The sequence below is a fragment of the Mustela erminea genome, chromosome 8, assembly GCF_009829155.1.
Source record: "Mustela erminea isolate mMusErm1 chromosome 8, mMusErm1.Pri, whole genome shotgun sequence".
NCBI lineage: Eukaryota > Metazoa > Chordata > Mammalia > Carnivora > Mustelidae > Mustela > Mustela erminea.
Window position 1 is genome coordinate 30,808,136 of NC_045621.1, and position 288,358 is coordinate 31,096,493.

The 288,358-nt window shown below is 40.7% G+C and overlaps 1 protein-coding gene across 3 annotated transcripts; it reads right to left on the bottom strand.

Annotated features, from left to right (window-relative positions):
• Positions 1-19,988: 19,988 nt before the first annotated feature.
• Positions 19,989-162,274, bottom strand: EPHA4 (EPH receptor A4). 3 transcript variants are annotated; one of them, XM_032354942.1, is made up of 18 exons: positions 162,090-162,273; positions 158,942-159,009; positions 154,037-154,700; positions 96,087-96,242; positions 79,577-79,915; positions 54,378-54,502; positions 53,014-53,173; positions 51,572-51,683; positions 43,005-43,063; positions 41,084-41,197; positions 40,637-40,822; positions 36,588-36,649; positions 35,926-36,135; positions 33,843-33,992; positions 30,189-30,382; positions 26,744-26,899; positions 25,464-26,405; positions 19,989-21,460 (listed from the first exon to the last, which is right to left on the bottom strand). In XM_032354942.1, exons 1-17 carry the CDS (start codon positions 162,178-162,180, stop codon positions 26,291-26,293), a joined length of 2,961 nt encoding a protein of 986 aa, XP_032210833.1. In that variant the 5' UTR covers positions 162,181-162,273; the 3' UTR covers positions 19,989-21,460; positions 25,464-26,290. The 3 variants fall into 3 exon arrangements, with proteins under 3 accessions (XP_032210833.1, XP_032210834.1, XP_032210835.1); XM_032354943.1 differs by lacking the exon at positions 19,989-21,460 and having other exon boundaries at positions 26,302-26,405; positions 26,715-26,899; XM_032354944.1 differs by lacking the exons at positions 19,989-21,460; positions 25,464-26,405; positions 26,744-26,899; ... (8 more) ...; positions 53,014-53,173; positions 54,378-54,502 and adding an exon at positions 76,751-76,841 and having other exon boundaries at positions 162,090-162,274.
• Positions 162,275-288,358: the final 126,084 nt, after the last annotated feature.

Below are 288,358 nucleotides of genomic sequence, written 5' to 3' on the forward strand. Positions count from 1 at the left end.
GAGTCACATTTGAAACCCTGGCAGAACAAATTCAGTCTTCAAAGTCATTAACTCCTCCTTCTATTTCAACAATCAGTTCAGGACTTTGTTTTTAATCTCCCAAGAAACATCTCCAAACATTCCGTACACATTCGCCAAGCATTCTTCTTATAAGATAATACACCATGTGAAATTATATCATACTATATTATGATGTATACTATATTTATTTGACCTTTGCCCTACTAGACTATGTGCTCTCTGAGGGCAGAATGTCTTTCTATCTTAACCATCTTTGGGTGTATCTATGAGTGCTGGCTCTTGCTCTAATCTGCTCGCATAGGCACCTACCTGGGCAAAGCACTCCCTCCTGTTGCAAAGCATTTCTGTGAATTACTAAAAAGGTCAGTCTGTCTGGCAGGCACCATGGCCCTACTAATGTCTGTGGACATACCTGGCCCTCCCTTGCTCTGTCCACCACAGTCATCCCCTGCCAAGCTCTGCTAGAATCCTCCAAGCAGCAAATTGAGCAGTTGACTGTGAACAAATAGGAACCTTGTTTTCTCTGTCTGCATTTTGCCATGTTCTAAAATTCCCCGAAACAGAAGTGGAGTAGGAATGGTGGGAAAATGGCAGGGGTCCTCCTTAGGAAAAGGCAATACAGGATGAACTGCCTGTAGAGGATTAAAAACAAAACCATCTAAAAGTCAAACTGCTTTTTACTCTTGTTGTATACGTCTGTCCTAACAATGGTAAACTACTCCTCCCTTTGGTTTATCTAAGTTCCAAACAAGTACTGCAGTTTTGGTGAGTTTAGTAATAGTGATAGCAAAGCAACAATGGTAATAACACAGACTTCAAATTAGCAAGGTTACCACTTATCTTTTAATAAACATGGTATTCCACATGAAAGTTAACTCAGAGAACTCCCGATTGTACAGTCACCCTCCAGATACACAAACTCAGCTACCTAATTTCATTTGAAGAGTAGAGAATCATTTAAAATCAATCCAGCTCACTTTGGGTGCCATTTGTGTCTTCAATTTCCTAACTACTACATATTTCTGTGTTTAAACGGTAGGTTCAAATTAATGGCAGCCTGGGGGTTGGGAAGATGAAGAGACAGGACTAGAGTTGCTTCAGCTCTGCCATTCTATCTGATCACTTGGACTTTTTGTGTTTGAAATGTAAAAATGATGAAATATAGTGCAAATAGCAAGCTTTGCTTGGTAGGTGCAGAATTCAGTTCATATATTAAATAATTTATTGAATTTTAATACTATCAAGATAAAGTTTCTTTTTCAACTGTTTGTCAATTAAATAACGAGTTGAGAAAATATTGTGTTATTATTACATGATTATTACAGAAGACAATTTTGTGGAATTGGGGAGAATTAATAAGTGATCTGCTCCAGGTGTCAAATATGTTAGGAATGCCATAAAAAGTTGTGCTGACCAGGCCATGATATCTTACAAAGAATAATCTTTCAGATATTATTGAAAGTCAGAAATCCACATTACAGGGATGCCTGGGTGGCTCACTCAATTGACCTTCTGTCTTTGGCTCAGGTCATGATCCCAGGGTACTGGGATCGAGTCCCACATCAGGCTCCTTGCTCAGTGGAGAGACTGCTTCTCCCTCTGCCTCTGCCTGATGCTCTCCCTGCTTGTGCTCTCTCCCTCTCTCTCTCTCTCTCTCTGAGACAAATAAATAAATAAATAAAATATTTTAAAAAAAGAAATCCACATTTGAGAATATACATATATATGTCTGTGTGTATATATATGTGTACATAGAGAGTGAGAGAAATCCACTTACTGAGCATACATATTACTGACATGTATCATATAAGATACATGATATTACTAAAATCCAGATCAAATGCAACAAAGTCTAATCTGGAGACAGAGGTTGAAACCCTTGTTTCCAGGTGAAATTCGTCCTGCTTCGGATCTTCCTCTATTTCCCAGGTTTCTGGGGCTTTTTTGCAGAGTCCTGAGGAGCCCGCCCCACCGGTTCTCCCAGCAGTCAGATATGTGGGCACATGGCCATCCACGCAGGTAAGGCTCAGACTGGAACCCCTCCACCTTTGTAACCAGAGATTAAGTATAGAGCCCAGAGTGAGCAGGTGTACCGAAAATGTTAAATGGATAAATGAAAGAATGAAGTGTGTGAAATTAAACCACGTCAACATGATCTCATTTAATTAGAGCTTTTTCCCTCTTGGCTAGACAGGGAAAGGGAAAGGAGGCCAGGTGGGTGTCAGGGAGGTAGTCAAAGGGTCAAAGCTAATGCTAGACACTGGGGGAGTTGAGCTCACTTCTCAGCCTGGCCAGGCGAGAGCCTGAGAGGGCTCATGTTTCAAGAGCTGCTCTACTGAGTGCTGGAGTTGAGCAACCAACAGGAAGTCCTTTTATTGTTGCTTTTCTGTTTCCATAGCACTTTAGGTTTCATGCTTTACAACCATTAATTATTTATTCCGCAAGGCACTCCAGAGAGATTATAGACTAGGAAACACGCAGAGCAAGATCGAGTGCCTTGCCAGGCCTACGGAGCACTTCAGTGAGAGTGAGGAAGACTGCCTTGTGGTTTCTATGCCTGTGTTCATGTCCCCATGGCCCTTCCACCAGCCTTTTCTGCCAGAGGTGAAAAAGCATGGTCTGGCTTCCCGAAGCGGATCAAAAAGTTGAATCCACTCCCTTTTGTTTCATCATAATTGAATACTTTCAGGAAAATGACTTTAGCTTTTGCAACTAATTTAAAAAGGAACTAATTAATAGGAAAAACAAAAAGTTACGTATAAACTATTGAGCCTTGACTTGATTTCTCCATTCCTTATCAAGTAATGACCAGGGGTGAAACAAGATTTTATTGATCCCACTATTTCGAACCCTAAGGATATTTGGTATTTTGATCTATCAGCCGGGCAGGCAGTTAGTACTCAGCAAAGAATAATTTCAGCAAGACTTCTGAAGTTCTGTGGAGGCCTCCAAATGTTGGTGTCCTATTGTTTGGACTGTGACACCATGGGCTGCCTCCAGAGTGTCTCCCATAACCCTGCACCACCCTCAGGGGAGATTCAGGAAGTCCCACGGAGCTCCACATGCCCCTGGTAAGATGGCATCTCCTGCAACCACACCACCACCCACCTCAACCCTATAAACTAAGAAACAAATCTAAGAAAGACTAGAAGAATTTATTAATCACTTTCATCAAAAACACCATGACAGCTAATCTGATCGTGCTTTAAATCTCTGCTTACCTCAGCCACTTCCAGAAGTTTAGGGCTTCCCATCATCACGTGGGTTTTTATGCTTCTGTAGCCTCATAACCTCCTAATCCAATGCAGCCTCCTATCATTTCTCTGCTTTCCACACTTACATCTGGAATTTAGAGTCTCTTACGAGCTAAATCCCATTAATGACATTTCCTCTGAGGAGGTGGGTTCTTTCTCTTTCTTTCTCTAAGTGGAATCTAGCCGTTGTCTGACAGCACTACTTCCCCAAGAGCCCTCACCAACAATGACAATGTTTTTCCATGGATCCCCAGTACCCTAGGGCATGGACATACAGTGTTATCAACCCTGCTCCTCTTGGCTGTTTCCACATAATTTTTCATCCCTTCTTCCTCAAACACACAGGCTCCTTTGAGCCACATCAATCAGGCAGCACCATCAACTACCCCTCCTTGTTTTATTCATCTAACAGTATTCAATTAGACCTCCAAATTTATTGAAAATATTAGCACCCAGCTCACTGCCTTTCTTGCCAAAATTAATCCTGTCCTCGTCATCACTCTTGGCAGATTCAACATCTAACAAAATAATCCATCCATCACTCTAGCCTCTTATTGCTAACAGTCTTTCCTTCAGTTCACCTTAGCCTTCAAGTCTTATGATCTTAACAACCTAGATCTCAAAATCACCATATCCATAACTATAATACCTCCACTATCTTGATTGTAACTCGCTAACCATCAGCTCTATCTTTCTAATTCACATATTCTAACAACCCCCCCTCCATTCTAACAATTCTTTGATCTTCATTGGGACTTCTTTTTTTTTTTTTTTAAGATTATTTATTTATTTATTTCACAGACAGAGATCACAAGTAGGCAGAGAGGCAGGCAGAGAGAGAAAGGGAAGCAGACTCCTTGCCGAGCAGAGAGCCCGATGTGGGGCTTGATCCCAGGACCCTGGGATCATGACCTGAGCTGAAGGCAGAGGCTTTAACCCACTGAGCCACTCAGGCACCCCTTCACTGGGGCTTCTAATCTATTGACTTTAACACACCTCTCAGTTCTCTTAACAGGTTTATATTCTTTTTTACTCAACTTAGATTTTGTGGATCACAAAGTTTCTATGGATCACAGAGAGAAGCTGGGTATTTCTGACTCAAAGTCTCTCATGAAGCTGTAGTCAAGATGCCAGCCCAGACTATGGTCCTCTGATGGCTTAACTAGGGCTGTAGGGTCTGCTTCCAAGTTGGCTCAATCACCAGAGTGTTCAGTTCCTCACCATGTAGATCTCTCCATGGCACTATTTGAATCTTCATCACAGGGCAACTGACTTTACCCAAAGCAAAGAATCCAAGAATGAGAGGAAGAAGGAAGCCATACCTTTTATGACCTAGTCTTAGAAGCCACACAACCACTACTTCCACCATATTCTGTTAGAAGGCAAGTCACTAAGTCTAGTGTACACTGAAGAGGAGGAAAATTAACCTCTACTTTTTGAAGGAACAAGTATCAGAAGAGTTTGTATACATATTTTAGAACAACCATACCATTTTTTAGATGAGGAAATTGATGTGCATGGTGGACAAATAACTTGCCTGTGATCACACAGTCTCAAACATGACAAGATTCTATTTCTCACTTACATAAAGTCTTGAGCAGTGGGTTCTTCTCCAAGTGGTAGCTCCAAGATCTAGAACCCTTCCATTCTCCAGCTCCACTATCTTAAAAGCATGGCTTCCAACACTAACATTTTTGTTTTCGTCAAGCCCTGGAAGGCTAAAGAATATGAAGAATCACACATGAGAGGTTTTTGCTGGGCAGTCCTTAGAGTAACATGACATCATTTGTGCTCCTATTCCGTTAGCGAGAATTCAGTCACATGACCACAACTATCAGCAAGGGACTTGTGAACTCTAATCTACAGAAGAAGAGGAATGGAGTTAGTAAGAAGTTAGAAGCCTCGGCCACACACAAATCCCATGTTCATATTTTTATGCACTATGATGTGACAATGTGCTTATGGATGTTGTAGCAGGGTAGTAGGTGATGGAGCAGGTAGGATCATAACCGTTATCACAAATAGAAAATGTGTGTCTTTTTAAGATAAAATGGCAAAACTTCATTGTATACCTTTTAATTGTTTGGGGTTTTTTTGTGTGTGAGGGGGGGGAGTTGTTTGTTTGTTTTTGCTTATTTGTTTGTTTGTTTTTTGATAGAGAGAGGGATGCAGAGAGGGGCAGAGTGAAAGTGTGAAAGAATCTTAATTAGGTTTCATGCCCAGTGCAGAGCCTGACACAGAGCTTGATATCACAATCCTGAGATCATGACCTGAGTGAAATCAAGAGTTGGACACTTAACTGACTGACCCCCCAAATGTCTCAATTGTTTCCATTTTTTAAAATTGTTCAAATTTGTTTGTTGACTGAAAACCAACAGTGGATCCACATATCAATTCCATTAGGTGTCTAAAAATAAGCTTTCTCTGTCTTATATATAAACATGTAGTTTCAGGCCAGATATATTCTTTTCATCTTCACAGTATGGATATGACTTATTTGGGGCTCTATTTTAGAATTCTCTGGAAAATGCATTCAATCTCCCACTTCATCTGTGGAACACAATGTTCAAGGGCAATGAATACAAATTAATCTGTACCAATTATTCTGCCTGTTCAGGAGTTAAGCACCCCTGAAATTCTCCCACAGGTTTTTTTTTTTTAATTCCCCAGGGGTAGTAGCATCTCATGTGTGCTCAGCAACCAGGACACTCCTGCTCTGCCGCTCCAGTATCTTACTAAGGCACCTGGCCCCTGACTGTAGACAGGGAGGCCCCAAGAGAAATACTGCTTCACCATACTCATCAGTTCTCCACTGATATCCACTCTAAATGGTGGTAGTACCAAAGCTGCAGAGGGTCTCTGTTTGGATCCTGACACTCTTAAGTATTTCATAAGCACATGTCCTTTACTTTCTGGCCTTATGACTTATGGTAGATAATAATACTGTTCAGGAAATATGTCCTCAATTCCCCCTCCCTCATGATAGGAGAATATGCCCCCATCCATTGATGTTTGCCTTAGCCATGTGACTTGTTTTGACCTCATGGTGGATGGAATGTACTTCCCTTGATCTTGATCTTGATCTTGAGCTCAGCTGTTTAACTTGTTTTTTGCCAAAAGGATCTTGATCTTGAGCTCAGCTGTTTAACTTGTTTTTTGCCAACAATAAACTTGTTTTTTTTCTGTGTATATGACATACACAGAAGCTTGAAATGTGAATGGCATTTTAGGGTGGCGTGTATACAGATTTTACGTGACAAGAGCCAACTTATATCTTCTTCTGTGACCTCAAAGTTAGTCCCTCAGTCTAAGTCAGGAGGGTCAATACCAACCCATCCATTTCAATGTTTTTCCACCCATTATGTCCCCTTCAGACATTCCAGGACCAAACTAACTAATCAAAATGAAAGAAGGACCTAAACACAGTCTGGGACTCAACTCGGATATCTTGGTAGATTTGACTAATACTTACCTGTTCATGTTCTTCATGAATATGCTTGTAGGATTGCTTTAAAATTATATTTGGAAATAAAACTTCAGAACAACTTTTCACTACCACCTTAAAAAAACAAGCTTAACATTTCCTACAGAGAGAAGTTTACTAGAGTTTTTTCAGTTTAATTAGGCTCTCATGCATCATAGGTCTTTCATATACGTGACCTCACCCTGCAGGGTTAGTGGTATCTTTGCTGGCAAATATTTTACAAAGAGGACATTTGTTTCAGAAATACACATTTAATTTAGATGAATTTTAACGGCCACAGTGCTTGATTCTGATGAAAATGTTTACGGGCAGCATTTCTGCTCTGGAAACATTTGTTTCTATTATTTTGACAGAAACAAAATTTGGTTGGTTGTTGTTTGGGATGTGAAATGGTTTTGTAAGCATTTCAGTTTGATGCCCAGGCAGGCAGTCACAATAATTCTTCTCCAAATAAATGGTAACCACTGTTTTTGTATTCATTACTTCAATAAGAAAAGTTTAACTAGTGAAAGGATTTGCAAAACACTGCATCACAAAAAGCCTAAAGTGAATCCCAACAAAAGTTAGCACATTGTAAATATTTTGCAAAGGTCTGAGCAATCTTTTCTTTTCAATAAATAGTTGTCTGCACAGTAAAGGAATGAAAAGTTGAAAGAAGAAAGTGTGTTGTCTCAGAGTCGCAAACAGCAAATATTACTGAATTCAGCAGAACTTTATTGTGTGCCTCATGAGTTATACATAAGGTGGAAGAGTGGAGTAAATTTCATGCCAACATATTAAGTGACATAGAAGTGACTTCTGTAATTAAATCATTTTTTAATCATCAAAATTGAAAATAAGAGAAAACAACTTCTGAAGAAGTCCAGGGTCAATCAGCTAAATAAACTAAAGTCATTCAGTCAACTAGCATTGATTGGATTTTAGCAAGATGAAATTGACTTTGCTCCAACTCCACCCACTTCACAAACTAATTAAAAAAGCACATCAGCAACATCTTCAATCAGCTAAGCAAGATAAGTGGGCTTCAAAGCAATCAACTCCAAAATTCTGTCAGGAATAGCAATAGATCCTCAAAGAACCTTTGAGAGAGATCTGAAAGTTACTCATGTCAATCAGAAGAACAAAAACTCGGAGCCATGTGCTTCTGATCTTGGGGGGGGGCGTACCTTTTTGGACAAGGTGGTTGACATATAAAAAAAAAAAGAAAATCACACACTGGCAGGACATGTTTGTGTCCAAGATCTCCCTCAACTGCAGACCTCCTGAATTTCCATCAGGCAAGAGTAATAACAATGCTTGGATCAGAAGGGCTTGCAGGGTCATTGGGTAAATCATTTAAAATGTCTAGAAATGTACAAGCTTCTATAGTCCTTAAATGGAATAGAGGATTATTAGATTACCTTTTGCAAGGAACACTGGCGTGATCAGTGAAAGACCTTGCATTGTGAGTGTCCCCTTCTTTCTACCGTCCAAAGCACCACAGAACATTTCATTCATTTCAGAATAAAAGAAAGAATAAAAGAAGCACTTTGAGTTCACTTAATGGCACAAGCAATGTTTTTTCCTTCTGTTTCCGTTCTCAAAGTACCAGAAATCTAATTTCTTAATAAAAGATATCTAATGATTCAAAGCTCTGTTCTGTTGACAACCGTAGGTAAAAGAGTCAGGAAAAATCTGAAATAGAAATTTCTTTCCTTTAACTCTTGGATCAAAAAGAAGAAGGGAAGAAGGAAGGAGGGAGTAAAAAGAAAGAAAAGACATAAGAGAATGACATAGGAGACCATACACGTCTAGTATGGTGTTAAGTTTATAGATCAACTTATTGATCCTTTGTAGTAATCCTTTCTTTCCTCTCTGTCTTCTTCTCTCTTTCTATCCTTAGTGTCTTTTTTTTTTTTTTTTAAGATTTTATTTATTTATTTGACAGACAGAGATCACAAGCAGGCAGAGAGAGAGGGGGAAGCAGGCTCCCAACAGAGCAGAGAGCCCAATGCGGGGCTCGATTCCAGGACCCCGGGATCATGACCTGAGTTGAAGGCAGAGGCTTTAACCCACTGACCCACCCTGGTGCCCCTTTTTGTTTGTTTTTTAAGGCCCAGATCTCTATTCAGAATTTTTATTGCTTTAAAGGAGTGAAAATACTTCTAAACCTTTCAAAAAATAAAGTTCTATGAAATACATGGCTTCAGTGTTTGTGGGGCTGCACAGGGGCTAATTAAGAGAGCTAGGATAATGGGGACCACTCAGGGGACTTCAGAACACAAACTTTGCACCAAGTAGCATGAAAATATTTATATATCATGATGGTTGCTACGGCAGGACCAGACAGACCTGCTAAATACCAGTGCTGCCTTTCTTTTCTTTGACTGCATATAAACATTCTTGCATTCAGAAGCTTGTACCTAGGAACCAAGAAATTTAAAGCATACATTGAATTTTAGAGCTGAAAGATAGCAGAGATTAGGAAGATTGAGTCCTGATTTTATTTATTTATTTATTTATTTATTTTTAAAGATTTTATTTATTTATCTGACAGAGAGAGATTACAAGTAGGCAGAGAGGCAGGCAGAGAGAGAGGGCAAAGCAGGAACCCTGCTGCGCAGAGAGCCCGCCTTGGAGCTCGATCCCAGGACCCTGAGATCATGACCTGAGCTGAAGGCAGAGGCTTAACCCACTGAGCCACCCAGGCGCCCCCTGAGTCCTGGTTTTTAGAACAGAAGTCATGAGTGACATATTCCCACTTACAAAGCTCTTTGTAGCAGAGTTCAGACTAGATCTAGTACCTTCTAAACTGTATGGTATTATTTTCCAATGACATCAAGCAAAGAGCACCTTTTACACTAAGTAGATTTCCTATCACATTGGTGTATAGCTGGGGTAAAATCGATTTCAGGTCATTGACGGGAGAATTAAAAGTCTTACATAAGATGTGAAATGTTGCTGCTTCTCATGAAAGCACAAATTTCCCCTATATCCCACTCTTCCATCAAGATATTTGGACAGATAACAATAATAATGGGCAATTTATACCAAAAGGACTGCTGAAATGAAGGGAAAGCAATACTTCCCAAGTCTGCTTTATGGAAATGCTCCAGGAAGTTAACCAGTGAACCACATTCCTCTCCAGCTCTACTTCATCCTTCAAGAAGCCTGATGGCATTGTAGGAAGAGCATTGTCTTCAGAGGCAGATGGATCCGATCTCCTTCCAGCCAAGTTCTGGCAAATAGCCTTCTCAAAGGTTTCTGAATGTTTCCCAGCATTCCTGCCTCCCTATATACTGGAACAAATCTGTCAGGCTCTTCTTGGTTCTTCTCCCGTGCTGCTGACAATCCTGACAGCATGCCTTTTCTGGGTAGCTATTTTTCATTACAAGCCCTTACTCCCTTCTCCCTGGTCTTACCATGAGCTTACTGCTTAATCCAATTCCCCATATCACAGCTGGGAACAGATTAGAGAAAACATGGTTTACCCCAGTTTAATTGAAGTTTAGGGTTATAGGGAATAACTCAAAACTGCTAACATCCCACATACCCAGGTTCCTTGTTAAATGCCTTTATTAGGTCAACACCCTGCCTATCTCTAGCCTTCTTCTTTGTGCAGGGACTAATAATTCTCACCACTGGAAATACTCTGAACACTCCCATGGCTCAACTTTACTTCACCATCTGAGACCATACAGAAGAAAATATCCTCTCTAATAGTCCAAGGGCAAGATTCTGTTCAGCCCTAGAGCTTTCTCCTTTCAGGATGATTGACAATGATTAAGCTTCCATCCAAGGCAAAATTGCCACCTGTTGTATGTGACCTGGTGTCATGGCTCAGACATGACATTCACAAGAGTCAGTGGGATATTTCCCAAAGTCTGGCATATTCAATCTTAACAGCACATATGGGACAAGAGTTACTCAGTCCAAGTTGTTAAAACCAACCCAGTTGTGTTTTTTGTTTTTTTTTTTTTTGTCTACACTAAGTATGTCTTCCAAATCTAAATATGAAAAGACAACAATTTTTACATCATCCTTGTCATGGTCTGGTCTCACATTCTAATTTCCTATGAGCAAGTTTTAATGGTGTGCTCATGCACACCCAGGATCTAATCTAAAAGGGGAAATCTAATCTAAAAGGGGAAAGAATGGGAGGGATCCAAAGACAAATCATAACCAACCCTAAAAACAATGAACTACTTAGAAATGTGTAATTGATAGGGTTTCAGCTTGAAAAAAGAAAAATGTTTTGCTTCCAGTCCCCATGAGGATATATAGTAGTATTTGTAGCTGTTGTTAATCATAATTGGATCTGTAAGGTGCAAAACCAGTTTGAAATACCCAAACAAAGTAAATGGAAGTCAGATTTTAAATTTTAGGTGATAACTCTTAGGAAAAAATAAAGCAAAATATGGCCTTCATGGACACGAAGGTAAAGAGTTACCATTTCTTAACTGTCTATTACCATACACCTGGCCATTTACCTACGATTTACTTTCACACAGCAACCTTAAATGTGAGACACCATTCCCATTTACATATGAGGAAAGCATGCAATTTGCCTAAGAAGACCCAGGCGGTGAATACTAGGACTATAACTCATATCCTATCTATTTGATAAAAAACCCAATCTTTCTAATATCCCTTAATGCACTCAGCACTTGCCTGACACGTGGGCAGACAATACATAGAAATAATGATGATCATACCAAAGATAAGAAAAATGAAGAAGGGAGAAGTCAAGGAGTATTGATGGCTTTACAATGATTCACATATTTAGTAAAGGATATATACTAAGGGTAATGACTGAGTATTTCTTCTTTCCTTGAATTTCAGTGCAGTAAAAACAAATTACAAGCATTTACTTACTCATCCATTCAAGTAGTTCAGCCGGCATTGGTTGGGAACCTATAATATGGCAGTCATGTCTATATCTGTAAAGATGTAGACAAGAAAAATGAAAGATTCCTAAGATTTCTAAGATGCTGTTGATCTTAGAGTCTGGTAGGGGAACTGGAAAGAAAATTGATAAAGTAGTCTGCGTTGCTAAAAGCACTCCAGACAAGGTAGGCACAGGATGATATGAGAACAGATTTAGTGACTCAGACTAAGAGGATAAAGAACTCCATGAGGCACTGACTCAGGGCCCTAAAAAACAAGTAGGCATTAACCAGGTGCACACGGTATATAAGAAGAGGAAACAGCTTAGATGAGACATGGAAAGGGTTGGTATATTTGGAAAATTGTAAGTAGGTCTCTTTGAAACTTGGGTAAGTGACTCCTGTAACTCTAAGTTTTGATCTCTTCATGTGTGTTAGAAATAAAGTAACTTCTTTGTAGAAGTGGATGGTTCCTTTGTGCTAAGCAGATTCACACTTAGCACAGTTCTTGGTCCTTGGCAAAGGCTTCATTAATGGTAGCTTTTGTTACGGAGAACTTTGCAGACCATGGTGGATATGATTTTGGTTAATAGTCATCTGGGTCAAACTGACTTAAACAATAAAAGAGCTTTCTGGGCTTCTGACATGAAAAGTGCCAAAGTAAACCAGCTTCTGACATGAAAAGTGCCAAAGTAAACCAGACTTTAGGCGTGATTCAGTCAGAGGCACAGCTAGTGCAAAGCTAGGAAATGTTTACTATGCAGCTCTGGGGGGACGAGGAAGATGAGGGAAGAGAGGAGAAAAAGAAGCAGCAGACCTGACTTTCAGTGTTTGCACATGTTTGTGATATAGATATTCCTAACTGTGGCCAATTGTCAGCTCTCAACATGATGTTAACCTGCTCACAAGCATCATATGTACGCCCTTGTGTCCGGCTCTGTTTCTTCAAGATTCTCTTCATCTATGTGTGTGTCACCTTCACCCTGAGGCTAACTTTTCTCATGATCCCAAAATGGCTGCCAGAGGGAATGGCTCTTTTTGTTCATGTAGGGGGTGGGGCAGAGTTCAAGAAAGATTGTTTCCCACTCTATGGAGAAGAAGTCTGAAGTTTCACTCTGATTGGACCTTCTTTGAAGCAGTCGTTGGTTCAGAGGTTTACTCTGGTTTGGACCCCCTAGTATAACTCCAGACCGGGATGGGTCAGTCCCACCTAAGCGACACAAAGAGAGAAATGGATCCTCTACTGAAATCTGTGAGGTGCTTTTAGGAGGAGCACCAAGGGGGAGTGAATGCTGTGTGAGCAACCAGCAAAAGCCCAAGACAGAACCCAGGGAGCTTATACATTATTGAGAGGATGATGCAGAGATCCTGGGGAGACAAATCATTGGAGAAAATTAGTCTTTTAATATCAGATGCCAATCCTTATTTAACCAGCTAGCTCTGCTTTTACTATGATGGCAGATTATATCAGGGAAAAATGCGTATTATGTTAGCTCAAGTTTTAACTTCATATATTTTATAAACAGTTGGGACCTTACTTATAAAGAGGCAATTTACAAAGATCTTCTCGTTTTACAAATGAGAATTTGTTCTGATTCTCTAAGTTCCTGACCATTTTGAGGAGGGAAAAAGAAAATGAACTCAATTTAAACCTTAACTGAATGGTAAATGTGGTGGTGATGCTATTATGTCATCCATAAGATAATGCATAAGCAAGAAGAACCTACAGGGCAATTAGCCCCCAGAGAGATTCTAATATTTCAGTAAGTCACAGAAATAAATTCTGAGCAATTTAAAGACTAAGAACTCTATTAATTGTAATGTTCTCTTGCCCATATAAAAAATTGTTGTGTATGTGTGTCTTTTTGCCTTTTCCTTTCAAGTCTTTCTTGAACTTCCTTGCAACTTTTCAGCCCTGTGCATTTGCCTCTGGCTGATTTTAAATTATGCTAATTGGAAGAGGGAAAAATGCTGGTAATGGAATAAAATGGAATGCCATTTCTTATAGCATCTGGTGCAATCTGAGCCATTTAAAAGTGCATCTTATGGAATAGAGCTCTGAATAAGCAATGCCAGTCTGATTACAAACAACATGGGTCTCATTAGAATCCGTCAATCTGATTGCTAGGTAGTGATACACTGCAGATTACTAGGCCATAATTGCCTCTTACATATTATGTGTATAATATATAGTTTCTCTGGTGTATGTTTAAGCCACGTTCTCTCATGGCTATCTTTTCCAGCTCTACACAAAGCAATGTCTATGTTCTACTAAGTTGATTTTAACTGGGTCCTTAGGTTCTAATTCTATTTTCTTCTAAGTATTCATCAAGTTTTCTACAACAGTGCTGTAAACAAAGAATTATGTTCAGGGCAATTGCCAGAAACAAGATATGTCGGGGGTCTATTACCCATTCAGCTGGGAACAGTCAAAGGCTCAAGGCACTTCCTCCAAAGGAAAGGGTAAGATGACAGAGGCTGAAGCCCACAGTATAGCTACAAGTCTTAATTAGGTTGTTGATTTAAGTGTGCCGTGCATTTTTGCATTGTCAAATTCTATTGGATTCTTTACAAGGACTAGAAGAATTCAGACATCTTAGCCCTGATCATAACTTTGGCTCACACGGCTCAGTTCATGAATTAAAACCTGCTCTGAAATCAGGACTTGATTTTCATACTTCTGAATAGCATAATCTCTCCTATCCATGCTTCCCACCTCACATGCTTCATTCCTAAAGAGTACTGCAGCCACTAGGCCATGCTGGAGGAAAGGCAAATCTCCATGCAGCCGCAAAGCTGATTAAGTACTTGGAATATGCCCAGGGTTTTGAAGGTAGAATGCCTTGTGGGTGGCAGATCAGGATACTTAAACATTGTACAACAGTTGTGTGCCTATCTCCTTCAGTTTCCTCATATGAAACCCCAAAGGTAGACTGAGAGCTTTCGTTCCATGGAGATGTGAACAGGATTTCATTTTCAAATGCCTTTGGAAAATGGTAGGCTACATTGGCAAAACTGGTTTCTTTACTGTAGGACTTCCAAAAGCTTTTAATATACGAGTGTCCTGGATGAATCTCCAGAAGGGGGTCACAGAATGCATGGTTTTCTCATCTTATTTGGCTATAGAACCCTTCTTGCCTCAACCTACTATCTGCTGAATAATACTTATAAACATCAGATCAATCTAATGTTTTATCAAAATACGTATTTTCTCTTGTGTTGCATTTGCACAATTACCACTCATTCACATGGCCTACCTGGCTCCTCTAGACATCCGTGTTTGCAGCTCCTGCTTTCTGGTTTGGACCCACTTTGTATGGGTGGGTCATTCCCACCCAAATGAACGGATTACCCTGAGTTCTTGCAAGACCCTGACAAAGTAGGGGATTCTTACTTTCACTTGAAAGGTGAGTAAACTTTGTTTCAGGGAGGTTAAGTGATTTGTCCAAGGTCACATAGATCGTGAGTAGCCAAGGCAGGGTTCACTTTATCTTTTTTTTTTCTTTCTTCTTCTTTAAAGATTTTATTTATTTATTTGACAGAGAGAGAGAACACAAGTAGGCAGAGAGGCAGGCAGAGGGAGAGGGGGAAGCAGGCTCCCTGCTGAGCAGAGAGCCCGATTGGGGCTTGATCCCAAGACCCTGGGAACATAACCTGAGCCGAAGGCAAAGGCCCCAACCCACTGAGCCACCCAGATACCCCCAGGGTTCACTTTAAATCTGTGTACTTTTTTATTACGTGAACCTCAGACTCCACTTCAATGAATTTTTCTTTTGTCCTTGGACCCATCCTTTGTTTCTATTTGGTTAATGACTAGCCTCTCTGTCACAGGCTGTCATCAAAGTGAAGAATGGCACTCAAGAAGTTCCATCCGTGACTTTTATGCTTAGAATACCAATGTGATGATTAAAGAAAATCACTACTTCCTCCCCCACTCTACATCAGATGGTAGTATTTTAGTGAAAATAGATTACACTCTGCTTTTAAGTGAAGAGTTGACTTTGGAAATTAATTCTTGCAAAATGCAGTGGATAAGGTAACACCGTATTTAAGTTACAGTTTCTCTCACTAGAGCTTACAAAAAACAATCAGCATGACTCACTGATCAAAAAAGAGCCACCTGGCAGCAGAAGAGTCAGGCAGTGTTTAAGAAAGAATGTCCTGGCATATATACCTTCTACCGATGGCGTGTAGCTTCGATATCAAACTGGAACATACCCACCTGGCAAAATGTTTCATCAGATTGAGTTTATCATACACACGGTATGGCAGGGTGCTGCAGAAGTTATAAGCAAATTGTCGGAGTCCAACAATTTGTGTTTAAGTTCCAACCCTTTTCAGCAAGGTGGCCTTAAACCAATTGTCTAAGCAATCTGTACTTTCATGTTTTCATCCATAAAATGAGCATACGAGGACTTATGTCACAGGCACAGACTGTTGCATTTAAATAAACAGAGCTTAATACATGTCTGGCATGTAGTTAAGTGTTCAAAAATGCTAAAAGGAACGAAAAACCCTGTAAGCTTGAGCTTTGGTTCCAGTTCTTAAGATGCTTCAGACAGAACAAGACCTTAATTAAGGTCTTGCCCATCTGATAGATATCCAGGGGCTAAAGTGGTTTGGTTTTGCACGTTCTAGTTGTATCTTTACTCAAAGGAAAAACACTACTTTAAATCTCTTGCCCGGGATTATGGTTTATTCTATGCTCCCCACTCCCCATCCGGCCCTCATCCTGGGAATACTGAGTCACTAAGGCCATTTAAACCTGAATAGGCAGCACTTTTGAATATAAACAGAAGCTTGTGGCTACAGAAGGCACAGAGGTCTGTGATTCAGGAAGGAAAATGTTATCTCTGAAGCATCTGGGTAGACAAGGATGAGGATGCAAATATTATAGCAAGTCTGAACACTGCTCATGCTTCTCTGCATCTTTGGGAAACTAGCTTTCAACATAATTGTAGGAGCAGATCAAACGAAACTTAGAGATGCATTTGACTTCCACAGGAAGCTTTCCCTGACCTCCCCTTGGTGTGTGGTGCTTCTTTGTACTTGTGGTAGATACTGGCTAGCTGCTCAACAGATTTGTCTTTCCGTGCTTACAGGACTTTATTTCCCACCTCCAAACAGTAGCTTAGGCCCATATGATAAGTTCTGGCCAATAAAATAGGGGAGGGAGAATAAAGCCTTCAGCTTTAGAATCATTCATTCTCTTAGGTGGTGGCTGTAGATGTCACCTGTAGAAGATGAGAGCCTCATAGGAGGGAAGGAGCTTGGAACCAGTTCACTGCTTGCAAAGTTGCCAGAAAGATCCTCCGGATCTTCATCAGGTTATGATGTTTGCTAGAAACAACACTTAAGTGTGTTAAACACTGAAAATATGGGGCCTTGTATTACAGAAGTTAGAAGTCATTGCCCTAAATAATAGAAGAACCTCATTATTGCACTACCCTGAAATCAATCTCAAAATTATTAAGATTACATGTGGCAATTTTGATATCCACTCTGCCAACTCATTCTAGAAAATGTAGGGGAAACTGCTTTACTGCTCAATGTGATGGTTCATTTCAAATGACCCTGACTGGTCATGGAGGGCCCAGATTATAAGAATCTCTGGGTGTGTCTGTGAAGGTGTTTCTGGATGAAAGCAGCATTTAAATGAGTAAACTCAGTAGAATGCCCTCCCCAGTGTGGGTGGGTGTCATCCATTATATTGAGGGCCTGAATAGAATGATGGGGGAGAAAGGTGGAATTCCCCTCTTCTGCTTCCTGCTCAGAAGGAACTGAGATAGAACATGTCATCTTCTACTGCCCACGGACAAGGACTTACGCCGTTGGCTCTGCGGGTGCTTGGGCCACTGGACTTGAACTGAGCGACACCACTGACTTCCCTGGGTCCCAGGCTTGCAGATCATGGGACTTTTCAGCTTTCATAAGTGCATGAGACGATTCCTTATAAAAAGTCTGTATCTGTATTTCTATAGCTCCATCTTCCATAAATACAGCTTTAATACAGTTGACTTTCTATCTTGCTGAACAAGTGGGATAGAAAATGCCAAGCCTAGTCTGCCACAAATCATAAAAACTATTATCAACTACTCTACCTATTAGTATAGCTGATTCTAGAGAGGTATTTAACTAGGAAATAAACACAAAATAACCAGACATAACCCAGATTCTTTTTATTTCAAGGTCTATGTTTTAAAATATCTCTGGGAACACTAAACAGCATGCTCTCATTCTCTGAAGCCAGCTGCTCTTAAGGGCTTTAGTTAAGACACTGTAATAAGTCTTGAGACTGATTTTCAATTAACAAGGGCTTAGTCAATTGACAGTTTGTTTAATGAAATGGTATAATGATGGGAGCATTCATCCTTAAAACTATGGCTCTTATCATTTTTGTATCCCACATTCATTTATGATTTGATGAAATTTAGGAACTTTCTCTCCATCAAAACACACATATACATATCATTTACACCACGTTTTAGGGATACTCTTTGGACTCCTTGGAGCTCCAATGCACTCTCAAGGATCCAACAATCCAGAATTAAAAGTCTGTGGCAAGGATGGGTAGCTAGTCACTACCAAAGGTGTTAAGAGAAGGTATAGTACTGTGGATGTTGGAGAAGACAGGTAATATTGCTAAAAATGCTTAGAATACTGTAGTCCTCTTATCCATAGGAGATATATTCTAGGACCCCCAGTGGACACCCAAAACCACAGATAATACCAAATTCCATATATACTATGGCTTTTTTCCCTAATGTATCTACCGATAATAAAGTTTAATTTATAAATTAGGCACAGTAAGATGTTAACTGTTAATAGTAAAATACAATGATATAATAATATGCTATAATAAAAGTTGTATGAATATGGTGTCTCACTGTCTGCTGGAGATTCTCTCTCTCCCTTTCCCTCTGCCCCTCCCCCACTGCTAACACATGCTCTCTCTCAAATAAATAAATAAATAAATCTTTAAAAAATACCTGTCGTATTATAATTGCCATTGTACAAACAAGGAAATGGGCACAAGGAAGTTAAGAAACTTGCCCTAAATTGCATTATCAGTAGTACGTGGGGGAGCCTAAATTCCAACCAAAGATCACTGCCTTAATTACACTCAGATACATACAGAGTCTCATAAAACCAAAGTCTGATTTGCTAATGTGCTGTTCTCAAGGCCAAGGGCTATTTAAAAGTCAATGTTTTTTAATCCTCTAACTAAGCACACTCAATTAAAACTCAAGATTTTATGTTCTAACCAAATGACAATCAAGAATTAATTGATTTAGAAACAGCAGGCATATGGAAAAATTATGGAAAAGAGACAACTGGATTCCAGGTCTGTATACGGCAACTACTTTATTATTTTCAAATGCAAACTCTTTGCATTTAGTTTGCTATTTTACAATTTTACAAACTAGGTATAAAAGACCATAAATAAATGACATAAGTTATGTGTACCTAAAGTTCATGAAGGGAAGAAAAATACCTTGACAAAATAAAACAAAATAGAAAAATCTATGTCTAACTCAAGAGATCGCTCAAATTTCAGAACATGTAGGAGCCAAGCAATGTTCTGTTAATTTCCTTTTCGGTATGAACTAAATTATAATATGCCTTATACATTCTAATTTTAACCACAGTCCTTGCATATTCCAACATACCTGGAGTGATACAAAAAATAAATGCACTCTTCAGTGTGTATCAATGGTTGATGTTGTTTGGAGAATGTTAAATAAGTGAAAATATTGCTTCTAGAACTTTCCTTTACTGGTCAGATTTTGAGTGTCTTCAGACAAATATTGAGGCTATAAGCGTGTATGGATTAATACACATATCCTTCACAGATTGAATACAAGAGTTCTCAAAACACACATACCAGCAATTTAGTGAGCACAACCTGTCTTGAAAATAACTTTTTCAACACACCAGAACATTTCATCCATGACTGTTAAAAATAATTTGGGGCCAGTGGACACATGGTGAAGCTATGTGATTTGGTGCAGGGGAACAGCTTAATGCTGCCTAACGGAAGATCTGAGCAAGACTGAGCATCTGAACTCACTAGGCCAGCACTCCCTTATGGGGCTAGATACAGTCCCTGAAGTTGGCCTCCTGCCCTGATCTCTGGGGAAAGATGACCAGCTCAGAGATTCAACCTCATTTCTTTATACATATTTTTCAGGCATCAATGCATAGGCACATCCCTTTAAAAATATATTAAAGTCCCCAAAAAGGGGTGAATTAACTTTTGTCACTCTGGCATAGCTATGAGAACACAATGCCACACACCCTGTCAGAATGTAATAAATACTTACTGATGATTTTCTCTACTTACTCAACATGGGGTTCAGAATCTTTTTTTTTCCCATTTTTTTTCCCTGATTTGATGGTATAGCTTATGAAAATGGCCACAGTTTCTGCAAGCATAGCTTAGAATAGGCAAGGCAGCCACTCAGATTATGAAAAACGGCAGTATGTTGGCTGAAGTTTGGCATACATGTCTTATCGGAACTGAATCTTCACACACCGACCTCAGATCCTAGAAGGCTAAGGACCGTCGGAGTTAGCTGCATATTGGTAACTGTAGAACTCTTCCTGTATACGGGGAACCGAAAATCACTTGAGGACATTTAATCCCAACGATGCTAACCTCAAGAGTCACTGGCATGTATTTTTCTGTGACATTGAGAGACCAAGTATTAATCCAGAACACATCATCTCAAAGCTGACACACGCGTCTACGTTCACCTCCGGAAGTATATGAATTGCATATATTTTGTTCGCATTCAACAAGTCCATTTATGCAGGGAAACAAAGGCTACCTCTATTCCATTTGGGGTTACCAGGCAAATTCCACCCCCTTCTCTCTCCCTCAAGAAACCGGCAATTCCGATGAGAAGCTCAATTGGAATTCGTGATTCTGATGATGGGCTGTCACCTGAATGGATGGACACTCTCAAGTTACCCCATCGCCAAGGTGAAAATGCCTCCACCCTAAGCTGCAGGCTTACTTACTAAGCTTCGTGTGGCAGCTACAGAATACACTTCTAAATACAGGACACTGAACATTTCCGGGCTATCTTTCTAAGAGGACCCGTGCGGGTCCACCAACTCATGTGGCTCTTCATCTCTGAACTGGCGAGAAACCAAAACTCACCGGGTGTCGCCTTCCACAACATTCACAGGCAGTGCTAAGCATGAGGTCCTACACTCACACGCACATACACCCGCGGACACGCACTCTCACACCTATGTACACACATCAAAAGAGATAAGTCAGCTCGTAGTTAGTCTAGGAAAAAAATATATTTATATCACGGCAATGGCACACCCTGGGTAAAATGTTACTTCAGCAATGCATATCATAGGCAGCTCATGGGAACTGGCTTTGCTTTGTGTGGAGGCACCGAACCTGGTGTCCATGGTACGACCTGTAGCCTTGCGTCGCTCGCTGCCGCGCCAAGGCAGCGGTGACGTACAGGAGCGAGATATGGAAATACATATAAATAAAACCACGAGGAGTTTAGGAACAAGGGCTCTGCAGAGCTGGTGCTGCGAGACAGTACATTCCTCAGTGCAACGGGAGGACCCGTGCTGAACCTTGCCCGGCTGCGGTTTCTTTCACTGGGAAAGGAGATTCCAACGTCATCCATGCATTCTTCTCGGGTATGGGTGTTGTTTCATCAGTGTCTTTGCTCCAGGACTGGCATGAGCAGAAGCAGAAGAAACGTGTTTCGAAGGGACTGAGGAGGGTGTGTTCTGTTTTCTTCTGTGGGCTTTGTAATCAACAGGAAGGGCTGTGAGGCCAAGATAGCAGAATCTACTCCCTGTAGAGAAAAGAACAGGAGTTGAGACAAAACAGCAGCCAAGATTGTCAGCCAGTTGTCAGCCAATATTGCAAGAAAGAAAGAGAAGCACGTAAAGTCGGTAAGGCTCAGTAAGAAGTAATTCAGGAGGGAGCGCGTGGAGATCTAGCTTCTCTCCTCGGAAAAATGACAACTGGAGTAGCAACAAGAAAAAATGGCTGTTAATAGCTTAATTGTAACAACTTGAGGAAGGTACCGTCTTACCCCTATCGAATGGACAAGGCTGTCAAACATAGGAAAGCTCAGCTACCTGCTCAGGGTCACGTCCTACATAGTGAAGGAGTCAAGCTGGGATTGGAACCCACACAGTCTGAGCCTATAGCCAAGTCTTAGCTACTGTGTGAACAGCCACTCTGTGGAAATGAAAATTCTGACTTGGAAGAATCATGCAAGAGGAGAAGAGAAGAGTTGTGCAAGTTGGTAAAGGGATGTGAAAGGCGAATTGTACTACCGGAAAAGCCTGAGCTACGAGCACCCAGCCTTTCCAGAAAGGGAAATTGGGTATCTTGGGAACAAATCTGGAAATACCACAATCTGCCAATATTCAACACTATGATTGAAAAAATGCAAACCAAGAGATAAAAAAGCACTGAATGCTTTTCTTAAAAAGTAACTTCTAATGAAGGAGAGCATCTAGCAAAGGATTTACACGCGCTGCATGTTAACAGGCACAGAAAGGGAGCGTCAGAGAGATGTCTGGTGTGGCAGCAGGAAAGGTTTAGGGGGCTCGAGCCCACCAAGAACCAACCAGTCTCAACCATCCCATCAGTCTAGAACAGAACAAGATCAGCATGACACAACGGAGTCTCTGTGGCTTCTGTCCTCTCACTAATCAAAATGAACAATAATAAGGAATTTTCTCTTCTTTCGTTTGTGACAACTAACCACCAAGATTTCTTCAGACACCGTATCTCCCACCACAATGGCCGTGTTTAGCAGTGGATGACTTCAGGTGGAGAACAAAGGATTAAGACCAGAATCTATCTCCACAGACAATTTTGCTTGTTTTATTAAACCAATTCTTTATTTGCTTGTTTTGTACATATGTGTGTTTATGTATGTGAGCTACAGATCAAATTTAGTTCCTTTGAGGTAAATAACCATTATTTAGTCCTGTAGGAAATACTTTAGAGAGAAATAAAGTTTTCTTATAAAATATTCAGACAGAGAAGACTTCTTAAGCAATTTAAAATTCTAAATGTAGGTAAGGTTTTTAACTACCAAGCCCTTCTGGAAGCCATTTGTCAACATCATTCATTTTGCCAATTATGAGGAAAACCAAAGAAAAGTACCCAGATCTACTTTTCCAGCTGTATCTTCTCTGGGGATAATCAAATGTGCAGGGTCTGCACTAGGCAGGCATGTATTTACATGCAGGATAAGGAGACATGAGTAGGACCTTTACAACGGATGGAGTACAACCAACACCGTATGGATATGCCCACTTTTTGAACGTGATTTTATTTTGTTACTAGAAATTCCATTCTTAGAGGAGAAAAAGGAGTCCCCAAACCACGTCTGTCCCCTGTGAGTTCACCAACACACTTCTTCAATAGTTCCCAATGGGATGTAGGCTATTTGGGGACCAGTGTATATGTTGGAAGGGTTGGATGTTTGAAGTGAGAAGTGTGGGAATATGAAGGATTGTATCTAGTTAATTCCAGAATACTTTGCAGTGGAGAAAAAGAAACCTTTGCTCCTTTGAATTCTGGCAACTCCTTATTTGTGGGAACTGCTTGAACAAAGACCAAGGCATGTAGTCTATGTGGTATCATGAGGAACGATCTATTAGGAAGACATCAAAGTGTCTTTACCATCCAGTTCTTTTCATTACAATGGGGGTCTCGCTTGTCCATTTCTCCCTTTTCCATTAGAAAATAACAATGTCATGAATTTCAAGGCTAAATGATAAAGGAATACTAGGTAGGTCTGCCACCTCTTGTAGAGATACATGTTTAAATCGAAGCCTCATAAATCCACACAAGGCAAAGCAGCTTCATCTGCATGGCTCCCACTACTGAACTCCATTTCACCCCACTCTGGCATGTCACAATACAACACTTGGGGTTGCGAGTGAAAGATGGATGAGTAAGACTTGGAAAACACTGGAGGAAGAGTATACCTTCCTTCTGTGAAGTTTAGTCCATTCTACCTAAGAGCATTTCATATACACTTGTAACAACGCCATGTGTTAGGAAAGGTGTTATTATTAAAGTATCATTATCTCTAATTTGCAGGTGGAGGGACTGAGTTATAAAGAAACATGGAGTGAATTTCCCAGTGTCAACATCTCATTTGGCTTTAGAATCCATAGCTGTCTAGATGCCAGAGCCTGGCTCCATGCCCTGGGAAACAATGGAACATTCCTATTGTCCTCCCCTTTCTTTTTGAAAATGTGTAACTTCACGGAAGCAGTAGAGTTTCACTTCAACTGTTACTGGATATTATTTTAGGCACTTAGAAAGCCCTTTTTGGCCTTTCCATTGGCCTGGATTCTAACTCATACAATGTGTTCAAATTAATATCCAGGAGGCAACCTTTGAATGTAGTAAGATTTCAAGCCTCGCCCGATTATTCTGCACGTACCCAAAATGTGTGCTGAGAAATAACACCAGGACCTCAGCACAGTGTCCAGCATTAACTTGTTAGGATATCTTAAAACTGACACACTCTCTCTTTTGAAATGTTCGGCTTCGAGTATGTTCAGTGTGTAGAAAAATACCTCATCCTATGTTGTTGCCTTGAAGAAAGCAAGGCTTCTAATTATTCAATGTATGCAAGGAAACAGTCTTTTGACTTCCAAGATAATGTCATCATGCTACCTTATTCGAACTGGTCCGTGGAGACTGAAAATAAAATACATCACAGCTTTCCTGAAGGAAAAAATTACATAGATAGTTTTTTTGTTTGTTTTTTTGTTTTTACAGCAAACAAAAACCCCACCAATATATCTGTCACCTTTGAACATGAATATCCAGAACTCTTAGGGTTCGGCAAAAGTGGTGATAAAACAAAAATGGTTGGAGTAGTTTAAAAAAAAAAAAAAAAACAAAAAACAAAACGAATTTCATATTCCTTCTGAACAGAAAAGCTTTTACAACCAATGCTGCAAAAAGGTTTTTACTAAACTGTCATGATTTGACAGCATCAAATTGAACATGCCTTGCTCTATAAGAAATAGCTTTCAGCATAACCAAGGGGGGAAGGTCATTAAAATCAGCCAAGCTCGTGTTTAAAAGTGGTGAAAATGGAAGAGTTTAAGAAGTTAAAATTTGTCCAGTCAAAAAAGTTAGGCGTTTTTTTCCTAGGAATAAACAAAGCCATTTAGTTCACGTTTCAAGAAGAAAATTCTGGGATTAACCAGAAGCATCTAAGGCTAATGGTCTTGACGGACCAGCAGCATGTGTTCCAGGAGGTCTCATTCTGATAACAAAGACATCAAGGTGAATTCTAAGTCTCACTACTGACTTCTAGGTAAATCTTCCCTGGCTGACCCTGTTTGGTGCAGGGGTTACTGAAGCAGGACAGAGAGTGAGAATAATGGACAGATCTTCCAGTACTTCTCAAGCAGCCAAGTCTCCAAAGAGTGAGGCATGATCCAAGGTTACAGGTGAATACCTGGTACCCAAAAGATACCACGTATTTGTGGCATGAATAAATGGCACCAAAGGGCAAGAGAAACCTTGTGTGAGAGAAAGCAAAGCAAGCAAGGCTCTAGGTGCCATGTTTCCAAACTTGACATCATACAGTTCCTAACTCACGTCTTCCCAGAACAGCAGGGAAGCCGTATCGGTTTCCACACTGGTCTCTTCTCCCATTGTCAAGAGAGGACTGAAATCTTGAAAGAACCCCAAACTAAATGACAGACATGAAAGAATATTTATTGCTCAGCGTTTCAAATTAGATCAAGTTAAGAAAAAAGTTTTCATTGGAGAAAGAGTGCTGAGGTTTTGTTTTGCCTTACCTTGTAGGTTTGGGCTTGCTTCTTTAAAGGAGGGAAGTGTGAAAGTTCCCTATTCAAGATTGTCACGGTCCGCTATCCATAAGGTAGTTACAGTAAGTTTGTAGAGTCCCAAAATACGACTTTATATGGCACAGCCTCAGGCCCAAAGAAACAAACCTTGTCTGTCCAGTGATGGGGAGGTGCTTGGGTTTTATTATTATTTATTATTATTATTATTTGAAATCCACTTTCTTTTTCTTTCCAGCCCCTTATGTCATCATAAGCCAACGGGGGGCCCAAGCACTGAAGGAGCAACACTCATGAGCCACATGGTTTTCACCTAGGTTGTTTCCTATGGTATGAACCAAGCCTTAAAAGCTACAACTGTGTCCTTCCAGAATGTTCCTGGGCATGGTATCCATTCCAGTGAAAGCAGGATGACGGTCATTTATGCCACAAACAAAATACTGCAGTTGTAATTCCCGTTGGAGAGAGAATCAAGGACGTCTCGGAGAAGCTGAGTGTCTAGCAGCAACTGCGGCATCAAACTCGGAGGTGGTGTTTCTATTTATATACGTACATGTATTTTACAAACTGGTGATGGACGGAGTACTTCTGAGAAACAATTTGTTCCAGGTCTAATTTCAAACGACGGCTGTCATTTCTGCGAAGCCCCACAGTTTCGGTGATCTGTACACCAAGCAACACTGCGGGTATTGATTTTTTTTGTTTTTTTTTTCCCTTAATTTCCGAGGGCGAAGACGAAGTAAAAAAAGTGCAGTTCTTCAATTAAAGTGCATGGATGAGGTAAACTAATTTCAAGAATTTCGAGTTTATTCAGTACTGGCTCAGACAGGAACCATTCTGCCATGGATCTGCTGCATTTGGGTTCTCATCGCCTGGACACTGCTCAAAATCTTATTCTGGTGTGTGACGGCTGTGATGCCAATTCTTGCCAGGTCCCTGGAGGTGGGGGAGAAAAAAAAAAGAGGGCCAGAAAAGTTACACGAGTGGAGAATCTTGTTTCTGGGCTTCATGCAGACACACATTTGAAATCAGCCACAATTCATACAGCGCAACAAGGCAGGTGTATTCAAATGTTTAATTAAGCAACTGAACGCAACAATGTAGGTGCTTTTAGAGGCTCTGTAAAATTATACTCAATCAAAATGAAAGGCATTCCAGTTTTTTTTTTTTTTTTTTTTTTTAATGAGGAGGATGATAATGCAGCTCAAAGCAAAAAAAGAAAAATACTATTAAATCTAGATTTACCCTTTGGTGTTACATCGCTGAGTACTTACTCCTGGTTCATGTGCACTACAGCCTCTAGTGTGGTATAACCAGCAGCCGTGAAGTTATCCTTATACCGGTCCATTTTAATGGCCTGGAGCCAATCGCCCACTGACACCACGGCAGAGAATTCAGGGGAGCTTGGATCCAACAAGGCAGTGTTAGGTCTGGTAAGGGAACGAGGGAGCGGAGACAGACAAGGATGCTCAGTGAGACGGCAAGATTCAGAAGTCAGACTGCCTAAGATAGGTGCTGAAACGCCAAGGACAGGCTTTTTAGAGGGTCTACCTATCGTTCAATGGCATCAGGAGGTTTTTCGTTTGTGTTTTTGGGGTTTCTTTGGCCCTAATTTCACGAAGTTGCTAAAAGTGTGTATCCATCACCTTATCTGTTCTTAATTGCACTTCCTGCATTTGTTTTATGTGGCCTTCTTTGTACATTAAGGATTATACAGGTCTTTCAATATTCTTGCCTGGGATAAAGACTGCGGGAGACCTTGTGGCTGAAACTGGATCAGTCTTTGCCGGAGAGTGCAGTCCCTGCCGGCACAGAGCATTACATACTTCAGGACAGCATCTATGGAAACCCTAGCGAAGTATGAGTAAGGACAACTTGAGAGCTTGCAACTTGCCAGACTTGACAAAGCGGACAAAACAGCAAGAGTTCAAGTCCAGCATGCTCCCAGCCAGGTTTGCAGGCAGGCTCAGTGCATTCAAACAAACTTGGGACAGCAGGGAGTTAATGCCCTCTTTAATCAGCCCATGCCTGACCAGCACGTGTGCCAAGACGGGAAGGAAGAATGGCCACTTTGATCACTGCTTGGATTGTGGAATGTGCTTCTCGTATTCCCTCTTAGATAATCATTTCAATGAATTCTAAGCACTTTTTATTAATTTATTTATTAGTTTATGCATTTCTCAGGCCAGGTGTTTTATGTTAGGCCATTGTCAAGAGTGACAACAGCTGAAGGCAGGAATTTTGCCATTGTCATGATATTGATACCTGACAAAACATCTATTTATGGAAGCATTTATTAAGAGAATTATAGTCATCTTCAACATCAAACTACTTGATAATCACTGGATAGACCTTCACAAGGTATTTTATACTGACAGTGACACAGGTACTTGTTTAAATTTTCTTCAACTCCCATTTCCCTAGAAATTACAGAATGTGGTTGATCTTAACATTTTGACCGAATTTTCATCTTGAGACTGTGTTGCTTGAATAGAAACACTAAATCAGAATATCATCGTTACTGAATTTTAACAAAAAAAAATTATTTTCCTATGGAAAGAAAATTAAGTCAATATAATGCCTTGATTTTCTACACAGCAGAATTAATCCTTTGTCTGTTTTATAATTTTTACCTGTTACTTTAATTTGCATTACTTCTTTCTTACATAACGGTTTTACCAAAGACATGTTTTATCAGTTTTGTGTCTTTGTGAGCTTTTATGTACATTATTCTAATAAATTTTCTGAGTAAAATTTCTATACATTTTTATGGCACAAATAATCAGGATTTAATTCTTCCCCCCAATAACAAACGACAGCACAGAGGATTTTAACATTACTGTTAATGCTTACAAGTAATACTTATCTTTAGACAAAGACCAATAGTTTGCATTTCTAACTTTACACCAAGAGCATTAATAGGGCCACATGAAGGCTCTAGGTACCTGACAAGGTCAAAATGACCTAAGGATGAAAAATATACTCATTCAATATCAATTAACTCTAGGCGTCACTCTCAAGCTTGTTCTGGAAGTCTCTGTGCTCTTTGTGGAACACCATGACATTTGCCCAATTTTGTGCTGAATCACAAGCAATGTTATACTACATCTCATTATTAGCAAGCAGTAATAAGCATCCAAGGTACTGAAGTACTGTCAGTGAGAAAAATTTAGAATTGAGAAGAGTATGTCCAATGACTCAATTTGTTCTCAATTTGTTCTGCATAAATGGTACAAAGCACACATTATGCAATATTGGTAATTGAAGAGTTTCTGCCAGCAGGAGAAGCAAACACCAAGTACCAATGAACCCGCCTTAAGACACTCAGACAATATGCATGGGATCTGGAGCCGGAGATCCAAAAGCTGAAGGAAGTTCACCTTGGAATAGAAAAGGCCACCTACACCTCTTGGAGAGTTGAAGAACAAGAAATAGCCCAGAAATGCCAGGAGATTTTTTTTTTTTTTTAAGTCACTTGACTATCAAGTGGCAGAAATAAGATGTGAATTCAGCCCCGTGTTACTTCAGAAGAGCTTGATCATGAAAACTGTTGGGATTGTGGCCAGTGCTAAGGGATCTGAAAGCTTAAAAGGATAGAGGGTCCTCTTCTGTCTGTTCCAGATTCTTTTCTTCATGCATTGTAATAATCAGTATATACCACAACCATTTGGCTAAGTCTCCAGAAGACTGGAGGAGAGACTCATAGCACTGACCAAGACTGGTCTATCTTCCAAGACAGGAAGATCTTGGATATCATGGGGAAAACGTTCTCCTATTTTTAACTCAGGGTCATGAAGAACCTTGGGGAAGTACAGATTTGGAGGGGAGTCAATGCCTCACTTCTTGTAGGCCTGAAGCAGCTGCCCAGTTGTCTTATGCTTATCTACTTATTTAATAGCAATGGTGATCTATACCCTTCTGGATGGGTCAGGTAGCTAGGGATCCTGAAGCTTTCACTAGTGAGGCCCAGTCCCCAGGTAGAAAAGTTCCTGTTGAATTATGGACTTGCAGTATCCTTACGTCCTCTCTGGACTGGTAATGCTTCTTCCTTTTGCACTTTCCAATGAAATAACTACCTCCTTCACAGGGGGTTCAAGTCTATTCATTTTTTAAAACCCCTCTCAAACATTCATCCACATGCTTTGTAACCTGATCAGTTTCTATTTTGGTCCTGTTTCCTTCTACTCATAAAAGACTCAAAAAAGAAACTTTCAGAGCTGAAACCAAATGAATTTCTTGCTTTAAAGCCTTTAAGCACCTAGAACACTTTACAAGTCAACTTAAAAATACAGTGCAGGAAAAGCTGTCCTTGGCTCATTTTTTACTAACCCAGTGTTCCTTTCCCTTTCCTGAACATAGCATCTCGTGACCTGCATGTCTTTCCCAAGTCCATTATCATGTGTCTCCCTAAATGCTCAGGTCTAGCATCATCAAAGAAGCACCTTTATTATTTCTTTGCTCCTGGTTCGTTTTTGTTGATATTATTATTTTTTTAATTTGTTTTTCTTATGACTATTGGAGGCCTGACAGGTGTTAGGCTCTTCAACATGGTAAACAAAATTATCATATATACTTCATTAACTGAGGAAGCAGCCACCCTAGTCGCAGAGAGCTGTGCAGTGGCCTCTGACAAACAGGCAGGAATCCCAGGCAGCCGGCACTCGCCTGCCGCCTCTCATGTACCCTTTCATACATCACTATTAAGCAAGCATGGCCGACCTGGAGCTCTCGGTCCCCGTCCTCTTCAAGCTGTTGGGGTTGCGGATGAGTTTGTCCAACATGTTGACAATCTGCCCGAATTTCGGCCTGTCACTCCGCTCCTTCTGCCAGCAGTCTAGCATCAGCTGATGGAGTGCAATGGGGCAGTCCATGGGAGGGGGTAGCCGGTAGCCTTCCTCAATGGCTTTAATTACCTACCGAAGACGAAAGAATGATATATAAGCTGCCAGGGAAGCTGTTGTTAGAGATCCACCCTCCTGACCAGCAAGTTCCCCGCTCATCCAGCTGCCAGCAAGCTTGAGCATGAGAATGGCCCAATGTCTTCACAGAAGCCACTGCTGGAACTGAGTATTGCTGGCAACAGGGCAGGGAAGCCAGCTGTTACTACACGGTGTTCTCAGAGGGCAGGGAACTGTCAGTCTGAAATTCTAAAGGGAAGATGCATCAATGTTGCCAAGTGGTTAGAACATAATCAGATCAACAACCTGGTGGAGGCCTGGCCCTGGAAAAATCACATGGCAATGACACTCCCCCTTCTGCTATCCAGCAGCAGCTAAACCCTCTCAGCAAAAGGGACTCTAACCTAGTGTTAAAGACCTTCCTTAAGAAGCATTAATGGTTGCATCCAAGATGGAAGCCCCTTTTATCATTTTAAGCTTCTGTCCACTTGCTCAGACAGCTCATGGGACAAATACAGAAGCCCACCTTCCAGACCTCCCAATCCAGAAGACACTACCTCTCTCTAAAATAGCACTCTCCTCAAACGCTCTAGATGCCCAACTATTTTTACTTTTGGAAGACCACACTATGCCAATACGCCAATTTGGTATCTTATTCTTGATCTCGGCCGGCTGTCAAATGACACTGATAAAAAGTGCTAGTAAGGAGATCTAAAAAAAAAGTGTTAGCAAAGAAAATTAAAACAAACACACGTATTTCTTTGAGGACATTCCCATTTTGAAGAGAAGAAGCTCTAATGGTAGATGGTAATTGTCTTACTGCTCAGTTCTCCCTGCTTAATAAAACATAAGCAAACCCTTCAACAGTCTTTCTTCTCATTCTACTTTCTCTAATCTGTCTTTACAGGTATTACGGTACTTTTCTTATTGGCATCCTGCTAAGCCCCTCTTCTTTTAGGGTGTGAATCCCAGGAATGTAAAATCACGTAACTCACGCCCAATGTAAGGGGGGGAATTATTTCATAACTTCTTGGCTACTTATCAGCAGTATTTATGGGCATCCTATGAAATTCTGGACATACTTTTGTTTGTTTGGAGATTTTTAAAGTTTTATTTGTTTTAAATCAGATTTTTTTTTTTTACCACTTTGGTAGAAAAAAAAAATCATTTTTTTTTTCTGATTTTCTGAAATGTAACTTGCAGCGAAATACGAGAGCTGTAGCCATCTCAATGACCACATTGGTGTTCACCCTCCCGTAGGGTTTATTTACTGTCCAAAAATTGGTCTTTCAACAGAAAACAGTTAATTCAGTTGGGTCCAGTTTCTATGTATCAGTACGACTATTGTCTTCTTAGCTAGCACACAGTTCAACAATCATCCTGTGATTTATTAAGCCCTCTGATCCTTTTTTCTCCCATGTATCTTTGCCAACATCCTGTTGTATTAGTACTATTTACCACTCCTTCTAGTGTAGACTTCTATATGCTATCTTACGAAACATTATTCTATTTATTTCTAGCAATTACACTAAGTCAGTTTGATCTTCGGACTTTCTTTTATCTTTCCAGGTGCATGGTGTTGACTCTGGACTTGATGAAAACATTTCACATTGAATTGATGAGAATGAGAGCAATATTGGGCTAATGCCAGGGTAACACAATTTGTATTAAAACCCTCAGACTGCTTAATACTCTTTCATTAGCTCCTTCTCCACTGCCAGCTTGGAAGATGGCTTGTGGGTTAACAAAGCATATTTTCTCAGTTTGCTGCTGAATGTTTTGTTGGGGGGGGGGCACTGACGAGCAAAACAAACAAAAAAACTTGGTAAGTTTGCCATATTTTCAATAGCTATTTTGATTCTATTCACCATATGCCAAATGAATTCTGATGAAAGTAATTCCCCAGTTACATTTCCTATTGATCGCTGTTCTACACAGAACCCAACAGAGACAAATACGCGTGAATGACTAATCAATATTATTTGTGGGAGAGACTTGGCTTCAGATGTTCTTCATGGATAAAGCCAGACAATTGAAAGTTTAAGACAATAAAAACTGTTTTCATATAATACAGAAACTGTCAAAACTACAGGCCTGAAAATATTTAGGGCAGGAAAATGGACAGCATCGTTTAGATCCCCTACTCCTACAAGCATTTGGTCAGGACTCTCAACTGAAATGAAGTTTAAGTATCAAATCATTAAATGAGTAAACATATGCACTACTTGCTCCTGTAGGTAGTTTCTGTCCCTCTGAAAGTCTCTAATCTGAAACCAAATGTTGCTATAAGGTAGGACCTGGAAGGGGTCTGTGACACAATCACACTAAACAATAGATTACACACCACTCACCTCTCTAGTTTTGTCCCCCTCTTCCCCCACTCCAGCCTGCGATTACCTATCAGTTATGCTAGCTACTGGCTTTCTTCCTATCTGCTATGAACCTTTCTTTGTAACTTACAGATAACACAATGTCAACACTATCATTCCTCTTAATCTGGTTAGAGAATTTTTTGCCCCACTAGACACGGAGTGCATTAGCTTCTCCATTGCTCTGAAAAGTCTTTTATCGATAAGGTAACCAGCATCTTACTTCCTGAGTGCACCTGGTTCTTCATTTAATTGTCAAGCCTTTGCAACTTCCTGTTGGTCCAGGATGAGGCAGATGGGCAGAGGGCATTCCATATGAGAAGCATTTTGTAAAAGATGAGTTTTCTCCCAAATTGTAATTTTTATCATTGGTGAACTGAATACCATGCCTTTGTAAACATCCTCTGCGAATATTTCACTTCACATATATAAATAACTAACAAGTGTTCTGGGAAGACCCCCTGGTTTAAGATTTTTGTTTTTGTATTTTTTCCCCCTTTCACACTGGAGATGTTTGTAATTAAATTCTATTACTCTGGAATCTTATTAGTGTCATTATTGAATGGTTTTCTGAAATTGCAGGCATTGTGGATACTCCCTTACGAAGTCGTCCAGATGGTACATTTAAAGGGATGTGCATAATTTACAAAGGGTCATTTAGTGAAGCTTTATTTTAGAGTCCTCAAGGGGCAAGCTCTAATTACAACTATGCCAGTTTTAAAATATTCACTAGTTTTCTTCCAATAAACCTTTGGTGTCAATTTTTTCACATGTGAAATTTGTGTTTTTCGTATATCCTTGTATTTTCTTAAGATTCAAGGTTGAATTTTGTTTCAGTATGGATTTGAGCATTAATCAAGTATCACTCATCCATCCACCTATGTAACTATCTACTGAATCTGTCTTCCATACTATCCCATTTAACCTACATAATTCTGGGCCTTGAAATCCATGACCGTAAGGTTTAACTAGATTACTACATCCGTTTTTGTTGAGAATCTTGCATTCCGTGTATCATTTTAAGCTCAGCCCTCACTCCATCACATGCTGATGCGATCCTTCCAGAATCTCAATGTGAAGACATATTTTAGAACATAAAGACTCACGTCTTGATTAGACATATCCCAATAGGGTCTCTCTCCATACGACATCACTTCCCACATAACGATTCCATAGCTCCATACATCACTCGCTGATGTGAATTTACGATAGGCAATTGCTTCTGGCGCGGTCCACCGGATAGGAATCTTGCCACCCTGTGAACATTCAAGCCGTAAGTTATTCCCTAAGTACATCACTGATGTGCCATTTCAGTCACTGAATGTTGTTACTGTTTGGAAGCAGGTCAACAGCATTCCTGAGATAGCTTTCCAAACAACAGTAAGAGACTTGTTTATTTTAACTAGTCTTCGAGGTTGAGACACTTCTCCTCATAGATTTTCTCTAGTCACAAGGAAGTGAATAAGGAATCTGTTTAATTATTTTTTAAAAGTCTACCTATTACCTGAGCTCTGCTTTCAGGCAATATTGTAGAAGAAAAGAATTTCAGGTTTTACACAATGCTTATGTCATCATGGTGTATCAATGGATGTGTCACGGAGACTCTAGTTGACTTCTTGTTGGATTTTCTCACTTAGCAGCACAAAGGCAGTATTTAGTATCACTTCTGAAATCATGAACTGTGGAAGTTAAATATGACCACACTGTGATCCTACTTTTATATAGCATGAGAAACATGTTTAACATGCTTAGAAGATAATACATTACATAGGCTCTCAGCAAAAGCCAAATACCAGATGTCAGAGCTGTTACTGTCTTCAGTGGGGTGAGGACACCCGCAAAAATGGTTAAAGCAATTGAGTATTACTCAGGAAAAGTTTAAAATGCTGTTTTCTTGTTTTGTTTTGCCTCAAATGTCTACTGTTTGATTACACTTATGTGAAAGGTATTTTTAATTGAGTTTCAAATTTCTTAAGTTTCCACCTAAGGAAATTAATGCAACCTGAATTCAGACCCTTAAGCTGTTCAAGAGAACATCATTTCAAAGTCTGCTTTACTAAGGCTACTAAACAAGGCAATAAATTGTACTAGAAATTATACTGATTCTTACTGGCACTTACCCTGAAAATTCTTCTGGCGCTTACTCTGAAAACCTAGTGTGTTACATTTCTATTTGTTCTATGCAGAGGATGCTTGTGCTGCCTTCTACCTTCCTTAACTATTTGGCTAAGGTTTTATCTATGTAAATGCTCATTCTAGAAGCCTTCTTTCACTTTCCTCTCTCCAAATACTGGAAAAAGAAAGACCTTTGGCATTCACAAAGATGCATTCTTTCCTAACTCAATGGACTCAGAATTCAAAAGTGGATATATGTGTAGTGTAGACTCAAAACTACAGCCAAAGAAAATGAAAACTACAAGGAAAAAAAAATAACCAACCAACCAACCACTCACAACCACTCACACAAACAAACAAACACACACAAAAACACAATGCTTAGGATTGCTAATGCCAAATGAGCACGGAAGGAAGAAAATGGCTAACTGTCTGCTTCTCATTGATTTCAGCAGTGCCAGCCCTAATGGCCAATAACTTTTATGATTCTGTTTATTTCCTTACTATCTTATATTCAGCTTGTCCAGCTAAGATAGCATAGCCATTAAACGGATCCTGATAACTCTTAAACTGTGTCCCCTAATCCAGCTTATCTACCAGTAGCAAAATGAAGACCAATAGACACTAAAAATTCTCTCATAGTATAAATGTTTTATAAATCTTGTAGATCTACATTCCCAGATTCAGTAGCCAACCAACTAGAAACATTGCTCCGTCTCGTTTAAAATAAGAAAATGTTTTTAATAATAGATAAGAACCAAAGAGAAAATATAAAACAGGAAGGAAGGAAGGAAAGAAGGTAGGAAAGAAGGGAGGCAAGGAGGGAGGAAGGGAAGAAAAATTAAGTGTAAAAACTGCAGTAAGTAAAGCTCTAGTGTGCAGTCAAGTAGTCACACATCTTGAGGCGGTTTCAAAATCCCTCAGAAACATGGCTTAAAAATGAATGCGTGGGCATGAAGAGGCTCTGAATGATGAGGAAACTTACAAAATCACAAAGGGCTTAAACATCAAAGTGAGAAAAGAGGCACAGTTTCATCAGAGTCAAAACCCAGAGGTCGTGTAAATCCTCCTTACCCTGGTGGTGTAAGCGGCTTCCGGATCGTCCTCAAGCACTCGCGACATGCCAAAATCGGACACTTTGCAGACCAAGTTGCTGTTTACCAGAATATTCCGCGCAGCTAGATCTCTGTGCACGTAGCTCATGTCAGATAAGTACTTCATCCCAGACCCGATGCCACGAAGCATGCCCACCAGCTGAATGACAGTAAATCTGCCATCGTTCTTCTGTGCAGGAAAGGAATGAGAAACCGTCTCATTAGCATGAGGTCTAATTAATTTTCACCAGGCATTTATTACTTGAACCTTTTTTGATATCTGCATCAAGTATGCAATGAAATTCAACATTATTTCCGGACCTTTCTGAACAAAGTCACTTATTCTTTACTAGAGTGCATCCTAGGAGCTGGGTTTGCTTCCTGTAGTAGATGGAAATTATCCAACTGTAATGAATCTACCGCTCAAACAGCCCCACCACGCAAGAATGAATCTAATACTACCTTCATTGAACATGGATTATTTAATAGCCTTTAAAAATCACATCATTCTCTATGTCTCCTCTTCCTCCCTTGCCCCATTAAAAAAGTCCATGAATACAACCAAACAGAATGGACACAAGGAGTCTGTTCGAGTCTTCTAAATACCAACATTCTTGGGTTTAATATAAAGTAGTCACGTACCCTGAGGAATGCATCCAAAGAGCCATTCTCCATGTACTCTGTTATGATCATTACTGGTTTACCTAGAGTTTTCAGAAAGAAAAACACAAACCCTTGATGAGCACTGCAGTTAATGAGATAAAAATGGGCTGTGCACAATTTTACTGCCAAGACACCTGTCTTGAGCGATCTAATTTAATTAAAACAAGCCAAGCTTATGCCTCAGCTGTGGGGAGCTAGGAATGAAATATTAAAAGGACGGGTAGGTTTAAATTCCATCTGGAAGGTTAACCCTTTGGGTGGCTTGTTGACAAGGTCTTTAACTAAAGTGGCCTCTGGTATCCAGGGAGCACATGAACGGATAATTGCTCTCTCAAGCAAAAGGGGAAGAAGATAAATGGGCAGGTCTGTGTAAAGGCGAAAAAAATCTTTAGGATAATTAATTTATTTTGTCCCCAGAAGAGCCACTTGTGTGATGCTAAAGCAATCAATGGATAGAGAAACTTCTCTACTGATTTAGAGAAACCCAAGTTTCTGGAAGCAGTAACCACACTGAATACCTTATCACTCAAACACATCTCAAAGCTTGAGCATGCACAATATTAACTGTCCCCTCCCCTCTCTGCCCACCTGCCTTGCTAGGGTCAGGAGCTGTATCCTTTCTTTTCCTTTTTATAATTAAAAAAAACAAACAAACAAACAACCGGAAAAAAAACCCCTTAATTCTATTTGCTCCCTTAAACCGACAACCTCAGCAACAACAAACAATAAAAATCAGAGAAAAAGGTTCAGTAAATTAATTCACCGGAGACAGCAGGTTAATTCAGTATTAGAACATTCTTGCCCCCCCCCCAACCTGTTCCCCCCATTCCCACAAAGAGAACAAAATTATTTTAAGGTTTGGGAGAAGTGGGGGGAAATAATTCTCTCATTTCACTTTGGTTTTCTTTCTGAGGAACCTAGGAAATAACCATTCTTTAGTTTCTTAATTGCTATGGGCTCAAGGTCTGAAATTCCTTTTTCCTACATGGTACTTGTGGGAGGGGTGGGGAGGGGAGCGTAAATCCTCCGTATTTTACTAAAGGATAGATAAAAGCAAAGAGAACATAAAAGATTTCCTGGGAGGAAAATAAAATGCTAGTTTGATAAATCAAAAATATTCACTTTCATTGCTATACTTGTGGAATGTTCGGACTCAGACATTCAGTCAGGGAAAATGGACTAGGATATGTCACTGCCACAAAGTTCCTGTAATTACTCTAAACCAATACCTTTCCCACCCAGAAAAGACTCTGTTCTGATGTGGGGACAGGGGGAAATGTCTTCATCTCAGAGGGAAAAATTAGGAAGAGCAGTTTTCAAAGCCGTCCAAGTTACCCTTTTTTCCCCCACTATGTGTTTGGTGTCCTAAGAAAGCGTTCCAAGGTAAAACTTTGGAAACAATACCATGGAGACTTTCTTTACAGTGATGAACAAAAAGCTGGCAGAAAAACTGGAAAGTGTGGTGTAGATCAAAGGCCAAAGAAAAACCATTTCCCGTCTCTCCCCTTGGCTGGAAGGAGTGGTCTCTACATCTTTTCTGTCCTCCTCTCAATAAAATGCAATACATAGGAAGCTCTTAGTTTCCGACTCCTTTACCCTCTACATCTGTGGCCACAGACAGATCAAATGCATCTAAAGGACTTTTAATGAACCCGCTTCAATCAAAAGATACTTCGTCAATTAATGAGAAAGGTTGACTCTCTTGCATTAACACCTACTCCAATTTCACCAGATCTCTCTGGAGGTGTGGATAAGAGAGTAGAAGATCCAAAAGATTGGGGGGGGGGCAGGGGAGGGGAGAGAATTTATAGTCTCCTGGACAATTTAAAAAGTTACTCAAGTAACTGCTGGTAATGAATTCACACGCTTCCACACCACCTCTGCACCCTCACACCTCCCTCCTCTGACGGTTGGCACCATCTTTACAATTTTTCTGCATTCCTTGTTCTGTTTATTGAAAGTATCCATTTGTCAGAATCTTTATGAGTTCTCCAAGAGAAATAGAGATGAAGGTCTCCATAAGCAGAGGGGCTTATAAAATGGGTCTCAGCTGGGCTCACGGATGGACAGGGCTCCTCCCCTACAACAGGCAGGGGTGCAGTGAGGGCAGGCCAGCGTCGGGGGAGGGGGGACAATGCCTCTGGTGGCAATTTTAAATCATTTTAATTCAGTGACAACTGCATTATGCAAATGCATCCAGTCGTTTATAACAGTTACAACTGTAATAGCTACGGGTTTTAGAGGCGCGGTGGGACTTTAATACAAAGATCCCCTGTTTCTTCTCTCTTCTGCAGAGGTGCTATGAAAATCACTGTCTGCAGCAGGAAAAACACCCCAAGCTGAACAGAGCCTCCTTTTGAGAAAATGGACCTGCAGAAGTATTTAAACAGAATGTTATCTTTCAATTAAAGTAGTGAAGGGCTCTGGGCAGCCCTGAAGGCCACGGGCAACAGAAAAATATCCTGTCTGTAAAACTAATCTTAAAAAGCAAATTGAGCTATTCTATGCTAATTATAGCCTTCGCCTGAGGTAGAAAATTATATACCCTTAGCACCAAGGTTCCGTTTCTGAAGGACTCTGAAGATGGGGAAAGATGTTCTTCTTAGGACGCAGTAATACCAGTTTAACACCTAGGGAAGATTTCTGTTGTTGTTTAAATTTGCCAAGCATTATGCTAAATACGGGAACTACTTCATCCAAAAAAAAACCTGCTGAGGCAAGTTCTATTTTTAATTTTATGGTACAGATGAGGAAACTTGACGGTTTGAGCAACCAGTCCAGACCACATGCCCTCTGAGCAGTAGAGCTGCCTGGCACGTCTCTGGTCACCTCTCTGGCCAAGGGGCCAAGGGGTCTCTAAGTCTGGTCCTAGGAACCACAGCTTTGGTTTATCTCCCCGCTCTGCAGAAATGCGAACTCACCGCCCCATCCCCACTGCTCAGTCAAACCTGAGGATGCGGTCCAGGAAGGCTAAATTTTAACACGTCTTCCAGAATTCTGATGTCGGTTCAAGATCTCTGAATAAACATACACTACTTCTCGCTTTTTCATAACCTCCTTATTTTCTCTTCCTAAAGGTCCTGAACTCTTGTGTCTCACTTCCCTGCTCTGCCCCAGACGGCATGTCCAACGCTGACTTGTTAACCTCCCCTTCCCTCTCCACTGCACACCAACCCCCCAACCCTTCGCCCACTCTGCACATGCTGACGGAGGATGCTTTTCGTAGGCACCTTGAATCAAGTTGGAGGAACCCGGGCCTTCCTGGAGACATAGCCCTGGGGCTTACAAGATCCTTGACTTGTACTCAGGTAGTAGGTACCGAGGCTCCTGGAACAGAGCCATGTTCAACAACGGCTTCGGCTGGACTGTCTGTCCGTGTGGTGCTTTATAAATTGGTCTTAGCCAGCCTTACAGATGTATTCAGGGTTTGCTTCACAAAATGCATCTGTTGAGCTGTGTCGTATTTTAACTGAAGCGTGGTTCACAGGCTTGGGGAATGCTAATGGGCTAAAAAAGGGAAGGTTCATCCAGGTGTTACTGTAAAATAGGTGCCGAACAGCAACAGCCATAAATCAGGCAGAGCAGACAAGCAAATCCCCCAATATAATAAAGATTTCCAGGATTCACTCCCTGCATCTGGAGCCGAAGCTTCAAGCACAAGGTGTGGCAAGGTTTTGTTGTGGTTTATATGAAAAGTACTTAAATTTTATTTTGCTTACCATCTGCTTGCGCCTACCCTGTGACAATCAGTTTGGTCTAGCGAAGGTTTGAAAGATGGCGAGGCATACCGAAAATCTGCAATATTAATTTCCCTAAAATCTCACACAAGCTGCCTTGGAAATAGGGAATCAGCCTAAACCGTAGACCCATTGAGAGCTGACTATAAGATTAATGACTTGTCCTGCACTGATTTCCTCCTATTAGCAATCAGTGGGTCTGCTCCATCTGTCATTTCCCTGGAAAGAAAATGTGTGTTTAATTTGCCAGTAACTTCTAACTTGGCTTTGTAAAGGGAGCGACCCACGTACATTTGGTGACAACGCCTTCCAAATGAATTATGTTCGGGTGGTCAAACTGTCCCATGATGCTGGCCTCACTCAGGAAGTCTCTCCTCTGTTTGTCTGTATAACCGGCTTTCAGGGTCTTGATGGCTACACAGATCTCTCTCTTGCCAGGCACTTTGAGACGCCCACTGCATACTTCACCAAATTCACCTTTGGGAAAGAAAAAACGAATCAACCATGGACCAGAAACACATTCAAGATGAAAGAGGAATAGCAGACGTTTGTTGAGTACTTTTTACATGCTGGGCACTATGTTCATGTTTTATATAGATGAAGGAAATTTCTTGTATACCGATATTTACATAAATACATGTATATACACTATGTTCATATAAATTTGTATAATCCACATATGTATGTTTAATATCTACAATGAAAATAGGCTAATCCGAGAGATACTCAGATACTTACCAACTCCTATGACTTTTTCAATCTTAATGCAGGATGCGTCGATTTCTTTGGCAAATTCTCGAACTGCTTGGTTGGGATCTTCATATGTAAAGGGATCCACGTAAGTTCTAACACCTAAGCAATAAACATGTGATAGGATAGCTGAACACTTCTCAAAAACCATGAATAAACTGAAGTTGTCCACGTCTAAAAATACTCAGTATAGAAAAGTGTTCTTAGCATGACAAAAATACTTAGCATAGACATACGAAAATATTTAGATCCTTGCTCTGGTTTTCATTAGTGGGTAAACAAAGAATTGTTAGCTACTTAAGAGGCTACAGCTCTACTGACTTCCTGGAATGTCTTCGCACTTCAAGGATGAAATCTGAAAAACCACTCATCCCATGGAGGAAAAGAAAGTCTCTACAAGAAAACTGGGAATGTGTTGGCTGAATACTAGGTGTCCAGGTCAGTTGCTCATGTCCTACCCATCATCTCCAGCCATCTTTTCTTGGGAAGGTAACTGGAGCTTTCTTTTTCAACGGGCCATGTCTACGTGGTGCCCCCTTTTGCCCAGTATCTGGACCAATTAAGCATGTGACCAATAATTAACAAATGAAGATTAAAGCTGGGTTAAAATAGACAAGAGGGACAACACCAGCTGCTGATGGAGAATACAAACTCTGGATTGGACCTGCACTTTTAAAAGTGCTATTAGTAAAGACACCACAGTTCATTTGGAAGCTTCAGCTGGAGAAAATGTTGTTGCCTCATTGTATGGATGGTTTGAATACCAGGAAGCGTTAATTCAGCCAAACCCCACAGTCAACTTGCAGCCTAAATTCCGAACGTGAGCACTGAGCCCAGAGATGTCTGGGGCAAGAAGCATTAGTAGTAACTGGGAACTCTCCTTTCCCTGCTAGAGCTCCTAGAATGGCTTTGGGGAACAGAGAGGGTGTAGGGTGCTGGTTGACTTAATAATCCCCTTGATTTTCCAGAACTGTCAGTTCTCATCGCAAAAAAAAAAAAAGTCATTTAAAAAAATATATGTATCACTTGCAAATTAAAAAAAATATGGTTTTGGAAAGAAAACAGGGTGAATAAATAACAGAAGGTTCCGATATCCCATATCCTTCAGCACTTTATATGCTGTAGCCAAGAAACTCTTTCTCAAGATGATCCTTCCTACCCGCGGTCAGTCTCTCTCTTCTCCCTTCTCGTGATGTCCAACAGAGTAGCTATTACCCATAAATTGCTAGTATATGTAAATTAGTTAAAATTAAATAAACTTAAAATTCACTTTCTCATTCACACTTGCTACTTTTCAAATACTCAATAGTGCATGTGGCTCTTGGCTAATGTACTAATGTAAATGCAAACAGAGACCACCACCATCTCAGAAGGTTCTTAAGGTTCTAATGGATGGCGCTCCGGGAGAGGTATCAACCGCTGTCCATTTAAGAGTCTTCTCTCTTGCTCAAGTCATTCCAGGGCCAGTTCTTCAAATTTACTCTTCAATCCCCAAATAACCAGAGTACATGGAAGAAATATTAGTAGTCCTAAATGCCACAGCAAATACTCTTGGGATTGGGACAATTACTGTTCATTCCTAGAAGTTTTCTTTCCCTCCAAATGTGAGAAAACTGTGACCTGTTAAGCCTCGTCACCCAGCTACAAAAATGAGCCAGCAAGACCAATACTTTTCTCAGGGTGGAAAATAAAATAAGGGAAGGAGTTTCCCCAACCTTCATCTTTAATCTCACTTGAAACAATCCCAAATCATTTATTTCAGTTGGATACCCTGAAGACCACTATTCAGATAATTCCGTGGAAGGACTGTAATATTAATAGTCATATGAATTTAATTTAGGCATTTCTACACTGAAAATATGAGACATGCTCTAAAAATAAAATTATTTTTTTAATCCAGTTTTTGTACCTTGATTCAAATGTTTCTCTTCATCTGCTTCTTGTTTAGCTTTACTGTATTTACTCCGTCTAAGTAAAAATAAAAAATAAAATTATTTTCAAAAGTTGTATGCCGTAAGTTCTTTGCTACCACCTTGTAAGTCAGGCAAATACATTGTGGACATTTCCCAGATAAGTAAACTGAGGTTTATGGAAAGTAAAATAATAAGGTGAGTAACTGTCACTTTGGTACCGAATGATAGTTTCAAGCAATCAGAACCCAGAGTCTCTGCTCTTAACCATGACACTAAACTAAGGTGATAAAACAAATATTTTATAATATAATTTCAAATCTCAAGAATAAATTTATCTTACTGAAGACAGATTATAAATTTCTTGGCTAATTTTTCGATACATATTCTGAATTAAAGTAAGTTTCCATGGGTGAAGTCTGCAGAAATCAAATGGCGAGAGTATTCATTGTCACAGTCAGTGCTGTAGCTACAACCAGAATAACCACTACCACCAGTCTCATTATCATATCATAGGATATTCTTAAAACAATAGTTTTGTGGTTATTGGTTTCAGCTGTTGCTTACAAATGCATCAATTATTAATGAGAATTTAAAAGGTAAATATTTGCTTTTTACTGGATTACATTCTATAAGAGTTTGCAGAGAACTTGCAAGTGTAAAGATGAGAAGTTTCCCTTTGTAGCTGAATTCGCTTTCCAAAGAAATGGTGTATGATCTCACCATTGGCATTTTGTTCTAAATGTCCTGAAGAAATGAGATTTTGGGGGTGGGGAGGGTGGGGAGAGAGATGGCTGGGTCAGCTAAGCACTGGATTCTTGATTTTGGCTCAGGTCATGATCTCAGGGTTGTGAGATCAAGCCTGTTTTCAGGTTCCACACTCACTGAGGAGTCTGCTTAAGGCTCTCTTTCTGCCTCTCCCTCCTTCCCTCTGCCATCCCCACCCTGGCTTGCACTCACCCTCTCTAGGGGGAAAAAAAAATGGGATCTGGGTGTAATAAAAGTCTTGAGAATCAGAAATCCTGAATATATGTAAATCTCAAGTCAATAATTTTGACACACTGCATATGTATGCATGTATGTATATCTATGTGTATGTGTGTAGGTCACAAAAATCAAAAAATCAACTCAGTTGGTACTATAGCTTTTCAAAGTTTGGCAAAATGAGACCAATTAAGTGAATACCATGTGTACATTTATGTTTCTGCCCAAAATGTAAAGTTGACATTGGAATTCTTCTCGTGTTTTCTAGAAGCTTCACAGACGAGCTAAGCCAAGATTCTTGCAGGTAAGGAAGCTGACCCAAGATCCCCTCCAGGTCACAGAGCATTTCAACAGTGGGGCTCTGTCAAATTCTGGAAACCTGACCTCTGTCTGAAGAAGCAGAGAAGGGGGGATGATCGTATAGGAGAGAGAAGAGCAGAGCAGTGGATGGGCTGCTTGGGGCGACCGGAGAGGAGCCCCAGCATGATCCGCACATCCCTCCAGATTGTCTGCAGAGGTCCCTCCATGGGTATCACTGCCCTGCAAGTAGTAACACCTCACGCTTTCACACTGCATTCAGCTTTCCAAGGTGCTCTGGACACATGACCATGCCCTCCCCTGACTATTTATGAAGCAGGAACCAGCTCTGTGAAGAGAGATTCAGTCACTCAGGTTACCGCCAAGTGTGTGGAATGCAGTCCCAAATAATAGTTTGCCTTTTTACTTTGCTTTTAACTTTAAAAAGGGCCATCATTTTTAAATGATTTAAAGGGCCACAGTATTTAATTGTATCTTCCCAGCAAGCCCAGGAAGTAGGCAGGCAGGCAGGCACACACTCAGTTCCACTGTACAGGTGAGGCAGGGCGTGCGGGGCGGGCCGGGGGGCGGGGTGTGTGGTTCCCCCACAACCCTCTTAGCAAGGAGAGGAGTGCACCACCTGCCCTGATCTGCTCACAATCTCACATGCCTCTCATAGTACAGATGAACCTACATCAAGATCTCTGATGAGAGTTATTATAAGCAATGCTACATTATTCGTCAGTAAATCCACTGAAACTGGATGCCAGTGCTTTCAGAATCCATCGGTTCATCAAAGAAATGAAACACTTTGAAATGTCCTGAAACCAAACATTTGCATGAAAGATGTAGTCCCCTCCATCGTTCCCCACCCCTTCCACATTTTAAAGGAAATAGAAGAGTGTAAGGTCAGGAACTATGAAAACAAGATTTTATGTCAGGGAAACGCGTGGCTCGGTCCCAGGGGTGTGATAGGGTCCTGCCAGCCTGAGCGATTGTATCTTATCAGAGCTCCTAAAAGCATTATCTAAAATTACAAGTATATCTCTTGAACCACTTTAGATCTCCAATACTGATCTGAACGTCTTTCCTTTAGAGAAGCAAAATAATGCATTGAGCAGGAGAGCTTTGGTGCCAACTTTAAAATACCACCAAGTTTGTCAAAAACCCTGTAATATACCAACAGAAACAACAGCCTCCAGCTGCCCAGGAGGACAGTTACCTGTTTCCCATCAAGCACATCCATTAAATATGTGTGAAGCCAGAGGAAATGCAAAATGGCAGGGATCATGAATTCTAAGACCCACATGCCCATCCCCTCCTCAGACTTCTAAACACAAAAAAAGGAATTAAACATGAAGCGAAGGTGTATTTCTAAAGAAACTTCTTGACTTGCAGTGTTCCTTGGGGGAGAGGCCCCTCGGGAGTACAGAAAATGCTAGAAAAGAAACACAAGGAATCACCCTGTTCAAACCCTAATGGTAGCCTATTAGCTTTTTCAGAAGATACTGGAAGCTGAAATGCTTATGTCTGCCTCTACCTTTGTCACCTGATGACCCTTTCTCCTTGGCTCAGGGGAGGACAATGCGCCAGTTATTTTTCCAAGAAAGAAAGCCCATTGAAGCCGGTCAGTCAGGCTGGAGGGCGCCACAGGGCCAACAGAGGTGCTAACTTTAAATTGACCTCCATGGGTGCATCACCTGAATGGCAGAAGGAAACCTTTGTTGAAGATTTTCTAATTACAGGGACTCAGACAAGCTGATTAAGACCGGGTGGGGAGGGGAGTGGTTTGTTAGTGAATGCTCCAGAAGGAAGCAAGGGACCTTTCATCCGCAGGAGTGAAAGGGAAGAGCTTCATCCCGCAGGTGAAGCTGAGAGTTTGGAAGCTGAGCCCTCCCCAGCCCGGGTCAAAGGGGGACAGAATCAGGGTATTAGCAGGCATTGTGGAGGAACAGCGTGAGCCCCGAGCCTGCCCTCCCAACCAATGTGTCCTTCTGCCACCATGACTATTCAAAAACACAAACAAAACACCGGAGGGGGAGCGTGGCAGGGGCCCAGAACAAACCCCGCTTTGATTAAAATACTAACTTCCCTTGATCAAGTGGATGGATTTGATTGATGTGGTTCACTGTTCCAAAACTAATTAGTAAAAGGTAAGTAATTTATTCAGCTAAAGTGCAGATTAAAGAAGATAAAGCAATGTAATAACTAGCATGGCTCCAGGAGGACCCTTTCCAGCGTTTAATGGCATCACCCACGAAGATTCATAGAAGCCATCCTTCTCTTCCCCTTCCTTAAGCTGTCATTGTTCTTGCACCGAATGATGTCTGAATGTTCTTCCCGAGCCACATTCTGAAATGGGTGAAATTGAACTGTACAACTGCACGCAAGTTGTTTAGAAATGTTCCCGCAGTTCCATCTGCCCCCTAATTGTATGAATTTACATGACTTCATCAGAGCCAATTTAGGCGAACATTTGAGTGTATTCATTCTTATGTGATCATAATATTCCAATTAGGACACCAGGGAAGATGGATACAGACTGAATGGTAACTGTTTTCGCATTACGTGAACAGTTAGCTCCAAAGTGGAAAAGCTGAGCCTTCAGATGAAGACAAAACCAACTCACGAAATCTGACTTTCTAGTGTGCATTACATGGGCACAGTAATTCACAGACTACAAATGCTACCAACGGCACCGAGGAGACTCCTGAAATTTTGGTCCACTAGTGTGGTCAGTATGGGCTTCCAATGTAGCCAGTATTGGAAGTCAGGAAAGATGGGCTCCTGTCCGAAGCAGGCAACTAACCAGTTGTGTAACCTTGGTTTAGTTCACTGTTTGATCTGCTCTCTAGGTTCCCAGTACAGAAGGAGCCAGTGTTAGAATGAGGTAGTTTCCTGAATCAGGGTCTTTTGTGTACTTCTTCACGAATTTTACCACAACCTCATTTTTTTTTTCTTTAAATCAATTTCACTTCTTTGAGTAAAGTGAGTACAATATACGCTACCATAAAAACAGACATAACCAAAACCCAGTAGCAATGCTCTATGCCTAGTTATCAGGCAATACTTGCCTCTCATCACCAAACTGGGCTTTAGAAATGAGTGACTCATCTTATATTCTAGTCCTTTCAAAAGTTTCTCTCACACAATAAAATAGTATTTGGGGAAGACACACTGGCCTCAAGCAACTGGGGATTAATCACATTTGGGACAACCTGACGAAATCACTTAATCACGTATAAAGATGCAGGGGACCAGGGAAATGTGACACATTCAATCATTAGTCCCGGGGGTTATGACCTTATCATTGCATTTTATGATGTCATTGTTAGGAGTCGTTTCAAAAATCACTTTAGAAAGCAATAAAGTGGTTGCATGGTGGAGACCACCAATAGGTACCTACAGGAGTATGGGGAATGGTGCCTTATGCTACTCAAGAGAATGTACAGACCTGGTTGGGATGAACTTTCTAGGGACAGCATCCCATAAGTAAAGGGGCGCGATGCCTGAATAACCCAATAGCAAGAACAGCGGTGCGCTCGGAAAGCTGACCCAATACTTGAATTCCACATGAAGGATGAAGAGCGCGCTGACTGTAGATGCTTGTAAAAAAAAGTAAGTGAATTTTCTGGGGCGCCTGGCTGGCTCAGTCAGTTAAGCATCTGCCTTAGCTCAGGTCATGACCTCAGGGTCCTGGGATGGAGCCCCACATGGAGCTCCCTGCTCAGAGGGGAGTCTGCCTCTCCCTCTGTCCCTCCCCCTGCTCTTGTTCTCTCTTAAAAAAAAAAAAAAAAATCTTATAAAAAGAGTAAGTGAATTTGCTTAGCATAATGGGGGTGGTAAAAACATAGCACAGGTCTTAAGTCAACTTACTTTGTGTATCATTTTAAATATATAAATAAGATCTATAAATGTGGGAGTTGGAATCATTTACTGAGATCTCTAAATGTTTACAACACATCCATGTTGGTCAAATGAAGAAGCCATCTTCTCACTGAATAAAAGGGAGATACCCTGGCTTGCCTAAAGCTCAAGCTTCTCAGTATAAAGAAAATATAATGAAATAAATGAGGCAATTGCTATCCAAAAAAAAAAAAAAAAAACTAGCAAGATACCAGCTGTGAGCCTGAGGCCGTTTCCTCTTTCCTAAATGACAAATTAGCACCAGACAGATTTTTCTTTGAGGTAATCAGGAGGGTTGAAGATTTTCTCACTGTGTGGGTCCCTGTCCTTTACTTCTGAAAAAAATCTCACACACCGTGACCTGGTGGGACTCGGTTGGAGGGGAATCACCTCCTAAGGGATCCCCTCGTCTCGAGCATTGACTCTGCCATCAACCTTCGGTGGCTCTGAAGGGCGAGAAGCAGCCGGATCATTTTCCGGGCCAGGGTGTTCCACTTGTTACCTTCCCAGGGGGCTGGCAAGATTGCTTGGAGGTGTCATTTACCACCTTTCATTTGTACCCGCACTGAACGCAGGGACCAGACTTTCGTCCGCACTACAGGTCTCCTCTCTCTTCACCTGTTCTTGTCGCACTGAAACATCGGCAGTCCAGTGTGACAGAGCACACCGCCTGCGTATGGAGAAGAATCAGCTGAGTGTGCATCAGCCGTGGCAAAGCCCGTCAGCTACCTGGCTCCAGGAGGCCTTTCCCGTGACAGCTTTATGGCCGACACTAAAGAAGAATCAATAGGAGGGCAAGGGGTTGACATTTCATTTTCTAAAAAGTGATCCATTGAGGACCAATCACCAAGCAGTGTTTATCAGCCTTGGGAAGTGACATTTTTTTCTTAAGGGGGGGAAGAAGGGACAAGAATCATCGCTGGGTAACTCGACAGGCTCAATTCTCTAAGGCGGGGACTCATAATTGGAAATCCGATGTATCTTCCTATCAATCCTAACTTAAAGAATAAAGTGATCAATAAAAGCAGAAACAAAATTAAGTCATCAAGTGTGCGATGCTATTTCCTATAGCTACAAGCTTTTAATAAGCTCGTCTTCCTGCATTACATATTCTTGTGCTTTTGCTTTCATTTCGTCAAAGTGGGGCATCCAAAAGAAACTTATAATGAGGTGACTTAGTCTTAATTATTCTGGTTTCACTGGTATATTTAAGGTGGCTTGGGGGAAAAATAAAAGGTAACTCTAAAGAAAAGCTGGACAAGTAGACAAAGCTTCCCTTCAACATCAAAGAGGAGGTTGAGATACCACATGAGACCCACTTTCTGCAAAGGAGTATTCTCTCCAATGGTTCTAAGCATCACGTGGTCCTGGATTTTAGCCAAAGATTATTTCGACGTGGAGGTAATTAAGAAGTTTTTTTTCTTCTTCTTCTAGTTTTAGACTTTTAAACGTCTTTGTGATTAAATTTTATTGATTAAATTTTCAGGCGCAGAAATATATGATAATGAAAACAAAAAGCCCGTGTAATTTCCACTAAATCTCCCATCCCACTCTTGCCCCCCACTATCCGATGGACATAAATTATTGTGTCCCGCTCCCCTGTGTTTGTGTGCCCAACATGTGTACATGCCCAAAACCAAAAGGCAATGGACAAGAAAGAGGTCCATCCTGACTGGCTTCCAAAATCAAATGCCAGAAAAGGAAAGAAAACTTGAAATTAAAATTCTGTTTAGGCCAAATCAGAGTTTCCAAAGACTGAGCTTTAACAATATATAGGGTGCAGTGGGCATGTCTATGTAGACTCTGTGTACAGTCTAGCAACAGGGAGAAGTGTTCACTGTGGATTTCACTTCTTCAGGAAGGAACTCAGGGCTCTAATCAAACACACAGTGACAGCCTTTGCCCCCCCAAAAACAAACACAATGACAAATGTAGGTGGTGCCTGCACACAATGACCTCTTGGTGCATACCATGTTTAGAGCGACCGAGATTGATTTCTGTAATTCCAGCGCATTTTGGAGCATGGGAGTGGGGAAGCATGATATTAATAGATACATGTGACAACTGAGACCATCCCGGCAAATTAGGATACACAGTCATGACCCTAATTATAATGTACCGCAAAGTGAGCAGAGAGTGTGATGGCTTGCTCAGGCCAGTGGCGAGAGCCAGAGGCATTGTTGTGACATCAATGAGATCACCAACAGGAGGGGCAGAGAGAGAGAGGACACAGCAGACACTGGGCAGGGAGCTGATCATGGCGACTGGGTATCCAGCAGTAGCTCTCCCACAGAGGGAAAGTAATAATTCTAGACAAATACTTTGTCTTCCTCAGTATCATGTTCCTTTTCTGTTATGGGAAAAGGTATATACTGAAGAGGATTATTTTGATGTCCCCAGGTTCTGCCCTTCTTTTGCCAAAAGCCCCACTTTGTGAAATAGTTGATAGCATAGGGGACTGAAGGCTGGAGAAGCCTAGATGTGGGCACAAACTAGAGATGAGAGGCTGTCCCCCCTTGCCCCCTTCCTCTGGAGCCTCTGAGTAGTGTTAATAAGCAGATGGGAGCAGAAACAGTAAGGAAAAGTGGTTCAGAAAAACAGACTGCCAAGCCATTTTTATTTTTTTTTCTTTTCTAGATTGGTTTTCAAGTATCGCATTAGATTGTAGACTTACACAGAATTAAGCAATCTGCTGTTTTAAATTCCTTTCCAAGAACAATGCCATGCCCACAGTGTGCTTAATGGAAACTCTCTAGAAATGGTGATGGCCTCTCCCAAAAGAAGACTGAGTGTAGCACTCCATCATTTGCTTTGGTTGCAATTATTATCAACCCAACTCAAGTTGAAGCACCTACTGTGTGTTGGATTAGCTACTTTACCTATCAAAATTCTCCCATCAGTAACTCTTAGAGACAGATCTCTGAGATCCTCTATCCGTACTTTATAAAAGGGACACAAAAGGACTCAAAGAGTTTAAGTAATATAGCAAATGGCAAAGCTTAAATTTTGGACCCAAGTTTTATATGGCCTCTTTTTTTGCCTCCGGCAGTAAGTCTAAGCTTAAGAGAGGTATAAATGTAACACCTTACAGCTTAGAGAATCTGGAAATCGCTCATTGGCTTGCTTCTCGGCTGGGTTTCCAGGAAATAGCTGGGTCTTTCCAGGACTCTCAGCTGTGAGGGCCGTCACCAGGGCAGGCGCAGCCAGCAGCTCCCATAGTGGTGTGCGGAGATCAAAGCCAAGAGGAAGGAGCTGGCTATACACATGCCCTGTTTATGATGCTAATCAAAAGCCTCAGCTTTGCGGGAGGAGACAAAAAGCTCCCTCATAAAAAGTGGGATGGGGGTGGGGGTGGGCAGTGGGTGGCTTAAGTGCTTACCTCCTGCTGATGACAAAAGCCGCAATGAGAATGACCACCAGCACCACACTGCCTGAGACGGAGACCAGAAGGACGGTGGAGTTGGCCCCATCTCCAATGATCCGGGAAGGCACTGGCAAAGACAGTTACACAAGGATCACCTCTGGGAAGGTCCTATGAGCTAGAACTTCTGACTGGGTCACGAGTATCAAGGTCGGAAGCCACCGGGAAGGCTCACAGCCTCTTTTGCCCTTTGATTAAGTATTTATGTGACAGCATTTCTAAGACAACCTTAATGAGATGAAGACTTTTCTTTTATATATTTGTAGGAAGAACTTCAACCAGAAGACTCAAAAAACCCTCTGGTAAACCTTACTACTCATTGCTTTTTCTTCTTTTCTGGTTTCAGCCCTCTTATTTAATGAAAGACACTTGGAAATTTCAAAAAGGACAAGCAATTTTGAATCCCTGCTCATCCCCCTCTCCAAATCTATCAAAAAACCTGCTCATTATTGATCAGATCAGATGCCACTTCCTCCTTGAAGCCTTCCAGGAATATCGCTCACAATTGTCAAACCCCATCAGATTCAATCCTAGTTTCTCTTCTTTTTTACTCTTACTTTATTTAATGATTGATGAAGAAAATTACTTTCTTGAACTGATGTTGAAGATTCTTCTCTATGATCTCCTTATCCAGTAAGCTCAATCTCGATGTGTTAATTATACAGCCAGCTTACTCAATGGGCCTCTCCTTTGTTCATATTTTCAAGCCAATCACTGAGTCCAACTCACAATGCTGAGAGTTGATGTTTGTTCAAAGGGTTTAAAAAAAAAAAAACTGATCTGACTTGATTTAAACAGATTCTTAGAAATAAATAAAATAAAATAAATCCAGTCCCTTCTTTACTCTTCCTAGGAGAAAACTTCCTAACTTCTTTAAGATCGCTATGCAACTCTCAATTTGTCCACTTAGCACTTCCATTGTTCTATGATCAGTAGAAGATTCAAAATAAGAAAAAGAAGAAAACACTTTCTAATCACATGAAAAGACAGAACAGTTAATATGAAAAAAATGCTCTTTTAAGAGCATGAGCTGGGGAGCCTGGGTGGCTCAGTCGTTAAGCATCTGCCTTCGGCTCAGGTCATGGATAGCTGGATCCAGCTCCACGTTGGGCTCTCTGCTCAGCCTCCCTGCTAAGCAGGGAACCCTGCTTCTCGCTCTCTCCCACTCCCCTGCTTGTGTTCCCTCTCTCCCTGTGTCTCTCTGTCAAATAAATAAATAAAATCTTTAATTAATTAGGTAATTAAAGAGCGTGAGCTTTTCTAAGTTACAGACATCGTCATCTCAAACCGTGTTCATTGACAACAGAATGTTCACCTAACCAGAAATCAGGTACAGTTCCTTGGATCTCACTGTAATATGATTTCACCTGGACTGTAAAAAGGGCCTCAGAAGTTGGTACCTGTGTTGGTTGTGACCTCCAGGGGCTCACTGAAGTCACCGTAACCAGCTGCTGTCCTGGCGCGGACATGGAACACATAGGAAGTCAGAGGATTCAGGCCTTTGATGTCTGTGTTCCTGGCAGCCGTCCGGACGATGCGGTAGCTCCGCTCATTCTGATCCTGCATCGTGGGGCAATAACATTAGAGAAGGTGGGAAAATAAATCCCCCACTTACTCTAGGCACATAATTAAAGGAACCAAGCCAGTGTACTTAGAAGTTGAAAGTAAGGGGCATCTGGGTGGCTCAGTCAGTTAAGTGTCTGACTTCAGCCCAGGTCGTGGTCCTGGGGTCCTGGGATCGAGCCCCACATCAAGCTCCGTGCTCAGTTGGGAGTCTGTTTCTTCTTCTGTCCCTCACCCCACTCCTGCTCGCCCCCTCTCTCTCAAATAAATAAATAAAATTTTAAAAAGTTGAAAGTAAACAGAGATGAATAAACTCTAAACCTCCTGTCCACTTCAATGTTGGAGGTACCATTGTAAGATCTCGGACTCTGAAGGACATGTGGGGTTTGGGTGTGATCACTGTTGACACTGACCATATGCAGATCTTGACTTATGATCTTTTTTAAAAAGGAAATCAGATGATGGTTGGTGGCTTTTCTCAGTCCACAGACAGCAATTTAACAGAAATAACCATAAGAAGGTCTCTCATCTTTTTCTATTTTCTGTCTAGAAAATGTCAAAAATGTTGTAATCTGGTTTCAGTGAAAAAATAAATCCTGTCCCCTTTCTGCTTTTAATAAGGAAGCCAATAAGTGATTATCTTTAAAAAGAAAGAGAAGTCAATTGTTCATTTTCCAGACAATCTTGAATGCAAATAGCTCTCTTCAGAATTCTGTCCTTTAAGGGAGACAAGTTATTTGTAAAAATAATGTCTTTCTATAACTTTAAGAGGCTGAAAATGTAATTTTCCTTCCCTGATTTTCTATTAAAAGTCATCAAAACCCACACCTTGATTCTGAATAGCAGTGATCTACTTAAACAGATCATTATTTCGACTTTTATGAGTCACTCTCACTGATAGAAGGCTTATATATAAGAACCGTTTAGTTATCTTGATTTCCATTACTAGAAAGAAAAAATGGTTATATTAGAACACAATGTATTTTTCCTATTTTTCATGATAAGCGACTTAATACATAAAATTCATAATTGGATTCGATTGGGGAACAAAATGCATTTGGTTTTGAGATTCACTAGCGTTTTGGATTTTTAACTGGCTAAATCTAAAGAGAAAAAGGAAGGAAAGAGGGAAGGAGAGAAGGAGTGGGGGACTGATGGTCAGGAGAAGAGAGGGAAGGAAGCTTGCTCATTCAAGTAATACCTTCTCATAATACTTGACTTCATACTCCAAGATCACCCCATTGGGCCTATCTGGTTCCAGCCAAGCCAGAGCAACACTGTATCTTGTAACTTCTTTCGCCTGGACCAAAGCAATGGAGGAAGGTGCTATTGGGAAAAACAAAAACAAAAGGGGAAGCAATCAATAATTTCATTTTACTTAAGAAAGGTGTGAAGGACTATCTCATCTTCCCCAGATTCCTGTGTCAGTCTTCCCCAGGACAAAAGCATACCATTTTTATGGTTCCTTCCAATATGCTGGTGTATGGTTGATCTTAGAAAGATATTCTCTGAGGTAAAAGCCTACAGCATCACCTCCACAGAACCTGCAGCCATTCTTCACGAAATCTATAGAGAACGCTACCTCCTTCTCTATTTTTTGCAAGTCGTGACATCCACTGGAAGACCTCCTTTTAAGTTCCGTAAAACTGCATCTCCTCCTACATCCCAAGTTTCCAAGTGGTCATCTTACTGATCGTTAATTTTATACAAGCAGGAGAATCTGCCACTCTTCCCACGGGACGGTAGGAAATGCAAACAATTTCTATTCTTTCCAATATAAATACAAGTACTGTTTAATTGCGGCTAAGTTTCCAGTTTGACGCAGTGATGCAAATAATGAAGAGCACAAATAGAACAATGATGATCTTTCTGGACATGCGTGACTTTTTTTTTTTTTTTTTTAATGCGTGACGTTTTGAAGCTATGTTTATAGAAGCTGAAATATTGCTTTTGCCGGCTGAGTAGCAAACTTTCTTCTTCCCACTACGAAAGACGCAAAAGCAGCCCTCTATTGGCTGCGTTCGCAGGGGTTCTTGAGATTTATAAAACCAGGCTGCCCTCGTCTTCACTGTGATAGTCACATCTCCCGCTGTCGTCAAGCTCTGCTGGGACTGACAGTGACACAAATGTGCCATCTCTGGGGAGAAGGGGAGCATTCATGAAACCCGTCAACTTACCTAACAAAGCTGGTCTGTAGAACCAGAGATTAGGGGCCTCCCTCAACTGAATGTACAATCCTGTTTGCTACCAAATTGTGGAAATATGTGAAACCATCACAAAATGGCCACTGAGGAACAACAACATAGCGTCGGGTCATTCTCCTGCTCTTTCCCAACATACACACACAAGCGAACGTGCACACGGACCCTTTGCCCTATTTCCCTCTCCCACTCTTTTCCCCCCAAAGCTATTCCAGACTGAACCTCAGGCATAAACACCAATGAAAGGCATAGTGGATACACATGTCCTTCATCAAAGGCAACCCCAAGGTTAGTAACGCCAAACTGGGTGAACAGAGCTGCACACAGCAGACATATGGAAGCCACTGAACATCTGAAGAAAATGAAAAACGGAAATGTGCTCATTAGCTGCATTTAGGCTTCCCTCCCCCCAACACACACACACACACACACACACACACACACACACACACAAGCGCACATACACATTTTCTCTCTCTCTTTCCTTACTGGTTGACATGCAACCATTGTCCAGCAAACTGCAAGGAGGGACTCTCTCTTAAATACAAAGACGGTAAGAAGGCTAAGAAGGCTGCCCGGCTGTGAAAAGCTGTTTCACTCCAGGTAATAATATATTGTCTAACAGAGCACTTCAGGATACACTCCATAAAAAGGGGCTCTTTAAACTGACGTTCAGGATTGGGACGTGAAATAGAAAAGCCAGGGTTTTCGAAAGAAAGCGGCAGAGGAAGGGGGGGATCATCGAGTTACACAGTGACTTTCTCTCGGAAATGGTCTGGGTCAGATCCTGATAATGAACAGATTCTTTGGGAAAGAACTGTCTGGCTGCCCTTGGGGTGCCCTTGACTAAGCTTGGTTCTCTCTGACTGGGTTATCACTAAACAGCTGCACGTGGGCAATGAACCTGATTTCCATTTTAGAAGCCAGAGCAGCGGTGTTCCTGTGACCATTCAAGGGGGATATGAACTCAACCGAACTCCTCGCAATACCACGGGCAGGGCATCCCCCATATAATTGTGTAGACTATTTCTAATGCAGTCATACTTGGAAAAATCCATATGCATAAACGTGTAAATCAACCAACCGTGTGTGCTGACTCTGCCTAACGAGATGAGATGAAAGAGGAAAGTAGAACAGTTCCAGTTCCCGAAAGGTATTACGCTGTGTGGCTGTCATGCCTGAATTCTTACTGGACAGAGGTCTTTCAGAAAAGCATTTTTATCAGGCCACAGTGAAAAAAGCAATCCATGACCAAGTGAGATGAAAAAATACACCGACTACAACATGCAACTGCTCTGTAGTCAAACATGGTGGCCTTTCCTCCCCCTGAAGAGAGCGCCTTACCGTCTCTGGTACAAAGAACACCAGCTTGGGAAGGAAAAACACTGGGCTTTACAGGGCTGCCACTCTGGAGGGAAGAGGCAGTCTGGCTGTGTGCTTCACATTATAAGCCACCCAGGGGTTTTTCCCTTGACCTTCCCACCCTGCTTCTAACAAAGCCTCCATCTCCACATCTGGAAGCTGTCACCCTGCCAGGTGTGCCCGGCCGTGGCTTGCTTCCCCAGATGAGCCACTTGGCAATGGCATTTCTCGATCATTCTCCTACCCCAATGGTTCCCAAGCTTGTCTTCTCATGCCATTCATGTAATTGCTGCCACATCCTTCTACAACTTGTGCTATGATTTCATTAATGGTGTTCTTGAACCCACATGCTACACTGACTCGAATTACAGTTAAGAAGAAACTTCCCATTACTGATATAAATAAAACCCTGTTAACAGCAGGTAACCCTAAAAATGAGTATGTGAGTAAACAATACCATCAGTGGTTGCTGGACATTCTTGCCTCTCCCTGCATTACCCAAAATAGGATAATCCAGGCATCAACTTGAGATTCTAGCCTTGGAATAATGGGAAGAACTGAGGGAGAATTGAAAGAAACTTAATTTTCACACAGGGCAATTCAGTATTACAGGACTTCCATATGGGTCTTCACTAAAATGATCTCTGGGGCCACCACTGTTAGGTTTCTACATTTTAGTAAACACTGCCAAGCCTTTCTCAATTTAGAAATGGTTTGGATCCTGGGTCCCAACACCCTAGGGCTCTGCTCTTTGCTAACAAAATTATAAGATAATAGACTGATAGAATAACAGATTGAACATTCTTGCCCTTAAAATAGGTTCAAAAGGAGCTATGAAATATCAATGCCTTACTTCAAAAGAGGGTTTCCCACCACAGTGGAAATTTTAGTCAACATAAAAAGACCAAGCAGAAAAAAAGGTGCTGCTTGTCTCTCACTTCTCTAACTTACATTCCGAAACCTGTGGAGATGTAATTTTTCCTCAGGACTGACTCATCCACAAGCACATTCTTAATGAGCACCCGTGGAATAAGGCAGAGATGGAAAAGCGCAGACAAAGCTGAATCACACACAGTCGTTGGTATCAAAGGAAGCCCCATCTGATCCTTCAGCCTCTTCTGAATTAACAACAACAAAATAGATGAGGAAATTTTTATAATAGTCTTACAGAGAAGACCCCCATTTTCTAGAACTCAAGAGGAGGCAGTTCCTGCTAAGTCTCTTCTTACCCACATTTTCTCGTGGTGATGGGAAGAAGAATGGGGTGGCTGCTTCCTTATTATACTGTGTTTTTAGACATGCAATACCCTTACAAGAGTCAGAGGGGACGCCAGGAGGAAGATGAAGGCTGATGTAAGGAGCCTCACTACAAGAAAGAGACACAGATTGGAAACATTCCTACCCACCCACAGACTTCCTTCATAAAGGAGGTGTTTGCTTTGAGGAAAGTTTTGTGCCCCTGGACATAAGCAGGCATTCTTTGATGGCCAGAATTTTAGCATAACACTCAACAAGGAGGGCTGGTCATGCTCGCCTGACAGTAGGATGGTTGAGAAGATGACTGAAGGGTGTAAAGATCACAAGGACAGGAGCCATCAGAGGGTGGTTTTAAAGAAAGGTCTGTGACGTAATTTAATCAAGTCCGTAGTTTTCAAATGTTAGAAGCAATATTTCCGATGATTGACAGATGTCCATTTTCCTGTCCCGAGATGTTGTTCTCTGAGACCACATCCTATGACTCTCAAGGGTATTTGAGGAATTTGAGTCCAAACCACATTCTTGACTTCCTTTTCTTTTTGCTTATAAATCACATTGACGTTCCAGTTCAATCATTCAACAAATGCCTTTTAAGTCTCTGCTCCAGGAACTTAAAATCCAAAGTAGAGCTAAAGAGGCATTTATATTTAAACAGTTAAACAGTATTTGGCTAAGTAAAGATAGTGGCTGAGATAAGAAACCAGAATAGGGAAGAGGACATTGTAAATTCCAGAAAGAACCATGGAAGGATTTGGAGTAAGGCTATGAAGGTAGGTCAAGATTTACAGTGGCTAACAGGAGGCAGAAAGGTGAAAGATGGCTGAACGGAGGTGCACCTGCTCCGAGTATGACTGGGATTTTCTTGAAATGATTTCTTGAAATTACTTAGTACTCTAATTCTGTGATCATCGAGGGCTCACCTAGGACATGTGAAATGAGATAAAGATAAAAATATCTTTGACTCATATTCTTAAAGGTATTCTTCACTAATTTGGTGGAAGGTTGATGACTATTAGAAGGATTCTGGGTGTAATTCTGGGTTTGAAATTTACCAGTTGCCATCTTGGCCAAGTCACTCAAATTTTCTTGCCTCTGCTCTCCCATTTGTAAAACACCTTCCTTCCAGATACCAGCGTGTGAGCCATTAGAACGTATTCTCCATAAAGGTAGGGCTTTCCCTTGTCCATATCGATATCCAAACTATTCAATCATGTCTGGCACATAGTGAGTGCCCAATAAACTTGCCAAACCAGTAACTAAATGTTAAAATAGTCTTGAGAAAATCTCTGTAGACAGGGAGATGTTTTCTAAATATGAAGTACCAGAAGTCAGTCATCCTTAAAACAACGTTTCATCTGCACCTGTTTCAGATGACCTTCTATGGGTCTGGTTTTGCTATTTAGGTTAACTAAAATAATTGACAATTAGGAGGAAAGCAAATGACAATTCTAATTATAAATGGAGTCTCTGTTTTCTAAGAGATATGAGAGGCTTCTGAGCGCCCCCCCCCCAAACATACAGGTTGTAAAATGTCATTCAAATGTGAATTAACATTAAAAGCAGTCTTCGCTGCACCTGTCACAGACAGCATTTTGAGGGGCTGCTCTTTCGGTCTACAGAGATGTTGACAATCTCCTCAGCATTTCACCTCCATCTTGCGAGGGCATGTTAAATAGTTCTCCTCACCACAAAGGTATATCATAGCATTGAAATCCCCCCTCCCCTCGCCAAGTCATAATCCTATATCCAGAAAGGGCCCTAAGCATCTCTCTTGTTTAAACCTATAGTTATCTCCAAAGATGTGCTAGTGGGAACAAGTCAGTGACTGGCCGAAGAAGCCATGAGGTATTGCATGTATCCCTGAAATTCCACCAGAGGGACATCACTGATGAAGTGTCTGGGTAACAGAGTGCAGAGCCCTCTGCGGTCAGGGTCGGGACAGCAAGATGAAGCACGTGGAAGGGAGATCTTCCCACACACACACTGGAAACAGTAAAATGTTTCCACTTTCTAAAGATGGAGCCACCACCACAGAGGACAAAAGAAAAAAACGCACCAAAGCTTGAAGGGTTGAATGATCTAAGCTTTCTACTAGAAAGCCAAAATAAATTATCCCCCCCTTCAAATAATTCTGTATTCAAAATTCCACAGATCTCTGAGAAACTGAAAAGTGCTTTCTAAATAGAATCCCCATTTGCAATGTACCTGTGGTTACGTTTGGTGGGAGACCTGGCCACATGCATGCAGAAGGCACGTGTGGGTTTTATCAAAGTGTGTGTTCCCCATAAACAGGAACAGCACAGATGAGGGGCTCGATCGTGCCTCTCTAACAGTGGTACATTTCACAACGAAGAATTACAGGAGATGCTTTGATGTCAAACAGAGGAGGCTCCTTTTAAGAAAATGGTAAATTTAACTGTCTTTGGTTCAAAGCTCAGCAGTTCCCCTTGCTCCCCACCGATGCAAGTGCTACAATTTTCTTTTATTCGCTTCCTCAATGACTCGCCATTAAACACCTACAAGTCGTTTTACTGCAGCAGTTTGGCACTCGTGACACCGAAATAGGATGGAGAGGAGGAAGGAAAAAAAAAAAAAAAAGACACTGGGCCAAGAAAGGCAGGAAGGAGTCTTTGCGAATCACTGCAGGCTATCGAACTGTTTGCTTGGGTCCAGCATCAGGAGCCATGAATTAAAAACAGTTTGGGAGACCCTGAGTGGGGAAAGGAGCAGCTCAAACAGATCGACTGCATTTCACTACTGGCTCAAATTAGGAGGGCGGAGGGAGGAAGGCAGGAAATAAGCAGATTCGATGAAAGCTCTCCAGCCTGCAGGCAAGTTAGAGTGGAAACAGCCCTTTAGGAAAGTCAAGAAACCCAAAGCCAGAGATGTCAGTGGTCCAACAATGCCCAGTGCTAGGAGGAAGAGCACACTTCTTAACCACAGCAGGGTGCCCCTTTCCCAGATCTGAATGTAAGAGCCAATGTTTACTCGAGGGGTCTTTCACTGATAGGAAAAATAAACCCACAGTTTATACATATCTCTGCTTCATGCAAACGGCATATTTAAATTTAATTACTTGGGGCTTAAGGTGGTTTTTGTTCCCTCTTTCTTTCTCATTTCAACACCGCAGCTCTGATTTGCTCTTTATCAAAGGTTTGTGCATTTTAAAATGCTGTCAGGCATCAAAATTAAATGCTTCAGAGCACTAATGATATCCTTGTGATTAAGGGTTTTGCCGTCACAGAAATGCTAAGAACGCTGGTGCTAATATTAATTGCTTTCTTCTTCCACATCCCACCAAAGGAAGGAAGGATGTCTCCTCTGAGCTTTGCACTATCTATGGCACTAAACACCAGTGAGTAATTTTTTTCTTTTACTATGATCATTGCAGTATTTTATAGTACTCAACAGTGTGAAGTGTTTTCATAGACATATGATTTCATTTCCACTACATTGAACCAGCTGGCTTAACCCTCTGCTATTTTTTAGATAAAAATCATTAAAAAAGACTCAAGTCCCATCCACCCTCCCTTACGCTGGTGCTACATCACCAATGTAACAACTCTGCTCTGCACCCTTCAGCATCTAGCTGCCGCATCATTAATAAGCACCTAAGCACATTTTATCAGAGTCAAGAAATAAAATTGTAAAATTGTGTTAAAAAAAAAAGTACAGAAAAAGTTGATTACTCCAAAACTGATACAGAATTATTTTCCTATTCAACAAAAAACAGAGCACCAAACTCTCAATTAAATTCTTTAGAAGACTGAATTCAAGGAAGTTCATTTATATTTAAATATGGATATATTAAGCGTACACTTAAAATATATGAGGGATCTGTTCCTCACCGCCCCCCACCCTGAAAGTGATTTCCTTCCAAGGTCAGGACAGAGTCGATTTTAAACAAATACTATAAAATAAAGCAGGGCACAGTAACACTTACCAAAAGGCTGCAAAGACCCATGCTTCCGGAGATTTTCAGAATCTGGATTTGGGACACTAATGGTGCCTTAACTAAGTGAACCGAGAGCATGCCCTTACAAAGCATGAAGCTCAGACTCTTATTTTACTTATTTTTCCAGAGAAATGGGTGGCAGATCATTGTAGAGAAATCTTTGAGAGAGAGCTGTTAACCCAATTTTGAACAACAGAAGGTGACACTATCCTTGGTCTTCGTGAGATGTCTTGGCACACAAGTGGAAGGTATTAAGATTGGCCTCTGTGGCTAAGTGTCCCAAGATGTGAGCACCCCTCCCCCAAATAACTCTTTCTGGGAAGAGGCCGCTCAGACAAGGACTTTTCAGGCTGGAGGGTTCGTGTGACTGAATTCTGGACAATAGGATGTAGATTTAAGTGATTATTCCTTTTTCAGACCTATTATGTAAACAGTGTTCTTGGGCCTCTCCATCTTCTCTACCCTACCCTCTATTGGGGCTGAATGTTGTTCAGGTCCAGACCCAAATACCCCCTCATCTACTAATGACTAACAGACATTTGGGGTTACAGCAGGTACTCATTCAGGTAACATGGAGCCATTCACAAAAAAGAGGCCTTTTGCACAGAACATTTGCAGATGGTAACTAACTAAATACTCCGGTGGTTCCAGAAGACTGAGCTGTGGTCTCAAGCTGCCTGAGTGGTTTCGGGTTCCCTCCCGGACCCTCAGGCCACAGCTCGGGCACTGTAAGCAGATAGCTACTCACTTGTGCAAGAGACTGGGGAGCACTGCCCCGAGGTCAGCAATTCCAGGAGCAGATGTGCAGCTTTGCAGGGACACAACCGGCTGCAGGTCTTCTCCCAGTGAATGAGTTCAGCAGAATCACAAATTACTGGGCTCAAAGATTCCACGGAGCCTGTCTTAACGTTCCATGGGAAAAGACAATGGGGTTCTCAAAATGGCTTTTCTGGGGCACCTGGGTGGCTCGGTGGGTTAAGCCTCTGCCTTCGGCTCAGGTCATGATCTCGGGGTCCTGGGATAGAGCCCCGCATTGGGCTCTCCGCTCAACGGGGAGCCTGTTTTCCACCCCCCTCTCTGCCTGCCTCTCTGCCTACTTGTGATTTCCAGCTGTCAAATAAATAAATAAAGTCCTTTAAAAAATGGCTTTTCTTTTCAGAAAAACGTTGGTCTCCACTGCCTAGAGTTAACAGGTGACACAGTTAAAGGCTTGGACCATGTCGATCAGAGGAAAACCGAGAAGAGGGGGCAGGTGAGCGTATCTGGCCGCCTCCACAAGGCACTGGCACCCGCTTACCACCATTTCGACCAAGCAGCTCTCTGAGGTTACTTGTAATTATCACCTTTAAATTCATATTTGCAAACTTAGGCAACACACAGAAGGTACAGTAATTGTACCGGAGCTATAAAATGAGACTGTAAACCCAAGTCTGCCCGACTCGGAAGTACACGAGCCTCCTACTGTACCCTATACCTATAAACACACACTCACTAAATTAGCATTTGTTAACTGCCATGTACCAAGCACCGTTTAAAAGGTCTTTCAAGAATTAATTCATACAATCTTCAGAAAAACCCTATGAGGCAGGTACTATTATTGTTCTCATTTTATAGTAAGGAGATCAAGGTACAGAGAGTTTGAGTGACTTGCCCCAAGTTACAGTATGTAAGTGGTGAATTCACAAGTCAGGTCCTAGAGCCCACATTTTCAACCACTGAGCCACAGGAGGCTTCCAGTATCTCCCCTCCTGGCACTTGTATGAAATGAGAGATTTGAACATTAAATGGCTTGCTCTCCCAAAGCATCACCAGCCTTAGTAACAGCATACCCTACATCTGCTATATGTTACCTAGGTATACGACTGTCCCCATTCATTCTTGGTCACCAAAAATCCGGAAGTAACTTGGACATGACCTCCGTTCACAGACAAAGCTTAAAAGCTTTTGGAGATGAATCACCTCACCAGAGAACTACTTAAAGACCTAAGAAGAGAACTCTCTGAAATACAACAATTCAATTGCAAAAGAAAATAACAGTAATTGAAGTTAGGGGAGGGGGAGGGGGTAAAAGGCAAGCTTCTGTAAAGTTGACAATGTTCTAGTCTTTGCTCTGGTTTATGGTTACACAGGTGTTTGCTTTGGGATAATTCACTGACTGTACATTCGTGGCTTATCCACTTTTCTGTACATGTGTATAGTTTATAATCAAAAGGCTAAAACTAAGATATAAAGGATGGAATAAGAAAGTTAGTATTAGAAAGACCCATCCAGTATCTTTTGTTAACCCTCTGGGTAAAGGTCTAAAGGTGTCATGAAAGATCTGAGTTTTTGCAAATTAGGACGTTTCTAACTATTTAACTGTTCTGTTTCGTATTTGAGCCACACAGCAATTCCTACTCTCTGTAGTAAAGAAAATGAATTACTTAAATGTTTGTTTTACTTTAAAAACTATCTTAAATTAACATTACTACATGTATAGCCAAACCAGTTGTAGGATTACAGGGGGTAACAGGGGCGCCTGGGTGGCTCTGTTATTAAGACTGTCTTCAGCTCCAGTCATGATGCCAGAGTCCCGGGATCGAGCCCCACATCGAGCTCCCTGCTCAGTGGGAAGCCTGCCTCTCCCTTTCCCACTCCCACTCCCCCTGCTTGTGTTCTCTCTCTCTGTCAAATAAATAAATAAAATCTTTAAAGAAAAAAAAAAAAAAAGGTGAGTAACAGTTCGACTTGGAAGGAAGGTCCATGTCCCCTAGAAGTAACTGAAGATGACTTCGGGCACTGAGTGTCTCCAAGGTAGTTCAAGTGTGTCTTCTGTTTCATTGAGAGCTGCTTGTTTTATTTTCTATTTGCTTACTAAGAAACTTGTTGGCAGGTTCCAACAAGGGTAGCCCAATATTTGCCAACAGAAACATGGCAGGATTCAGTGTGTATTTCCTGTTAAGTAAGAATGCCAGTCTGAGACTAACAGGAAAACAAGTCTTTTGACTGGAAGGCAATTTATAAGAATTTGCCTGAGAAAGACAACCGTTTCAAATGGGCAAAGTTAGCAAGAATGAATGAGATAACTTTTTTTTTCTCTGAATGCCTCTAGGAAGATGAATCTTTTCACTGTACCTCAGTAGATCAAGAAGTATCTAGGATAAACTCTTGGCTGAAATTATTTTGTATGTGTTTTGATTAGAAAGGACGATGACAAGCCTTGGGCAAAGGGAGCTCCTCCGTGCCCAACAATGCCTGCCAAAATTATTCTGGAATACGGAGGATGGTATAAAGGAAAGGTTCTCTTCTGCCGAGCAGAAATACAGCATAGAGAGTGGCTGTGAATCAAGGCTTCTATTCCTCTAGCTGTCAACTGCACTGGAGAGCTTCAGGCATTCCAAATCTGGAAAATAAAAGCTGTGCTGTGGGCTTCAGGTTCTCTTTGTTACTCAGACAGCTGCTAATCGTCCCGCTGTGTTTGGAACCAAGGAGACAATGCTGTAACATTTAGCTTTTTGACATCCGAAGCATCTAGATCAGTCCCCTATTAAAGATGTATTAATCACAAAGACTCTAAAAGCCAGGAAGATAGATGCACCTAGTAAATCTCTGCTGTTGCCTTTTACTTCCCACACTCACGTTTCTACATTTACAGGCGGAAGTGCTTAAAAGCCTGCTCCAGAAACTGACCAATAAAGAGCCCTGTTCATTACTTTATATCAAATGCCTGATGATTTCCTACGCCTGGAAAAGCCTTTCAGAAGGAGGTAAGACATTGATCACTCTGCTAAAAGAGCCTGTCTGTTTCAATAAATAGATCCACTGTGACTGTTGTCATCTTGACTTTTCAAGTGTGATAACTAATTCAGGAGTGTGGCTTTGTTGCTACAGGGACATCCAAATCATCTGTGTAGTTTTTAAAAAAGAAGAAGAAGAAGAAGAAGAAGAAGGAGGAGAAAAAAGAAGAAGAAGAAAAAAAAAGGCCATGAGCTAAACCAACAAAACTCCAGGCAGCAAAATATCAATACTACCAGCACCAGCAGTACTAATCAGCAGCACGACTACTAATACTAGTGCTACTAAGAGTACTCATTTTACTTGGCCTCCCAGTCAGGTCAGATTATGCCCCAGGTCATGACCTGCCTGAGAGTGAAACGGGAGCTTATTCTGGGTTTGGACGCCTGGAAAAATGGAGTAAGTGTGATGGATCAAGCTTTGGAATTCTGCGCACCAAAATTTATGTTAATAAAAAGGTTTCAGAGTTACTCTCTCACATGGGTCTTCATTTCACAAGAGCATTCCAGAGAGACATCCAACTCTCTCCATCAAGGAGTAGACCGTCCATAACATCTGTTCTGAAGGGGTGACCTAGTTATCAACCACTAAACAAAGAAAAAAAATTAAAAAATAAAAACAGTTAGCCTGACTGATGTTACCACAGAGGCCCAGAATCCAATTTTCTTTTTTCTTCCTTACCTATAATCTTCATCAGAGATACCTAATCACCGTGACACAAGAGGAAGAGAAAAGTCTCACAAGGAAGCTCCTGTTAACTACGGAAAAGTGGCATTCACCATTCCGAGTTATTGGAAATCTTCTGAGATTAGATTGCTATTTTTTATTTCCCAGGCTAACAGAACCCGTAAGAGTCAAGTGCAGCATCTGCATGATGCGAGGCTGGTGCCAGCTCAAGGCTCTGGGTTCCTTGGCTTTCGATGGAGTCTGCATACATCATGACGAACTCCTTCCCCATCACTGTCTCAGAGACAGTCCACCGTCTTCCAAATTGAAAGAGTAGGAAGTCAATTAGTGTCACTTATGATGTGAACACCTGTCGACTAAGACCTGGACTGAGACCAATTTCATTACCATAGTCACTCAATGTCTGCCAGATGGTCAGGCCTTAGACCACTTATGATACAGTCCAGATTCAAGGAGGTGACCTAAAGACAGAAAGGTCCAGAGTCCCATTAGTCATCTCCTGAGCCATCCAATTCCCCATCACTTTTCCAATTGCAACAGGATACCTATTTTTCCTAGTGGTCATTTAAAAAGACCACAAGAGCTGCTTGAAAAAAGAAAAAAGAAAAAAAAAAAGTCATGGTGACGAGAAATTGAGGATATTCGCTCTTAAATGATAACCACTTTCACCAGCCATTGTTATTTTTAAATCTGAAACTACTTTTTAATAACTCAACTTTCTCTTATTGCATTTTAAAACACATGGACAGAATAAAAAAAAAACCCACAGAAATGAAAAATATCAGACAAAGAATAAAGTGAAGCATGAAATTATAGGCTACAGATTATCACTGACAGGATAAGACAGACAGGCAGAGGGTACATTTCAATACAATTTTAGTTGCAAATCTATGTGTTCTTTGCTACTTGGAATTTTTCCAAGTCCAAATGTTGCTTGGCTTCAAGAACAATGGCTAAATGCTGAGAAATGGTGGCCATAGATGGTAGAGTAGAGTGTTGCAGGTGGAGGGGGGATGGGGAGAAAGAAAAAATCAGGATGACGAGCACTACTGTGACTCTCCCTCATGTCCCCAATTGGCTTCTCTACATGGAAGTCTGGGGACGTTCTGAACCCAGGGAAGTCAAATACTCAAGGGGCAGTATCCATGAACCTGAGAACAAATGCAGAGGAGCCGATTTTTCAGTAATACCTAAGGAAGCCTTCATTTTACTTGGAGCTCAATCTTTCCCTCCCGGTTTCTTGCTTGCTATGAAGACAAGCACAGAGTGACTGATACATGGAGAGAAGTGATGGAGACCTTTGGGTTAAATTACAGCCAACACATTTTGCAAATGCTTCATATACAAATGGTCACCACATGCTATGCTCTCAAAGATGTGGCCAAGAAATGATATTCTTGAAGCCCTCATGTTTGAAACTCTATCTTTTTGGCAATTGTCATAAAAGCTAGGATCGAGGTTAGAGAAAGGAGCATAATTTATGACAAGGAATTTTAAGCTTGGGAATTTGCAACAATAGAATTATTATTTTTTAAAAAAACATTGGGGTATCTGCCAGAAACAAAATGTATAGTCCAGATAGTTTAAACTCCTACAGGCATTATAAGTCCAAAGCTGAAACAACCAAGCTATTAAATTTTAAAATGTTATTAAGGCCAATAAGATGTCTCCAGCTGGATCTGTGTTTGTCCAAGATAACTTTTGTAGGCATAAAGAATAACAAAGGATGAATTAGGAAATCTATCACTGTTTTAGGACTTGAACTTTCTTTTCTTTTCTTTCTTTTTTAACTAGGAGGTTCACAGCATCTCACTGGGGCCTCTCTTTAACACAACTTGCTGAAGTGTGAAAATCAGTATCACGGGCTCCACTCAGGAGTCAATCTGTAAATACTGGCAAGGACCTCATTAGAACAACACATCGCCTAGAGAGAGTCCCACAGTGTGGTCTCCGAGATAGACCCTGGAGCGGGTCTCCTGCACACTCCAGGCAGTTATGGGAGTATTTCGTGTGTGTTCTGAAACAAGAAGGGAAGAGGAGCTGGAAAGAAAGAGAAAAAGCCGTCACCCAAAGCACACATGCAACGAAGGTTATACTCCTGAAGAATTAACAGGGACATTTAAAGGGCTTCTCTTCGGTCATTCTTACCCAGACAATACCCTTTGACATTACACAAAGATTCCTTCAATGTATCACCAGCCTCTTAGAGCCACACCTGAATTAGATGACTACTTGGCACTGGTTTGCTATAATGAGGACAGCGAACACAATTTATCCTTTTTAAGTTCTATGACCTGTGCTCTGGTTACAAGACACTAATTTCCACAGGCTGATATTCTGCCATATTTGTACTCCCTGCTTTCAACAGAAAACAAAGCAACAAGAATCCCCATTATATACTGTAATAATAATCATGCCCCTATATTAAAATGGGTTGAAATGAGATGATGCTAGCTTCAAGAGTTCCCAAACTTCCCAAAGGATCCTCCTAGAAAGATTCCTAAAATCAGGATTCAGTGGATTTCAGTGCAAACAAGGGCTACACCAACAACTCTTAAGATCACCCAAAATTTTCAGATTAAAAAAAAAAATTTGATTATCTTGGAAAGTGGAAAGAACATTTATTAAGCTTAGTTGCATATCTGAAACCCCTCACCCATCTGTATGTGTGCCCCTGCTTTGATAGGGGAAGATGGAGAAATCTATACGCTCTTGCCCATCTTTAGACTTTCTCTATGCTCAAAATACACACTTAGTATGCTTAAAATAAAAAAAAAATTAGAGTTGATTCAAGAAGCAGATTTACAGCTTGCAGTATGTTATATAGACAACGACGACTCTCCGGGGAGCCATTGTGAGCTTGACCCTCTCGGTGTTTGTGCTAATGGATGGATCTTACCAAGCTCCTTATATACACTGAACCTGTTGGTGGCAGGTCCCTATTTAATACCCACTGAGAAGCTGAAGCTATGTATTTGTCTTGTTTGTATGCATACATCACCATCAAAAGGTTCCAAGATACAGATTTTTTTTTTAAATCATCTACCCTAGAGCCTTCATTAAAGAAGTCTTTTTGACAGTGAGGCCAAACCGCCTGAGAAATAAATTCACAGAGCTTCTCAATGGAAGATGCCAGGCAAAAGGAGTGGCCTACTCTTCCCTTCTTCCCGCTTCCTCTCCTTGTAAGAGTGATCGCAAAATAGAACAAATATTTCAAATCACTGTCATTTTACCCATGAGATTTTTTTTTTGAGATTTTATTTATTTATTTGACAGACAGAGATCACAACTAGGCAGAGAGGCAGACAGAGAGAGAGAGAGAGGAGGAAGCAGGCTCCCTGAAGAGCAGAGAGCCCGATGTGGGGCTCGATCCCAGGACCCTGGGATCATGACTTGAGCCTAAGGGAGAGGATTTAGCCCACCGAGCCACCCAGGCGCCACCCCCTTAAGATATTTTAGATAGATTTCTTTGAAAAGTGGCCCTTGTGCTTTGTCATAAAATAAATAAAACAAAAAGTAGAGGGTATTATGCTAAGCGAAGTAAGTCAATCAGAGAAAGACAATTATCCTATGGTCTCTCTGACAGGAATTTGGGAGGCAGGGCAGGGGGGCCATTGGGGGGATAGGGAAGGAGAAAATGAAACAAGATGGGATCGGGAGGGAGACAAACCATAAGAGACTTAATTTCAGGAAAAAAAACCTGAAGGTTGCTGGGGGGGTGGGGGGAGGGATAGGGTGGCTGGGTTATGGACACTGGGGAGCGTATGTGCTATACTGTGTGCTGTGACTTGTGTAAGACTGATAATTCATAGACCTGTACCCCTGAAGCAAATAATACATTATATGTTAATAAAAAAATAAAAACAAATAAATAAATAAGATAAAATAAATTAAATTAAAAATAAAATAAAATAAAATAAAAAAGATGGTTCAGGAGAGCCACAAAGAGTCCCCTTTAGAATGAGCTGACCAATTAATCAGAATAGAGGAAGAAGGAATTTAATGTAAGATGTATTTCTTCAGCACTGTGCCTGAACTGACAGCCATTTTGCTGACTGTTCAGTCAAATTCCCACCACACTCTGGGTACCCACTTTCCCATGTGAGACCAAATCATTAGTGACATTTTCCAATGAAGCCATGGGGTTCACTAGGCAGGCGACCACACTGATGTCTGGAACCACCTTTCTTTTCTGTTATTGTAGCTCTGGGGAAACGTATGGAATCTTTTTCATTTTTCTGGCACAGGCAACGGAGGGAAAAGCGTGCCTGTTGGTGGGGGAGGTGGTCAAAAGTTGGGACTCTGGGGGAAGACAGTAAAAGAGCTATTTTTAATGTGGATGGATAAAAGCTTAGGCTTGCTTATCTAGACAGATTTAAATGCAAAACCTAAAAAAAAAAAAAAAAAAAATGTCCTCACAAGCCTTTACCTGAAGACAACATACGGAATGCTCTCTCACTATATACCCACATGAAAACAGCACGCAGATGTGGGCGTGCAGAGAAGGCTCTGTTCAGTGGGCATGACATGGACACGCATTTTAATGAGTCCCCATAGATTTAAGATCTCTCAATGCAGAATTAGTCCTGCAGCACGGCTCTTGGTTTTCCTGGTGTTTAAAGGAAAAAAAAAAATCTTTAAAGACATTAGTAGGGGGTTAATGGGAGGTTTGATAAAGTTTCTTCGGATCTTCTTATTAAGGCTCAGTGCAAGCTCTCTCCAGAGTCTCTTCGAGCCCCTCTGAGAAGGTAGTCATTAATTTAGCCAGTTGGAGTGATAACTAGTCAAGGTAGAAACCCATCTAAAACCTTTGCTAGTCTTGCACTGTTCATTTCTCATCTCCGCCAGGCACTTATTTTTCAAATCGCTTGATAGCTTCTCCAGCGGGTGCAAAGTCAGTGTTAGTGTTCAAAGTAACGAGCATAGCACTAAGAAATGAAAAATGAATCAGAAATACACTGTCAAGGGTTTGGGGTAAAAGCTGGAGAATGAATTTTCCTTCCCACCAAAAAGAAAGTGTGTGTGAATATGGACATTGATGTAAAAGTGAAGGGATGGGAGTAGAGACACAGTGTCTTCAGTCTTGGGTGTAAATAAAACTTCTACTTCCTTAGACAGAAAAACAGTTGGCTATTAAACAGCATGGGTTTGAACTGGGCAGGTTCACTTACATTTTTTTTTTCCCCCAATACAACACTGTACTATAAATGTATCCTCTATTCCTTATGAATCCCTTAATAGCATTTACTCTTCTGTAGCTTACTTTACTGTAAGACTACAGTTTATAATATACATAACGCACAAAATATGTGTTGATCGATTGTTATCAGTAAGGCTTCTGGTAAGAGTAGGCTATTAGTAATTAAGTTTTGGGGAATCAAAAGCTGTATGTGGATTTTTGACAGTATAGGGTAGGTGCGCTTAACCCCTGCATTGTTCCAGGGTCAACACTATTATCATCTTTTTAAAATTGCAAAGCAATTTTTATCTACATACAATAATTACTGGTTCGTTCTCTACACACACACCATTTGTCTATGCTACTCAGTCAGCCTTGAAGCAGGATAATTTAGTAGGTCCTTCTATTTTTTTCCTCCTCCCTAGAACTTGTGGCACCCACCCTGAATACAAATTCATGGGCCCCGGTGCCATACACAAGCGGCTGTGTACCATTGTACATCTCCCAGTTTATTTTATTCTTAATTATGATCATAATTAGTGAGTACGCTTAATAATTATAGAGGTGGCAACGATACTCAATAGACATAAAATTATTTTATGTATAATGTTAGAATCAAGAGACTATTCCTTTTTTAAAAAAAAATTGTACTCCCTGTTTTTAAATGTACATTTCCTAGGCATTATGAACTAAACCGGGAACCCATAGCTGGATCCGGGCTATTAATGAGAAAATCGCCGCCTGGCTTCTCTGAAGCCCATTGTGTGCTTGTTTGGGCCTATAATTACTTAGGCACAGAAAGGACTCTCCAACCAGCTTCCACTGAGAGGTACTAATGATCACATACCAACCACTGGGGATGGGCGAACTACTTCCCAGCAAAATCTCTTGACGCAATCGCCCTACGATTTGTTGAAAGAATTTTAAAATATGTCTTTAGAAAGATTTCTGATTTAATATTCAGCAAGTTTCATCATACGTTTTTCCTTTGACTTTCTTAGGAGTAAGAAAACTATGACATGATTTACTTGAAATCAAAGGCAAACGAGAAATCATCTCGGCGAGGGGACGATGTCAAAGAGCAGTGCCTACGATTGTTTAAGAAGAAAACTGCTGCCAGCACCAGCCAGCCTGCAACACTGCTCAGAATGCACGTTTTCAAGAGCCCTGAACGCTGCCGTATCAGAACACTTAAGCACGTTCCCCGTTCTATGGAAACCTGAGTGTCTACTGGGAAAAGACCCGTGGTGCAAGACAGCGCAGGCAGGCTTGAAATTCAACCTGATTCCCTGAAAACGTGTTTACATAGTCAAAAATCTCTAAAAACAGAAGGTGTCTTGCCAAATATTAAAACTGTTTTGAAGGGTGTCTGGGTGGCTCAGTCAGTTAAGCGTCTGCCTTTGTCGGGGTCAGGATCTCAGTGCCCGGATCCAGCCCTACCTCAGGCTCCCTGCTCAGTGGGGAATCTGCTTCTGACTCTCCCTTGGTTGCATCCCGCTGCTTGTGTTCTCTCTAGATCAAATAAATATAAAAAATCTTTGCATAAAATAAAATCATTCTGAAGGTAAGATTGACCTAAATGTTAGAATCCATCACAACCTTGGCCAGGGTGGTTTGTGACAAATGACCCTAGCCGCTCAACATCCCCTCAGACTCCTTCCTGAATCGTGCTCTTTCTCAGTGCAGTACTTCAGAGCAGGGGTCGGCAAACCTTTTTCCACAAGGAGTGAGATGGTGAGTATGTTCGCTGTGGAGGACATGCACTCTGCTGCTGTGCTGTGAAAGCCGTCTCAGATGATAACCTGGATGAAGACGTGGAGCTTCGTTCCTAGAAACCTTCCCTAGGGACACTGAAAACTGAATTGTCTAGCATTTCCCAGTGGTGCAGAATATTATTCTTTTGAAAGAGAGAAACCATTTTTAGTGGGTTGTACCCACCTGTCAGAGGATCAAGATTTGGCCCCTGGTAGTATAGTTTGCCAACCTCTGCATCAGGGCACTAAAAGAAGTCAGATATTTCATACTGACAGTCAGATAGCTGATACTTTTGAAAGCATCAACAGAGCTTCCCCACCCCTCACTCCACTTGCCTTCTTTTTCAAGCTTACAGAAAAGCCTCCATTCTGGTCACATCTTATTTGGGTTAGTATTTTACTTACCATTCCCCAAAATCACCAGGACTGTGCTTTCTGCCTGTTAATTTGATCACGACCCACATCTGAGGCCACTGTGCTGGTGCTGCCTGTTACACTTAGCTATGGTTAGGACCACTCCAGGGTGACCTTGCTCTTCAAGGCCTCTCACCCCAGGTCACTGGACCTCCAGACTTCTCTCCCTTCCTCCTGTTCCTTTCTATCCGTAGGTATCATTCCACAAGAGCCCCATACTCGACAACTGCATTCCCTACAATCTGATCAGAGACAGAAGAATTATACACATCGAAGCTGCAGAAATTTGCCAAGGCCCTTTCCAAAGCTCTCTTCTTCATTTGATATTTATCATTTTGTCGGATTTTTTTTTTTTTTCAAATCACACAGAAGTTGTCTAAGCTTCAGACCCCACAAAATTTGGTGCCACCATGCCTTGTGCACATTACCTAACTCAATTGCTCTAAGATGTTTCCCTTTCTCCCACCATCTCCCTGAAGCTTTCCTCTTACCATGTAGAAGACAGGTAGCAATTATACCCAGTGGGGATGAGAATTCCCACTGTTCTCCATTATCCTACTCAAATAACATAATATGTCTAATTAAAAGATGACAGAGAAAGAGAGAATGGGAACCTACCAGTTGAGTAGTAAAAGACAGTCTGCCTCTTACACTTAGTTATTTTCTTTTCTCTACTCATTATTTTGGCTTTATTAAATTTATTGCTACCTGATAAAGAGTCCACTGTTTTTACTATAAATAAATGTGTTAATCGACACAGGGGTATTGAGTATCTACCAGGGACTGCGCGGCGGCATGCCATCGAGGTGTCCTGTCACTTCACCATCAATGTACTATTTTCTTTCAGTCTTAATTGTCCAGCCTAGAGAACAAGGCCAGTCTAACTAACAAGCAGCACCAGTTCACTCGGTGGTAAAGCAACTGGGATTCTTCACAAGAGGTCCCAAGGGGCCTTTTCCAACTGCCTATCTTCTAAGACAGGGTTGGGGGCATTCTGTTCCCAGCATGGAGAAGCAGAACCAAGCAAAGGCAGGATCTTGATGGAACACTTAGAAGGTCGGCATTTCTATGAAGTCATGAAATCTGTTTATCAAACGTATCACTAGAGCAGACTTGCTCAATCTTGGCACTGTGGCCGCATCAAACCAGATGACTCTGCTGTAGGGCTGTCCTGTGCATGACAGGATGGTTAGCCATATCCCCGGCTCTCACCCACTAGATATCCTGGCCCTCGTAGCTGAGATAACCAAAAATATCTCCCGACACTGACAGATGTCCAGGGATGCATGCTGAACAACTCACTATCCCCGTGATGCAGCTAGCTTACTGTTTCGCCTTTCAAAGAAAAGACTTTGGTAGGTTTGGGTTTGGAGGTAGAGAGGAAGCAGGATTCAGGTGCATTCTGCTAACTCTGTGGGAGTATTTGGAATTTTTTTCCCCATCCTTGAAATTGCTGTTGGAGCCCATTTCTGAACAGCCATGAAGAAGCCCTACTGCTTCATGCTCATAGCTCATGGCTATATTCTTGGAATTACAGACTTTTAGAATTAGAAAAGATCTTAGAGATCAGCTAGGTTCAAACAATTATGTAATCCACCAAGTATCTGAACTCCTCCAAACTCAGTGTGTTACAGATGTTTGTGACTAGGACACTGCAGCTATGCCAAAGAGAGATCGCCAGATGCCATTTCATTGTCAAGTATCTAGAATAGGATCTCCTGCAAAAAAAAAATCTGAAGTGTGATCATTTGGGTGCCTGGCTGGCTCAGTTGGTAGAGCCTGGAACTCCTGATCTAGGAGCAGTGAGTTTGAGCCCCATGTTAGGTGTGGAGTTTACATACACGTGTATGTACGTACATACACACATATGTACATGTGTAATTGTCCCAGGTGCAGTTCAGGGTTAGGAGGGAATACGACCCATGGCAGTTCATCATGATTTAAAATAAACCAAACACCCTCAAGTATGACTCGGCCCCAGAGCTGGAAGACAGGGGTGGGGACTCAGGGAGGGAAACGTGCAAACTGGCTTTGTGATAGTAAGATCTACTGCTGGCTGCCATCTCAGCATTTTTAGCAAAACTATTCACAGTTGTGTTGGTTGGCCAGGAACACCTTGTTTCATTTATACAGCATTTCTCTGTCCCAGTGACATGTCCTGTATTCATTTGCCTGAGATGGTCCACTTAAGGAAAAGTAAACCAAAGAAAAGCCATTGAGAAAACAAATCACCCAGCAGTCTGCTTGCTCATTTTTCACAAACACCAGAACCATCTCCTCCTAAATGGAAAACACAGCGGTCGCTGGGGAATGATAGATAGAGGAGGGCGAACATGTTTTCTCATAGAACTTCCCTTTGCACCTCCTAGAAGTTAATGCTGGAAAGTGACACGGTAGGGACGAATTGCCTTTTCCTCATCTCTTCTTTTCCAAAGGTGACTTCTGTGGAGCTTCCTACCTTCACCCCCGCCTTCCCGCTGCTCGTTGCTCCTTCCAACTCTTGGCATGGGGTGGGGGGGTGCCCAGGGGTGGCGATGGGAGCAGTCCTACACGCCCTCTGCTCTCCACACCTACAGACTTGTCCCGGCTGAACAACTTCCATAGCACAGTCTTTCTCCTTGTGGGGAGCCTGTAGTCAGCCAGCTGAGCTAGTCTCTGGGTGACCCCCGGCAAATGTCATTAGAACCAGCCCTTCTGGCCACAGAAATAAAGCTTACATCCTTCAATCAGAGGGTCAGCAATAAAGCTGACATCCTGAGTTCCCTTTGTCTTGGCTCCAGTGTCAACTGGGTTTGAACTCGGGAGGGGGAGGAAAAGCATGTTATTTACCTCTTAAGACCTCAACAATATGATTTGGATTAGAATGGTTTAAATGACCATGTGAGAACACCGGCCCATTCACACCACATTCCACAACTAAATGATCAAAGCCTCGTCAAAAGTCCATTTCCGTGCCCAGCTACTCCAAGTCTGGTTTCACCAACGGGGAGCACGCCAGGCTGAGCACAGGGATGCTACTAATTATCCAATCACTGTAAAAGAAAGCAACTTTGTCCTTTCGGGAACAGGGAGGAGGAGGGTGCTCCCGGGTTTCAGGTACTGGCCCAGACATTAGCTTGGGTGAGTCAGGTCACCTTCACAAACCTGTTCAGCCATGAGAGTCTCAGAGGTGGTGGTGATAAAACCAGGTACCCCAGGAGGGTCTGTGTCTGTTTGTTAAATAAGTTACAAGAAAGAACCCCGTGAAAACTGGACAAAACCAGACAGCCGTGAAACTGTGGCTTTCAGGTAGCAATGCTAACAATCATTTGTTCTACGTATTCCTTCCACAATGAGCCATCATTGTCTATAAAGTCCCTAAGGAATTTAGTTTAATGAAATGATAGGAACAAGTTCAATTAGAATATAATTGTGTGTATGTAAATATGCTTAGGGGAGCTTTGATAGAGTTTATGGTTGCTACATTCACCCAGCATTTTGGCCCACGTTATTAATTTGCCGTACCATGAAGAATCGGGTTTGTTCATCAAAGATAAACTATTCCACTGATATTGAATTAGGGACCTCCAAATCATAGCAGGATAATGAGGCAGTGCGTCGCACATGTACAACTCTCAGAGAAGCGAAAGCTTTCTGGCGGACCACATAGGAGGTCTCCTTATTGAAAGATTTATTTTTAATTTTGAACAGCTTCCCAGCATTACCCTTCATGAAAATTAAAATACGGAGCTGGAATTTTGTCCTGTTCAAGAAACCTCCTGGCAGGGCTACTCGCCACAGCAGAGACAATCTCACTGTGTCAGAGGAATTCCCCGTCCACCTTTCTGTTAGAGCTCAAAGAATTACACCTACATTTCTAATAAAACGTGGGACTTTCTTCCTGCCTCTCTTGTAACGTTTTTTGCACATTTTCTTCCTTTGGAGGATTTTTTTTTTAGCCTTCCTTCTTTGCGCTTCTTGGGCCTTCTGGCCTGGTAGGAGCTAGCGTAGTCCAATAGCTTGAATTCTTACGTGTATTATATAGAGAGTCATAGCCATACTCCTCCCCGCAAATCTGGGGGAGCCAAGCCTGTCCTCAGCACGTCTCCCAGAGGCTGTTCTCTGCCAAAGAGAATGACTTCACCTTGTATAGCCTCAAAAGGTACCTTCCTACTTTTAAATCCGTTAAGAACACGAAGTAGTGATGTGTTTGAGGGTAAGTACATAGGCTGAACATAAGAATACTGACTGACTCATAAACCAGATTCTTCAGCAGGTGGACAGAGCTTGGCTTCGTCTAACTCAGAGACACTAGTAGCACCAATATGTCTTCCCAACATCTATGGGCAATATTTCCAAAAAAGAAATAATAAAAAGCTGGCAAAGACAAGAGTACTCGTGATGCTATCACAACCTCCTAAAATCATACTAGTTTTTGTAAAAAAAAATAAAACCGATTACCATGAACACCACTCACCACCTGTAAGTGCAGAAATGAAAGACAAAAGCATAACCAGATGATCTGTTCACGCCGTGTATTTTAAAAGACTGGTTGCGTTTGTGTAGCTGAAACTGCCCTCCGGTCACATCTGCCATTCTAGCTCCAGCTTAAAATCTTGCCCGGGTCATAACTTTGTATTTATTCTAGAGAGTTCAGGGCACAGCAGAAAAATAATGACTTTAGGTTGGGGACGCTGGAATCCTTTTCACTGTAGGATCAATTAATATAGATACATTTAACTATCGAGTGCACTTATTGAAACATTCATGTAAGAGGGAAGTGCAGTGAGAGGGGACAGGGCTGCGGGCAATTTATAATCCTTTTCCAGCGAAGTTTGTTGCTCTTAAGAGCCTCATGAAAGAGTAAACCACAGTTCTTTTCTCCTACTCCCCTTTAACTCGGCAGAAATAACTAACAAGGAGCCAGCAGAGATCCAGGGTGGAAACTGAGTGCGAGAAAGCGTGGAAACGTTTTCAGGGGAGGACCGGGCATGAGGGGGTCGGGAGCTGGAGCCTAGAAATGCACACTGTGATCTGCGCGTTTAAATATCCAATATCCAAGACTTTGTGACAGTTCTACAACTCAGCGGAAACTCTTTGTGAACAGAGGATGTTTTCACATCTACAGAGTTATAAGTGGAAAGCAACCCCGGATACCGGGAAAACGAACTCTCTTCCCCCACATGTCAATTATGGATTCAACTATGGAAGTGGCTGCAAAACCAGTAGGCGTTTTCAGGAAACCGTCGTCAAACCGCACAGAATGCCCATTAAACTATTTACTGTTCGTAGATTTACATGATGATTCTAGCAGAGGTCCAGATATATTTTTTAATTTCTAAAAGACCAAACAAGATCCAAACAATAGCCACGGATGCTTTGGCTGGAAAGGCAGCAGATGCCGACCTAGCACTCTGCCTTGGTAAAAATCAATTTTATGATCCAAAATAATCTGTTAAATGCTCTGATGTCCAACCATGGACCTGTGATCAACATGGCTGATATGAATCCCTTGCAAGAGAAGTCCAACATGGAGTGACCCGGCTCACCAGACTACCATCCCCTTCCCATCAGACACTGTCTTCTAATCTCACTGAATCACCACCACTTAGTATAGGTCATGCTATGCAGCTGGTGTCCAAAAAAATACTTGCGAGTGAATGCACGTTCTTCCAAGTATCTTTTGTATGACAGAGCAGCTCATGGGTTTATAATTAGATCCGTGTGATTCTACTTCAATTGTAGAACTTTAATATCATTCATGGATACCAACATAAGCATCTCCCCCCGCCCCCGGAAAAAATTTGTATCATATAACAAAGGAGATCTTGTTCCTACCTGCTTGGTTGGTTGTTACGGTGACAGACACTGACTGGTCTGGGCTGGGATTATACTTGGACACTCCATTCACCGCCCAGATTTCAAATGTGTAATTGGTGTGAGCCAGGAGGTCAGTGATGGAAACTTTGGTGGTTTTCAGGCCATTCTGCTGTGGGGTATAGTGGACCCCACTGCCACAGGGTCGGCACTTGCTGAAATCACCAGCTCCACATTTCTTGCACACCACATTGTAGGAGATATCCTGGCGGCCACCTGTGTTCTGAGGACTGCTCCATTCCAAGTTCACCGACGTCTCGTTGACATTCGAGATCAAGTTGAGGGGAGCAGATGGTGGGCCTAGAAAAAAAAAAGAAATAAAGAAATAAAGACACACACAGATTATTACACCAAGAACTAAAACTATCCTCTTGGAATCACTCAGAGTTTACATTATTCTCTGGAGGTAAGGTGGGCCCATGTGGCAAAGAAAGCAGAAAGCAAATTACCCCGCAAAAACAGATCTTTTCAAAGAACCACATGAAAGAAGGCTGCCTGTATGTCATTCTCAATCCTGTGCGAACAACAGTAGCACTGATTGCCGCTCGGAGATGTCGTGCATCTCGACATCAAATGGGCTTCGAGTGCAGGCTTCTCTTTGAAGTGGCAGGAAAATACCAGAACTTATCTAGTTTTATCTCATCATCTGAAAACAGGCATATGAATGTGATTCTAGGATCCAGGGCCATGGTGGGACTCTGGGAAAGGAACAGTTAATGTACCACTTTTGAAGATCTATCATGGTTCCTAAGTGCAGCATGTCCTCAAGGTGGAATAAAATTAACTGAATTGTCTGGAGAGGCAGGCTCTTTGGTTCAACACAGCAGTCGAGAGTTCACCTTTTTCGAGGTAATTCGTGGGAACTGGTGTGACCTGGCTGCAGAGATGTCAAAGGTACAGCTGTTGAGAGATCCCAACTTGAGGCAGAGATTACGTAAAGGCTCCCGGGCCTCATCATGCCCCTCAGCGGCCCAAAGTCTCACCAGGGCCCTTTTAAGCATACTCATTCCCACCAGCATCAAAGAGTTTATGAAAGGGGAATGATGCTGGTGGCTGTTTTGAAACAGAACAACTGACTGCAAACAACACAGTGGTTGGTTTTAAAGACAGTAATAAATATATAAATAAAAGGACCAGAGAGCCATGCTGAACCTTCTTGTTTCTTGCTGTTTCCACATGCCAAGAAGTTGTCACACACGCTGCTTTCAAGGAGAAGAATTCGGGTAGGAGAAGGGAGGGCATGTTCCTGGTCTGAGTCACTTCCAAAGGCTGCAGAGATACCTGCCACACTCTAATGAAAAATACCTACTCAGTGGAACACATGGAAAGTCCTTTCTTTTCCTTCCTCTTTCCCATTCTGGTCTTGCAGAAAAAGAACCAGAGTGAGTTTTAATGAAAATCTGAAGTTTCTCGCTCACTGTATTTATTCTATTTCTAATTTACCTGCAATGACAGCTTTGAGGGAGATGTTTCGTGTTCATCAGGAAAAGGAAGTTAAATGGAGGCCTGTACGAACTGGGAAGGAGCTTTAGCTAGTCAACCATAATAGCATGTGTTATCCCAAAGTAGCCATTGAGAAGGAATTGAAAGAGGTAACCTATTCATCAGGAGCCATACACAATATTTATTACTTAGCTCATGCTGATGAATGGCTAAAGGATTTTGGTGGTAACACTGAATAAGGGTAACCCACCCTCCATTTCTTTTCTTAGCATTTACTTGAAGACTCACAAAGCAGGCAGAACTCCCTATCTCCCCCTGAGACTAATTACCAACAACCACTCTCAGTTTTGAGATCTGTTCCCCGTCCAGTGTTGTTAAGAGTGTGTTTAAAAGATTACCCCCATAGAAGTCTGCAAGAAGAAAATGCAAATGTATTTCTTCTTTAGGTTTCAAATTTATACGTATGGTCCCTAGCACACTGACTGGACTATAATAAAGATACATAAATGGTTTATGAATAAATGAAGTTATTTAAAATCACAGTGTCCTACAGACAGATAGATGTTAAGCATCATTTGGTCACATAACTTCATTTTCAAGATGCGGGAACTGAGATCCAGTAAGTGGATATACTAATACTGAAATCTCATGCAACTCAGTGTCAAAATCAGACTAAAATCCAAAAGTACTCCCACTCTAAGGTTATTTCCACTCCCTTATGGGTGTTCCCCATCAAAGGTATAATACCAAAATCGGTAGTTTCAGCTAAAGTTTGAGATGTAAAGGTAGGGAAAGGGAAGGTGTATTTCAATCCAGCTCAAATTCTAGATAGGTTTGCCACCACGGTGAAATCCATTAGCGGTCTGCCACTAAAGCTGACCACAGCGTGGTTTATAAAATGGGTCAGCCACAGGTTCTTATTTTGCTGTGACTTCCAGAGTTAAATACGAGTGACTCTTAAATCCATTAACCTCCTTGCCAAGGTTCCTGGTCCACTTTCACATGGGAAAATGTGACACAATGAATCAAGCAATGCAGAAGCAAAAAGTCAGTTAATTAGTATGTAGGACGGGGCATGGCAGTGTCTAAACAGAGAAGAAATGGAGCAGAAAAGGAAATGGTCACAGGACTCAGACATAGAACACTGCCCTGTGGAGGCGAGGTGTTGGCAGAGGGGGTGGGGAAAGGGGAGGGATGACGCAGGATTTCAAAACGGAAGGCTGGACCAGAACAAGTGGTAGCCTGGAACAGCCTCCTTCCTTTGGGCAGTGAGTCTTATTAAAGACACCCCTGAAGTAGATGCTAAAGGAAGGAGCGAGGACAGGACAAGGCAAGTTCAAATTCAGTGATGCCTCCGTGAGTGGTTTGGTGAATTGCACTGCATGTGTTTTATGTGTTGCTGCCATAGGGAGGGATGTTATATGGGCTTCAAAACTGGACAAGAGCACAGTTTTGTTTGGTGGGTTTTTTGGCGGGGTGGGGGAGAGGCAGAGGGAAAAATGCCCACCCAGGACGATATAATGGTGTTCTGCCAAGGCGTGGGAAAGGGCTCATGATTTATAAATTAAAATCTTAATGGTGGTTGTGTTTTGTTTCTGGGATCGTGGTTTTCTTTTCTTTTTTTTTTTTAAACTTGTGTCAATTAAAAGATCATGAACATATTTCCTTTATAAGGAGGGACCATCTTTTCTTCAGAAAAGACTGTATTCTGAAGACAAGGAAAGGACATACTTTAATACAACCAAAAGTCTAGCCAGACCCAGCAGTCATACTTAATATTAATAGCTGTGCCTTAAAACTGTTATTTGTAGAAATGGCTATCAGGAAAAGAAAACAGTGTTCTGCATAATATGGGCTCTCTCAGTAAATACAAGGAATCCAGGAGGGAAAAATTTAAATCTCTGATTATCTTGTCTTCTGTTTACGTAAGTAGTGTATCTGGATATTTGGGAACAAGTTAAGTTTCTGAAAAGTGATTGTGCCTTTTTCATCAGAAATCTGTTCAACTGCAAGAAAGTCTCCAATTACAAATATGAGATCTAAAACAAAATGGGATAATCATACCACTTGTTTAAATTTTCTAGTCGCCATGTTGAGATCATATCTACTGAGCGGATAGCATCAGGGAACTTACAGGTCGTGTGCATGGCAGGATTCTGTCCTTCCCAAAACTTCTCACTACTAGCCCCTATGTAGGATCAGCTGCAATCCCGCTTATACAACTGTTCCACATTTCATTTATTTCTATGTCTTACTCTGTCTGGAAAATGCGATGGGCTCCTGCTAAGCAGACATACACTACACATCTGTATGTATCACCGTTAGATGTGCTCTTCAAGACCACTGATGTCTTCATCATTTCCCAGTGTCTCCCCTGATTCCCTGTTCAGAGCAAGTTCAACACATGTTTGAGGAGCCGACGAATGAATGAACGTCTAGACAGAAAACTCACAAAGTCCTCTAGAGTGTCTGAGGCCCACTACCTACGGTACTGGGTATTAATTATGATGAATTAATAAAAATATACATATAAAAATAATGAATACATACAGCCAACCCTGAGCTAAAGTTGGAATAGTCAGCTCTTCCCATGGAGACTCATTAGCATTAAGCCCAGTAAAGGAGTATCGCGGTGTACCTAGATTAATTCGACGTCCTGTTTTTAAAAATACTTTGGGAGGATTCAGTCGGGCTATGTATCATATCCTGTGCTTACTCCTATTAGGAGGGACTTGTGGACGCTTTCATGTATTCAGCAGGCACTTACTATTTGTCACCTGCTTTCAAAGATGGAGGAAAGAAGAACTCTGATTCATTTTGATGCTTTCCTGGATAAACGGAGGAGGGGAGGGCAGGAAATCTGAGGGAAGGAAAGCCTGAAGGAAGCCAAACATGGCTGAGCACAGGAGGCACAGAGCAGACTCTCTGCTGGCCCTCAGCACTTTTATAGCTCCGTTACCAGCCAGTGTGGCTGGGAGTATAAAATGTGGGCTCCGTGGGGCAACTGGCTGGCTCAGTTGGTAGAGTGTAAGACTCCTGATCCCAGGGTTGCAAGTTCAAGCTCCACACTGTGGCGATTCCTTAAAGGTAAAATCTTAAAGGGGCTCCTGGGTGGCTCATTCAGTTAAGCATCTTCCTTCAGCTCAGGTCATGAGTCATCAAGCCCCGCATGGGCTTCCCGCTCAGTGGGGAGTCTGCTTCTCCCTCTCTCTTTCTACCCCTTCCCCCATATGTTCGCTCTCTGTTTTCTCTCAAATACATAAAATCTTTTAAAAATTTAAAAAAATAAAATGAAAAACAATGTGGGCTCCATCAATCAAATTTTGCTAATTTAGGATTGGTTATTCTTTCTTTCCCCATCTTGGTTCCAGATGATGGTTTATTCAGGTTTGAAGCTGTGGAAAAACTTCATATCTGAAAAAAATTTTTCATTTTCAAAGGCAGGCTAATATTTTCCTTATTAGCCTTTAAAGAACCACAGTTTTCCTTCACATTTTATTTTTATCATCGAAATTAAGACATTTTTAAAGACAAATCAATCAAATTCTAAAGACTATGTAAGGAAAAATAAATGTCCTTCCTTTACTTTTTTTTTTTTTAACTTCTTTGGAATTCACGTATTAAAATCCCTTTCTGCTGCCAAGAATGGGGCTAGAACGTTAAAGTCTTCTAAATTTCTCATGTTTAGAATGCCCGTCACATTTTAAATATAATTTAGTGGCCTAGATAATAATGGCTCTGCTCTCAAGTCAAATGCAATATTCCTTAACCTACGAATCCTTTACAGCAGGATTCAACAAAATTTCCTCTGTGAAGAACCTGATGGAGAGTCAGTATTTCAGGCTTTATGGGCTATACTTTCTCTGCGGCCCCTATTCCTCTCTTCGCTGTACCCCGAAAGCAGCCAGAGACAACACGGAAACAAACGAATGTGCCTGTGTCCCCAAGAAAATTATATTTGCAAAAAAACCGAGGGCAGTTGAATTCGGTGTTCGGGCTAGAGTTTGCCAACCCTAGCGGCTGACAAGTTTTGGGGAGCAACGTACCCTCCCCTCAAAAAGATGCTCAGAGGAAGCGTCATAATTTAGCACGTTAATTCTAGAGACTTCCAGCACACTCTGAACCTATGTAGGCAGCTCAGTCCAAGAACCCCTGATTTACACCCTCATACAGCTCTTAGCTTCTGAGGGGGAAGTTACATCTACCTTCACTGACTCAGGAAGAAATAAAATATGTGAAATATTATGGCCTATTTCTTGAGTTTCTCAGTGCTCTGAAAGAAATGGGGCGCTGTATTCCTGCCACTGTGGATAAATTGAATGAACATCCATTTGCTTCGCTGGTGTGAAATACTTCCTCTCTAGCACAGCAGGCACCGGTGAAAGGTGCTACAATGGGTAATTATTATTTTCTGGTGGGATGTCAAGATGCATTCAGTTGACAGGAGTCTGACAGGATGAAGTCCCAAAGAAGCTGTAGCCAAATTACAGCAAAAGCAAAGGGCTATCATATCATATAATAAAATATCATATCATGTGATATCATAAAAGGAAGCTTGATCTTCCTTAACCCACCATGTGCTCTCTTCTGGGAAAAGACAACCTTCCAGAAAGAAAGCACATACTATCTGGAGAAGCTGAGTGAATGTGACATTTAAGAAGGGCGATATTCGAAGTATAAAAGAAAATTCCAGTAATTCTACATATCTTAGTTCTTCCCTCCTGTGTATCAGACTGAAGTGTAATTCCTGAGTAGTCAGAGAACACATTTACTGGCTTATGTGAGGTTTTAAAGCAGCCCCATGCAGGAGAACCAATGTTAACACAGCCACATGAAATCTCTAGGACTCTTACTTTAATAAGGTCACTGGAAAGGGACCAGCCAACACCAAACGTAAGTCCTAAAATGCCTCTGATGTGAAAGAGGACTTTCCATGGAAAGTCAAGGTTAAACTACGTGCTCCCTAGGCACCCCGCCTCCAAACCACAAGTCTGATTAAACTAGTTTTTTCATTCTTATAGAAAGCAACTGGAACTTCAGTAAAACACGGGGGGCGGGGGGAGGTAGATGCTGTGATCACTGCAGCTAGAAGTGGGTTCTGCTGCAGGGTTTGAATCCAAATGGACACGTGGTCTAATACGCCACAGCAGCCTGAAACTGCTGTTTCTTATAACAACTGTGAAAGTACTAACAGACTCTAGAGCCAAGGGGAAAAAGAAATGAAGCTGAAAGTACCCATTATTGGGGTACTTGGGTGGCTCAGTCAGGTTAAGCCTCCGACTCATAATTTTGGCTCCGGTCATGATCTCAGGGATGTGCGATCAAGACCCGTGTGGGGCTCCACAGTTGGCCAAGAATCTGCTTGGGATTCTTCTCTCTGTCCCTCTGTCCTCCCCCCCCCACTCACCTAAGCTCTGAATAAATAGATAGATAAATAAATAAATAAATAAATAAATAAATAAAATTGTTTTGAAAATACCCATTTTTAGCACAACTCTAGACATACGACTCATAGTTTAGACCTGGTAGCCCTGGCAGGAATTCTCTGCCCTGACTTGTTCAATAGCTGCCTCCTTACTCCTTGGCGGGGGTCTCAGCTCAGATCCTCCCTTCTCCCTCCCGACCACTCCCTGCAAAGTGAAATGCTCCCCTTTCCCCCATCGTGTGCTAACCCCAACATTCTTTTTTCTTTCTTGTGAGAATTTTAAATCCTCTTATTTATTATTTATATTCCCATTAGAAAACAGAAATATTTTTTTCTGGTTCGTGAGAGTATCTCGAGCCCTCAGGAAGATGCCAAACATACAGCAGACCCTCATTAGGTACCTGCTGGACAAATAAGCGAATTAATGACGACTCCGGAACCCAGTCCGGCTCATTCCACAGAAGCATCACCACCATAGCACTTGTGTATGTTGCAAAAGCACATGCCCCCGCAAAAAGAAAAAAAAAAAAAAAAAGGACAATCACAGGATAGAAGGTGAACAAATTCAAATGTGCAACCAAAGCCATGGTGCAGTTGAGGGGAGAACAAAATCAGCCGGGCTCCTAGAAAGAGCAGCTTCCAGAGCTATCGCAGACACTTAATACGGAACGGATTTTTAATCACCATTTTAAAATTCAATGTCTGGGTCATGAAATTAATTCTGGATGTGGAAAGTAACATTCCCCAAGAGCATGGGCAGAAACCTGACTCTTAAATGATCAATTTCTTCACATGCTACTACTGTCACCCTCCCGAAACGCCAAGGCAACCAGTACAAGACAGATCTTCTGAGGAAGAGGTGCCGTGGGTCTCAAGTTTCACTTCACAAGGCTTCATTAATCATGCACAACTTTGGGATTGTCAATAATACTTCAGTGCCTCCGCTGGAAAACCCTCCAACCCTCCAGATAAGCCTATGTTAATCTCTCTCCAGCTGAAAGACTGGCTATAGGGCAGAGTCAACAGTTGGGGTTGTAGGTTTTGATGGAAATGAAGCCCATGTCTCCCGCCTCCCCCGGCCCTGGACAGTTGTATATGTTGCCACCATTAATTGCTTTCCCTCTCCTGGCTGCTGTGGGTTAGTTTACATAAAGACTGCTGTTCGGGGACTCCCCTCCTGAGATCGATGGATGGTGCGTTAACCTTTGCTCATGGCAGTTTCTGTGTTTTAATGATGAAGAGAGTCAAAGCGTAACTGCCCATTATTAAAATAAAAAACAATACCATTTGGATGCATCAATCACTTATTGCTCCCTGAAAAAGTCTTGGCTTCCAATCAAGGTAACTTCTTGCTGCCATTTTGGCACTACCTATTTTTCTGGTGCATCTATTTTAACATCCTCCTTCTCCAGGAAACCTTTGTCCTTCCCGGGTTAATTGAGGTTTTGCTTTATTTATTTTAAGATGACTAGCTGATGGCTGAAGTCCTTTTAAAAGTAAACTCCCAGCTAGCCATGAGGAAGCTAGAATGTGGAAGACTGAGAAAAGTGATTTTTTTTTTTCCAAAATGAGCTTTAGAATTAGCTCGCCGGCAAATTAATTGACATTTCTTGCAAAGTGGTTTTTCGTACTTTATCTTGTTTAATTCCTCATAATAAAATCTGACAAAAATTATTTATTAGCCTCAGCCATCTGATGACCAAAACGAAGATAAGAAAACGTTAAGCAGAGCCGCCCAAATTAACATCACCCAAATGTGCAAAGCTATTATGACCAGAATGCCTGATTCTGAGGCTATAATGGCCCCTGTCAGAATGACATAAGCAATCTGGAGGAAAAAAAGGAAAGCACAAGTACGAATTTTTTGTGGAACATTCCTCACTTTCTCACTTCACCCCCGAGTCACCCTTTCTCCCAGCTTCCTTCTTCCTTCATGCTGAAGTTTGCTGGCATTACTTCCTGGATGGTGGGCTTGCCTTAGATGAGTTACCCCCTCTCTGGTAACTTCTCTCTCTCTCTCAAATTCTACTAAAGAGAGAAATTAGGAAGTTTCTGCTAAAGGCTCTTTCCCTGGGGTGAGGGGGGGAGAGAAGGTCACGGGAGGGTGGGAGTGGGCAATCGTATCTATGCAATAAGACTCTTCCCTCAGTTCTTCTTCTGCTGAGCCGCAGACAGAACAAAAGCAAAATCTGATAGTAAGGAAGGTAACCAGTGCTCACCCCAGGGGACCTGAGCAAAATGTGTAACTGACCCTATTTCATAGAAGCGTGCTGTGCACAACCGCTGTATGACTTCCATGAACAGTATCAAAAAAGCTATCCAGAAATGACAGGGCTCAGTTGATAACAAGCCACTCTTAACTGTTCATAGTGGTGGAAAAATCACAACGACCTGACTAAATGGCATTGGCAAATTACTCAAGCCTCTCACGAAAACATCCATCACCTTCCTCAAACCTATGGATTGCCAGTTGAATCCACATGATACCATTAATCCCTATAAAATGTCCACACTGGACTGTTTATCTGTATAAAATGAGAAGTAGAGGTTGGAGGGTAAAGAAAAGCCTAGAATAGCGTTGTTCTGAAACAAATAATTTGGGGCATCTGGGTGGATCAGTCAGTTAACTGGCCAACTCTTGATTGTGGCTCAGATCACAATCTCAGGGTCCCAAGATCGAGCCCCATGTCAGCCAGCTCAGCAGGGAGTCTGCTTGAGATTCTTTCTCTCCCTCTCCCTCTGCTTCTTCCCTCACTTGTGTGTGCTCTCTCTCAAATAAATCAATCTTCAAAAAAATAAATAAATAAAACAAATTCAACGAGATGGTACCTAATCCTTATTAAATATCCTAAAGATTTTTTTAAGTTTACAAACAACCAAATGGCAAGTGATCAGCCTGGGATCCATTCAGTCCTTTCTAGTAAGCATTACTTGGTGACCCTTCCCCCGTATTCCTGTCTTTGGATGAGAGTCATGCACTTGGATTCTCTGGGGGTGCTTTTTTCCTATTAGTCAAAATACTGAAAGGCAATCAGCAAAGAAGAGACAAGAATGTGGGTTACTCACTCGCTGATGTCAGCCTGCGAACTACTGAGATCTAACCAAAGCAGCACCTAAAAATGAAACCTGTTGAGGACTGTATCTGAATCATCAAAATCTTAGATTGTTCTTATCTGTCTGATATGGTCGAGGGGCAGGCATATTAATCTACTTATCAATGGATCACCAGGGAGGCAGCAAGACTGTACATTCTGAACTAAAAACCCTGTCACACAATCTGGCAATGGGGGAGTTGGTGTCTCAGTCTGAGTTTTTATCCCAAGACAAATGAAATGCAGTATGAAACGGTATTCTCACAGCACAAATTTGATAAATGATGTGAAATAACAAATTTCCCTGTAAATCTAGGATCCAAAAAATTTTCATAAAAATGTGTTCACAAAAATGACTGACTACATGGATGATAAAATGTGATATGGCAAGAAATCAATCAAAGGATCTCCTGAAACACTCGGATTAAGGAAACTTCAGGCATCTTTGGCCTTTGTCCTCACTCTCGTACCAACCAGTCTTTCACTAGACCTAACTACGCTCTCATTGATCAGTTTCACAGAGTGTCCAACCTCACATCAGTATACTATTAGTTACTTGAAGGTCTAGAGAAAAAAGTACTATGCTTTTGGGTGGGGGAAAAAAATGTAGTTTACTTAAAACCAAAGGCTGCCTTTTATGCTATGGTTTATACATCAAAGACTCATGGTAGACATCCCTCCCCAAATCCTTTAGCCAGACTGTTAAGCATGTAAATCTTTGGGGCAGAGAACTGAATCAAACATCAGTGGTACCTTCAAGGGCTTGTTTGAAAATGGATGTGAGATTTCCAAAATTAAAGCACTTAAAAAAAAAAAAAAAAAAAAAAAAAGTCTCTCTTCTCCTGACCTTGGAAACAAGTAAGGACGATGTTATTTTAATTTGCATTCAAATTTTAACAACACAGTCACACAGCACCTCTGGGATCCACACTGGGTTTCCACTGAAGATTGCTCATCATTTCATTATGGTTCATTATGGTGATAACTGTCAGAAAGCATTAGAAGTGAGGGCTTTGAGTAACAGAACTGAAATGGTAATTTTAAAACAATACACTTTCTGGAGGAAATACAGTGGCGCACTAAATTCAATTACAAAAGGCAAATGTAAAGACAAAGTAAGTGATGTTTGCTGTTTGGAGCCAAGCTATTTCAATTTCTTGATAACCCAAACCTGCAGAAAGCTTTTTCAAATCAGGACCTTTCGTCATAGATCTTGGTAAATTTGCCCTCATTAGCTCAAAGCTTCTCCAGTCTGAATTGTCTTAAAAGCTGCAAATTTGGAATATTTTAGGCCGTGTCTTAGTATCAATCAATCACTCTTTGTTTGTTTGGCACAGCTGACTGAATTATTCAAGGCCGTTTACTCGGAGACAGATTTGTGAAGGTCCTTCAAGTTGGCAATCTGAAATAATAATCTCTTATTTACAGAGCGCTCCAATCAGGAGGTTCTAATAAGTTTCATCAAACAAGTTAAATCAAGAGTACCCAAAAGCACAAGGACAGATTTCCAACTGAAAAATACAGAAAACCATCCTGGTGCTCAGAAGAAAAGGTGGCAAAATAACAAATTTGTTATTTCTCTCTAGAGAAACAAAGCCAATTTACTTCTTCTATAAGGCTTTTTTTTTTTTTTTTTTTAATTTTCTAGTGCATTCTGAACCACAATAAGGGGTTAGAAATTTCCCTTAACTGTAGTATCGGTTCCATCTCCCGGTGGGGGGAATGAAGACCTTTCTCACTATAATCACGGAACAAGCAACTCAATAACTAAGGTAATCAAATCTTCTTGCACAGGCATGTGGCTGAATTCTCCCAACACTGCTGATTGTCTGACCACATTCCTGACTACCCAGAAAGGTAAGCAGAGGGGAAGGTGTTGCGGGGGGGGGGGGGGGGGGGGGGGGGGCTGGGTCTCGGTTGAGCAAAAGGATGTTGATTTCATTACTAAAAATCACATTCAAATTCTTTCTAAGAAATGATTCATGACATCAAAATTCCTTCGTCAGCTTAAATGGCATCCCTGTGTATAGAGAAGTCTTGGCGTCTGCCTCTCGGGCAGTGTCACAGAACCACCGGCACCTTTCTTGAGGGATACAGGTGTCTCGGGCAGTAACTTGGTGGGGACTTGAGAAAAAAATACAAATAAACAAAGCTCCGTGGTGAGGGGTTTTGATTATGTAACTCTGAACCAGGCTGGGTTTTCTTCTGGGAGACAAAGGAAGTATTGCATTTCCATCAAAGGAGAATATTCACACTCCTTGCAATATTGTCCTAGAGTTGCCACTGAACTGAACCATAGCCATGGACAAAGGGCCTCCAGTCTCCTGCCATCCATTGGGAAGGATCTAAAGCCTTACGTAACCTGAAGACCGTCTACAGACCAGCAGCATCAGCAGCATCTGGGAACATGGCTGAAACGCCGAGCCCCAGACCTGACTTCTGCTAACCCCCAGGTGACTCCCATGAGATTTCTACACCCCTTGGTACTTATGAAGCACTTTTCTGACTCTCCATTCTAACAAGTGTGTATCGTTTTCTTGAAAATATTCATGATGCTCGTCTGGAAGCCATACCTCATCCGCAAGCAGCCACTTATATGAACCTTAACCAGACACTTTAAGAGAAGCCTTCCTAAAAATCAAGTTTATTTACCCTTCAAAGCTTCAAAGTTCTCAAGCAGTGTAGATGGTCTGAAGAACTTCTTAGGGGTTTCCTTCCAAATTAGCCAATGCTGCTTGTATTCACCTGGTCTAATCGTTCTCCAAGTGAACAAAAACCTGATTTTACAAACCAGTGGAGCAGAGTCTCTCTTTGGCTAGAAGAATGAGTCTCAGAGAGTGTGTTTTATTTCTTCATTAGTGTGCCGTCACAGTGAGCGATCACTAAATGCGGGGCTGCATAAGAATGCTGGGGTTAAAGATAGCATAATGAACAAAGAAGGTGCCTGATTATCATGGCTGTCAGCACAAGGGAATTGGGTTTGTCACCTGGCTTAACCAACTGGCAAGAACTGATTAAAGGCTGGAATCAGTTTGAAAGGATCCCTGATGTTTATGTTCCTTTCCATCCCCACATCTTGTCAAAAGAATCCGATAAAGCTAGGGGTAAGGCAAAGGGGGAAGGGCTTCACTCTGTTGGGTTATCTGAACAAGAGGTTTTTTGAGAAACTCCCACTGGCTTCTCTACCGAAATGCCTACTAAACCCTGTCCCACAGAACTTTCTGCAATGGCAGCAATACTCTATAGCAGAAGGGCGTCCAGTATGGTCACCACTAGCTACACGTGGGCTTTCAAGCCCTTGGAATATGGCAAGTGTGAGAAAGTGAGTTCTAAACTTGACGTTAGTAATTTTAAATTTAAAGAGCCACATGTGTCTAGTGGTCATAGTCGTGGACAGTGCAGGAAGGGAGAAATCTAGAGTTAGCCATAAACTAGAATATTCTGCTGCCTAACTTACTGGTATACCTATTAGTGAAATACAGTCTCGCCCTTAATGATCCCAGTCTCAAAGGAGGTCTTAAGTAGTTAATGCCTATTAAATAATAATAATAATAATAAAAAAACTTAAAAATAAACTCTGTACAGATGTGGTCTCGATTTTGTCTTTACAGTACAATTTATGGGGGCAACTTTTTAAAAATACTGATGCCGGAGTCTATCCCCAGAAATTCTGGATTGCTGTGCAGCCCCTGGGTAATTAGACTGCACAGCCAAGTGAGAAAAGCAGCGTCGAGAAGTGGTCAGATGCACCGGCCAAGTGCTCTGGAGCTAGTCTGGGGAAGCAGTGATCAGCTGGAGGTACAAGACGGGGACAAACATTTGCTAGATTCCAACCATGCGCCAGACCTTTACAAATACTTTCTTATTCAACTCTTAAAACAACCCATTTGAGAATCCCATTCGACAGATGAGTACGCTGCGGTGTGGGGCAGCCGGATCACCTCGAACTGTGTGGTGTTAACAGCACTGCACTTCGTCTTAACTCAATAAACGTCAGAATAACGCGAAGCGCTTGAGTCAGGGACCTGTAGGCAGAGTCCAAGAGGATGGAGCAGGAGAGAAAAGGATCCCACACTGCTTTGGTATTTTCGTGGAGCTTTTATCAATGACACAAAGAGCCCTCGGTCTTCCTCTTTAGACGTTGCTGAAAGCAATCTGTGAAAACTGCCCAAGTTACTTTAGTTCTTAAACCTTTTGGTGCCCCCAATTGCTGAAATCCGTATTTTCCTGTTCTCATTTGTATCCTCACGATAAAGCCAACAATTTATTCCCACATAAATGTAAGAATGCCCAGGGCTCAGCGACCACACTTAGACACACATGGCACAGCATTCCAGTAATTCAGGCGGGTGCATCTGTGGTCCCCGCAAACTTCCACACAGTAAAGCTGCAACAGTTAAGTGACTGGCCCATGGTCCTGGAAGGTTGCAGGACAGATCAGAACCATGAGACTAAAAATACCTGGGAACAAGACCCGGGCCATCTCGCCATCAAAGATGAGTTTTATAAAGATCATAACACAGTCAAGCTTCAACCTGGGGAAGGCTCTATCTGTATGAACAGTAGGTGGTGGACTACATGTTCCAAGTTAAAGGTCATCACACTCTCCATCACACTGTCTGCCCCCAATACTGCCCTTTGAGTCTGCTACTGTGTCCTAAAATCCCACACCTGGTCAACTGTTGGCAGCCGGTGTGGACACAGGAGAGTTGACCATCACCATCATCACACATCGTGAACACAGGATGGGGATACTCAGAAAAGAAAAACTCTGGGACTTGAGCTGGTCAAACATCCATGGCTATCCAAAGAAAGTACTTAGTTTAGGGAAGCCACAGAAAAAGGAAATGAGAAAAATCCATGCCCAGGATTCTGGGCTGACCCTAGCCAATTCCTTCCCTCTGGAGGAAGTTTGTGTTCGATCCGGGGGAGTGGGCAAGAGAGCCTGCCAGTGATCAGAACTACAGGAGTCGTGCACCTCTATCACCAAGCTGGCGTGGAGCCTAGGGTGTGTTCCCTACTATCTCTGAGCTGGCAGTTACCTCGTCTATAAAATGAAGATAATGTCTATTTTACAGATTTGTTTTAATATGAGCCCTGTGATAAGGTTTCCTGAAAGCACCTGCTATGTTACCTGGACATGATTATAAAATGGTTCTTATTGCTGCTGCTGTTGTCATCTCTGGCTAGAAAAGAAACTCTGGGGACACCTGGGGGGCTAAGTTGGTTAAGCATCTGCCTTGGGCTCAGTTCATGATTTCAGGCTCCTGGGGGGAGCCTGCTTCTCCCTCTCCTCCCCACTTAAGCGCTCCCCTCTTGCTATCTCTGTCTTGCTCTCTCAAATAAATTAATAAAATCTTTATAAAAAAAAAAAAGGAACTCTGGAGGGTATGTCAACCTCACTCAGCAGAACTGGGATGGGTCTGAAATCTCTTCCCACTCCCTTTAAAGGTGATACTTGACTGAATTAAGACAATGGCCTCAGAGCCGGTCCACGTACCCCCAAACCAGAAACACTTCTATTTGGAGGGATGTTGGCTCCAGGCTAGCCAAGATGGAATTTATAATAGGGAACAAAACAGTAACAGTCATAAGCACAGTCAAAGCTAAAATATATTGAGTAACATCACTTCACGCATTTTTTAACTATGTAACCAACATGAGGTGGTGGAGGTACTGTTATTAATCCCGTTCTATAGATGGGGAAACGGGAGGCTGGAATACAAAGCCCAAACCTATGGGAATCCTGTGTGCCTGGCCCTCGGCTTCATCCCTCCATACACTGACTGACCCAACAGAACACCATGGGTGGAACACCTGGATCCACGACTCCCTGTTCTTGTCAAGGTCACAGCCACCGCAGGGTCTGTGAAGCCCACAGTGCACATGAAAGAAATGGCAACACTAGGAGCACTGTCCACAGGAAGTATGAGAATGGATTTCCCTGCTCTTCTGCATACCGAGGTGCCCTCCCCATCCATTCATTAGTCCAGCACTTACTGAGTGCCTACCATTAAACAGGCATTTATTAGGATCCAGGCCTAAATGTTATGAACACAAAACTATGGGGAAAGAAGGAAGAAAGGTAAGGACAACACAAGCCATGACGTCAGTGCCCAGAACTGAAACCACAGCCCACACGTCATCCCATCCTCGGAATCCTGCCCTGTACCTGTTTCCCCCGCAGCTGTCAGGCTTCCAGAGACTGCTGGAGGAAACGATAAAGCCTTTTGGAAATTTCAGTCTCAGCTCTAATTACACTGTCAGATTACAACCCTTGAATGTCTCTCCTCCACAAAGCAGTCTGTGGGCAGCTGTGAGTTTCAAAGGCAACCAGAACGGTGAGAAAGACCCTTGTTCTCATAAGCATCTCCCCTGCTTTGATTAAGAAAAGATTCATAGTTGATTTAATCTGCCCCTTACATGGTTATCATGGGAGAAGGCTTGGCAGTGCCCTGCTAGGTGGTAAGGCAAGCTGTTGGCATCAAAGAAACAGGATGGAAGAACTTACGTGTGCAGGGCATAGAGGCTGCATCACTGTCGGCTCTGAAAAAGCCTCGGTCGCAGGTGCACGACGTGGCTCCTTCCCAGACTGAGTAGCTGTGGGGTGGGCACTTGGCACAGGTAGCATCCGTGGAGAGGGCCTTGTAATATCCGATTTTGCAGGCTACGGAAAGATGGAGAAAAAACCAAAACAATAAAACCACTGCTAACAGAGGAATGCAAAATGTCATCTCCTTGATTCAGAAGAAGGGAGACATTTCTGTTGACTGCCAGAGATCACCTGGCTTCAGAGGCAGGTAAAGCAACCAAAAGCATTAGTTAATTAATTATAGTCACTCTTTAAATCGTTATGTTCCTGGTCAGGTGGCAAGAGCCCTATGAAGGAAATGCTCTTAAAGCCAGCGGCATGAATAAATTACAGTTAAGTTTACGGAGTCCTTCCTAGGTGCAGGTACGGTGCTTATATGCTCAATACTGTCTCATCCCTACAGCACCTTTTGCAAAGGCACTGTAATTAGCTCTACCTTAGAAATGAGGAAGACCAGCTTTGAACAGGACATTCCTGATACCAGACCATGTATCAGGTAAATGTCAGGGACCAGCTTTGAGCTAAGCCTTCTGCCCCTAAAGCCTAAACTCTTGGCTATATGCTATGGAATCTGAGAGCCTGGTCTTGAACCAACAGTTGGAAGTGTATCCAAGCTCTAACAAAATATTATTGCCGATTATTTCCTTATTTCAGGTACAGAGGGAACCAAACCAAAAGACCAACAAAGGCAAACAAGCATTTTAAAAAAAAAAAAAAAAAAGGAGTTGGTGAGACATGGTCATAATTTCAAGGTAGAGTAATATAAAGTCTTAACCACAGATTGTGGAATATAATATGCTAAGATTTTTTTTTTTAAGATCAGCAGATATTTTATGTTGATTTTCCAATTAATGAAACCCTCCTGTTTCTCCCTCTCTCCATTTTTTCAACACCCGCCTTGTTCCCCATGCACGCACACCCTAAGTGGCTGCTACAGAGAACATGGGCCATATAGTTCTTTATGCACCTGACATGCTTTCCATGACTTCATCTTTGAAAACATCACACTGACACTGAAAACTGCTTTTACTCATGTGGAAAATCTCCATAATTCTGTGAAACCTCACAATAAAAAATAATTAACAGGGCCTTGCTTGCCCCTTTTCCTCCCCTATGCCCTTCACCATCACCTCCCAAATCTGTCTCAACCTGAAATAAAAGCTGACCAACACCATCCGTATTAAACCCACAGTGACAAAGCCAATCAAAAACAAGTTTTTTCATAAGACCAGAGGTTTAAAAAAAAAAAAAAAAGGTGACAGTTACCCACAATCTTTTCAGTACAATTCACTTCCAATTTTCTCCATGTATCTCATCCTTAATCTGTTCCTCAACTATCCAAAATGCAAGCCAGGAGAAGGACCCATCAGGCATTTTCCATCAGCCTGACCACCAAAGGAGACCCACCATGCCAGCAACCCAGCAGATTTTTCAAATGAGTAGATAAAAAAAAAGGGGGCCCCATGAAAGTGCTTGATTCTCTGAGGAGATACAGCCACATTGGCTCGTCTCATGACTCATCCGTCAAGCGTCTGTACGGCTTCCAGCACAAGTCTGTTCCTCCCTCTTGCACATCCTGTTGGTATTTTCTTAATCACGCTCTTGTGATGGCAAGCGGAAAGGGAGCTGAGCAGAAGCTCTAGAAAGGCACACAGTTACTTCATTATGATTAACTAAAGTTGTTTATGGAATTTCCTTTAACGAGCCAAAACTTTATGATGTGTGGAGCACCTACAAAAAAAAGCGCTGGGAGATCAATCTCTGCCTTATTTGCCTTCGTCTTTCACTGGACCGGAGAATCTTAGAAAAACAAGTTGCTCCAATGACTGAGATTTATGTGTCTCGAGTTTATACGCATCACATAATTAGGCATGGTTCCATATGCAAGGTGCTCGTTGGTCATGCTCAAGATGGCCCTAGGGTTTTGATTAAACTCAGCCACACCAGCTGTGGGAGGAAGATGCACCAAGGGTCAAGCTTGTCCTTCCCACATCAAACACGATGGGTCCCTGAACTCAGAAACAAACCCACTGGGACCTGTCTTGCCACTCAGTAACAGCCCACAACAGCAAGTTGCAGAAACCCGGTATTGGGTTGGGTGGTGCTAGGACTGCCGAGAAGGCCTAAGTCGTTTTTATTTTTCCACATCTGGATATGGGATGAATCTCTCCACATTCCTGGTGATCGTTATGTACCTCCCTTCCACCAGGCATCAAAATCTAACATCTCACAATGGAAGTGGGAAGACTGACAAGAAAAACTGGCCTGTGATGGAGTCATTGCCATGTGGAAAGGGAGCCAATTCAGCAAGTTACAAGGAAGAGAAAAACAGAGAATTACCATTTCCTCAACTTCTTTGCTGGTCAGACTACTTTCAGTTAAAAAAAATCAAGTTCATCGTTCACAAAGTCAAATTACAGGATGCCTTGAATTGTTTGAAGTTCAAAAATGAGTTGTATGTTTATGTGAATTTAAGGGAAAAAAAAGAGATCATAACTTTATACTTTTTCTCTGTGTCCTTGAAGCTTGCATGAATGTGTTAGCGAGAGTAAGTACACGTGAATTCACCTGGGGAATACAGAGTTTTACACTGATTTTGAAAACTGAAGGCTGCCTTTCTTTAAACACCCAGACTATTTTTACTCCTTTTTTCTCCAGCTTTTACCAGCACAAGCAAAAGTACAAAATTGTCATTGTGCTATTCTCGGCAACCTCGCTGCCCCTAACACATTCCTTTGTCTTCAACTACATTAAGACCATGTTATTAATATTTCAGGATTCTTAGAAAGGATCTCTCAAAATATAGTAGTGGTTTTTTATGCACATGGCCATTTTGCTGCCTGCATTCAAAATGACCTACTAAATTGATGGTTGAGTACATTTCTTTGCTCTCATGGCTCAAAGCCGCCCAGCTTCAGTGCATGAATGTGTAAGTATATCCCATATTTATTTATTCGCCACTTATTTGCATCTTAAAATTTTCACTACATCTTTCATTCTGAACAAAATCCCCATGAAAGGTGTATTTGGTATAGCAAGCACTGACACGTGTTGTGATTTTCCATCATCCTCGCGTAGGTGAGAACCATTACACTGTGTTTTGGAATGGCAATGACTTCTAAGCAAGTCAGTAGTGAGTCAAACCCAAGAGTGTGTGCAATTTCTTCTGCCCCCTTGCTGGAGTACAATATGAAGGAGCGCCTTATTTGGCCTTTCAAATATGTCACTGTGGAAAGATGAGTTCACATGTGCAGTGCAAACTTTGAATTCATTTCCTTTAGCTTTGCCTTAATTAGTTCTGCTGACTTTAAATAAAAGGAGAAGATAAATGAGGACAAGAAGAGAAAGAAAAACTATTTTCTTTTCTTTCATTGCCTCACCCAGTACCCTCAAGAGTGGCATTTTAGGGTAGTCTTCTCTAGAAGCTTCCCTGTAGAATACTTAAACGTAATAATTTCTGGTTAAACACAAAACCAAAAATGTTCTGCAGGTAACATAGTATCTTTCAGATTTCTTGGTGCATGGATGATTTACATGAGGAGCAGTGCTCCATTTAAGAAGCTGGTTAAACCTACTCTTTAAAAAGATAGTCTATCAATCTTACAATCATTTTCCTCCTCTTTTGCAGAAATAAAAAAAGACTGCCTTTATAGTTCATCTTTAAGCAATTTTGATTTGTAAAAATAGTTAATAACAGCAACAGTGATGACATATCAAGCATTTCTTGAGCATTTATGGAGTTAATATGCATTATTTACTTAATCTCCACAACAACCCTTTGAGCCTGAGGCTTCAGACCTACTCCCATTTTGCAAGTGAAGAAACTGAAGGTTTTGCGTAACTTGCCCGAGGGCACCCAATTAAGTGTTAGGGTCAGTACCTGAACCCAGCTCCTCTTTTTCTGTAGTTTTGCTGCAGTTGGGTTAACACTGACCTTCAGCTAACATGTGACACTTATATAATTGAGTATAAAAGAAGTGAGGATGATCCCAACTTTCGTTTGTCCCCGCTGTCCATCCTGTGGCCATTTTCACCAGCCACGCTTTGCAATCTGAGAACCAGTTTCCAATTCAAGGCTCCCAGAGCTGCTGTGGCCATTAAGATGGATAATTTGTGCCATAGGCAGCTACTTGAGATGTGGCTGGTACAAACTGGGACAGGCTCTAAGTTTAAAAATACACCCTGGATTTCAAAGAGTACTGCAAAAGGAAAATGTCTTACTGATAATTTTTATATTGGTTATATACTGAAGCAATGACATAGTGGGCATATCAAGTTTATTAAATTTAATGTCGACTTTCAGATTTCACCTTATTTATTTATTTATTTATTTATTATATTTGGCCGTTAAATTTAAGATTATCTGAGTGGCTTGCATTATATTCCCGCTTGGCAGAGCTACTCTCCAGTCGGCCATTTTGTCTCGAGGGGACATGTGCACGCCGTACAGGGACTCTTGCAAATGCTTGGTGCCCAAAGTGCTGGGGTTTGTATCACAATCACTTAATTGTATTACAATTAATTGTATCACAATCACTTAATAAAGCTTAGGCCGAGCCCACCTCAGTGAATCTGATTTGTTTCTATTTAAGTGCTGCTCTCAGCCACCTAGCTAATTTGAAATACCCTAATTTGGGCTAAAATACTAACAAATAGACACGAATGGGATAAAAACTACCTTCCAAGGTAACAAATTTTCATTTTAATACCCAGAAGGTCAAGGCTGAAATTCCTACATTGGCTCTTTAGGGAAAGTTGAAACGTCTGTACAAACTAATTTCCAGGGAGCTTTTGGCTCTGGGGACTCTCTGGGTCCCTCCGACCTCTTCATGTAGGTATGGTCTTAGGGACATGCTTCCAAACAAATTCTATGGGACCTTTGCCTGGTGTGTACTGGCTACACAGTAGATCTGGTAGCTTTAGGAATCTGCTTTGGAAGTATCTGAGTCACTTTCAAAGGGCATTATCGAATCAGTTCTCTGATTAATTGTTCACTTACTAGACTATATGAATAGTTTAAGAAAAACAGATGGGAAAGGGAAACAATCTGTCAAATAGGTTTCTGCTTTGAAGTTTTCAACAGCACACAAGCCCCAGCCAGCTTAGGGAAGCTGTAAGCTGTGAACATGAACTGATTTCCCACAGAACAGATGGGAAAACAGAGGCAAAGACAATGAGGCGGCTCTACTTTGGGGTCCTTCTGATTATACTATGCTCCCAAATAGCAAAACATGGCCAAGCACTGGCAAATCCACATCGTTCAGCTCATCTGCATTCCACAGCTGGTTTTACTGATATGCACTGAGAATATCTGAACACTGAGTCTTTGAAGGAACCTTAAAAATCATCTAGTCCAGGGATTGGCACACATTTCTGTAAAGAGCCAGATAGTTAAAGAATTTAGGATTAATTACCAAGAGTATTATGAAGATACTTAATTCTATCACATGATAAAATAATAACAGATTTTCTTTAATTTTTTATTCGATAGAATTCAAAATATAGTAGTAATAACAAAGTCCTTTTTAAAAAAAAATACAGGTTTACTCACGATAAGAATGAAATTCTCATCTAGAGAGATAACATTTCACATAGTGAGGTTTCAAAGAAAATGTTCCATATTATCAAACTGATTGCAAATGCCGTCTGTAAAAAACATTCTTAGCTCTGAGACCATACTAGAACAGGTTGCAGGCCTGAGGGCCATACTTTGCTGACACTTGATCTAGTCCAACATACTCCTTTTCGAGATGAATGACTTGCCAGTGGTTCCTTCTAGAGCCTTCCAAGACTAAGTCTGGAATCCAAAGTTCTGTAGTCTCTGTTACTCTGCAATGCTCCCTTAGTTTTGAACAGCAAAGCTTAACAAAAAAAATTTCTTACCATTACTACATGAGTAAACTTTCCATCAACCACCTTCCTGGAAAACTGATTTGACTCATTACTATCACCCATAAATCCACTTTTTTTTTTTTTTAAGATTTTATTTATTCATTTGACAGACAGAGATCACAAGTAGGCAGAGAGGCAGGCAGAGAGAGAAAGAGAGAGAGGAGGAAGCAGGCTCCCTGCTAAGTAGAGGCCCGACGCGGGGCTCGATCCCAGGACCCTGAGATCATGACCTGAGCCAAAGGCAGAGGCCTTAACCCACTGAGCCACCCAGGTGCCCCCGTAAATCCACTTTTAAGTTGATTTTCTTGGTTACCTGATGTAGCCTGACTTGGATATTCCTCCTGCATTGGGGGGGTGAATTTTTTGTAATTAGACATTATGATTGATTTTAACTTTACATTATGTTAAGGTTTTATTTCCTAGGAATCCTGACCTGGAACTATTTTCCTCTGTACACTAAAAGAATGACATCATTTATTTTTGCTTTCTAAGACACTCAAGTTATAAAACACCTAAAAGAGTGGTCGAGACGCTTTGCATCTATGACACCTATGAAAAAATATTGCCTTAGCCTTCTGCCAGTAGAGATGGTTTTACTCCCCACCCAACTCAAGAATGTGCATAGGCCAGAGAGTGTTCAAGCACTTGGAAAGATATTACTGGTCTCTTAGGTCATTCTTACCGGGGCCTAAGCTCTAGTTTGGGATACCAGTTGATTTAAAAGGAGGCATCAAAGTGAAGATGACCTGAGCCCAAATTCGCCTAGGATGCTGAGCTTCTGTTCCAGTAGCCATCACTCTCAGACTTGAATATCCATCAGAATGATTTGGAGGACTTTTCATAAAGACCAATTGCTGGACTCCAACCAAGTTTTGGACTGTCTGATCGGGCCTGAGAACTTGCAATCCTTACAAATGTCCAGGCCGATGACAATGCTTCTGGTCCTGACCCTGAACTTTGAGAACCACTGCCCATCTGTAAACAGACCCATCTCTAAGTAAAAATGTCAAAGCACACTTCATCTCAAATTAGGTAAAAGTATCTCATCCTTTTCCAGTACCCAAATGCTACAGGGAATGAAAACAAGACATAATTATTATCAGGGGGATTGTAATTGGTTTTGGAGACACGAGAGAATATGCCAGAAATCTGAAATTTTTTGAAATTTTAAGAATGAATGACTTCCTTATGAAACTGAAATCATTCTTCAAACTGGTAAAATTGCATCTTGTACTAATTCCAACATTATAGAACTGAACCTGTTGTGGAAAGTCTTTATAAAAATGGGTCACTCTGGGCCCCCTGGCTGGCTCAGTCAGTGCAGTGTTGACTCTTGACCTTGGCACTGTGAATGCCAGCCTTATACTGGGGGTAGAGATTATTTAAAAATAAGAAGAACAGAGCTGCCTGAATGGTTCAGTGGGTTAAGTGTCTGCCTTCTAATTAGGTCCTGATCTCAGGGTCCTGGGATTGAGCCTCACATCTGCTTTTCCCTGTGCACTTCCTGCAGCTTGTGCGCGCGCGTTCTCTCTCTCTCAAGTCAATTAAGAAAATCTTAAAAAATATTTTTTTAAAATGGATTAATCCAAAAGCCGAAGGAAACTTGCTAAAGTAGCACTACCTCAAACAAGTAGCTTTCCTCTGCTACCAGTACTGTGAATTGATCAGTTTGTTTTGATACTGTGCTTTAGAACTATTACATGGAATGTTTAATTCTTGTTTATTTGATCTAAGAACACTCTTCTGTTATCTGGGTGGCAAGTTTAGGATGGTAAAAACAGGTGTTTGTTGTTGTTTTTTGTTTTTAATTATTAAATAGTGGAACAATTATTTAGGGATCTTTTATATACTCTGGAAAAAATATTCTGAAAGACAGTTGTTCTGCTTCTGAAAGACCAGAAAATCAGGTTTATCCCATTCATGCTACTTCCCCTCCCGAACTGAGTAATATGTGAGAGATGGACAACTTGTTGTGAGGGCTCTGCTCTGGGGCTGGTGGCTTTCAATCTTCAGTGTCCTCAGAATATTATTTTGAAGTAGCTTCTGGGGGGGATGGTGAAAACTGAAAGTTTCAGGTAAAATGAAAATACTTCACTGGAGTCACCTTCATCAAGTTTATAAAGGAACAGACTGGACATCTGTTTAGGCAGGATAAGATATTTAAGACAAAGATGTTTCACACTCATCAACAAGATCGTAAGTAAAAGTAAAGAATGACAAAGGCAAAAAAGTAAATCACTGGTTATTTTTTTATGTCATGTTTTTCCTTTGCTGTCTGATCCCTTTTCAGAGTGTGTGATCATTTATGGCAGGGGCAGCAGGGGACAGTATGGGAAAGGCCCACAGTTTGGTCCTGAGTCATAAAGACCTGGATTTGGTTCTTGGTCCTGCCATTTATGGGATCTGTGAACTAGAGTAAACTTTATGTACTCTGACTTTGACACTCTCCTCTACAGGGCTGGTGTGATGAGGAAATGAGACAGAAGAGAGGAGTGAAGTTGAACCTGGCCTGTATCAGCTCCTCCCTAAAAAGGCCATGGGTTTTGACTACAGTGTCATGTAGCTGGCCTGCCTCAGATGAGAGTGTGGCTAATCCACAGATCTTACATAGTACTGGGTCTCATTTCTAAAACACTGCAAGGCAACTTACCCGTACTATTCCATTCCCCCTGCTAACATGATGTAGCAAACTTGAGAGTGAGTTTTCATTCACAGAATCTGCAGCTTATTTAGTGACTGCAGATAAGACAGGTTATCAGGTAAAAAGAGATCTTTATTAAAAATATGGAAATACATTTTTAGAAGGAATACACTATCGGGTTGGGTTTTCAAGGTTTCTTCTTTTCACTGATAGCTTATGATCCAGACCATCTCTTCCAGCAAGCCACAGTTCTGTCTTACTCTCTGCATTCTATCTCCTTCTATTGTTTCTACTCTGACTTGGGAGCTAGCTTTCATAAAAACAGACAAAGGGGAAAAAAATGACCAAAAAAATCTATGCTGAAAATTGACTGGCTCTTTCAAGAACAGAACGCAGTATAATCCCATAAATAGGCGGGTAATTCTAAAATGTCAGATGTAGACGGTTTTCACATAAGATGCAGTAAATCCTCTGGAAGGAAGTTCACATAAAGCTTGCTCAATTTAAATTAACTCCATAAAAATTATTGAACACAACAAGAAGAATGCAAGGGAGAAATAACTTACTCTTTCCCCCCGGCTTGCCCAGAACACAGACAATCTAATTATGCAAGGAGCTATTTCTCTTTGGTGAATTTGGAGGGAGTCAACTTGAGCAACAGAAGGTCCAAAGTAGACAAAAGTTCAATTAAACATGGAATTCATTAGTGGACTCCACACATGAACAACACATCATTCTACCCTCAGAAACTCTGCACGGCCCTACTCCGTACGGCGTAAAGGTACTGATGGGAATGAAGATTGCTGGCTGCCATCTTTGTCCCTGCAACTTTTCGCTGATACGCCTGGGGCTCTCCCTCGTGGGGGAATTTTTAAGGGCTCCAGCAAAGGCAATCAGGCTTCCAAATACAGATGTAAGTCACTAGAGTGATAGATAAAGTGAAGGGCGGCTTCAGGATTTTTGGAAAAGACATAATCTATTCTGTTTGTTCTAAAGCCCAGAGGTTGCTAGCAGCTTTGATCACAGCGCAGTTAGCAACTTTTACTTAGTTTGATCATGACAATTCTATCGAAGATGGAGTTACCATGAATTTGTAATGCAAGACCACGGAGCATTGTCAGGCACAAATTATTTTAGCTTGATAAGGGATGACAATTTTAAAATAGAAGGCAACACAGCGAATTACTATTTGTGATTATTACTGTAATCAAAATAATTTCTTTTCTAATATGTAGTTTGTTAAAATAAAGACTCCTTATTCTTACTCTAAGCCTTTTTCTTATTCTCCCACTTAGGACACTGAAAGTTTTCTATGTAAAAAAAAAAGAAAAGAAAAGAAAAAAATCACAGATTTGAAAATTGCCTTGAAAAACAATATTCAGGAAAACATTCTAATCCCTAGATGACCCCTTTCCCCCCCTTATCTCATACCTAAATTTTAAATGTCAATGACCCTGACTTTCTTTAGTAAACGCTGCAATTAAGGAGACGTTAATTTGACTTTCATTTTCAGTGTAAGGATCCTATTGAAGATACAAATTCAATTCAAGTACACTGAGCTGAACTTAATTGAATGACATAATAATATTTTAAGGTTATGACAAAATTTAAGCTTATCAGCTTTCCTAACACATATTAAGAAAGCAAAATAATGGTTGCTAAAAACACATATGACCACACTATAAAGAAAACAATCAAGAAAAAGCAATACTTTAAGATGAGCTAAAGGCAGAAAGTGTTTAAGCATGTTTTTAAAAACACCTAATCCCTGCCTTGAACGTGAATATAAAATTACTGAAAATAGAAGGGAATACTTTTGGAAGATTTAAATGAGCCTAGCCATATAAACCATCAATCCTGGCCACCAGAGTACATCATTCACAGGGATGACATGCAAATGCGAAGCCATTAACACTGAACTTGATTACCCGTGACATTTCAGAGAGGGCCAGGCTTTTTGATGAGTTCCTATTGTCTTCTTCACCCTTTGATATTTGGGGTCCATAAAGACTAGTGGCTCATTACATCTCCACTGATTACAAATACCAGGTCAAGGCACTGAGTAAGGGAAGCAGCTGGTCTTCACTCCCACACCCAACACTACCCCATATGCATCTAATACGGGGTCTGTGCGATCAGCGGTATTATGTAAAAAGTTAGAGGTAGGTGCATTTATTCATCCATTTCACTCATGTTTTAGCAAGCACTGATTGAGCCTTTACATAAGAACAGTAAATGGTGAATATTTACTGAGCACATACTAAGCGCTAAAGGGCGAGAAATGTGTTCCTGCTTCCACTGCTCACCCTTACATCTCAGTGGATGTTCTCTGGCAGAGGTGCCTGTGGACTATCATGGGGTCCTTCCCTGTGCACCTGCTTGTAGAAGGAACGGAGCAGAAAAACGGTACCCGAAAGAGTAAGGAGTCCTGCGTGGAATACTCCTGAAGAAAAAAGAGCTTAGGCAGAAAGCCCTCTCCCCAAAGCCCCGGAAATCGAAGTGACTGTGACTGCCAACTGGTTGCAAACCACTGTGGTGGGCACCCCAGGCACCCACCACGCTGATCCAGACAAGGACCCTCTTTCTAGGGAGATCACAGTCCGACGGGTGAGAGAAGCGGTTTCCTCATTAACCGCACGTACAATCTATACTTCCTCATTTTCTCCATTTAAAAGTAGAGGTGGTAAAGAAGACTGGGAAAGAATGAAATATGTTCTGAAGGCTGGGCCGGATCAAGAGAAACACGTGTTAAATAATTATTTGATTAACTCCGGCAGCGTCGCTAGTCATTGTCATCCAAACGACTTTATAGCCTGAGTTGTCACAAATTGTGATTTAGGTGCAGCAGTAATAACTGCTTGGCTCCCCTTCTTCTTTTTTGTTATGCTGATGGGGTCTGAGGATCTCAAAAAAAAAAAAAAAGGCATCTCTAAAAGACCAACTTCCTCCACATTAGTTATTATTAATGCATTTAGATTCTCTGCTAAGGTTTTTAACCAGGGGGTCCCCTTTGCTGTTTACTTTTTGAAAGTTGAGATTTTTTTTTTTTTTTAAAGAGAATTTTAAGAATCTGACTACTCCTAAAAAAAGAATTGATTTATATTTCATGGATAGGATCAGGTTAAGCATCTGTTTTTGGCATTCCATGTAGTGGATTAATGACTTTTTTAGAACTACCTGCCAGCATTTAATATTCTATGTGTTTGACTATTCCAACACTGTTTATGTCTGAGGAGAACAAAAATAAAAATTCCCAAGGAGCTCCCAGAAGAGTCCTAGTCTAGACCAAGTGAAATTTATGGGGAATCTTGCACTGTCTGTTTTTGGCACAGTACAGTAGCGACCTCGGAGATCAGAACAAGAACCAGCCGACCAGACACGAGATAACAGTGATGACTTTGCTGTTGTACAAAATCGTGTACAGCCAACCCGCTCTCTCTCCTGCTGACTCAGGTACCCTCGTACAGGTGGGGAAGGATTTGATCAATGATTTAACACATTCTGAAGGCATCAGGTCCACAGACTAGGGTCCTAAGAATCAGTTTAAACTGCTGGCAGGAATGTGCAGTGGGACGCGGAGAGCCCACAGGCACCTGCCCGGACAAGGATGAGGGAGAAGTTCGTTGTCAGGGCTTACCGGTGAGCTTCCAAAGAACCACGTGGACAAAAGAGGGGGGCAGGGGGAGCCGCACACCTACAGATCTGAATTCCACAGCACGAGGACAACATCCTTGCCTTCATTTTGATCTCCTGCGGTAAAGCACAAAGGGCCAGTCTCTAGATCCTCCTGATGGCAGGGCAGGTCGAGCGGGTCCCACCCTTAGGGGCTCTGGGAGGTTCTCCTGCGGGAAGTGCTCTGACGGCCTCGGTTCTCTCTGTCATCAGTCTGGATCCGTGGGAAAGAACAAGATGCCAAAAGCGCTTGCAGGTGAATTCTTTGTCCCTTTCAAGTGCATCTGACTTACACTGATGACTTACAAGTGTGTTTATCTTTTGTTGGGAAGGATTATCAGTTCGGCTGGTGAATCTTTTCTAGATATAAATTATAAATCACAAACAGGGGCGCCAGGGGAAATACCAAGTCGTAATTTGCTCGTGTGTCTGTGTCTCATCCCAAATATCAAACACAAGCAATCGTGATGAAAACTGATAGGAATACAAACAAAAATGAGACCATGAGGCTGACATGTTCCCACAGGGCTGGGTCATGAAGGAAGAAAAAGTACAACTCCTCCCTTCTGCAAAATAGAGATGGGATGAAAGGGAGAGATGACCCATTTGAAGAAAGCAGGGGAACAAATCAGGCTTATTATCAAACACAAAAGAACTGCAGATCACTAACATAACCTAGATTCATCTCGGACGTTTAAATAAAAAAAAAAAAATCCACTTGACTTATCCAAAACAAACTTCTAAACCAAACTTCAAAAATGACTGTGAATAGTCTATAGGAAACTGAAAACTTTTTCTAGGATTCTACTTACAAGACCTGGCTTACCTAGAGGTAGGAAAATGGTTTAATCTCTTTGCTAATTACTCTTCCTTTCTATACAGCATAAAGCAATGAAAAATCATTAGCAAGTCTTTCCAACCAGTCATCAAAAGTAGATCACTTTTGTGCCTGGAAAGCTGACACCAAGAGAAGACCTGCATTTTATTTATTAAAATATGAAACTTTTTTTCCTAGCCCTGAGGCTGAATCATACTGAAAGAGGCTTGGATTTGAAGGGGGAAGGAGAAAAAAAAAAAAAAAAGTAAAAAAAGATGAAGTCATAAATCCTTCCCTGGAGGTGGGGGGAAGGCCTTAAAAAAATTTGGCAGGTGTATGATCATCTACATGAACAAAATGAAGGTTTTTTCCTCAAGGCTATGTCAAAGTTACGCTTGGTATGTCAAAAACACAACCAAGAATCCATTCCACAGGGACGCTGAAGGGCAGGAAGTAAGCCCAGAGAACAGGCCTGCCAGCGGGCCAGGCTCCCTGGGGAGTGGACCTGGATTCCAGTCCCAACATTTACTAACTTAAGATCTCTGGGCCTCTGTTTCCTCTAAGGACACCAGGCTAAATTATTTATAAAATCTCTAAAATTCTACCTCTATCTACACTCTTCTGTGACCTGACAGACTCTGATTCTGAAATGGCCAAAGATGTTTTAATAAACACTGAAGCCATTTATAACCTGGTTCAAATGCCGTTCAGCAGATTAGTCGAGTACGTTTATCTTCCCCCTTCCGGGACTGGTGTGGGCTCATTCGTTGAACTCCGGGTCTAAGCTGTGCCACTTACCTTGAGCAAGGGACTGACCTACCAGCTTACATGAACAATTATTTTTCCCTCCAAGAAATTCATCACTTCAAACCCTTTATTGAACTGTCTCTTTACCTCTTAGTAGTGATTTCTGACTGTCCCCCATGTTCTTTTAGCTACTTATTAAAATTTTTAAAAAGGAGAACAAAGGAAAGAGAAGTCTTCATGGTATCCAAGTTCACTCAATCTCCATGTATTGTGGACCACCCACATCTGCCTAGCAAAGGAGGAGGTCCGACAAGGTCTGTGCTTTCAAAGATTATACATGCATTCTAGTGGTAGGATAGGAAAACAAAACTTGTGTTCAGGAACCGCCTTTCCTAGGGGACCGAGGGGTTGGGCCCTGAGCTAAAAATAGGTCAGCAAATGTGAAAATATACATGGAAAAGCATTCAAAGAAAAAGAGAAAGTTGCAAAGGCCCTGTGGTGAGTGTATATTAGAGGGATGGAAAAAACAGTAGTACTGTGCTGGGGAATGCTTCAAGAGGCATGCCAAGACCAAGCTCAGAAGCTCCAGAAGCATCCGTATTTTAAGACCTAAACTCTGTGAACAGTTTAAGTTTATTCTCAATACGGCAATGTGATTTGCTAGAAAATTTCAAAAGATTGTTTTGGCCACCGGTGGAACATGGATAGTAGTTAAGTACCAATATTAGAGTGTGACCAGTGGGAGGCTGCTGAGGCCAGGGGGAGATGGTGGTCACTTGGGGGTAGGGAAGACAGCAGAGTGGGGGGTTTGTAGTTGGGTTTCAAGTAAGTGACACAGGCGCTCACGCTGCTCTCCCCGGGGTGAAAAATGTCCCGTTCAGTGGACTTAAGATACCAAACAAGTGACATAAGGAAAAAATTTGCATTTCCCCCCTGGCTCTGTCCTTCAAAATCAGCCCTGTCTAGATCTACCTGCGCAGAGGAGGGCATCGCTTCTACTGCTAATTACAGAACAACTCTTGTATCTTCTAACACAACAGCCTTTAGGAGGCTGGTGCCCAGGCCCTGGATTTGGCCGCACCTTGATGGCAGCCACTGACATCAGCCAGCCGAGGGGCCGGATTCCTGAGCATGTTTCAAGCAGGGACTGAGGGTGCCGCTGACAAGAATCTGTCAACAGCAACAGAGACATAGATGAAGTTACTAGGTTTCCAGCTGACATCACATAGCTGTTGCTGTGGGCTGTGCACTGTTGTTTTCCAAGGGAGAGCTTCCATTTCCTGTTTCCCGGCAGAACCAACTTTGACCTAACTGGGAGACTACCGAGAGCTTGCTGGTTACCAGGAATACTGAAAAATGAAAATAGATTTATTCAGACCTGGTACCATCCATGCCCATTTTTCTTGATTGCCCCTGTGGTCACAGAGCTCAGTCCTTATCTTTCAGTGTAAAATGGTCCACATCTCCAGCTTGTAAGAAACGAGTAAACTTCCCTGACACTTGTACTCGCCATGAAGAAGTCTCTCTCTGACAGACTCTTACAGAGCCTCTAAGTCCTCCTTCTGCACAATTTAATTAAGTCATGAACTGCATGCTTGGAGATTTATTGTCTATTTCCCCCATAGAACACATTTTCCCCTGTAGCTTGGTAGCAGCAGCCAATGCGCCTACCCTGTTCACTATGAAAGTTCTAACAGCAGGCACAGGGATCTTGTGATATTAGCGGCTTGGGAAATGTTTGTTGAGTGAGTGAATGGATGGCCAAATGATGCCTTTAGCATCTGAGCTCTGATGACCATCTCAAGAAGTTTGGACGCAGAAGGTAATTCAGACCACTCTTGGCTGTGACTTTACAGAGATCATTCTGGGCTCCCTTTCCTGTTTCTGTGTTTCTTGGCCAGTGGGGTTTCAATTTCCCTTCAGACAGCCCCACAACATTATAGGTTCTGTGCTGAAAGTTGCCAACAAGAGAAACAAGGCAATCCTTACAGGAGCAGGCAAGAAGGTCTGCTGCTAATCCTTAAATGCAGAGGAGTAGGGAAGGCAGGATTTTCAAGCTCTCTGTTGGTGAGCACCTGTCACTCAGAGAAGCAGGAAAGCCGTGGTTCAGACCACCCAACAGAAAATGAACCCAGGGAGCAGATTAGTTTTGAAAAAGCCAAAATATTTAGGTATGAATAATTTGGGGAGGAATGATAGCAGTGAAGACGGGAGGGGCTTTTTTCCTCCCAGAGGAAAAAAGAAGTCCTATCAAAGGCAGCCCAGAGAGCTTAGGCAAAGAGGATAAGAGAAAAGTCCCTTTGCTAAGTTAGTCGCACTCTCCCACATACAATTCTCTTGGCAAAGGTTCCTTTGCTAAAAAGGCAGGCACGTATTTTAAACAAAACATAGTGTACCATAAGACCTAGGGTGCTTATCAATGTAGTTTTTTTTTTTTTTAATTTAAAGATTTTTATTTGTTTTTTTTGACAGATAAAGATCACATGCAGGCAGAGAGAGGAGGAAGCAGGCTGCCGGCTGAGCAGAGAGCCTGATGCGGGGCTCAATCCCAGGACCCTGAGATCATGACCTGAGCCGAAGGCAGAGGCTTAACTCACTGAGCCACCCAGGTGCCCCTCAATGTAGTTTTAAATACTTTTTAAAGCCTCAAAGAAGGGGCCCCCGGGTGGCTCAGTCTGGTAAGATGTCCGACTCTTGATTTCAGCTCAGTTCATGATCTCAGGGTCATAGGATCGAGCGCGGCATTGGGCTTCCTCTGTTCCTCCCCCTGTTTACGCACAATCTCTAACGAACAAATAAAATCTTTTATTTATTTATTTTTTGGGGGGGGGGCGGGGGTTAAAGCATCAAAGGAGTGGAAAACAACCAACAAGATCCATGGTTTGAGGATACTAGAAATACTAAGATTCCTCGGGTCCTGTGGCCACAAAGGCAATCAGGTTTCCTCACTGCACTTTCAATGAAGCAGAGTTTCTGAAAAGCGGTGTTTGGATCTTGAGTCCCAGACAGCAGAGCCGACACTAATCCTGATGCCTTCGGAGGTGGAATACAGCTGGCGATTCAAAGCAAGGTTCCCGAGGGAAGGAGAGAAGAACTGACAGGGGGAAAACTCATTCCCTTTTCTGCAGCTCTTCAGGCTAATCCAACACAACCTCTCTCCTCTGTTCAGCTCTAAACCCATGCTACCCAAGAGACTCTGGTCCCGACGGTATTAATGCTGCTGGCATTGCCATTCAAAGCTAATCCTACAACGGTCCCTTAGGAAGGGAGCCTGTCAAGTTTTATGGCTATCAGAACGTTAAAAGACCCGTGCATAGTGGGAGAACCACCACATGAACCTCTCAAATGTAAAGCAAAGGTAACATTCTAAACCCACATTCTAAATAAACAAAAGCAGGTTACCTCCAACGCAATCTAGAGTTCCAGTCCTGCCTTTTCTATCTCTTGGCAGATCGTTTTTCTTACTCTGTAATTTCTCAGTTTTTCTGTCTCTTCCCTTACCTCTTTTGTTTCCTCTCCCATTGCCTTCAATGGCCATTAGCTGGAGTTAAGGCTAATTTTTAAACACTCATTTTACGTGACCAATAAAATACAATGCCCATGCCAATGGTGCCAAGCCTGTTTAAAATCTTTCATGTGCCCCATCTGAATACCATGAAATTCAAAGGAAGAGTACAGAAACCCAAGGTCCCCAATATGCAACCCTAATTTGTCCCTCAAATATCCTACACGCAATCAAACCAGACTGCGCATCATGTGATTTTACTTGGATGGTCCACATGTAAGTCCATCACTTACAAATAATAAAATCTTAACCTCTCTTCAAAGCCCCAAACCAGACGTGCCTGAGTGGCTCAGTGGGCTAAGTTTCTGATTCTTGATTTCAGCTCAGGTCATCATCTCAGCATCATAAGATAGAGAGCCCTGCTTCGGGTCCCCACCCCGGGCATGTGGCTCTGCTTAAGATTCTCTCTTTCCCTCTCCTTCTGCCCCTCCCTCTCCCCTCCTTCATCCCACATCCTACTTTTTCTCTCTAAAAAAATTAAAAACAAACAAAAAAACAAAAGCTAAATCAACCATCCCCTCTTATACCAAGCGTTACTACCTTCAGCAATCAGAACTCAAGTTTATTTTTGTGTATGTGACATTTGTACTTTTATGGTGATTTCCACTTTATTTATTTCCCTTATTATCCAACAAGCAACTGGTAAACTCAGAAGACAAGACTTACCTAGACATAGTCACCTCTCTCTCTCTCACACACACACAGACACATACAGAGCATAGTATCTTATCTTGAATATAAAGGATGTATCTTTATGAAGTGGGAATTTTAAACTCACTATTCAAAATGTTTCAAGGTTTTCAATTCCAATTTCTCTCCTCCATACTTTATTTTTGAAAGCTCATGTAATCTCTGATTTCCACCCCCCATGCACTGGTGCCCAAACAAATGAAAGCAAGTCAATCATCCTTGAAATCTGTGTTTCATAATGACATCCTAACATTCTGATATTGCACCTGCGCGTATGCATTATTTGAAATAATACACAATAGCAAAAGGTTACTACTGCACATTCAAAAACTCTTTAAAATGCATATGCATTTTACCAGCCATAGTGGTATCTGCATGTAGAGATTCGAAGAGTCTGGTTATTCCACACAGTAAGGTTTGGCCTGGTCCACAGCGTTAACCCAGGGACTTCTTGAAATGACTCCCTCCCTATTCTAGTCTACTCAGGCTGTGACCTACCACTGTGAATGTCAATCAAGGAGCTATTGCTTGGCCTAACTTCAAATGGCCAACTTTATTTGCAAACTTGCCCTTGAATGAGGAAAGGAAGAAAGCTCTATCCAAGACCAAACCAAAAGCAGGACCTCACTTCTGATTATATGTTGCGGGATATAAAAGTGGGATTGAAAACTGGCTTCAAGGTTTCCGGGCCAACTATCAGATAGAGGAGAGATGCTATAACTAAAGTAGGGCCTAGAGAAAGAGGAGTCAGATTTGGAATGAGGTCGATTCTGCAGTCAGTGACGTTGAGATTTTGCGCTGATATGTTAGGGAAGCAACTGGAAATACAGGTGTGGAGGTCAGCACAGCTGGGGATAGAGATTTGAAAAACACCTGTTGAAGAGCACGGGAGTCACAGAAGTGGAGAGCTGAAGATTCAGAGAAAGTTCTGGAAGGAATTGGAAATACCGTATTTCAAAGGCACTTGGAGAAAAAGTAATGAATAAGGCAGGGCATACAAGAGGAACACAGAGAAAGAATGGAACTAGAATTTACTGAGCACCACCAGGGACAAGGGCAGACACTTTACACGTGTGACCTCACTTAACCTTCACCGTTTACTCCAGTTGTGACCACTGTCAGTTATACCCATGGTGCATGCAAAGGGCCTGAGAATTCTGGCGCCCACTGCCACAGATCAAAGGCTATGTTCATCCTGGAGGAACCAAGAGAGTTGATGAAGAAAGTCAGAGATCAGAATTTCAAGCGGTCAAGAAAGGGGTCAGGGAGGACGAGGCCTAGAAGAGACTGGGATTGTCAGTGTCAGAGTGTCTATCACCTTTGAGAACAGTAGCAGGGGAGTGGTGTGAGTGGAAGCTTAATGGCAGGAATGGTCCAGATGGTCAGTCACAATGAATCAAAAAGTTACCTAACGGGCGCCTGGGTGGCTCAGTGGGTTAAGCCTCTGCCTTTAGCTCAGGTGGTGATCTCAGGGTCCTGGGATCGAGCCCCACATTAGGCTCTCTGCTCGGGAGCCTGCTTCCCGCCTCTCTCTGCCTGCCTCTCTGCCTACTTGTGATCTCTGTCTGTCAAATAAATTAAAAAAAATCTTAAAAAAAAAAAAAAAAAGTTACCTAACAACACCTACACAATGACCAACCATATATTATATGAAGACAACAGATTGCTATTACAACAAAGCTCACGTTACTAGAATTTAAACCCAATAAACACCCATCCCAGAACATGGCTCAAGCAGGATCCCCACACTTCATTTATTTGTGTTCCATTTTCAGGAATTTTACCTTCTGAGAGTTCAGTCACATTCTTAGTATCTTTTTTTTTTCTTTTCATTCTTAATACCTTAACACAAAGTCAACATCCTTTCCTATACGTTAAAGTTGATAATAAAAATTAAATACTAAGAATTTTTTTTAACTATGACCATCTAGAATTTGAGAACTGAGCTCACAGCCTGAGTAATATGAGTATATGAGCATATATGAGTAATATGCTCCCTAGCAGTTATTGGGGCTCTCTATGCACTCTTTTATTACTTTAATTGATCCTCAAACTCTAAGCAGTACGGGCTATTCTTTATTAATTAACCAATGTATTCCACAAATACTTTTACACAACTAGTATGTGTCCGTGTTCTAGGTCGCAGGGATAAATCAGAATTCCTTGACGAATTAGTGGGGAAAGAATAATAAATACTAAAATAAAATAAAATAATAAAAAATATATAAAAAATGGTAGATGGTTCAAAGTGTCTTAAAGGGGCAATTAAAAAAAAGTTAAGATATATTTCAATTGAGAAAAATGAGGCACCCAAGCAATGCTTGGCTTGTGGAGGGCAGTGAAAGGTTTACAGCACGAGGGACTCTGGTAGACTGGAGGTCAGACGCAGAGAGAATGACCAGAGCAAAGGCTTCTGGACATTCCGGTGCGTTGCCTCTTGCCAAATGCCACCGTCACTCCTGAGGACCAGAGCTCCACAATCCACAGTGAGCACGAAACCCGTCAGAGGCTGCCCAACTGACACCCGGTACTAGGTGTCTGGATGTCTGGATAAAAGAATGAAAAACAGAACCTGAGAAACTGGGGAAGGCATAGTCCCTTACTGAATACAGTCAGTAAGGCGGGAGCTAAGTTAAATTATCCTTGGTCTGTATCTTTACAGGCATTTCGCCAAACTGAGATTGAAAACGCAGGGCAATTAGGTTAGTGGTGTTAAATCCTGGTATATCTATAAGTCATGAGGACCCATCGAGTTAGTCTTATAACCAGTCTTACATAGGGTGAATATTACTGGGGAAGTGTAACTGTCACTGCTGTGTTAAACGGAAAAGCAAGCTAGAGAAGATAAGTATGGCCCTAGATGCTTCCCCTTTTACAATATCCCAAATGCTCAATTATCTACATAATGTGGGAGTTAGGGTCACAAGACCCCTCCTTCCATGCAGGCAAAAATAATCTGTGTATTGGGGCACCTGGGTGGCTGAGTGGGTTAAGCGTCTGACTCTTGATTTTGGCTCAGGTCATGATCTCAGGGTCCTGAAATCCAACCCTATGTCACTGTGCTGTATTTACTGAAAAAAACTCCCCGTGTAAGTGGACCCACGCAGTTCAAACACATATTCTTTAAGGATCAATGTATATCTTAATGACTTTAAGACAAGAAGATACAACATAGAAGGAATTTGTACTTGGGGTGCCTGTGTGGCTCAGTCAGTTGAGTGGCTAACTCTTGGGTTTCTGCTCAGGTCATGATCTCCGAGTCATGAGATGGAACTCTGGAGTCTGTAGGAGATTCTCTCCCCCTCCCCTGGCTTACACACACACCCCCCTCTCCCTTTCTAGGTAAGTTAAGTAAAAATATAAATATAAATATAATGAAATAAAAATAATAAAATAACAATCATATATTTATAATTCTTTAAGTTCCCAGAAGTGTGTTATCTCTTGTCTCCTTTACCTGGGATAAATGCTGGGGAAAGGAAAAAAAGAAAAAAGAAGAAAAAAGACAAATCTCCTAAGTCAATAAATATGTAATTTTATAACCTTCTGAAAGAGCTTACTGTTTTCAATACTCACCAAATTACATGCCCACAGTAGAAATTTCTATTTCATAAAAGAATGCGATAAAAATTGATGATGTAAACCAGTCCAATCTGTCAAGTAACATGGCATTCACCACGGCCTCAGGGCAAAGCGACTGCAAGCCACCCGTCCCCTCCCCTGTGCACCCCGAGAGGATTTTCCTTATGCCGCGTGAAACTTACCATTTAAGTGAATGAAAACGGGACTAGACTCAAAGTGCAACGTATATATTAAGTTAAAAGGTTAATTTTCTGACTCATGGTCTGGATATTAGAGCTGTGAAGGAAAGCGAGTCATTGTATGCTCCCTAAATTAGCTTTCAGTGAAACAAGACACGGGAGGGGAGAAAGGGATATGTCTCCTGTTTAGGTCCATTAGTTCCAGCAGCGGGATGCTTGCTGCCTGCCGCACCTGTGCTGCCTGTCCCCGCGGAGGCGGGGCGGCCAGGCCCCTGCCGGGATGTCAGGAATGGAATGTCGGAGCTGCCACACAGGGTGAGCTGGGACACCTAACCCTCAGCGGCGGCTCCCTCCATGAAATGGGGACACGATGTGAAAAATAATGAGAAATGGGCCAGAACGGACTTGGCCAGGCACTCAAAATACGCTGCCTTTCAGCTGCCCTGAGGTCATCCCCAGGAAATGTAAACTTAGAACCTATATCCTCCGCCTAGAAGAGTTTCCTCTCCAAATGGAGATCCCCTGAAAAAAACGTTGCCAATAAAAGAGGCTAGGAGTGGACAAGGGAGAAAACCCCTACGGGGTGTTTTTAGGCACTGTGTCCCCGTTATTGCCTATAATCCTACTAAGACTCTGACAGATGCTGTTTTTCCTATTTTATTTTCTGGATGACAAAACAAAGATTCAGTAAAAAAGGCAACGAGTTAAATGGCCAAAGAAGGGGTCAGACGGAGGTCTATCACATTCCAAATATAAATTACAACTAATATTTATTGGACGGTTATAACGCAGCACTTTACATAATCTTACTAAATACTTAAAATAATCTTACCAATAAGGAAATGCATTCTGTTTTAAACTAGGGAAACTGAGGCAAGCAGTGTTAATCAGCTGCTTGAGAACACTTGGCTGCTAAATTTTGGAGTGAGTTTTAGAACAAAGCAGTCTAATTCCAGAACCATGGCATAAAATACACACATGCCTCCCGAGGAGCTGTCTTTCCTCTAGATGCTCAGGGAAAGAGGGTCTACAGTCAAGAAAAATTCACTCACACACACACACACACACGTACACACATACACAGACACGTTTTTAAATTGAGAAGAGGTGTTAAAGTTCCAGTCTACTCATTTGTCTTAGAAAAACATAAAAGAATAAATTAGAATGGTGTGGAAATCAAGTAAATTCAACATGTCCCATTTCTCTCCGTTCTGAAGATTTTCACTAAAAAATATGTTCCACTTCTCAACAACAAGTGTCTCTGATTAATGTCCACGTACACCTGCCCAGTCTCTCACAGGAAAACAGAAAAAGAAAGGGAACAGAAAGGGAGCAATAAACCCTGCGAAGAGGTAACAGAAATGAATAGACGTATTCCACCAAAGGTACCCTGGACAGACCTTACAGTCTCCAGACTCAGGACAATGACCCAGCCCCACAGGACGGAGGGGTCATCACCTGACATGGGGCCCTTAACCTCCACCCTCATTCCCTCCTGGACACTTAACAGCCACGTATGGGGACCCTCAGCAGAACAAGAGATCGTCATGGGTCTGCTCCACACTCAGGTCCCGCAAACCCCTTCTTTCAATATCCCTCCAGGTTCTGAGGCTCACGAGCAGAGACAAAAAGTCTCTCACAGGTTAAAGTTGTTTCTCTTTCTTGCCCAAGCCTCATCCCCACCCAACTCCTCCCCATTTCCCCTCCCCTTCCCTTCCCCACAGGGAACCCAGACCTTATCTGTGGTTAAAACACAGAGCTGGGCCCGTCCTGTTCCCTCTTGTGTAAATGCAGCAAGATTCCTGATACAGTGGCCTGTAATCCCTAGTCAAAGTCTGATAAGAGTCTCTTAGGTGAAGAGAGTAAACATATTAGCTTTACAGGAGAATGGACTGAGTTAAAAATACACACACTAGGGGCTCCTGGGTGGCTCAAGTGGGTTAAAGTCTCTGCCTTCGGCTCAGGTCAGGATCCCAGGGTCCTGGGATCAAGCCCCACATCGGGCTCTCTGCTCCGTGGGGAGCCTGCTTCCTCCTCTCTTTCTGCCTGCCTCTCTGCCTACTTGTCATCTCTGTCAAATAAATAAATAAAATCTTAGAAAAAAAATAAAAAATACACAGACTATGGAAGAAAGAGAGGCCAGCAGAAAAGGACAACTAAAATCATCCCAATTTCAGGCTAGATGACCACCTTCACAGAAGGCATCCACAGAAACTACTGGATGTATTAACAACCACAAAGAAAAATCAAACCGCCACTTACACAGTTTCACCTGCCTGCCCCCCCACATCTTCCGGCCACCTTTGCTCCCTTTATCCTTACTCCCTCTGAACCCCCCAGGTCAAGCCTGAGCTCCTTTTTCATTTAATATTAATATTACATTTAAATATAATTTTATTTATATTTATTTTATTGTATTTTATAGTTATTTATTACAGAAATAATATTTTTATTTTAGATTTATATATGATATATAATTATATTTATAAATAAAATATTGAGTATTATTATCTGCTTCTTTTAGTGCTGATCTGAAGATCATTTTCACCAGGAGTTCCTCATTTAATAAAATGAATCATCCACACAACCCAGAGAAGTAGGAGTTCTCCCATGTGCCAGATCAGGAAACCTGACGGAGGTCACCCGGCCAGCAGAGCAGGAACCTGAGTTGGTTGGAAATGCAGTGCCACTCCCGTTCTGCCATCTTTCAACCCCTCTGAGGCGGCGGCTGCCTCTCACACCCTTCTTTCTCTATCCTAGCCTTCTGGTCCTCTGCTCTTCTATGCCATCACCAAATGTGCGACATTTCAGAATTTAAAACGGTTCTCAAATGGTCACACAACTCAAGGCAGGCTCTCAGCCTTTGTCAGACACTCCCCTCTGATACCACCAGATAAAGAATCAGATTAGAATGTGCAGCCTCAAACAAATTAAAAGCAGAGAGTATTTAAAAAAAAATTCCATCCATATGCCAAAAAAAAAAAGGAAAAGGATAAAGAGATACCTCAAGAATATACATAATGTATTAACAGTGGTTCTCTCTGAGTGATAGGATCGTGGGTAATTTTCTTCACTCTGGTACTTTATGCTTCCTAAATTTTCTGTAATTAATATATATTACACTGTTTCACATGGGGGGAATGATCTGAAAAGCGATAAACAAGGAAAACACTGAAATAAGGAGTCTGCTGAGGAAAGAAGCAAAGGGACAGGCTGCCACGGAGGGGAAGGAGGCAGATTCTGCCAGGTCCTTGGGGGGCTGTGCGAAGGGGGGGGTGAAGGCGGCTACCACCATTCCCACAGCACAGGGGACCCTGAGCAGAAGGCTTTTTCTCTCTCTCCAGCAGGAAGTATGACTTCTGGGAAACAGCCACCCCTCCCTAAGGGCTGCCAACCCTTTCCACATCCAAACACGCTGACTTGTACCAACAGAGAATGCCTATCCTCTAAAACAAGTTTGAAGATGGTTTGGATCTGGGCTGAGGAGGAGTTGATTATTCTGTAGGCAGAGCTAATTATTTTGACCCGATGCTTGGAGATCCCCCTGGTATCAAATATCTGACTCAAATTCATCTCCAAGGTCATCCAACCCACACTGTCTTCAATCCTAGTCTTAAAGCAAAACTGAATTTTCTGTAGCTCTGCAATCACCTCGCTAAATGGCTGAAATTGGTGTCAACTGTAAGGGTTTCCAGACTCGACTCTTGGAGTTCTTAGACCCAAATTAAGTGTCCTGTTTTCCTTCATGTGGGCAAACCCACATTACTTTCCTCAACGTGAAGACAGAACACTGGAAACAGAAAAGGTGTTTTAATGTGAGCCTTGTTTCTCTACGAGAAAATCCGACCTACCACAAAACGAACTCATGAAAAGGGAGAAAAACGGATGCAGAAAGTGAAATTATTTCAAATGTTATGTTAACTGAGTATCAAAATAATAAACACCAAAAGCAAGCAGGCCAGTAGGAACAGGTAATAAATCAAAATACTTGTGGGAATGGGACCTCATTAGGCTTGAAAAGAGGAACAGTGTTGCACAAACTGGTTATTACCACAGGGTTCTCACTCCGTCCCTTTTTCTTTTTTCCTCTTAAGAAAAAAAAAAAATGGGACAGAGTCCAAATCTTTTAATACGTAATTTCTTTCCTTACTGTACATGTCTCAGCAGGTTGCCATCAGCTGTTATTTGTTAAGGATCCGTGTAAACATTAAGGCCAGGAGACTGACTCACCCATCAGAACAGGAGGAGAAAGGACGTGATCACACTGTTACTTTCAACCGCCTTCATGTTCAGCATTACCCACTACAGACGAGGTAGCAGTTAACCCTCCTGAACATGAAGCATTTGAGCACAGTTGGAAGCAAATTCAAGAATGCAACAACGGAGCAGCAGGTGGGCTGGGGAGCTTGGGTTTGAGAAGGAGCACGAGAAGTGGCTCTGCCATACAGCAGAAGCAACCCGTGGGGGTCTCCTGGGAACACGTGTGGACCCCGGACAACCTTCTTAGGAGCAGAGCAACAGCCACGAAAAGCTGCTACACGAGGAACCCTTGCATCTGTGGGCCGATGGCTTGGTGTGTCCAATTCGGGCATGGGACACAGAGGGAATGGGTTTTCCAGCTCCACTGGGTGTTTCCACAGCCCTGTCGGGCCAGGAAGGAAGAAGTACAGCAGGACACTGTGGTCTGCAGGAAGGCAGTGCCTTTTGTTGTCAAACAGCTGTCCATTCTCCACCCAGGGTGGACTCTACTACCCCACTGAATGGTGCATGAACGCAATTCTTAGATTTATTTCTTTTAAATTTTATTCATTTATTTATTTATTTATTTATTTATTTATTTATTTATTTACTAGAGAGAGAGAGAGAGAGAAAGCACGGAGAAAACACAAGCAGGGGGAGCTCCAGAGGGAGAGGGAGAAGCAGACTCCCTGCTAAGCAGGGAGACCCATGCGGGACCAGCTCCCAGGATCCTGTGATCATGACTGGAGCTGAAGGCAGGCCCCCAGCTGACTGAGCCACCCAGGCGCCCCAGTAAATGTGATTCTTCTTTTTGGGTTTTTTTTTTTTTTTAAGATTTTATTTATTTGACAGAGATCACAAGTAGGCAGAGACAGGCAGAGAGGCGGGTGGGGGCGGGGGAAGCAGGCTCCCTGCTGAGCAGAGCGCCCAATGTGGGGCTGGGATCATGACCTAAGGTGAAGGCAGAGGTCTAACCCACTGAGCCACCCAGGCGCCCCAGTAAATGCGATTCTTTAAGCACTCTCTCCAACCAGCAGGTACCCTGGAAGTCCTTCAAATACCAGCTGTAAGTGGCTGAATATGCTGGCATCCACACCTCAAGGGCCTGGGAATTAATTACAAAGGCTTATTCAGAATCACTTGGTCAGCCCAGTGCACCAGGTACAATCAAGTTAAGCATCAGATGTTAACTGGACATCCTGTGGCTATCATTTCACAATACATGCAAACAGCAAATAATCATATCGTGTATCTAAAACTAATATAACATTATGTCTCTTAGATCTTAAGAAGAAAATCATTCAAAAAAAGAGAAAAGAATTAGTGAAGGTACAACTGTTTCAAACTGTGTCCTAAGACCACTCCAGAAAGGAAGGTCAAGCAAGAATTACCAGAAACATCCAACAAAGAGCTTCTAACCATGCTTAGTACTGAAAGTGAAAAATTGGAAACACCTTTTAAACCTTTTCTCTGAGATAAACTGAACGTGAAAATCCATGTAGAAAATGTTTATACAGGCAAGTTTATTACTCTAGTATAGATTAATAGATTAACCACTTCAATGCCTCTGAAATACTGATCATTTCTTACATTCTTCAAAGCATTAGACCTGTTTCTGCTTGCAGAAGCCATGTGTACTTACTTTCTGAGCTCAGAGTCAATTTGCCTGGGACTCAAAATCCTCTTTCAGCTAACTTTTGCTTTGTATAATTTTTTACAAAATTCCTGGCAGTCCTCAGGCAGGAATTACACAGCAATCACAAATGGAAACAGAGAAACAAAAGATAACTCTAATTCATGACTGAACCATGATAGAAAGGAAAAAATATGCAAATTTACTTCCTCTACAAATAAGCCTTTTTGCCTTCCAACTCAGGGTTGATTCTGGATGATACCTCCTTTTTCTTGGTTGATGTATGTGAGAAGATTTTTTTTTTTTAAAAAAAAGAATAAAAGTAATGTAAGTAGGGTGACAATTATATCCATCTATCTGTATCATGCCAATCTGGACCAAACAATTTTTGTGTTTCTAGATATAGACAAAAACATTTTACCCAAATGTCTATTTTATTTTTTACATTACAGCTACTCAAATCCAATCAGAATTTTCTATTTGGGTAAAGGCCATGGCTTGATTTTCCTCTCAGCAAAGCGGAGACTTCAAATACAAATGTTTGCCTGAAAGAAGGGAGTGATGTATGAAGAGATACCACGTACAAAATTTCCCAATTCCCAATGAAAATGTGTCAGGAGCGAGCACTTCTAACTGGGTCACCGACCCTCTTCCTCCATCAAGGAGTGACAAGGGCTCTTTCAAAGGGCACTGGCTGAGACAAACCAAATACACTGGTTTTTGCAAAGGAAATTTCAATCATGGTTCAACCGTCATTCGGGTGTTTCAATTTATCCCATTGAAAGGTTAAGAAAATACTGATCGGCTCAGATTTAACAATCTAGTTCTGATTGCTGTCCACTCTAATTCACTAAGCAGGCCCATGAATTAACCAAATCCCTTGTCCTTAGAAGGGCTCAGTATTCATACTTCAGTTTCTGCTCAAGGAACCATTTCTGAGCCATTTGATGGGCCTTCAGGTGATAAGCAAAAATTCAAAGTAGTCACATGAAAATGGTCCAGTTTCGCTGAGCCACCCAAACAGCTTTGGCACAGAAACGGTTACAAAGTTACATTCAACAATGCGCAGGCTGATTAATACACCCATTATTTATCTGATCATCGACATCTCCAAACACCGGCATCTTTTTTATACAAAATGAGTTACAACAGATCACAAGCCCAGTCTGTCTTCTTTTGACTTGGATTCTCTATTTCTGTCTGTGGCTCTTTGCTAACGTCAGAATGAAAACATGGAGGGCAGTGGGGAGTCATGACCCCATTCCAGGTCTCCACATGTGTCAGTGAGGGATACAGGCATGTGTGTGGCTAAGGGGTTGATGATTGAGGGAGGAGGAAAACTGTGTTCAAAGCATAAATTCAAAGCCCTGCTCCTGAAAGAAAAATGTTGAAACCCTGGTCTACACCCATCTGTGACTCCTAAAGTCAATACAGCTTCTAGACACACAGATTATAGCCCTCTGAATGAGTTCCAGTTTTGGAGTTTCCAGAAATATGTAATAATGATACTATCTGGAGCTCTGCCTCTTCCAAAAAAAATAAAAATATAAAATAAAAAAATCAGGGCGCCTGGGAGGCTCAGTTGAGTTAAAAGTCTCTTCCTTCGGCTCAGGCCATAATATCGGGGTCCTGGGATCAAGCCTCCCTGCTCAGCAGGGAGCCTGCTTCCCCCTCTCTGCCTGCCTCTCTGCCTACTTGTGATTTGTGATCTCTGTCAAAAAGTAAAACTTAAAAAAAAAAAATCAGTATGATATCAAACGCAATCTGATAACAAGTTTTGTGATTCCTATGCCAAAAACATGCCTCTGAGGTAGGACCTAAGAGAGACAATCTCTCTCTGAAAATTGAAACAGCCTTCTACATGGCTACAACACTCCAACTTCTAGACTCTGACAACATGGGAGCCATAGTGTAGAAAAACGCACAGAGCCACACCAGAAGTGTTAGAACAAAAGCCCCTTGTGAGACCACATTTTCCCATACATCTGTGGCACCATGTGTCTCATACCTAAGTAACTAAAACATACATGGGACACTGGGATGGCTCAGTTGGTTAAGCGTCTGCTTTCAGCTCTGCTTCTCCCTCTCTCTCTTCCCCTGCCTGTGCTCTCCAGCTCTCTGTCTGTCAAAGAAATAAATAAAATATTTAAATGAAAGAAGGAAAAGAAGAAAGAAAGAAAGAAAGAAAGAAAGAAAGAAAGAAAGAAAGGAAGGAAGGAAGGAAGGAAGGAAGGAAGGAAGGAAAAAAAGAAAGAAAGAAAGAAAATGTACATAGAAGAGCCCTAGTTAGGGTACCCACTCGCCTCTACCGCTGATTGTTTAGTCTGTCTAATCTGGAAAGCAGAGATTCGCCTGCAAATATCAGTCCAATGACTTCTCTTGAAGGGTATCAGCAGAGCCATTTTAACTGGTATCTTTTTTTTTTTTTTTAATAGAGATTTTATTTATTTGCCAGAGAGAGAGAGAGAGCGCGCGCACAAGCAGGGGGAGGCAGCAGTCAGAGGGAGCAGCAGACTGCTCACGACCTGGGACTCAATCCCATGACCCTGGGATCAAGACCTGAGCTGAAGGCAGATGCTCGACGGACTGAGCCACCCTGGCACCCCTATCTGGTATCTTTGTAAAGATAACTAAAAGGAAGCTTTGAGACTGGCCCACTAGGCAGATAAACTACAACATGCCTACTAAAGAATGAACTGATGCAAAACAGACTTCTAATAAATTAATCAGTACATCATGGGTGTTCCAGCCACCCACAAGCCATGTGGGAAATAATTCCTCTGCCCTCATCCTAGCCCTGATGCTGGCCGTAATTCTATTTCCATTTGTGGGTCATCTTGGCTAATCCACGTCCCTGCTCTAAGCAAGCTTTCTTTTTAACCAAATGCTAGGTTAACTCCAGAAAATTCTGATAACTTCTCTCTGCAAAAGCTCCCAAGTTCTAACACTGGGAAGGACCTCACTGTGGAAAACTTGCATCTTACAGTTGCCCGAGAGCCTGAAATGTCCATCTTCCCTGGTCTGGCAGCAGTGTATGTGCTGGGGGCGGAGAATTTCCCTACTTTTTAGAAGGAAAAGAACAAATATCCTGGAGACTGTGATTATCCTGGAAGCCCAAGTCCACTTGGTGGCAGCTCTGTCTACAAGACTTAGTAGTTGATAATTTCTGATGGGTGTTCCGTGCTCTTCTAGAGCTGCCACATTTAGTTTTATGCTTATAATCCAACTGAAGACACTTTTCCTCCTATGTAGCTGTATTTCACCTTACCTCCCCCCACAAAAGTTTCCATAGAAGCTCATCCCTCTCCAGTAGACCAAATTCCTCCTCACCTGGGCATCTACATAATTAATTTTCATTTTTATTGTTATGATAATTATTTTTATTAACCCAAAGGAACATTATTCAGAGCATCCAATCCAAACATGTGGAATTGGCTTATTTCTACCTGGTGGGGACTGACCTGGTCAGACTATATGATGCTGACTCAGCACTTTCTTGGAGCCACAGGCCTTTCTCTTTCTCTTCCTACCAAGTTAAAAGAGAAACGATGAGCACTATTACCTCCCTTCAGTCATGTACTTAGCAAGGGGACCAAGAAATCCCTTTCAGCTCTGGGTCAACCAGTCTTCTCTGTGTGGGCAGCAGAGTTCGCAGTGGCATCTAAGTGCTATTCCCTCAACCTACAGAACCACCTAAGAGCTCCTTTAAAATTCAGATCACAGGGGCGCCTGGGTGGCTCAGTCCATTAAGCCTCTGACTTAAGACTCAGGTTATGATCTCAGGGTCCTATGACTGAGCCCCACATTCTGCTCCCTGTTCAGTGGGGAACCTGTTTCTCCTCTCCCTCTGCTGTTTCCCCTGCTTGTGCTCTCTCGCACTCTTTGTCAGATAAATTAAAAAAAAAAAAAAATGAATGAATCACAAACTCAAAACTCTTGGGATGTGACCTTAAAATTAAGTATTTGCAGTAAACACCTAACATGATTCTAAAGTACAAAATAAGGGTCCATTTTTGGAACCTTCAGGGTTCACTATCAGAGGGAAAGCCCAGAAGGCAATCGTCTTCCATGCACTTCTATTCTGCCATTTTTACACCTACAAAAAGTTAACAACCAGGTGCTGACCTTCTCAAACAGTTCCAAATCCCAAATCTAAATAAACATCATCACCATTTTTTTAGTGTCCTAAACGATCCATCTACAAGGTAATAAAACATCAATCATTCCAAATCAAGAGCACTTTTTTTGGGGGAGGGGGCGCTCTTTAAACAACTGATTTGTTGTTTTCTCCTTTTGTTAAAATGAAGCCGATCACCCTTTAAATATAACCTTCAAGTCAACTTTACTCTGAGGCTTTCCTTATCTTCCTGCTGCATTCCTAAAGTAGTAGAACAAAGATTTGGGTAAACATGACAAATCTTGCTATCAATGGCACATTCCCTTTACTTCCATGGAGTATCTAGACTCTTGCAAGATCAATAGCTCTCAATGGCCAGAAGATAGCAGGCAATCAATGACTATCTAAGGAATGGACCAGAGGAAGAGAACCGGCCTCTGTGGTGCCCTTCAAAGTCTTCCCCAAATTCAGTCTCCTCAGCCTCTGCAGGGTGAGGCATCGCGGACGTCCACTCCTCTTCTACCACCTCTATTTAACCACATTTAATCAGGTTCCTCCCTTCGGCTTGGAAGACTCCCCAGATAACGCCAATCAACATGGACGGTTCTTTGCAATCTCCAGGCAAACGGCACTGACTCTCCTCTCACACATTTGGATGCTTAAGAGCTAAAAGGCACTGACAGGTATAGACTTATCTCAGCTAATTATTCTCTAGATGAGGAAGCTGGCGTGCGAAAGCCAAGGAATTTGTCCATGATTAGATAATTGGGTATTTTCAAAAGAAATTAGAAACTCAAAGTCTCTCCAACCTGAAGTACTCTTTCTCAAGCTGACTGGAGGTCTTTTGGGGGCTTGGGCTTTAGAGGAAACAGTATTATTGTGGTTATTACTATTATCATTATTTGTAAGGGAGAGAGAGAGAGAGTGAGCCAAGTGGAGAGGGGCACAAGGAGAGGAAAAGGGAGAATCTTTTTTTTTTTAAAGATTTTATTTATTTATTTGACAGACAGATCACAGGTAGGCAGAGAGGCAGGCAGAGAGAGAGAAGGAAGCAGGCTCTCTGCTGAGCAGAGAGCCCGATGCACAGGGCTCGATCCCAGGAAAGGGAGAATCTTAAGGGGATTTCCATCTCACAATCCTGAGATCATGACCTGCACCGAAATCAAGCGTCTGACAGCTCAACCCACTGGGCCACCCAGGTGCCCCAGATGAAAAATTATTTTTAATAAATGTCCTGGTGCTTGCTCTTTCCCTGAAGTCTGATCATCAGAGTATGGATGTTTTGCCGTAGAGCGGAGACATTCTTCAAAGTTAAATCTCCAAATCTCCACTAATTCTGAAATTAGAAAATCCCTCCATAAGCCATAATTTGGCTAATTCCCTTATCTCCAAAAAAAGGTTATTATAGTCCCCGTTTAGGATGACTGAAATGTGAGAACGTGTAACAAATCAGAAAGACAAAGACACACTGAAAGGAAGCACAGAATCTTGGTTAAGGTGTAAATCAGTAGCCAGATCTCTCAGGCTGAAACCCAATTCTTCATTTACTAAACTGCGTGACTTTGGACAAATTGCTTTGCTCCTCTGAGCCTGAGTTTGCACATCTATGAGGAGAGGATAATGACAATCACTCCTTCACCACGTTGTGGTACTACAAAGAAATTGCTTAGCACAGAGCCAAATTCTCGCCAGGCATGTGCACACTGGCCTCGATACAAATGATTTAAATTAATAAAACTAAAAAAGGTAAACCACTATATGCCATGGGCCTTGGCATGCATTTGTAAACTGCTGTTAATACTAATCCATGCATGCTTTTTATTCACTTGTTGATTCATTTCAATAGTGACTATGTGTCAGGCTCAGTTTCAGGTTCTGAGGATTCAGTGGGACCCCAAAGAGGGCCCGAGGGCCCCACCTTCATGCACACTGCCTTGTGGGTGACAGAGAAATCCCCAAAGGCTGGCGACCTACCTTTTCCTTATTCCACTAATGTCACCATCGTTCCAAATACTTCTTTTGAAGCTGCATTCAAAGCAAGTTAAAAGTTACTCATGGGGAAGAGTTGTTATTCTGCAATCACTCATTGTTCTTGACTCAAAAGCAAGATGACAGAGCACGCTTGATCTCTTCATTTATCAACAACCTTGTCTATGAATCATTTGATTTCTAAAAATTAAATCTACCTTAAAGGACAAAACTGCCCAATACTAAGCACATTTGAAAAGAAGGCACCAGATATTCTGAAAAAAGCAATTCCAAAAAAGTTCCAAAGTCGTGGTGGCATTGTCATAATTCTACAAAGCCGTCAAGGAGACCGCTTTCAAGGATTCATTTGTGAGGCAAGTCTCTGCACGGGCTCTTAAAAAGTTGTGTTATACTCCAGAGGTACACAGACTTCTGTGTAAGTATATTGCTCAGAAAACTGAAGGCTGGGCATGCACAAAATGAGTAATTTATTGAACTGAACCAAGAGCCTAAAACATACAGACATGAAATAGATGTGTGGTAGGTGGGGTTGTAAGTCTTCTCTTCTAAGACACAAATGAAAACCTCCGTAGGGATACAGCTCTACCTGTAATTTATCTCTACATTATTCTTGTGTGTAATATTATTTTTGGCACGTTAATGCATTGTCAAAGAATTCCAATCTAGTGACATGACAAAAGCTGTATTTCATTTCGGAATATAAAAAAGTGTGAAAATCAATTGAATTATATATCAATGACATGCAGTAAGGATAACCAGTATATTCTGGGTAATGTCACTTTTCCAGAATGATTAGCAGCCTAGAGCTATTAGATTAATTACTGGAGTTTTATTCTTACTATTATAATCAGTTGGATTTGCTAAAGGGAGATAAAGGCTCAAAGCTCTCCCCCCCCCCAAAAAAAGAAAGAGTAATTTGCCAGAATCCACATAATTCAGATGATTAACTTCCTTTCTTGGCACTTGACTAAACCCATGAGTTTATGCTGGCAAATAAAATAAGTACTGGAAGTTGAAGTCACTCTTTGATCTAGTAAATAAACCCAAAGAAAATTCAGCCTCAATAACATTCTTTAAATTTATGACATACCCAGTATTGTAACAAGAAGGTGGCAAATTCTGGTTTCTTATAGCAAATACATGATATGTTCCATAAGTGTGCTTCAAAAATCAGTGGGCTGTTTATAAATAAACAAAATCACAGTGACAGTTGTCTTTTTACTTTTGTTTACTCATTTATTCCAATAATCACATATGGAGTGCCTGGACCAAAGAGGACCCTGTATACTACATTGCCTCCGACACTGTAGGGGATGCAAAGATAGATGGAATATAGACTTAGCCCTGGAAGAACAAAGATTCTGGCACTGAATTCCATATACAGTTGTATCAGTTGTTCACTGAACAAGGGTATCCAACTCAAGGGGAAAATGCAACTTTAACTAAAATGCAACCTAAACTCTTTTCACCTAACTCAGGGCCACAATAACCCAGTAGTGAGAGAGGAAGAGCTAGTATTTTTTGAGTGACTACTATATCCCAAGCATGGTTCCGGGGCTTTCCAAGTACTGACATGTCTAATCCACACAACAACCTGATAGAGTAGGTATTATTACTACTTATGTTTTATATAGAGCACAGAAACAATCTGACTTGCCTGAAGTCAAACAGTTAATAATCTGTAGGGAGGTTATTCACTAAGGAACTCTGTGCCCTGAAACTAAGAATGCATCAACAGAAAATATAAAAGTGACATTAGGGAATGTAATCAAAATACCCACCAAGTTGCACGGGAGAAGAAAGTGCTGCTTTAACAACGCCTTGAAGATTGTGTACTATTGAGGCCGACTGGATGTGGGACAGCTTGAACTGTGGATAAAAGCCCAGCCATTGGATGCAGTGAAGGAACATTTTAGAAAGAGCTTGGACCACCCTTCTCCAAAGGGCCATATGTAAAAACCACGGATCATTTCAGAGTAGGAGTGACTGTGATCAACACTCAGGTTTAAGAAAATTTATAATCTTGATGTGTGTGTGTCTGTATGTGTGCATATATACATATACATATGCATATACATATACATATATACACACACACACATACACATATCATTATAATTATATATCCAGCCTATATACTGAAGCCGGGGTAGGTATGGAGGAGGGAAGCAGGTACAAGAGGAGAGATTTGTCATCGTGCCCAAATACTCCTTCATTTATTAGCACTCGTCCATTTTTACAAGACAATTTTCTTAATTAGTTCAATAAATCCTCTCTATTCAGAGCAAAACATTCAGCTGCCGCTCCTGTGATTACTTAAGTTTCTATGTGCAAGACAAAACAAATACACATCCAACCAGGGATACCTTGAGCCAGTGAATTGTCAATTTCCTCAGCTGTCTTAACATCTGAGAGAAGTCAACAGGATCAACGTGTAATTTAACTGGGCCAATGCAACTGAAGCTACCAAACAGGCCAGTTTTGATCAATGCAATACCTTTCCTCTTTTTGTACTGATCTCACCTTTTTAAAATTTTATTTTATATTTGATGGGCATACCACAAAGCTTTCTGTACCAACTAGTCCTCTCAGCACAGGATGAGGGAAATAGTGAGAGAGTTTTTATTGAATCCATGAGTGGGAGGGGCAATTACTGTTGAATTAGAATAATCTTAAAATTAGAAGGGACCTGAGTTAATTATTCCTGTCTTTCTTTCCAGCGAGGGATACTTGCTGAAGCGCCTCGTACCAAAAAGACTCCCTCTCGTTTCTGCTTAAACACTTTCCCTGGCGGAGAGCTCACTGCTTATCTTTGATGGGCTGGCTGTCCAGGCATGTAGAAGCCTCACTGACACGGGTTAACAGAGGGAGATAGGAAAGAACCGGTATCCAGAGGAACTAGGTCTATAGAAACAGAGAGCGGGCCAAATCCGTGTCCCAAATGCAAAGCTAGGTGCTGATGTGGAACGCTGTCAAACTTTCAGGACTTCGGATCCACAAGGCAGAGAACAGAAGCAGCTGGGGGAGGGAGATGGCGGGGCAGTGGGGCACAAGAAGGGACCATAGTGGAATCAGGTAGGCAACCCACATTCAAGTCGATGATACGATTCTGTGAGACTGAGCAACACAGTGGCAGCAGCCTTGGGGAAGGGAACGGCAGGCTCATTCACAGACGATTTTGGGAATACAGCCAAAGGTGCTGGTCCCAGTGGGGAACTGGAATGCTAAGCTGGAAAGAGACAGGAGTAGTTATAGTTTCTGGGCCAATAAAGTGTGTGGGAAGCTGTAACACCACAGGCATGTTGATGCCAATACTCACCCCAAGCAAGACAGGAGGAATGCAGTCTGCAACAGCAAAACGCATCCCTACCCAGCAAGTAGGTGATTCTAAGGTTACCGCTGAACCATTTTCTTGGTCTGCACTGGCAGTCGAGAGGAAAAGACAAAGTACGTACCACGTAAGCAGAATAAAACCATTCTATCTTTAGACATGTCCGGCAAGAAGCCAGAGAGGATAGGTACCAAGAATATTCCCCAATAGGACTACAAGTTGACTTTGTGTGGAAGGGTTTCTCTGTGTTTTCAAAATGCTCTACAAGGAACAGGATTAGTTTCATGAATAAAATGTGTTCGTTCACTTAACAGAAAAAAATAGCGATATAACTTTATATTTCATATTGCTTAGAGGTTAACTGCAGAAAGCAGAATGCATGTTGTACGTCTAAAGAGACGCACTCATGGTCTCATTGTTTGTGAAGATTCTACCCTATTCCCAAATGACAAACTCTTCTAGATTAGGGCCAATGTGTGTGGGATTCTTTCACGGAGGAGGGAGCCAAGAGGATTACCAAAAGGTAGGAAGGAAGGGACGAAACGGGTTTCCATTTTCCATCCATGCAAATGGAAGAAAAAAAAAAAAAAAAAACCTGCAAGGTGCTTAGTTTGTTTTAAAGTGGGGAAGGTGCAAAATTGAACTGGATAATTAATATCCCATAGTGAGAAGGTGGGTCCCTGGCGATGACTGCAGGAATGCTCAGATACGTACTTGGATGACCTAGTTTAAAGGTGTTAAAGCTCTGAGGTGTAACAAGATGAATTTTAAGGTCACAGAAACAATTGATTACATGGCAATCAATGCATTTAACTCATAAAGAAGGAGAATCAGCCAATCCTACAGGGATCTGAACTCCTGGTTTCTATGTGTGAATTTTAAAGTCCATGCACTGTCCATGAAGTCATTTTCCTTTCCAGCTGGGGAAACCCTGAAGGCATTCTGTAAAACTCTAAGACAACAGTGTCTAAGCGATTATATAAAGACAATCAGCCTCATCAAGTTCACTTTAACAATGTCTTTTTGAAAGGCAGCATTTCTCTGGGTTTTAAGAGCAATGATGCTCCTTGGATAGGAGGAGGCAAAACCTAGAGCAGATTTAGAGGCAGTAATTTACATCAGGTGACTAAACCATATAATCCTTTACATTAAAGGGGAGCTGCCAACAGCTATCACAGGTAGCTGAAGAATCCTACATTTGTTTAAAACAAGCAGAGGAATGAATTCATTTTTAGCATGAAAAAGAAGGCTTTGTTGGCAAAAACCTTGAGAAGGTAAATCCTTAAAAGAAGTTTTCTCACATGCAGTAAGTAAAACTACCTCAGCTTTGGAGTTCATGAATGAGTATTGCAAGGAAATTAACACATAATGTCCCTAGAGGTACACTACTCCTCATTTGCTTCAAGCTCTGATAAGCACACATCTCAAAACTGAGCCTTCTTCGTTATGTGCCGAAGCCTTTAAAACTGCACATTTTTCAAACCAATAATTATTAGAAAATAATTAAGGCTGTATTTTGAGATTTTGCTATGGTGATATTCAGGGCAATGTTACTAAAGGCACCAAACAGAAAGCAACCCACAAGTCCAATTCAACATGAGCTGGAGGAAAAAAACGGTCATATACCCAATCAGGAGAAAGCTCTAACTGATTGATCTGGAAAGATCTGATGATCATGCTGTATGATCAGTAACTCTTATGAGTGTGTATATTATATATATTTAAAAAGAAAAAATCTGAAAGCATGGAAACCAAAATGTTAAGCATGACTCTCTTTAGGTGGTGACATTATAGATGATTTTAACAGTTCTTTCTTTTTTTACTTGCTTATGTTATTGTATTTTTCTATAAACAATTTGTAAATTTCTTGCGTGTTTTTTTTTCCCTAAAGCTGATAACCCGTGATTCATCAGTTCCCTTGAACATGGCTTAAAACCGTATTTAGATACCTCAGAGTTAAGCAGGGTTTTCCACTCTACACCTGGCAGCTATGCACATAATGAAGCCAGAACACACTTAATGAGAAAGCTATGTTATAGTCTAAGAAGTACTAATCAGCTAAAATTTTAAAAATTACTATCTTCTTTAACCGAAGACATAACAAATACATAAATAAATGTAATACATACTATATACAGATTGCATGAATTACACCGCAAAATTCAAAGTAACAGATGAGGAATGCAAGGCCTAGAGGGATCACAGGATTTATAAAAGACTGAAGAGCCCTGGTCACCAGGGCCCAAGCTCTAGACCCCTTAGTCACATTGTTTTTCCCGTTGTTGTTGTATTTATTTACTTATTTATTTAGCCATTGTTTTCATGAGAAACCCACACAGGCATAGATCAATATATAAAATAAACTCTGAGGGACGCCTGGGTGGCTCAGTCAGTAAGCTGCTGCCTTGGGCTCAGGTCATGATCCCAGCGTCCTGGAATCGAGTCCCACATCGGGCTCCTTGCTCGGCAGGGAGCCTGCTTCTCCCTCTGCTTCTGCTGCCACTCTGTCTGCCTGTGCTCGCTCTCTCGAGCTCTCTCTCTGTCTGACAAATAAATAAATTAAAAAAAAAAATCTTTATAATAAACTCTGAGACGGGAAGACAGAGACCTTGATACAAAGGTCGTAACAACCTGCCACATGGTCACATGTTTTTGTATAGAACAAAGAGGCATCTTTCATCTCCTGTGATGGAATGAAATGTATTCCTCTAAGAATCCATATGTGGAAGCCCAAACCCCCAGTGTGACTGTATTTGGAGATCAGACCTCTAGGGAGGTAATTAAGGTTAAATGAGGTCATAAGGGCGAGGCCCAAATCCCACAGGACTAGTATCCTTTAAGAGAATCTCCTGCTACACACACACACACACACACACACACACACACACACAGCCATGTGAGGTCACGAAGAGAAAGGCAACTGTCTACAAGCCAAGAGGAGAACCTTCACGAAAACCAACCCTGATGGTACCCTCACCTTGGACTTCCGGCCTCTAGAACTGTGAGAAAATAAAGTTCTATTGGTTCAGCTGCCCAGTTTATGGTATTCGCTATTGTAGTCCAAGCAGCTGAAGAGATTTCCCAAAGAATATCAAACAAAAGCCTCAAAAGTTGTTTTTCTACAAAGTCAAATACAGAATTGAAAAATAAATAAAAATGCATTCACTCTCCTTTCCTGGACCAGCACTCTCATCCACCCAGACATTCTCAAGTATTAACTAGACTAGTCCTCCATCCTGCCACACCAAACTACCAACCCTTAAAAATTACTACATCCTCTAGGATTTTTTTTTTTTTTTAACCTAAGAATGCAATCACCATGCACTGATGCACCAAGGCTAAAACTCTGAAGTTATTCAAAGTTCTCCCTTTCACATATCCCCTTGTTCCCATCGGCTGCTCTACCCATGCTTGGGTTCCATCCCATCATCATTTTTGCCTCCCCTTGACCAGACACAGTAGATGCTTAAGAAATGTTTACAGCTGGGCACCTGGGTGGCTCAGTTGGTTAAGCGACTGCCTTCGGCTCAGGTCAGGATCCTGGAGTCCCCAGGATCAAGTCAGCATCAGGCTCCCTGCTCAGCAGGGAGTCTGCTTCTCCCTCTCATCTTCCCCTTCTCATGATCTCTCTCAAATAAACAAATAGAATCTTAGAAAAATAAAAAGAAATGTTTATAGTTGAAGTCGGCTGCTGTTCAATACTGTTTAATTTTCCAAAAACGTTCCTTCACACCTCGTCTGCAACGATCTTCAGCATTTCCCTCCTCCAGCTGCTCATCTAAGCTTACTTCACTTCTCAGATACTATAAACAGTTTTAAAAAGCTGCCTGCTCCCTTAGACTGCAAACTCTTTGCAAAGGAACTTTTTTCCAAAAAAGAAAAGAAAAGAAAAAGTGGTTCATAGAAACCACGGAGGATTCAGTACATACTGATGTAGACAGAAGCGGCAAGCAGCATAGTATATCCAAGGAGTTCAACTTTATATGAGGGAGAACAGCTTACTGAAACCTGAAAAAAGGACCAAATTTAACATTTTCTCAAAATTGAGGAGTAAAGCTTAGGTATAAGGGCACTTAGTTCCCCAAGGTCAATTTCAGAGATACGCAGGTAACTACTTTGCCTTGGCTGCCCACATCTTTTCTGTGCTTATCCTGCCTTTAGCAGGATAAAAATGGCAGGATTCTATTATTCCTGACTTCAGGAAGCAATCCTTAATCATTTATTAAATGTGTCATTAATATGAGCCTCAGTTTCTTCATCTGTAAAATGGGAAGTATGAGCTAACTACAAGGATTCCTGGGGCCCTACCAGCTTGATTCTCCACTCTCAAGGAAGACCAACATCCCACTTCATGGAGCAACAGTACAGAGATCTGGGTTTTCCTTTGCGTCTCTCAGCAACAGAACCCAAACTAGTCCATCCTGCCGTCGGGATGAAAATAGAGGACAAAGAGCCCTTCGAGATGTTTCCCTTGTAGATAGGACAATAAAGAATCCCTTGGAAGGGCAACTACTCAGCCTGGGCAAACACATCATGTCTTCTATGCGCGACGTTTGTGTAAAGAAAACTGGTTTGCAAGTTAAAGTAGTTGCCATGTTAATGACCTCCTTTATTAATTAGGACTGCCTTGCAAGAAACAGAAAACCCGACTCTGAATGGCTTAATCTTAAAAAAGAGAGAGAGAGAGAGAGAGAGAGAGAGCGCGAGAGAAAGAAAAAAAAGAACTTTATGACTTAAAAAAGAATTCAGGATCAAACTGTTTTTAGGTACCAAAAGAGCCATTTCCACGGAAGCCACAATGTAGCACCCCAGTTGGGGAAGGGTAGAACAGATATGTAGTGTGTATGTGGGGAGGGGGGCGGTTAAAGGAACTGACGCCCATGGCAGCCCCCCCTCACCCCTCCCTGGGTGCACTTCCCGTGGTTTCAGTTACCCACAGTCAACCCCAGTCCAGAAGCAGATCATCTCCCTTCTGACGGTCACCAGGTGGTCTAGAGCAGCCAATCGCCAAATCGCCTGCGTCATTCCTCTCCCCTCGTCTCCTCACAGGAGGCATTTTATCATTTCACGTCATCACGGGAGATTCTGAGCGACACACCACATTCTCAGAACTCCTACTTTAGTCTACTGTGGTAATTGTTCTGTTTTATTACAGTTATGCAGTTAATCTCTTACTGAGCCTAATTTATAAATTAAACTTTATCACAGGTAGGGATGTATAGGAAAAAACAGAGCATATACAGGGCTTGGTACTATTTGTGGTTTCAGGCATCCATTGGGAGTTTTGGATCGTATCCAAGAGAAGAATTTATCCAAGATAAGGGGGGGGGGGTGTGCTACTGTACCATCATTTGCAATCGTTTACCCATGTTTTTTCACTTTCCTCCTTATTACAGAAATGTATTACCTCCCAAACGGTTTCACTGCCATTTTCTTTTTCTTGCACACATTTCCAAGTAAATATTCTACCTGAATCAGCTTAAATGTACATGCCCAACATTTAGATAACTAAAAGTTCGCTCTCCTTTTCAGATTGATTTTCCTTCTAAATCTCCCTGGATTTATTAGACAACATGTGAGAAATCAAAAAGTTCTCATTAGCTTAGTCTGTCCCTCTGTTAAGACGAGATGATGCTCTGTCTTATGTAAGCCTGGGTCTATGTCTGTAACCTTTCTCTCTGCTCTAATACCAAGTCAACATAAGAATAATTTGCTCAGTAGCACACTCTAGGACAAGGTCTTCAGTCTTAATAATTGCAAAGTCACAATTTGCTCTTTGCTAGGCCATTCAGAATAACACAAAGGCCACCCATTGGCAGATGAATGTTTGACAAATCCTGGGAGTAAACACAGGGCACTGTTTACATAAGTCTGTAACTCGGGCATTTTAAATATTCTTCTTACCTTGTAAGAATAGAAGGTGATCCCATATTGTTAACCTGGAGAGTTTCCTGTCTTTCTAACAGTTCTTACTCGGGCAAAGTATGGTCTAGAGATGGCAAGTGAGGAGGCTGGAGCCAGTCTATCCGGTTGTTTCCAAATCGTCTGGGGGAGTCTACATAACCTTAGGCACCGCTCCATGCCTCAACTTTCCCAACTGTAAAATGGGGATAATTAAGAGTACCATCTGGTCTGTTACAGGATGAGAGGATGCCACAGGCATTTTGTGCCCAGGGACTGCTCCGGATACTAAATGCTTTTAACATGTCTGCACAGCGTGCACAGGACAGATCTGCAAAGCTTGCCACAGTACTAAGGAAGTATCATCCTGTCCAGAATGATAACAGAGTCCCTCTTGGAAAACACAGGGTCTCCAATCTCTAACATGTTAGATGGCTTAGGATCGTCCAGCCAGTGTGAACATGTCCAAAATGTGGCACTCGTGGCCTTCCAAGGCCATCGTGCTCCACTCTCTCCTAGATCAAAATACTAGATGGTTCTTCCTTAGACTGAGGCAGCATCTGTCCTCTGGTCATCGTTCTGTCTGCCACAGGCTATGAAATAATTTGTCTGTTTGGCTAAGTAAGAACTGAAATTTGCCATTCCTCAAAACCAATATAAAATATTTACAAACTATTATGTCAGAGTTGAGGCTCTAAGGAGCACCAGATGTTTCTATTAACAGTGGATCTGTCATTTCTTGTTCTGTCTTTCTCTCTCAATAAAAAAGGGGAGTAAAGCCCCACAGCTCTGAGGGGCTGCAGCCACAGACACCCCCAGAGACATGCAGCTTTTCCCAATGGGACAGTAAACAGCTCCTCAACTAGCTTCTCATTAACCACCAGGCTCCTGATTAATGAGCAGCCTGACCGTGCCAGTGTACTAACTCCAGGTCCAAGGATTCCGTTACCTTTACTTTACAGGTTCAAGATCTGCACCAGCAACACGGAATTTCGGTAATAGAACTACGGATGAGAGCGATGTGACATCTCTCCTTTTTGCCCTGAAGTCAGCATAGGCTGGAAAGGCCCAGATCAGAGTGAAAGAGCCTGTCTACTCTGGTAGGATTGAAAATTTGTGTGATTTGAAAAACAACCAACCAAAGTGCTATGGCCACCTTCCTTTATGGGGCTTTTGTACTTTTCACTGAATTCTAGCAAACAGAAGAGTGCACAAATCTTTAAGCGCACAGTCCAAAGCCAGTTTTAATGGTGAAATCCTTCAGACTCTCAGAGAAAAGCTAGTTCTCATGCACATTAACTTTCTGCGGTATTAATTAAGAAATGGAAAGCTATCAGGGTGCCTGGGTGGCTCAGTGGGTTAAAGCCTCTGCCTTCAGCGCAGGTCATGATCCCAGGGTCCTAAGATCCAATCGCTCATTGGGCTCCTTGCTCAGCAGGGAGCCTGCCTCTCCCTCAGCTCTCCCTGCTTGTGCTCACGCTCACACTCTCTGATAAATTAATTAATTAATTAATCAATCTATCTTTTTTTTAAAAAAAAAAAAAAAAGGAAAACTATCCAGAATTAATTTTACGAATTGACAATACCAAAACCTGCTAAGAACAGGATCAGAGAAAGAGAAAGACATATAGTTGGAAAGCAAGAAAGAGAAACAGAGAAAAGAGGATATATTGGCTAATATCAATTGAATATTTTTTAAAGACTCATAATAAAATAATAATTACAATTTCCACATCTTACTGACCACTAAACAGATGTCACTTCCCACGTGAAACTTACTTGCATTGTTATGTACATTATGTTCATTATTTACCCTAAGTCTATTCATGGGATAGGTATCATTACCCTCATATTACAGAGAAAACTAAAGCACTAAAGTAACTGGCCCATCATCACATTTTAAGTGATAAAGTTCAGATTGAAATTAAATCCTCTGAATGCTTAGCCACCATTTTCAGTGAAAAATAAAAATCAAGAAACCATTTATCAAAATTTACTACCAACTAATAGTTGTCCCCCCCCACAAATGCAAGAGAATTTATGGATCATTTTCAGAAAAATCTAACACCTTTAATATTATAAATACAGTAAAGCAGAATGATCACGTAACTAAAAGCAATACCTGAAATAATTTAACACAATTTAAAACTCCTGAAAAATGTTTAGGAACTGGAAATAGGATCTTAAGGGAAAATAGTCACATAACATACTTAAACTATGCTGAACAAAACTGGGCATAAAATAAAGATATTCAGTCCTATACTGGTTTTTATTACTGGTCTGCAAATTCTGACCAGTGTTGATAAGACAGAAATCAGAAATAAGAGGTCTAATTTTTAGAAAGAACGGAAATATATATATATATAATTGCATGCAGTCAAAACTGTTAGTTCTCTAGAAAACTCCGGAGAATTAACTGAAAACCTATTAGTATTCACAAGACAGTTCAATAAAAGATTGGATGCAAGGTAAACATACAAAAATCAATAGATGTCCTGTAGATCAGTGATAACCAGCTAGAAGATCCAATGGAAAATATTGGAAAAACTCAGTAAGTTTGTGTCTTTCAGTCATTAACTATAGTAGAAGTCAACAGTTCTTTCTTCGGGGAGAGATTCTTTTTAGAATAACCATTTTTTAAAGTTGGGATAATAGTGTGATGTTTATAAGACCAGACATTACTTTCTCAAGAAATGACTTTATATTTCCCTAGGAAAAGAAAAGATCTAACAACGAACTTAAAAAAAAAAACCGTTTCAGTACAACTGCGGAAATCAGAGTGCAGGATTCTTGCCGTCCCAAATACCCATTCAAAAAATTACTGAAATAGGGGCGCCTGGATGGCTCAGGGCTCAGTGGGTTAAAGCCTCTGCCTTTGGCTCAGGTTGTGATCCCAGAGTCCTGGGATGGAGCCCCACATCGGGATCTCTGCTCTGTGGGGAGCCTGCTTCCTCCTCTCTCTCTGCATGCCTCTCTGCCTACCTGTGATCTCTGTCTGTCAAATAAATAAATAAAATCTTAAAAAAAAAGAGTTGTAAAAAATTACTGATATAATTAGAGTTAAAAAGTTTTGTGAATGAAGATCCTAGAGTCCTTCATAAAGGTTAGAATAAATTACGGACTTGGTTTATTTAAGCTAAGTACAATTGCTGTTTTTGCCCTGTGAAGGAAACTTCCAAAATCTTTTTTTTTTTTTTTAAAGATTTTATTTATTTATTTGACAGAGAGACGGCAAAGAGAGGGAACACTATCGGGGGGAGTGGAAGAGGGAGAAGCAGGCCTCCCACTGATGAGGGAGCCCCATGTGGGACTCGATCCCAGGATCGTGGGTCATGATCAAAACCCGAGTCGAAGGCAGACGCTTAACAACTGAACCGACCAGGCATCCCGAGACTTCCAAAATCTGAGAGAACTTTGAGAGCTTCTGCTGATTTGCTTCAAACCTTTTTTTAAATATTTTTCCTTTATGCAAAGATGATGTTCTCATTTTTCCATCAACATAGGTTCCTTTCATGTAAACCCACATGCTTTATACTGGTTTACTAGAGTCTTACATGAGCATCAATTTAAAACTCTAGGATGCAGAACTGCTAAGTTACTATACTGAAACTAGTAAAACACCGTATATTCAAATAAATAAATAAGATAAAAATGAAAAACAAAAACAAAAAATTCTAGGATACAGGGAGGTAGTTCCTAAAGAAAACATTTTCAAACTGAAGCCTGAATGTTCAAATATTACTCTCAGCTTCACTTCTTTTGTGGGCACCTCCTTAGAAAGCAGAGTAATGAAATCTCAATTTCTCCCATTAGTTAATTAGCCACCTTTGCATCTTAAGTACTGGAAGCATTATACTATTAATTACCTAAAAGTCCACTCTCAAAAATCAGTGACTATTTTTTCCCCCCTTATGCATAGATTTGCATAACCCTTTAAAAAAAAAAACAAACCCTATCCAATACTCCTCCACACACAGACTACATGTTACAAAATGGAGTGCTCTAACAGCTAAAGGTGAATTCAGTCAACTAGTGCCCTTCTATTGATCTCTTATTTCTCCCAACGCTTTTCTTCTAATCCTCTCCATAATTACATGAACTGCTACAGCCTTCCCCAAGCTGTCAATGCCTCCTGCATCCGTTTCAAATGACCAGCGAAGACGCAGTCTGGGCACTAGATCAAACTGTCAATGTTCCCAACTAGGCAATGAACAATCCTCTTGAAATCTCCTGGCACATCTGTCAAGGGCCTCCTAGGGTTCTTCAAAACTCTTCCCCCTCCAAGAGAGTAAGAAGGATGGAGGGGCCAGAAAGGTATTGATCCATTCTTTTAACATGCTAATTTGCCCGGGGGCTGCTATAGTCATTGCCAAGCTGGACACTTCAAAAGGAAACTGTTTTTTCAAAGTGGAGATGTCTTTTTCAAACACTTAGAACTGAAAACAAATGAACCCAAGCGTCAAGTTCACAGCACAACGTGAAGGAGGCTGGCCAATTAGAAATGGAGAGCTCATATATAGAAAGGCGGTCTAAAATTAATGGATGGTAGCAAATAGCTACAAAGTCTGAAACCTATCCTAAATTGCAAAAGCTTGTGTGTGCATCGCAACCAGGTAGGAAATAGTCTGTTGGATCGCCTGCATTAATACCGGGGAGAAAAATTAAGACTTCCGTAATTAAACTAATGTAAAGCGTTAATGACACTGATATTGATGAATGCTTGGATGTCTCTATAAATGACAAAAATAGAAAATAAAATTGATTGTTTAATTACACCTCTAACTAGCAACACATCATGAAGTTGAGACAAGAAAGAGAGGGATTAGTAGCACCATTATTAAAGTATCTTTGTCTACTGCCTTTGTCATCAGTTTATTATTTCATCAATGAAATATACAGTGCAGATAAGACTACAAGACACAATTAAGTGTGCAGTGATGGCAAAGCATTACCATATTAGGTTTGTAAAATTAACTCATCTAAAGCAATGATCTGCTCCTAGTTTCCAGGTCGTGTATTTCTGGGGATAGCCTATGGGTCCTGAATGGTTAGCAATGGGAAATGCCGTATCGAAGATGAAGGATCTGCCCTGGCAAAGGATAGCTAGAGAGCTTGGTGTCTTAAATCAGGAAGTTCTTAAGGACAAAAGCCCATGAGAACTGCATTCCTCACTGAGCTGTGTCTTAACGAATGAGGTTGGCCCATATTTACCTGCCATGGTATTATGGGAGGAAATCAGTATTCTGTTAACCTCTGACCCGTGGGATCTGAGGCAGACAAAGGACCAATCTGGAGTCCTGGGAGAACAGAGCCAAATGTCAAACAGCAGGGAAGCAATTGTTACAGAAACATTTGGCGTGGGCACAGCCAGCTTCATTGGGGCAAACTGCTATTCACGGAAACAAGCCATGAAGAGATAACGCCATAAAATATGAACAAAATGGAACCTTTTCTGCCTTGCTTCTAAATTGTTAGCTTTATGGGACATCATGCTGAACAGTATGAAAAAAATCCAATTTGCTTTGAAGCGCATTAGTCTGTCTAACATCCTAATTATTGTTTACATTGCCATTTGCCTTCTATTAAGAATTGAATAATTACCCAGCACTTCATAGTTTAAAAATACAAGCAAACAGGATTATCTGGGTAATTAAGAAACTGTACTTTAGCTTTGTACTGCTGCAGAAAATATCTGTACACATAGGGGAAATGATAATTATCAATCAACTTACTTCAAATGGTATTTTAAGGATTTTGAGCAATTTGAGATCTGTAACTTATTAAGAAGAGGTTAGTAAGATCACCTTTGAGAAGTGTGGGTCTGTTTAAATCCATCCTTAGAAACAAGATCCAGATAAGCAGCTGAATTTTCTCATCCACTAATGACACCAGAGAACACACCAAGTACAGAGCCTTCTGCTGTTCTTTAATCCCTAATAATCCATCCCAAATGGACTTTGAACAGCATCATCAAACTTTGTCAGACCATGTGGAGCTACAACAAAGCTCTTCCACATTTTGATGTTGTTTTAGCTGACCCTGCCTCTTCTTAATTACACTGCGAAGTCTGGCTATGCCCGTGTTCTGCCCTGTGAAATTAGCTTGAGCTCAAAACTAATTGAACTTCAAAAACATTTCATGCCAAGTCCTCTTCTTCTATTTTATAGAATGCATATGATCATGACCTTCTGAAGATAGCGCTGTGGCCAAGCAGGGTGAAGTCTGTGGTGAAGTTATGTATGCAGTGTCTAAGGGAATAAAGCAAAGATTAAGTCAACTTGGAGACCCTGGGTGGGATGTGAAGACTGAACTCGGAAGGCGACAGGATGCTCCACCCAAAGAGAATGCACACGTGAAGAAGGAACAGAATTATAGCCAATATGCCTTTTAAAGAAATTTATCTGAGACACCAGCAAAGAGAAGGGCTTTTAATTGTGAGTCTAGGTACAAAGACTGCTGTACTCATTCATCCATTTGAAACAGATGAAAATACCAACGGAGATCTTCAGTTCTATGCCTTCACTATCTATTTGTTGAAGGAATGAATGGATTCCAGCCCACTACTGACCTGAAGCCTATTTTCAGAACTTCCTGAGGTCTGACAATTCCTTTTCAAAGAATTTTATCTTTTTGCTTTACAATTTTTTTAAGCCCTTTGTTGGGACACTTCTCAACATTCCTGGCATAATCTGAATAGTGCCATCTCCTCCCACTCGGAAAGAACGGCAGGATTCCAGCTGAAGCGTCACTGAACAGACAAGCTAAAGGATTCACCAAAACTAGGTTACTTTCCAAAGGTCAAAATAAAATGAGCAGCAGGGGCTTGGGTTGTTTTGCAAGGGGCAAGGAGCTGGGGAGTGACAACCAACCACCCGAGGGAGGGGGAAGGGGTGTCCAAAAAGAGCCCAGTGCAAACAGTCCACTCTACGCTCCCGCCCCCAATCTCTGGAAGCATTCAAATCAAAACCGAATTAATTTGCATGGTGTCTAAATCATTGGGTTCTGCATAAACAGAAGGAGATTTTGGCTGGAGTTTCCAAAGGAAGCCCTCACTGCCTTTGTGCGAGGGGGAAATGGGTGTGCTGTTTTGCATGAGGACGCTTACAGAATATGCAAATGAAGACTCCGCAGCCTGGAAATGCAACCCTAGGCAGACAGCTGACGACCCGCATTCACCCAGAAAACGCTACGCGTCTCCGAAGGGAGTTGTAAGCGGTTCCGACAGGATTGTTTCCCAAGAAGCCGAAACAGACCCTGAATATTCATAAAATGTCCATTTAGTCATGGGACTATTAATTACCCTTCGGATCAGGAAACGGAGTGACCTCACCTGCTCTCCTCCCCAAAAACAGCTCAGAGGTACCAGCTGTAAGGCACACAATGAAAAACGTTTTGTGCCCGAAGTGAAAAAGATACAGTCTCTCAGGGTCCAGGGGACAGCTGAGACCTCCTTTAATCATGCCATCTCGCAAGACCAGATCCTGGATCTCACAACAATAAAACTAAAAGAGCGCCTGGCCACCTTCCTGGGACAGATAAACAGCTTTAAAAGGCTAAAAGCTACAAACTGCAGTCTAAGTTTATAGAAACATCTTAAAGGTTTGAATAAATTAAAGGCCACTCTTCTAAGTTACCTTCATCTTCCAGATTCTGAAAGTTTTCAGAACTTTCTTAGGTCATTTGAATTTTTAACGGACCCGTCAAGAGAAACGTTGATGGTCTCACAACCCCTTTACACTTTTAAAAATACTGAGGATGCCAAAACACTTTTTTTTATCTGACTTAAAGCTGCCAATATTTACCACTGGAAATGGAAATTGAGAAATTTTATTTATAAAATTGAGAAATTGAGAAATTTTATTTATAAATAAATATTAATAATTATTTATTTTTATTATTTATTAAGGCATTTCAAAAATCAGTGGTTGCCCATCCCATGTTTACACAAATAATATGTGTTAATGAAAAAATAACTATTTTCCCAAAATACAATTCTTTATGAGTAATACTTTTTTTTCTTTTTTTCCAACTCTCTTTAATGTCTGTTTTAATAGAGGGTAGCTGGGTTCTCCTATTTGCTTTCGTATTCAATTTGATGAGATACCACACAGCAGGAAGCCTCTAGAAAACCCCACTCATGAAAAAGAGAGAGGTAAGAGAGAGGCAAATGATAGCTAAGTATTAATTAAAAAAAAAAAAAAATCAACAAGAAACTTTTGACCTTGCAGACTACAACAAAAGGTGGTGGGGAATCTAGACAGAACACACTTGGGGAATCACTACACGGGTTAACAGAAGATCTAATCAATGCATCTAAGATCAGCCGTTCCATATCACCTCCTACCCTTGTTTATGTCGTATCATTCTCCCCCATCCACTCGCCCCCCACCCCCCAAAAAGTACCTCCACTCTGGAACCTAAATGAACTGCTTTCATTGTTGGGTCAACACTGGTCCAATAACCCATACCATCAACATATTTATTTCTACCTAACAACAATAAAATTAACAGCAACGGCTTCCATGTACTTTACTAAGTGCTTAGTAATTCTAGACACAGCATAGGATCCTTTTTTCCATACATACAGGCTTATGTGTGTGTATCATACATAGCATACTATTACTACCAATTTACATTTGTGAATTTGTGGTTAAGTTAGTGTCCATGATCACACAAAGGGTTAAGCAGCACAAGCAGGAACTGAACCCAAGTCTCTAACTCCAAAAATAGCTTTTAGCCATTTTATCCTAATAACTCTGTTAACCCATGCATGGCGGACATTCTTGAAAGGTCAGACATAGAGATGATTCATAAACACGAAGAAAAGAGTTCAGACCCAACTGAAGTAGGAATTATAAACTAGGACCTCATTAGTACATCAGTCACACACAAAGATTTTGATATATCATCCTGGCTCCGTGAAACATTACTCCACCAACTAAATGTTTAATATGAAACAGGCCACAGTTCCTTATGCATTTATTTATTCATTCAGTCAATGAACATTTAATGAGACCCCACTATGCTCTGTAATCGTCACTGGGGTTACTTGTCTGATTATACCACACTGTGCTTCTTCATGGACGTGGCTCACGGTAAGAAAGCTTGCTAAGTTCACTTGTCCATGATAAAGCCAGGAAAGTCACAGAGTGAGGCTCATCATTTGATTTTTAAGCAAACTTGTACATGTCTGGTTTATAAATTGAAGTATTTAAAAAATATTGCCAGGAAAAACTAAGAAACTAAGACATATACATGTCTACCATGGAGGGGAAAATTATATGAAGGATGATATAAAGGATGAAGAGGAGTGAGTAAGAGGATAAGAAGATATCCTCTAACGTGGAATGATGTCCATGATAAATAGTCAAGCGTCATAAAAACAAGATGTTAGGGGCGCCTGGGTGGCTCAGTGGTTTGGGCTGCTGCCTTCGGCTCGGGTCATGATCTCAGGGTCCTGGGATCGAGCCCCGCATCGGGCTCTCTGCTCCGCAGGAAGCCTGCTTCCCTCTCTCTCTCTCTCTCTGCCTGCCTCTCTGCCTACTTGTGATCTCTGTCTGTCAAATAAATAAATAAAATCTTTAAAAAAAAAAAAAAACAAGATGTTAATTAAGAAGATGATTCTACTTCTGATTCTATTATATTTTTAAACTATATGTGTAAAGAGAATATTTGAGCTGTCTGGCAAATTATAAATTATAAAGAGTGGTTAAGTCATAAAAAGTTTTAGAGTTTGAAGTATGCTGTTCTTTGGTAATGTGAAATTCATCAATTAAATGGGGGGTGGGATAAAAAAAACAACCTAAACCTGAAGTAGTCAAGTTCAATGACAGGAAAGTCAAACTTCTATCACAACCAGCTCTGCTTTGCACAGTAAACTAACTGAGAAGCCATTCATTCAGTCTTTTTTCCAAAGATTCAGGTCTTCACAGAATCATGATGTCTTACTTCATTTTTAAAAGGTACGAGGAAGCCCAGTTAAGTAAAATAAGTCATCAAAGATTAAGTACCATATTCAAAAGTCCCTCACTGAGGTCATTCCTATGTGATGCTTTGGCGCGCCCAAAACAGAGACACATGATGCACACTCAGGAAAGAACCCTGGTCACGCGAAGAAGGTGCAGGTGGAGGGGGGAGTCATTAAAAAAAAAAAAGTATAACAGAAAAAGCACAATAATTAAACCCTGCTCTTTTTGGATATAAAGAATTGCATCTTTCAGTGATCACAGCCGGCTTCAAAGCTGGAGATAAAAGCAGCCATGTGATGCAAGCAATTGATACTTGAAGACATGATTCAAACGCAGGAGAAAAATTTCAAAGGTGGAAAGGATATGAAGCAGCATCTCTCTGAACTATATTTTAAATGCTTCCTTGCCAGTACTTATTTCTCCTGAGGTCTTTCTAGAGTAGAGTGGGAAAAAGAAAGTAATTTCTTTCTTTTTCTTTTTAACATAAAACTCTCTCCCCTCTTTTCAGAGCCCAAATTGGAAATAGTCTTGTTAATGGCCATCAAAACATTTTCTGTCTTGTTCCTTCTCATAGGAGCTTTGACTGACACCTTTTGCTCATATGAAGGCATCATATCATATATTAATGATAAGACATCTACATGTCTACCATGTCTACAGGTCCTGGACATGGAAGACCCCAAACAATCTACAGCAACAACGTGTCTTTTAGCAAGGCTTGATTCCTGTGGAGCTCGACTTTGTCACCATTGTCATTCTTTGGCTTGAAGAGTGACTCCAGAAGAACGCCTTCTTTCTCTTACTTAGTCTCATTTTATATATACGCTCTAAAATAGTGCTTATTAATATTTCACAAAGAGTAAATCTGTGGCTTCCCTTTCATTTTTCAGCTTTTTAATTACGCAGAAACATGTTAATAAAGAATCTTTTCCTCTCTTGTCTGTTTCATCTTCCTGAAGTAATGAAAACAACCTTCTAAAAACATCTGGACTGTTTCCTCTCTGGGGGGTATATGTGGGAGGTGGGGGGGGGCGCAGTGCCAGGGTCTGAGGTATCTTTTTGCTTTCTCCTAAGCAAAGAAAGGAGACCAGATTTGAGGAGACCTGGTCAGACGACTAACCAGAGCCGTGACTCCTCTGCAGCCAGTCACTGAGTTCCAGCCGCAGCTGAGACCCGCCGGCCCCGCCTTCTCCTGGAGAAGACAGAGGAGCGGCTACTACTCCTCTTCGTTGCCCGAGGAGACAGAGCCGCATCATTTCAGAAAATGTTATTCAAGAACAGAATGAACTTGCAGCTGCTTCAGGGGGCAAGCCTGCCGTCACCTCTTGACACTTCTGACGTACCACTCCATCCTGCGCCGCACCATTAGCATGTACTGCTTGGAGGTAAGAACGCCAAGAGGAAGTGTCGTTCTGTCCCCAAAGTCCCTTGAGGACTCCCGCAGCTGACGGGGGTTCGATTCAAACAACAGCACGCCCCAGGCCCCCACCCACCCTGGCCATTTTTGCCCAAGGATCCTTTGTCAAACATGTAAGATCTTAATCCATCTTCACTCTGACCTCCCAGACCCCAAGGAAGATGGATGAGGAAGTGGGTGACCTTTCACCTGTCCCATTCGGCCGGCAACAGTAGGCCCACTGAAAAGACAATTGGGGAGGAACCTGCTGCCACAGTTCTGAAGACTTCCCAGTTCCCCTTTATATCCCTTCTTAAGCTCTCTTTGCGCCCTGGTCTTTCTGGTCCCGCCCCCAAATCACTTTTCCCTCGCTCAAAGGGAAGTCCGCTTTCCGACAGGAGAGAAATAAGATGACATTCTCTAAATATCATTTTCAACATGCAGTGTGAAAATAGACATTATTCTTTGTTAGGGCAAGGGCAATGCTTCCCTCCTATCTTTAGCCTTGACTTCCAAGAGGGGCTGGGAGATGGATGAACTTCTCTTTCGCTCGTTCAACTCAACATCCTTCAAGTCCACAGCTAGGACTGTGGGAAGAACCGAGTAAATAAAGAACTGCTAGCATGAACATCGGTTTAATGCTTTCGGATCTAAAAGGTGACTTTTACTAATCTAACATCACGGTGTCCTCACAGCAAGACTGTAAGCTAAGTACAATTATTTTCAACTCATTTTATAGACGAAAAGGGCTTAAGAATTGTGCTCAAGGTCATACAGTTATTTATGTGACCACAATGAGACACATTTCTTTGTCTCCGTGTTCTTTCTGCTCTACCTGGTTGCTTCCCAGTAATGACGTCAAGGATGAAGAGGACCATTTTTATTACTCCTAAGATTTTCACAGTCTTGAGTCATCTTTAGAAAAAAGTCTCACTCAGGTTTGGAGTTGAAGAATCTTGCCATTCTAAGTTTTTCCTTTCCCCCTAAATTCATCAGCAATGCCCACCTGGTAGTATTAAGAACAAACAAACAGGGGCACCTGGGTGGCTCAGTGGGTTAAAGCCTCTGCCTTAGGCTCAGGTCATGATCCCAGGGTCCTGGGGTCGAGCCCCACATCGGGCTCTCTGCTCAGCGAGGAGACTTGCCCCCCGACCCCCGCCTGCCTCTCTACCTGTGATCTGTCAAATAAATAAAAATAAAAATAAATAAACAAAGGGCAATATTTTGTTCAAAAAATGTCTTTTCGAAAGAGTCAGTCATTTATGAGCAGCAAAGAAAATACTTGGGTAGCCAGAAAGAAAACAATGAAGATTCTAAAAAAAAAACAAAACACGGCCTCAATCAACCTCCCCTTCCATTAAATATCTGGCCTTGTATTAGGAGTAGTTTGCTTAGAGACAGACTGAATCCAAAACACGGAGCCCCACCCTTCCATGAACCATATGATTAACTGAATTCCCAATATTATTTCCATAAAGAAAACCACTAAAATGTTCAATTGGCTTTACATTCACTTCCCCCTCCATCTTTTTCTCCTCTCCTTCTAATTTGGGTTGTAAAAATGTCAAGGAGTTTCACAGTGTAGCAATGTATGAGTTACTGGGCTCTGTAACAATTGAAAATCAATGACATTAGATACAGAGATATACTAATGCCAGAGCAGGAAATGGGAGACAATGGTGTTCTCTCTCTCTCTCTCTTTTTTAAATACATAGAAGAATCTTGACATGTGAAGATGTGCAAGTGCTCTCTTACAAAAATCGACAAGGCAGAATAATTCACTCTAAAACCTGATACAGTGTTATCGCCCTGTTCACGTCACCGTACCTGCTATGAGGATTGCAGTTTAGGTGCCAGTAACAACGCACTCACGTATGTTCTAATACTAAGACTAGAATACATTTCGGGGTTTCAATTTGGTACAGCTCCTCTAGCAGTTGCTAAGTCAAGAGCTAGCACAGTGATCAAGAAATGAATCTTTGCAAAAAACAACCGGAAACAACTTTAAATTCCAACTTTAAAATTTTCCAATTTAGGAGTTTACCTTTTTACTCTGAGTCACCAGAAAAGGTAGCCAGCCTTTATTATTTTATTTGCAATGAATTCACAGCATTCCTTCTTAGCTACTCCTGGAAATAACTAACAAATCAAGAATGACACTTTAAAACAGTATAAATTATAAAAGGGGAAAAACGTATAATCTAGGACATCAAATTATCAAAAATGCAACTTTCTTCAGGTTATAACTGTTGACTTCCAGTCTGTGAAGTGGATTGTCCCATAGTAAATCCCACTCTGTCATTAAGGTGGTTGAAATGCCAGACAAATTGTTTGGCAGTCAGTTATTTCAGGGTCTTTAATCACCAAATCAGATGAACCATGTGGCAATCAGTCTACAGCTCAACAATCACCTTGAGAACAGATTACTCGGATCTGTTCCATAGTCGGGCCCAGAGTTACACTGTTTAGTAGTAACCATAGTAAGACTGGTGGCAGCAGATTATCGATAAGCACTAAAAATAAACAGCAAGTAAAAATAACAACCTTGGGATAACTGATTTTTTTAAGCCTTAATCCACACACAAGACAAACAATCCATATAAATACGAAGTCCTCCCATCTCTCACTTGGAAACAAAGCTGCTACAAAGAAGAATATTTTACCGACTCCCCAGAAAGGGGAAATAAGGAAAGAAAGAATTGCATACACTCGACTGCAGGTTAAGAAAGAAAAAAATCACCTTAGTAATGTGGTAAGTAGTAATTAACATGATACAAAAGTCTGGATTTCTCCAAAAACTCAATAACCAAAATGGACCACAATTTACTATTGCCTCTGACCACACAGATCGAATAAGACTCTCACTAGCTGTTTATCACCTCCTCAGGGAAATCAAGAGGTCTTCCATCAAGATTAACGTCACTTGCAGACCCTATCAACGGGAGCTCAGTGGAACAGAACACACTTGAAACCTTGTCACGCCGTTTCATTGGGCCACATCTACACTGGTCCATGAGGCCTGAAGAACTATACTTTTAGCAAGAGGGATTTGCAAGACTGGAATCCTTACTTCACATTTTAGTCATTTGTGTACATAAATATACCACAAGAGGTGGTAAATATCACTGTCTTTGCCATTTTACCAGGTCCACACACAGGGAAAACTAGGGTTGGAAAATGTGTCTGCCCTCTTTAAGTAAGGATCAATCAGGTCTGTTTCTTCAGCTTGTTCATTTACATTTCAGAGGGCACATCAAGCCGGTTCAGATCTAAGTGCCTGTTAGCAAATGTGTTTGGCCTTCTGCTGATTACACAGCATCATTTATTTTGTCAGTATTAGAAACGTCTTAGCCTCGCCACCTGGAGCTATAGCACTTACTCATTAGACCCCCTCTGTCCCACCACATCCCACCGGGGCTGCTAATTACTGGCTTTACTCCATTTAGTCTCATCTCTGATTTAATTACGTGCACTAAGCCCTAATGAAAAGTACAATATGGCTCTTCTTACCTTGGCATTCTCCATTCCTCTCTTCATGCCCAGCATTGCACAGGCAGTTGCCAATGGGTACCAGCCATTCACCATCTGCCCCACAGTACATTTTTGGCACATCCTTCTCTTCTGAGTTGTTGACACAGGAGCCTCGAACTTCCACCAGGGAAGATGTATCAGCCCCTGTGATGGTGTCTGGAAACTGGGCCAGATTGCGAACAGTGAGCGGACATTTCTTGTAGAACACACGCACTGAGACCAGGGCGATGCAGGCCCCCACATCCTGAAAAGCCAGGTAAAACCCCTTTTTGCTCAGTGGCCCTACATCCCGGATCTCGGTGTTCAGCTTCATGATTCTGTCTCCAATGTCCACTTGGGTGAAGCTCTCGTCGGCTGCAATGGTGTCAATCTTGGCAAACTGGCTCTCTCGAATGAAACGCTCTTTGTCATTGTCTGATTCGTAGTAGTAGAGATTGAACGTCTCCTTGCAAGTTCCCATGACACCCGGAAGACTGTTGCAGTCTCTCAAGGTGAACTTGATCTCAATGTACACCCTCTGGGCCCCCTCTCGGGGGATCCAGTCAGTTCGCAGCCAGTTATTTTGGCTGGGTTCCATCACGTTGCACACTTGGTAGGTTCGGATTGGTGTGTTTTTCTCATCCATTATACTCACTTCCTCCCACTGCAAAGATCCAAAGGAAATGTATCAATTACAGAATGTCCCCCTGCTGTGATTTGTCAATTTTATTTTCCCCTCATAGGACAGTGACGATTTTTGTTTCAGGGTGGAATGAAACTACTGAGAACCAACCCTCACTAACAAAACACTTTATGGGAGATAAGACAGCATTTTATTGGGGATGTGGTCTTTTTGGTTTTGTTTTTGTGGTGGTGGTTTCATTCTTTTGCCTACAATCCAGAGGCCAGGGGAGATCTTTTGCTTATGAGTTCCCAGCAGGTCCTTGTGGTGGTCTAACAACCTCAGATTCACCTATTACAACAGCTACACTTTCAAGTGGCAACAGTTCAAATTTACTCATAAATGAAAAACTAGTATGTGTATTGTTTCAACAACTGAGCAGAGACCTGCAAATTAAGAGCAGGAAGAAAGAAGCTTGCCAAAGGAAGACAATTATCAGTTAATTAGTGCTGCTCCTGTCAGAACTTTGCTCTCTAATACCTAAAAAAAAAATGTCAGTCAAAAAAAATTTTTTTTTTTTTTTTTTTTTTTTTTTTTTGGGCACTGTCACTAGTCTTTAAAGGGGTAAGGAAAATCTCACTCTTCTGGTTTTGGTAATTCTGGGAAAATAGAGAGTAAACTTTATGGTTGGATTTCTCAAATCCACTGTCATTTGTAACAATGAAACACTTTCCCAGACCAACGTATTTAATTGAAAAAGTCTGTGTATCCTTATTTTTAAAACATATACCCATAAGTAAACAAGAATGCACACATGCTTTGCTTCTAAATATTCTGTGGATATTAAAATAAAATCGTAGGGGGTATTTATGATTGAAAGCTCAAGAAAACTAGAGGGTGGTAGGCCTTCCTTTGTGATCTATTCCGTAACATCAAGATTCTAAGGGTGGGACAATCCAAACCCACTATGACTATAGTAGTAAAAACTCACCTCTGGCCACAGCTTTTTAAAAAAATAATCCTAAAAGCTGCAAGATTGTTTTGGGGGGGGAGCTCCTCTAGGCCAGTAAGCAGCCTCCAATTCTTCACAAGTATCTACAGTAATGCATTTATATAGATCTGGTATAAATCAGCTTAAGTATCTAACACATGAATATAATTAGAAGAAAAAAGATAGTTTAAAAAAATTCATATTCTGTAATAGCTCCACTTAAAGCTCCATTCAATCCAATGAAGTACATAGAACCATAATGTATCTTTTAACGGGTTTTCCATCTGTGCATTGGAAAACTATTAATGGATGGAAATGTTACTGTGTGAAGGACTATACTGCATAAAACTCGGTATCCCTTTCATCTGCTACCATTATGAAAAGTTGGAACTGGGAGGAATAAGTGCCCTGTGGTGATTAAAATTTCTTTTTATCCGCTAAGCAATAAATCACCAGTAATTTACTTATTTGGAGGAAATTCATGTAAATCCAAAAATAGATCTTCACCTTCAAAAAAAAACCCTACTCAGCATGCTTCTCATCTCAGAACAAAGGGAATATGGAAAAACACATTTATCAATGTAAATGAAAGCACCCAGGGATATCTCCACAGAGTTCATACACGAGAGTTTGATCTAATGTGAATTTTCCAGTCTAAACTTAATTTTGTCTAAACACATGGATCAATTTGCCAGAACAATGACAAATCTCACCTTAGTTTTTGTATTTTACAATCAATATCAGAAATTCAATATGCTCCTTTAAATGAACACTGCCAAGAAATTAGGTTTCGCTATAATGTTGCCATCAGAAGCCATTACTTTCTATTATTCTTATGTTCTCCTTAGTTGTTCTTAGAGAAAAACAGAGAACAGTGAGTTGTCTCTGACTATATTTCATATTTTACTTGTGGTACTGTCAAGTAAATTTTCTGTTTCTCTTTAAAAATAACAATAACAAATAAATGTCATTATTTATTGACAAAACCATGACCCCAAATTTCCAGCCAAGAAAGATGTGAACTGTCCTAACTATAAGCAGAAATTTCAGAATAACCAGAAGACACAAATGTGCTTTTATCTTCAGCTGGAAAGAGCTTTTTAAAGCTAATCCATTCATATTTGGTAGATAACCTAATTCATCCCTTCATTCTAAGCCTGAGATAGTCTTCTTTAATGACAAAATCAACAGGTTAATGAAACTTTGCAATCTGGCACATAATTTCTCAATGGCTACTGTGTATTTTGGAATGACCAATTCTATTGTACATAAATGAAATTTCATTTCTCACCCCCCCACAATGAGTCCCTAAAATGTTACATCCATCACATTTAAGGAAAGAAAAATGCTAACACTCTACATTCAGAAGTCGACATTCAGCACGTGGAAAAGTTCTGGGTTGGACACAATTCAGCTATATATGCATGGTATTATCTTAAGAGACCTCAAGACGAAAGAAGTTTTTGTTTAGAAAAAGCGAGCAGGTGTTCTTTGGGCAGTTTGGGGGTGGGTGCGGGATATGGGATGTCTACAGCATATTAAGTTGCAGTAAAAGCTTTCCACAAACTAGACAGACCGTAGACTGGACTCAAAAATGTGTCATTCCTTGCTTTTCAACAGGCCACATGTATATTTAGTGTAACAGGTCAGGTCCCACATCATACTGGATGCATTCTCCCTTCAAACGTGAGTGCAGCCAGTAAGAAAAAGAAGACTCATTAAATTTTTAAAAGTACTGATACCTCCCATCTTCAATTTTGCTAGCAGTTCTAATACATTGAACCTGAAGAGCTTTTACTTGTGGTGTAGCCTGGGAAAGCCTCCCTGAACCAGTGACCTTTCCAGGGTATAGGATTAACAAGAGTCTGACTCTCCCAAGATAAAGCTGTACTTTTCTTCGCATTCAAAGGACGGAGGGCAATTGCCTGCAATCAGCAGTGAATAAGGCCTGTCTACACTGCCAGAGGCCTGCCAATCACTCTCCCTCCCTTTAAAAAAATGGTTTTGAGGGCCGACTAGAATTTTTCAGCAGAGATCCAAGGAACTGCAGTCAAGTTCAGGCAGAAAAACAAGAAGGCAAGGCAAATCTCCGTTTTATTTCACACAGATCCCGAGACCTGTTTTGGAAAAAGACAGCCTAACAACATTCTCCATTTTCCTTCATCTCTCATTTCACAACTTTCTGGCCTTTTTTAAAAAACCCATCCTCTTTGGTAACAATTTCTATGCATCTTTAGGGTTTTGATCCCTTCCTGTTAATTCAGGGGACAGGTGGGAAGCACCATACTGGGGGGCTGCTTATTTCCATTTTCCCCTGCTAAAGACCACTTGTCTCTCACTTCTATTGCTCTTAACCCACTGATTCAGTCCTGGATTCTCAAGCACATAAGGGCAGAATGATCTGGATTTTTAAAGGATCTGAGAGTTCCTTAAATTTGGCAGAAATCTGAGTTAACACGCTATTCTGATTTTTTTTTCCCAAAGCTGATTCATGCTGAACTGTAAGGAAGGGTAAATGGAGAATGTGACCACTGATCTGTATTCTCTGAAATCTTCAGGAGGAGGCAACGATGGTACACTGCAGAACGAATGAACAGTGAGACACGCTCTCATCCTTTCTATTCTATTTTAGCTCCCCCTTCCCCAAAGACTCAAGATTCCAAATACTTAAACTTTTTTTACATTTAGCACCAACAGCACAACAGCTTGGGGTTTTTAGCATGTATCTCCTGTACCCCTAGCACAAGTTCACGGGGTTTCCTCTCAGTGCCCAAGAGAGCTGCAGCTTATATAAGGTTTCAGAAGTAAGGATGCCTACCCCCCCCACCTTTGCCTATGCACAGAACTAAACTTGTGCCTGGTACAATCAGACGTGTTCTCTCCCCTGGTATCTTTATTCATTCATTTTCCTCATCTGGAAACAGAACAATTGCTCTAAAATTAACCCTGTCAGGTCTTCACGGCCATCACAGTAATAGGCACAAATTCTAATTTGGTCCCTGGATCATATTTCTTGTCGGTATTTTAGTTTTAAATACGCATCTAAGTCTATGCCTCCACCAATCTCCTAATTTTGAAACCCCTTTCTGCCCTTTTGGTTTCTAGTTCTTCCATGACAGAGTTATCCAAAGGGAGTATAGGATTTCTCCAACAAAGCGTAATTCACTTCATAGGCCATGGCGGAAATCTGACCCCCTCACCACAATCAACAAGAATCAAGCCATTAGGACTCTCAGAAAGTTGCTAATCACTCCTTTTTACCCTTTGCATCAGAGAGCAACTCGGAACTTACCCCTCCTTCCAGAGGGCTTGCTATCCACCCAAGTTCTCCTTGAACAGATCGGGAATCCAATAGGGTAACTGTAAGAAAACAAAGAAGAATGGATTAATTTCCAATTGCAAAAAAGCCAATACTACAAAAACCATTTGCCTGAGCGTTTCCATATGTGCTGGGGGTGTGCGTATCCAACTCTGATCAAAACCTAAACTCGGTCTCACTTATGTAAATAATCATTACTTACTTGATCTTCTCTCCTCTTTAAATCTGCACGTTCTTATTTATTTAACTTGCTTAGCATTTAAAATTCCATCCCAGGACTGAGCTGATTCATTTTCAAAAAAGGATGAATAGAGAATCTCAAGTGCAATTCAAAAAATAAATATATCTATGTAGGGCAGCTATACTCCAGAGCAAAACCAGCATTCATCTCTGTCTGGTATCTACTACAGTTATTTGTTTTTGGAAGTTTCAGATGACCACATAACTCATCATCATGGTGACAGAACCACAAGTGAATTCTAACAAAGTACTCAAAGGGTCATGAAAAGGCTCTCTCCTCTACAATTTCTTTTTTCCCTGCCCCACCAAATAAAGAGACCCTGGATGAGGTATTCACGGTTTTTTGTTTTGTTTTGTTTTACTATCCAAGTTTCAGAAAGGGGTAATGGCAGACCTGTAGAATTTAGAATGCCAACACAGTGGACTATTCTCTTCCCCAGGTCTTGTAGAGGACAGCCAGGGACTCATCCTTGGCCTAAGAGGAAATCACTGGTTTGAACTTTAGGTGAAGGAGTGCTGCCTAATAGATTTAGTGTTTGTCTTGCACCCAACCATGCATGTCAAAGCTCAGAGAAGAGCTGATGTCCCCCACCCAGGCTGGAACGGTCCTAGGCACCGAGGACACTGAAAAGGACACAATGGATTCTTAACCTCTCCCCATTCCCTTTCCCACCGAGATCCGCAGGCCTGGGTGGGGGTCGAAAAGCCCATCTCAAAGGAACCACTGGGTTATTAATTTGATCAGTGAGGCTGGTTCTTTAGGCTGGGGGAGGGGTGGGAATGGGGAGCCCTCATCCTTGCTCCTGGGCACTCCGATTCTCCATCTCACCACTAGGCCCCTGAATTCTGCTCACCTTCCCTCAATTCATCCCCAAGTCAAAGGAGTTAAAAACAGCTGCTTTCGCCTGATATTCCCTAGAAGCCTGAATTCCTAGAGTCTCTTAATTATTTTAAAATGTAGAGCCTTCCTTAGGTCGCTCCCGCCTGGGTTGCACCCCCCCCTCCCCAAATTCCCTCTTCTTGGTCCCTAGAGAAAAGCCTGCTACATCCATTTGGATTTATGTAAGGTGGATTAGGGACACAAAGGGAACAATAAGACCCAATTTACAAAAAAAGGGAGGGAGTAGAAAGGGAGGGTAAAAGGGAGAAAAGGAAACGTGATGGGAATAAAAAGCAACAAAATGAATTAATTTTTAGGGGAGAGGAGGGGCCGGAGGGGGGAGACACCCCCCCTTCGTTCTACATCAGCCTACAGCTCCATCAACACTGTTTTTTTGTCTAGCGCTCCCAAGTTTTCCTTCCAAAAGAAAAAGGCAAGAAAAGGGAGGAGAAAAAAAAAGAGAGAGAGAGAGAAAAAAAAAGAAAAGAAAATCTCCTTTATGTCCGGTGCCAGAGAGGTCTTGGGGGACATCCTAACAAGTGTACGAAGTAGTCACGAGAAATCGAGATCCATGATTCTACTAAAAGGAATGACCCTGGGGACCGAAGGACCGCAGCGACGGAGATGGCACCAGAAGCCAGTTAGGAGAAAGGGATCCAGAGGGCAGGAGAGCGCCCCTTTCCTCCCAAACGGTGTCTGCCGGCAGGTGTGTGAATATCTCACAGCCTCCGACTGGAGAGCTCTGGGTACCGGCTGCCCAGCCAAGGCTAAGTTGGTTTTTGGCTCCCTCCTTCGGAACAGGGAAAATGATAGATTGCGCCAGGGATGCATGGACGGATTCTGGAGAGATGGACGCCTGAATAGATGGATGGGTGGATAGACGGATGCGGGAGGGCGGAGGAGGGGGGCGGGGGAGGGTGCTGTGAAAGAGTCGACGAGACGGGGTGCAATGCTAGATGCACACTGATTCGAGCACAAGCAGCACCGAACAGTCACAACACAATCAGGGCACTCACGCAGAGGCACACAATCGTCCGCGTCCACGCAGGCACCCGCGCACCCACACACACGCGCGCACGTACACACACACTCACGCTGACACACACACAGACACATACACACTCAATTCGCCTTTCTCTGAGACCATCAGAAAATAAATGATTAACACCCACCTCCCCTATACATAGAAAGACACACAATCTTTCTAACACGTCCGAAGACACGCGCAGAAAACAGCGTCCAGATGGGTCCAGCACGTTCCATCCAAACTAACCCAGTGCATAGTTCTGGGAGCAAAAAGGAAAAACTACTACGCTTAACTTGCCAGCGGGTCCCCAGGTCTGCGGGGTGATCTGAAAAGAGTGGGGCCCCGTAGGCCAGCGATCGCACACCCGGAGCGCGCGGCCCAGCGGGGAGAAGGTGTCTGACGCCGGGTGCTACAGAAACCAGGTCACTGGCGACCTGCGAGCGGCGCCACGACCGCTGTGCAGCTGAAGCCCCACAGCCCGGTCCCGGGAAGCCCAGGGCTCGGCAAACTTCACAGAAACCTGAGGTCCAAGGCTTTCACAGGAACCCGGGAGCACCAAGCACTCACTTAGCTCCAGGCTTTCGTTCGCCCCTTGACCCGAGCCGGGTTGGGAGCAGTGGTAGGGAGCGCTAAATCCAAATAATTTTTTTTTTTTTTAAATTCTGGTGTTGGATCTCGTGTATCCCCTGGGGCTCCTGGAGCTGGGCTCGCCAGCGGATGCTACTAAACTTTGTCCTTTCGCTACAAACTTGGGTAGCCGAGCCGAACGCACGATCACCGCCCGGGGAAGGCTGCCCGGCAGATTTCCTACACCCCTTAGCCGATCCCCTCGTCCCGGCCCCCTTCTCCGGAGACGGGGCGCACCGCTCAGCCGGGATCCCTTCATACCCTCCGGCCTCGCGCTCCCGGGGCCCATTCACCCGCAGATCTACCTCTCTCTGCCCGGGACCGCAGAAGGACAACCTCGCTCTTACCTTCATTCGCGGGGTACACCCTGGAACCGGTGACAGCGTCGCAAATCCCAAAGAGAAACGAGAAGAGGACGAAATAGAAAATCCCAGCCATGGTTCGCCGGTGCCAACGTTGCTCCTACCGCTTCTATCCCAGTGGAATAAATGCTTAAGTTAGGAGTGCAGCAGGCTGAAGACATTGCCAAGGGGGTGGGCCCAGCCCGTGACGTTCACCCGCCAGTCCGAGGCCCGTGGCCAATGGTGGCGCAGACGGGACGACCCAGCCCCGCCCCACTGAGCATAGCCCGCCCTAAGGCCCCGCCCCCTCAGGGCTCGGCAGGGCGCGCGGTCTCCCGGGGCCTCCGAGACCCAGCTCTGCCGGGTTCCCGCCCCCGCCGGAGGGAAACTGCATGGTCTCCGGACCTAACTTCAGGGGTCCAGCCCTTGGACAGTGGAAGGAGCTTCGAAGACCGAAATCGACTGGGGGGCATCCGAGGAAGACTGGCAACCCCCTCTCCTCTCCCCCCGCCCACTCCCCGCCACGAGCGTTTTGAGATGGAGGAAAAGGTTCTTTTACTGCCATAAAATAAGTATAAAGTTGACCTGCAACTCTGCAGTTGCTCTTTTCTGAGGGTCGACGCGTTCGCGGCTCGCGCAGGGGCTGGCGCACCGCCTCTGGCACCCTGAGCTACCTTGCCCTGTTGGTGTCTTTATGGCGCATCTCCAAATGAAATGCTCTTCGGGGGAGTCCTCTGGTTTGATTATGTCTTTCTTCCCCGGCTCCCCAGCTGGCTGAAAAACAGGGACTTAATGGGTCCCCAAAGTCTAGGGCAGCTCCCGGAGGGAGGCAAGGCACAGTCACCGTCTCCAGAGACGGAACCAGGGACTTTCTAGCCACGGAGAAGAGCCCTCTGGTTGCACCTCGCGTTTAGGCAGCGCGTCTCTTCCCGGCCCCAGGAGAGTACTTCCCATCGCGACAGGACGCCGGGAGAAGTCCGGCCTGAGCTGCAGGGAACAGGCTGCGCGATCCCCGGGGGTCGTCCCGGGAACCAGGCCTGGTCAATCCCGGGCGCCGGGGCAGAAGCGAAGGGCGTAAGGTGGGAGCGGGGGTACCTGCTGCTGCCCAGACCCCGCGGGGGGGACTCTGAGGCTGCCCGGCGCGACTGCTGCAGCTCTGCGCTCCGACGGCTCCCGAGCGCTGCTGGGGACCTCTCTCCGCGCCCGGGGCGCGGTGGCGGACGACAGAAGCGGCGGGAATCCTCGCAGCTGCCCCCACCCAGGAGCCGAGAGTGTCAGTGTCAACCTCCGGGGACGTAGGCCCCAGTGGACCTTGGTCTGTCCCCAGATGTCCCGGCTGCGGAAGCAGCCACCTGAGAGCCGCCGGGCGACTGTAACGCTGCGGGCAGCCCCGGGACCGACCCCCCGACGCGACTCGGAGCCTTTCTTCCGACGTTTAAAGGGGCCCGATTCCTGACTTGGCCTCCTCCTCCTCCTCCACCCCCACCCCCCACCCCGAGGCCGCCCCTCCTCTGTCGCCCTCCTGGGTAGGACTGGGTTTTTCTCCGGAGCCAGGGTCCCAGCGGGTGGGCGACCGCGGGGCGGTGTAAGAGCCTTTCCCGCTCGGGCAGCAACTCATCGTGAGGCAATCGCGCCACCTGCCGGCCAGACGCGGGAGTGCGTGGCCCCTGCGGAAGGGCGAGCGGACAAAGGCTGCAACCCGCTACCCGCAGAGCGGAGGTTGTGTCCGTGGGGCATCTTTTCATCCGCCCTCCCACGTCCCGCGCTCGCTGGCCACTCCTGCGATGTGGTGGCGAGTGGTGGCGAGCGGTGGTGCAGAGGACCCGGGAGTCGTGTTTCTCGCTAGCTGGGTTACGGAAAATGGAATCAGAGCGCGTCTCAAGGAGAAACTCACAGTCAACATTCCCAGGGCTGCGAGTAGCTGCTATCCCTGGAAATCAAACAAACAAACAAACAAACAAACAAACAGAATCCTAGATCGAACAGGAGGGGGTAGGGCGGTGTGGAGGAGAGAGCGGGCCGCGGCCACGGCTTCAGGTCCTTGGCCCGCGCGAGCCACGGTGCCTGGTCCGTGGTTGGAGAGCCGCCTCCACCCTTGCGAACTCCGAACCGGGCAACTTTTATTTGAGCGCGCTTGGCGAGGCTGGGTGCAGGAGCTGCGTGACTCGGCGGCCTTTGCGGAGCAGCATGTGCGGGGCCTCAAGTGTTTTGGCTTCTCGGTGAAAGACCTTCTGAAATGTCACAGTCTGAGGAGGTGGATTTCGGTGACTGTAGCTCCTGTTCGCACACAAGTCGAAAGGGGGGAAATGCGCACGGGGGGATTTATAGGTATGTGTATGTATCAATTATTTAAGTAACTGCACGAAGTCCCTTTAAGGGATTCACTTCAACCTTCTTTCATGTGTCTTCCTGAGATTTATAGGAAAAGGAGATGAAATATCGGTCCCTGTCATTTGGCGCAACGCTGGAAAGAGGGAAGAGCAATTTGCATTCTGTCTAAAATGTTTTTAAACAATAGGTGCAGCTTGCCTCCCTGCACGAGTTTTGAGTTGTATGTGGTGGAATGGGAAATTGACTGCCCGCCTCCTTAAAAACAGTGAAATTTCTAGAACATGTACCATGTTTCCTCTCCTGGGATATGCATGCTGAATATTAAAGCCTTTGCATGCACAGCTGCCAGAAAGCAAGGCTTCATTTGCTAGGGTACTTTGAGTGACTCCCCCTTTTGTTTCCTATTTTCCTTTTTCAGACCCCAAAGCAACCCAATAACCTGGAGAACCAAAAGGCAAGAAATGGGAACTTGAAAAACTGAACTATAACTTCCTCTTTAAAGAATTTCTGAGATGAGTACCAGAAATGAACTACTGAAAATTCTGTCCACTGAGACTACCTAGAGGAAAAGTCCTCCAACCTAGGCAAGGTTCCTATCCAAAATTGGGCAGAAATGAGGGAAAAAAAGACTGTGACCCTGTCCATCAGCAGTGTGGAACTTCCCACACTACCCAACCCCCCTACACCCCACCCCACTCCCCCACCCCCCCCACCCCCCCCACCCCCGCCCCAGGCCAATTTACTGGAAAACACCTAAGAATTTTCAAGCATTTAAGAGAATTTACAACACATTGATAACTCTCTGGTGTCATAACCATACAATAGAATACCATAATCTCAGAAAGTACCTAAAACCACCTTCTTTGAAAATAAATTAGCATGGCTCATTAAGTTAAGCATCTGCCTTCTGCTCAGGTCCTGATCCCAGGGTCCTGGGATTTACAGGCTCCTTGCTCAGTGGGATGCCAGCTTCTACCTCTGACTCCCTGGCTTGGGTTCCTTCTCTCATTGTCTCTCTCTCTCTCTCTCTGTCAAATAAATAAAATCTTAAAAAAAAAAAAAAAAAAAAAGAAAAAGAAAGAAATAAAATAAATTAGCTTGACTCCAGAGTAAAACACCCTAAATGCTGTGAGAATTTGAAACTATTTCGAATCCATTAAGAGATGTGTCAAAAGGGGGTGCCTGGGTGGTTCAGTGGGTCTGCCTTCAGCTCAGGTCATGATCCCAGGCTCCTGGGATCTAGCCCCACATCAGGCTTTCTGCTCAGCAGGGAGCCTGCTTTTCTTCCTCTCTCTGCCTGCCTCTCTGCCCACTTGTGATCTGTCTTTGTCAAATAAATAAATAAAATCTTAAAAAAAAAAAAAAAAGAACTCATCCATGAGTTTCTTCTTAAAAAAAAAAAAGAGATGTGTCAAAATATATGTGCTTATAAGCTTCCAGCATTTTTCCCTCTCAGTGGTGGGTCAGTTTCACCAAAGTGGTGAGAAAAGGGCCTTTGACTGGAGGGCAAGTAAGCAATGACTGAATTCTTGAAAGACCAGAGACAAGGTAACAACAAGATGAAACTACTCTGCTGTTTACTGAACACTCTGCTAGATTTTTTGAGCAAGTTTAACTGGACTTCTCTGGACTTCAGTCTTGTTATCAATGAAATGGAAATCCCAATAGTATAGCAAGGGCTCTACCATTGCCAAGAGCAGGAATTTCAAGACAGACATCCAGCTGGTCTTTTACTTCTGTGTGTCTGCAGGTAAGTTACTTAACCTCTCTGAGATACAATTTCCTCATGTGTGAATGGTAGTTATGTGATTCTTTTAAAACTTGAATGAATTTTGTAGAGCATCTAGTATAGTGTCTGGCACATGGTAGGTAGTTATTATTCTCAAATAACATTTCACTAATAACTATTTAACAGTTAATCACTTAATGTTAATCATTTAATATCACCAATTTAATATCAATAATTTAATGTTACTAAGTGAGAAACCATGTGTTCAGCTTGAAGCTTCCTTTCCACGAGGAAACTGGGCACTGTGATTTATGTCTTGTGCTCCATGAGAGGAGGATGTTTTATTTCACCGACTCCTAGAGTAGGGAGGGAAATAAATTCTAAATTCTTTCCTTCCTTCATTGTTGATTTGTTACAATTCACCCTCAACTCACATTCCGTGATGATACAGTGGGATTTGAACCTAGAGGTAGTGCTTACCTCCAAATGTAATAGTTTCAAAAACAATTAAGTAAAACAAGGTGCAGAGAACCCCAAATCCCACAACTAAATCGAAATATTGGTGATCGGCAAGAACCAAAGCTCTGCCGAACGGCACAGCCACCTTGGTACAGAAGACGCTCCAGACCCTAAGCCACCACCTGAAATGGAACCTGAAACAATGTTTGGCGAGCCTCCTAAAGCTTCCAGAAAACTCTTTCAGAGATTTCATCCTTTGATGTCAAGGCTTTGATGCTATTTCTGATGCAAATAAGAAGCAGGACTCTTGTTAGCCCTTGACAACTGAGTGGGAAAAATGTCCACAGAGCTCAGGTCCTCAGGAGTCGGAAGTGTGATGGCAAGACACAGGAAAAAAGCCTTCCCAAGTCACTGAGATGGAAAAGGGCAAAGAGTTCTCCAGGAAGAAGGCTTTTCAGAAACTTTAGCCTTGTGCCCAAATTTTAATTCCGTTCTAGCAAACATTGGTTAAGCGCCTACTGTATACCAAACACCACATGTTTAATGTGTCAGGAGTTTCTCCTCAGCCCTGAGCATGCATGACATCTACCCCCCCAGGGATGTGGGGGCTGAGCGGAAACCATTCTGTCATCCCCGGGACCCCCAAGCGGGAGGTGGAGAGAGAGGAAGACACTCAGTTCAGTCCTGGGACAACTCTAGACCCCAAGAACTAAACGCTGTATGGAGACAGTGAAACTTCCTTCAGGAGACTTTGGAGGAGGTCATTTGCATCTGTTTTTTGGCTGCACTGGGAACATGAGTTAAACATCGAAACTAGTTTATTTCAGTGGTGAGAAAGAAAATGCTGTTTAATTGGAACTCAATAAGACACCTATAAAATGCCATTCACTTGTTCTAACTCAAAATACCAACATAAGGCTTTAAGTTACAGCAATTAAATACTTTAATGCTTAATAGCTATACTGATTTATGATCATTAAAAAACTTCGGGAATTTTAGTTGTTTTATAATGAAAAACTAATGATGATATATATGAATAACATAAACTGAAACTTTTTTAAAGCTATTTTTGAAAGAGAAATAATTATCTGGTTAGAGGACCAATTTATGGAAGAACTACAAAATCCCACTTTTTTCCCCTGAAAAACAATGTGTAATCACAATGAAATGCTGTAAGAAAAAGAACATAACCGTGAACATACTTTATGATTTACTACATAATGAGAATGTAAGTTTGGAAACCTAGCTTTCCTTTTCCCCATCATAGTCTAGAGCGTTTACCAAGTAATTATGTCCCAAACACTTGTTTTGTAATTTCAAAAGATCTCCGAATATCCTAACGATGTCTAAAATGACAGATAATGTATTTCCTTTTGTACAACATAAATCCTATAAATGCTTGTTTAGATAATGGAAACTTTTAAGTGTATTTACAGAGGAAATGTTACTTTGGAAATTATATTTATATATTATTTCTGTAGCCCAAGCATTGATGCAACATAGTAAATAGGAAAAGTCTTTTCCCTGCAGCAGATGACGTCTCTTGACTCTGTTCAAAGGGGCTAAGAGAAAACTCAGTCGGAAACCCAAGAAACATAGTGGATGCTCTTTCCTTCATCATATACTACTTGAGCTTCTTTGTAAATTAATGAAATCTTATTGAAATCAATTGAACATGAATAAAGTCCCTCTATAAAGAAATACAAACGTGAGATTCATGAACATGGGTTAGTTAGAACTAGCATTATTGGGGGGCATTGTGGATATATGATGTGGAAAAACAATGAAGAATTTCTATAAAATAAGTGTTAGCCCAGGAGTGTATGCATAAGGTTGTATGCGATGGAGGAAAGCATATAATATCTTCCACTAAGTTATATGTAGAATCACTTTTTTCTTAGACCTTCACTATCTGCACAAATAAACTGGTATGAGTTCAGGCAAACAATGAGTCATCTGAAGGAGGGAGTAAAACAATTCAGTTTGTAATAAAAGAATTCAGTTAATAATGGGTCGCTTGACTCAAAGCGACGTTTAAAGTCTATCAATTCAACCTCTTGTTTTTCCTCTTATTAAATTCTGTGTGTATTTATCCCCAGCTTTTATTTGCTGGATAATGAGAGAAAGAGTTAAAAATTAGGCATGAAAATACAGATAATGGTATTTCCATGAGATTGATTATTTAAACTGGTACAAGTAGCCTTCTGAGACCAGCACCCCTTAACCGTCTCTAGCTGGATTGGGGGTGGAGTTGGTGCCTATTTGGAATAAATCTTCCTTCCGTAGAGAATACTAGTACATTGCAAATACCACAGGGCTTATCTTCAGAGACCTGATGCTTCACTCTGATATTCAGGATCAATGTGTGGGATAATTTATATCTATTGTCATTTTTAAATATGTCATCACTTTTAAGTATGTCAGCTTTTTCTCTTGCAGCTCTGAATTAAAACTAATTTGAATCAAAACATGCACAGGTGATTATGAGAGAGATTCCAACATACATTGACTTATGCAACCTTATGCATACACTCCTGGGCTAACACTTATTTTATAGAAATTCTTCATAGAAATTATCCATTCCATCGCTGCAACTTCAGCCTGCCCATTTATATAACTAGACACCTATCAGAGGTAGTTGAACATGGGCAGGATATTAATCAAGTCTTTTCAGTTGACTGCCGCTCAGTAAAGGTGGGCCCCATTTCCTCTGTGTGTCTCATTATGGTCTCATCTGAAACTTTTATAGTTTTCAGTCGGATTGTTATCATTTAAAACACTTTGATAAATGCCTACTTGTACCCATACTGCTTAGCAGGCCACCCGGTTAAGTGATTCGCAGAACTTAATTTACAATGCAGACATCCCTGCAGAGGTAATAAGAAAATTTAGGATGCTTTGGGTCTTTCCACTTACATCTGTCTTTAGCAATACACCCTGTGCACTTCATGATACGTATTTATGTGTTACAGATTTGCTTATAAACCTGGGTGCTGTTTTAAAAACCTGGCTTCGATTAAAAATAAGATTAGCTGGTTTTAGAGATCCTAAAGCCTTCTAAGTCTGGACATGTCTTCGATTTAGAGCCTTCCTCTTGCTGTGTTCTGACTGAATCTGCTCGGCTCTCTGTTTTTTTTTTTCCGTGTCCACCTACACCCAGCTGTCCATCTTCCTGCAACCTTTTTACTGTCAGTCAAGTGACAGCCTTGGAGAGAAGCTTTGTGTACCAAGGCCTCCTGAGGCCCAGCACCACATTTAGATGTAAAGGGTAGGGGGAATATAACCAATTCCTCTTGGAAAGCTGGGGGTGGGAGGGTACTGGTGGGGGAGTTTGGGTCCAGAGCCCTTCAGAAACTGCTTTCTCAAACACATGCAAAAATGCAAACATATATACCAAACCCCCACATCTGTAGCATCAGCATCAATGTGATGGAAAATCACCCCGGGAGGTCAGCATTCCAAGGCTTGTGAATGCAAAGAATAAAGCACCCATGCTGAATTTTATCCGGGGTTTGGAATCCAAGAATAGATGGGTTTCTCTCCTAGTGTGAGTGATCAGATGTGTCTAGCTTCCCCTTTCCTGGACTGACTGATTCTAAGCCAACTTGTAAGTACTAATATCTCTTCATCAAAATGGCCTGGAAATATTTGTTTTTGTTAATAGGAGAGTAACTGAAGGGATGTTCTGCTTCTGACTCTGAGGGGTTTGCATCCTGCAGGATTTAATGTCATAATATTGGAAGGAGGTTGCATCTGATAATATGAACCCACACCATGGAGACATTTCTGTTTGTATAGTAGATTACTTCCCTGAAAAGTCAGATAGGGGCATCAGCATAAATGAAAACTTGGATCCCTAGAAAGACACCCTGAATTAAGTTGTAGACCTATTTTAATTACCTTGTTTTATTTGGTGCCTTCTGCATTCTGATTATAAGAGTCTCTCAAATTTGACATAATTTTCCTGATCCGCTAAAATTGCAGGATCTTTAGACAAAATGTTCCAGGTTTATGTTAAAATCACTCGGAGCCCTGATGTTCTCTAAAAATAAACAGATTAATTTTCACCTTGTCTCAGGAAATGAAATATAGTTGTCTGTGTTTCTATTGAGCTACATGTCACCCAAAGATTTTACACATTTTACCATCATAATGTATTGTACTTTTGTATTAGCTGTATTCCAGGTTTACTATGTTCTGATTTTTATTTTTGTTTTATTGGAGGTAAGAAAATATAAAAGAAAAAAGTGTGAATGATATAAATTTGAATATTATCATTTATTGTCATATATAAATTGTTTTGCCATCTGGGAGCATTGTTGCTTCAAACAATTGGGTTTCTCTTGTACCAGGCAAGAGGCAAGTGGAAGTTGTTCAGGGGCAATAGTATAACCAATAAACCTGGGTAAATAACTTTATAACACTGGAGTTTATTTGGGATGTTAACACAGATGCTTGGCAAATCCATGGGGAATGTTTGGCAAATGTTTGATTTGCCAGTGCCTTAAACCTGTTTGGTGTAAAACCAATAATTGCTAAGAAAATAATTTTGTGATTTTTTTTTTTGTCTGAATATAGTTAGTCTTCAAAAAACAGGGCTTCTTCTGGCACATAGGATAAAAATTGAACAAGTTTAAATGTAAAGAATTCTGGGAAATTATGTGCGCGCACACACACCTGAAGAGTAGCAAAGATAGCAGCCTTTAAGTTTTAAAACTAAAGCCCTATTATTGATTATTCTCAGTTTATATAGATCTTTTTCAAAGATGATTTACCTGTATATAATTCATAGTATGTTTTGTACCTCGTGTTCTGATAAAATACACATGCATAATTTAAATCTAATAATACTTAGAGTTCAACTTTTTTGACAGTTGATTAATTTTCAAAATGATGAAATTGGTGAGAACAAATGAAGTAATACTGGGAATTAATATTTTAAAGCTCTGAGAACCCCCAATAAATTACAGGTGGTTGTAGACAGAAAGAAAGCTTTTAGTAAATTGTTTTCCTAGTAAGATAATGCCAAAATAATACTGCTCTTTAGAATTCAGTGCGGGTTGATTTGGTATATTTTGATACAAAGTGTATTTGGGAACTGTCTGTACAAATATTACACACATATATGCACACCTTCAGGCATAAACTCGCAAAACCCACAAATACTTCTGGTATGCCACTGAAGTTCATTAGCCCTAAAGAATATACCTTCATGTAATACCATCTCACCTTCTAACTCAAAATAAATACAATTTATATGGAGAAGTGGGGAAGAATGGTTGAAGTGTTAAAGAAAAAAAAATAAACTCCTGAAAAATTGGCATCTGTATAAAATCGTCTCTTTAAACCTCAAAATAAGTTATTGATTTTCTCTTTTAAGTTTCTAATATTGAATTTCTCCTTAATTCTTTTTTTACCATAGAGAACATACATTTTTCCTTTTCTATTCAGTGTATTTAACTTGGAAATAATAACCATAAAAATTAATTTCAGTAGGTAGTTATAATGTGCATCGAGAGGTGATTTCCCTATTTGTATACTCATAACTAAATCAGGGTGCAATTAATTTATGAGATAAAATTGAACCAGCTGATGGTAAAAAATTTTCCTGAAACTTTTGAAGGATTACTTCTTTGTGACCACATAAGATTTGCATTGACTCTCCTTATGAGGCCCATTCATTACAGCCATTTGGGGAAGAGATGTAGATTTTCACACAATTACTTGCTTGCTGCCAAACCCAAATGAATGGCCTTATGTTGTACCATATTGGACAAATGTGCCCACTTCTGTAAACAGAGTATCTAATTACATTCCCCATTGTCTCCACAGTCAACTTGTGATTTCAGGAGCTTGAAGATTGTCCCCAAAAGCCACTGACATTAGCTTTTTTGTTAGCTGATTATTTGACTGCTCCCAACAAAGAGAGGAAAAAAACCCCAAACAAACACAAATAGTTTGCAAGTTGTTAGCAAGGGCACTTAAAGTTAGATGGTTTAGAAAGTTCCAACTGGTGATTAAAATGAGCTTTAGAGAAACGATTACTTTAAAGTCATTTCCCTTTATTTCCACTTTTTTTTCAGGAATCAAAGATTACTCAGAATTTGTTGACCTATTGAAACTATTGTCAGAATTAAGCATTGAACAAAATATATTTCTTCATGGTATAGCATGGTAGACCCATTATACAGATTCAACATCCAAGGTTTTGATCATTTAAGAGTAACCTTGGCTGACAGGTGGGGTGTGACTTCTAACTTCTTTGAGACACAAATTTAAATTATGCACTTTCTAGCTAAAGCAGGAAACGGTGCCATTTACTTAAAGGATACTACCTGTCCCTCTGGCATTCAGCACCAGGTCAGTTCTCATATTTTCTATTCTTCATCTCAAACACAGTCATCCTCTTGACACTTACCACATTCTAGGAGAGAAATGCATGCCCTAGTGAGAGTCGTCATCTGTAAAATGGAGCTAAAAACAGTGCTTGTTTCAGGACTGTTACAGGGATTAAGTGAGATATTCTGCATACTACCATAAACATAGTACCTGGCACAAAATAATTGTTTATTGTTAAAAGTATGGTACATTAACTTGGTGTTCCGTGAATGAGCTGCTAGATAACTGTGGTAAGCCATTTTTTTAAATTTCACTGTATTTTTATAATTCAATATAATTGTCTAGATTTTTTTTTCATCTAGATGTTTTTAAAGAGCCTCACAAGTACTTCTCTGCCAACCATTATTATTTCGTTTGGTTATCAGTCTTAAGTTCAGAACTGGACTCACTGTGAGTCCTCCATGAATTGTCTTCCTCCTGTGGCCCATCTCTTGCAGAGATTAATCCATTTTTATATTAAGATAATTTACATCTTAGGCTTCATCTGTTGCAATATGTAGTTGCATGTGTACAAACTGTTTTTTTTTTTTTTTTGCATGACTATCACAAAGTGTGAGCCATAACTTTTTTCCTCTACCTGAAATTTACATCAAAACACGGCTATCAGTCAAAAGTGCTCTCTCTCAAACACAGAAGACCAAATCTTAATTAGTGGAGTATGGGATCTGTTTATAATATAACAAAAGAGAGCATGGAAATCAAGCATTTAGCTCAAAGGGCTACAAACACATGTCAAACAATGAATGGAATGTGGAATTAGAAAGCAAGAGTCCTGGATTGTTTGATGTTGGATAAGTATTGTCTCTCTGGAAGCCTCAGTTTCCAAACTAGATCACCATGTTGGTTCCTTTAAACTCTAAAATAATATAATCCTAGGTCTAGCAACTTTCACACTTTTTCCTTGGGGAAGAATAAAGCTTCATATTCAATAACTTCAAAATAATTACCTGCTATTCAAAAAACAAAGCAAACATCGAGTGGGTTACATGCAACTTGATGTTTCTGGGTGTAAATCCTTTTATTCTCTATAAAAATTCTATAAGGAGACTAGTTAAAACCTATTTTGTATTTTACCCACAAAAAAAGCTCCGGTCTTCAAAATCACATATTTCAAAATTCAACCATATGAGAGAAATACATGAAATGCTCCATATAGTTAACTTCTGTTATCATGTTAACCTTTATTGTGTTTGTGAATGCAAGCTTATGAATTCATAACTCTCACAGTTAGAGGGTCTTCATAAATAAAACAACCCACTTAGATCTGCATGTTTCAAAAAGCAAGGCAACAAGCAAGCCAACAGATGGATGCATTTTTAATTAGTCAATCCACTGCTATCTTTTGGTTAGAAAATTTTCTTGCAGGTTGTACAAAATCTTCCATTGGGTGCAAAAACAAGGACACTCTCAGAATCACAGGTTTCCTGAAAGAATTATAAATTTCAATACTTTGATAACCTATTCAGGTTGTGTATAGCGATAAATTAAACTAAATTATTGGTGGAGAAACAAATCAAACAAAATAATTTGAGGTTATTGTAAATCTGAGACATGAATAAAATTAACATCAGTATCCACTTTCTTTTATGTTTACTGATTTTAACTGAGTTAAGTAAACCAGTATAATCCAATTCAATTCAAGGCAGTTTTTGCCAAGTTATAAGGAAAGAAGCTACAATATTATGCTTTAATTTTTAATTTGCATTATACTGACAAATAATTTTGGAAAAAGACGCTCTTTGTTTTTGAAAAATTGCTACCAAAATGAGAAGATAATATTTATCAAAAGAAGCCAGATGCAAAATTGTGCAAGGTTTTCAGTGATTATATTGGGTTGTTCCCAATTTTAAATGCTGTCTTTTTATAATAATAAAAAAAAAAAAAAAAAAAAAGACTATCAGATTATCTCTTCATATGCACAAAGTAAAAGGGAATGGAGAAATAAAGTAATTATTTCCATAATTTGGGCACTTAAAACTTTCTTCTAAAATACCCAAATGATTGATATGATAATTTTGACTGAATTAGCCAAATTACTCTTTCACAGTTTGCCTTCTCATTACATCAGTAGATACAATGTAAGTGTGGATGTAACATTTATAAATGCAGAACCCTAAACTCATAGGTTATGGTAACTTTCACGATTTATCCAATTACATATCATTTACATTTTGGAAACATAGATAGTAATAGTTTATCAATTCTCTTCTTCAAAAGCAGGGATTGAGAGCTTTTCCTCTGGGACTTCCTAGCATCGCTATACAAAAGAGCTCCATGTAAGACACCAGACCCTTATCACCATACAGTTATTGCCAACCACTGTGGCATGTCCATATATAAAATATAGGTGATGGCATAAACATTGAGCTTGGAATCAAATGAATAATTAGTTTAATAATATTTTATTGGTCCATTCAATAAAATGTGTTACTGTCTAGAGATTATACGCTTCTGCAGAAGCTACCAAAAAAAAAAAAAAAAAAGGATCAGTCCTACACTGGAAATTCTACTGATTGTTTCTATAGAAATCTGATGACAATTTTTATAAATTGTTCATTTTAGTTGGCTATGTTTTCACAACTTTGTAAGTTAGCAACATAGTACAAAAGGGGAAAACAAGTATACGAAATTTCCAAACGATCCAGTAACAAACCCAGATATAGAAAGCAAGAGAGCCTCCTGGAATCTAGGGTCATTATCTTCATGAAAATTACATGTGTGTGTGTGTATATATATATATATATATAAAAGAAGGGTACCTTTTGCCTTTGTAAAATGGATAAGGGACTGATCTGTTGATCTGCCTAGGGAAAGATGCTTTATTATTAATAATAAAAAAGAAGACAATCTATTTAGCTTAATTTTCCTTTTTTTTTTTTCCCACTGAAATTAAGAGATAGGTTTTTAAAATGGAACAGGAAGGAAAAAAGTTTGAAAATTTAAGCAGTCAACAACTAAGCCCTGTGTTAGATGGTAGGTCACAGTGATAATGAATGCAGATACCGTTTCCCCAGAATGGGGGAAGAGAGGAGAAGAGAGAGCAACTTAAGTAACTACAACTTTCCAAGTACCATTCAGTTCTTTCCCCGGAAAATAAAATAACTTACAGGTATGACTGCAGAGTCATGGTTGATAATCTTGAGGACACACTGTGAATGAATGGGATATGAAAAAAAGTGGCAAGCGACAAATAGCATTCTGTTATTTGCAAACCGAAAAGGTTGGACTCCAGAAGTTATAAACTAGTCAAATTAACAATGATATCTGGGTAAATGTCATAACAGTGCTGACAAATTGTTAAAAATATAGTTTGGGAACATAAAGTAATGGAAGAGGCTATCACTAGGCAGAAGAATCGTTTCACTAAACTCAAGTCATACCTCAGTGCGTAGAAAATGTCTGACACATAGTAGGCACACAAGTAAATCATCTTGACAGCTCTTCTTTTCTGATGGAATAGTTTAATCACATAGCACCACAGTGTATCTGAATTTCAGAAGGACAGTTAATAAGATTTTTCATGTTATAATGTACAAGATGGCTCTGTCTCGTTCAACACATTCATCAGTGATTAGGGTGAAATCCAAAGCAAGCTTATCATGTCTCTGGTACATGACTGAGAAGAACAGCTAATTTACTGAGCAGGAACCAGATTTTAAATAATCTTGGTATACTAGAACAGTGGAATAAAGCCCTTGCAAAGTAAAATTTTACTGAGATAAACATAATGTCTCCAGTTTAGATTTATTTATTTATTTATTTATTTTTAGTTTTGAATTTTTTAAAAATCAGCTCTGTAAACTTGGGATAAAGTAGCTACGACCTCATGCCAGTTTATGTGAAGAAAGAGCTGTTAGGGTTAGTGGATGAAAAGCTCAACATGTGTCCACCATGTAATAGAGAAGATGATAAAACAAATGTGGTCTTAGCCTAAATAACCCAAGCTCTGTATCCAGATGAAGAGATACAACGGTCTTACTGTCTTCTACATGGCGTGCACCACATCTGGAGTTGGATGTCCCTTTTTGGATTCCACATATTTACAGGGACATTGACAAATGACAAAAATCCGGAGGAGGGCAACAAAGATGGTTGAGCCTTGAGGCCATGACTTGTGAGAAATTGTTGAGGAGAGTGGGTAATGTTTAACAAAGAGAAGCTTAGCTTAGCAGACCATGACAGCTATCTTCAAGGAAATGAAGGACTGTCATGTGGAAGAGGGGGACCCTTACTCTATTTTGTTCTAAGGGCAGAACTAAGAGATCAGCAGGTAGCTTTTATAAGGAAACAGATTTCTTGTCAGTATGAAAAAAACAAGCAAACAAACAAAAAAACCCTTCTTACAATTGTCTCTTCTTGTTTTTGTTTTTGTTTTTGTTTTTTCTATCTGATGTTCTGTGAAATAGTGGCCCAGGAGGAAAGACTCAAGCCGACCTGGGTTAACCATTTATAAGCATTGCTCAGGGGGAGATTCCTGTGTTGATGGGAAAATGGAATTCCTTTGCCTCTAAGAGTATTTATGAAATGATAGCTAAAATAAGTAAATTGCTTTGCAATCCAGAAAGAATTAGGTGTGGAAGCTCTGCATTGAATGACAGCTATTATAAATTCTCTAAAAATGGAGAAAGCAGTACTTTTCAGTGGGAAGACTGCAAAGCAGGGTCTATCACCAAGGACAGTACTGTCCATTAAAATATGATAGGGAACATTTATGTGGGATACACCTGTTATTCTAAATGTTTTAGTAACCATATTTTCTTTTCTTTTTAAATTTTATTTATTTATTTGACAGAGATCACAAGTAGGCAGAGAGGCAGGCAGAGAGAGGAAGGGAAGCAGGCTCCCTGCTGAGCAGAGAGCCCAATGCAGGACTGGCTTCCAGGACCCTGGGATCACAACCTAAGCCGAAGGCAGAGGCCTTAACCCACTGAGCCACCCAGGTGCCCCTCTAGTAACCATCTTTTAAAAATAGGAAGAGCTAGGTAAAATGAACTTCAACAATATTTTTATTCAGCCCCCATATATGTGAAAATTTCCATTTCAATATGTTTTCAAAATTCAGAAATTTATTGAGCTAATTATACTCTTTTCTTTTTTTCATAATAAGTCTTTGAAGACCATTGTGTATATTACCCAATAGCGCAACTCAGTTCCTACTAATCCCATTCCAAGGGCTCAATGGCGACATGTAGCCAATGGTTCCCATACTGGAGAGCACAGACTAGAAGCTGAAGTCCCCGTGCACGGCACGTTAAAATAAAGGGAGTTCTAAAACCAGTCAGAACTGTACAGGTTACCAAGAAATTCCAGAGACACAGCCAAAATAAAGAGGGTAAAGCTGCGGAATGTTTTCATTCTGGCAACCACCAGAGTGGTAAGAGCCAGGAATACAGGTGGAGTTTGACCAAATGGAGTCGAGAATCCATCTGAGGCTGAACTGCACCTGCCCCACTCCTGGTTGCTCTGGCAACCGGACTCCCTCCCCATGCTAATGACATTATAATGAGAACATCCACATGCAAATGAATTAAGCAGTAATTACAGGCAGATCCTCACTTGTTCTACTAGCTCCACTTAAGGGGGTGGTGGTTGAGAGAGGAGTTGGGGAGAGTTGGATACTGTGCAGAGGGGATCGCGAAAGGGAGGAATTCGAGTTGCAAAATAAAATGGCTATCCGGAGCTTGTACGCCAGGCGATAACGTCTTGTAGCTACATATCCACATGGTCCCATCTGTTCAGCATTCCCTGCTCCTACCATCACTCCAGGAAGAGAGACCACCTAGGGGAAGGAGACGAAAGAGCGGGATGACAGCAGCAACTCTGAAAGGCGGGCGCAGGGTTTAGGGGAGAGATGCAGGTTCTCCCACCCCCTCTAATTTCAGAATAAATTCCTTACGAATAGCTCCACCTCCCGACCCACCCATGGGGAGCTACACTGCAAAACATCGAAACTCTGGGAAAGGATAAAAAGGAGAAAGAGAGCCGTTCCTTTATTCTTGGGTCTGGTTTGCTCTTAATTGCTTTTTACAGTTTCCCCAAGTAGATCAGAGCCCCACATTAATTAATAGAGAACAAGTAGAACACTGAACTGCAGACACTTGATAACTCTGACAACACAGAGAACTTCACTGTCGTGGGAATAGCACGTATATTGAGGTTTTGCATCTTGTAGGCATTTTTAGGTTTCCAGAATCTTTTAGGGCTTCTCAGAAAAACAATATGCATAAATATCCGGTGGATGGTGTTTCCAGAAAATACTCAGCAACTGAGCAAACAATTTAGTGCATTAGAGGGTGCGTCCGTTTGCTGTCACACCAGTAGGCACAATGATATTATTGACCCCATGCATCAGTAGTGATCTTCGCATACGGGCTTGTAAAGGAAATATTATAGCACTCTTTTCTTTTGGAGTAATGGTGAATAACTGTGTAGTGCTTATTAGATGGTGGGACTATTCTAAATTCCATGGCAACCCTATGGGGTAAGCATTTTTGTTAGCCCATTTTACTGGCGAGGAAATAGGCCTAATTACTAAGTGGCATATAACTTGCTCAGCCTACTAAGGGGCAGAGATTAGAACTGATTCTCTGGCTCTGCAATCCTTAGATATATTCTGAGATGTCTGGGATAGAAACTTCCAAATGATGAATCAGTCGACATTGATGGTTAACTAATGAACTACTTTGCTCTCTAGTAGAACTACTACTATCTTGGAATTATTTAACTGGTTATGACATTTAGAGCAAAAAGGGGAATCATGAGCAGGCCAGCTTGGCTGGGATGGAAAGTTCACGCACGGCATTGAAGAAGGGCAGGAGGGGCCCCACTGTTAATCCTAGAACAGGGAGGTTCCAGAAATGTGTCCTCAAAACAGTATTTGAGGACATTTAATTTGGCAGCAGTGTGTAAGGGTAGGAGGGAAAAGAAACTTGAGCCATTAAGACCAGTGAAACATATACATTTTTACCCTAGTGCATGCATGCAATGATGGTGGTAGTTGGAATGAAGGAAATGATCAATGGACAAAAATTTCCAAGGAAACAACCCAAGTGAAACCCTGCCTATTAAGTGGAGTGGGAAGCGTGAAGAAAACAGAGAAGAAAGACAACCACCCAGGATTAAATCCAATTCATTCTGCTAGAGGGACTTAGTGGCAGAAATGAGGAAGTGTCAGTAGATGAGGACAGCTTTTCAGCTTGGACACTATTTATACTGGGGGCCAGATAAGTCTTTGTTGTGGGCTGTCCCATATGTTGCAGGATGGTTAGCACTAGCTGTGGCTTCCACCCACAAGAGGCTAGCAGCACCCCTCCACAGTGTGACAGTGTCCTCAGACATTGTGAAAGGTCCCCGGAGGCATCCTGGGGACGGGTGCATGGAGAGGGGAGGTAGGGCGTGGTCAAGATCACTTTCCGTGGAGAAGCCCTGGTTTAGGAAATAGAATGGAGGTTAGTAGACATTGAGATAGCAGTGGGACAATCGGGTACAGTACCCAGGAGCCCTGGGGAGGGCCCTAACTGGCATTCCAGAGAGAGAGATAAGATCCCGACAGGAGATTTTTGTATTATCTTGCAAAGAAGCAGTAGTAGATGGGATAACTGAAGAGAGGCCTTAGAGCAAAGAATGAATGAATGAATGATAAAATAAAAGGCAGAGAGCTCTAAAATCAACAATAAGGGGGAGAAGACAGAATGCAATCAATGAAAAGGGAAGGAAGCCAGCAGTATCTTGAGGCCCAGGAGAAGGAAGCCAGGTTGGGCAGTAAGAGCCTCCCCAAGGAAGGAATCGCATGGAGGGAGCGAGGGAGAGGTCTGGGGAGCTGCCAGCCTGATGGACAGACACTGTTGTTGGTTAGGATGGCCTGGAGGTCATAGTGATCCCAGAAAGAGAAATTATACTGAAATCTGTGTGTGTGCATGTGTATATGGGGTGTGTGTTGGGGATGGGGTGGGGGCAGAGGTTGTGGTATAGAAATGAGATTTCACAGAATCAAGGAGTGAGTGTGTGGTGGTGGAGACACAGTGGCAATGAGTGCGGATTAGTCTTTGAAGAGCTTTGGTATTGACAACTACAGCAGAACCGGTGCCCCTGGCAAAAGGGCAAGGTCAATGGAAGAAATTTTTTTTTTAGGAATTGAAACGATACAGAAAGTTCTCAATCAGGCAGCCAGATAGGAGCACTGAATACAATGGGGAGGCCAACACTGGAAAAAAAAAAAAATAATACCCCCTCCCCCCCCGCCTCCTGTTTGACCGTTAACTTCTAGGATGAACATTGCTTCATAAACACCTCTTCCTAGAAACTCCAAAGAGCAAGATGTGAAACAGAAAATAACAAGGCACATTTATTTCTTGGTGAAACTGGGAAACGAACTCCAAAAAACTTTGTGAGGGAAGGGGGCAATTTGCTATATACCTTTGGGACTTTTTGTTGTTTGACTCATGCAAATGTATATTCCTTTTTGCAAAAAATTAAATAATTTTGCTTAAAGAAAGGCAAGAGCTAGAAAATTAAATGCCATATTTTTTTTTGGTCTTCCCTCAAAAAGAAAATTTTGGACATAGGGGGAGGAGCAAGACGGCAGAGGAACAGGGGACCCTGTTCCAACTGGTCCCCTGAATTGAGCTGGATATCTGCCAGACCACTCTAAACACCCACAAAATCAGCCTGAGATGTAAGAAAATGTATCAGAATATCTCCAGTGGCCGGTTTCGGGAAAAGAGAGAATTCTAGAGTGACATTGTGCACAATTTCTAAAACACATTATTCTTGGGTTTGGGACTGTGTAAATTTGGTCTTTTGCCAGCTGTCTGAGTTACTTGTTTGGTTGTTGAAGTCAGATAGTTATGGTAGTTGTAAGCTGAAGTGGAATGTCTTAGACAATTGGTAAGAAGTGTGAATTCTTAAGCTTTTGGAATCATCCATTGGGTTTTGTTGTTGTTGTTGTTGTTGTTGTTGTTGTTTTAGTTTGTCTGAAGTACCCCTAGAAGAAAGACTTTTCAACAACTAAAATCTTTTATTGTGGAACTGACTTTCCGCTTTTCTCAACATTTCCATCTATGCATTTAGAGCTAACTAGAATTAGAGGTTTGCCACATACCAAAATTTCACATTGTTTTTAATTTATTATAAGTTATTCTAAAATTATGCACATTTGCTGAAACTTTGAAAATAGTATATGTGCTACTCTCTGTGATTAAGAAAATCTTCCCATTCATCACTGTAGTTACTTACTTTCAGCACATCTAAGGCATAAATAATTCATTCTTTTGGCAAACATAAACATTATATAAAAATTCAAAAAATCTAAGTATTGAATACAATATACTGAACTTGGTTTCATTTAATTGATTTTAGGACCTTTATTTCTTGAGTCATGGAATAATACCTTGAGGATCTCAGAAATTTTAATCATAAAGCTTTACTATGTTTTGTCTATAACCTTCTTTCTCACTCCCTTTTCATTTGCTCTATGAAAAAGTACTTATTGAAAATGATTCACTGAAAAAGATTATTTGTGCAATGCATACTAAAATGCTCTGTGTAAAGCACTCGATTTGAGTGAAATATTTTATATTACAACTGACATTCTAAGATCCTAATTACACACATGCATAGCCTTCTTGGTGTTCTTCTTTTATCTGCTTCCAAAAGAACACGTGTATTTCATACATATTCAAACCTTTTTAACATACTTTTTTGAGCATCAGGCATTACATAAAGTGCTAGGAATGCTGAAGGGACCAAAGTAGCAAAGTCCTTGTCCTGCTCAAGATAAACCAGTGGGAGAGAGGGAGAATCAGGCAAATGTGCAAATCCTATAATGTAATAAATGATCAAGGTTATCACAGCCAAAAGTGAGGGAGCTTGGCCACCATAGGAATGTCAGTGAAGGCCGCTCAGAAGAGTCAATATATTCAAGATGGAATATCTTCTCACTTTATGTGTAGTGAGTGGTTTACAGTTTCATATACAGCTTTCTGATGAGTTCACCCAAAGCTCTACTCCGCAAACCTAGAATGTCAGTCTCCAAGTGCCTGATCATAAGGAACAGATATTTAAAAGTGCTGATTAATTTCTTTTAGCATAATCTTTTGCTTGCATTTAATCTAGTTATTGATAGTTTAAATCTAACAAGAAAACACAATGTACAAGAAATCTACATCAAGCAAGTCTTCACTGTCCTCAGGTTCATATTTTTTTGTTGACTTGAAGTTTAAGAATTGGGTTAGACACACTACCTTCATTGTGTTAAATGACATAAACTTGTTCTTTATAATTACTAATCATCATGCACTTGATTTCATTCTCTCACCTCTCCCAACCCACATTTTGGTCCAGAGTTTATAAATTGGAACTCAATGGAAAGTTTCCATCAAACAGAATAAGAATCTGTCATTCCCATCAGATCATCTCCATCATGGGTACATGAGATAAATATGAAATATTGTTTATTGCATCAACATCCAGAATAAAAGTTGTTTCAGGATGCAATACAATATTAAAATGGTACCAAGCTCTGGAACTCAAAAGAAGGAATAGACTCTAGAATGGACTAGAATGACTTGGCCACAATATAAATGAACTCTTTTTGCGTGTGTGTTTAAGATTCACATACTATTAGAAGAAACAAGAATAGATAAAATCTAGGAAGAAGTAATTAATATGGACATATTCAAAAGATTTTGGAATGGACATGAAAACAGTACATAATGTTGAGATTACATGGATTTTTCCCAGATAAACTTGAAGTGCCAGCTTCAGGATATGGTTGCTATTATCCTAGGGTTGTTTCCAAACTCCACAGCAGGCAACAAGAGTCCCAATGTTCCAATTACTTTGCACTCAAACAAGTTAGAGCTCTGGAGAACTGCCTTTTATTTGTAGTTTTTATGGATCTCTATGAATTAGCAATAGAGTTACCTAGATCTACCTGCAAGTCAGATATTTATGTTGCGGTATAAACAAGACAAAAACATCAAGTGTTGGCACAATTTTTAAGATATTAACCTATAAAATCATTCTGAATGAGCCTAGAATTTCAGGCTACTAATAACCACCATTCAAGTGATAAAATTTAACTGCTTAGCTTTAAATTTCTTTAATATGGTCTAAGTTAATAATTTCCAAACTTTTTATTTGTTTGTTTGTTGTTTTGTTTTTGTTTTTTGTTTTTTGTTTTAACTCTGCATGTTGTCTTCAGTTTTCTGGATAGTCTTTGGAAATATTAGGAACAAAAGCAAAAGCAAATCCTTTTAGAACCTGCTGACCAATCATTAAGCAGCGAGTGTGCCTTTATTTTCGACTTAGGTCTTGTGAGGGCCAAAGGGCACCACTACCCATGGCCTCTGCTATTTTGTTGGGAAGATGAGATAAAAATGAAGAGTAGAAAGAAGTCAAAGCAAGAGAACATAATACAAATTTAATGACAGCTCGTTCTAATGTTAAATGTGTGTGTGTGTGTGTGTGTGTATGTGTGTATGTGCCATGTGTTACTTTAAAATTAAAGAGCAACGCTGGGATGTAAGTGACAGGTTGCTATCATGCAGCGATATGAAAACATAGCTTATATATTTTTCTTGCTCATCTTAACCCAATCTGAATTTGATATTTCAAGATAACGACTTGAAAGTCAGCCCTGTAAGGAAAACGAAAAGAAGTGGATGGAAGTGTCGGCCTCATCTCTGTGTCTCTGAGCAGCTGCCCGCATGGGAGCTTCCCAGAGGCTGTGTGTCCTCACCTGGACCGCATTGTTTGGACCCCCTCAGAACAGGGTGCTGGTGCAAACCCAACCGATAAGCTTCAGCAACATCTGGTGGCATTGGCAACCCCGCTCAGCTCTGATTGTCACCTCCTGTCACCGGATGAATGTGTCCCGAGCCCCGGTTGGGGTGTGAGATAATGAAGCCTGCATTAGCAAACGATGGGGCGGGGGCGGGCAGAGGCATTCTTGCCCCCCCCCCCCCCCGCCATGCAGGGGCAGGATGGACAAAAGTGCTGATGCCAGGAGGCCTGACACGCTGCAGGCGGTACGTGACATCTCGTGGCTTTTGGCTGTTGTTGGGTGTGATGTATGTCACGGGCATGATGGATGACTTTCAGATCTTTCCCATTATATCATATCTGTAAGAAATCCCCTCTTCCTCAAATGTCTTTTTGTTTCCCCACCCCGGAGCTGCAGATGGCATCTACCCACGCACTCCCATTGTGTGAAGCCCACAGAGAACGTCACCATTCTTCAGGGATCCTGGCTCATGGTTCAGTTGCTAAGATTCAATTAAGACTTGAAATTATGTCTTTGGGCAGTTTAACCTCTTTTAACACAGAGGAATGGTAGCTACCACGGCCATTCAGCAATTTCCAAAGGTGCCACTGATCTATTGCATTAAGGTCTGAAAGGATAGAATCAGTGGACAAAACAAAGGCAACTGTTTTTTTTCCTACCCACTTCAGAATGAAATTATTCTTCAGAAAGAAAAACATATCCTCTTTGTGAGTAAATCCATTTGTACACATGCACGAACTCCTAGAAAATGGGAAGTGATCTCTCGGTTGCAAAATCCAGCCTAACAATATTCATATTAGATGCAGAGGTTAAACATACACGACTTGATAGTAGGCCCAAGTAATAGCTTCTTCTTCTTTCTTTCTTTCTTTCTTTAGCTCAATGACAGAGACTGCATGTCTGATTTATGCAGCAAATATTTTTTGCTCAAGAGAGGCTGAGACGATGAGTAATGTGGAAAGGAGCAGATTGGGTATACAGTCTTTCCTGTTCCTTTCTTATGCTTGTTCCAAGCATTCTATAAAAGAGAATATGAGCTTTAGTTATGGATAAGTCGGTGAAGGAGCACTTCTCTTGAATTATAGAAAGAAATCAATATATCATCTGGGTGCTCTCGTATCCCTCCTGATACAGGCAATGTGAGGGTGGTTTAGACCTCGCAAATGGAGCACTCCAAAGTCGTGCTCAAATATTTGTCGGTTGAAGTAACATTAGTTATAGAGGGCAAAAGCTACATGGATACCTGGCAATTGCAGATTCATTTTAAAGAACTGGTCTCACACTCCAAGCTCCAGGTAGACTGGGTCTCCAGAGAATTGGATGGAGGAGCATATACTTTGAGAGTTATCATTGGAAGCGTTCTGTGGCCACAGATAAAGAATGAAATGACTCTTGAGAAAATCGGTATCAGGAGGGACATTCAGTGAAAAGGAGAGAGAAGGAAGGAACCAAAATAGGAGAGTTAATGAAAAAGCGTTAGGAATTTGGTCAAACACCTGAGTAAAAAGATATAAGGAATCACGGATGTAATAAAGACAAGGCTCTGGATGGGTGGCTGAGAAGGAAAGTGCCTTTTGAAGACTGACCTTTCGAAATGCTAATTTTTATCTACACTGATCATGACAAGGGAAAACAATAGTATCTCATGCTTAACTAAGAGCTTAATACATGCCAGACACTTTCCTAAGTATTCTATATGTATCATACAACCTTTTGGAAGGTAGCTACTTGATCTATTCATAATATAATAGATTGTGTCCCTTGTGGTATCAGTATATACGCATTCCCCTGGGGCACTGTTTCCCAAATTACCAAATCATATGACTCCCTGCGTGCTATTGAAAAATATAGGTTCCATGAGAGGTCTTGATTGAGTTAAGTGTCACTTTTTAAAATAAGCAATTCATGTAATTTTTGTGCTGAGAACATTTTGGAAAGCACTGACTTGAGGAAAAATAAAAAAGCTTCCTAGTTTGTTGTTATTGTTGTTGTTGTTTTACTTTAGGAGAATATTTCCACATTCAGAGGTAAGCCTAGCAAAAACGTGTACTTTCCATATATATTAGACAGTGGACCCTCAATACGTATCTTTGAATAATTGTATGAAAATCTTAGACTGTAGAATATTACCAAAGAAATGTAGCCTAAAGTTCAAAGGTAGCTTGACAATTCGTAAAAGGAATTTTCAAGTAAACGTCTTGCCTGATCTGTTTTAATTAGAATTCTTAGAAATAAATGACTTGTAAGGAGTACATTGCGTGCTGCAAAATGACCTCATGACTTACTGTACCATGGATCCTGTCACAGTGTGTGGATCAATGCTGGTTTCTGAGACCATAATGGTGTCTGTCGCATTTCTTTCACTGAAGTATGAAACATCTAAAAGAACGTGTTGCATTCTAATGGGATAGCTGCACAGATAAGCTTCAAGCCTCCTTCTTTATCAACTCCAAGTCATCTAGAATTCTGAGTCAAAGTAGCAGGACTCTACAAGTCAAAAAGACTAGAAGAGAGAATATTATTATTATTATTATTATTATTAAAATATTGATTTATTTATTTGAGAGAGAGACAAAGAGCATTAGTCATGGGGGAGGGACAGAGGGAGAGGAAGAGAGGGGAAGCCAACTCCCTGCTGAGCAGGCAGCCAGGGTGCTGGGCTTGATCTCAGGATCCTGAGATCATGACCTGAGCCAAAACCAAGAGTTGGATGCTTAACTGACTGAGCCACCCAGGTGCCCTGAGGATATCATTTATTTATTTATTTATTTTGGAAATTCCCACCATAGTAAGTTTCTTTTCCAAGAAAACTATTCAAGGGCACCTGGGTGGCTCAGTCAGTTAAGTGCTTGCCTTCTGCTCAGGTCATGATCCTGGGGCTCTGGGGTCAAGCCCCAAGTAAGGCTGCCTGCTCAGTGGGGAGCCTGCTCCTCCCTCTCCCTCTGACCCTTGCTCATGCTCTCTCTCTCTCTCTCCCTCAAATAAATAAATAAAATCTTAAAAAAAAAAAAAAAAAAAAGTAAGTGAGAAAATTATCAAAGCTTTCTGAGAAAATCGCCAGGAGTCTACCTTTGGGTTACAGAAGAAAACAGGGTCCAAGGTAGTTGAAAATCACTTTTTTGTTTTTCTTTCTTTCTTTCTTTCTTTCTTTCTTTATTTGTTTCTTTGTTTTTCTTTGGTAAAGGTCGTAATTTGTAAAAATCAAATAATTTCCAAGGTTATCATGTATCCCATATCCAAAGTCCCCACACAAAGACAATCGTGGAAGTGTTTGTTGTTTGCCAAGCTGCCGAGCCATTTCTGGGCATCAGACCCTTAAGCACAAGGGGGATGTGAAAAAGAAACAACCCTGTGGAGAATTACTTCATCCCAACAATAGGGTTAGGCTTAAGCTGGGTTGCTAAATGATAAATTCAAAAATCAATCTGAATATCTATAAAACTTTAAATTTTCCATTCACGAACTTAAGAACATCGTAAGCAACCTTGCTGTAAATGGATTGTAAATATATGATTGTTACCTAAGAAAAACTGTGATTTGGCTATCCTTCAAGAAGACGTAAACTTTTTCTGTTGGTAAAAATGTTCCTGTGAAATCAAAGGATAAGTGGTGGGACCTGCGCTGTGGGATGTTGCACATTAACTCTGCTCTCTACCTACTGGATGCCACTAGCACTCCTCACCCTATCATGACGATCAAAAATGCCAGGTGGTGGGTATTATGGAGGGCACGTATTGCATGGAGCACTGCATGTGGTGCATAAACAATGAATTCTGTTACACTGAAAAGAAAAAAAAAAACCTTAAAAAAAAAATGCCTGCAAACATTGCTACCTGTCCGCTGGTAAGGGACTGGAGATTACCCCCGGTTGAGGACCACTACTGTAATGTGAGCATCACCCAAAGGAATGTTCTTGCATGTTACCAGACTGTTTTGCAGCTTGTAAAGAAAAATGGCCTCAAGGGAACCTGGGTGGCTCAGTTGGCTAGGCAACTGCCTTTGGCTCAGGTCATGATCCCTGAGTCCCAGGATCAAGTCCCGCATCGGGGTCCCAGCTCTGCGGGGAGTCTCCTCCTCCCTCTGACCTCTCCCCTCTCATGCTCTCTCTCATGGTCTCTCTCAAATAAATAAATAAAATCTTTAAAAAAAAAAAAAAAAGAAAGAAGGAAAAGAAAAAGAAAGAAAGAAAGAAAAATGGCCCCAAATGCATCACTGTGTTTTTGGCTGTGAGACAGTGTCTTTTTTTTTTTAATCTTATCCTGTCATTTCTAAAGTCCCTGACAGTGGAATCAATCAAATCCTCCAAAGCTGCCTGACCCTATCTAGCTACATGAACACACACAGAAGGGGGAGGGAAAGAGCGGTTCTCTCAGAAATTCTCGATGCTGCAGGAAAAACGCTTGCTTCACCTGTAGTAACATTCTTACTCTTCCAACACATGGTGCAGGAATATTTGCTACTGGAAGGGGACTTTTCTTCTCTGGACAATTTTGTAGGTTGGTTTCACCATACTTTGGGCTAACGAGACATAAGACCCAGTGTCTCTCCAAGTTTGCTTATAATGTCTTGTTTTCCCCTCCCACACAGAGTCCCTTGCATATTCTACTAAGCAGAACAGTAGCGTTCTTCTACGTCTCACTGCAATGGAAAGTACTGTGGTAAGGAATCTGATGTCCTTGAATAGCACCGTATTTGATGCGGGTGAAATCTGCAGGTGAGGTGAGCCCAGGAAATGAGTTTCTAAAGCAGGTAAAGACTTTTGGTCAGGATAAAAGTAAGATAATGCCCAGGGTCTAGAATGATACAAAAAAATATTGCTCTCCACAATAATACAACAACGTAAGAAATAGTCTCAAAATGAATTCAGGTACATTTGCTGGGGAGATGAGACTCACAGCAATAGATTGTCCCAAATTTGCTTAATTTTTTTTTTTTTAAAGGGGTGCCTGGCTGACTCAGTTGGTAGAGCATGTAACTCTGGATCTCAAGGTCATGGAGTCCAAGCCCCATGTTGGGTGCTGAGCCAACTTAAAGAAATATTTGCAATTATTATATTTATTTATTTATTTATTTAAGACTTATTTATTTATTTATTTGACAGAGAGAGAGACCAAGCAGGCAGAGAGGCAGGCAGAGAGAGAGAGAGGAGGAAGCAGGCTCCTTGCCAAGCAGAGAGCCTGATGCGGGACTTGATCCCAGGACCCTGAGATCATGACCTGAGCCGAAGGCAGAGGCTTAACACACTGAGCCACCCAGGCGCCCATTATATTTATTTTCTAAGGATAAAATCATATGTATGTGTTAATGTACATGTTTAAGGCTAACTATCATTAGGAAATGCATTGCTTCCTGAATTTTTTTTTTTTTTTTGCTTTAAAGAATCAAGTTTAGAAAATTTATTTTCATTGCTCACATATCTGACTGAAGTTTACCTTGAATCATAAATTTATCTTCCCCCTAGTAGGCTAAATAGAATCATGGATTATTAATTTGCTATTTCTCCTCTTTGTGCAGGTATGAGCTTGCATTTCTGATAACTATCTGCTGGTATCTGCTCGTTCTCACGCTTTCACGCTGCCTCCGCCCCTTTCTCCAGCACTCATCATTCCTGGAGAGGGTAGAAAAGGGTTAGGTTCATTGACGTGAATGAGATGAAAGTTCTCGAAAGTCAGGGATAGAGACACATTTTTAAAAGACTGAATTACTTAAAATTAAATACACGCAGTAAGACTTCAAAAGAGAAGCATCTAAGCGTCCCGAGAACTTTTTTTTCGAAGAAATCAGCAAACGTTATTTAGTGTAAAGTGCTACTTAATATTCGCTTCAATCAGTGTCCTACCTCTAATGATTGCTTTTCTGAGTGGTATCCACCAGGGCTCCAGTGATAAATATTTAATAAAGGGAACTCCCCCTACTTTTTTTTTCTTTTTCCCATACGCATTAAATTAATTACTTCATTCTCGCAAGCAAAGCGGCTCTCTCCAATGTTACTACCTCAATATTTCACACTCTTGAAAACTCGCTCCGTAACAGGCTGATTTACAGTAAAACACTTTTAGAGACTGAAGTTAGGGGAGTGGATTTTGACAGAGAAACAAAAAAAAAAGAGAGAAAGAAAGAAAAACACAAAAAGTAAAAGATGCTTAGCCCACAAAATGGGAAGGTTTTGATATGCTTCCCTCCCTCAGAGTTGGGGAACATTGCTCCATATTTGGTCATTTCAGTGAAATGACATAGAAATTTTGCTTACTGCAAAGGGAAAAATAAAGATGTTTTATTTGCTTTGTGGAGGACTTGATTTCCCAGAGTCTTTCTCCCCCTTTTCTTCCCACCCCCCCCCTTTTTTGTAGAATTCTCTGTGTGCTGAAGACATTCTGTTCTGGTGAGCTCTGCACTTCTTATTCATGGCAATTACGTTCACATCTTTGATCTTGGATGAGATCTCTTGTGCATATTTTGTTCTATTTATGTCTTTGATCTGGTTTCTTGTGATTTTTTTTAAGATTGTGTTTTTACTCGAAAGACATTCAGCCTACAATATTTAAAAAGGAAAAAGAGGTGAAATTTAGTTTATCCATATGACATTGTCTTTTTAGGCATATGGATAAATTAGACTGTCTCTGTATCTCTCAGCTTCTTCTTCCAATGTACCGATAATTTGTGTTTTTCAGCTGTCATAACAGTGGAAAGCTCAACAACCAGATAGACTGCAAAATGGTTGATCAAATTCAGCTCAACATTTTTGCAATCTTGTTATTCCATTTGTCATAAAGGAATCAAACTGGTCTTCCAATGATCTGGATGGGAAGATAGCTAGAGAATAGTAAGGGAGTGAATTCACCAAGCTCCTGCTTATGGATGGCTTAAAGGAGTCTTATTTATTTGTTATTATCATTCTAATGTTATCTAATAGGAATTTATTTTCTTGTTTATGTAACATATCATCTATACGCAGATTTCAAGAATTCACCCAGGTAGCTTAAAGGCGGTATGTATTACTAAGGGGGGGATTAGATAATAAGACAGCAGCTAGCGGTCGCTGTAGCAGCAAAGTGCTATGAATAAGGAGGCCGCACGGGACCTGGGAATGTACATGACAGAAATTGGTCACCATGGCAACATTTGAACAGTGGGAGACAGGAGCTGAACTGAGCAACGCAGAGCTGCAGTGGCCTGATTGAAAAGAACTGCCTATAATTTAGCTTGACTGACTTGTTATGTAATATGTTTTCTGTTCTATGCAAATGACTATAGAAATGAGAGAATCCAAAACAGTCTATAAATTCAGACTGCAATAAAGAACATACACCTTTCTTTGGGGGTAAAATTAGGAATTCCCATTTGTAGCCAGCCAGAGAGCTCTTTGTTCCTAATAACATTTGACTGTGAGCAGTAACTCAGGTATTTTCTCTAGAAAGCTGCATCTCTAAACAAGATTTCCATATTTTAGAGGCCGGTCTATGCAAACACTAAATATCATTTTATGAAAGCAAGTACACCAGAATTAGAAGGCAAAAAAAGTGGGCCCAAATATAAGATATTGCTAAGTTGAGAGCTCCATGGTGAGTTGTATCATAGGGAATGTAATTCAATAAAGTTTTTCTTTTAATTTATTTCTAGCAAGTGCGTGCTCTTTAAATTATGTGGATAACTGTCCTTGCTTTTCTTTTCAATTCGTCTGTGTAACACTGAGTTGCAGAGACATAAGGAGCCTCAAACAACCATACGATCTGGTAAACAAAGGCTAAATGGCATTTTTCAGTCTCATATTTGCATACGAGGACAGGGGACCTCTAAAAGGCACTCACAGCATATGTGTAGAAAAGGACCGAGTATAGCTTATTAAAAGTGTCTTAAGAACAATGATACTTTGCTTAATTAATCTTCTAAACATGAAGTCTCTTCCTAAGATTCGGTGATGTTGAGCATACAAGCATTTTGTAAATCACGTAAAGCAGAATTAGGAAAATCATATAAATTAATGGCCATGTCTCTCCTAAACTGTACATGTGTTAATAATAGTAATAAAATTTTAGTAATTATAATAATGAGACCTTAAATTTACTGAACATTATGTATATGCCAGGTGCTCCGTGGTGTCATTAATCCTCCCCAAATCATTGCAAGGCGGAAACAAGCATTTTCCCATTTTGCAAATAGAAGCTTAGAGAGGTAATTTGCCCAAAGTTACGCAGAAAGGAGATTGCTCTGATTGAACCTAGGGCTGTCTAGTTCCCAAACCTAGTTTTCTAAACACAGTTTCTTTTTTGCCATACATTCAGATTGCTTCTTTTTTTTTAAGCTTTTATTTATTTATTTTAGAGAGCGAGCATGTGAGTGAGCGAGTGGGAGTTGGGGAGGGGCAGGAGGAGAGAATCCCAAGCAGACCCCATGCTGAGTGCAGAGCTTGATGTGGGTCCATGACCCTGAGATCATGACCTGAGCCAAAACCAAGAGTGGGATGCTTAACCAACTGAGCCACCCAGGCGTCCCCAGATTATTATTCTTTTTTAGGTAACCTAAATGTTTATTTTAAGAAAGAAATTTTGAATCATTACTATAAATTGAAAATAGAAATCAGTTGCCATAGGTAGAAGTTAACAATAAAAAAAAAAAAAAAAAAACTACAGTAAAATCCTTCTTTCCAATGGGTCATCCAGGTGTTCAGTTATAAAAAGTTCAATTGAAGAGGCAAATCATAACAAACATACACAAATTACCTTTTAATAAGAGCTTTCTTCTCTATTCCTAACACTTGTCTCTGCCCATTTCATCTCCTATCGGTCAACTGCAGCCCTTCCTTGATGAGTCCCAGATTCCTGTCATGCACTGAGACAGGACAAACTTAATTTCTTTGCTTTGTAATCTGAAACTCGTGCATTTGCCTCTTTTAAATTTTCTACTTACAAAGTTTTTCTCCTTTATGATCGTGTATCAGTTAGCTTTTCTTTCTATTTTAATTGGCTAACCTGGATTAAGAAGAAGAATATGTCTTTGTTTAAATCCTGAACATCTTCATTCCAGGGGTGTGTGTGTGTGTGTGTGTGTGTGTGTTGTTTTGTTTTAAAGATTTTATTTATTTATTTGACAGAGAGAGAGAGAGAGAGCACAAACAGAGGAAATGGCCAGCAGAGGAAGAGAAAGAAGAAGGCTCCTGTTGAGCAGAGAGCCCGATGTGGGACTCGATCCCAGGACCCTGGGACCATGACCTGAGCTGAAGGCAGAGGCTTAACCCTCTGAGCCACCCACGTGCCCCTCCAGGTGTGTTTAAATGTTGATGTCACAAAGGGATCAGGACACAAACAGAGAAGAACTGGTCAGGATTTGCTAGAATGTAGAATTCACATAGGTTAAAAGCACTAGGTCAGAAACTTTCTCTACAGCGAGGTGGCTTGAACCACAAGAATTTGTTTTCTCACAATTCCAAAGGCTACAGGTCTGAGATCAAGTTATTGGCAGAGGTTTTTCCTCCTGAGGCCTCTTTCCTTGCTGGTAGATGTAGACGGCCATCTTCTCCCTGTATCTCCATGTGGCCTTCCCTCTCTATGTGTCTGTGTCCTAATCTCTTCCTCTTACGAGGGTACCAGTCATTTGGAATTATTGCCCACATTAGTGACCACATTTTAACTTAATTACAATTTTGGAGATCCTATCTTTAAATATAGTCATGATCTGCAGTACTAGGGATTAAGAATTCAGTATTGGAATTTAGAGGACACAGTTCAGACCACAACAGGTATGAAAGGCAGATCAGTTGACTGTGGGCATGTAAATATCTACACAAATGAAGCTTAACCAAAGATAAAGGAAGTTTTATGAGAAATTTCCAGGATAACAGTTTTCAACTGGGCTATTTATTTTTGACAACATTTTTCTTTTCTTTTTTTTTTTTTAATTAATTTTGACAGCTTTTCAAGTTTTCAGAGAGTGACATCAACAACAGGGCCAAATATGACATCTCTTACTCATGCCTTGCCCTCGACAACAGCAATTTAGCCTCAATCCATGGACAAAGCAACTTTTATGGAACTGAGGCATCCAGGTAGGAGACTGGGAAAGCCAGTACAGTCCACAAATGAGGAGAGCTGTTTTGAGAATACAGGTCTGCACTTAAGTGGTTGACTTGCCAACTGTGGTCCCAGCAATAGATCGGGAAATAGCTCGGTGCCTCTGAGGACTTGGCTCTACCCCATTTGGCTTTAGTTCTGTCACCAGCCCATACATCAAGGAACCTGTGAGGATTCTCACCCACCTGTGCATCAGGTAATAGGCACACAGACCTCAGTCTTGGCTGTGGACCCAGGTGCCCCAGGGACTGACTCTTGCCCCTCTCAACCGTGGCCTGGGAGTCCCTGAAGAACATTGTCTTCGATAATTACTCACAGATGAAAGAAACTTTTGTACAAGTCCCAGAGTCCAGGAAAAGAGACAGAGAGAGAGAGAAAGAGATCGGATGTATTAGAGAGGGTGAGAGGAAATGTTTGACTTTTCCTACATTGCCCTTTCCCCAAGGCAGTACAGTTTGGTGCCAAGAGATCCTTGCTGGGCTTTTGATTTCTCCTGTGGGGGAAAGTGAGAGCATGTGAATGAGTGTCTGGCTCCCCTCACTTTGTAAGATCCTGCCAAAGAGGCCCATTTCTCTCTTGCCACATCTAGGGTACTGAGTCATGAGTTGCATGACTGTGGGACATGAGCTGGGAGAACAGCAGCTGGCATAAAATATATCCCATAAAACATATCAAGGAGACATGGATCCTTCTAAGCACATCAGAGACTCAGTTAGGGTTGTCCATGAGGATGAGGATGTCTTGCCTACAGATCCCCCATCTGGCCCATTGGCACTCACAGCACTCCATGTGCCTCATCTACATGCTGGCCCTCATCCTGTGGTGGATGGGTGTGGGGTAGAAGGACTACCTGTGCATTATCCAGGTGGTGGCAAGAGTGAGCTTTTGCAGATTACTAATAAGCATGTAGAGAAAGCCAGTCTGAATCTATGGACCTGTGAGAGACCACCCTTGAGAAAACAAAAGAGAGGGTATGAACACATAGTTTGGCTCTGCAGGACCTAAAGAAGGCGTATAAGCTTAGAACTCTGCCACAAGAGAGAGCAAGAAGTATGGAGCAGATTTATCCATAGAAGGTCTGAGACAGCCTCAGAATTCCTAGCAGTACTGGTGGAAAGTGTTTCTCTCCTGAAGTCAGTTGGTAAAGCCTGGAGGAGATAACTTCTGCTTCAAAAGTGAAGATAGCAATGCAAGACTTCAAGGAACATAAAACATCAAGGCAACATCACACTTTAAAAGGAACACAATAATTTTCTAGTAACCAACTCTAATGACATGGAGATCTGTGATTTATCCCATTAAGGATTCAAAGTAGCTCCCTGATCTACAAGAAAACAAAGCAAGACTATTAAATGAAATCAGGAAAAGAACACATGAAAAAAATGAGAAGTTTAACAAAAAGATAGAAACTGTAAAAAAAAAAAATCAAACAGAAATTCTGGAGCTGAAGATGTTAATGAATAAAATGAAAAGCGCAATAGGCAGCAGTAGCAGTATCATGGTTCAAACAGAGGAAGAATCTGTGAATTAAAAGACAGGAACCTTAAAATTGTCCAAGAGAAGAACAAAGATTAAAGAATGAAAAAGGAGTAAAGAAAGCATCCGTGATCTGTAGGACATCAACTAAAGAAAAAGTCTGCGAATTATCAGAGTCCCAGGAAGGAGAGAAGGAGGGAAGAAAGCTTATTTAAAGATAAAATGGCTATTGAACACCTGGGTGGCACAGTCAGTTAAGTGTCTGCATTTGGCTCAGGTCATGATCCCACAGTCCTGGGATTGAGTCACACTTCAGACTCCTTGATCATCGGGGACTCTGCTTCTCCCTCTGCCTGATCATGCTCTATTTTCCCTCTCTCTCTCTGACAAATAAGTAAATAAATCTCAAAAAAAAAAAAAAAAAAGAGAGAGAGATAAAATGTCTATGAATTTCCCAAAACTGAAGAGACAGTTGAACATTCAAGTTCACAAAGCTCATAAATTCATGAGCAAACTCAACTTAAAGACATCTTCTCCAAGATACATTATAAAAAGACTATCAAAAATCAAAGACAAAGAGGCAATCTTAAAAGAAGCAAGAGAAAAAGAAGCTTATAACTTACACAGTCACCTCCATAAAGCCATCAGCAGATTTCTCAGCAGAAACCTTATAGTAGTAAGGGTAAGTATGTAATCAAATTCAAGATACTTTAATATTGTAATATGGTGATGTTAACTACTTAACTCAAGTATAAGGATTATAGGACAAAAGTATTAAAAATAACTATAGCAACAATAACTTTTTTTTTTTAAAGATTTTATTTATTTATTTGACAGACAGAGATCACAAGTAGGCAGAGAGGCAGGCAGAGAGAGAGAGAGAGAGAGAGGGAAGCAGGCTTCCCGCGGAGCAGGGAGCCCAATGCGGGGCTCGATCCCAGGACCCCGAGATCATGACCCGAGCCGAAGGCAGCAGCCCAAACCACTGAGCCACCCAAGGCGCCCCACAACAATAACTTTTAAGTATGTGGTATAAAGAAGTGAATTGTGATGTAAAATACATAAAAGAATAGAGTGAATGGGGAGTGTTTTTGTTTTGTTTTGTTTTTGTATGTGATCAAAGTTGTTATCAACATAAAATAGAGAGCCCTATCTGTAAGGGGTTTTATGGAAGCCTCATGGTAATCACAAAGCAAAAATCTATAGTGGATACGCAAAAGATAGAAAAGAAGAGAATCAAAACATATTACTATGGAAGTTACCATTCTCAAAGGAAGACATCAATATAGGAAGGAAAGAAAATGGGCTAGAAAACAAGATCACTTTGGTAGGGTATAGGCTTACCAATCAATAATTACTCTATCAATAATTATTTTAGAGTAATTATCAATAATTACTCTAAATGTAAATGGTTGGAATTTTCTAATCAATTTAGCCTCAAGGACACATACATAGGCTCAAAGAGAAAGGGTGGAAAATGATATTCTATGTATCCAACAGCAGCAGAATACACATTCTTCCCAAGTGCCTAGAACATTCTCTAGAATAGGCTTTATGTTAGGTCCCAAAACAAGTGTTAGCAAATTTAAGAAGATTAAAATCATAACAAGTATATGATCACTGACCACAGTGGTATGAAAGTAGAAATCAAGAACAGCAGGAAAACTGGAAATGTCACAACAGGTGGAAATTAAACAATACACTCTTACACAGCCAATGGGTCAAAGAAGAAATCAAAAGGGAAATCAAAATATTTCTGTGATAGCAACGCAAGACTTCAAGGAACATAAAACATCAAGGAAACATCACACTATAAAAGGAACACAATAATTTTCTAGTAACCAACTCTAATTGAACCACAAAATTGAAAACACAACATACCAAAACTTATGGCATACAGCAAAAACAGTTCTAAGAAGGAAGCTTACCATGATAAACACCTACCTTAAGAATATTATTCAGCCATGAAGAGAAGGAAATCCTGCCATTTGTGAGTACAGAGACAAATATTGTATGATCTCACTTATAGGTGGAATCTGTCCCGGGTTCGAGTCCCACATCGGGCTCCCAGCTCCATGCGGAGTCTGCTTCTCCCTCTGACCTTCTCCTCGCTCATGCTCTCTCTCACTATCTCTTTCTCAAATAAATAAATAAAAATCTTTAAAAATCCAAACTCAGAAACTGTAGAATGGTGGCCAGAGCTATGTGGGGTAAATCAGGAGATGTTGGCCAAAGGGTTCAACCATCCAGTTATAACGTGAATAAGTTCTGGGGATCTACTGCACAGCATGTACAGTGTAGTGATTATAGCTAACAATACCATACTACAGAGTTGAAAATTGCTGAGAGTAAACCTTAAATGTTTTATCACACACACGCACATACACACAGTACTTGCGTGAGTGATGGAGATGTTATCTAGAATCGTGGTACTAATTTCACAATAAATACATGTGTCAAATTATCACACATACGGGGCGACTGAGTGGCTCAGTGGGTTAAAGCCTCTGTCTTCAGTTCAGGTCATGATCCCAGGGTCCTGGGATCGAGCCCCACATTGGGTTCTCTGCTCAGCAGGGAGCCTGCTTCCTCCTCTCTTTCTGCCTGCCTCTCTGCCTACTTATAATCTCTGTCTGTCAAATAAATAAATAAAATCTTAAAAAAAATTATCACACATACACCTTAAACTAACACAATGCTATGTGTCAATTATATTTCAATAAAGTTTCCAATAGTTGCAGAGTTCTCCCTTCCCTTGTGAATTTGGTGGCTGAGTGTTTGCGAAACAAAAACACTGAACATTCTGATTGCCAAGCACCACGATGTTCCTATGGGGAAGTGCATTGCTAGTGCCAAGGCAAATACTGGGGATACTCAGGATTCGTTACTGCAGGCCTGGAGATGAGAGCGGAGGTTTCTTCACACATCATTCAACCTACATGGGTTGGTTGTAGGCCTGAAACTACTGGGGCTGGGACTGGGGTTCCTATGGCCAGACAAAGAAGATCCACAGCTTAGGTAAAGAGTGCCTTATGATCTGAGGGTAGAACCAGGGTAGGAAATCTGGGATGAGGCATGTAATAACGGGGGCACACTGAGACACTGGGACCAGGCACAGGGGATCAGGGACTGGGATGAGAAGGGACTGCTCTGGTGGACAGCTGGGACGGCTAGGGTGGGGACAGTGAGCATGGCTGTGATGGTAGGAGTGGGGCCGACTGTGTCTCTCCTTTGCCTTCATCACTTTGCCTCCCCTCTCCTGCCATCACCAACAAGTTGGGTTCTCTGATGAGAAGGGTATTTGGAGCAGCAGAGGGGATCTAGGGTCTGGGAAGGAAGGATAACAGTAAGGTTTTCAGTAAAAGGAAAGAGAAGCTGATACGGAAGTGGGACAAATGGATAGATTCTATAGCAGTTAAGCCAGAGCTCACACCCGGGGCAGACCCAAATGCCAGTTTAAACCCCCTGCTCACAGAGTAAACTCACATCATCTTTTCGTCGTGTATACCTTCGTGTTTTGTTTTTATCATCAGCTATCACAGCAACGTGGTCCTTTCTGCCCCCTGATGGAAAAATTGTTAATAAATGATATCACAAATAAGAACTGAACTAGTTTAGTTAAATTTAAGTTTATCTAGAAATTATGAGACTCAAAACTTCTTCTGGAAAGCCCCATCTTATATATTTAGTTCTGGAAAATCACATACTTTAATTTGGCTCACAAGTTAACAATTACAGAAATGAAAGAATTAATTTTTCTGTGAATATTTGTTTCACATCCCAGATGTTATGTGAAAAGAACGTGGCGTCATTCAGATATAAAACATTTGGATTTGCTGTGCGCACGTACACTCTTTGCACTTGCTATCTCTCCATATACATATTGCATATGTTGTCAAAACAGCTTCTCCTGTGCAGAGGGCCACCTTCCCACTAGTGCCATTACCTACATATGGCACAATGTCATAATTCTAAACAAATAACTAAAGCATTGTCTACTTTCTCTTCTGTTTTCTCATTTCTATTGTCTATCAGCATCTCTGCTGGATGCTTACCGAGAGAAAAGCACCATGCTAGCAGCGATGAGGTTTTACCTGGACCGAAGAAATGCTCTTTTGACCTTCAGCAATTTAGGAACTAAGTGGGGTGACAGCCATCCCAATTCCCAGCCCATATGTCAGGGGAGAGGACTGTCATGTGGCTACATAATGATGATCACTCTTTAAAGGTGCTCTCCTCTGTAGGCGCAGGACACTGTGGCCTGTTGACTCCACGTATATTAGATTTGCTGTCTGGAAAATCTGTGCCATCTGGGATGGGTGGGTGGGATGGGCCAAGAGGACCACTCCTGGTGTCTTTCCTGTGTGTTTTCAAGCAGCTGGGGAGCAAAGCTGCCTGGGTTTGAAGTAGTCCATTGTAACAAGGGTCTTAATGCATATGGAGTTGAAAATGGGAGGAACAAGTTGTTTTGTTTTTGTTTTTGTTTTTTTAATCTGAGAAGTTCAGAGGGAAGGTAAGTTGAACGAAGCTCATGGAATAGAAGACACAATGCGGGGCGGGGGGTGCAGGGAAGGAAACAAGCACATTCTTATAAATTAGCCATGGTGCATATTTACAATGCAGAGTCAAGCTGGGAAGAATGAAGGAGGGATGGTCGATTTGTTTCCTGTTCAATTTCTTTTAAATAATTCATTCAAGAAAGACTTACAGAGTGCCTGGTGTGTCCTAGGCACTACCCTGCATTCTCAGTAGACAATCGAGATATAAACAAGCAAATCTTCTGCTTTTGAGGAGTTTATGTTTGAATGGAGAGAGATACAAAGTAAGAAAAAAATGAAAAAGAAAAAGGTATATCATGTATTATCTTAGAAGGTGACAGGGCATGGGAAAAAAAAAATAAAGCAGGCTTAAAAGAATGGAGGAATAAGGGAAAAAATGACATTTGAGTAGAGCCTTGAAAGAAATGAAGGTGGAAAGCCATCTATAAAACTGAACAAAAGAAGCAAGAATTGCCCTGAGGTCACAGCAAGGAAAGTAGAGTGAGTAGAGGGGAGAACAGAGGGTAAGCCAGAAAGGACATGAAAACCAGTCTATGTTGGGACTTGGAGGCCCTGGTGAGGACTTTGGCTTTTTTGCTCTGAGTCAAGAGGGTAGTCAAGAGGATAGTCATTTGAGCAGCAGAATATGCACATATGTTCAAATATTCAATGAGCCTGAGTTCAAACCCAATGTTATGTCATGTACTGGAGATAAAATGGTGAATGTGAAATAGTCATTGCCCTCAGGAATTCACACTTTATTGGAAAATTTGGTCCCTGATGCTACCTAATGAAGGGACATGGCAGGCTGGGTACAGATGTAACAGAGAAGACATATGGTTTTCCGAAAATTTTAGATGTGGGCAAGAGCTTGGTCACATGCTTTTAGAAGCATAAGGAAGATGACCCAAGCCTCATCTTGGATCACCCTTCACCCCAAACTTTATAGACTACCCTCTAGAAACAACATCTTCTGAGAGTAGGTTTCCCACTCTCAGAAACCTGAAGTATTGATGAATGTAGCTGATGTATGTCCTATAATAAAATCAAGTGCCTTTTTTTTTTTTTTTAAAGATTTTATTTATTTATTTGACAGAGAGAAATTACAAGTACACTGAGAGGCAGGCAGAGAGAGAGAGAAGGAAGCAGGCTCCCTGCTGAGCAGAGAGCCTGATGCGGGACTCGATCCCAGGACCCTGAGATCATGACCTGAGCCGAAGGCAGCGGCTTAACCCACTGAGCCACCCAGGCGCCCCTCAAGTGCCTTTTTGAGGAGGAAGCCTGGTCTTCATTTTAACAGTTACCATACCCTGGTGAACACAGTTTGGATCCTCTCTTTTGAATAAGTTTTGAATGGGAAAAAGGGGGAGGGTCTGAAGTGACTAAACATTTGAGGTGGAATGAGCATGGGAAACGGGATGCCAGAGACGTACAAACATAGGGGTTGGTGACACGAAAAGTAAACTGATCCCAAGAGACAGAACAGTAGGATATGGACTGTGTGACTGAGTGGAGACAATAGGGTTAAAGAGGTGTACAGGAGGTTAGCCAGATAGTGACCAAAGCTATAGAAGGAATCAGCAGGGAAATGAGGGACTTTGGGCAATAGTATGGAAACTCAATCATCATCAATTTGTAATACATTGGATAAGAAGTGTGCAGACAGAATCTCCTCTTTAGCATAGTGCTTTCTGAATATCTGAGTTAATGAAATATACCAGCACACTTGCATCTTCAGGAATGTTCCAAAGTTTCAATTTTTCCTTTAGGTTTTGATTCTCACTGGGATTTCCTTTGGGATTCCCTTTTGGAAACAAACTGGCCTCATAAATCACTAAAACAACAATAACAACAACTAAATATTTGATTATTTTGTACAGGAATGAAAGAAAGAAAGAAGGGAAGGAGGGAGGAAGAAAGAAAGAATAAGAGAACTTCCATCTTATTTCTGTTTTCTTTTTAAGGAATAAAATATCTAAATATTTTATGCAATCCACTAGGGGTTGACAAGTATTTTCTGTGCAGTACGAATAACTGTTGTAGGTGTTAAGGGCCGTACATTCTCTGTTGCAGCTACTAAGATCTGCTATTATAGTGCAAAAGCAACCACTGACAGTATGTAAACAGAGGAGTATGGCTGTTTCAATAAAACTTTATTTATGAAAGCAGGTAATGGGCTGGATTTGGCCTAGGAGCCATAGTTGACCCATTACCAACTATGACTTTCAATGGGTTTCATTCATATGGGTTTCATTACCATGTTTAATATCTGTGTCTGTTGTAGATTTTTTGCTGCTGAGTTGCTGATTCATTTTCATTCCTATTTTATATCATGTTTTATATCCAAACTAATGATTTTTACAGCAGAGCTTTTAAATGCTTAAAAATTTTTGTATTTTTCCTTTCTTTTTTCTTTTCTTTCTTTTTCCTTTTTTCTCCTCCTCCCAAATTTCAGTCTTCTGTGAACTTTTAGGATGGATTCAGGGAGTGGTAAAGCTTTAATTGTCCACTTTCTTTTCCCTGAAGGAAATAAAATGCATAATTTCTTGTGTCATTTTTATGCTACAGCAGCTTTGCCATCAGTAGATTTCCATTGCAAATGTCATAAAAAAAAAAGTGAAAATTAATTTTCTATCGTTTGAATCAAAGTGTCCCAAGGCCTCGAGACGGTGCTAAAAGTAAAACTGTAAAAGTTAATGGAATATTATAATCTGCAAGATGCTCTTTTGTTGAAGAAAGAAAATTGGCTCATCCTCCATGGTTTGAAAGGTTTATAGCAACAGAACCAACTAAATCAACAATTAACAGCAAAAACACCAGAAGAAAATGGATCAATCTCATCCTATTTTATCCAAAGAGTAGAAATTCTTACCGAAATACTCGATTTTTTTTGGTCTCATTTTTAATGCTTAGGTAAACAAACTCCTTTGCTTCTAAATCTTGAATTGGACCAAAAAAAAAAACACCTTAAAAAAGAACAGTTGTGTTTTTTTTTCCCCCTTTGGCCTGCATTTGAAGTGATTAAAATGTTGATGCACACCAGCGTCCCTGGCCTTGGTGACAGCTGCCATTCCTGTAGAGAACCACTGTAGAGCAAGGATTTATTGGTAAACTGCTCTACTGGTCCAAGTACGCCCTGCCTCCATTTCACACCAGCATCTGGTTCCCTGTTTTTAGATTTTCCTTCACCAACTTTGACAGAGGCAGAAATTCTATATCCCATGCTTTCACTCCTGTGACAGAGCCGCACTTGGTCAGTTTCGAAGACGGTGACCAGAAGCTTTTCTTCCCGGAAACTGATGCGTTGTGCCTGCGTTTTGTTAACAACAAACACGTTTTCACTTCTTGTACAATCTACACCAAGGAAATGGAAATCGCACTGAGTTACAGATTTCCTTTTGGCAGAAGAGAGCATAATCCTTTCGATCAAGCCTCCCCAAATGGGACTTGCGGCATCTTGGAGGCATTTTCAGTGTGTGTCCCAGTTTGTGGAGCAGCCCTGGTCACATGTCATCCCCGGTGACAACAGCTTCAAATGTGGCCGTGGCAATGCTCCAGAGATAGCCGTTTAAAAAGAGAAGCATGTAAAACCCAGATTTGAAATTCAGCAAGGAATTCGGAGAAAAATCTAGTTTTCAGGACATCTCCTAACTAAATAAACAAGTGAATAGACACACTATTGCGTTAAAAAACAAAAAAATAAAAAACAAGACAAAACAAAAAAACAAATACAAAAACAAAACAAACAACAACAACAAAAAGAAGTCTAGAAGACCACCAAAGGAGATCTTGCTCACTAATGTCTGAAAAGAGCCCTGTCTGGAAAGGTATGCTTTTAGAATGAGAAAGCAGAAAAAACTAATTAGACAAGAAGCAACCGTGAACAAACATGTTAGCAGAATCAATAACTGGAACTGATCAGCTATTTCTTTAATTGTGCCAGCTGGGCGTCCGTGATGTGCTTCGCAGAACATAATTACCAGTTTCCATCTCATAGTAAAGATTTTTTCTTTCTTTTTCTCCCTTTTACATAAATACTGGGCATATGCCATTTAATAATAATGATAAAATAGTAAGAGTCCCAATAATACTATTTTTTTAAAAAACTGAGAAATTGAATGGAAAATGAGACATCTCATGTAAGATGACATTTTATGAATAATTAGACGAAGGCCAAGTAAGTATGCCAGTTGTGCTAATAAGAATGTGAGCTATCAGGGAAATGTAACTAATTTCTTAATTTAAAGGCCATTATGTGCTCCATGTGCAAACCTGCATTATTAAAAGTAGGGACAATTTGCTTTGCTCTTTTAGCATGCGTCCCATAGTTTGTTCTCATTTGTAGAACTATGATTGATTTGAGCCCAAAGCATTGTGCCTCTTGCAACTTGAAGGACCCCCACAATACAGTTGGCTGGTACCATTAGGAGGAATTAAAACACTATGAGTTGTGTAAGTAAAAGGAATAGAGAAGAAAAAGATTTCACTAGTTAATTCAAAGAAAAAAAACAATCCTGGCCCAATTGATTTGTACACTTTTTTCCCCCCAAGTGACAGCAAAACAAAGGTTTGTAAGCATGTAATAGACTGGAAAGCGCTGCATTTCAAAGTCCTAGTTTAGCTGTGTGTAACCACAAAAAGCTTATCGTTTCTGACATATTGCTGTGGGAAACGGGCCTCTTTAGGGCCGTTGTCACCTGGAAAAGTGACATGTTAAAGGAAATATGTACATAAGGAGTGAAGGGCAAACCAGAAAATACTGGAAGATTCTGATAAAAGTAAGGATTTTCTGATGCTTATTCAAAACTTAAACTTACCTAAGATGTCTATTTCTAGACATCTAGAAAATATTTCCTCCAGTTGTTTTGAACAAAATGAAAGAATCCATTATAATAAGTGCTTTGACACATTTGCTCCCAGATATAAAGAATTTATTAGCAAAGCAAAAACCAAAATAGTAAAATAAATTTTCAAGTGACAAAATATCCTAAATTCTTTAATCTTTTCTTCCTTCCTTCCTTCCTCTTTCTTTCTTTCTATCTTTCTTTTTTCTTTTTTTTCTTTCTTTCCTTCTCTCTTTCTTTCTTTTCCTTCCTTCCTTCTTTCCTTTTTGGATTCTGTTGCTACATATGAAATTAGAAATAGGAACTGCTTTCCTCAGTAGGTGTAATTCACTACAGCTGTAAACGCTGTAGCTGCATTGGACTTGAGGGTACCTGGGTTCTACCATCCCTGGAGAAGAGATCACTCTATCACCCAAGATGTTCAGGAGGGGGACTCCTCATACCACCTTTCTTCATAACAACAATTTAGTTCCTTTTAGTTCAACCCAATAAATCTTTATTGTGCACCTATCTTGCACCAGCCCATTGTGAGGCACTTGTCCTCAGACAGACCCCTTGTCTTTCAGTCCCAAAAGAAATCATGCATTTTCTTCATTCCATGCTCTCTAAAAGCATAGTAAAACCAGTCTATTTCTACTTGATAGCAAAGAAGAAATAAGTTACTGATTCTAGAAGCTTTCAACTGTGGGATAGCTAGCTACCTTGATTATGAGACAGGTGACATGAGAGCCCATTTCCATATCACTAATTTGTTTCATGACTTTGCATTGATTATCTGACTTCTCTGGGGGCTTATGAGTCTTATCTGTAAAATGGGGATTATACTATTTATCAATCTCATAATATTTTGGGGGGAGGGAAAATTTAAAAATTAACAAAGTAGTACAAAAGATAATATAACAAACAGCTAAGTTTTTTTCAGAATTTACAACAGTTTATGTTTTTATAGAATTTCCTTTTTTTTTAATAATTTTTTTAAAGATTCTATTTATTTATTTAACAGACAGAGATCACAAGTAGGCAGAGAGGCAGGCAGAGAGAGAGAGGAGGAAGCAGCCTCCGTGCTGAGCCGAGAGCGCAATGTGGGGCTCAATCCCAGGACCCTGGGATTATGACCTGAGCTGAAGACAGAGGCTTTAACCCACTGAGCCACCCAGGCACCCCTAGTATTTGCTTTTAATTCATAAATATATTTTTAACATTTTAAAAAATAATGAGTAATGCATGTGTGACACCAGCTGGAGAATGGAAGAACAGGTATTCTGTTTATTAGGCTCTTTTGGGTTGAAAGTAAGAGACAGCTCAGGTGACCAGAAGATGAGACTGTATCCCAAGATGCCAGAAGTGGTAGCTTAGCTACTGCGCAGATCCCCTGGGTCCCCAGTCTCAGGTATCTCATACAGAAATGGCCTTTGTCATCGAATCTTGCAGATGTTGCATAGTTAATCTCATTAGTCCACATGGTGAAGAACAGAAAGAAATAAGAAGCTCAGAGAAGAATTTAAATGTATATTGTATACCACAGACTTCTAAGAAAGAAAAGCATGTATGCAATCTTATTTGGGAGGAAGAGTAACTGGGATTCAGTTTCCCCTTCTCTGTGATGCTGCACGATGGAAATGGTCTATACCTGCTCCATCCAACAGGATAAAAAAAATGAGCCACAGGTAACCACTGAGTGCTTGAAATGTAGCTGGTGCAAAGGAAGACCTGATATTTTAATTTTATTTAATTTTAATAAATTTAAATTTGAATTAAATAGCCACACAGAGCTCATGGCTACCATATTGGATGGCACAGCTCTAAGCCAATCAGTCTGCCTGGGTTTAAATACCAGTTCACTACCTGATGTCTGACTTTGATCAAGTTATTTACTCTTTCCATTTCAATGTTCCTTTTTCCATAAAATAGGAGTTTCTGATGATTTAATGAGTTAAGATAAAGTGTTTAGAATGGTGCCTGGCATGCAGCAAATGCTGTCTGAATGTTTTTGTTACTTTTATTAATGGGAGTGAACATTTATTTGTTTATTTGGCCATTTAGATTTCTTATTCTGTGATTTTTTTTTTCACATAACCTTTGCCTGTTTCACTATCTGGTCATTTGTCTTTATTTTGTTGATTCACTCCAAATTAATTTGATTTTGAGAAACCATCTGATAAAGAATTTTAAAGGGACCATATTGAAGATTTGTAAAAAGAGAAGCAAAGGAATAATATCCACCAAAAGTACAGCATTTTCCAGGATGCTCTAATAAAAATTCTAAAAAGAGAGAGAATATGGAAGGATAAGAACCGAGAATGTTGCTGAATTAAAAAAGAGTCTCAGAACAAAGTGTACCTTGATTATTAAAAAGGATAAATGAAGATAAATCCACACCTAGAAACATGATCACAAAACTGAAGAACAATAAGGAAGAAAAGATCCAGGACGCCTGGGTGGCTCAGATGGTTAAGCGTCTGCCTTAGGCTCAGGTCACAATCTCTAGGTCCTGCGATCCAGCCCCCCAGCAGGCACCCTGCTCAGTGGGGAGCCTGTTTCTATTCCCTCTGCCTCTCCCTCTGCTTAGGCTCTCTCTGTCTCTGTCTCTGTATCTCCCTCAAATGAATGAATTTTTTTAAAACGTAAAAAAAAAAAAAAAATTCTACCAATCTCCTATTGGTTTTCCTCTATTTTTAATATTTTTTTCTTTAAGATTTTATTTATTTATTTGAGAGAGAGTGAGCAAGTTGGGGGAAGAGCAGAGGAGGAGGAAAAGGGGGAGACAATCTCAAGCAGACTCTGTGCTGAGCACCACACCTGAGGTGAGGCTTGACTGCACAACCCTGAGAACATGACCTGAGCCAAAACCAAGAGTTGGTCACTTAACCAACTGAGCCACCCAGGTACTCCTTCTTCTCTACTTTTTCACTGAGTTAAGTTTTGTTTTGTTTTGTTTTTTTCCTGCTGAAATAAGTAATAATTGTTTAATAAGTATTTTGGTAGGGATTTGTAGGTGGTAAATTCTCATTGCCTTTGTACATTGAAGAACATCTCCTTTTTTTCCTCTCTTGAATGATATGTAGCAGAATACAAAATTCTGAGTTGGCATTTTTTTTTCCTTTGGCACTATGTAGATATAGCTCATTGTCTTCTGATCTCTATCACACCTCACAAGAATTCTTTGTCAACTTAACAGTCATTCACTTAAGATAGTAACCAATAGTAGTAACTAATATAAAATGTTATGTTTAAAGATTTTATTTATTTATTTGACAGAGAGAGAGATCACAAGCAGGCAGAGAGGCAGGTGGTGGGGGAGCAGGCTCCTCACTGAGCAGAGAGCCTGATGCGGGTCTTGATCCCAAGACCCTGAGATTCCCAAGACCCTGAGATCATGACCTGAGCTGAAGGCAGAGGTTTAACCCACTGAGCCACCCAGGTGCCCCAAAATGTTATGTTTAAATTCTAATTTGCAATAGTAACAGAAGCTATATTGTACTCACATGTAAAAAAAGAAAATTGCATATGACATTTTTGAAGAAAATTATAAAACATTTACAGAAAGACCTGAATAGCTTCATATATAGTCCAGCTTCACGGAAATGTACATGCATTCTTACATATGGATATGTGTAATAGAGGCCTTAATTCTTTCTAAATTCCATTCAATCCCAATAAGTATCCCAACTTTTTTTTTTTAATGGAATAAAACAACCTTATCTAGTAAGTAAGATGGAAGAGCTAAGGTCAAAACTAAGACAATTTTGAAGATGAATAGTAAGAGATTGAGAACTTGTCATATATAATAAATACATATATGTGATAAATATATAAATATATTATGTATAAATATATAATATAATATATAATATATATAAAAATATAAAATATATATTATATAAAATATAGATATACATATATAAATATATATTTTATATATATTTAGAGAGTATGATATTGGCAAGGAATAGACTGAGAAACTCGTGGAACAGAATAGAAGACCTATGTTAACTTTACTGCCTGCCTTTCTTAACATTAGCTTTCTCCTTAGGCATGAAAGTTTGCTTTGCAGGTTCATTTTGAGGGAAATGTTGGTTTCTATTTTAGTTTTGTTTTTCTATTTCTTTGCCTTTATCAGTCTCATAATTTTGAGTTTCCTACACTGAGGTTCTTTGCTTCTGATTTAGAAATATGTCTTAAAATGCAATTAAGGGTACCTGTTCTGTGGTGATACCCAGATATTACAGACCCACTACTGGGCTGCCTCATTACTGGTGATACAAATGTCAAGACACAGCTTCTTTTTTTTTTTTCTTTTTTTTAAAGATTTTATTTATTTACTTGACAGAGATTACAAGTAGGCAGAGAGGCAGGCAGAGAGAGAGGAGGAAGCAGGCTTCCCGCCGAGCAGAGAGCCCGACCCGTGGCCAGATCCCAGGGCCCTGGGATCATGACCCGGGCTGAAGGCAGAGGCCCAACCCACTGAGCCACCCAGGCGCCCCAAGACACAGCTTCTTTTAAAGCCCTAATCCCAGATCTCATTTGGGCAGGTTCCCTCCACCCCTTAGTCTATTTTAACAAGTCTGCACATCTCACCCAGCTCTTATCTTTGGGCACTGAGTTCTAATTCTCCATTTTGTAATTTTAGTCCCTGCCAGTCTTCATAAGGTGGACTCATAGCCACAGTTAGCTTCCAGTAACTGAGCTGATCAGGCCAGGGGTTTCAGCTCTATTCATTGCTACCCACAAACCCCCTTTCTGCTTTTCATCCATCTTTGTGAAGTATTTGGAACTGAGTGAGTTCAAATTATGAACTATAGAGCCATCTTGGTAGGTCCTTTAGATTACCATTAATTCTTCTGAGAATTTACTCCCAATGAAATAAGAGAGTATGAATTCATGTCTCTGTTATTAAAAAAAAAAAAGTCTGTTTTGAATATAAATAAATCAATGTCTGAGTAACGGTTTAAGTTGAATTCTAAACAAATTCAACAAATTCTATTTCTGGTGTCTTTGTATATGAAAATATTCAACAAAAATAAAGGGTACGTACTCACAAAGCCATAAAAATTGCAGTGTCTGTCCACTTCCAAATGTTGCCTGTCTCTTGCCTAATGAACACAGTAAACTAGTAGCTGTCCTTGACCTACAGCACTTTTCAGATTGTGTTCTATAAGTACATAGAGGCCAAGTTGAGGAGTTGCCTTTTTGCTTTGTTTTGGGGTTCCATGTACATTTCATTTTAGAGAAAGTTCTGCTGCTATAAATGTGTTTCAAAGGTGTGGTCTATTCAACGTGAAACAGGAATCCATCAGAATCCTAGAGGAGAACACAGGCAGTAACCTCTTTGATATCAGCCACCGCAACTTCTTTCAAGATATGTCTCCAAAGGCAAAGGAAACAAAAGCGAAGATTTTGGGACTTCATCAAAATCAAAAGCTTCTGCACAGCAAAGGAAATAGTCAACAAAAAAAGAGGCAACCCATGGAATGGGAGAGGATATTTGCAAATGACAGTACAGACAAAAGGTTGATATCCAGGATCTTTATAGAACTCCTCAAATTCAACACACACAAAACAGACAATCATATCAAAAAATGGGCAAAAGATATGAACAGATGCTTCTCCAATGAAGACATACAAATGGCTATCAGACACATGAAAAAATGCTCATCATCACTAGCCATCAGGGAGATTCAAATTAAAACTACATCGAGATACCACCTTACACCAGTTAGAATAGCCAAAATTAGCAAGACAGGAAACAACAGGTGTTGGAGGGGATGTGGAGAAAGGGGAACCCTCTTACACTGTTGGTGGGAATGCAAATTGGTGCAACAATGTGAAGATTCCTCAAGAAATTAAAAATAGAGCTTCCCTATGACTCTGCCATTGCACTACTGGGTATTTACCCCAAAGATACAGATGTAGTGAAAAGAAGGGCCATCTGTACCCCAATGTTTATAGCAACAATGGCCACCATGGTCACCAAACTGTGGAAGGAACCAAGATGCCCTTCAACAGACGAATGGATAAGGAAGATGTGGTCCATATACACTATGGAGTATTATGCCTCCATCAGAAAGGATGAATACCCAACTTTGGTAGCAACATGGACGGGACTGGAAGAGATTATTTTAAGTGAAATAAGTCAAGCAGAGAGAGTCAATTATCATATGGTTTCACTTATTTGTGGAGCATAACAAATAGCATGGAGGACAAGGGGAGATGGAGAGGAGAAGAGAGTTGGGGGAAATTGGAAGGGGAGGTGAACCGTGAGAGACTATGGACTCTGAAAAACAATATGAGGGTTTTGAAGGGGCAGGGGATAGGAGGTTGGGGGAACCAGGTGGTGGGTATTAGAGAGGGCATGGATTGCATGGAGCATTGGGTGTGGTGCAAAAACAATGAATACTGTTACACTAAAAAGAAGTTAAAAAAAAAAAAAGGTGTGGTCTATGGCAGATTTGATCTATCAGTTGTTAACTACATTAAAACCTTGATAGTCTCCAGAATTATATCCCAAGATCTTCATGAGTCTCAAAGCCATTATTGCAATTAATCACTACACAATTAATGTTCTCAGTTTTCTCTTCTTCAAAGTGGTCCCAATCATGATTATGTTATATGTTGTTGTGAGAGTTAAATAAAGTAATATGTTGAGAAAAGAGACCACCATGCTGTATTGAAAGGAAAGCTGGTTGATAAGCACATCTCTCTCTAGCTAAACGATTTTCTTTCATATACCAGCCTTGGAACACATGCAACTCTTACTTCATGCTAAGGGGGTAAATGATTATAATAAACTGTGAAATTTGATTTATCAATAGAAAAGCAGAACTACAAATGTCCACTTGAAAAGGGTGGGGACCCTTGAAATTAGAGGCCTCAGAGCCCTCAGAATACCACAGAATGAGATCTCTTCATCTTTCTGGGAGATCTCTATAAGGATATACCAGCAAACTATCCCCACCCAGTACAATCCATCTCAAAAGGACTCTACCATTTTTAGTAAATAAAATATCCACAGTGTCTAGGACTCAATGTAGAAGTCAATACTAAATATTTATTGAGCATGGTACAAAGTTTGTGATTTCCCCAAGAAATGTAGAAATAAGATTTATAGCATGCATCTGAAATGTTATTTAACAAAACAAGAATCCTCAGTGGAGGTCTGGAGGAACAGATAAACGCTATGGAAGTTCTGTGGTAGGAAGGCTCACCGTGGCTCAGGGTGAGTCAAAGAGGTATCACAGAAGCCGTGAGACTCAAGGAGTTGCCTCTGGTGGCAGGGGATGCTGGGGGAGATGGCACAGGAACAGCATAGATTAGTGGGTAAAAGCTTGGGCTTTGGATCCAGGCTTTCTGAGTATAAATTCCTGATCCTGGCTTTTCCTATTTCTATGATCTTGAGCAAATTACTTAACCTCTTTATGACTCCATTTTCTCGTCAGAATCGACTTAATAATAGTACCTGTTCTAATGGGGCTATTGTGAAGATTAAAATTTGGGTTTTTCAACTGCTCACAACAGTGCCTAGCACTCAAGTACTCCGCCGGTGTTTGCTAAACACATTAAATAAGGATCTTGTAGTGCCTGGCTTGACCCACACGAACCTGCTTTTTCAGAGCTCAATTCAAAACACTCAGTGATGGAAAAGGGGAGCTTTTTTGAGTCTCCAAAACAGATGGGCTTGATTTTTCCTCCTGCTAAGATTGTTGGACTATTTCTAGACACATATGAAAACAGTGAACTATAGAATGGTCTTGAAACTTGTGTTGCTTGCTCAGTGCTTTATGCAAGTTAAATTCTTGTAGATGGAACAGAAAGCAAATTTAGAATAATGCAGTATTCAAAAAAGCCCGATTCCTTTCTGTGAGTCTGGTCCTGTGTGCGGTGAGCTGAGCTCACTGATCTTTGATAATAATTGTTCCTTCTGGTAAGAGGAATTAGCTCTCCCAGGGCCCCAGGGTGTTACTGAATATGTTACCTTTTCCAATTAGGTGCTCTAAAAGAAGTTGTAGTTTTGGGGTCCTGTGATTTAAAATGCTCTGCTCCCTTGTACCAAACATAATTTGGCATAAGTAGAATTAGATGAGCTCCCTTGTCTGCCTAAATTGCTATCACTCACAAGCTGATTTGAAAGAGCACCTAAGGAGGAAGAGAATGAAAGTCAGCCACGGAAGTGTGAGTACCTACGCTCTGAGGTAGGGCAACTCAGAGCCATGTAATTGTCCGCTAAGACAACAAAGCTCTTTGAAGGGTTTCTTTCTAGAACCAAATTACCGACTGTCCAAACAGAGAAAATTAAATTAGACTGCTTATAAATTAAACGTCTTCCCCCAGCAAGATTGCACTGCTCTGAAGAAGTGTTGCTCTCAGGCAATCAGCAGCTTCGAAACATGACACCTGGATCTGCCACAGAATGTACAGAGCCATTCCAAAAGGTCGACCTCTTCTCTCTGCCTGGCTCCCACCTCACTCACAGAGAATGAAACTGGCACCAGCAGACTGTTTGGAATTACAGTTGGTACAGATCCATCTGGGTATCAGATGTTTGGCTTGTTCATCCTTTCAGATGAGGGTTTACAAGCTCGATCTCCCATATTTGTAGGAGGCCTCAGTCACAGCATGGTAGTAGGAGCATTGCCTAAAGATTGCCAAATTCCAAAACGGCTTCCCCATGGCAGTTGGGGTCTGATCCGAAATGCCTCCCCCTAGAGATCTATTCTGTGAGTTGGGTTAGGAAAGGGGTCAACAAACATTCCCATGAAGGGCAAGGTTGTAACTAGTTTGGGTTTTGTGCACCATTGTACCTTACAGCAAGTGAGAGCTATCATAGACAATCCAGAACTGAATGGTCATGGTTGGCATAAGTAGAATTAGATGAGCTCCCAATAAAACTATTTATGGAGGGGCACCTGGGTGGCTCAGTGGGTTAAGCCTCTGCCTTCGGCTCGGGTCATGATCTCAGGGTCCTGGGATCGAGTCCCGCATCAGGCTCTCTGCTCAGCAGGGAGCCTGCTTCCCTCTCACTCTCTCTGCCTGCCTCTCTGCCTACTTGTGATCTCTGTCAAATAAATAAATAAAATATTAAAAACAAAAACAAAACAAAACAAAACAAAAAAACTATTTAAGGAAAGAGGCAACTGACCCCATTCGGTCATCTTTGTAGCCAGGAAACAAAACCAACCCCCCCCCCCCAAAAAAAAGCTTATTTATATAAAAGAAAATTAGAGACATATCAGATTTCTTTGTTGTAAACCTGGGAGCTAAGAAGATGGTAGAATGATGTGCACACATTTGTGAATCACAAGATTTCTGCAAGCAGTGAAGCCATCCTTCACCGGTGGGAGAAAGAGGACTATTTTTAGATATGTGGATCTTCAGAAGTATACCACCAAAGAACTATTGCTAAAGACCTGAGGAATTACTTCAGCCATGTGAAAATTAAGTCAGATCAAGAACTCAAGATGGGGAAAGACAAGATAAGAAAAAATAACGACTAATGACCTGCAAAAAGAGAAAAATTTAACGGAATAATAATAAATCCTAAATTTAAAAAAGTTTGTAAAAGACTAGATTTACTTCAAAATGGAACTTAATAATGTCCTGTATTAAAAGCAACCAGAGGGGCGTCTGGGTGGCTCAGTGGGTTAAAGCCTCTGTCTTCGGCTCAGGTCATGATCCCAGGGTCCTGGGATTGAGCCCTACATCAGGCTTTCTGCTCAGCAGGGAGCTTGCTTCCCCCTCTCCTTCTGCCTGCCTCTCCGCCCTCTTGTGATCTCTGTCATCATATAAATAAATAAAATCTTTAAAAAAAAAAAAAAAAGCAACCAGAACCCGAAGAGTCTTATCCTGGCATATTATCAGCAAAATGTCTCATTGAAATCTAGATATTGTTAGATATCACTGAAATCTAAAGCACAGAAAGAAATTCAAGTTCAGATGGAGACATATAAGATAAAGTGAGCCCTACAGGCTAATGGGTTAATGGTGGGTAATTCAATATAGCATGGAAACAACTGACTAGCTCTTTGAGAGAACTGATGAAGGACTTCTGTCTCATCATATACGCAAAAATAACGTAGAGAAGTTTTAAATACCCGTGTAAATGCAAAATATCAGGGATAAATACAGGCGAATATTTGTTCAATTTTGAGGGGGAGAAGGCTCTCCTAAACAAGACAAAAATTTTAGTATTTTTATTAGAAGATTAATAGGTTTAAATCTATAAACATATAAAGTTTATGTAGAAATAGTTTCGATAAAAGAACAAGAGCAAATATTAAGAAGAGTGTCCCCAGCTGAGCTCAGAATGCAACAAAAACATGAGGGGGAAAAAAAAACATTTTCTTAGGTCCTGACAGGTCTGCCTCTAACCAGAGGATCATTTCATCCATGCACATAACTTAAACTCTGATTCAAAGAGCTGACTATACACATAAACAAAAAGATACAGTAACAGACACCACCACATACTACATATGCAAATGTTCCTTTTCTCCTTGAGTAAGCATCAACAGTGTTCTTCTGGGGTCCCGCAGACTCCATGAAAGAAACCATCTAAGCTCCTGGAATTGGACCTATAAGGACAGCCCATGCCTCACACTGATACACACTCACGCACACACACTCCCTGGCATTAATTAATAATGCAGAAAAAAAATAATCACCCGATGTGTAAAAGCTCTGAAGGGCCCACCCGAGGACTGAGAGTAAATGTCTCCCTCCAGAACCAACTAATAAGAAAGAGAAACTAAGCTCTTGAAATGATTGAATACATAGGATTGATACAACTCCTTAGGATTCTGCATAATAAAAGGGGGACAAAGTACTATCAGAGAAGACTGGATTTTTATAGAAGCTTAATTTTAGAATGGAAGTGGTGGACAGCAGACTGACTAGTACAGAAAAACAACTCAGGTATTAGAAAATCAAATCAAGAAAGTCTCATATTCTGAGACAAGCAAGCACTGAGAAAATACAGTATCCGCATATCTTTCCTAATTAAATTCAGTGAAGAAATACTACAATTGAATAATAAGTTAATAAAAATAATGTACTAAAAATAAGGAAGCTATATAAAATGATGATGATAAAGTCAATAATCACAATTTATATACAAGTAATGGTTGAAAAAATGATTATAAAACAGTGAAAATATTAAAATTCTTGGAATTTTACATTTTCTTGACATTCTTCAGTAAGGAGGAATAAAATGTGTTTATGTATACATCATGATCTGTTTATTCCTATAAAATCTGGCTGGTAAGTTCAGGAGACAGAGGAATTAAAATTTAAATGTATGATGGAGCATTATGCCTCCGTCAGAAAGGATGAATACCCAACTTTGTATCAACATGGACGGGACTGGAAGAGATTATGCTGAGTGAAACAAGTCAAGCAGAGAGTCAATTATCATATGGTTTCACTTATTTGTGGAGAATAACAAATAACACGGAGGACATTGGGAGATGGAGAGAAGTGAGTTGAGGGAAATTGGAGGGAGAGACAGACCATGAAAGATTGTGACTCTGAGAAACAAAGTGAGGGTTTTGGTGAGGGTTTTGGGTGAGCCTGGTGGTGGGTATTACGGAGGGCACGTATTGCATGAAGCACTGGGTGTGGTGCATAAACAATGAATTCTGAAACACTGTAAAGAAATAAAATAAAATAAAACGAAAAAAATTTGTATAGAAAAAAATTTAAATGTATGAAGTCTCTGTGGAAAACATTGGAAGATTCTACTTCTCATTTTTAAAGAAGCATAGATTTTTTAATTATTTTATTATTTTTTAAAGATTTTATTTATTTATTTGCCAGAGAGAGAGGGAGAGAGAGACCAAGCAGAGGGAACAGCAGGCAGAGGGAGAAACAGGCTCCCTGCTGATCAGGGAACCCCATGCAGGACTTGGTCCCAACCTGAGCCAAAGGCAGAGGCTTAATGGACTGAGCCACCCAGGCATCCCAAGAAGCATAGATTTTTTTTTTTTTTTTAAACATAACTAGCAGAGGGCGCCTGGGTGGCTCAGTGGGTTAAGCCGCTGCCTTCGGCTCAGGTCATGATCTCAGGGTCCTGGGATCGAGTCCCACATCGAGTCCCACGTTGGGTTCTCTGCTCGGCGGGGAACCTGCTTCTCTCTCTCTCTCTCTCTCTCTCTCTGCCTGCCTCTCCTTCTACTTGTGATCTCTCTCTGTCAAATAAAGAAATAAAAAATCTTAAAAAAAAAAGCATAGCTAGCAGAAAAAGGAAATGTATTCTTCTAAATCAGAAACTGTATTTTTTCCAAATAAAACTTGAGTGATACAATAAATAAGATGAAAAGGAAAAACATAATCAAAGTTGCATAGAAAACAACAAAACAGATGGACGGCAAATAAGGGTGAGAGAAATGGGTGAATTTCATTTTTTTGTTCAAATCAATGTATTTATTTATAAAATGAATTAATTTTTAAAAATTTTTAAAAGATTTCATTTATTTATTTCTTTGACAGAGAGAGAAAGAGAGAGACAGTGAGAGAGGGAACACAAAGAGGGGGAGTGGGAGAGGGAGAAGCAGGCATTCCACTGAGCAGGACTCAATGCCAGGACCCAATGTGGGACTCGATGCCAGGACCCTGGATCATGACCAGAACCGAAGGCAGATGCTTAATAACTGAGCCACCCAGGCGCCCTGAAATAAATTAATTTTAAAAAGAAAACTGACAATATATGTTTGGTCATTAAAATCAATGGTAATAGTCCAAACTTTCTAATTTAGAGACAAAAAGTTTAGATCAGTCTAAGATGCACACCTATAATAAAATAACTTAAAACCATCCTTTGATTATAAAGAAAAAAATGACTTAAAAAAGTTAAAATAAAAGAGATGGGCAAACACATGTGAGGTAGAAAGAAACCAAAAAGAATACGTCTACAGAAGATTCCCTGTTATTAAAAATCTTCATCCCAGTTTAGAAGCAACCTGATATCCAGCTGCCAAGGACTAGAAAAATAATTTCTGGCATGTTCATACAGTAGAAGGCTAAAGGTTATGTTGACATTTGGTGTTAAGTTAATAAAGTGAATCACAAAGCAAAGTTATACTGACACCAATGTGAATGACATTTCGAAAATGGACATCTTCCGTAGATCCTGCACTTCAGAGAAGCTTGAATTCTTTGCATTGGAAATAGCCTGATGGAAGTGGACCCAGTCATACTACTCTCTCCCCAACTGATGGAAGGCTCCACACAAGAGCCCCAGGTAAATGGACACAGGTTGGGTATGAAAGAAGACAGCATCATGGAGGTGGCTTGAAATGAACTTGACCCAAAAGTGATGGAGAAATGTTCCACCTGCAGGTCACCAAACAAACTCAAAAATCAAAACTCTCTTTTAGGAAGTAGAAATGGTAAAAGCATTTACTGAACTGGGATTAGAGGTACAAAGAGAAAGCCCCAGTCTGCTTCTCCACTTGGTCTTGCAAGCACTTGAATCTGTAATGACCATACTGCTGGTGAAATAGCTTCCCTCATCACCCACGTCCCTGTGTACCCCTGACGTTTCTTCTTTGAGACTTTAGAGAGCTTGATATGTATGCAAAATATAATCTCATTGTTTGTATGCATAAAGGAAGATCTGGAAGTCTACCCAGCAAGATGTTGTATGGTTAACTCTAACTACTGGAGTTGCTCATGCTCTTTATTTCTATCTTGTTGCATATCTATACTGACTAATTTTTCCATAATGAATACGCCCCATCTACAATAAGACACTAATAAAAGTTACTTCAAAATTAAATTAAATTTAAAGGCAAACTTATTTTATAAGCAAACAACATGCTTTCTATGCAATTTGGTAATGTGCATATATAAATTTTCAAATTGTTCATAGTGTTTGACCTAGGCATTCTGCTTCTGGGAATCTACCCTAAGAAAATTTGATCCAGAAAAAGCTTTACGTACAAAGCTGTTTATCCAAGCATTATTTATAATAGTTCAGGACCAGAAGCGACTGAAATATTCACTGAATGAAATTTGGAAATGCCCCCTAATGGAATATCATGAAGTAAAAGACAATGCAAAGGGTTTGTAATAACAGAGAAAATTATTTATGGAAGGGTGAAAAATCACAACTAGGGTTAAGTGCTATTTGTATAAGAAAGATTATATAAACCACATGTTTAAAAAATAAAAAGAAAAGAAAAGAGAATAGACATCAAAGTCTTTCTTCCTCCTTGATGAAATTTGACTGTAACAGCTCTCTTCCCCAATGATGAGATCAGACAAACCTTGAGGTACTTAATAACACACTCAGCCAGTGATCAAGTGTCTTCACAGAAACACAAAGCCTCCTAAGCAAACACCATACCTTTGTAATGCCCAGTTCAGACACACTGACTAGTGGACACTACTTGTGGATGTCCAAGGCTCATTAGGAATAGGAAAGAGAGAACAAGGGGAAGAAAAAAAGTAAAACATCCTAGTGACAGTATACCGTCTTGTCCCAAAGCTCAAGGAAGCTACCTGAAGAGGTTTGGCCCACATAGAGTGAGGAAAGTAGTAGAGGTTTATTTAACTGGTCATTTTGGGGACTTGCTCCCCAGGTGTCCTTAAACTCCTGTGTCCAGTTTAGTTCATAAATATTCATATTCGGTCAGTTACTTATATTTGACTACCTACTTCGAGGCATACATCGTGGGAAGCGGATTGTTCTCGTCCTCCATATGATGAGAAGTCAAAATTTAAATCAAGATCTTATACAATAAGGGTGCCTGGGTGACTAAGTCAGTTAAGTGTCTTCCTTTGGCTCAGGTCATGATCATGGAGTCCCTTGATCAAGTCCCTCATCAGGCTCCCTGCTCAGTGGAGAGTCTGCTTCTCCCTACATGCCTCACCCTGCTCGTACTCTCTCTCTCTCAAATAAATAAACAAAATCTTTTATTTTTTTTAAAGGATCATATGCAATATTTGGACAGTTACAGGATATTTGATAATTTTAAGAAACTCATTAATTTTTGGCCATGAAAGTATGAACATATTATGTGGATTTTTTTTTAATAAAAAGTCCTTACTTTCCAGAGGTATAGACTAAGGTCTTTAAGGGTAGAATATGATATTTGGGAGGAAGTAGGACACTATAAAAGGTAGAAAAGATAAAAGGTGCATATGTCGGTAATTGTTAAAGAAGGAGGAGGAGAAGGGGTTTTGTTATATTTTCTCTATTTTGTGCATACTTCAAAATTTCCATAATAAAATGTTTTTTATGAGCACCAAGAAAATGAGACACCATTAAACAAAAATAATTGCCCATAAACAAGAAACATTATGAACTGAGATGAGTATTTTGAAAGAAAGGAACATAGAATTAGGAAAATGAATAGCAGGGAGCTTCCCCTCGATAGAGGCATGAAGACTTGAATTAGTGACTCCTGGACTCACACAAGGAGGAGGAACTATTAATCTGGTGAAATAACAGAAAGGGTGAAACATACTAATCAGTGAGACCTGCCTGTGTCCAGACCCCTGGGTGAAGGACTGCATGGAATGTTCTAGAACTAAAAGCAAGCAGGAATATGAAAAACAATGGCACAAGCTGAGTGAGATTAGCTGTAGAGGCCAGACACAGCCAGACCATGAAGCGAGGGTTTTAGAACAACATGAGTATATGAGTTCTTGTCCTAAGAACGTTGACATTTTGGGGCATAAGATCCTATATGCATTTTGCAGAGATGGTTATCTTGGTTACAATAAAGAGAATAAATGAGGGTAGTGTACTAGGGGGAGAGAGGTGCTACTACACGCAGGAGGAACAGTAAGAAGCCATTCTACAGTGCAGGTAAGAGATGATGACAGCTTTGTGGTTTGGATGGAGTTGGACCGAGGGAAATGGTGTTGAAAAATGTTTCGGGGTAATGGCCACAGAGTTTAGTGATGGATTACATATGGGAGACTAGGGAGATAGAGAGTTTCAAGAACAACTGACCTGTGGGGCACCTGGGTGGCTCAGTTGGTTAAGTATCTAACTCTTGATTTTGGCTCAAGTCATTAATCTCAGGGTCATGGGATCAAGCCGTGCACTGGGCTCCGAGCTGGGTGTGGAGTTTGCCTGGGATTCTCTCTTTCCCCCTCCCTCTGCCTCTCCTCTCCCCAGTTTAAAAAGAAAAACAAATGACTGGTCTAGCACTTTTTGCTGCAAGGATGAGTAACAAAAAATTTCCCTCTTAAGAGATTTTAGAAGCAAGGCTGGGGGAAATAAGCAGTTCTGACCTAATGTGTTAAGTGCTAAGATAGAAGTAAGTCCAGAGCTCCTAGGGAGCACAGAGGCTAGGAGTAAACTTGCACAGTCTGGGGGTCAGGGAATGCTTCCCAGGAAATGTGCAGTTCATTTAATTCTAAAATATATGATTTAGGACTGGTAGGAAAAGGGAGACAGAAATGGTATTCCAGCAAAAATAACAGTATGAGCCAAAAAATGGAACACATGTCACAGCATCAAGAGCTGGGTGAGATTCCTTAAGGAAAGGAACAAGTGAGATTTCTAAGGCACAGCATTTATGGAGATGCACTTAAATTATCCCAAGAGTCAGCACCTCCTAAATTCGTACCCTATCGATGGGTCTGCTTCCTGGTGCATGGGTCTAAGGCAGAAAGTCCTAGATGGTGAGCAGAGGTGGGATAATTGTGTACTAGAAAGCTCGGACTTCATTCTGTAGGAAAAAGAGAACATCAAAAGGCATCGTGCATGGGAGTTAAAGGTCCGTTTTACACTTTAGATAAATGTCTCTAATGCAGAATGGACGAGGACCGAGACTGAGCCAAGACTGGGAGACGTGTTCATATGCTATCGTCTCATAATCCAGAGGCAGACGGTAATGGTTTAGTGAGGATGATAGTGTGAGAGAGAAGTTTACATATTCTAGGGACATTTAGGAACATCTGGAAAAAGATGAGTCAAAGGTAACCCAGGTTTTGCAGTTGGATAAATGAATAGATGATGATGCCACTTAATTGAGATTCTCTGTACACCTGTAAACACACACACACACACACGTACACACACACACACAGGCACACTCATGTTCATATGCTCAGAGGGCCATTGTACAATGCATTCAACAATCATATTTCCTAATTATATTGCTCCAATTTCCAGAAAAACAAAACAAAACAAAAACAAAACCCCCAAACTCCACACATTGTCTAATTTCTGAACTATAGTTTTTTCCTGAAATATTATGACCATGAATGCTTCTAAGACTTGAGCTGAATTTTTTTTTTAAGATTTTATTTATTTATTTGACAGGCAGAGATTACAAGTAGGCAGAGAGGCAGGCAGAGAGAGAGAGGAGGAAGCAGACTCCCCACTGAGCGAGAGCCCGACGCGGGGCTCGATCCCAGGACCTGGGACCATGACCCGAGCCGAAGGCAGAGGCTTTAACCCACTGAGCCACCCAGGTGCCCCTGAGCTGAATTTTAAAAACAGTAAATGGTGGAGGGTAATTATTTTCAAAATGAAATAATTATTTTTCTTTTTGATTTATTTTTTATTATTTTTCTCTTTAACACAGAGGATGATAGGTTCATGACTACAAGCTCTGGGAGATCTGGTAGCATGTCCATTTTATTTACAACCATTTTCCCAGGAGTTCCTGATATGGAGGAGGTATTATGGAATAAAAGAACAGTATTTTAAGTTAGTAGGACCAGTTAGGCTTTCTGTGAAACTAGCTGACCCAAAATTCAATAGTTAACCACAACCTAGAAAGAACTCTGTACTTACATTTTCTCACTCTTGGCAGTACCTAGCACAGGGCACTCCACAGAAGAGTTCAAATGATGTTCATTTCATTGCTCTTACATCTTGAAGATACGATGCTATATCTCTATTATTCTTGTTCACATTCCTGAGGTCAGTCAGGTTAATTGATTGACACTGGATTCAGCTGGGGCTTACGCCAAGCCACGGACAGCATTCTGGTCATCAACACAAACATATTTCAGGCCTCTGTATTTTATGTGTAATTATTTCATTAGCTAAAGAAAGTCAGATGGTCAGACCAAAGACAAGGAGCACAGAGAATCCTTTGAAAGAGCTACAAAGTCATAGGGCAGTATGGATGCAGAGAGGAGTGAAGAGCTGGAGCTAATCACTTAATTTACTACTGTCCACACTCTTGGTCAAAATTATTCATGTACCTCCTACTTGAAAAATACATTCAGGCCTATCCTAAGGCCTCTGAACTCTTCTCCAATTGTGGCATCAAGTTCCAAGTCCAGGATCTTATCTGTATCAGGTCCAATTGGCTTTGTCTTATCTGTAGATAATTTCTTTTCACATTTAAAAAATTAAAACTTTTTGGGATGCCTGGGTGGCTCAGTCATTAAGCCTCTGACTTTAGCTCCGGTCACGATCCCAGGATCCTTGGATCCAGCCCCCTGTCAGGCTCTCTGCTCTGCAGGAAGCCTGCTTCTCCCTCCCCCATTTCCCCTGCTTATGTTCCCTCTCTTGCTGTGTCTCTCTCTGTCAAATAAATAAATAAAAATCTTAAAAGAAACTAAACCTTTCATTTTAAGATATTTTGATATATTTCAATTTTAACTTGTTCAATTTTAGGGCTATAATTGTTAATTTTATATGTCAGTTTGATTAGACCATGAGGTGCCTAGATATTTGGTCAAATATTATTCTGGGTGTTTCCTTGAGGGTACTTTTGGATGAGATTAACATTTAAATTTAAGTAAAGCTGATTGCTCTCTCTAATGTGGGTGGGCTTTATCCAATCAGTTGAAGGCCAGAATAGAATAAAAGTGCTGAGAGACAACTTCTGCCTGACTGCATTTGAATTGAATGAAATATCAGCTCTTCCTCAATCTCAAGCCTGCCAGTCTTTACAGTGGGACTACACCATCTGCTCTTCTGGGTCTCCATTTTGCTGACTCACCCTGTAGATCTTCACAGCCCTGCCATGTGCCAAGGATACCTAAAATCACATGGAGAAAATTCTGCCTCTCCTGGGAGCACCCCTTCTGGTCAATGGTAAGTAATTTTTAAATTGATTTTTAACATTAACACAGTACAGATAGATTGTGGAGTAGAACACGATACTTTTTTTTTTTTTTTTAACCTAAAACAATACTTCAAAGATATGCCATGCCCGCTGCAGCCATTTGGGGTCACATGCACAGAGCCTCTGAATTACAGAAGAATCTTTTCTGCTCTCATAGGTGGGTTGGTCGAAACTTTGAGAAACACCACTAGTTACCTCCAAGTTTGGTATTTTCCATCTCCTTGTTCATGGCGATCCTTGAGGCCAGAGACTTTGCAGTTGCCATTTTATTATTCCTCACAGTGGTGAGCACACAGCATTCTGCTGATACTGGTTGAATGGCTCTGTGCCTGGCTGATATGATCCTCTATCTGGATTCCTGATAAAAGAGTCATACAAGCCTCAATTGAATCTTGACTCTGCCCCTCATAGTAATGTGACCTTGAGCAAACTATTTAACTTCTCTGAGATTCCATTTTCTTATCCCTAAAATCTAGGATATAATGTCAATTGTATGGGGGTTATTGTAAGATATAAAAGAAATACTGTATAAAGAATCCACTATAATTTGTGCTATAAAGTAGGTACTCAAATAATGAGAGCTGTCCCTGTCCTCATGATGACACGGGATATTGTTGATGTTACCAATTGGAGGAAATACTGAAAGCTATAAACAAATTAACAATAATGATTGGAGGAAGTCTTTCTAAAAAGTAAATACTTTTTTCTTCCCTCAACCTCACATCTCTATTTTATTCCATGTAGTAGAAAGGGTAAAGTAAAACTGATGTCTCCTCCAAGTTCACTAACATATACTCACATTAGCAAACAAAATCAATACTCTCTTTCCTAAATGTAAGTATTAAATAGAAATCTCAAGCCTTGCTCATATTTTCTAAGTTAATTATGAATCAGATATAATCAATGATGTTATAGGGAAAACACTAAAAATAAACAAATGTGTCCAGGGGGAAGAGGCTTTAAACAGAGCCATGAGGAATGAAAACCACTAGAGTCATTTTTCTCTGTCTTTTTTGGTAAGGGCATTTTAAGATGCTTTTTTGTAAGGCTTATTATTATAGAAGAGTGATAACATGAAAAAATTTCTCTGACCCAGACCATCTAATGAAAACATGCACCATCTGCTGTCAGTATAACAAGGACGTCTGTAGCCACGTCCTGGAAGGAGGTGGTTCTCTGTCCCCCTCTATCTATGTAGCCTGAGAGAATATCATATCCACCCCAACGTTTAATGAGGGCCACACTCCCCCCATCACCAAACCTGTCCAGGCTTTAATCAGAAATTTTCACTTCCCAGTGGCTCATGTCTGTGAGTACACTGTCACAGGACAATGACTTCAAATGTACCTTTAAGCCTATGCTTCCTAATAATTTAGGGCCATTTTCCTGACACCAGGGGTGCATTTCTGCCCCTGTCCTGTCAGGGCCTGTTCGTGGAAAGAACTGTTCACTGAGAAGATACCCACAGTTTTCCAGGATAGAATAGCACAGGACATTCCTAATAAAACAAATTCATGGGTCTTAGTGAATGTCAAACATGACCTATTTGGGAAATTTGGCCATAAATAGCACTGATTTTTTTTCCCCACCTGAATTCGGAATCGAGTGTGGGGTTTGTGACATGCCCCTTACATCTCCTTACATGAAGGAAGGAGAAACAATGGGCTTCCTGATACTGAAACACCAAGTTACACTCATTCCCTCAGATTCAGGTGGTCAGGCCCTCCTTAGGCTTCCTCAGGGCCTGAACTATGAGACTTCTGGTGTGGAGGAGTAGAGCAGAAACGCATGGGCTGTTCATTCTCAAAAGGACCAGGGTGAGGAAGGGCTGGTCTTTGCATTCCCAGGTCCTCAGCCAGGTCTCACCAACCTGAGCATTCACCCACCCCCCTGTGTGTGGAAGTGGAGTGAGACCATGGGTGTTAAGCTGATGGGGCTACCTCCAGTGGAAAGAAAATCTAAGAAGTCAGAAACATCTTTGTCCCTCTTATCCGGTCCTCTCAACCTCAGTCCTGCTGGCACTTTGGACCAGATTCGTCTTTGCTGTGGGGCTGTCCTGCACACTGCAGGATATTTATTTAGCAGCATCCTTGAATACTGATAGCACATAATCTCCCTACTCTGAGTCACAACAACTAATATCTCCAGACATGGTCAAATTTCCCCTTTGGGGGTTGGAGCAAAATTGGGCTTCGTTGAGAACCACTGGCCTAGACTCCAGTTCTATTTGTTATAAATTGGTTCATCCTGACCTGTTCTGTTGAACACTCAGTATGGGCCAGGCTGAGGGGAAAGGCAAGGAAGATTTTCTCCTGGCCTTCAATAGCTCTGTCTAGTTGATGCACAGACATATGTGTAAGGAGAAATTTGATGGTGCACACGAATGTTTAACCATTCCCCAGCAATATTGGTCTTGGACCGGGAAAACCCAATTTGACCATGTGGACCTTGATCTGTCAAGCCTTCCATGACAAACTGCCTCTTAGGAAAGGAGCCATTTCTCTTTGGGTCCTTCAATTTCTGTTTTGAGAATGACTACTGTATCTGGCTTGACATTCAAAATGTATGCCTACAGCCCAAGAAATTTGTTTTCTCCCTGAGTAATGGGGCTCTTCTACCCTCTGTCTCCATGGCATCTGTGAGATCAAAATCATTTACTTCACGACAAATACTAAGACCTAGGCAACTTAATCTTGACAGAAGGCAGAATCCCTAGGGAAAAATGCAGAGAGTTTAAACAAAAATAACTCACTAATGCTTTCATACCAGTACTTGTGACTTTTATATACCAAATATATTGAACTGATAGGATTGTTAAACTTAGGATATCATTTCAAGTAGTCATTTTTAAGGACGTGAGTTCCTATTTCCATGATTCAAATTTCATGGCAAATGGAGAGGGCCTCAAAGTAAAACCTCACAGGGAAATATTTTCCAAGGTACCCTTTCCACAAAAGGTGTCAGACATCTGAGGGACCAGGAGGAATAGGAGTGTTTGGGTCTGACTTTTTAAAAAATTATTTTAGAAGAATAGGAAGGAAAATGATGTCTTTTTCCAATAGGAGCTCTCACATTTTCTAGGGCATAGACCATTTTCGTGAAAGATTCCCCTTGAGCTTTCCTACTTTTAGATACATAGAAACATCACCAGGAAAAATGGGAATATGTCTCTTATTTTTAACAGGATGCTGAAATGGAGAAAGGGGAAGAGAAGAGATTCAACAGGAATCAGGAGACTGGAGCTGTAGACACAGGTCTACTTCTGTCTGTGAGATGATGTTTCAAGTACAGTTGACCTTTGGACAACACAGATTTGAGCTATGAGGGTCCAGTGAAGTGTGGATTTTTTTTTTTTCAAAATCATTCACAGTACTGTACAGTATCATTCACATAATCATTCACAGAATGTACAGTACAGTACTGTATACTCACAGTATAGTACTGTAAGTGTATTTTCTCTTATGGTTTTCTTTATAGAATTTGCTTTGCTCTAGCTTACTTTACTATTAAAATACAGTATATAATAAATATAACATATAAAATATGTGTTAATCAACTGTTTATGTTACTGGCAAGGCTTCTGGTCAACAGTAGGCTATTAATAGTTAAGTTTTATGGGAGTCCAAAGTTATATGTGGATTTTTGACTGCACATGGCATTGGCACCCTAGCCCCCCATGTTGTTCAGGGTCAACGGTAATTTCCTGTTACAATATTAAGGCCTAGAAACAAGATTCTCTTTCTGAGGGGGGGGTGTGTGTGTGCATGTGTGTGTGTGTTTAAAATCAAATAACGGGTTTGGGCAAGATAAACTCTAAGTTCTTTTGAAGTTCTGAAATGTTATGGCTATTCATTCTCAAAAGGACCAGGGTGAGGAAGGGCTGGTCTTTGCATTCCCAGGTCCTCAGCCAGGTCTCACCAACCTGAGCATTCACCCACCCCCCTGTGTGTGGAAGTGAGACCATGGATGTTAAGCTGATGGGGCTTAATAGGAAAATAGGAAAATAACTTTTAAAAATATTATTACTAATAGTGAATAATTTTATTCACTCAATGACATTTATTGATTGTCTGCTACATTATACTTAATTTTAGGCACTAAGGCTACAACAAAAGGGAATTGCTTATTTAGGCATGAAAATACATATAGATACTTTCTCATGACAAATATCAAGGCTTTAAAAGACTCTTAAAAATAATCTCCTAATGGTGTCTGCTTTATTTTTTTAAATAATCTCCATATTTAAAGGACAGTTTAAGAATTCATCCATAACCCTTAGGTATCTTGAAATACGGAAATAGGTCTCTTCTTCAGTCTTAATAGTAGAGCTACTAGAATGAGCTAGAATAAACTCTGGAAGGCAAAAGGATGGAGCAGGGTAGGGCCAAGCCTATACCAGCCTGGGAAGTGCAGGGCTCACTGTCCCATTTCACCTGCATCCTCCCAACACTCACTTTGCGTTTTCATCTAGGGAATACTGAAAATCCACCAACAGAAGACATGAACAGACATTTTTCCAAAGAAAGACAGATGGCCAATAGACACATGAAAAGATGCTCAACATCACTCATCATCAGGGAAATGCAAATCAAAACCATAATGAGATATCACCTCACACCTGTCAGAATGGCTAAAAGCAAAAACACAAGAAACAACAGGTGTTGGAGAGGAACCCTCTTATAAAAGGGGAACCCTCTTGCACTGTTGGTGGGAATGCAAACTGGTGCTGCCGCTCTGGAAAAAAAGTACGGAGTTTCCTCCAAAAGTTAAAAATGGAATCAACCTATGACCCAGCAATCACACTACTGGGTCTACCCAAAGAATATTAAATTACTAATTCAAAGGGATATATACATCCTGATGTTTATAGCAGCTTTATGTACAATAATGAAATTATGGAAACGGTCCAGGCATCTGTTGATTGATGAATAAATAAAGAATATGTGAGATATCTATATATAGATATAGATATGGGATATATGGGATATATATGGGGTATATGGGATATATATTTTATATATATATACATATATATATGGGAGTATTATTCAGGCATAAAAAAAGAATGAAGTCTTGCCATTTGCAGTGGCATGGATGGAGCTACAGAATATTATATTAAGTGAAATCAGTCAGTCAGAGACAGACAAATACTATATGATCTCCCTCATATGTGGAATTTAAGAAACTAAACAAATGAGCAAAGAGGAAAATGGGGGGGTGCAAATCAAGAAACAGACTCTTAACTATAGAGAACAAACAGAGGGGAGGTGGGTGGGGGGGATGGGTGAAACAGGTGATGGGGATTAAGGAGTGCACCTGTCATGATATATGGTGATATATGGAAGTGTTGAATCACTGTATTGGACACCTGACATTAATATTACACTGTATATTAACTAACTGGAATTTAAATAAAAACTTTTAAAAGATTTATTTATAAAAAGAAAAGGACAGGGGCGCCTGGGTGGCTCAGTGGATTAAAGCCGCTGCCTTCGGCTCAGGTCATGATCTCAGTGTCCTGGGATCGAGCCCCGCATCGGGCCCTCTGCTCAGCAGGGAGCCTGCTTTCCCCCCTCTCTCTGCCTGCCTCTCTGCCTACTTGTGATCTCTCTCTCTGTCAAATAAAATAAATAAAATCTTTAAAAAAAAATAAAATAAAATAAAAAATAAAAAGAAAAGGACAAAGAAAATCTCCCCACCAAACATCTGCACACATACACACACACACATACACATGTACCATGTTCCACCTGCATGCACACATGGGCCTGACTCCCAAAACCACCTAGCTAAATCTCAAATAAACACTAAAGAGAATGCATCACTTTTCTGAAACCCAAAGATTGAATTTCACTGAATATAAAGGGTAAACATTTGAAATCCCAAACTCCAGTGCCCTGATAAAGTATGGTGTATTTAGCATAAAAAATTAGTAAAAATTATTCCTAGTCAGTAATAGTGAATCTTTCTTGTAAGTCTTGGTTGATATTTAGCTTACTAGACAATCCTGGAATTCAACATGTCATTCAGTATTGAGCTCAACATTTTTAAGTAATGACTAAAGTTGTTCTTTCCCGTTGAACAACAGGAGATTGGTGGCTAAGATGGGAGAAAAAAGCTATTAGCTATAGAGTTTTACTTGCAATATAAATTATTCTCCTTTTGAAAGCCAAAATCCTTGAATGTTCTTCCAAGATGCATTTATTAAATGTTCATTATCATATCCAGGAGATAGTACTATGGGTGTGTGTTTCTTTTCAGCAGAATGAGACAGTGTAAGCAGGACAAAAGAGAGTTTATTACTCCCCCACCAATGTCCCCAAAGAGATTCCTAGAGATGTTGAATAAATATTGGAAAAAAATCCATTTACTTTTCAGTGAAGACTGGGTATAATTTATTTTTTTGAGCTTTTGCTTAACCTGAACCCCAACTCTGTTAATCCTGTCAGTTTCCCCTGTTGAAATGTTAAGCAGGTAGTAAAATCCTTTTAAATTAAGTTGGTAGACTAGCTTTTATTCAGGGAATCTGAATATCACCAAGAGGCAGAAAGATGGAGGAGAGGAATAGACCAGACACAGGGAGTGAGAATACAACTAGGAGAAACCAGTAGGACAACAGGGCATCCCTGAGACCTACTCGCTACTTCTCTTTCATCCTGTGCTCAGTGATCCTAAGTGCAATTTCAGAATCCTCCTCAACCCAGGAAGCTAAAACCACTCGATAATCCTGGGCACCAGGGATGAAACCTATTTCTTTTTTTGGGGGGACGGGGGGGATAGGATTTATGGGATAAAAGATGAGAAATCATGGACAACTGAATCAGATATATTTCTGAATAGTCTCTAAGCAGGTGGCCTAGAAAGGCCTGATTTGAAAAATGCCTTAGACATAAATTTTACAAATGAGAAAGCTAAGTTTCAGAAGCCTGTTCCTTGACAAACACCAACATAATTGATGACAACCATAAATAGCATGTTTCAATGGCATCACATGTCTACCATCCCACCCATCAATCAGAAGCATGCATCTGCATTTTAAAATATGCTTATAATTGCTTATTATTCAAGTTTACTGTTGGAAAAGCACTCATGGTCCTATATACTGTGAGTAATTGAGTCTCTACTATATATTGTTAAATGATTTGCATGATCTGGACCCTGAGGTCCTAGCATGACATTTCCCTCTTCTCTCATTACTGGCTATTCACAGCATCCAAAGACATGACAGAGGCCCCAACTGTGATGCCTTGATCACTGCCAGGCCTCAGGCATTGAAGCCATGCTTGCTGCAATTCTCTTTGGCTAAGTTAGACACATGCTAAAATGGATACAAGGATCCCAGAGCAATTGCCTTGTAGGACACTTAAATGAAGGCAAGTGAACACAAGGTGGACAAGGGAAAGCTTTCAAGAACCTTGAAATTGAATTTGGAGTCACTAATACAGCTGGGAAATGATAGCGCTGAATGTCTCAAGGTCACTTGCTACAGAGAAGGGGCCTTTATTTCAAAGAAATTGCCTTGTCTGCCAAGATAAAAAGGAGACATATACACAGCAAAGAAAAGGAACAGCTGCTACAGAGCACTACCAAGGGAGAGGCTGCAAAACAAATCATCAGTGGGAAAGGGAATGAGGAATGCTACACATTTCTTCCATCATTGGGCAAGAAGAGCTCTTCTTCTAACTCAGAGGACAAAAAGTATGCTGGCTCCAAATGGCCGTTTAGGCCCAGTAGGGCCATTTGCAAGAATGGGAAAAGCTAGAGAATAATATGATTTTCTCCACTGTGCCAAATCAATGGCTGTATTGCACCTGCTGCAGCTGGATCCTAAGGGCTGAAGTATTCTGGAACCATTTTAGACCACATGGTCCCACAGTCAGGCAGTACTCTCAGAAACACCATTTCTTTCTACCTGTGGATCAGGTATCCAGCAAATTCCAGGAAGCAATATAAGTAGACTAAAATCTCCCTTATTTCTGGAGGGGATATAAGATACTACGGAAGCAATATTTTCTCCTCTGCTTTCTTCTAGAACTTTTACAGTTTTAGGTTTCCTATTGAGTCTATGATTTTTTTTTTAATTTATGTATTTATTTTTGAGAGAGAGAGAGTGCATACAAATGAGGGTAGGGGCAGAGGAAAAGAATCTCAAGCAAACTCCTGGCTGGGCCTGGCCCAAGGCTACATCCCACAACCCATGACATCATGACCTGAGCCAAAACCAAGAGCCAGCTGCTTAAATAACTCGAGACCCCCAGGTACCTAGAGTCTATGACCTGTTTTGAGTAAAGTCTTTTTTAGAGACTATGATCTGGATCACAGTTTGAATTTGGACATGGACATGGATATCCAATTGTTCCAGCATCATCTGCTGAAAAGACTATCCTTTCTCCAATGAATTACCTTTTCAACTTTGAAAGGAAATCAATTAACCCATACATGTGTACCTATTTCTGGATTCCATTCCATTCTTCTGATTTCTGCTATTATCCTTTTGCCATTTCTACATCGACTTGATTACTGTAGCTTAGAGTAAGTCTTAAAATCAGGTAATGTGAGTTGCCCAACTTTGTTATTTTTCAGAGTTGTTCTATTTTAGTTCCTTTGTCTTACCATATGCTTTTTGGATTAGCTTATCAATTCCCACACACACAAAAAATTCTGCTGGAATTTTTGGTTGGAATTATATTGAATTCAACTCCAGTTTAAATAGATAACTATAGAGTTATTTACTTAAAGTCCTTGTAAGTGTTTTTTTTTTTTTTTTTTTTTCTTCCATACCAATGGCCTGGTTCTCTTGGACATGGAAGATGATAGAATTAAAACATTCTGTAATTACTCATTACCTTTATTTCACATTACACACATAATCTCTAAGAATGCTCATACTCTCACCAGAAATATAATTATTCATAACAATTAAAAACTCTTTCCTTGTCTTTCTGTTCTCCTCCCATTTTTATAATGTACTGTTTTCTAAGCATATATGTAGTCATCCCATCTCCCTTAATTAAGAATATTTTTCCTTAAAGGTGCATCTAAAATGCATTTATTCAACTTAGTTATACTTTGAATTCTCCAAAAGTGATTTTAACCTGCTTTAAAAAGAGGAAAACACAGTTGAGGAAAAAGGAAGACAAATATGCTAACCATAGTGTAAATGTATGCTATAATTAAGCACAATATTTAGGACTATGCATCCTAACAGCCAAGCTGGAGTTGGAAATGTGACAGGTTACCTAAACTGGGGGTTGTCTTTAGAAAGTTCTAATTTTGTTTTGTTTTTATCCCCCAGACTCCGCGCAGAAAATAGTTATTTTTTCATATTGTATTAGTTGGAGATACATTTGAGGTGTATAATCATTCTCAAAGAAGTTTTCACAGAAATGTAAAAGTGTAATTTTTATGGAAAGAAAAGTTCAAATCATAATACTAAAGTGCAAAGTAGTAAGACTGAGTGATCTTTTAAGGAAAGTTCTTTTCTTTTACTGTTTTTAAATTCCTTGCTAGTTACTTAATGTAGCTGTTGCTGTCTCTCCCCTTCCCCTTTCTGTATCCTACCCTCTTTATATTATATGTATATATTATAATTATACAGAGAACTATAATATTATATATTTGCTTTCATATTTATTTGTATATGTATACAAATATACACATATAATAACTGTACATATAACGTGTGTGTGTGTGTATATATATATATATATATATATATATGTAAAATTCTTGGTTTCCTAATTAGAAAGAACTTCCTCGCTACCAATAATTACCACCCCCCCAGAACTTCAGCTGAGTCTTTGAATCAAGAACAGACATTTGAAAATTATAATGAGCCACCTCTAAGAAACTGCCACAGGTACTTTGCCACCCTGTTTATGCCCTATTAAAGCAAAGCTGACATCAACTTTAGGGGCAGGTAGAGGATAAAACATTAGATGAGGATGTAATTATATGAAAAGAAGGAGTCAAAACCATGAGAAAGCATAAACTAGGCATGTGACTTGTGGGTGGGCAGTGAAAGAAGGGATAGAGATCAAGAAGGCCTCTTGGGACCAGGCCAGGAAAGGAAGAACACTGAGTCATTGGTGGTGCATTGTCAAAATCCAGAGGGATCTACAGGGAATGGGTGTGGCTTGGGGAAGCCTGAATTTGTTAAGAGAACAATGGCTTAATGTGCAGTAAATGACAGGATCACTGGGAAAGATCATCTGAATAGGAGTAGGCTCCAAGATCCAAGATTAAAGTCTCCTCCTGCATTCCCTTAGAGTTAAAATTCTATTTTATAAGAATTCTATTAAAAAATATTTTCCATATTGAACCATGCTTCATGATACGCTAGTGAAAAAAAAGCTTCACCTGTTTGAAGAGGGTAGCTTGCTGATATTCAGCCAACTCACCTTATTACCGCTTGAGAGCAGGTGGGTTCTGTCAGAAACCTTCCGCTTATACAGCCTGGGTGTTCCCAATTTTTATGCCAATTTCTCTATTTTATTGCAGCACTCTGCGGGCATTCTGACCTATTAGTTCCTTGAGGGCTATAATTGAGTGGAAATACTCCCAACTGCAGAGGGAAAGGAATAGGAACTCTTGATAGATCTTTGGTCAATCACTTAAGAACATCTGTTTCATTTAAGTCATTCCTGGAAATTTTTTGTTATTTCTTAAATATGTTGTGCTCCTTTTTGCTTCCCTCTCATGATGTAAGGACACGCCGGTTAATGAAACAAGCATATCCATTTGCTAAAGAAATCAAGCTTTTTAAGCCAAAGGCATATCGGTTAGTTGTAATATTAACACTGATTCCTTTTCCTTTCCTTATGACACCTATATAATATATTATTTACACTCATAAATTATTGAAATTTCATATGATTAGTAATGAAAGGTCCTCATTAGGAGGGGAAAAAAAAATTCCTACCCATGGGAAACAATGGTTTTATCCGAAAAGCATAGAAAAAATATTCCATTAGTGAAACCAGGTAGAAAGCCTGGTGTATTGGGCAAAACACTGAACTTAGGGCTAAAGGCCTGTGTTCAAACCCTAGGTCTGTAACAAGTCCTATTACAAGTTGTCTAATACTGGATGAGTCATTGAGTAGGTTTGGGTCTCTATTTCTTTTTCCAGTTTTCAAATAGAAATAATAATTACCCTCATGGGATTGGTTTGTCCATAATACTGGTTGTTTATAAAATTCTAGGTCTACTCTGTTTAAAAAAAAAAAACAAAAAAACTAAAAACTAAAAAAACTCCCATTCAGACTGTCCTGGTGAGAAATCTGCCTTCATGAGGCCATATCTCCCCAAACAGCTATACCTGGTCATTAGATATTGTCATTCCTCCCACCTGGTGAGAAGGACTGGCTTGTGGATGACACCTCTAGGCCCAGGGAAGAGAAGCCAGTGAGCTGTGTGGACAGTGAGTGACACTGACCCCAGAGTCAGCACAGTGTGTCCCCCATCCCAGCCCAAGATCACTTCCAACTCCAAAGATCATCAGACCAACTACTGTTTTCATATTCAGGGCAAGATGTTGGCTGCTTTAAGATTATGGATGTTATTTATATGGTTGAGAGCAAAAATGATTATACACACTAATATATTTTCATCAGCTTTTGAAAGAGACCCCTCCATCCACACCCTCCCCCTGACATATACCCGCTGGTTATGTACTGAAACATGCCATTAAAGAATAAGTTTTTCTTTTTGCTGACAAACAAAATCAGATGCTAATCAATAGGAATTCAGTTGGCAGAGATGTCTTGCTCATCAGTGAAATTACATCTGGATCTTGTTGGCTTGGTAGGAAACTCTTCTGATGGAAAACTAAAATAAAAAAAAAAATGTCCTCCATTACTTATCATAAAAATACATATATATAAACAACCACAACATTTAATCAAGCAAACATACAAAATCCCACCAGTTGCTAGGATGTTGAAAACCAATTTGATCACTCTGTGCTCTCTTCCAATAAAAATATGAGTAAATAAGATATAATTATTAGGTTTGCTTATTTAAAATTTAAACTGATTATTCTCGAAAACAGTTGGGATTCAGCAAGCCTGTCCTGTTGTTTCTGTGACCACTTTAACAAAACTGTGTCACTCAGAACTGCCCCTTTCAGTCATATTAAATGGGATTACTACCTGAGCTCTGTAGCTATTGTTTACCCTTTAAGGGAAACACATGAATCATTAGCATTTACTAACAGTAAATCTCCCCAGGTGGTCTCACTTAGGCAGACCTGCTTTATCCATAGGTGAAGATCTATCCGCCAAGTTGTAGATCTAGGCTAGCAGGGACACCTTTGTTATTAACCAGGCTCTTAGCACATGAAAAAGAAATTACTTACCCCCTCTTCTCTCCACCAAATATTGTGAAGACAGGAAAGTAAGGCGGGGGGAGGACAAAAAACATAAGCCCAATATGTAACAGGATGGCCATTAACCAGGATATAGTAGTTCTGTCAGTAATAGTTCTCATTTCACTATAAAGAGTTTGTTGTTTGTTGTTTTTTTTTTTTTTTTAAAGATTTTACTTATTTTTTGACACAGCGACAGAGAGACACAGCAAGAGAGGGAACAGAAGTAGGGGGAGTGGGAGAGGGAGAAGCAGGCCCCCACTGAGCAGGGAGCCTGATGGAGGGCTCAGTTCCAGGACCCTGGGATCAGGGCCTGAGCCAAAGGCAGATGCTTAACGCCTGAGCCACCCAGGTGCCCCAACTATAAAGAGTTTTGATGCCTTTGGATATATACCTGGAATTGGTACTGCTGAATCATATGGTAGCTCATATTTTTCATTTCTTTGATGATCCTCCATACTGATTTCCATGATGGCGGTCCTCATTCATAATCCCATTCATACAAGAGTTCCCTTTAATCCATACCCTCATGAATAACTGTTCTCTCGTGTCTTTTTGATAATTGATAAAAAGGTGTGAGGTGATACCTCATTGTGGCATTCTTCTGAAGATTAATGATGTTGGGCACCTTTTCACATACCAGTTGGTCATCTACATGCCTTCTTCAGAGAAATAGTTATTCACGTTCTTTGCCCACTTATTAACTATATTCTGTTTTGCTTTGGTTTTGCTATGAGTTTGTATGAGTCTTTCATATGTTTTGGATATTAATGCCTTATCAGGCATTTGGTTTGCAAATATTTTCTCCCAATCAATAGATGGCCTTTTCATTTTATTAACAGCTTCCTTTGCTGAGCAGAAGATTTTTAGTTTGAGACATTATCTCTAAGAAATACCTGTACTCTCAGGATGCCTGGGTGGCTTCGTTGGTTAGGTTATTAAGCATCCGACTCTTGATTTCAGTTCAGGTCATGATCTCAGGGTGGTGGGCTGCATTGGGCTCTGTGCTCAGCAGGGAGTCTGCTGGAGATTCTCTCCCTCTCTCTCCCTCTGCTCCTCCCCCAACTCACTTGCTCTCTCTCTCTCTCAAATAAATAAATCTTAAGAAAAAAGAGAACAAAATATCTGTACTCTCATGTTCATTGAAGTATTATTCACAATAGCCAAGGTATGGTAGTAAACTAAGTGTCCATCAGTGAACAAATGGATGAAGGAGAAGTGATATATGTGCGATGGAATATTACTCAGCCTTAAAAAAGAAAATTCTGTCATTTCTGGCAACATGAATTGGAGAATATTATGCTAAGTGAAGTAAGTCAGATAAGGAAAGATAAATACGCGTGATACAATTTATACTTTTAAACTGCATTTATAGGGGTGCCTGGGTGGCTCGGCCAGTTAAGCACCAGACTTGATTTCAGCTCAAATCTTGATCTCAAGACTTGTGAGTTCAAGCCCCACATTAGGTTCCATACATTAGGTTCCATACCAAAACCTACTCAAAAAATAATATTGGGGGTGCCTGAATGGCTCAGGCAGTCTCTATTTCAGCTCAGGTCATGATATCAGGATTGTGAGATTGAGCCATGCATTGGGCTCTGTGCTGGGCTTGGAGCCTGCTTAAGATTTCTCTCTCTCCCCCTTCCTCTGCAGCTCCCAACCCTCCCTCTCTCTCTCTCTTTTAAATTTTTAATTGTTTAATTAACATATAATGTATTATTAGCCCCAGGGGTACAAGTCCTCTCCCTCTCTTCAAAAAAAAAAAAAATTAGATTTACAAAGACTAGAAAAGTGTTTGGCAGGGACTTGGGGGTGGGGGAAATGGGGTAGGCTGGTAGAAGGGTTATAATATGAATAAAGTCTGAGGATTTAATGTACAACATGGTGGCTGTAGTTGATAATACTGTTATTATTGTATAATTGAATTTTACTAAGAAAGTAGAATTTAAATGTTCTCATCAAAAAAAGAAAAAAGAAAGGAAAAAGGAAAAAACAAATAAATAGGTGATAGATGTGTCAATGTGCTAATTAACTTGAAGTGCAGGATCCTTTCACAGTGGGTATATATTATCACATCATCACCTTGCACACTTCAAGTATAACTTGATTTGTTGATTATACCTAAATAAAGCCCAAAACAGGAGTGTTTTGGATTGGTCACACCTTTAAAATAGGATATTGAACCCCCTGGGCTCCTTCCTTCCTTTCTAGCTGTAAAGTCTCCAAATGTTTTCACAGTTATCAGTTTATCTTGCCTTCATAGAAATCCTAAAAAATAAGACCACTAGAATGATACTTGGGTATTACAAATAAGATTATGACTTTGTTAAGGTCAACCATCTAACAGTTGATACATCTGAGTTTCAAACTCATGTTTCCTAACATCTGATGCAGGACATTTTTTTTTTTTTCCAATATCTCTAACCACCCAACTGCTATTTAATTTAGCTACTAAAAGTCTGCTGGTCAGTCTAAACCTTATGGATGCATTCAGTAGAATCAGTTATAAGTATGAAAGTCCAAGCAAGCAAAAAAGCATACAGAAAACAGTTTCAAAATTCTGAGAACTACTAAAAATATCAACAAGAATAAGCATTTTCTAGCTTAATCCTTCACATAAATAGATACTACTGCTGACAGTGTTTCTTCCAGAGCTGGACTTCCCACTGTCAGCAAGACGCATGCTGAGATATTTACAGTGATTGTGTTTTACATCACACCAGCTCCATCCTTCCTGGCTTTTTCTGTGTTCTCTGAGCAGAGTGAGATAAAAGGCTGGGTGGGATCCTGTAGCCATGACCTCAAAAGCCCTTGGCTGGGCACTGTCAATTATGGCTCCTTCTCCAGCTTCCAGTTCTTGGAATCCCCACACTGACAACCGTAGGGATTGCTCTGCACTTGTAAGTGTGTTTTAGCCCCCCATGGTAAACCGACTTCTTCTCTAATTTCTTCTAGATAAGGATAGAAGACTCACATGAAAACTGAGTTTCCAACGATCCTCACTCTGCACACTCAGTTGCCTTGCCTGGAATGAAACAGGAGGGGCCACCACTATGGCTCACCAGAATGTTCGAGAAATTTAGATTCACTTTGATACCATCAAGTTTATGTGTTATGTGTGTGTGAGTATGTTGGGGGTGGGGGATGTTGTATCAATACTTCCAGGAACCTGAACTCTGAGCATATAAAAACCATTTCCTAGGGTGCTTGGGTGGCTCAGTCAGTTAAGCATTTACCTCAGCTCAGGTCATGATCCCAGGACTGGATCCAGGAGGGATCAGGATCCCAGGAGATCCAGGAGGGATTGAGTCCTTTGTCAGGCTCCCTGCTCAGCGGGGAGTCAGTTTCTCCCTCTGCACCTCCCCACTGCTTGTGATCTCTCTTACACGCTCTCCCTGTAAAAAAAAATAAATAAATAAACAATACCTTAAAAAAAAAAAAAAAAGTATTTCCTAGGAAGGAGAAGTAGTCAAAGGGAAAGGAAAGCAAAAGCACTACAAAAGGGGTGCCAGGGTGGCTCAGTGGGTTAAACCTCTGCCTTCGGCTCAGGTCAAGGTCTCAGGGTCCTGGGATCAAGCCCCACATTGGGCTCTCTGCTCAGCAGAGAACTGTTTCCCCTCCTTTCTCTGCCTACTTGTGATCTCTCTCTCTGTCAAATACATAAATAAAATCTTTTTAAAAAGTGGGGGGGACATTACAAGAATGGGCAAGATGATTGCTTTAGCACAAGAGTTAAGAATTTTAAAAAATTTCTTTCTACGAAATCTGACATTTCTCCTGGACCCTTCCTTCCATTTCCATTCTTCCTCTTGCTTCTTTTAAAGTTGGTTCCTCTGCAAAAACTTTCACCTGTTCAGTCTCCCAAAAATCTTCCTTTAGCAACAACTGTATTGAAATTCACTTTCAATGGTGAGCTAGCCAGGAGCCAAAGGCTGACTTCCTGCTCTCCAGACTGATGCTGAATTAAATTTCCCTTTGTGCTTTGCATTTATTGCAACCTCCTCTCTCCAAATCTTGATGGCTCCTTCTATACCTCCAACACCCTAAGTTTACGCTTCTTTCATGGCATTCATTTGCTTCAGACATGTTTTACAGGGAGTTCCTTACATATCTGCCTGCCTACCTAGTTCATAATGTCTCTGAGGTAGAGACTTATGTCCTTCTAGAAAATTGTGTTCAGTGTATTAGGACAGTGATGTGGACTTAATATATCTCTGACATTTCTCACAGTGATTCTTTTGGGCTATTTTGTCCCCTGACCTAGATCTAGGTAACATAGGGGTGGCACTGGCCATGTCTGGAAACATTTTTCCTCAGCACAACTTTGGGAGGGAGTTGCTTCTAGTATCTAGTGGGTAGAGGCCAGCGATTCTGTTTAACATCCTACAAGACCCAGGATAGCTTTCCCCTACAAAGAGGTATCCAGTCCAAAATATCAGTAGCTGAGATTGAAATTCCTTACTAACAGAACAACCCCTCATCCTCAAATAAATCCACGTGTATCCCTTCAAATGCACTGGTTTTCTTAGGAAGACTGACCAACACAGCTGTCAGGAGTAGCAACATAATCTACATCTTAATTTAACCAATAACGTTTTCAGCATATAACATCTTCTTTCCCAGCATTGACTCATGTACCACTTCACTTATAACCCTTTGGGAAGCCTATCGGGTAGATGTTATTATTCTCATCTTAAGGAAATGGAGAATGAGAAGAGTTAAGTGTTCTGTAAAGGTTTCACACCTATGAAGTTGGCAGCAGAATTTGAATCTAGAACTTCTGGCTCCATAGCCAGCAAATAAAAAAGGGTAATTAAAGACATGAAGACATACAAACTCAGGGCATGTTGAGACACCAACCAGCAGTAAGGTGCTGTTGAATCCTACTATATAATAAGGTATAATTTCCCCTTAAGCTAAGTAAAGTAAAATTGGCTTGGGGTCAGCTGGTTGAGGTTCCCAAATGCCTTTGTAGGCAATGTGAATTTAGTACAAGTGGAGGGCTGGGGATAGATACTGGAGTAGCTGGTTAGAAATTTTCTTGAGAAGGTTAAATCTGGCAGTAGATGGCTGGCTGGAGAAGAAGAAATTATTTAAAGGATGACTGCAGTCTTCAGACCCCACTTCCAGTCACTAGGAGTGGATTCCAGCAACTGTGAATTTAGTAGAAGCCTCAATAGTCCATCCCAATAAGGTCAAAGTATTTGGGAGGGTAAATAACTACCCTATGGAGGTCTTTGTATACATTTGGGTCTGCGCTGCCACACAGTAAAGTAGCCACAAATTCTCAGGCTTTATATCTAGATTAATAACCAGTATGTATACATCTTACAGACTTACATATCCTTGATAGGAGTGAGGCAAGTAAATGAATAACCTATTTCCAGAACTCAAAAGCAATATTGCAAGATGTCTCTCCACTTATTGCCTGAGGCTTGATTTAAAAAGTGACCCACCATTGTGTTTTAGGGTATGAGGATTTAGAAAATATATTGTAGATGAAGGCTATGGTAGAGTTTCTTCTTGATAAATCTGAGCTTGATTTTGAGTTTTGAGATGAAAAATATGCTAAGCAGCTAGAATTTCAGGGAGCGTACACATGTTCTCAAAAGAATAATGCAAAACTTAGCCCAGAAGCCTCCCACCAGTTATACCTGGAGTGAAGTGTATTCTTCTGTGAATGTATTCCTTAACCTCCCACAGATGGAAGGGAAGCCAGTGTCACCTGTGATCTATCTTTTCTGTAACTAGTGGTGGCAGCTTGTTTTGAATTTTTTTTGCCTTCTTTTTAAACATCAGACTAATCCATCATGAAGAGAGACTGCTTTCATTGTATAGGCCTTTGAATTTCAGAATGCCTAATTTGTTTATTTAAATGAAAAAGAGTTTCCAAAAGAAAGCAGAAAAGCTAAGCAGAGGTTGAGCTTCTCATTTCCAACCAAATATTCATTTTGCCTCTGGGATCACCATTTTAAGAGCTGTGAAGGCACAAACACTCTGCCAACACCTCATCAGAGGGAGAATCTTCAACAAAGTGTCCAGAAAACTTGTATGTAGGGCACAGTCCTTCTGACCTTCCAGCCTTCCATGGCACAGCATAGTTAATGACTTTGTGAGGATTTTCTCCCCAAACCTCGTAATAATTAAGCAAGTATTTACCCCATTATTCATTGCTCTGTTTCTGTGGTACTCAGGATAGAACTGGAAATAATCTTGGGCAAAAGAGATGATATTCATCAACAAATATGTTCTCTCTTTTGAGTTACAGAAGATCTCAACTCTCCTATACTTGTTCTTTAATATTTCCCTGTCAGGGAGAATTGGACATATCAGAAAAATGTTCCAGAACATTGGACAGCCAAATTCCTATCCATGAGTCCTTTTCTCCACAGAAGCATTCTTTCTGCTTTAACACAAAATTTCAGGAAGGTTTCTGTGAGGATACATTGTGCATACTGAGGAGACTTAATTATATTAGTCTAAATTATGGATCTGTGGGTTATATGTTAAGCATTAAGAACTTACTGAGTTCTGGGCACCTGGGTGGCTCAGTTGGTTAAGCAGTTGCCTTCGGCTCAGGTCATGATCCTCTTGGGATGGAGAACTGCAATGGACTCCCTGCTCATCAGGGAATCTGCTTCTCCCTCTGCCTCTTTCCCTGCCCCCTGCTCATGCTCTCTCTCTCTCTCTCTCTCTCTCACACACAAATAAATAAATAAATCTTAAAAAAGAAAAAAAGAAATTACTGAGTTCCTGTTATGTATCCTTTGCTCTGAAGGTTACATTCAAGTGTGATACGCAGTTATACTGTCCTTGAGGAGTTTAAGGGGGTGATTGGAGGTCAATGTTAATTCACTCAAAGTGACTGCAGAGAGCAAAACAATAGTGTCTGATCAAGGGAGGGGAATGCTTTGGTGTGGATGTTAAGTGTGCTCTTAAAGTTCAGAGGAGAGAAATGAAGGCTGGCATACTCAGAGAATACCTCCTTGAGGAGATAACATTTGAACTAGATTTTAAGCCTTGGTATTTGAATATATCACAATGAGGAGATGAAATGTCAAATCTGGAGAACAACTCATAAAAAAGTGGGCATGACCCACTTGGATAGGGATGAGAATGTGGTAGTGTAGACAGAAGGTCTTTCTGACAAAACATAGATTGTTAAAGTAAGGGCGTCAAAAATAGGATTAGGGAAGTATCATGGGAACAGACTGAAGGGCACCTTGAACACCTAACAGAAGAATTTGGCCTTGATGCCACAGGCCATAGAGTTATTGTAGTTTCTTGGGAAGGAAGTTCCTGGTGAAAGCCATCATTATGCAAAACTGATGAAGCAGGCATAGGTTGGGGGAAAGTTAGAGAAATATAGGTATGAAGTAACAGGGACTTCCATTCATGATCATTGAAGAGGAGGGAGGAAGGCACCTACAAATCTGAGAGCCCTTTTAAAGGCTTGGTGACTGAGGGATTGGGGAGCCGGCCTCATTGAAGGCAATTTCAAGACTGGAGGTGGGACTGTTATAACCCATGGAAGGACGTCTTCAGAAGATTTAGTAAAGAGCTACTGTCTCCCCAGAAGAGATTAAATATAAGAACAAAACCCAGCTCTCATTGTGTCAAAGCCAGTGGAAGACTAAATGGTATTTCTGAAGAGTAAGTCCTTTCAAATATGAAAAGTTATTGATTTGATGAAGGGCCTGATTTCTTCCACTTTTTTTTTTTACTTTATTACAGCAATGCTAGTATATATATTTTTTGAGAAATAAAATCAATAGAGAGGAAAACTTAGCACTCCATCCTTGTGGTTCTGTGTACTCATAACAGACTATTAATGGTATAGGGACCTCAGACCTCTCCCTTGCTCTAGGCTGCAGCCACAGGCTTCGTCCACCTTTTACACCCCTCTCATGCCTGATCACGGATATAAACCCTCTTCTACATGGTGTCATGTGACTGGCTTCCTCTTCCTTTCCAATGACTGCTCATAGCTCCTCACTTTCCTACAAAGAACTCTCCCCTGTCTTCTCAAGCCTACCAGGACAATCACGTTAACCAGAAAAGAAGTTAACATACATTCAGAATCTTGGTGTGCTTTGGCTTGACTCTTTTCACACTAAGCCAAAGAATCCATCTAGCTAAAGGAGTGGGAATAAAATGCTTGGAACCTATACTAGTCTGACTTCTAAAGCCATAGAAAGCAGTGGAAAATTACTTTGAAAATAGGTATTGCCTTATACATATAACAGGCCATATATAAATATTTGCATGCTTCTACTAATTTTTTATTTTTAATGTTATGCTGAAATTGCATGTCTGTCATGTGGTTCAAACAATCTCACATAGAACCTTTTAAAGGAATAGCTTGACTGTGGTAAGTTTTAATTATGGGCTTTTAAGTCAAATTAATAACTTTCCTAATAGGAAAAGAAGATGAGCAGAAGTGAATAGTGTAGACAACAAGAACATTGAGTTTGGTGCAGAGATTGATTCCAAGAGAATTGGGATAGTAAGTATAATTCCAATTTGTATTGATGATACTGTTACCAGCATCTCTTGCTTTAGCAATGGTCTCTTTCTGATTTAGTCATAGAGAAAACAGTTCTTAAATGTGTGGCCACAATCCAGTCTGTAGACACTGCAGCTAAGCTTCTTCCCATGCAACTCTATCCCTTGGCTCAAATAGACCTGATTTTCAACTACTGAATGCCATGGTGGAAGCTATAGGAGACAAGCTCAGAATGTGGTCTCTGGGGCTGGTTGGGATGGCCACAAAGGTTTGAACATTCTCTTTGCCATTTATCAGACTTGTGACCTTATAAATTCACTTAATATTCTGAACCTTGAATTTTTGGTAATATAAGAATAATAATAACTAATTGGTTGTTGTAAGAATTAAATAAGAATGTATATAAAGGGCTTAGCAAGAACCTGATAAAAAATTTAGCACCCAATAAATATTTAGCACTGAATAAAATATTATTATTTGTCACTGTGTCCTATCATAGCTCTATGAGCCTGAAGGACAATCTTTGTATCAATGAAGTGCAAATATCTAAGTTTGTTCTGTATAAAAGATAACTTGCATTAGTTTTCAACAAAACTCCTCTTCTCATTGTCCTTACCTTGATTAATAAGATCATCAATCTCCGAACTGAAATCTCCCAGCTGAAAAATGGGAAGTGTGGGACTTTTAGTGTGTGTGTGTGTGTGTGTGTGTGTGTGTGTGTTTTCCCAATCCTTTAGCCTCTGCATCCTCAAATCCAGTTAATCAAACCTTTATCACTGCCAGTTTTTTCCTTTGAAACAATGATATTCCACCTTTTTGTAGTTTACAGACTCTTTGGGGAATTTGTGAAACCATGAATCTTCTCCATAGAATAATGCACCCAATATACAAAATTTTATAGAACACTTTTAGGATAAAAAGACCCCACAGATCCCATATGGGTACTCTCTAGGTGTCTAGGGACTCAAGATGAGAACCCAGCTTCAAAATATTTTTGCAGTCTAGATGGTGCTTTCCATTTTTCTAGCCTCCATGCGAGTTTCAACCCTCTTTACCTCTTGCCTAATCAAACTTGTCCTCCAGATCGAAATATATTCGTTCTTCTACTTAGATTCAATATGCTCATAGAATCTGTTTTCTTTAAAATAGCATTTTTTACTCAAATTCTCTTGAATTTTTTTTATTATTGATACACTGGTCCTCGAACTTTACTACGTAGAGTAAGCCAGAGAGATTCTGAATGTAGACCTGGTGTGGATTCCTGAGATCTATATACTTTGAACAAATTTGCTAGGTGAATCAAACACTAGTCTGCTCAGACTACCCTTTGAGAAACCCTATCCCGAGATGGTCCCTTGAGGCTAATTTCCTCATTTCTGGTTCTGTTTACTCCCCTTTGTACTCTCACAAACTGAACATGTTTAGAACTTGTCCTTTGCTTTTAGTTGCCCTTCAAGCTAGGAAATTCTTTTTATTTTCTCAACTTTGTTGAAAAACTACTTCGTGTTTTATTGCTCAATGCTACCACTAATTCTTCCATAGATTCTTTCTCCAACAATTCCCCTAATAAGAGTATCCTCACACAGGGAAGCCATGTGCTCCATTGTAGAACATGGTAGAATTTTCCTGCATTATCATTGATTGTCTGCACCCCTGTTACCGTCACTAAATTGTTCAGCTCTTGAAAGCAGGCCAGTTCCTCTTTACTCCTTTTTCCATCACAGGGCTCAACACAGAATCATGGACCTTGTCGATACTCTTTGAATGTTTGCTGAATGATCGAATTTGCATATAAGTGGCACATTTCTTGAAATACTGCATCTTTTCCTGAGAACAGCAGAACTTGCAGTTATGTCATAGAGTCGCCTCCTTTGCAACAGTTAAGTGGCAAGGTGTGACTTAAAAGAACCACTTTTGTGTTTATCTTCCCAATTTCGAGTTCACTGACATCTTGGTTAGCTTTAAACCAGTCATGGTGATAGTATTTACACCATAGAGTATTTATAGTATTTATATCATAGAGAGGGGCAAATATTACAAATCAGGTTTTTGTTTTTGTCCTTTTTTTGGAGAATGATTTGCCAGTATACCAGTGCCAATAACCAAAGTAGTCATAGAATTCCTGTGTGTCTTTAAAGAATCCAATCTAGTAGAATAAACACATTTAGCAATCTTGAGGGCCACCATTTATAAGTAAAACAGGTAGATCAAAGCCCTGGAAACATAACTGCCCAGAATGGCATGGCGGAGATTATACCAAAGCACCAAGATCTAGGTTTTTCCTGTATCTACTGTTTGCAAGCAATGAGGTGTTGAGCACATTGCTTGGATCTCTTCTGGGCCTTAGTATGATCACCTCCACAGTAGAAAAATCAATGCCTTCCCCACCCTATCTTAAGAGCCTCACTGAAGAACAAAATGAGGGAAACCATGTGTGCATAAGCATTTTCAAAATTGTAAACTGCTATCAAAATATGTTCTTCATTCTATCTTTGAGATCCTAGATTCAGTTTTATAAAGGAGACCCCAGACAGTAAGAGAGTGACAGTTGTTCATTTATCTTCACTGATCAATTTAAATTCATGAAGTCAGTGCATGTTTTAGATGCTCATGCACCACCTTTTTCCTACCTGCTACAATGCCAACCAGGTTCTGAATTTTACCTCTTCTCTCTTATTTGCATGGAATTCTCCCTCTGTCCTGACAGTAAACCCTAGATTAATCTGATTTTTATCAAAAAATTTATTGAAATAGAGACGTACCGTGTAACTACCTTCCCTACTCCCCATCACACAAAAATAAGTGGAATTGATTAGTGATTGACTTCAAAGTGAGTAATTGAGTTTTAATGGGTTTATAAAATGGATTTGAAATCAAGGCAATAAATTAAAAGCAAAACAAAAAATAACAAGAAAGGATGTTTTACAACTTGGTTCCATTATAGTCTATGCTAACCGGATTAAAAAGTAATTGCCGTGTCAAGAAAAATTATAGTGGCCTAGCAAATGAAAGAGCAGTGGGCTCTTTTTGTGTGAAGGGTATAAAATAGACAAAAAGAAAGGAAGGGAGTGGAGGGAGTGGGGAGAGGGCAGACTGCTTTCTCCTGGTGGTCATTACGCTTTCAGTATCCAAGATCTCCTCATAGAAATAGACATTATCATCAACACATGGTAATGAGCTGCCTGGGTTCAACTGAACTCTTTCATGTCCTCTATTATCTTTGTATAACATATCAGAAGATATTTATAACTGTGTGGTTTACCCATTTTAAATGTCTCTAAATCAATGACAGTGAGAAGACAGACTATTCTCAATAATTCAGGAGGCTTTTTTTAATGGGCTTTTTTTTTTTTTTTTAATAAAGATGGTCACATATGATGTAAAATAAGAGGCACTGGTGATGGGAGAATCAAAAGCCACCATAAAGTAGGGAGATCCTGTAAGTAAATTGAATGTACCCATCGTCCCTAGGAGCCTTGACCATACGTCATGGGCACTTAAGGAATTGAATGCACAGAACCACAGTTCATTATCCCTAAGAATTCATGGGTGGTTGGTGAGAAGCCTAAAGAGAGGGAAAGGGCAGATGTAGCAGCAATTTTTAAAACAGCTGTCCCTAGAATCTCCACAGTCTGAGAATCTATTCTATATAACAACTGAAAAGTCATTAAGCATTAAGATTCAGGACAGAGTGTTTGTTGATGAATCTGACCAGTGAAGCCACTGTGCTTCAGGTGTATGCAGGGGGTTGAGCTGGGCACAGTGTCAATGGCAGAGGATGGATAGGAGTTAGCCAAACTTCCCCACGGACACGTCTATCCTTTAGTTGGGGCTTCCAAGTTAGACTGGAAGTGCTCTCATCGGAGGTCTGGGAAAGTCAAAGTGGCCAAAGGAGAAATCTTTTAGTAGATAATAAGAATCCTTTCCAGGGGCTGCTGAGATCAGCCCTTCAATAGCTGGAAAATCTCAACGGCTCACAGAGTCTTACGTATCACCAACAAAAATCAGCCATGCCCATCGAAAAAGAGATCAAACTTGTTTGTACTTTTATCACATCAGAAATGAAGAGAAACTGGTTTTTATCATGCATTTCCTTTAAGAATCTGTATTCCTGGCTAGATTAAGGTCAAAAAAATAAAAGGCAAATGTCCAGATAATTACACAAAGTAATCACCCCCAAAAGATTAGTCACTCATTTAATACTAGATGAACTTAATATTCCTTTAACAAATCCTCCATTGAGCAGATGTGAGATGGAAATGTGTCAATGAAATTCACAAGATCAATTGTTATCCACGTTATATAATAGAGATGGAGTACCAAAGTGCCTCTTCTTTCTTTTTCTAGTTTTCCTGTAAAAAGAAAGAAACTTTAAATGCGTTTAATACATTTTTCTCTCTTCAAGCTGTGCTTTAAAAAGCCCATGACCACAAAAGAGGAGGCACGGTTCAAATTGATTTAAAAACTCGAAAAGAATTTTATGTCAAGTTGAAGAATTGTTTATCTTCATTTCCATAATGCTCTTGTTTTTAGTTTGAGTTATTTTAAGCAAGTTTGCTCAGGCAAGTTAGCCCAGTCGCTTAGAGCTATTGCAGGACAAAAACAACAACAATGCACAGACTTCTGAATTTTGCAGAGGTTACAAAACAAAACATTGATTAAAAAAAGACCCAGGATTTAATTCAAGATGGAATATTCGATCACCTGGCCAAAAAAACAAAAACCAAAACAAAACCAACAAACAGTTCTTAAATACGCTAATGGTTGCCTGAATTCGCTAAAGATAAAATAAAAGCAAAGCAAAAATGTACTAGATATCATTTTTTCCATACATCATAGTAGACAAAATTCCAAAAGTTTAATAGCACACTTTGTTGGAAGATCGCCAGCAAACAGAATCACAGCTATTTGGCAATATCCAGAAAAGGAAGATAGTGCATAAGCCTCACTGGGTTTAGACTCTAGATACAGTCATGCAGAGTAATAGATATTTTTAAGGTAATTTATGTGTCATGGTTGCAAAAGCCAAAAAAGTGAAGCAATGTGAATGGCCATCAAGAAGAGTGCTGATAATTAGATAGATTCATCAAATTGACTAGTTGGAGGCTGTGAAAAAGAGTGAAAAGAAGGAAAGAATGAAATCTCCAAAACAGACGAAGAGCCAAAAAAGCAACATGCCAGTGTGTACAGCAAGAGCTCTTCTGTGTACAAACGAGCAAGAATAAAACTATATATTTCTATTTGCTTGCATACACCTAGAAGCTTCTGGAAGGATCCACACAGGTCAACCAACAGCTGTGAGTACCTAGGTGGCTGGATAGCTCAAAGGAAGCACACTTGACAACCACACATCATTTTGCTCTTTTTCCTAGGATAATTGGAAGTCAGAAATTTGGGGGCCTTTTTGGAATAAATATTAACTTCTTCATTCTGAAGCTATTGGAATTCGGTATTTTGTTAAGTTCAAACTTAGAGATTTCATTTGTGGGTCCTAAGGGGCTGCAAAGAGCTGAATTCTAGTCCTTGATTAGTCTCTAGTGAAGTCAGCTGAGTGTTCTTTATACACCAGCACCTATTTAGTTATATATGGTAGACACATACCTTTTGGGGGAGGGTATATCCAGGAGACCAGTTTAATTCCTACCTTTGCTATTGTGGAATGACTGCTTGGCTCTGGGGCTTGCTTCTGAGTCAAACTTCCAGTAAGGGCCTCCCAGGCCCCACGCCTTCCTTACACCGCAAGATAATGACCTTTCTAACTTCTGGTAAACACCTCTTCCATGATGAATTCTTTTCAGTTTAAACTAGCTTCTGCAATATAACCTTCTAGCATCATCTACTTTTCCTTGCTAGCACTTCCACACCCAAAGTCATTTCTGCATTTACTTGTTTAATGCTAATCCCTGACCCTAAATGTAAATTCCACAAGTGCAGAATGTGTCTATTTTGGTCTCTGCTATGCCCTCCAGGCCTAGTACAAGGTCAGTCAATATGGGTTGAATTAGTGAAACCCTGTTCTAAATAAACCCAATTGTAATTTTAATTCTTAATATAAATAAACCTATTATTTTTATCAGTAGCTAGTACATAACAATGCACAGAAGACAAAATGCCTTCTGGGCTTGCATTTCAGGCAGATCTGAATTAGTTTTAGTTAGCATTGACATCATTAGTCATTTGCCCTTAGACAATGCATTTGATTTTTTGAATCTTCAAGTGTTTTCTCTGTAAAATACAGGAAAAAAAATCATAGTATTTAACCTATAGGGTCATTTTGAAGATTGAATGGAATCAGTGATGCAAAAGATTGAGCACAATGTCTAGTCCAGGACAAGAACTTAACAACGGCCAGTTACTTGCTGCAGATTTTTGCAGGTAGCTCTACCCATGCATTAACTCAATCACGGCTCCCAAACAGCATCATTAGGTTTGTGTGATGCAAATTTATGACACAGCAAAGTAACTAATTCTCCAGGCCTCTGAACCTCCTCCCAAATTACCCAAACCAAGAGAGTATTAAGTCCATATGCACAAAGGGTTGACTGTCACCCCTTCAGCTTGGGGGGGGGGGCTATCTCTAACTCGATTGGTGATTATATCTTAACATAGTCATTCCACATGACTGTCTTGAATATCCAGGGTGAGCACTTTCTGTGAGGAAAAAGTCATTCCTCTGTAAGAGATGGATTCCACGTGTTTCCTTTATTAAGGTTTAATTATGGTATTTCAGAAGTAAATATTTGATGTTATTATTCATCGGAGTAAATAAAAGTAGACCATGATTTTACTAGTATTTGCGTTAACCCTTTCCAGGAAATCATAAAAACTGTGTCAATAAAAGGGGGGGAAAAAAACCAGCCCTGTGTTTTTGTGAGTCTATGAATTTTTTTTGCACACATTTTCGCTCAGGAAGCAAGACGCAACCACAGCTGGTAAAGCATTAAGATAAGATTTCATGTGGTTAAATCAGACGCAGCTCTGACTATTTAACCTCGGCTCCACCAAGGCCTCTTTCTGTCTGCATAGCCTGGAGCAAGCTTTTTGAGAGCAGCTTCTCTGCGCCTCAGTTTCTCCATCTGTAAAGTGGAGATGATTGGAAACACTTTGGACTGTTGGTAAAGCAACGCCAAGCGCCTGGAAGAGCATCCGGATGCGAAAATGCTGGGTGCGCGTCGGCACTGTTTCCTGTTGGGGAGGTGTTCGTCTCTTCCCTGTTTCTATCCACCGGATATTGAAACCAGGTTGACATCTGGAGTGGGGTCTCGTCCCCTGCCTGCTGGAAACACAAATTCAGAGCCTGCTCCCCGTACCCCTTCCTCTCATTCTCCCCTCCTCGGTTAGAAAGTCCGGGGCGGGGGTCTGGGAAGGAGCCTGAGCACCAAGCTGCGGGATAATTAATCCCCGTCTGTCTGCAGCAGCTCCCACGCAGCACAGAGATGGGGCCACCCTTCTCTCTGCCTCGGGTGGATCCCTCCTCTCCCACTTGATGTCCTGGTAAGGGCCGCAAGCTTGGGACCCTGCCATGGGACCCTGCCTTGGGACCCTGCCTTGGGACCAGGTGCTTTAGCATCGCCCTTCCGTGAATTTGGTGGGTTTCATTATTTTTAAAGAGGGAAAAGGTTTTGAGAAATGTGCAGTGTGAAGAACTTCGCCCCTGGAACAGCAGAGGAGAGATGTAAAACAACAAATTCTTCTGCCAAAGCTTGAGCTACCATCATTTTTCTCTCTGGCTTTGCAAAGGCTTTATGTGGAAGTGTTTACAAAAGTTAAATTCTGTGAAAGATAACATGTCTATTTAAAAAGATGAGCATCTGGGGTGCCTGGGTGGCTCAGTCGGTGACGCGACCCACCCACTCTGGATTTGAGCTCAAATCCTGATGTCAGGGTCTGAGATTGAGCCCCAGGCTGGGCTCTGCTCTCTGCTCTCTGCACTCAGCCAGGACTTGGCTGGAGATTTTCTCTCTGCCCCGCACCCCCTCCCCCGCCGCTTGCATTCTTTCTCTCTTTCTCTCAAATAAATAAATAAAATCTTAAACAATAACACACACACACACACACACACACACACACACACACACACACACACCAAAAACAGAGCATCTGTATTGTGGGGCCAACGGGTAAAATCTGTAGGGAACCCCCAAGCTATGAGGAGAGACTGGTTGCCCCTTCTCAGGGACAAGCCGAAGCTGGGGGCCCAGGAGACAGGGTTTAAATCACAACTCAGCCATAACCTCCTGGGGGCTTTGGGCAAGGTCCCTTCCCCTCACTGGGCCTCAGTTTCTTCATTTGTGAAGTGAAGTGAAGACATTGAACAGGAGGGTTTCTAAAGCCCCAAATAAATCTAAATCCTCTGTTCACTCAAATTAATCATTAAAGGACAGCAGGCAGGTATACGTACTCCTGATGGGAGAAGAGGCAGGACTAACTAATCAGAGAGCGAAGACATTCCTTTTAGCAAACCACAAAATTATCAGCTATTTCTCTTCTTTCGAATTTCCACGGGCCAGAAGAATGTAACAGTAGAGAGTTGCAGACAGCGCTGGAGTAATGGGAAGAGGAGGCTTTCCTTCTCAGTCACTAAAAGCCAGTAGGGGCCCCAGGTGGGTAGCTTAGAGACCTGGGCACATCACCAGCTGGAGGCAGGGCTGGAGGGACCAGGCCCACTAGGACTTCAGAGCCTTGCCTATGCTGTCGGAAGCTCTGAGTTCTGGAGGTTTTGTTTGTGTGTTGTTGTTGTTTTTTTTTTCTCCATCCGCCCTTGCTGGAGGGCTCAAAATGTTTTTCCAGATTGGCTAAACCAGCTCTCAGCATCCCTGAGGCCAATTCTCATGTTAAAAAATTCAATATATATATTCAGGACTATGTGTTAGGAAAAACTGTGCTTGCTCTAGAGACCGGATATATTTTTCCCTTCTATGACATAGAAAGTTATGTAACTGATCCTGTTTCCTCCTGGGCTTTATTCTCCAGGAAGATAGAAAAGCCTGTAGGTGTCCCAACATCAGGTCCTGTGTTTCCAGATTCCGATTCCACCCAATGCTGCCCTTCCTTACCCCAAGCCCAGCTCTCTTCTGTGGCAGGATCCCAAGTCCCAGAATAGCATCCCGCCCCTGCTGGCTGGAGAGAGCACCTGAAAGCTATTCACCTGTATCCTCTTTTGCTCATCTTTCTTTGTACTGTAACTCATTTTCCCTCCTTGCATCTTCCTGCCACTTCTAGCCACAATAATATACTCAATTCTGCGTTTACCCTTGTATTTGGTTTTAGTGATCCATGATTTTTATCTGCTTGTAGATTCCCATCTTTTAATAGTAACTTATTAGCCACCAGGTTAAGATGGAGCAACACTACACAAACATTCAAGATACATTTCATGAAGGAAAATTTCAAATATATATACAAACGTAGAACCCCCTGTACTCAAACTCATATTCACAATTAGGAAATTATGTTTAATTTTGTTTTATCTATATCCTAACCACTACACAACGTTCTCTTACTTCACATTATTTGGAAGCCAATTCCATTTATCATACTATTTCACTTGTAAATACTTCAGTACATATTTCTACAAGAGCATGATTTTCTAAAAGGATTTTTTTTTAAACAGACAGTTGAAAAATGTTGGGTAAAGGGGAATTATAGGTGAGCCTTTTGCTTCAAAAGTAACTAGTGATTCCAGAACCACAATCAAAAGCATGAATATACTCCAGATAAAAAAAAAATCCCAGGGTGAATTCCTTGCTCACAAAATTAGGGGATGGTGGGATCATATGAAGCAGTGATGAGCAACACTTTAAGTGTGGTTTTGTAACAAGGTAGAGAAAATTTAACTATCTTGATAGCATCAAAATTTCTCCTCAAACCATAATGTGGAACCATGGCATGGCCACTAAAATAACCAGAATTGGGACACCTGGGTGAAACTCAGTTGGTTAAGTGTCTGCCTTTGGCCCAGTTCATGATGCCAGGGTCCTGGCATCGAGTTCTGCATTGGGCTCTTTGCTCAGTGGGGAAATGGCTTCTTCCTCTACCTGCCACTCTCTCTGCTTGTGTGATCTCTCTCTCTCTCTCTCTGACAAATAAATAAGATGTTTTTTAAAAGATAAATAAAATAACCAGGATTAAAAAGACTGGCAATGCCAAGTGCTGGTGAGAATATGCTATGGTTAACCTCTGTTAGATTGCTAATGTGAGGGTACAATGATAAAACCATTTTGAAACCCTGCTGGGCAGTTTCTTATAAAATTAAATATATACCTGCCTATAGCCTAACGATGGTACGCCTTGGTATTTTAGAAGAGAAATAAAACCATGCCTATGAAAGGAATTGTTCAAAAATGTTCAGATCAGTTTGTTCATAACAACAAAAACCTGGAAACCACTCGAATATCCAAGTGAAATTTTACTTCATAATAGAAAGGAGCCAATTACTGATACATGTTGAGTAACCGTGTGGTGGTTTCTCAAGTATCATCAGATACATTTGTCAAATTCCATCACACTATATATGGAAGATTGATGCATTTTATAGACTATAAAATATGTCTCAATAAAAATGATTTTTCAGGGAAAACTGGCTTATCTGGGAAAATGTGTTGATCAGGGCATCAGTAGAAAGTGAAACATTATCTTTCCCTGTCACTCAGCCCACCTTCCACCTGCTGCCCTAAGTGAGGCATTGGGGTCAGTGTGCCAAGGTTTCAGAAAGGGTCATAAAAATGATCACATAATAGACTTTGTATCCAACGTGGCAAAAGAGAAGAGGGGGGAGAGAAGAAGAGGTGGAACAAGCAGCAAGGGGCAAGGTCGAAGGGCTGAAAATAGGACACCTCCCTGGTAGCCTTTAGAATGTTTAGTAAAATTCACCAAACAGAACAGTTGTTGAAAGGGATTTGGTTATTGCTGTTGGTGGTGGGGCTCGATGGCCCATGGTGGGGCTACCTTCAAGGGAAATAGAATGAGGAAAGAGAAACAACTCAAGAAGGGAGCCGTCTTGGAGGCAGAGGTGGTAGGGAGCATATACGTGGGGAAACTAGTACAGGGCTCAGAGTTTAAGGGGCTGTGCAATTGTTAGGGCACAGCAAGTTCAAGTAGATCTCGTGAGGTGTGGAAGCCTCTCAGGGGGGATGTGGGTGAATGCATGATGATTAATTGTACTGAGCTTTCCTTGTTTCTTTGAGTCATACTTTTTTGGTGGCTTCAAACTATGTTCTTCAAGGATTTTGCCCGATTCTTTTTTTTTTTTTTTTTTTAAGATTTTATTTATTTGACAGGCAGAGATCACAAGTAGGCAGAGAAGCAGGCAAAGAGAAAGAGAGAGCAGGGAGCCTGATGCTGGGCTCCATCCCAGGACCCTGGGATCATGACCTGAGCTGAAGGCAGAGGCTTTAACCCACTGAGCCACCCAGGCACCCCTGCCCAATTCTTATAGTAATGAGTTTGCTCCCCCTCCTTCTAGGCTTGATGAAGATTATGTATATGTTGGATTCTCTAAATTAATTCCCTGTTACAGCATCAAATATCATAACCAAAGCTGAACTTCCCATAAACAGAAGGCTTACATTGACTAAAAGCTAAGTTCCTCTAAAAAATAGTTCTCTCTTTCAGTGTCATGAAATCAAAATCATTCAGGTGATAGTATATAAACTCCACAATATTCCTATTTTCAGAAGACCAGTTGGCCCTTTGAACAACACGGGTTTGAGCTGTATGGGTCCACTTACACACAGACTTTTTTCAATAAATATAGTACCATATTGTAAATGTATTCTCTCTTCCTTATGATTGCTGAAATAGCATTTTATTTTCTCTGGTTTACTTTATTGTAAGAATACAGACATAGTAGATATAACATACAACACACATGTTAGTAGATTGTTTATGTTATTGATAAGGCTTCTAGTCAACAGTAGGTTATTAGTACTAGTTAAGGTTATGGGGAGTCAAAGGCTACAGCAGATTATTGACTGTGCAGGGATCAGCACCTCTAACCCCTGTGTTGCTCAAGGGTTAACTATTTACAGACCGTATGATCCAAGCAAGTTTGAATGGAGAGATGCTCAGTAGAGTAAGTAACTATGCAGTAGGAAGGAAAGGGGCCTCAAGGATTCAGACTGGCCAAACCAATATGGATGTAATATGACTCTTATCTTTGGGTGCAGAGAATAGAATTAGAATTCTTTGTGTTTTTTTTTTTTTCAACTTTACTGGGGTATCCTTAATACACAGAAAGTTTCATATATTTAATGTATACATTTTGATAAATTTGGACATATGCCTATACCTGTGATACCATCACCACAATAGCCATCACTTCCCCCACCCCCAAATTTTTCTTGTGCCCTCTTGCTGTGTGTGTGTGTGCACACGCATGCACGTGCACACGGTGGGACACTTCCGCTGAGATCTACCATCTTAACTTTCTAAGTGCACATCACTACTACAGTGTTAGAATATAAGCTTTCTGTTGAAGAACGCATCTCTAGAACTTACCTATCTTGTGTAACTATAACGTTATACCCATTGAACAATTCCCCATTTCCCGCACTCCCCCCACCACCCCTCCACATCTGGCAACCATCATTGTATTCTCTGCTTCTATGTGTCTGACAATTGTAGATGCTCCATGTAAGTAAAATGATCTCTGTATTTTCTTTAAAATCGCCTCCCTTTTACTTCTCCTGGTGTCCTTTCATTTTTTAGCTTCTTACATCTGATATCATGAGACAGCCTGGCTTGGACCTGAATCTCTCACTGGAAGGCGTTTGCACTCATTTAATTAATTGACCCTGTGAGTGCTACTCAAAAAACACAGAACGACTCTCACTTTTCTATTAGATAATTGCACAGTGCCACAACGACACTGCAGAGTTCATCATTCGCAAGATTATATATTAAGAGGTGGAAACTCACAATGAATGATGATCTATACCCTTAGAACCCACTTGTCTTTATATCACTTGAAAATACAAAGAAGTGCCAAAATAAAAGTCTTTTCTTGCCCACAGTCACCATTCTCTGACCTGTTGGTTAGTCCCTCCCATAAAAGAGCCATTTATGACAGTGAGCCCAGGAGCCCACGAGAGTTTTATGTCAGAGGGAGCCTCATAAGCCTTTCATACTTGAATTTGGCATTACTGAAGGGCATATTAACAACTGTAAATCTTGGCCCCAGGGACTTCTTGGCATCTCAATAAAAGAGTATAAAAGATTTTTTTTTCCCCAGAATGCAAGGAAAAACTGATTAGAGACCATTAAACACAAATTCCACCACCATGGCTTTTGGGCTGTGTCTTTAGCTCTTCTTTAGCATGTTAACCATTAACAAAATGAGTTCATTTCCAACGCTAGACGATTCTATTCACACCAAAGAGTCTGTTCTTACATAAAGCTTAAATTGAAATCCTCTTATGTTTAATAGAAACAGACATGTATTTAAAATGAGAAGTGGTAGGAGCAGAAAACCTATAAAAATGGATTTTATTTTTATAGGAACTAGAAGTAGTAAGAAGTCATTTTTGCAGAAATTACCTAATTGATGGGACTCTGGGTGATTTTATATACTTCTTTACGTTTATCTGAATTGTTCAATTTTCTTCCAATAAATAGTTTACTATCGCTATAATAAGGACAAAATGTCTAAGAATGGGAAAATCACAATAAGTTTATTTAATGAACATGATGTTGAGGCAGTGTGTTTGTTTTGTTTTGTTTTTTAAGTTTTATTTATTTATTTATTTTTAAGATTTTATTCATTTACTTGACAGATATCACAAATAGGCAGAGAGGCAGGCAGAGTGTATGGGGGTGGGAAGCAGGCTCCCCGCCGAGCAGAGAACCCCACGCGGGTCTCCATTCCAGGACCCGGGGACCACAACCCGAGCGGAAGGCAGAGGCTTCAACCCACTGAGCCGCGGCCATACCACCCTGAACGCGTGCGATCTCGTCTGATCTCGGAAGCTAAGTGGGGTCGGGCCTGGTTAGTACTTGGATGGGAGGCAGTGTGGTTTACTGTGTGAGTCAGAAAGCTTTCTTCTCATCTGGTTGGGACAAAGCCTAACAAAAACATCCCTAGAATACTCAAACACTGGTCAGCTCTGGAACCTTCCTGAGCCTCAGTTTCCACACGTGTAAAATGAGGGGAATGAGCGTATCAGTCTGATAGCATTGTGGGGATTCAATCGTGATCTCTGCAAAGCACTTAGCATGACGCCTGGCATATTGTAAATACATAGCTCAGCTGTTACTAGTAATTCTGCCAATAAGGCCAAAAGCTGCTTATTCCTCCTGTTCCGGTTTAGAAAAGTTTCTATCTTGAGGGGAAGTTTATATAGGTAGCTAATCTCCTCACAACTCTTTTCAGGATACAGAATTCTTTGCTTAGCGTTGGGTGGACATTCTATAAAAGAAAATACATACCAGTGCACATACAGAACACACTTCTGCACAAAAGTGATTTCCTGCAGGAAGTGCAAGTCTGGAATGGGGTTGCTGAAGGGTCAAGGACAAGAGGCTGACCAGCAACCATAGAGGAGTATCGGAATGGTAACGGCCTCTGCACTGGGAGGGACTCAGGTCAACGGAGGTCAGCAGGGCAGACAGTAAGGAAAAGGTGTGAATATAAAGCAGAGGAGAGTGGAAATAAACCGGGACCTATGTCTTGAACCCCGGGGATGCAGATGACTTGTTAGAAGAAGCTTGAGACCTTCACCAAGGAGCTGCACACACCATCTGGCCCAGGCCTGGAGCAGCTGAGGAGGAGATTCAGGGAGGCATGGTCCCTATAGCTAGTCCCATAGATGCTGGCCTCTGCCAGCAAGGAACACCAACATATGCTACACCGTGCAAGGGCTTCAACAGGACCCAACACCTTCAGAGACCCGGACCTTCAGAGAGTAATGGCTGCTGTTCACATCTACTTTCCCCTCCTTATCAGGTTTTTCTTGTGGCTTGCCTGAACCCACAGCCATACCAAGAAAGGGGGTCTTGGATACAGGATTTCAGTTTGCCTAAGCTGACAGCATACAAAACCACCTCTGGTGGCCTTCTGTTTAGATGCAGATCCAATGCTAATTTTGATCCCAGCTCAGCTGATTTCTAAAACCGTTGGCTCTGAACTTAATTGCCAAGATGGAAAAGCCACTCTTCTTTTCAGGGGGATACTATCAGGACTCCCTGAAATCTACCTGAAATGTATCAATCAGCAGAGAGAAGTGCAGCATATGGAAAAATGACTAAAGGGCAGTCAGTTCTACTCATTCTCTCTTATCAGTGGTTCTTTATCAGCGGTTCTTAAACCAAATCACTCAGAGGAGGTTGCCAGTCCCCACAACAGAGTTTCTAACCTTTAGTTCTGGGGTATGGACCAAGAATTTACATTTCTAGTAAGTCCCAGGTAATGTCGATGTGGGAGCACCTTGAAAACCACTGAGTGGTTAAGAATCATTTCAGGCTCATCTAGGGAACTTTCTAAAATCCAAATAATTATGCCCATTGCACATCACAGAATCAGTATCTCAGTTTGGGGTGGAGGAGGGGTATTTTCTTTTTGGAAAAATTTTACAGGTGCTTGTGACCAGCACATCTATTTAGAAACTACGGTTTGGAAATCTTCAAACGGCTTCTTGTCAGCGTGTTAGTACCTGTTGTAAGTTGTTAATAGCTTGTTCTAAGGAGGCACCCAGCTAGTAAGTAGAAAAGCCTGGGTACTTGGGCTCTGGATACCATGCTCTCGGGATTTACCCAAACTCCTAGCAGCTCATTTGCTCTGAGAACCTCTAATACCCATTCTTTCTCACACTTGTTTGATTATGCACCCTTTGCCCCGTTTCCATTTTGTTCTAGATGAGCTTTTGGAACTAGTGTTCCTGGAACCCATTCTGGGAAATACTGCTTTACAAACTCTAAAATCCATTCTTGGAATGAAGGAGATTATCTAAAGGTTGGTCATTTAGGCCAAAACACATCAGTCTTATATACAACTTGCTTACCTAATAATTAGGCTCTGATGAGGAACCATTAACTTAAGAGCTCCAATAAAAACATAACCCCATGGAAATCACAGTTGTGTTTGTTTCAAGAACATGATTTTTGTTTTTGTTTTTGTTTCTGTGTTTTTACATCACATTGTGTCTTGATTGTGTGGTAAGGTCTGGCAGCAGAAATAAACGTGACTTTTTAAACCTGAACAACTGTTTTTTTGTTTTGTTTTTGTTTTTGTTTTTTTGTTGTTTTTAATCTCAGGCATACTTTGAGTCATACATCTGATTGTGTTTTGCTCCTGGATTCTGCTACTGGAAAATAGGGCTCCACTCATACAAGCACATATATGCATTTACGATAGTAATTATTAATACTAAAAAAGAATCTTATAGATCAAAGACCAAAATTTTCTAGTTAATGATTATGGTGACTGAGTAGTGGTGGGGGATGGAAGAATGTCAGGGGGTTGAGAGGATGGATAGAAATTTTATCTCAAAAAATGAAATTAAAATGATTTTAAATGTTTATTTTCTCAAATATTTAATATACTTAGAAACGAGGCACTAATTTATCAAGCAGAAAAACAAATCTTAGGTTGATTATTGGGCACTCTTTCCTGATAAAATGATACAGTAGCTTCGTAAGACATCTTTCACATTTGACTTTCATAGCAAGATACAGAAGGTCATTTCTGCACAAATATTCAAGAGCTTCATTGATTTTCCCAAGGGGCTTTCTTAATCCTTTGATATTCAAATCTTTCGCTTTTGAAGTCTCTACCAATGGGGTCTTCCTCGTCCATTTTCCCCTTATTTAGTTGTTAACTAACCTAACTGCCAGATCCCCATTTGCCACAGGCTTGGAGGCTGTGTTCCAAGCAGGTAGGCTGTCCGCCTCCGACCTGCTCTGTGAAGCCCTGCAGCTTTTTCAAGCTGTGCAAGTTCGATCTAGGATGCCCTGGGTTTCCACTGTACAAGGGGAACCATCAGGGAGAGATCGCTAGAAGGCAAACTGGTGGGGATGGATGCCACGGTTAAGGAAGATCCATTTTCAGAGTCATCAGGGAATGTCTCCGTGAAGTCTTTCCTTTTCAGGTTCAGCCCCCCGTGACTGCTGGAACTCCTCGAATGAATTCAGATCCTACGGAACAACCTCTCAATGTAAAATGTCCCGGTGTGTACGTGTGCACATTGACTTCATCTTTGCCTTCATTTATGACCTGTATTCCTTTTGTTTTACCTTTCTCAAATGATTCTGTTATTTCGCCTTTTTTTTTTTTTTCTTTCACCTCAGTACACAAAAGCATAGCACTTTGCGGAAGGAGCGGAAGTGGAACAAGAGGGTGAAGCAACAAAATGTTACACACATTTTCTGTGGTCTCTTCCTTCACGATGTTGTTCCCTGTCCAAGGCTTTGACTGACGCCCGTCACGTTGCGCTGCCTTTGAACTGCGACGTATGATCGGTCACCATTCAAGTTCTCGATCTGCTGTTAAACCTCATGACACATGGTTTAAGAACCCGTGTGAACTCTCATCCTTCTGCTTCTGTTTTCCAAATATTTACATAGATCTTTATATTATCTAAATGCACGGTAGGTCCAGCTGTCAGCAATTGGGACATCCATATCGAGAGGAAATGAAGTATAAAATGACTCACTCTGGCTCTTTGTCCAAAAGGCAAGTGAGAAACATGTTAACAAATATATGTAATCCTCACAGCTAATTATGATTTTTCTCATTGCAATTTTAATTATTTTTTTAAACCCACACTTTGTTTCATCCCTCATGGCAGTTTCATTGTCATTAAAAGTACCGCTCTATTGTGTACATCCTCTATTCATATTCATGAGGTCAGGACCATTCAACCACAGTAATTGAGCGGTCTGATTGGCTGAATGTCCCACAGCGGTTTAGAGTGATACTGATTAACAAAAGGCACCAAAGCCTCTGCCATGATAGAAAGTATAATTAAGTAGGACCCTAAATGGGGACTCCAATCATCTGACAATGCCCATTGGACTCACATAATATTAGTGTGTTATCTATCATCCCACTATGATTAAGTAGTATTTAATTATTCTTTTTTATGGGGATTATCCCCAGTAAATATGCCTCATACCTACCAACTTAACACAACTTCTTTTCTGGGTTTTCTAAAGAGGATTTTTTTTTTAATCCAATATAGAAGTCAGACATGAACGTTATCTAAAATGGTTATCCCCCAAATTGGTAAGATCCTCGCAGCAACATACTGGTACATAATGACAGTGTTGAATTGTATATAGGTTGTTCTACTGTAGGCAAGATAAAGTATGACTGTCTTTTGTCTTCTGGTTCCTTTCTTTGAGTGCCAGGGGAGACTCCCTCTGTTTCTTCCAATACTCTGGAGCCATGTAACCTCTGGCAGAATATTTAATCTCTCTGGAATTCTGATTCTTTATCTGTAAAACAGGAGAGAGGTTGGGGAAATTGTTCAGAAGCTTTCTTCCAGCGTTAGAATTCTGTGATTTTATGTAAATGAATGTCTATTCTACTTCATGAATGGGATTATTGTCAGAATTCCATAGTCTACATGGTAGCTTACACAGTGGTGTCCAAGCGAAGTCTGTGGGTCATAGAAGGCATATAAAACCGTAGGACAGGAAGAACTCATTAGAACTTTATTTACATTTACTTTAAAATTACCTTTAAAGATTTCCTATTATATTTTTTTATGTTTTATGTTATGTTATGTTATTTTATTTTATGTTAGTTTCATGAGCACTTAGTATGTGCCAGGCACTATTGTAAGTGCTTTAAAATTATTAACATTATTTAATCCTTACAGCAACTCTATGAGGGAGATACTCTTACTACATCGATTTTAATGATGAGGAAGCTGAGACATAAAGGTTATGAAAATGACCTGAGATCATACAAAGTTGAAGATATTGAAGCTGAGACTTGAACCCAGACATGAGTTAACCTCTTAGCCACTTACTATGCAATATAATACAGTTATAGGATCCAAAAATAAGTAAATGCACAGATAAATCAATCCTTATAATATAGGAGGTATGGCAAACAGGCTTCGTAAGACAACTCTCCACACCCTCTGCGATTCATAGTTCCTGATATTCCTAGGTTTGCATAATCCTCTCTCTTTCAGTGTGGGCAGATCCTGTGACTTGCTTTTAATGAATAGAATATGCCAAAAGTGAGGGATTGCCACTCTCATCCCATTTACTATGAGATTTGTTCTAATAGATTTTCTCCTTTGGTGGCTCTGAAGAAGCAAGCAGCCATATTCTGGCTGCCCATGGAGAGGGCCACATGCCAGAGAACTGTGGGTGGCATCTAGAAGCTGAGGGTAACCTCCAGTCAATGGCCAGCAAAAACCTGAAGCTCTCCTTCCTACAACCACAAGGAATTGAATGCAATCAACAAAATCATGAGTGAGGAAGTGGATCCTTCCCCAGATAAGTCTTGAATGCGACTGAACCCCAGCCAACATTTCAATTGCTGCTTGCAGAAGGCCGAGCTAGGTTGCACCCAGACTCCTGACCCATAGCAACTATGAGGTAATAAAAGTGTGTTTAAGTCTTTTAAGTTTGTGCTGATCTGTTGCTCAGCAATAGAAAACTAATATAGGAAGTACCTGCTCATGTTTCTAGCTTTATTAAAACAATGAGCCATAAAAATATATATATACCCTTTAATGCCAATCTCTATCCCACCAGATGGAAGTAGAAAATTTGGTTTTGGTCACACTGGAGTCTAGCTATCCTCAGGTACATTCCCAGCACATATATGAGTATCAGCATCAATAATATTCGTGCTCTGCTGGCAGAATATCAGAGAGAGCTTTCTTTCCAGTGAGCTGAGCTGCTCATGGGAAAAAAAAAGTTCAGAAATTTATTTACTAAATCATGTATTTAGAGGGGAAAGAAATTGGGAAATGATGCCGGCTAAGGGCACCTAGTGCCCTAGTGCCTAGTTGGCTCAGTCAGTAAAGCATCAACCCTTGATTTTGGCTCAGGTCATGATCTCAGGGTGATGAGATTAAGCCCCACTTTGCGCTCTGTACTCAGCGGGAAGTCTGCCTGAAAGTCTCTTCCCCACACCTGCAGACTCTTTTTCAAAATAAATAATTAAACTTTTTTTTTTTTTTTAAAGAAAAAGAAATGGTGTCAGCTATATAGAAGAAAATAAAACTGTACCCCAATCGGACACCATAAAATAATAAATTCTAGATATTTGTATGGTGGAGAAAATGGCATGTGGAGATACACACCATAAGGTTATTTATGACATCAGAGAGGCATCAGTAGAGGAAATTGCCTTTCTGTTTTTGAATAACATGGAATAAGTCATTAAGCATATTCTAAATTTTAATTTGAAATACATTTCATAAAAAAAATTTTATTTAGTTTATTTTGTTTGTTTCAAGTTTTTTATGTAAATTCCAGTTGGTTAACACACAGTGTATATTAGTTTCAGGAGTAGAATTTAAACACCCAGGGCTCATCACAAAAAGTGCCTTCCTTACTACCAATACAAATTTTAAATAAAAAATAGAGCAAGGTTTATTTAGCTTTCTTGCTTAAAAGACACATATGTGGATCTCCTTTTATTTTGTGTATATTGTTTTTATTTATTGTATTAGAATTTTTGAATTGTACAATTAATGCTTGGTCCTGGTAACAAGTTAATTTATGTAAAGATTGTTCATTTCCTTTTTCAAATCTCCTCGAAACCCACCCTCCCTACTCCATTATCATTGCAAACTCTTTGGTGTATATTTTTTCAACTTTCTCTATATCCATAAAAGCAGAGGACAGTGGGGGAAAGGCATTTGGAAAGCAAGATCTCGACAATTAGGGTATTCGTTACTATTGGGTGTCACTACTTGTGGGCCCTTTCAATGTATTGAACTAAGAATTAAGAGTTATAAATCATGAATTCATACTGATAATTTCAGATGCAGCTTTATAGGATTCTTTATTTTTCTCCATTCCACGTTTTATCTCCTTCTCCCACAGTTAGAATGCTATTTTTTTTTTTTTTTTAAGAGGGAGCGGGAGAGAGTAAGAGCTAGCAAGAGAGCCGGAGGGAAGGGCAGAAGGTGAGGGAGAGAGAGAGAGAATCTCAAGCAGGCTCCATGCCCAATAAGGAGCCCGATGCAGGGCTTGATCTCACGACCCTGAAATCATGACCTGAGCTGAAATCAAGAGGTGGACATTTAACCGACTGAACCACTCATGTGCCCCAGAATGCTGATTTCTCTAACAACATCAATATATGTACTCACTCGTTTTGTCATATAATACATATAAAATTGTTTCAGGTTTACCACAGCAAAACTATTATCAAAAGGAACTTTCTAACTAGATTTCAAAATTTTCTTCAGTTCCTTTAACCTTAGGCTGTAACTTATTAAGGGTAACTCATTAAGGGAATTCAGTTTACACACAATATTTGGATTATTGTGTGTAAAAATTACTAACATTAATTATTTTTTCTGTGTGATTACAGAACTTAGTTTCCTCCATTTGTTTCTGTATATCAAACTTTATATCTTTCTTATTTACTAGAAGTATCTTACTTACTGTAATTTTTGAACATGTAAAACACTTTCAAATTTTGAAGGTCAAAAATATATAAAAACATATACTGGCAATATCTCACTACAATTCCTAACCCTTCCTGCATGTGGCTACCTAACCCCATAGTTAAAACCACTTTTATTTAGAATCTGAATTAGCCTTCCTATGTTTCTTCTACAAAAATAACTGTCTGCATGCACATACAGGATTTATTTATGCATTTCATTTTTTTTCTTCTTTCTTGCATAAAACATAGCATAATATATGTTTTCTTTTATTCAACAACATATTCTGGAAATACTTCTGTATCAGTTCACAATGATTTTCCTCATTTTTCAATATCATTTGGATACACCATAGATAATAAACATTCATATGTATAGCAGCTGAATTCAAATAAAGAAATTGTAAAGTGTTAGAAAGGCAGAGAATATTGAATATTAGAATACCAGAATGACTAGCAAGTATAGTTATACAGCAGCTGCATTGGGAATGTGCATGCTGGTGAGAACCACAGGATTTTTAGTCTAGGGACATGAGTTTTTATGCTTACAGTTCATGGGTCAGTGTGAGGCAGAGTCAGCGCTTAAACACCCCACACAAAGCCAAGATCCTTAAAGAACTGTACCTTTCATGGAAGAATAGACTAGAAAAATGTTGCCTGTTGGGTTATGTAGACAACAAGAAACATTGTTTATGTTTGCCTAGTTATTATATGTACTCATGGTCTGATAAATCTTGAATTAAGAATGTAACATAAAAATTGATTTTGGAGAGTGATAGCCAAGGTAGGTCCTAGAAGAAGTAATATAAAACTCTTCTCAGGATATAATTTCACGAAAAGTTCATGAAGAGTTTTTCAGAGGAAGGGCTACATTCTAATAGAAATAATTACAAAGCCAACTAAATAGCAAGACTAGAATCTCATGAACTTCAGATAACATGAGACAATTACAAGGGATTAATAATAAGCATGTTTATTTGTTTAAAGATTTTATTTATTTATTTGAGAGAGAGAGAGAGAGAGAGCACGAGCAGGAGGGAGGGGGAGAGGGAGGACCAGACTCCTGTTGAGTAGGAGCCAGATCCCAGGACCCTGAGACCATGACCTGAACTGAAGGCAGATGCTTAACCAACTGAGCCACCCAAGGCAGCCCTCAAGTAAGCATGTTTAAAATGGTTAAATCCAGGGGCGTCTGGGTGCCTCAGTCATTGAGCCTCTGCCTTTGCCCAGGTCATGATACCAGGGGACTAGGATTGAGCCCCACATCAGGCTCCCTGCTCAACAGAAGCCTGCTTCTCCCTCTTTCACTCCCCCTGCTTGTATGCCTTCTCTCACTGTCTCTCTCTCTGTGTGTCAAAGAAATAAATAAAATCTTTAAAAATTAATTAATTAACTTAATTAAATGTTTAAATACAGGGAAAAAAACATCAAAAGCCTAATGAGGCACTATAAGCAAAAGACCGAATGAGACTTCTGGAAATTAAAAAAAAAAAAGCAAAGTCTAAGGAATGAAAGCTCAGTAAATAGGTTAGGCAGAATATCAGACAAACTTACAAAAGCAATGGTTAATAGATATGAGTTTCCCAGAAGGAAGTTCAGAGAGATAAAGGAATGGAAAGTATTTAAAAAAAAAAAAAGTTACAATATGTGGAAGACAGAATAAGAAAGTCTAATATCTGGCAGTAGTGTTTCTGAAACAAGGGAGAACAGAGAATGAGAAAGGTAATTTTCAAAGATAAGAATAAAAGATTTCCAATTTAACTGAAGAAATTAATCCTCAGGTTAAGGAAGCAAAATAATTATTTTGAAGGACAAACAACTAGTAATCCACACCTAGACTTAAGTAAAACTCCAAAATACCAGAGATACAGGTCAATCTTAAAAACAATCATAAAGAAGATAGAGCACTTTTATTTATTTATTTATTCATTTATTTATTTAAAGATTTTCTTTATTTGCCAAAGAGAGAAACAGTGAGAGAGGGAACACAAACAGGGGAGTGAAAGAGGGAGAAGCAGGCTTTCAACCAAAAAGGGAGCCCGACGTGGGGCTGGATCCCAGGACCTTGGTATCATGACCTGAGTCCAAGGCAGCCGTTTAACGACTGAGGCACCAAGGTGCCCCAATAGAGCACTTTTAAATGAAAAACTTTAAATGAAGATGGCTCTAAAGGAAATTTATTATCATTTTCAAAAAATTTGAGAGACCTAGAAGAGCAATGCACAATGCTAAAAGGAATATTTTATAAGGAAATACTCAATTCATATGCATCTAACAACACAGACTCAAAAAAATAAAGAAAAATGGAGAAAATCACAAAAAGAAATGGAAAGATCCATGCTCACAGTGGAAGATTTAAACAGACACTGTGTTAGTAATAGGTAAAGCTAAATTAAATATTGGTGTTATTTAGTAATATAATTTATAAACTGTCAATGAATGTTTATCAATGCTATACCTAATGATTAGATAATACACATTTTTTAAAAGCACAGTTGGAACATATCTAAAAATGGAATACATGTTGTACCCCAAAGCAAGTGTCAAAAATGTTGAAGGATTGATACCTTACAGAGAACAATCCCTCTAAAAAGAAGCAAAAATAAATAAATAAATATAAAAAAATAAGCAAGAAAGAGGAAGTGAAAGAAAGTATGCATGCATAGCCTTTGAATGTAAGTTAACCAGATAAAAGGGTTAGAGGTTACAGAGACACTGTTCTAGGTCTAGAGAAGAGCTGTGGTGTATCTCCTTATGGAGAAAGGGGCTTTGGTATATTTGAGTGAAAGGGGAAGACGGTGGCTAGAATTCCGTAGTGGAGAAGGAAAGGTAGAATAACATGGGGCTGAAAAGATAATGAGGAGCTAAACCAAGCAACTGTTTATGGATTTTTTTTTTTTTCTTAATGAACCAAGGTTTTGGTTTTTATCTAAAAATAAGAGGAGGGCACTAAAAGATTGAAGAAAAGAAGCAGATGTGATCAGATTTGGATAATGAAAACTTGCACTTACCTACTGCATGAAGTTGGACAGAATCAGATAAGAGTGGAGGACAGAGATGAATTAGGAAGCAAAGTTGTGGCTCAGACAAGAGATGCTGGGGCTTTGGACCAGCATGGGAGCAGGAGAAAAAGTGGAGATGAAAATGAATGGCCTGATACAAGAGATATTTATGTGATACTTAACAAGATTCGGTGATGCCTTGGCAGTGGGGGTAGGAAGGAGAGGAGGGAGTATTTAATTTGTTGAAATAGATGATAGTACCAATAAGAAGAGAGCCAGGTGTCATATTTCACAAACAAGATGATTTTTTTTTTTCTTTTCTGAATGCCTAACTTCTTGGTTTTATCTTAAATATCCCACACATATCCTCCAAAACCTGGAGAATGTCTGATTTCTTCTAGTCATGGTAATTTATATTCCTACAGCACTATTTGCCCTTTACAATTTGACTTAATTATTGCAGGAAGAGACCCAAGCAGGCCTGAAGGTCTCCTGGTGGGAAAGGAGCTCAGCAATGTGACCCTGGAGACTGAGCTTTGATTTCACCTTAAGCCCTCAGAAACATAGTAAATTCACCAGGGTGGTTTCTGGCTACTAGAGTCTAGCAAGAAGGCACACATGGAACCACGGTCTTCAGAAACACCGAGAAGGAACTAGAGACTTTAAAACCTCTGTTAAAATGAAAAGGACCCATGGTTTCCTTTCCCTAAGTGGTAGTAATAGCAGCTTCTGGGCACCTTCCGTTGAAAGCTGCCCAATCACCTGCTCCATGCAGCAGTGGTCTGTGCATACTTAATTGCTTTGTTTTCCCATTTTAAAGGAGCTCCTATTCTTTTTGTTTCTTTTGACATTTTAGGGCTTTAGCTGATGGTAAAGAAAGAAGAGCTAAGGGATTTATTCATGCACAATCAAAACCTTGGAGTTGTTTGTATCTTAAAACCATTTGGGTCTTTTTATTTATGCAACTGATTAGTGAATCTTCCTTCCTCTTCCATATCTATTAGGTTTGATAGTCTATCTTTGTGCGTGTGTGGTTGTTAAGTTCCTCTCTTTCTGCGATAACAGGAGTGATTCATTAATCAGATACTACCTCAGCTCAGCCTCAGACCTCTCCCATTGGTTTCCCATCATACTTAGAATAATAATGATGAACTACAAGAACCTACCGGATCTTCCCCATGACAACTTCTTCAAACTCATCTTTTCTTCTGTTAACTTACTGTACTTCAGCTCTGTTGCCTACCTTCATGGAATACAAGCACATGCACACCTCAGGCCCTTTGCAATTTCTGTCTCCTTTACTTGAAGATGCTTCCTCCAGATACTGACATTGCTTGGTTTTTTGAGTGCACATCGCAAAATGATGACTAATCTCTGGTTTTCTTTTACTTCCAGGTACTGAGAGGATTTTTTTTTTTTTTTAAAGATTTTATTTATTTATTTGACAGAGAGAAATTACAAGTACACTGAGAGGCAGGCAGAGAGAGAGAGAGAAGGAAGCAGGCTCCCTGCTGAGCAGAGAGCCCGATGCGGGACTCGATCCCAGGACCCTGGGATCATGACCTGAGCTGAAGGCAGCGGCTTAACCCACTGAGCCACCCAGGCGCCCCGCAGGTACTGAGAGGATTACGGTAATGACAGGTCAATGACATGTAAACATGAGGGACATGTAACTTCTAAGTGAAAGGTTGAATCTAATTGTGTTGCTTCACTCTGCAATCCATCTGCTCTCTTTTCATGATCAGGAAGGCCATGTGCTCCAGATGGAACTGTTGGAAGATGGCGGAGCCCTATTTGGACAGTGTGAATGCATGATGGCTTCAGAGTCCTCACCAGCTCATGTTGGACATTGGTATGAGTGAGAAAAAAATTCTCCATTGTCATTGTAAGCCACTGAAGTTTTGTGGTTGTTGGTAACTCCTGCATAACCTAGACTCTCCTAAGTGACTTATCTAAGTCTTTGCTCAAATGTCACCTCATCCAAGAGGTCTTCTCTGACTGCGATATCCAAAATAGTAGCCCTCTCCTTGTTTCACTCTAGGTCCCAACTGGGCTTTATTTTTCTTCAATGGATCTGTTTTTCTCAATAGAATGGAAGCTCTGTGAAGGTAGGGACTTTGATTTGTTCATTAGTATACAAAATAGCATCTAGTCCCTGGACATTGTAGACGATCAATAGAGATTTATTGAATACATGATTATTTACTATAAAAATTGAAATAATACAGGGGTACCTGGGTGGCTCAGTGGGTTAAAGCCTCTGCCTTCAGCTCAAGTCTGATCCCAGGGTCCTGGGATCGAGCCCCACACTGGGCTCTCAGCTCAACAGGAAGCCTGCTTCTCCCTCTCCCTCTGCCTGCCTCTCTGCCTACTTGTGATTTCTGTCAAATAAATACATAAAATCTCTAAAAAAATAGAAATATTACAGATACATATAATTTAGAAAGCAAAAGCCCATGCAATTCGTTCTCTGAGAAATAATTACTATTTATAATTTTTTTCTAAATTGCATTGTATATATACTAACTGACATATAAATACATTGCATGTACTGCTTTCTTTTTTTTTCCTAAAGGAGAAAAAAAAGGAGAAAAATATTCCCTCCTAAATGAATTATTCTGCAGCTTGTTTTCCCATATAAAAATTACTCATGAAAAGTTTCAGTGTCAATGTTTACTTACACTGATCTGTCAGTTTTTTATTTAACTATGTGATAGTATTTACCCTCTCAATAATTATGAGTTTCCCAAGGTTTCTGAAACTTATGATCCATTCATTCCAGGTAATGTTTGCTGCATGCTTGCTATTCCAAGCTCTGAAGACTTGGCAGCCATCAAGAAGACACGGTTCTGGGGCGCCTGGGTGGCTCAGTGGGTTAAGCTGCTGCCTTCGGCTCAGGTCATGATCTCAGGGTCCCAGGATCGAGTCCCGCATGGGGTTCTCTGCTCAGCAGGGAGCCTGCTTCCCTCTCTCTCTCTCTCTCTGCCTGCCTCTCTGCCTACTTGTGATCTCTGTCTGTCAAATAAATAAATAAAATCTTTAAAAAAAAAAAAAAAGACAAGGTTCTTTCACTTAAGGAGTTTATGTTAAAGTTGTAAGAAACAGATAAATAAAATGAACCCAAATATTTCAGATGGTGATCAAGGAACATACAAATAAACATGGTAATGGGATGGGAGGTGATCTGAAATAAAAGGGCCACAGAAGACACCTGGAGAGACATTTGAGCTCAGCCCAAAGAGGACAGGAACTAGTTCTACATCTACATCTACAGGAGCGTGCCAAGCCGAGGGCACTTATGGGACAAGCTTGCCACGTCTGAAGAACAGAAAGGCAGTAGAGCCGAAATGTGGTCTGTGAAGAGGAGTGTCATACAGAATGAGGTCAAGCAGGAAGGCTCTGAGAATGTGGAGTACACAGTAAGTATTCAGAGATGTAATGGATGGAGTCTTTGTTAACAGCAGTAATGTGATTTCAAAGGCAAAACTCATAAATGTGCAGAATGGGAAAATTTTCTCATTTCAGTTTCTACTGATTCCATAAGATATTTTGAATCCAAAGGCTGAGCAGAACCCTAGAATGTTTTGGCTCTTTTATAAGGCACCATTAGGATGGCCATAAAATGTTTAGCCCTTAAAAACACATTCTACAGTGCAGCAGTATGTCTGAGATAAGTTTAAATGTTAATGAAATGTTTCATAAGTCCGCTGTTTTTAAGGCTGTTGGGAGTCTAAGGAATTTCTTAAATACCATCTCATAAAAAAATAACTTAAGATTAACTTACATACAGAAAATATGTCACAGAAGACCTGGTATAGGACTTGAATTCAATGATTATTCTCTTCTGAGAAGGAAACAGGATTGATTCTGTGTTGACCTCAAGTAGGTTCTTGGAAAGATCTATTCCTTTCCAAATGAAAATATATTAGTGGGAATAAAATTCTTTATAGCTTGTAATTCAGAAGTGAACTTTTATGAAACACTTTGGCACTGTGGATATATGTCCACTGGAATCATGTGTAACTGAAAGATCTAGATTGTTTAGTTCCTGGGGAGCCATTAAGATAAACTTTGGAGCAGTGGAAACCATATTTCTGGAGACATCCGCCTGTTCTACTTTAGACAGGTGAAGGGAAAAGACGAGCATGACGCTCTTCTGGCCACATTTGTTGTGTTTTGCTTTGCTTCTGCTAATTATTTTGTGAGTGTATTTTTTTAATTCCCTGTAGTGACAGCGATCTGAAGCGACCCTAAAGAAACAGTAAGGGGAGCAGCTGCAGAAATCGAATCAGCGCACGAAAGGGGAGGAGCTATAAAATGAAAGACGCTTACCTTCAATTTACAGCGATCTTTCGTGTCTCTGTGAGAAGTTACATGTGGATTTGCTTTGTTTAATTAACTTCTCCAGTACACTTTACATGTTTCACACTGAGAGATCTATGTGAGCTAAATCAGAGCAGCATGACAGTATTTTTGTCACTGCTGGAAAAGCAAATTGCTCCTTTCAATTACCCAACCCCTTTCTCGCTGGACCAGTACATACAATCAAGTTAAAACTTACAAGAGATGTAAATGTCATTCCTCTGACCGAGAACCCCTACTTCCCTTTGGGTTTGGTTTGGTTCTGCTGCTACCACCGAAGTAATGAAGGCGACATTCATTGTCCCTTGCCATTTAATGGCGGTAATAATTGCCAGCCAGCGTGGACTGTGATGCTAAAACCCAGAAAAAGCCTTTTCAATCACGGCCCCTGCATTTCCATCCAAGCCCCCGCTGTAGAACACTAGAGAACAAGGTGTAAATCAGTTTAAGAACATAGTTCTGCATTCAAGGCATTGTGGTTTACAGCTCCCAAATGACCTCCATCTATCTTCCTTAGCTGTAGAGGTGTATAATTGAACTAAAGAGAGTCTTGAGTAATGAGGTTGAGAGTGGCAGCTCCATTGCTGTGGCTTAATAGTGTAACTGCCGCATGCTTTTTTATCCCCTAAAATGTAACAAAATAGTCTAGTAGGCCCAATTCTTCAGTGTGACACTTGCCGAGAGTCTATATTTTAAAATAGAAATAGGTTTTTATAAGCAAAAAACTATAAATCTCTCTGTACAAGAGGGTTCTCAAAATACAATTATACAAGCCATTTTCTGCTGGAGCAGAAGCTAATAGGAATACATGCAACAACCTGTACTTCTTTTTGTGGGGAAATCATTTTTAAGCCTTTATTCTTCTAACGCGACGAACAGCTGCTTTTTCAGTCTCCAAAGGGGCCAGGGAGTGATCGCTTTCTCAAATCAAGTGCTGCTGGGAGTTATAGCCAGAAGACCCACATTATTTCGAGTTTTCTTTTCTTTTTTGAAAAATTTTATTTGGTTGGTTCAGTGATGAAATTCAGGAAATACTGCTGTTAGAGAATTATTTTTTTGCCAAGGAACGGCTCGCTTGCAAATGAATGTTTCTCTTTTAAGGATCCATAGTTTATATGCACTTATCAGGCCTTGACCATATGCAAATTGCTGGGTGAGCAATTTAGTAGAGCAGTGTTAGTAGAGCATAAAAACTGAACAAAGACATAACTACCTCCTCGTGAATTCTCTGGGAGGATAGTATTAGCTGAACATTAAGAATAAGCTTATTAACACAGTCCTTTAATATGAGTAATTAGAACTACATGGATGACTTCAGGGGCTCTAAAACCTCTATCCTCCCCAAAAACAAGATCCTAAAAACAAAAACAAAAACAAAAACAAAAAACAATAACCTGCTTGCTAACTGTGCTTGAAACTCCATTTCGAGCCATTCAGCACCATTGCATAAGATATTTCCATCTAACATGCAAATCTCACTAACATTATTATTAAAGTAAATTATTAAATAATACTAATGACGGGACCCCTGGGTGGCTCACTGGGTTAACGCCTCTGCCTTCGGCTCGGGGCATGGTCCCAGGGTCTTAGGTTCGAGCCCTGAATTGGGCTCTCTGCTCAGCGGGGAGCCTGCTTCTCCCTCTCCCTCTGCCTGCTTGTGATCTCTCTGTCAAATAAATAAATAAAACCTTTTAAAAAATAAGTAAATAAGTAAATGAATGAATAACACCAATGACAACAGCTAACACTTCCTGATAGCTTTCAACATTCATAAGAGTTCTAAGCACTTTTTATGATTTAACTAGTTTCGTCCCTCAAACAACCTACTGATTGCCCAATTTTATGAATTCAAAATTTTATGAGGCAAGGAACAAAGAAGTTGATTTGCCCCCAGGTTAATAATTAATACGTTAATATTAGTTAATAGTTTATATGACATTGCCAAGATTGTCTGATTAGAATACTTTGTCTTTTCTTTTTTTCTCTTTTAAGATTTATTTATTTGAGAGAGAGAGAGAGAACATGTGTGAGCGGGGGGGGGGGGGGGGGGGCTGGTGCTGAAGGAGAGATTGATTCTCAAGCAGACACCCCCCTGAGGGCAGAGCCCAACATAAGACTCAGTCTCATGACCCTGAGATCATGGCCTGAGCTGAAATCAACAATCAAGCCTTTAACTGACTGAGCCACCCAGGTGTGCCCCAGAACATTTGGTCTTCACCACTCTGTGTGGATGCATCTATCAGATTCATTAGTGAGGAGGGAGAACTGGGAAGGTTGGGAGAGATGAATTGTGTGCCCTGAGGAGCCTCCTTTCAGAACTCACAGCTTCTTCTGGGACCAGCAGTTTGCGGCCAGTCCGTGGTTGCAAATTAGGTGATGCCGCCAACTTATCCTTAAAACTGATACCGCATCATTTATACCATGACTGTGTCGCAGAAAGGTACCCTAGTCAAAACTGTTTCCATAATAACGTACGTTATTTACCGTTTTCACTTTGTCAACATCTGCAGTGATGGTACAAAAGCAAATGGTGGTTACGATGGCTGGAAAATTAGATGAATTAAGGCAATGGCATCAAATGTTGAATTCTCCCCTGCACACACTTGGAGTAAAAATATGCCAGTTCTACTCAGCAATGACTTTGACAAAGCAGTAAAAAATAATAGTTTTACTAAATGTGATCCCAAGTACATGTGCTTTTTAAATATTCTCTGTGATAAAATAGGGAGTACACATAAAGCACTTCTACTGCCTACCCAAAGTTCTGATAGTTGCCCCAAGGATACGCCCTTATGTGATTATTTAAGTTATAAGTTAAACTGGACACATTTTTCATGGACTACTATACTACTATACTAGTTTTTACTTGAAAGAATGACTGACAGATGAACTCTGGCATTTGGTAGATAGGTTATCTAAATCCAGGTACCACACCAAGGAAACCAACTGACTCCCGTAACTAATGACAGTGTTGCCATTACCTATTTGCAGGAGAAATCTGTGGAACTCTCTCTATAGATCCACATTCACTCCCCCACACACACACCCCTTCTCACAGGAGGTGTCCTCCTTTGCCCCTGACTAACTTGATTGGGTTGAGGTGCCTGACCCAAGCTGGGTCAACAAGCCCAAAGCTATAGCTTGTAAAGCTCATGACTAAGCACATCACTGCATCCATGCCAATCAGAAAGGTATAAGGCCACCACTGTGGGAGGAAAGAGAAAAGAATGAGGTGACCATGATGTTTAAGGAACAGTTTCTCATTGTTTCTGGGTCTCATAGGTCCCCATGAGCTGTTAATTCAGGCAATCCATGACATAAATTACCTGGTATACTTCCATTGGCTTCTTTCTGCTAACACTGGTTTAATTTAGATTTCTATCACATACACTCAAAAGAATCATAACTAAACTTTATTTGGCTCTGTTTCCTACTGTATGCCTCTATGTACCTTCTGTTCTACTCACGTTAAACTACTCAGCGGACCCTAAACAAAAGTGTGCCTGCATTTTCACATGCTTTTGCCTTCTTCTAAGACATCATTCCAATGCAGAGTTATTTTTATTTCTATCAAAATCCTTTCATTTCTCAAGCCTCAGGTCCAATATCACCCTCTCAACTAAACCTTCCGTGGTTCACCCACCCAACTGCACATTTTATAGCATCGCCATGTTGTGTTGTGTATTTCTCTATTGGTTTTCTCATTCAGCTCTGTATGATAGTTATTTTACCACCTGTCTCTCTCACTAGATTTTATTGCCCTGTGGAAAGGCTCACATCATTCTCTGATGCTTTAAATCTTAGTACCTTAGTCACGGCACTTAGTTGGGCTCAATAAGGTTTCTGCAATGTGTAATTCTGGTGAGAGGGTCTCATAAAAGAACTTGTCATTCATGTCTCTCCCAAGCTGCAGGGTGAATGTCTTCTTTCTTGTGATATCTCTTCTTGACAATCTCTCTATTCTTCGTATTAATGCCCTCTTTTTCTGATTTGTTATTATTCTTACACTGTCTTGGCCAATTTTTCTCTCATTATAAAAACATTCTGTTTCAGAGCCAGATGGTTCATTTACTGAAGTAACACCTTATCTAGATAATGTGATTTTTCTCCATGGCTTGTTTCTCACGTTATTGTCAGATCTTCCATTTACCCTATTCAAGGTTTGTATTTTTTTTTTTTTAAGATATGATCAACCTGGACGTTATATTTATTTTAGCATAAATATATGTGAAGTCAATTTATGGATTCTTTTGTGTTTGTATCAAGTTTTACTCCTTCTTGTTTTGTATTTTATGCCACAAAAGCTGAGAATGGGAGGTTGTGTGGAGAGGACAGGCTCACCCATCATCCATATATCAACTCAACAGAGCAGTTTGCAAGCAATGAAGGTACCATAATCTCATAATGTTTCGCTGAAGACATCACAAATCTTCAAGATAGCCAAAAATATAATTCAGAAAGACTTTTGGGGTTTTGAAAATGAAAGACACTTAGGCTCTTGGAACTGAGTTCCAATCTGGAGTTGCCTTACTGACTAGCTGCACGAATCATATTGTGGATGATACAGCATCATAAATACTCAAGCAAGGGCTTGAGTATCTGAGATGAAGTACCTCAGATAGATTCAATGACATAAAAAGTTAAATTTGAACATGAAAAATCCCCATTAGTGAGTAAATAAGAGAAATTTGAATACAACAATATGTATTTATTCTAAAGGTTTTATTTGAAATATACTTGACATACAATATGAAGTTAGTTTCAGCTGTACGACATAATGGTTCGACAATTATATACATTGCAAAATGCTCACCATGATAAGGGGATTACAGTATGATTACTGACTGCATTCTCTATGCAGTGCTTTTCACTCCTGTGTCTTATTTATTTGATAACTGGCAGCTGGCTACCTCTTAATCCCCTTCACCCATTTTGCTCATCCCTCCACCCTTCCCCTTTGGCTGCCACCAATTTGTTCTCTATATTCATGAGTCTGTTTCTCTCTCTTGTTGTTTGTTTCATTGTTTTAGATTCCACATACAAGTGAAATTGAAATCATACGGTATTTGTCTTTCTCTGTCTGGCTTATGACATTTCTTCCACTTTGGGCCCATCCACGTTATTGCAATTGGCAAGATTTCAGATTCCATTCTTTCTTTCTTTTTTTTTTTTTATTTACTTTATTTTTATTTGAGAGAGAGAAACCATGCACAGGTGGGGGGAAGGGCAGAAGAGAGAGAGAAACAGACTCTTGGTTGAGCAGGGAGTGAGACGATCACAGGACCCTGGGATCATGACCTGAGCCGAAGGCAGAGACTAAACCAACTGAGTCCCTCTGGTGCCCCCTTCTTATGACTAAGTAATATTCCATTGTGTATACATACCACATCTTCTTTATCCACTCATCTGTCAGTGGACACTTAGGTTGCTTCCATATTTTGGCTGGGTATAAATTTCATTTTTAATTGTGTTAATATATGAAATAGATTAATTTTAAGTTAATTTAAAAAGATGGAGCCCTAGACAGGAAAATGGGCAAATAATATGAATAAACAATTCACAAAGATAAACATACAAATTGTCAAGCTTGTGAAAACTTTTCGAATTCACTAGAGGTAGAGGTACATGAATTAAATAAAAAAAAAAAAAACACCACCAAAATATCTTGGTGTTTAACGATTAATTAACGATAATTAATTGTGAAAGACAGTCATATCTTAGATTGCCAGAAGTCAGATGGGGTGAGTATGGGGATTCTTACACTTTGGTGGGAGATAGTTACAACTTTTCTGGAGGCTAATTGGGACTAAAAACCTTAAAATGCATATACTTTATATATTTGACCTAGGAATTTCACTGCTGTGGGTTAATGCTAAAGAAATGATTGAGCAAGTATGCAGCAAGGCAGGGTTTTATTTGTTTGTTTTAATGGCAAAAGATCAAGAACAGTCTCAACAACCAACCAGGAGAAAAAAATGCAAATTAGAGATGTTATTTAGCACTTCTGTAGAGTGGAAGGCTGTTCAACCATACAAAAAAGTGCCAAGAAGACTATTTCTCAACATGCAAATATATACTGGAGATAGAAAAATGTTTAGTGAAAAAAGCAACTATGAAATGTGAGATTAGAAGAAAAAAAAAAAACATGCCTCATTAGAATGATGTTAGGACATTGGCCAGTAGCTTTTCACTGGTGGTGAGATAATGGGTAGTTATGATTAAAACAGAATCTGTCTTTTTTGTGGTTTCCAAATTTCTACACGAAGCATCAGTGAGACACCTCTGTGACCCACTTGAACTCCTCATTCAGGCCATGGCGGTGGCGGGGGGACTCCTCTCTCGTGGAGTTTTTCCACGTCTCCAGCAGCAGGTGACACAGGCAGTCCTTAACCAGCGAGGACAGAGCCTTCCGATGAGTCCTTGGACCCTGCCTGCCCGGGGGTGGGAGGGGGTACGATGCAGAGGTGCATTTTTAGGGCTGCTCACCAGGTCTCAGCAAATGACCCTAGGCTCTTCACTGCAGAGACCAGGTCATGGCAGTGCTGGGGTGACCAGCACCTCACAGGCTTTTGTTATCAGTCCTTTCTCCTCCCTTCCTAGCTCCTCCCTCTTGCTCTGAAATAAACAGTCTATCTGTGAACAAACCTGGTCTCAGGCTCTGCAGGCATCTATTCCTTTCATCACAACAAAATGCAGTAACACTAAAAGCATGCTATTATTTTAATAGAAAGAATGAAAAGCCCAAAGTTGTGAAGCACTTGGGTAACACTGCCACCAGCATCAGAGGATCTGTTGTTGTTTAGGAAGACTTCTGGGCTCCCAGAGCCACAGAGGAGTTCTCTGCTGGTCAGTAGGCAAGCTAAAGATGATGCAATGCTTTCACTGAGCTGTTGTTCAAACTAGTCCTTAGGTTCTGTAGGATCTTGCACTGCTGCTAGAAATAGAGCAAGGACCGTTGAACACATGACACCTGTTACACCTTCAGCGGAGGAGTCTCCCTGTCTGGCGGATAGCAAAGAGCATACCAATGCCCGCCGTCAGAGGCGGCAGTCCCAAGATGCCAACACACCGCATAGGTGTCAGGGCACCAAGAAAGATGTGACTTACACAGGCACTGGATGGAACAATGCTTTACTCACAAAGCCAAGACACAGATCAGCTTCAGTACTGTCTGTCCCCTGTGGCCGGAGGTCTCACCACATGGTCCATGCAGGGAGATGATGTGGACATACCCCTGTTAGGCTGCAGGCTAATGACCCCATTCCCTCCACGCTGAGAACAGATAAAAACGGGTTTGGCTGGGTGCCATATTACGCACACACATAAGCAGAACACAGAAGTATATGTCAAATCCAAAACAGGGACAAATACCCCCAAACAGCCTATTAGGACTCTTTATCTCTCCAAGGGAATGCTCTGTTCCCAAGACATATTTGTATGCACCCAGGCAGGGGTTGGAAAGACTGAGTGCACATGACTGCCTTTCTGAACAGGGATTCGGTGGTTTAAAACATGACATTCATACACAGCAATCCCACAGCAGCCATGGAGTAAAACATAGCCTCTACATTCCATCTATGTAAACCTTTTTGTGCAGGTCAGCAGAATTAGTTTTTTTACAAGAGACATCCACCTTTATAGGATTAGAAAGTTCTGTCCTTTTTCTAATTACCTCCTTCTTCCTGGCATACCTTGATAGTCTAATTCAGTGGTGTTCGGAAGAGCCAGAGAAATCTACCATTAAAATTGATTGATGGCAGTTATTCCCCACAACCCTGGGAAAATTAATAGTTTATAGATACCATCTTTTTCATCTTAAGAATTTCTTCCACAGCTTTGACCGAAACCTTTGGCACCTGGTCTTACTCGCCTTTCCTAGAATACGGTCGGCAATAATATCTGATTTATACATATTTATTTTATAACATAAACTCAATTGCCTTATGGTGTTCTTTAAAAAAAAAAAATGCCATTCCTTTGGGTAATTATGCCACCCAAGTGAAACACTGTCCTCATGGAGCATATGTTTGCTGTTCTTTCCCCATTTACCTTCCTAAATACATGGAGGGGAGGGGGTTGTGTATAAGAATTGCCCCAATCCTAAATGGGAAATAAAGTGGTGAGAAAATTAGAATCTGGCCAAGATTTTCCTGCACTTTTGACTTGAAATCCTATTCTGTTTCCCCTTATTGTCTCTAGCAGGAGCTCTAGGGGAAGATCTCGGGAGGAACTGGCATTCTTCTTTCGGCAGCCCCCTGCCTTCCTTTGCCCCCGTCAAATCTACTGAAGGCCTGCATAGAATCAAAATGGTTATGTAAGAGAGGATTTTCTCTTTCTGTCCGATGGTCTTCAAACAGGCAAACCCCTGGTTCTAGTTGTGATAGCCTTCTTCATAACCAGGTAGTTGTTGGAAGTGATGATGTCATATTACAGTGCACACCGAGTGAATTCTGCAACAAGAACTTGCTCTAAGAGACGGACTGATGACTCTGGCTGGCAGAGAAGCTGTCTTAAGAAGCCTCAGGTCATGCAGGAAAGATGCCATGAAGGATGGAAGGAACCCAAAGGAGTAGGCAAGGCAAGGATTGCCCAGCTGAATGCCCTGTACAGAATAGGCGTTGTACACGAGAACAAGGTCAATGAACCTTGTTCATGAACCTGGCAGGTTCATCTAGGAGACTGAAAACAAGCAAATGGCAAGTGGACTCTTGTCAGTAAATAGCTTAAGTGCTTTGGTGATTTGAGCTCTAGAAGTGTCCTACAAATTTTTCTTTATAGCCAGTGCCCTTCTTCAATTCAAATCCCACCAAGAGGATCCAACCAGAGTTGTATTTAAATTGAAGAATGTGGAGTCTGGAAGCCCTGTGATGGTTCATTTTGTGTCATTTTGACCACAGAGTGCCCAGATATTTCATCAAACGTGATTGTCTCCCAAGGAGTTTCTGGATGAAATTAACATTTGAATCTGTCGGCCGAGTAAAGAAGATTGTTCTAATTTAATGAGGTAGGCCTCCCCTCGTCAAATCTACTGAAGGCCTGCATAGAATCAAAATGGTTATGTAAGAGAGGATTTTCTCTTTCTGTCCGATGGTCTTCAAACTGAAGGCAAGCTGTCTTCTCCTGCCTTCAGACCCAGACTCAGACTGGAACCATATCAGCGGCTCTCCTGGGCCTCCAACTTGCTGACTGCAGATCTTGGGACTTCTCAGCCCCCATAACCATGCAAGCTAATTCCTTCTAATAAATCACTTCTCATATTATTTCTGATTCTCTAGAGAACCCAGACAAATATATCCCCCTAATCATCCTTCCAGTTTCCTCCTCCACTCATCCTCTCTAGGAGCTAGTATGGGTGCATTTAGGCAGATTTCTGGATGGAGGCTCTAGCCAAAAAAATGTGATAAATTCCTAGAATATATACCAGTCATTCATGTCAGAGCAGCCTCTGGCATGAGGATTACACTACAATTTACTGGACTTGGATCATCTATCTTCCTGGATTGCCTTTGACTGTCTGTCAACCCTGGAAATTATTTACCTCCCCAGAGTTTAGACTAATCCCTCGTTTTCTTCCTTTCATTGCCATACTGCTTATTCACCTGTCAGATGGCAACTATATTTCTTGTAGCTCCAGGGAGTTTGCTTGCTTTGAACCTACTGGGTAGATTGATTATAGGGTCTGGGTATCTTAATTTCTGGGAATTCCACAGACTCTTTTTTAACCGTTGGAGAAATGTGATCACAGCTTTTCAATTTTGTCCATCTTTCACAGCTCTTTAAATCTGAACCTATCACTGTATAAATGTTAAGATAGAGGCTAGGAGTCCACAGCATGACTGTGTCAGCACTACTCTCCGAGGTTCAACACAGGTTATCCCTATAAAGTCCAGAATTCAGAAGCATAGAAGGATAACTCCACTTCTTTTAAAATTCTGCACTGCTGGGAAATGGAAGGTAAGGGTTGGATCCTGTTATCAAGTTGGAACCCCAGGCATCCATCTTGACTCCTCCTGACCACCTGTACCCCTGTTTCAAGCTGTCACAAGGAAGTGTCACCCACTAAATATCTGTCCAGTCTTCCTACTTTATTCTGTCTTCATTGTCACGGCAGGGAAGTCCCACCTCACATATGGATTAGGCTCCAAACAGTTGAGGCTAGCTGGGGATCATACATAGTTCTGATTGCCCTTGAGAACTCCTCAGGAAGACAGTAGAGACAGACATACTGCTTCTCAGCAAATCAAACACAGTTTTCTCTCTAGTGTTGGAAAAAATTGCTGTTTCTTCACCCGAGTCTTAGGTGAAGACACTGGTTTGTAGCTCGGGCACATACTGGATAAAGACGCATGCATATTTGAAGCCTAGAGTGACAGTTCACATGATGAGATGTTCAGGCTCTCTTTGGGATACATACATCTATCAAATGGTGGAGTGGAACTGCTGACATTACTTAAAATGCTATTTCTCGACATCTTCTTTCTCCAATTCCCACCTCTCCCTTTGTCACTTAGAGCACGTCATCGAACTCAAGTAAACATATGATGACACTCCACTGTGCTGATTTTAAGGTACCAACATCTCCTGTCTGAATTACAGTGAGAATCTTCTAAATAGACCCTCATCCTCCAATACCAATTTTCCTCAAACTATTCACCACATTGTGACCAGAATGACAGCTCAAGAGCCCAGAGTAGATCATGGCTCCTCCTTAGTTCTCTGTGTACAATCATTCACCTGCTTCCCATCATCCTTGGGATGAGCATAGAGTCCTTGGCATGACATGGGAGCCCTTCCCAGCCTTCTCTCTGCTCTTTGCATGCCTCTTCTCCACCACCCTTGTATCTATCCTGATGCCACTTCCAGTGAAATCCGACTACTTGCACTCTCTGAAAAAGCTATACTTTCCCTTGCCTCTGGACTTTTGTACATGTCCTCCGTCTCTACCTTTGCTCAATTAGCTTCTTCTCATCCTGAAGAGCTCAATTTAGACATCATCTTCTCTAGGGCCTTCCTCAAATACCTTAGCACTGCCACTTCTACCACTGGCGAAGCCTTTGCATTTCTAACCCATGGCTGGCAGTTCAAGGTCTCCACTGAAAGTTATTTCTCCATATTTTTAACACCCTAAGGAAACTAAGAGGCGTATAAACAGTTATATTCCCTGGGGCCATGCTGTTAATTTGTTTTCCTGTAATGTCAGTTCAGTTACAACTCTACACTAATAACAATTGTTATTATTATTATTACAACCACAGCGATAAGAACAAACACTGATGTTTGCAGTATATATACCAGGCCTTCTTCTAAGATATGTATATCTGTAATGTAATAAATATATTTATTTATTATAAATAAGTTTATAATAAATAAATATTTAAAGTAAAATAAAATATAAGTATATATTTAATTTTTTTTAAAGATTTTATTTATTTTATTTGACAGAGATCACAAGTAGGCAGAGAGGCAGGCAGAGAGAGAGAGAAGGAAGCAGGCTTCCTGCCGAGCAGATAGCCCCGATGCAGGGCTCGATCCCAGGACCCTGGGATCATGACCTGAGCTGAAGGCAGAGGCTTTAACCCACTAAGCGGCCCAGGCACCCCTATATTTAATTTTATATAATTTATATATAATATATAATTTTATATAATAATATATAATTTTATATAAATATAAAAATATAAAAAATAAATAAAATTTATTTATTTATTTATTTATATACATTTACATATGCGTATATATATTTACATACATTATATAGCTGCCCTTCTAATAAGGTGAAAATAGTTATTTGCTTCTCTTCTTACAAATGGGAACAAGGGTGATAGAGACACAAAGTAACTGGCCCGGTGGAGTCAGAGAAAATACACATTAACTGCTTTCAGTAACTCCAACATAGGTAGGCTTTCTCTGAGTGCTGGAACAAACTGGAAAAACTAGGATCAGAGCCCAGGAAGTCTGAATCAAGAACCTGCTTAACCAGTGGGCACTCGGCTTCTCTCTTTCCCTTGGACTAGCTTCACGGACAGAGCTCAGTTTGCCATTCTTTCCAACTGACAGTTACACACTCCACGGCTCAATGGAAGTTCGTGCTGCCTTGAATAGAGAAGGTATTTTTTTTTTTTTTAAAGCCTAAGCCTTGAAAGACGTATTCTGTAAGCATGAATAAATCCTCCACCATTACTGTTTACCACAATCAGAGGCCCTTCTCTCCAACAGTCTCTCTTTTAAAAAATTGTTGAATTCCACCCACGAACCATGCTAAACATTTCCCCGGACTCCCCTGATTCAGGCATTATGCTATTTGTATTCATTAAAACTGATTAAGGTTTTCTTCATATTTATCACCAGTTTGACTTTCATAGCTGAGGCTTACTCTGCTATCAGCAGGATTCCTGGTCTCCTTTGGAAGTTTTCAAAGTGAAAATCCATGAACACAAATGAATTCTGGCAGCCTGAAGTCCCTAATTTAGTGTGTGGGTTCAGCGAGATGAGAGGAGCTGTATTTTAGGATAAAACAATTAGATAACCCTGAATTAAACCTATGGTGTACTCATCACATTCTTTTCTTGGATTCATGTGCAATGTAAATGTACTTGACATGATTCAATTATGACTTAAATTCTTGATTGCCAAAGCTAATCAAGTAATAAAAGTGTAATACACCAATCATATGTACAAAAGTTGTGTAGAGCCATTGACCCTGGAAAGGGCATGCTACCTCTAATTGTGCATTATGGTCTATGTGGCCCCTATAAGTCATAAAGATTAATCATTAAAATGCTAAAATAAGATTATGAGTTCAACAAAAGGTAGGGCTTTCCATTAAGTTTTATTAATACCGAAGAAGAAAGAGCACAAATGGGGGCAAACCATAGCATCTTTTCCTGGTCTGCTGTGTGGCTCCGATTTTGGAGCCCTTACCATCCTCACCAAATACCTCTTATTCCTTGCATCTCTGAGCGAGCTCATCAGGAAGACCTGTGCTGTGGTTCCTCTTGGGATTTTTCTGTTGAAGTCAGATTATAATATGTGCAGTCATGGAATTTTCAATCTGATCTTTGCAAACTGCCCCCATTAGTTGGAAACAATAGAGGAGGCCTGACATTGGAGATGTGCCCTCCTTTTGCAAGGACACACAGCTGCTCCTTATAAGAATATGTTGAAGGCTACTTCTCTTCCTCACTCTGCCACCAAACAGGTCTTAAGGAAAAGAGAAATCTGGCAGCTAAGTGTCACCTTATGGAGTCTTTCTAATAGCATGCTTAAGTTTGTATATAGAGAAAGATACTTTATTGCTTTTCTCTGAAGTGTGGTATGCCTCTGGCTTGTAATTCTTCATTAGGGGGATTATTTTTTTCCCCATGACCTTAAATACAGAGAGAATAAAGTTCTATAGTCCCTAACAATAAATCCTTCTCATTTTTCAAATTTGCCTGACATCCTCTCTATCCCTTAAACACTTGGCTATTATAAACTCCTGTTCACGTGCTATTGTCTATACTCTGTTAGATGCTTACCTACTGTTCATGTGTTTGTATCTTATCTTTCCGATAAGACCATGAGCTCCTTGAAGGCAAAGACTGTCTTACACTGTTATGTATCTGTGCAGTCCCTAAGCTCAGCACCTTACACATTGTAGGCACCTGGTTATTACCTTTGATGCCTTCCTTTATCAGGAAGAGCCACTGGCTGACAACAAATCTAGGCTCCAAATGAGAGTCACTGTGTGTTAGATCAAGGCTTCTCACACTTGAGTGTGCACATCGCTGACTGGGGATCTTGTTACAGTGCGGCTTCTG

Bases quoted from the DNA above. Each gene is read 5' to 3' on its own strand.
- EPHA4 (XM_032354942.1), bottom strand. From the start codon at position 162,180: ATGGCTGGGATTTTCTATTTCGTCCTCTTCTCGTTTCTCTTTGGGATT. The intron at 159,010-162,089 runs GTAAGAGCGAGG...GTTTTCTTACAG, and splicing joins GGTGTACCCCGCGAATGAAG to TTACCCTATTGGATTCCCGA. The intron at 154,701-158,941 runs GTAAGTTCCGAG...GGATCTTTGCAG, and splicing joins CAAGCCCTCTGGAAGGAGGG to TGGGAGGAAGTGAGTATAAT.